A 288,358-nucleotide genomic window follows, 5' to 3' on the forward strand; every position below is an offset into this window, starting at 1 on the left:
TGTAACAATAAAAAAAATGGATCATGAATGGCAAATGGAAAAAATGACCTCGGACAGAAATCGAGCTCTAATCTTTTGATTACCTTTCCGAAACCTTAACAATAGACCATACGTCAAATATAAGATAGTCAAGCTGTAGCTCTATAATTCAGTTGACAACATCGAATTGAATTCGCTGCTAGATTATAAGGCAGAAAATGCTCATCGTGCCCCGATTAACAGTGCTCTGTTCGCCCTGAGCCAACAAATTTAAGCAAAAACGTGTTTTCAAATTGATTATAGTGAAAAATCAAAAATTGTATGATGGTGAAAATTGAGAAACAATGTGTACATCTTGTTGCGTTGCATACATTATAGATCAAGATGATTAAAAGATCATAAGAGCTTATTTTGTGGGGCTCAAAAATTATAATATTTTCGTCACTTGAGAACCTTGCTGGATTTTTAAATACCCCTGTAAAGATGATAAGGAGATTCCTTTTTTTGTAAAAATTAATACTATAGGAAATACGAAACAAATCCTCATGAAAATTTATTTAAGAAAATACGTACTTTTGTAGAAAAGAGGAGTGCTCATTATGCCCTTATCTCCCCTTCTTCTGCTTATTTCGAATGAAGCTGTATGGATATTGGACAAAATTGTTAATTGGGCTGATGTTGTATATCTCTCGATAAATGACGTCAGCCTTGTGCGGGGTATTAGGGCAATTTCTTTGAGGAAAGCTGAATTGAGGCCCTTAGAGCCAAAGGGGTGTAAGAGCAAAAATGGTCGATTTGAGGTTTACAACGCCAACCGATTTTTTTTAGTTTTCAAACTTTGTTTAGTGTTTTTTTTTATTTTTAGAATTTAATTTACATAGTTTTGCGGAAAATAAAAATTTTAGAAAAATATTAGAAATAAAATTAGAATAACAAAACCATTTTATCTCGAAATAAGCATTTAGGCACTTATGACCCGCATGATATAAATTAATAATCATCCAAAAAGGAGAAGGGTTAGATCTGAGTATTTTTACATTAAATAAAATATAGTGACAAAATCGGGTCAAAAAAAATGACAAAACCGGGGATTCATCGCATTGAAAGTGGAATTATCGGTATTACCAAGAAAAAACAAAATCGCATTAGAGATGATAGCTAAAATCGTTAACAATGTTGATGCCAATCGTAATTCCAACCAAATAAGTAAACGGTAGTTTAAATGGCTACTTAAAGTCGGTTTAAATCGGAAATAATAAAGAGTCAGCCATGTTTGCAAATTTCCTCTCCCGATCGGGATGCAAGTGAGAAAAAATCTTGTTGTTATCTCTACGATAAGCAGTGCAACCTGATTGCTAAAAATCAGATGGTTCATTTGGAAAAATTGTCCAATGAGAGAAGCAGCAAAAATTGTCGCTTGCATACATTGAGAGCAAAACTTGCGCTCTCTCCCATACTTTCAGGATGTACTCATAAGGTGTTGAATATCGACCAATTTGTACTATTCTTATGGCTTAAGCCATAAGTTAAAAATATGTGTGTATATTGCCTCCACTTTAGTAGGTAAACCCGATCAGGAGAGCATATCAAAATAAGAACTTAAACATTTCTCAACGAGATATTTATATCTTATTCAGTTAGAATATTGTTCTCATACACGTGTGGCTCATACACGCCACTTGTGTATTCAAGAGACTATATAATTTTAAGCTTGTAAAGTACTATCAATTTGTTTTTAATGCTGTAATTTGCCATGGCAAGTATGAATTTTTCCCTAAAATGCCTGTGAAAATTCAACAATTTAGTTTTTTCTTAATATCAATGTACATTTCAACATATCAACTACATATCAATAAAGTGTCACTCAGCAAAGAAAAATTTAAAAGCCAATATTTTCTGATACATCGATAGAGGAGAATGTTAACTATTATTGTATGTTGAAAAATCATACGCTGGGTTGCCAGTGCCCAGATTTGTCTGTAAAACATATACTTTTAACCCTTCGACCAGATATTGGGCAGACACAGATTTTGCCCTGGCTTTTGCCCAGAGCGCTCAGATTCTACAGACTTTCAATATTGAGTGATGGAATAAATATTCATGTATCGGATATGATCTGTAGGTACCAGATAAACTAGAAATCTCGCTTGTATGCATTGGTAGCTCACCAATCATTCATTAAAACTTAATTTATTAAATTAGATCGTCATTGTACGTGGTAGAAAATAGTGTTTGTTTTAAGTTCTCAACTAGGAAATAACCCGAATTCAAAACCACACAAACTCGATTTTTTACTCGAAATATTCATGGCCCATTGGCGATTAGCTTAGATGGAACATAATAGAGCATATTCCCCTATCTTATCACAAGACAAAGAAGAATGGAAACATATTGTCGATATATGTACCGAATAATGTACCGCGCGCTGTGTGTGTATATGAACGAAACAGCAATAAATTTTAATAGTACGGAATCTACGAGTAGTCTAGTTTTTCACAAGTGTAATTCGAAGAAGATGTAATTTTCAACTCCTTTTGATGTAATTTTAGTTTGTTTACATAAAGTGAATAGAAATACAATGATTTGCTGTAATTGTACGTTCCGTGATGTAAAGATCAAGCGGTCAATGAATTTCATATCACAAACAGTGTAAAATTGTATAGGGGAGAGGCGGGCTAAATGCGCATATTTAGGAAAATACTCATTTTATCCCATATTTCAATAGGTAGGAGTCTGAAAACTTTATGCAAATGAGCGGAAAAATATCGAACGCGAAAGAAAAACAATTATTTTGGCGTTTACCACAAAAACTAGAAAAATAACAGTAGAAAGCATTTGTCTAGGGTGAAAGTTTATCTTAAAGATTGTTTCAAACAAAATAGTCTCAATTTTTAAATTTACTGATGTTTTTTTTAAATACCAATAGAATAAACCATGCTCATTGGAAAGTACTGCATTGAAAACCTATCTATTCCATCAAACTCTAAATAATGAAAAATATCAAATAATCATAGGTTATTTATAATGTACTATTTTTTCAACAAAATTCATTATTTCAATCAAAAACATGCGAATATGAAAATGAAAAAAGACAACGGTTTTGTGAACCAATCTCCTCATCGATCCTGATGATAATGTTTAATTTTTTTAAATAATTTTTTGACTTTGTATAAGGATACATTGACAGTTCTACACGAAAACCACCTTAGCAGGAGGCCCCAGCCCTAACCTCAAACCATGGGAGAACAGAATCGATTTTTGAGAAAGGCGCACGATAAACGAGATTTTCCAGTACTAATATCGATAAATTCACCCTGTGGGAAAGCGATACACGTATGTTCGTGTTTTGATTTCTTTGGATGTTCAGGGATGCCAAGTGCATTGATATTTGGAAAATGATTATAATTTTTTAACTGCATTGTTTTTGAAAAACCTTTTCTTTAGTACTGAAAATTTGCAACTTTCCCGTAGGTTTTTATTCGAATGTGAAATTAAACGCATCATTTATCTGAACAAAATAACAACTTTCTGTATGATCTGATATGTTTTTAAAATAATCAGAGCGTGTAGGCGATTATTTTCAAAGTCAACATAGACGGGGCTTTCATTAAATTACTTGTCTGTAACAGAGAATGATCTTGCATTCGTGTAGAAGTTAAAAACAACTCGTTTTTAATCTACCAAGCAGTACATGAAAATATCTTTAAGATGTTTCAAATGTTGCAACTTATTTGCAGAGCATTTCAAGTCAGTTTTTTTGAACACCGTCTCATCCGAAAGAGAGTGCAGTGAAGCCATCAATCATGTACCTGTCGATGTTTTTGACTTGAATACTTTTGAAATTAATCAAGATCTTATCGAGCGCTCTGCGAAAAAGCTTAAAAGCTCATTTGCTCCTGGACCTGATGGGATTCCAGCTGTTATCTATCGTCGCTGCATCGAAGCTCTTTCCTTGCCTCTGGCTAAAATCTACAACAGATCATTCCAGCAAAGAAAATTTCCAGAGAAATGGAAAAATTCGTTTATGTTTCCGGTGTACAAAAATGGCGATCGTCGAGACGTTAAGCAATATCGTGGTATCACCAGTTTGTCTGCAGGGTCTAAGCTCTTTGAAATAATTGTTGGTCAAGCCCTTTTACGCGCTTCATCGCAGTACATCGCACCTGAACAGCATGGTTTCATGCCTGGTAGATCGGTGAGTACTAACCTCATAGAATACACGTCGTTTTGCCTCAATCAGTTGGAAAATAAAAAACAAGTCGATGCGGTGTATACAGATATCAAAGCCGCTTTTGACGCGATTGACCATAAGATTTTGCTCGCTAAGCTTGCCAAGCTTGGCATTCATGACAACATGATTGCTTGGCTGAAATCCTTTCTTACCGAGCGCTGCATAAGGATCAAGTACGGCACTAGCATTTCATATCCTTTTACCAATCGATCTGGCGTCCCTCAAGGGAGTAATTTGGGGCCATTATTATTTGCGCTATTTTTTAACGATTTGATTACAAGCCTAGAAGACGGAACGAAAATTGGTTACGCTGATGACCTTAAAATATTTCTGCCAGTGGAATGTACTGCTGATTGCATTCGCCTCCAATCTCTGCTGAACCAGTTTGATGAATGGTGTAGACTGAACAAACTAACAGTCAGTGTTTCAAAATGCTCTGTGATAACTTTTCACCGGAATAAGACACCGATCCCTTATGACTATAGTATCGGCAGCCAGTTTTTGAAAAGGGTCTTTGAAGTGGATGATCTTGGCGTGATCCTTGATGCGCAGCTCACTTTCAACAGTCAACGCTCTTCAGTTATCAACAAAGCGAATCGTCAGCTCGGCTTCATCACCAAAGTGTCACGTGAGTTCAAAGATCCTTTGTGCTTAAAATCACTGTACTGCGCCCTCGTCAGATCTATAACTGAGCATGCTGCTGTAGTTTGGGCTCCGTATCAACTAAGTTGGATCTTGAGGATTGAACGTGTACAGAAGCGGTTTGTCAGATTCGCCTTGCGACACCTGCCTTGGCGTCATCCCGAAGATCTTCCAGCATATTCAGATCGGTGTCAGCTTTTGGGTCTCGAAACCCTCGAATGTCGCCGAAAGACTCAACAGGCTTCTTTCGTTGTTAAGATTATGAATGGAGAAGTTCAATCGCCAAATCTTCTAAGGATGATAAACCTCAGTGCCCCATCGAGAACTCTGCGATTTAATTCGTTGCTGCACACTACCAAAAAAATCTGTAAAATTACATCACATATGATGTAAATAAAAAGAAGCATCATATATGACGGAATATTCAGTGCTAGTTGGAAATTACACGCCAGTAAAATTTTGCAACGTGTAAAATCAAAAATGATGTAAAATTTAGCAACGTGTAAAATAAAAATGATGTAAATTATAAAATCACTGAATGTTGGAAGAAAAACTTTCCAATTGGCATTTGTTCCGGATCGTCCCAAGTAAAAAGTTCGAAAGAGTGGACTGTAATTAACACTCTTGGGAACGACCGGGGAACACCTCAAAACAGCACAACTTCTTCACCATTTGGGTGCAATTAAGGCAACCCACACTGATTCCGCCAATGGTGCTGTGATATGATCACAGTTGGAGTTTTTCTTCCACTAGATGCACAAAACAACCGACCGTTTAGGGAAATTCAACTTTTATTCCCAACTATTTCTATGACCGAGCCGACGGGGGTAATTAATAAGTGCTACCGATGTGTACTTGGTGGAGTTTGCTACGAACTGATTTATTGGTTTATGCTGGCTGGATCAAATCGGTTTTGGACCATCACGATCACACGATCGGTGGTTTGAGAGTGAGTTCTCGGGAGAGAACTCACCTCGCGTTTAGTCGCTGGGGTGGCTCTTATTTTATAGCAACAAATTAATACCGTTCCACAACATGCCGGCCCCCTTGAAACCATACGGGTTTCGAAACAAAACATTATACACATCAAAACTTAAGTGCTAACAATTATTTGCAATGCTTATCAACTAACGTTATACAGTACAATATAAATATTTTTTACAACTCGTTAAAATTAACATCAAACATTCAGTCGACAAACACTATGTCCGTGTATACGCTTCTTAAACAAACTGGAATCTCAACAACCGGATCGCATTTGCTCTCTCTCCTCTCGATGCTATGTGGTGAGTGGCACTGAGGGAACGGATGAGACAAACACATGCATTTGCTTGTTGTTTTGGCTGGCTGGTTTTCAGATGATTAGCAGTTCGAGAATGTTGGACCATACGGGAATCAAAATCACAAAATTTCGTTGTAAAAACATCACACTTTCGAAGGTAAGTCCACATTTTATAACATACGGGTTGCAGCTGATGAGTTTCTCCGTTCTAATCGCTCAGGTGCTGTTGCTGTTGGAATCGCTGAGTGCCCCTCGCTGGGTGGTGGATTTAGTTTTGTCGCTGTTGTTGGATAATTATGCTGGCTGGCGAACAGCAGCGAAATCCATAGGCCGTGTCGAATTCGAGTAAAGGTATTATCTCAAAGCTTTTCAAAGTTTTAAAAACTGATCTAATTCCTCTCTTGTAGGTGACGATGAAACTTGTTGGTTGGTGGGTGTGATGCATGATCGAAACCGGACGCCGATAATCTGCTGTAGACCGTTCAGTGCAGCAGGTTGAGCATGTTGAGTAAGTCGATTCTAAGCCTGTCGATCTTCGACCAGAGGCTGATGTTCGACCGTTCGTTTACCGTTGAACCGTGCATCAACCTGTCGATCTCCGACCAGAGGTTGATACAGAGTATGTGCTGGGCCGATGTTTCACGCAACGTGTGGTTCACCGAAGAATGTTGTGTCACTGTTCATACTGATGACTGAAGCTAGAAACCGCTGCTGTTTTCACCCACCCGAAGAGTATTGGTGTTGCGTTGTGACCGGTGCTTATCCGAAAATTCAACCCGTCGACTTTCGACCAGGGGTTGTCCTCGACCGTATGTTTGATAGCTAAATGTTCACTGTATCAGTTGACCAATTAACCAATAAAACAGCTGTTCACTCGATAAAAGATGTTGATTTCTTGGTGTTTCCGGATTTAAGGCTTATGATGACATAGGGAATGAGCCGATGATTGATTTTTGATGACCAATAACCACACGATGTTCTCCGATCTGACACTGGAGATTTATCAGGGAACTGTTGAACCTTCTTTCATAACCAGGCGTACCTTGTGAAATAATTTAGAAACCGATGATGCCGTTAACGATCCGAAATTGATTTTTAATTTCGAGATGCAAGAATGCCGAAGTTTGTGTGCTAGCCTGTACTGAACTTGACAGCGCTTGATCGATGCTGGGCCGATCCGGAAATTACGATGCTTGGTTAAACCGGAAGTTACCGATAAAAGAACATGAGCGGTACATATAGGAGGTTGGGGGTTTGCTTTGACCGCTGAAGAAACCGTCGTTTTTTTTTTTTTTTCGTGGATGGGTTCTGACCAAGCGATAACCGGAGCCAATGTGTTGTGTTGGGCCGCTCAAAACCGGAAGTAGCCCGTTTTCATCTAGCTGGTGGCTCAGCTTGAGGACCGTAAGGACGAAAGCAAAGACGAAAATAGCCGTTGGTAGGATGGACGGCTGTTGATCGTTTTTTCGTTTGCTTTGCTTGAGGTGTTGAAAAGTGCGATCAGCTGGTCAGATTTCTCGCTGCGTACGATCGGTGGGTGGTAAAACAAATTCTCGTTGCTGTTGGACTATCTGCTGCTGGTGGATGAATAGCAGTGACGAACTATAGACCGTGTCAATTTCTAATTTTTTTTTGTAACAAGTTTTTAAAATTTCTTTTTTTGTTCAACATAGTTCATGCTGATGATGCTCGTTGATTTGTGGGTGACGAATAACGATGCTAAGCCGATACAGCAACCTGTCGACTTTCGACCAGAGATTGCTATTCGACTGGTTTATCGTTGAATGTTAAACCGATGATCAAATTTCCGATAACCGAAGTGATCAATGTGTCAGCCCGTCGATTTCGACCAGAAGTTGACACATGATCGGGCGAACGTTCAAGTCGCAGTTTCCGCTTCTTTGGACCAATTTTTGACCGTTGATGTCGTGGTTATGCCGTGATTTGGTGCTGTTCGCAATTGTACCGATGCGGTAGTGTGTTGATGGGCCGTTCAAAAAAAACCGGAAGAAGCCGTTGTTGGTTCACGGGCGCCTTTTGAGGTCCATGAGGGTTCATGAAAAATATTCGGAAGGACTTTAGTGTGTTTTTAGAATATTCACAGAGACATGCAGCTTTTCACCATTCCTCAAATCTGACAAATACATTCCGACATAAACAGACATAAATACAGCCTCAAAAAACTGACATTTTCTGACGATTTCAGACGCCATATTCTAACTTTTAAAACTCTGACAGATTCTGACTTATGAAATTCTGACATGTTTCAACTTTCATCTCATTCTGACATGATCATTCTTAATCAACTGACATATGTTGTCGACATAATTGCTATCGCGGATGAGAAGTGGGAAGGTTATTTAGATGTCTCGGTCTAATATTCTGTTTTTTCGTGTTAACTGTTATCGATATATTGCTCACTGACTTTGCATAAAGTAAACCATTTAACCAAATACTTTGAGCTCAGGATTAGCTCCAACAACCGTTACATTGTCACCTATGACATCGCCTGCTTTCGACTCTTTCCAACGCTTTCCCTTTCGTCGATTTTAGACCGCGAGTTGTACCGTTTTTCGCAGAATATGTTGTGTGCTGATGATTCTTCTCGACGTCTGCACTAATAGATTATCGATGCAGACGGAGGCATAGAATGGGGGACATTTAGTCATTCTGACCAACTGGGTCTACCGCAGGGCTAGAAGCGACCATGCGGTAAAAAAGTAGGGCAAAATAGTTACTTCGAAGTAAAATTAGGGTAAAATTAGTGACCAGATCAAGACGAAAACTAACTAAAAAGACTGTTGGTCTCACTTGTAGCAAAGCAATATGTTGGACAAAAGAGGAACAATTAAAATGAGCTTAGATAATTTAAGAATAGCGACCGCAGAATCCTAAAGTTCTAAAGAAACAATGGGAGGGAACCAAAAGATCGTACTGTAAAGACTAGGATAACTTAGCCCGACATGAACTGCGAGTTTATCCATTTTCTTTGAAAAAAAACCCACAAATTTTGAAAATGTTTTTGAAAAAAGTTAACAATTCGAAATAAATTTACAGAAACCGAAATTTTCAACAAAATTGTTATATGTGAGAGATCTACAAATGCAAATAAAAAACCAGCACATGTTAAACGATAAATTTAAAAAAATTTCTTGAAATTGAGTTAAGATTTACATTTATAGAAATTTCGTTTCATGAAAGTGTCATGAAATTAAAAATTGGGAGAACCTCATGAAAAAGTGACAAACAATGATAGAGGTTTGAAAGAAGTTAAAGAACAAAATGTTGACAGAAGATTGACAATGACTTAAAGAAGCTTAGCGAAAAAATTGACTTAAGATGATAATAACACAAAAAGGCTAAATAATTTTACGAGACTAATCTACAAGGTATAATATAATTTTTCAAATTTAAACTAACTCAAAAAGAATTTACTTACAAAAATGGAATATTTCCTAAGAGATTCACTGCAGACTTTGTTGTATGATTTACGTATCAATCATTAGAAAGATTTACTAGAAAAAAAAAAATGTATTCAAAAAGGAAGGAATTTAAAAAAAAAATCATAAATCCAAGAAACACCTCAAGGATCCAAGAAACACCTCAGAAATATTGTACCCATCCAAGAAACACCTATTGGAATATTGTAGAAAATATATCAGTAAACCTCTAAAAAGGTACAAAAATTACTGAAAGTTATCGAAAACTTCAAAAAGGGTTTGAAATCTATGTACATCTACCAATCTTTCAAATGATTCAAAAATGTCTAGAAATAAGGGAACTTAGAAATGAAATATCTGGTATTTTCGATTCAATTGAGTCACTTTCACAAGTTTATCTTCCATTTAATACAACTAAGAGCATTGAATGCATGGAATGTTTCCTGCCATGTGATTTAGTGCACTGTACAGATTTTGATTGATTTTTTTTTTTAAATTAAGTTGAGAATTATTTTTAACAAATTCAAGCTTTTAAAGTCATAACACTTCAAATCTTGGTTAAACATGTTGTAATAGTGTCACTTTAGGAAATATTTTTTCTTGACACGAATGCCAAAACTTTGATCAAGTGTCAGGAATTAACAAAAAACTAAATATTTTTAGGCGAAAAACAATTTTTGTTTAAATTCCAATTGTCATCCATATAATGTTGTGTAAGCGATATATCAAAGCAAAACAAATCAATAATCTTTCTTACTGAATTTGAGCAATTCTCTCAATTTTGGTCGTGTGAATTCCCACAGGACTCGGAAGGAAAGAAAAGGAACCCGTCAAACAAATATCAAACGAATAACCTAATAAACTAATGAATAGATACATACCACTTGTCGTAAAACAATAAAATGTTTTTAATAATGAGTAGAAAAAGTTAAAAAAAATAAGCTCAGTTGTAAGGAAATTATATACAAAATAGTGACTTTAGGGACAAAATTTCAAAAAAAGTAACTTCTGAGTGACCAGCCTAAAAAAAGTGACAAAGTTACTAAAAAGTGACCAACTTCTAGCCCTGCTACCGTCAATTTGTCGTTCGACAAACGAGGATTGAGGCACGACACGATGTGGCAAAATTTCAAGTAATTTTGCAGTTGTGCTGTCCGACTTTAGCACGATGTACTGTTGCAAATAAGAAGCGATCTGAAATTTAAACCAATGTAAAAATGGTTAAGTTGGCCTCCGATGACGTTATTGTACTCGCAAATCTTCAAAGTGAGCTGAAGACATTCCAAAAAAGGCAAAATAATGCGTGTGGCTTCAAAAAAGGCCAGACTGACCGTTTTTCTGACATAAAAACTGACACAGATTCTGACTGTTTCACTGAATGGGTCTCCGACATATCAACTGAATGATTCTCTGAATGGGTTTCTGACTGTTTTTCTGAATAAAATTCTGAATGTTTTTCTGAATGGATTTCTGAATGAGTTTCTGACAAGTTTTTCGCATGGTAATCTGAATGTTTTTCTGACTCAATAACTGAATGATTTACTGACAGTTTTGCTGAGTAATTTAGTCCATTAGTCCAGACACAATCGAATAAATACAAAATATGCAATTTCCGAAAAGACCGAGACATAACCTGTTCTGAGTGATCTCAACATTTCTGGAGATTTAGTTGATGGCAAAAACTACTAGAGGCGTAGCAAAAGTATGAACATACACCGTTCATGCAACCGTGTGTTTTCAAACCAACTCGAATGATAGCAATCGACAACAAAAACTGACAAACTCAAACTCTGTATGGGTTACTGACTGATTCCAAAGTTTGCGAAAGGTTATCTGTGGTGTACTGTGGGTAATTTTGTGGGTCGGGTGCTTGAACAACTGGGTATGAATTGGTGGATTGCTGAGTTCTTCGATTTGGTGTGCGCTGAGCTTCTCTACTTTGGTTCGTTTCAAACTGATTGGCATTATCGGGTCTGTTGCACGTTGGAGGAACGGAGGAGGAGTAAGATGGTGAGTGAGGCCGAGAGAAGTAGCGAGTACTTTCAAAATGCAAGAGTGTGTTGTGATTTCGATGGCATTTTTGGCAGGGACTTCTAGTACAATTTATGGCAAAATGTCCATGTTGCAAACACTTAAAACACAAGCGACGTTCTTTCACTTCCGAAAACCGTTCTGACACAGACAAACTCTTAAAAGTCCGACAATGAAAAATGTTATGCTGACGATCTCCACAAATGACGCAGACGCAGCATTCTTGGGGCTGCGATGCCAAAAATGTTGTAGTGTTATGTCGATAGTCTCGCTGAGGCGAGCTCCTCAACCGTCGATACTGTGGTTCCGGTGATCTCGTGAACCTTGGATGGTGAGGCTCTGGCGAAGTGTTGGTGACTAGAGATTGTAGAACCAAACACTGATCTCGGAGGAAGTTCATCAGGTTGGAAAAGGTTGGCACTTCTTTCGAATTGTGATGCGTTTCCCATTGCCGAAGTGTTACGGGATCCAGACGCATGCAGACCATATGGGCCATCAACGTCGACCAACTCTCAGTGTTTTCCCCAATTTTGTTCAACATTTGCAGGTTCTTGTCGAAGTCACCGATGAGGCGGTTCAGCGACTCGCTGTGTTCCCGGCGAATTGGCTCGATTCTGAAAAGCGCGTCCAAATGCGCTTTGACAATCAGCTTTTTGTTTTCGTAGCGCCTTTCCAACAAACTCCATGCCACTTGGTAGTTTGCGGCCGTGATTTCGATTGAACCGATTTCCTGCAATGCTTCGTCCGTCACCGATGACCTCAAGTAGGTAAATTTGTCGACTGGGGAAAGCTGACCGTTGTTGTGTATCAGGCTCTGAAATATGTCGCGAAAGGTGACCCAGTCTTGAATTCTTCCGCTGAAATGGGGCAGCTGGATTTCAGGAAGCTTCACGCGAGACACAACCGAACTTGTAGAAGATTCTGACAATTCGACTGACACTTGCCTTTTCCGCTTGAAAGCCACCAGGGAAGATTTCGCTGTGCAGTAAACCTCTTCGACCTGGGATGCAGCCTCATCAAAATCAGCCTCACGTTTGGCGATTTTTGCTTGAACTCGTTTTTCCCTCTGATTTTCGGATTCCTTTGAATCTGGTTTGGTTTCGATATCTTCTTCGTCGAGGATCACCTTCATTTTCCGCTGGACGTTGTAGAACCTCCGCATCGCATCTTCTAACATCTCCAACCGAACGTCGATCTGGTTTTCGTGCCGTTCCATTGAGAAACCTTCAACGAACCTCGCTACACTGTTGATGGTCCGCTTTAGTTGCCGCTGTTGCTCCTTGAGCTCGTTGAAGTCGACGTCCTCCATAATAAAGTTGAAGCAAAAACGTTCACTGACTCAAAACTGACTAAAAATCCGACAAATATTCTGACACAAAACCGACTAAGTCCAATTTCAAATAAAAATTGGAATTCCGAACAATCTGACAGTAATTTTATTGCACGTTGATACGTCCGCTTGTATGTTGCACACAATTATTGCCAATTCACTCACCAAGTTCAAGAATAATCGAAAATAATTATTCAAGAAATAATTATTTCGTCACCGACACGTCCTAAGGGCCTACGTAGATCATGAATTAATGATGCTGACTGTAATAACCGAAATACTGACTCATCCAAATTTCATTGACTGACCTTTGCTCATGAAACGCACCTTGTTTGCTCTCACCGACAGGTAACTATGTTCCGACTGATCGATAATTGACTCAACTCAACTCAACGTTCTTTATTTGACCGAAAAATATAAACCCAATGCACTCGATTGACTGGGGAAGTTTTCAATGAAACATTTGCCAACACCGAACCAGTAAGCAGCAGAGAAGAATGTTTGAAGTTTCAGGGATTGCACACAGTTCCGAAATAATAACTTCGTGAAATTAAGTTTTCAATTTTATTTTGAGCAATTCATTTACCCACAAGCTACCACAAAAACATACACCACCAATCATGCACACTTTGTACTTCCCTGGTTTCCGTGAACCGATTCCGTAGGTCTCAGGGAATGTTCCGACCGATGCTCCGTGAATGCTCCGTGTTGTAGCAAAATGGTGCAGCCGTGATGCTTTTAATAGCGCTGATCAGCGCGATGGCGTAACAGCGATGGCAGCGGTGGCTTGATGCTATCAAAGTGCGATGGCCGTGCACTGAAGCCGCTTGGTGGGTTACGAATCCGATTCCGTCCGCACTGTCCGTAGGCTTTACTGGCCACACATCCGGTTCGAAGGACCAAAAATGTTCCGGATCGTCCCAAGTAAAAAGTTCGAAAGAGTGGACTGTAATTAACACTCTTGGGAACGACCGGGGAACACCTCAAAACAGCACAACTTCTTCACCATTTGGGTGCAATTAAGGCAACCCACACTGATTCCGCCAATGGTGCTGTGATATGATCACAGTTGGAGTTTTTCTTCCACTAGATGCACAAAACAACCGACCGATTTATTGGTTTATGCTGGCTGGATCAAATCGGTTTTGGACCATCACGATCACACGATCGGTGGTTTGAGAGTGAGTTCTCGGGAGAGAACTCACCTCGCGTTTAGTCGCTGGGGTGGCTCTTATTTTATAGCAACAAATTAATACCGTTCCACAACAGCATTTGTTTTGTTTTATTTATTGTTAATATGATTCAATACTGGAATTTTCACGTCTGTTAATAAAAATAAAACTCATCTATAATTAATATGATTCATTTAATTAAGCGGCAAAATTTTTTTTAACACACATTATATTTTATTTCTTTTATTTTTTCCGCGAAGTACCGGATCCAATGTTGAACACCGTGGATCCGCTTCCAGAACCGCATCCCTGTTTTTCGGATATCTCTCGGAACCATCAACACCGATTAAATTACTCGCGCGCGAGGAAAATACTTTGGCGCACGACTTGACTTAACAGTTTTTGTCACATTTGTCTGGTCTTGTTCTTCACAGTTTATAATTTTACATGACATTATCACGTTCAGTGTATTGTAATATTTCATGTCGTGTAATTTTGAGAAATTTCCAATTCAGTGTTGTTGAGAATTTCGTGTGACCAAAAAAAAATTGTAAAATTACATCACATATGACGTAACGAAAAAGAAGCATCGCATATGATGGAATTTTCAGTGCGAGTTGAATACTACACGTCTGCAATCTTCAACAGACGTGTAAAATTTGAAAGACATGTAAAATATTAAGACGTGTAATATTTAATTCGCACTGAAAATTCCGTCGTATGTGATGCTTCTTTTTATTTACATCATATGTGATGTAAATTTACATCAAATAATCGCGTTCCGTGTCATGTAATATTTGTGTCATTAGAATTCAGTGCTGTTAAGGATTCAACTGTTTTTATTTTGTAAATTTACATCAATAAATCGCGTTCCATGTCATGTAATAATAAAGGTTTTCAATTTCAGTGTCGTTAAGGATTCAGATTTTTTTTCTGTGTGTCACATCAAATCCACCGAACATCGTATGGCTACAATGAACCACTCAGTGCAATGATGCGTATGTTTCAGGATGCTGAGCACCTGCATCAGTTCGAAGAATCATCCAGCCGATTTATTCGTCGAATTCGTCAGTCCAAATTGTTTTACTAATTTGATTGTAACTAAACCTTTTCATTTAAACATTTATGTTCGATGAATTCAATTATAATAAATAAATAAATAAATAAATAAATTCACCTTGACAATTCATTAGCAAAAGATGGCTTATCTTCATCCATTTAGAGACGCCACGCAATGAATTCAAACGTTAAGCTGTTGATAGTTAAAAAATTTAATCAATTCAGAAATATTATAATTAGTTTAAAAAAAAAGTAAATACTGATTTTAGTAACGCATCTAGCATCACTGGTGACGCCACCAGCAAATCAAAATTTGAGGTTATGGCTGAGGCCAATTTTTCGCCCATACTATCGTCCCTATACCCTTATATAACAATAAAAAAATTGCATGCCATGTGTCAAAAGCGGATTACCCTCAATCTGCACTGATTAAATATTTTGATCTGTCAGCCATGTCGTCAATCGGCTGTATGCACATATTACTTAATATGCACATTTAGGAACACTTCCCTCTATTTATGCTGGCCGGCAATAGAACACAGTTTCTAATTTTCCATTCCCACCCCATTCCCCTCTCATTCTCATCCCTTTCCCATCAAAGACTAAGTAAGATAAAAAAAAAATAACGGGCCAAACGGCAAACGACCAATGCAGTGAGTATTTTTTTGGTAATCGGCGGTGGCAGAAGGACAATGACAATAAACTTTATTTTGCTAACCGACTCAGATTGTTCCTTGGGTAAGATATCGGACTGCCGAGCCGAGATGAGAATGTTGCAGTGAGTTCGATTCTCACTATATATTTTTTGGTTGAATTATCGATATTATTTTGGTCACCCAAAGACAACAAGACATGCAGAGCAATCTCGACGACCTAACCAAAAGCTCCAAGGCAGCAAGGAATATTTAAATAATTTAGTGCCGAGAGCCATATTGGATTTTTTTTGTGACGTCACAAAAACGATGGTATCGAAAATTTATATGAGAATGGTAGGAACTTCAAAGAAAAACACGTTTTAGAACGAAAATGAATTCCAATTTCACTTCGATTATGTTGTAAGGCCTCTATTTCACTATGTTATGAAGTTTTTTGTTCCGTTGAAGATTGCATTATGTTTTTTTTCTCATTTTATTAATGAATGCAACGACGTCTTTAAGATAAAACGTGCAAAAATGAAGAAAAAATCAGCTTTTAAAAGGTCTAGCTAGTAGATTTTGGGTGTTCAACTGAATGTCATGATTTTAACTCAACTGGTTTACCATGTTCAATTCTTATGTAGAACAATCAACTTCAATAAACGATTGTTAAATCAGTTTACTAAAATGTCAAAAAAAGATAGTTGTTTTGTATAAAAATTTGTGTTTTGATCACTTTATTGCAGTGAGGAGCTTAAACTGTACTGATTTGAACATTTTCAAGTAAGACTTTGAAATAATTTGAAAGTTTAGCAAATTTCAATGGGGAAAATGCACCATTTTTTCTAACTTCGGTGGTCTATTTTATAGAAAAACTAGCTGATCCCATACGAACTCCGTTTCGCTTTCAACTTGGAATATGTCATGAACAGTTTGTATGAAAGCCAATTGCCAAGCATTTTTCAGGTGCACTTCTGAATTCATTGTTAAGTAATAATTGCAAAAATATTGGTTGATCACTTTGTCTGGCGTCTGCTACTAAATTTGAAATCAGAAATCCTTTGACCGTGCCAAAAAACCACGTGTATAAATTTCGACTCGAACATTGCATAACAATGCAATTATTTCCAAAAAGTTAAACCCCTTTCGGGGGCTCTTATACAATCTTTAATGACTGAAATCGATTACCCTTCCCTCAAAACTCGCGTGTGCGAATTTCCAAAGCAATTTATTATATAATAACGTCAATATTGTTAAAAACAGTGGAAAATTAATTTACATGGACGACCCCTTTCGTCGACCCCTGGCAAAGCATTTGACATCTGAAATCGGTTGCTCGTTCCTGAAAACTACCATGTGCAAATTTTCATCCCAATCCGATGTAAAATAACGACCGTATTGCAAAATATTTAAAGGTTTATATGGACGACCCCCTTTGCCGGTCCCTTACACCGAATTGAATACCTGAAATCCATTGCTCATCTCTCAAAACTCTCGTGTACCAATTTTCGTCTGAATCCGATGTATAATAACGACAATATCGCATTAACAATGAATAGTTAATATGGACGACCCCTTTGGCCGACCCCTGATTTTAATTTGGATAAGTGAAATCAGTTGTTTGTCCCTAATAACTCCTATGTGCAAATTTTCATCCCAATCCGATGTATAAAAACGTCAATATCACTAAGATACTGAAAATTTAATATGGACGACCCCTTCTGCCGGCCCCTTACGCTGAATTTGATACCTCAAATCGATTGCACGTCATTCGAAACTATCGTGTACCAATTTTCATCTGAATACGATGTATAATAACGTCAATATCGCAAAAACAGCGAATAGTTAATATGGACGACCCCTTTGGCTGACCCCTTACACAAAATTTGACACCTAAAATCGATTGCTCGTCTTTCAAAACACTCATGTGCAAATTTTCAAGACGATCCGACGAAAAGTAACGTCAATTTCGCGAAAACAATATTTGTCTTGTATGGACGACCCCCTTCAGGAGGGGTATCCGAAAATCTAAAAACATTTTTCATCCTTTCTGGTCCTAATGAGCATCCATGCCAAATTTCAGCGTTCTAGCCCTTAAGGCGGCTGAGTCTATAGAGAACAAACAAACAAACAAACAAACAAACAAACAAACAAACAAACAAACAAACATACAGAAATTGCTTTTTATATATATAGATTATTCGAAAATGCAACTTTTTTTATAACGATCTTGAAGAGCAGGAATCCTTCTACAATAACATGTTATCAAAGTGGAAAATTTCCAGCAGATTCTTCGAATCATCAACAAAAAAGATAAGTTTCCTAGTAAATGAACAAATTTTGCGTGATTGTGACGTCTCAGCCTGTTCCAATACTAGAGCAGGGCTGCCTTGGCACTACCTTCTTTAAATATTCCTTGCCAAGGCAGCGGGTCTCAAAGTCAATGTTGGAAAGACCAGGTCGATGAAAATCAACACAGAAAATCATTCCAATTTCGTGTTAGCTGGGCAACTGGGTGCTTCCAGTATTTTGGCAGCCAGATTATGCCTTATGGTGGTACCAAAAAAGACATCGAAACCCGGTTCAGAAAAGCCCGATTTGCGTTTGCGAGTCTCCGAAACATCTGGTGCTCACAATTATTTATGACAGTAACAATGATTTACTTTTGATAACATGTTAAAACAAAGTTGAGAGAAAAAACCTTTCGATTTGGCAAATCAATTTATTACAAAAATATTCTTAAACCACCCTAACCCGGCATAACTTGGCGCTCTCGTATTTCTCTAATAGATCGTTCCGTTCACAATTGCCCGTATCGAATGACAGCAAGCTAGGGTTGGTATCTCACCGCTTAGAGATCATTTGTTATTGTCCGGTAGTACCCCTCACACATGTTAGAGTTCTCAACGCAAAAAAAAAACGTTTGCTCCAGCGACGTTGAAGTCGTCGTCGAAGGCGGCAGTGGCGTTGCCTTCCGAGCACCTGCTTGCAGAACTTGGAGAACCAAAATAAAACCACCGACAATCGCGGCGTCGTCGTCGCGAGACGTCGCGCCCGCCCAAAACAATCATCATCATTCTACTAAGCAGTTGGTTTTGGAACAGAAGTACACTAGAAGTGCTCACGTCTGACGACGGACGCCGCCGATGTTTAGGAACGCGAGAAGTTCTACATACGTTACTCGTTCGTCGTACGTTTGTCGATGGATATTATATTAACAGTTGCTATCAGTCCGGCAGAACTCAGTTGTCTACTAACGCTTCCTTACTTCGTACCTACTGGCTAAGAACGGCGCAACTAAATTCGTTTGGCGGTAAAGTTGTACTACACGTTGAGAATTGTTTTGCAGAATCTGCACTGCACATCGCGTGTTGGGGTTTTGGGAGTTTAATGAGATTGACGGTAATTCGGAAAACGTGCTCCGAATTTCTATCGGTTAAACAAAGCTTCCTTCAAGGTTTGATTTGGGGAACAATTAATCATCTGCTTCAGTGAAGAAAACATAAACAAACCGTTTGTCAATCACAAAGTTCAATCTCCGGGATTCGGTGAAGCACGAGTCGATCGAAAAAGGGTGATAAGCCTAGATGAGTGTGAATTAACGGCAGTGAATGAGCCATATACCAACCCAGTTAGTGCAGGCATATTCGACACTTGACAGCGCCAAGCCCCATTTAATGACGTCCAGTGATAATGGTTGGAGTCTTTGTGCTTCAATCACACGCAGTGCCTGAGAAAATTGTTCCGAAATCCCCTGGCGAGGTGATTTTGTGCGATTAATTCCAACTGGGATTGATAGTTTTCACTGTTGTGAGTAAATTGTGGGGAAAGTTCAATAGATTTTCTGTTGCTGACTAAATTTTAAGTGATTAACCCACTTCTCAGTAGGACACTGAGTTTAGTTTATCCTAAGTGGTAGCTCATGAAACGACACTTCTTTGTCAATCAAATGAATTCAGAATCTCATAAACAAAATCCAATGATGGCTTCGGACGGAATCTACACCATAACTCCGGCGATAGGACTTTCCTCAGCCAAAGGAAAAATAAACGACGGTTTCATAGATTCCAACAATCACTACCATAAAGCAGGACCCCCAGATTATGGAACCGTTTATATCTACCAGCAGCAGAAACCGATAAAAACCGACTACAAATCGGACTTCCGGCATGATCATATGTTTCACAAAAGTGGTGATGACAGTGATACTGGGAGCAATATTACCGATAACGATGAAGATAGTGATATCATTTCCGAGTACATTGGCCATTATGGTTTGTGGCAGTTTTTCTGGACCTTCCTGCTGTGTCTGTTCCAGATTCCGTCGACGTTCCACATTTTTGCGTTGGTGTTTCAGGTAAGTTATTAAAGTGACTTAGAGTTAGGTGAAAAAAACGAAAGGTTTTGGAAAATTGATTTCAATTGAAATTTTTAAACACAACAATGTTTCAGAAAAAGTTAATTTGTATTTCAATTTTCCCGTATGTTTGGACAACGTGCCAATATTAAGCTTACCTTGATTCTGATACATTTCATAAGAGCAAGTTCACTGGTGTTGGGAAAAAGTGGTAGAAATTTTGACATTCTGAAAATTTTACCATGCAAAAATGTTTTCAAGATCTTGGGGCGTTGTATTTTTTTTACAACACTGTTTCTATTTCAGCCGTATGTGATAGAAGTATTTTTGCATCACAGCATGCGAAAATACAACACGTGTTGTAAAAAACGAGAAGGCCACAGATCTTGAAAATGTTTAAGCATGGCAAAATTTTCAAAATGTGCCGTAAGTGTCAAAATTTCTACCCTTTTTTCCCAACACCAGTAAACTTGCTCTAAGGGCAAAACTAGCAGCACGAAACGAGAAAAATGCGTTTGAATCAAATCATCTAATCAAATAAAATTTAAAAAAAATCGACCACTTTTTGTTCAAGGAAATCAAGAAATGTGCATTAAATTCACTTTTTGTTTGGTGGTTATCGAGAACTTTAACTTTTTTCACTAAATTTCAGATATTTTCGAGTTTTGCCTTTTTTTTAGTTTCCAATTCCAGTTACGCCTGCAAGTTTCGCGCAACAGAGTATTCCTGAGACAAATTGTGGTAGCGTAACTTTTTGTTTTTGTTTTGAAAAATGTAAACACCAACTGGTCGCAATTTTGATATTTGATGATAAGCACTGTTCAATGCTTTCTTTTAAAAACTTCTTTAACTAAAATCATTTACAAACCTTCATGTCTTAACTTGTTATGAATTTACAATTAATTAGATAAAGAATATATATTTTCCGCACCAAGGTGCGCTTGCAAAACCACTACGATTGCATTGCCAATTTTTTTTCGTTACTATTTGGTCATGCGTAATGTTTTTATTATGGATGTATACCCTACCACGATCCATTGGTGCAAAACAGAAGACAAAAAACAAAAAAAGGCGATCAAATGTCAAATTGATCTGATTAAATCACCGACCAGTAGTGAGCAGACATCAAATTTTGTTTCATTAGAATGACCATTCTTTAAACTTTTTTTTAAGTCGTTGAGAGAGTTTTGCATTGGATAAGTTTACAAGTTTCACCAAACTGAGCATCTATGAAACAACAGCTTTGTTGATTTTGTTTGATTCTGGCACGAATTTTTATCATAAACGATTGCAAATTTTTTCGAAAATTGCTCATTTTTTTGTCGAAAAGTAAAAAATGCTGCATCAAAATTTCTATTTGCCTGACCTAGACCACGATATGCCGAGAAAATGTAAACATGAGAAATCAGCTGTTCGTTTGACAAGTGGGGAAATGCCTTCTTCATCGGCCGGTTTTGTTTTGGTTTTGAAGTTACGCCCTTTGGTTCTACACGAAAAAACTAATTAGGCCGTTTTGTCACACACGGTCAACTTAGTTACGCCTTTTGGCCCTACAGGAATAGAAAAATTAACCCCATTATGAACAGGCGTAACCTTACGTTCCATCTAAAAGCTTCACCCAATTGTATTTTATCAATTTTTTTAAGGTTCCAGTGATTTTAAGATGAAACCACTTTTATTAAGGGGGGAGTAGGGTCTAACACTTTCAAAAAGTCGATTTTTTATTTTTGTTTTATTTTCTTATTGTAAAACATTTCAAGAATGTTGTGTCAAATTTTCAAGTCAATCGAAGCAAAACTTAAGAAATTATAGGCCTTTATCTCCTCTTATCTAATACTGCAAGAATGCGGCAGCAGAAACTTCAAACGCGTTTTTCTCGAAAGCACATTTTTAAAGTCAGTGGACATCGTCATTTTAAAACTACTTCACCGATTCTTTTCAAATTTGGAACATATTTTCTACATATAAAATACCAAACCCCAACGATTTTCTATTTTTTTTACTTTGGGGAGATTTTAAAGATAAAAAATTGCGGATTTTTTCGTGAAAATCGTAGTTTTTACTTCAAACAGCCACAAAAATTTCATAAATTTTTTTTAAGTTAAATAAAAACGTTGGGGTCCAGAAAAACATCTATTAAAAATATTTTGCTCTGATTTTTTGATTTCAGATGATTCTGTGCTGAGATACAGTGTCCACCGCAAATCCTGTTTTCTAAAAGGCATCCTCGAAAGTGCTCCGTCACCGGCTCATTTTAAAATATTTTTCTGCAGAAAATTACTAAATGTTCTTTTAACAATGCTTTGTATAATGCAAAAAGTTTAAATACATTTGTTTGAACGATAGCTCTAAAAAAAATCGTGAAAATGGTGTTTTTTTACCCGTTAGACCCTACTCCCCACTTAAGTAAAGTGCAACCGCGTACATACAGAATTATCGTTAACTCGATTTGTTTGATGATGATGTTACGCTAGAATTAAGGGGACTGGCCAAGTTTGTTTTGTGTGTCTACACTAGACTGCCCCAAATTTGTATAAGAAATTTTAAACCTGTGGAATGTTATGCACAGCTGGCTAAAATTGATGCTTGACCTAGTACAAGATCTCATGACAAATTTGGACTAGATCGGATCACGGGAAAGGTTTGTTTGTTTTGCTGTTTTATTTGAGATTTTAAGCCTCTTGGGTTTATTCATCCCAGGATCACAAGAAAGGTTCGTTCAACGAGCCTAGCCTGAAATATGTATGGGATTTTGAGACATTTTGTTCGGGAGCTTCTTTGGTTTCCTTCGACCATATTATTATTATATTTTTTTATTTATATATTAATTTATTTCTTTGAATACGATTTTTCTTAAAGCCCAAAGTTTGACAAATATTTCATTCAATAGCATTTCGATTAAAGTTAAGATTAAAAAGTTATCAAGCTTCAAAACTGAGCTAACTTTTATTCATCAACAATGTTAATGAGGCATCAAAAGTCAAATAATGACCGATTACAACGATTTTCGATGCGTTAGACTGCAAAATCTTAAGATTTTTCAAATAATCGATTGTGAATTATAGTTCGGAGAATAATTCAGGTGAAACTGTAGGGAGAAGTTAGATTTCTTGATCCCCTTTTCCTGTGTTCATCATTTCTTTCAAATAAATTAACTTTTTTAAACAAGTTTTTTTTCGCTGAAAAATTCACAGAAGCTTAGTTTTATGAATTTGAACAACTTTTGTTGAAAGAAAAACTTTAGCGTTGAGGAAAAATGTTTTAAAATTTTATCAAAATTGCATAACCACAGGGGCTTAAGGAAGAAATTGATTTCAACACTTTACCAAAAAAATTTCCTCAAATTTGGAAACATTTATGACTTACTTATAGCTACATGTCTACATAAATTTTGTTAAAAATATTCCACAAATAACTTATTCTGATAATTCAACTTATACAAAAAGTATATATTGTGCCTACATACTAGGAAAAAAATCTGTAAAATAACATCACATGTGATGTAAAAAAATAGAAGCATCATATATGACGGAATATTCGGGCTAGTTGAAAATTAAAAGCAAGTATAATTTTATATCATGTGAAATGAAAATACTGTAGAATTTTGCAACTTGTAAAATAATAATGATGTAAATAATGAAAAACCACTGAATATAGGAAGATAAACGTTCTAAATGGAATTTGTTTTGATTGCCGTTTTGTTAAAATGATTCAATAATAGAATTTTTCAATCTATTCAAAAAATAAAATAAAACTATGATCTAATTATCTTTTATTTTTTACTAAGCGACAAAGATATTTTTTATCTCACACTATTTTTTTAATTAGGAGCCACATTCACACTTTCACGTAGTTTCACTATCTTCCCCGAAGTTTGTTTTTGCTGCGTACACATTTGTACGCCTTTAGACGAGATTTGTGTTTCATCTATTCTATCTAAATTAGGATCTTTTTTTTTTCTCAAAAATCAATTCAGAATAGTAGTAACTTTCAGACCTACTTTCCAAAAATTTTATGAGAACCAATAATACACCCATAGAAGAGGTTGCAAAAATCCAATGCCTAATTAGCAAATCTCTGTGCCGATAATGCCCTGAAATGTGCACTGTGCCGAAGACGGTATGTTTGAAAAACCGTAACTGGCATAAGGCCTCGGCTCCCAACTAAAATGATGCATGACCACTACATTCAAGCGAAACAAGAAACACATTTTATGGGATTTCGTTCCTATTGGATAATTCATCCCAGAAACAAGAAAATAAAAATATAAACCACAGCGCGCCCGTAGGGAGAAACGAACTCAAATCATCAAGCATATGATCTTGCCAGACCGACACCTTAACCAGTGTACTAATTGAGCTTCATGCAGGAGAGGGATATTTGTCATAGGCATTCTGCCACCGATCAATCACAAAAGAAACGCACGACAGTGCAGTGGCTTCCCGGCGTTTGGCCGCCTTTCAAGGTATTCATTTGTCTTAAGATGGAAACGGGAAAGGGAACGGGAGTGAAGGAAACGGGAAACCCATTGAATGAGAACTGTGCTTTGCTTACTGCCTGCTATTACATACACACGCTACATATACACAGCTGCTAAAGCCGGGCAGCTTGGCCGGTTGTTGTTTGCCTGTGAATTGAAGGAATTCACCGGCAAACAACTAGCAATGTTTTTGTTGTTGCTTTTGCTACATACACACGCACAGCTAAGCCGTGGTTGTTTGCCGGTTGATTGAAGGGATTGAATTAGAAGGATGTTTTTGTTGTTGCTTTTGCTACATTCACACGCGCAGTGCTCGGTTCGCTGGCTGCCTGGTGTTGGCCGGTATTTATTTCCATCCTTCTTCGTCTTGTGATGCGATAGGGAGGGACGTGAAAGCGTTTTTATTTTGTTTCTTTCAGACATACGCAATTCGGTTAACTTGGGAGATTAATGCCGGTGGGAGCAAATCGAATAGCACCGGTCGCGTTATCTTCTTGTACCAATGATGCTAAGTAATTGACTACACGCCATTGGCACAGAGGCTGAATTTTGGGTGTAGGGTTTTGCTAGAAAATATTTTAAGCACATTTTTGGCTGCCCGTATTGACTAATAAAAAAGCTTTATTCTTGAAAACATCGCATAATTCTTGTGTTTTTGTTCATTTCAATAAATAGGAAGAATTGTATTTGACTTTTAATCTTTTATCACTTTATAAATCAATAATGCTTTTATCAAATTTCGATGACAATCTGTCTAAGCTGTCTGTGAATATTTTTATGGAATTATCAATTGTAGAAATAAATGTAAAGCTTGAATATTGAATTTGTTTTGGTTCCTTCTATATTCGTCTTTAATTTAACATATTACGGACCAAATACGAGAGTTCTCGCTTTGCACTTGGATAACACACAGCATAACTCAAATGTTATAAGTTTTCTGATTAAATTTCCTTATATAAAATTTAAGACAACATTTTTGGTAACTCTAAGATATTAATTTTGTAGACTTTGTTCCAGTAATTTCTAACATATACAATGCCAAAATTTTGTGTTTCACGACTTAGACTTTGCGATCCTTAATGTGTTAATCGCAAATTGATACTTCTAGTTTAAAATACAATTTAAACTCAATAAACTCAATACATTTTTCAACCAAATTGGAAGAGCCACACCAACCATTATAAAAAAAAATCAAATACTCAATAAGATACAGAGTTTAATATAATAGTTAATAACTTTTGAATTTCGGATATCATTTTTTTTTATTCACTCTTAGAAATTAACAAAATCATCTTCATTTCATATGCAATAATTAAAAAAAAACAAAAATTTGTTCTCTGAAACTATATATTGAATTGGTATTATGAATTTTTCTACTAAATTCAGAATTTTTATGGTTTAAATTGTTGGGAGTTTCATTTATCAGAGTTAATTATTAAATTTAAGTCATATTTCGATTCCATTCATAAACCCAACTTGTGTTTTTCAAGTGAATCTAACAAGAATTCAAAATATATTTCTCAAATTTAATTCTGAACTGAATATTTATCTTTACTTTGAATTTTTCAAACATTTCCGCCGAGATTTTTCTCACAATAAAGGTAGAATTCTTAACCAGAAATAAGATCGTGAGATAATGAGCTGGACCCTTAAAAGGTTTTTTTTTTTTTTAAATTAAATTATGATTTTTTTCATACTCAATTTGAAGGTTTAAATAAATTTCAGTTTTGAGATTGATTTGTATTTCTTTCCAAACTTTTATTGAATGCAGTGTTAAAAGCGATTTTGAAAGGCTGTACATTTTGGATTCAAAATTAGGGACAAGAAGAAATTCAATTCTGGATGCAGAATTGCAAATATGGATATTGAAATTTCAAGCCAACTCATCAAATTAAATCTCAAATTAGATGAGACGCCAAATACCATATAATTATTATCAGTTTAAAAATTTGGTCTTGAACTGTATCCCATTAAAATTGAAATGATTTACCTGCTTTCGTTAAAATATTTCCAATTATTGGATTAATTTAAAACAGATTTTAATTAAACATTTTAGAATTAAGTATTGAGTGGATAATTGAACTCCCATAAATCAAATTAGAAGAATCGATTTTTTCCGTTTGTTAATATCCTTTTAATACAATTATATCTTTAAACTATTAAACACCTATCTAAAAGATTCATTATTGAAATTTTTCAGTATAGAGTAGTCCACCCTTTCTTCTGGTCTTGGACCCTCATGGGAGAGGTTAACTCTATAATCAACGTTAAGTGAGAATTTGGAAACTAGTGAAAAAAATCAAATAAAAATATGTTTTAAATTTAAAGAGTGATATCTAAGTGTGATCTAAGTTAAAATAAAATTAACTGACTTCAAAGGGAATTGTAGTGGTGTTCCATCTGGTTAGGGTTTTCTCGTAAAGATAGCTAGATATGATTTTTTTTAAATCGTTTCTCAGTTAGTTAAATGCAAAAGAATCGACAATAAACCGAGTTTACCAATTGCTCAATTGGTCAAGGTAGTGAAATTGTCTGAAATCTCAAAACTATATCAGCACCAACACGTGAAAAAGGTTTATGTTCATTTATGAAGTTCCGATAAAAATGCTTTTGAAAATTTTGCTTCCTTTTTCAAATCGCTTATAAAAATTCATACGGAATCTTTCAAGTTCAAATGACCCAACCGGAGGGTAGTAAAGAGCATTCTTAATGTACTAAACGTCTCATGTGTGTGAGTGAGATGAGGATAAAATCTCCCCTATTTTTTGACAAACGCTTATGGGTCTCTCTTTAGGAGGGAGTAAATAGCTTTTCGCATTTTTCCCCTTTTAATGTTTTGCATCTAGACCGTTTGCTTTTTGTGAAATAAAAGGTGTTTAAACCATTTTTTGTGGGGATGATTTCATACTATGGCTATAATCTTATGGATCCTTTACTCAAATTGCATTTTAAATCTAATGGAAACTGATAAACTAAAAACGGTTTTTTGTGATAAATAGAGCTCATATTAAGCTACTTGAATCCACTAAAACTGGTTTTGTTTACTTTGGCTTTTATACCCTTTTCTCATGTTGGTGCTGATATTTCAATATGAACTCTATCTATAGGTATAGTGTACCTGTTATAGTATACCAAAATAAAAAAAAATCAATTCATTTCAATGGATATTTAACTTAAAAATAAATCAGTTGAAACGCGAAACATTTGCTGCTGGAAAAGATTTTTCGAAAGATCTCATATTGGTTCCACACTCTAATGGGATTAGATAATTTTATTGACAATTTATCATCCTTGTGGCCTCGTAGCTTTGAAATTGTGTAATTTTTTAAATAAATAAATACTAAAATTAGATTCGTGATCTTTTGTATATTCTAAAAGTTATCAAATCTAGTATTATGTTTCTGTCTTGGTGCATTTCCTATCTGCAAAAAATCAAATTTTTAAGGATGATGAAAATTTTCAGAGAAATATGAGAATCAGGGAAAAGAAAAAAAAAATAAGAAAAAGATAAAACCGCTCACCAACAGGACTAGAACCCGCAATCTTCCCTTATGAAAATCTTACATGATACATGCTAAAATTTATTCTGAGCCTAACACAAATTCGCAACAAGCCTGAAATTTGTTTGGAGACATTTATTTTGGAAAGAACATGAAAATCCAGTTTTTCACCAATATTTTTAGTTTCTATCGGTCGATTTCTATTCGTTATAGTTTTTCTCGCTCTAATTATGACAAATATTTCTTCCTTAACCCTTCGTTTAATAAAGTAACAAATTTGCAACAATTAATGTATGAAAAAAGTGAAAAATCGTATTTTATTTTAATGTTTTTTTCTTGATGTACTCATCATTTTCATCTGCTAAACATTATTTTTAAGGAAAAATAAAAAATCATGAAATGAAGGGTTAATAAGACCAAATTTCGATAAAGGTTATGATAAAAAGTTATAAAGTTTAAAAAAATGAGCTAATAAAGGGTCGTTTATCGAAAAATAAAAGAATAGTTGCTGTCCCGCTTTTTCCACGAAATGACCCGCTTTTTTTCTTGGAAAACTTTAGTTAACTGACAAAACAGTGGAAAAAATCAAACTTTATTCTCAATTTGAAATCTGAGATGAACAGAAAATCTTTCAAATATGTACATCTTTTTCTCAGAATAAGTTGCATTTTTCATAATTTATAGAAGGCAATACTGAATAAATGAAAAGCTCTTAGCATCACAGTAAGGTTCTGATTCAGTTATGCGTTCTTGGAGCACGTTCAACCAATGTATGAAAGAAATATTGTTTAAGTTGCTTCCAAATAATTTTACATTTTAGAATAAAAGAGATTTATTTTTTTGCCGAAATCTTAATTTAATTGCCTTATACTATAGACCACCTTTTTTGACTCAATTGTCCAAAGGATATTAAGATGGAAGTGTTCTTGAGATTTCAAATTTTAAACGAATTGCCAAACAAACTAATTTTTATACAAATTACAAAAAAGTTTTTTACGCGTTGTCAAATCCGCCGTTTGAAATATTTTCTTTTCAAAATAATGTGTTAATTTGCGAAAAATCGTGAAAAATAAAGGTGCATATTCCAAAAAAAAACCTGTAAATAGACGTTATAGAAGAAAAAATGAGCAAAATCAATCCTTGTTTAAAAACACCTTAGTGTACTTTCTATGAAAAACTTTGGCAGATGGTATACGTATAAGTTTGGCTTCGCAATTTAACATTTTTAAAAGAGACATTTATGTCCCGCTTTTTTTTGGTTGCGTCCCGCTTTTTTTGTGAAATGTCCCGCTTTTTTCTGAAAGTATCTGGCATAAGATGCATGAAAAACAGTTTTTAAATTCCATTTCCTTTTTTTCATAACTCTAATCAAAATGCGTTCTTGAAATGAAATATTTGTCATTATTTAGGCTGAAAAAGATAACTTAAAACTAAAAATTAAAAAATTGTTTTTTCATGCTCATCCCAATGTGTGTTAATTTTTTTAAGTTTCGGAGTCTTACTTTTAGTGGAATTTAAATGGATATTATGTTCAAATTTCATTTTCCAGCAGAATTCTACTCTGTGAAAATTTTATGAAGTGTAGTTTGTGGTTTTTTAAATATGTATTTGTTTTTTTTTATTAATTTGTGAATGAAATTTTTTTGAATTTGTTTGAAAAACAATGCTCTGCAATGATAATATAAAACAAATTTCTATAATAAAGGTTTATTAGAATCAATTTGCAGTTATTCCATGGTTACCTATTTTGTTTGAACATAATGCAAGCATATAATCTAAGCAAATAGTGGCCTTTTCTTGTAAAACTTATATATGGAGAGTTTTTTCTCAAGATTTCAATTCGAACCACAGATAAACACCTGCTTTATGATTCACAAATATTAAAAAAAAATCGATGAGGATTTCATTTGCATGGTACTTTTTTTTATTTTGAAATCAAGTGTTCAAAAACCGCGTTCAGGTAAACAAATTTTTTTAAAAAAAAATAAATAACTGGTTTCATTCATCGAAGTGCATTGCAATGTTGAAGAAATATTATAATAGTGTTGAAGTAAAAACAGGTTTGAACGTTTACGAAAAAATGGAAATAGTTTTTAGTGACATTAAAACGCATTTCTTACCCGGGTGCAACTCAGGACAGCCTCAACCGATTTTCACTTTGAAGACTGCATTGAATTTTTCTCAAAATATTTGTAAAGACCTCTTAGTTTTTATTTTCGATTCTTGAAGGTTAATTAGCAAGCACTATTCTATACCTCATATAATGCATACAAGATGGCTTATTTAAGTAACATTTTGCAATATTTTTTGCCATAGCTAAATGTTTGGCAATGCTTTGCTACAAATAAAAAATAATAAAATTGATTATTTTTTAATATTTTTTTAAGAATTTCAATGCAAATATAGTCAGTTCTAAAAAACGTGAACTGAATATGTTTCAATGGAAAACGAAACTTGAAAAATAACCTTTTCGATGATGTGCATATTATTTATGAACATTGAAAAATAAAAATCGGTTCACCAGTTGAGGAGTGCTTGGAATAGGTTTCTAATATTTTCTCTTGTGCTTTTTTTTTTGTTGAAAAACCCAAACCAAGTATTTGACTTGATCAGAGCTTATAGAGGGAAATGTTGCTAAGCTTTTCTGTTAGTTTTGGAAGAATAATCGAAACTATCTATCTATCGAAACTATCAATTTATCGAAAAAAATCTTTGAATTGACCGATATAACAAAATATTTTTTTAAAACATGTTTTGATTGGTTTAAGCCAAATTCATTGTTTATTTCATATAATTTCAATGGGAGACTTTTACATTAAGAGACTCTTTTTTAAAATGTAATGAGAATGAAAGCGAATGTAAGAGATGAACCAGCTGAAAGCTGAATATCTCTATAATAAAGACATTAAAAAAAAGCGAATGAAATTGCAACATAAAAGTTAAATGACGTGAACCTAAACTTTAACGTAATGAATCCTCTTCAACTTGACTTAATGGTTAAAGTGTTAAGGTAATCATCGCTTAGACAATTTTAACCATTTTTTATTTTCACCGAAAAATAACAGCCCCATCTTTTAAACTTAAAATCAATCTTCGTGTGGCTCCACTGCTGAAACCCCACACATCGGCGATGCATTTTAAAATAATTTTTATTAGAGCTACCACGATAATTATTTAAGCATTAAAACGAATTGAAGACACGCTTATCAGACCAAAAGGAATTGACACCCCTTTTATTTGACATCTGATTAATGCTGATGATTCGATGCAACGGCAAAGAATACAGACGAATAATCAAATATCCATTTTTCTACTTTTTATTTCAAGAATTGTACAAAATAAGACTGTACCTAAAGATTTGAACCAGGGTTCACACATAATTGCTGTGGCATTTAGCCTAGAAAACTTTCCGCTTATTTGATTTCTCCCCGCTTTAAGAAACAAATTTCGCAAGTCTCAACCGGCAGCTGGAGTACGTTACACAGGTGTGAATTGGTAAATAAAACTTAATAATTTTATGGCGTCACATTACCAGATGCCATTTTCGAAATTTGATTTCAAAACCATTTGAAGGAGCTAAGCTAATCTACAAGTTGCGAAGTCTGTAATTAAGAAATCTAAATATTTGAAAGTGTACTGAAATATTTATATCCTACAGGAAGGCAGATCATGAGAGCTTTCATCGCAGCTGTTTGTGGCCACTGTTATTATCGTCGGAACACTCTTTGTGCTTTTTGTAGCAAAGGCAACTGTATCTATTATTGACAAACACTTGACAGTAAGATGATTAAATCTTGCGTAGAACAAATTTGTATCCGTCGCGTTATTAATAGCTATAGCTGGCAAATTTACCATTCACTGTTGACGACAAGAAGTGTTATCGCGTCATAAAAATCAAGAATCGGCACCATAGATCTACAAATACCTACTACAGACAAACTCTCAAGAGGTGTTCAGCAAGGTCGGCCATATTAGCTCCTTGAGATAGTGGCGACCCACTCACACCGGAATTGAACCTGGTTCACCTCATCATGGGTAGGGGGGCCTTAGAGATTATGCACTGCCGGTTTATGGTTTAGGCTGATTGAGCTCTCCCGTTTTGGGGTTATGAGAATGAGCCGAATGATACATTCCGCGACAAGCCAGGCGACGACGTTGGCCGAGATTCGATTTTGCCAAAATTCATCATACGTAGTGCCGATTCTGATTCACAAGGACGTCCGACTTCAGGATGGTCGTTGAGAGTGCTTGAAGATAGAGCTTTTCTGAGGGAGGGTCCGAAGATTTTTTGCAAAGGTGTGCGAAAATGTCAGTTTATGGGATTGAGAATACGGTTTTATTGTTATTCTTGGGGCCACAAGGTCCTAAGCGGGTGATACTCGACCATTCATTGATTGTTAGGGGAGTATTTTGGCACGGGTTGATTTCTGGTGGTCATTAGCACAAGCTTACGTTCATCTGTGATTGGTAGTGGTTGTTAATGATCCTTAATTTATTCCATCCCTCGACGATGTAGTCCACCATGAACTTCCTACATTTTTATTTCTTTGAAACTGATTTGTTGTTTCGGTACAGAAGTAAACATAGGTATATGGTACTGGAAATAATATCGTAAAATTTAGCTAATATTGGTATCGTATGAATATGGATTTATGAAATTAGAATACACGTAATGAGTTTGGGTTGAATTTGGGAAAAAAAATCTTCATTCGTTACTAGCCTGATTCTCTAACAACAAAATCTCAAATCACAAAAACACTGAAGGAAAAAAGAGAAAAAAATTCTTTGTCAAGTTTTATATCATTTTTAACATTTAACTTTTTGATGAATTAAATGTGAATTTTGGAAACTTTTACAAAATTCTTAATTACAAATAAATAGATTGTTTTATTCGCAATTTGCATAATAGTCAAAGTCAAGAAATAATTCTTCATTGTGTAGAAAAAGAGAATTAGTTTGTATTCAATGGAGTTGTTTTAAAAAGCGATCAAACAGTCGCGAATGCGTCAATTCACGTCACAAAAAAGGATCATTTTCGTTATACGAGGAAACTTTTACATTTTCTAACAAATAAAATATAGAAAATGGCAAGGCGATTCTGAAACACCAAATTTTATAGAAATCTGTAGAGATTCAGCTGAGTTATAACTGCGCGAATGAGTGAATTCACGTCACAACAATTGATTTTCTGTAAAAATTTAGAAGAAAAATATATTCTAAAAACTGTTTTTGTCCTCGAGTTGACAAAAAACAATTTTATTGATTGAAAAATTTTGTTTCTGTGAATATTCAAGTGCGAGTCAAAATAAGGAAAAAATTAAAAAAAAAAAAGATATTGGAAATCAAAGATTGAACAAATTGGAATAAATAGAAGACTTTAAAAATAAAAATAAACTGAAGGCTGTAAAGAACGGTCTAGAATACCTTGAGTTTTGGTGACGTGAACTCTGTTTACAACCCTTTTTTGTTCAAATTGAGTGAATTCCAAGAAACATAACATTGTTTGTTGTCATTCAATCAGAAAGCTACGTATTTAGTAAATTGTGAGCAATAATTTCGTTAAAAACTTGTTCTAAGACAGTGCTCGGCAACCTTTTGAGTCGGAAGAGCCAAAAACTTGAAATTTTCAAAATTTCTGAGTTCGAAAGAGCCACATTGAAGATTTATTGTATATGTTTTCAATAATAAAAAAAATCAAAATATATGAACAATGAATGAACATTAGTTTTACGAAAATAAATTTGAACCCATAACAGTTTTTTCCTGCTTACCATTAAGCACATGGATTTTCTTCTGGATCGTCAACTCTTCAAACATGGTACATTAATTTCAAAACTTTGGCAAATATCGAATCAAGAAAGTTTTAAATCCATATAAAGCTTAAATCATAACTTCGTTTGATGATAAAGTGAAATAATTGAACATATTTAAAAAACAGAATATTTATAATTTAATCAAATCTTATGCTTCTATCTTGGTACATTTCGTACCTAAAAATTATCAAATTTTCAAGGTGATTGAAAATTGAAAAGTATCATTAGGGTCAAACGAAAGGCAGATCATAAGCCGTAAATATCCATAATTTCTCGAAAAAGATACAACGTCTCAACGACAACCCTCGTTCAAGTCCTGTCGGTGAGCCGATGTATCTTTTTAGATAAAATCATGATATTTACGGCTTATGATGTTCCTTTTTGTTGACCCTAATGTTTTTCTAAAATTTTGCATCACCTTGAAAATTTGAGAAAATTGATAATAGGAAAGCTTTTAAAATAACTAAGTAAAGGGAAGTGAATTTTCTTTCTGAATGCTTTTTTATGACATTCCCCAGATATAGCAAATTTTTTTCCGAAATCTAGAAGTAAGTGATAAAATTCAACTAAAATTTATGTGGTCGAATATTTTAATCTTAAAAAATTATGCTCCCGACAACTGGTAGAATTTTAAAAATTCATAACATCAAGCGAACGTGTCTTCACAATTCTATGCATCTAGAAAATTCTAAAATCACATTTTATGTCACATATGATTCTTCGGTAATGTGCGTGAAAAAAAATGACATTCAATTCATTATATTTTATTCATCAATGCTTCCTAAAGCTGCTACGCTTGACCAGTTGAAATTTGTAATAATGTGATTTTGTAGCCTTCATGGAAAATTCGTGACAAATGCTGAAGAAAAAGTACATTTTAAACTTTCAAATCAGTTCAAGGATACTTTTAAAGTATCAAAACAAAAATTAATAAAAATAAACCAACAGTAATTAACTCTTTATTGAAAAAAAATTATGTCTGTTACTCAAACTTTAGCTGCAATATATATTAGCTGAAGGCACTTGAAATTTTAAAAGTGTTCAAAGACTCAAAGTTTACAATTTTTTTTTTCAAAGCAGACTATTCAATTATAAAAAAACAGCTTCGGGATAAAAAGGTTGATTTAGTTATTGATAACGAGTATTTAGTCTGTGATTAAGTTTTCAAATAGATCTTCAGAATTGAAATTTGCATTCATTCTCAATGCTGAATCAAGTTGGAAAAGCTGTTAAACTGTAATTTATTATTTTCAATTCTTAGTTTTGAATTATTTTTATCAAGACACATCAGCGGCGTTCAAATCTAATCTACCAATTCAAAGAAAAATGAATGTGAATTTATTTCGCTAATACAGGTACAAATTTTGGAATTTCGTAAAAATTGTTAATAATCTTGGAAAATAAGCCGGGCTCTTTTTCTCAATATTTGGGCAAGCCCCGGGTAAACCAGGAAATCCGGAATGCCAATGAGGTATTAATATTCAGATACATTAAAATTATTTTTTTCAATTCAAATAAACATGATAGAATTGAGATGGTTTCTCAAATATTTTTATGTTTTTATGCGTCAAAGTTATAAATATTTTTCAAAATGGTTGATTAATTCTTATAAGATTTTGGATATTTCAACTGAATAACTGTCATGGAGGGCAAAAAAAGTGATTGCGATTACTTAAAATGTAAAATTTGATGAGGATTACGTTGTTTGATAACAAAACAGAGGCTGTCTAAGAAATACTTTTTTTTTGTAAATGATAAACTTTGATTTTTCTATGTTTGTTTTCGTTTGATTCAGAAATATACACACGTTTTTGAAATAATTTGATTAAAGTGTTGATGTTTTTAAACAACGGTTATTCTTCGCGTTGACGGTTAATGATGAAATAAATCTTGATCTCTATACTGATGCTTCAAAAACAGTACAAAGCAAAAAATTCTAAATAAGACTTAAAAAAATGCTATTTTTCCATTTGGTCCTTTCCGCTTGTTCCTACAGCGGATGCAATTTTAAAATTCTCTTCTGGACCTATGAAAGTCCGTGTGCCAGGTTTCAAGACTGAATTATCACTTAAGCACGATTTTATAAATATTTTATTCCAAAATATACAAAGGTCATTCCATGCGAAGTGTGCACAGTGAGAAAAAAAATCTTATCAAAAATTCACCAAACTTGGCCGAAAGACTTTCTGAGGTCTACAAAATAAAATCCTCATTTTTTGAGAATGATCCGCCCACCCCTCGTTCCAGGACCCTCCCATCTTCTTAACAAGATTTTGAAAAATTCATCATTTTTAAAATACAGTATCTCCGGACTGAAAAATCATACCAAAATGACAAAATATGCGTTGTGTAGAATTTAGTAAGAATCTTTCATATCTCGAAAACTAGAAATATTAGCTGTGTTTTGACGTTTAAAACATCACTATTTAGAAAAATGAATAACATCAACCGATAGATTTTAACAAAATCTACACAACGCATATTTTGTCATTTTGGTATGGAATGTCCCTTAGAATGACCCACTTGACATGGAATGACCCTTATAATATTAGCGCAATGAACTAAAGAGCCGCAGCTTTGCATCAAAAAAGCCGCAGGTTGCCGACCTCTGACCTAACGGAATGACCAAAACAAATCTGATAAAAGATTTTTTCTCGATGTGATTCTCAGTGAATTTTGTTTGACGTCAAAAGCATTGAGTGTCACATTAATTAATTGATTAATTAATTAATTAATCAACTACTTGAGCTCACTAAAGTAAGTATGAATTTCAAATGATTGTCGGAAAACTTGCAACTCTTCTCGCTCGAATAGAAATTTTGAAGGAACAGAAAGGCAATATTCGTAAAGCCACGAAATATTATGAAATTTCCTCTTTTAAAAAAAATCTTGAAATCGATGGAGAAGATGAACTTTGATAAAATTACCAAAACAGTTATCTCAAACGAAACAAAGTCGTTACACCAATGAATAATTGCCAAAAAATTAATTCAATCATTTAAACATTTTCCAGTAGGTAGCTCAATGAACTATAAAGTTTTTCATATCAACCTTCATTTGTTCTCTTCAGAGACAGTTGTAAAATTGGCAGGAATAGTCAAAGCTGTAAAAACCAACATAATTTATAGGGGGAAAAGGGTAAAACTCTTCTCTGACTGGTATTTTTACCGGCACTTTTATCAGCAGAAAATATGTTCTCCAACTTTTCTGTACACTGATTCCGTGTGACTGTTAACAGTTCTTTCTTGTTCTTATGACGTTTTCTTCCTCAAATTAATACTAAATCCCGTGGAAAATTTGCTAATTTTGGAACTACTCATAAGCACGAAACCATGTGTACAACCAGGGCTGCCTAGGCCTGTGTCACGCATTTAAAACAAACCCATGAAATGGGTTAGCAAAAAACAACAAAAAACAAAATCATGAAATGGGTTAGAATAACTCGGTTATCATCCCATCCCTAAACACTTGTTTAACAGCCCAATAATCAGTCAAAACATTCACTTGTTTCACTGCATCTAAAGCTTAGTTCATTTAGAAATCTGACACTTTCTTTTGCTGATAGCTCATTTCCTAGTTATCGAACATACCAAATTTTGACAGCATTTTGTTGCACAGTTCTGCACAGTTTCCTTCAAAGTCTATCATTATCATATCGATAGCTGGCAAAACCGTTGATTATTCAGAAAATGTCTCTGCGTGAGTGGTGAAAAAGTATGCAAACACATGATCAGCAACTACGGTTAAGGATCATCTGACTCATACCAAAAATTTTAATTTTGAAAAAGCGAAAAACTTAGTGCTAGCTATGACTATTAAAACCTTACTTCAAAAAAAAAAAAAAATTGTAGAAGGTTTCAGAGCTCGTAAGCTGTAAAGCCGGTACCGAGGCAATGAGACATATGATTTCTGATAGACGAACTGGATGGATGAACTTAAGAAAACCCCTATTTCAAACAAATTCCAGCGGTTGAAACCTATAAAGTTTCTGATCGTGGCAGGGTCCATTGCAGAATGATGAATGTATTTGCTGGTTATTTTGTAAAAAATATATGATTTGCCATTTGAATGACTCTGCTCCTGTGGAAAAACCAACAATTTTTAAAGAATTATTTGTTTTTTACCCTTAAAAGTAAAGAGATATTCTTTCTGTTACGTTCGCCAATAGTTAAATCAATCGATTTAAAGTCGAGGTTTGCGCAATCACTAATCAACATGGGCGTAACTATTTCGTAACGCATGATTGGTTCGGGAAGGCTTGTTCTCAATTTGGATAAAACATTCAAGTTGATTATCACATAATCCCAAATAAAAATAAAAATAATTAAAACCATGAAGCAAAATGCCAGAGACTTTTTTTATTATTTAAAAAAAATATTTTGTAGGCTACATATATATTTTTTCTGAACATGGATGTTCTACACGTTTATTTGTTCAACTTCTAATGTACCTATCTATCGAATAAATAAAAACAGAATTCCAAATGACGGAATCGTAAAATTTTATAGCTTCATCTTTTATCTAGATCTCAAATTGATTCCGAAAAGTAGTAAATCACTTAAAGATCATCGTTGTCTTCCTGCAAGAATGACATTTCATTGAACCTTTCGATTTCCTTGATGAATCAAAGTTTTCATTAGATTTTATTAGTTATCTGTGTAGTTTAGCTATAAGGAAGTCAGCAGATCCGTTTCTTAAACAATATTTTTCCATCAATTTTATAGAATAAGTTCCGACTCTTTCTTTTCTTATTTAACTCATATAAAAAACCAATTCTGCTCTACACATTCTACAACATAACTGCATTATTGCACTTTATGCTCTGTATGCACAGCGCAGCATCCATTTTTTCAAGATCAAGATCTTCGGTCTGAGCGACCTTGACGTTGCCCTGGGTTGGATGCAATTTTTAACCGTCAAGTTGCGCTGCCAACCGGTACCCACCTTAATGGCCGTTTACTCCAAATCGGAAAACGCCACTCCAAAGTTTCGCGCCCAACCGGTTTATTTTAACTTTTCCTTTTTCCCTCATCTCAACCGCGTGAATCATTGATTCAGATCGATTTGAGCCGGCAGCCAGCGGGAATGAAGGCTCGCGCTCACTTTCGCTCTCAATGGTGCAGGTAGGTTGATTCATCTCGTTGTTTCGTCTCGTCTCGTCACGTCAGTCGGTTCAAGTTCAAGCAACCAGTCAGTTGACTCCGGCGAAGGTGAAAACAAAAACCGCTACTCACTTAGCGGGGATTGCACCTTTTTTCCGTTGCGGACGCTTAGGGCAATGTTTTGGTGAGAATGTTTTTATTTATTTTTACACAATTAACAGCTCGATTTAAGGAAGGCAGGCCTATGTTGGACTTTTAAGGGTATTGACATAAGACATTTATATGGGCAATTAAGGGTACTATTTAATACTTCGGCTCAACTTACGTATTCTGTTCCACATAGAAAAAGACTCTCAGAGTCCAAAGATAAAAGCTATAACTTCGAGAAAACAGTTGATGTATGGATCATTTTTTTCACATCTTAAAAGCGACTATAAATAGTACAATAAAGTGTTATTTTCGATATTTTTATTAGTTTTTAAACATCTGACATACATTTCTTATAAATAATAAATAAAATTAGTTAAATCTAAAACAAAAATCACGAATTTCATTATTCAGTTTAGAGAGTTTAATGTCGCAGTCCGTCGTGGCTGATTTTGTATATTTATATAATTTATGATTTACTAGCTGACTCAATGTGCTTTGCTACACCTTCGAAAAATAAATGAAATTTTCTAAAAATTATTTATTTTGTATTGTTTTGTGGAAATTATTTTAAATCAAATTACAACATAATTTAAAAAAAACGGCTATAAAATGTTAGCTGCACCTGGAGATTCGAATTGTAATACAAATATGACACCCTCTCCCCATTTCTGGAAGGGCTCATGAACTATACCATAGAAATAAATATTATTAGTATCTTAAAAGCGTCACATGTCACATTTGGCTATATTTCATTACATACATACATTGAAAAGAATTTTTAGATAAGAGTAATGCCAAATAAAATATGTTTTAAACCTGCCTCATCCCCATTCCGACCTAAAACGGGAGGGTCTAAAATGATTCGTACGCAAACCACCTAACTCATAAAAAATTGTCTCTTTTGCTTGATATGTTATCGATTCATGCAAAAAAAACTGGTAAGGTGGTTCTTCCCATCCTCCTGCTAAAAAAGGGCGTGGTCTTTCAAAATAATAACCATTTTTAACCCAAAAATCCTCTAATATAAAATTTAGTGTCATCGATTGATAAGTTTTAAAGCTTTACAACAACATTTGTATGGTTTCATACATTCCGTCTCTCTCCACACTGTAAGGTGCAAGGGTCTATAACAGTCTCGTATCCAAATATCTTTCCACGCCATACCTTATTCCATTTGCATAAATTGAGAACTTGTGCTAACAAAATTGTATTGGGCCATCCTCCCCCCTTTCTATGTACCTACTCACTGAAAGGAGGGATGGAGGGATAGAAATATTTCTCGTAATCGAATACCCTTTGATGTCAAATTTGGTTTCATTTGCTCGATTATTTCACGAGTTATGCAAAAAAAAAATTTGGAAGCCTTCCTTCCCCTCTTATTCTCTCCGCTGAAAGAATTTGGGGGCTTTAATTTGGTTCCACTTCGATCAGCTCTCCAGTTATTCTAAAAAAAATTGCAAGGAAGCCTCGCCCTTAAAGGAGTGAAAGGAAGAGCCGGGGTGTCTCAAATAACCATTGAAACATTTGTCGTATTCATAAACCCTTATACGCGAAATTTGGTTCGTAAAAAAATTGAGATTCCTAGCTCCTCACTGGAAAAAGGGAGGGGTTTCAAACCATCATCGAAACATTTCTCGTCCAAAATACACTTCCGTGCCAATTTTCGATCTATTTGGATGATCAGTCCTCGAGTTATGAAAACTTGTTACTTTTAATTGAGAGAATCCCTCCCCCTTCCAATGAGATGGAGAGGTCCCAAACTATGATAGGAACCTTCTCAGGTCTCAGAAGCATCCACCTGCCAAGTTTTAAGTAACTCGGTTCAGTATTTTTCGAGTCTTTAGGGAACAGACAGACAGACATACAGAAATTAATTTACATAAATATAGATAACTGACCCGGTGTGCTTTGCTACACCTTTGAAAATTGATGGACATTTTAATAATAATTTGAATTTCAATATGTTAGTTCATTACATCATTATATATGTATCAACCTCTTGAAATGAAAGTTGTACATTAAGCAAAACTCAAGTGCGACACAAAAGAGTTAAATTCTAATTTTCTTATATCCATATTTTTTTCTGTTCTCAAAATCCTTTTTCAAATTTGTTGTTCCTATCATTATTGGTTTGTGTCTAAAATTGGTCTCTGTATTAATTTATTCATAAGTTTTCAATTTTTGCCAAAATGAATGTTTTAGTTGTATAAATTTCCTCTCCCATGCTAAATGTGGTTCCATTTGCTTGATCATTAAGGCATTAAACAAATATGAAAGTCCTCCTGTTTTATAATCAAGAAAACATGTCTCGTACCCAAATCTCTTGCTTAAAATGTTATCTATTTTTTTTTCAAAAAATCGTTCGAGAGCCCCTTTTTCCCTAGTCAATACCCCACTGGAATAAAAAGGGGTTGGTGAATAAGTATAGAAACATTTCTTCAACATATCCTCCCCTACTAAAGTTGTTTTTTCCTGTGACTTATTCTATAGATATAATGTATGGGGTTTCCGTTTCCTTTTCCTATCTCACTCAATGGAAGAAGGGAAGGGTCCCAAAATATATAAAGAAACATTGCTCGTATCAAAAAACCATACCAAATTCGATGCATATCAACTGAAAATATCGAGAAGCAAATAATTGTATGGGAGTCCCGCACCTCCTCTTTCTGTTTCCCCAATGAAAGGTGGAAAGGGCTTCAAACCATCCTGGGAAAATTTCGGTCACCCAAACACCCCCTCTGTATCCCATCACAAGCTAAAGGAGGATGGACACAATGAATGAATGAATCAATGCTAGGCCAAAGGTCGCTAGGCCGAATGAGTTAGAAGGCCGACGGATGTTCGGCTGAATAGGACAATAGGCCGAATGGGATATAAGGCCGAAGGTTATTGGGCTGAATATTTTTGGGCCGAATGGATGTTAGGCCGAATAGTCATCAGGCCGAATGGAGAATAGGCTGAATAGTCGTTAGGCCGAATGGTCGTAAGGCCGAATGGTTCTTAGGCTGAATGTTCGTTGGGCCGAATTTATGCTAGGCCTATAAGACATATTATCGCTTTTTTGCATGTTAGGCCGATCGATAACTAGGACGAATGGTCGTTAAGCCGAATAGTCATCAGGCCGAATAGTCATCAGGCCGAATAGTCATTAGGCCGAATTAACATTTGCCGTATTGCCGTAAGGCCAAATCGTCGTAAGGCCGAATGGTCGTTAGGCCGAAAGTATGTCAGGTCGATAAGACATATTAACGCATGTATGCATGTTGGGTCGAATGGCAGTTAGGCCGAATGGTCGTTAGACCGAATGATCATATAGCTGAATGATCGTAATGAATGGTTGCTAGGTAAATAGCAAATCTTTTACACTTGTCTACATGTTAGGCAGAATGGTCATCAGGCCGAGTGTTCGTTAGGCCGAATAGTCATCAGGCCAAATGGATGTAAGGCCGGATTCGACCATTTGGCCTATCGTCCATTCGGCCTATCGTCCATTCGGCCTTACAACCATTCGGCCTAATGACTATTCGGCCCTACGACCATTCGGTCTAATGACCTTTCGGTTTAATGACTATTCGGCCAAATGACCATTAGGATTAATAACCATTCAACCTTATGACCATTCGGCCTAATAACACTAGTTTACAAAATTTTAAAAAAATCGTGAACTTGATAAACTGACCAATATTTTTAATGTTAAATCGGGCGCTGAATCCGAAAATGAAATTCAAAAAAATCTCAGTAGAACCGTTTTTGAGTTATGCTCCAAATATGAAATTTCGGAAAAATTAAAAAGTTCTTGTACTTAGATTAAAATATCTCGGACGGCACAACAGTAATTTGAAATCCATCTTCTGCATATTGAAGGTGAATAAATTTTCTATCGATCATCTCAACACTATTTTGGCGTTTGACCAACAGTATTGTTGATATGAGTGACTTTATGGTAAAAAAATTATAAAAAACGTATTTGTTTAGAAAAAAAATTGTTTCAGCGAAAGTTTTAGACTCGATGATAACAATTAAAAAATCTGATTTTCTTCTGCGATTGAATGTCAATTAAAAACAAAGATTTCAAGTGGTTATTTATCAAAATCGGTTGAAAATTGGAGAAGTTATGGCTACTTTACTATAACAGTATTTTTAGTAGTTTTTCATAATTCAACGAACCGCAGTACACTTATCATAGTATAGGAAGAATGAAACATGATAAATCTTACTCGCTCTTAGTCAAAATTATTTATTAGCTTGCCAGAAGGTCACATGCCAAATTTCAGGAAGATCTGACCATGGGGAGGGGTTACTTGAGTCTCAAACGTGAATAAAATTTTAAGGTATTCTGCCCGGGAGGAACAAAAAATTCTGGTTTTTCATCAATAACTTTTTTCATCACTTGCCGATTGTTTTTCATGGATTATTTAAAGCCTTAAAGCCTTGATTGAGCCCAATATTTCAATATTTTTCTCTAAAAAAATACGTTTTTTATAATTTTTTTTTAATCATAAAGTCACTAATATCAACAATACTGTTGATCATACGCAAAAATAGAGTTCAGATGATCGATAGAAAATTTATTCACCTTCAATATGCAAAAGAGGGATTTCAAATTACAGTTATGCCGCCCGAGATATTTTAAGCTAAGTACAAAAACTTTTTTTATTTTTCCGAAATTTCATGTTTGGATCATAACTCAAAAACGGTTCTACTGAGATTTTTTTGAATTTCATTTTCGGATTCAGCACCCGATTTCACATTAAAAATGATCTTCAGTTTACTAAGTTCAAAAATGCTGTAAACTAGTGTAATTAGGCCGAATGGTCGTTAGGCCGATTAGTCATCAGGCCGAATAGTCATTAGACAGAATGGTCATTTGGCCGAATGGTCATTAGGCCAAATGGTCGTAAGGCCAAATCGTCGTAAGGCCGAATGGTCGTTAGGCCGAATGTATGTCAGGCCGATAAGACATATTACCGCATGTATGCATGTTGGGTCGAATGGCAGTTAGGCCGAATGGTCGTTAGACCTATTGATCATAAGGCTAAATGATCGTAATGTATGGTTGCTAGGTCAATAGCAAATCTTTTACACTTGTCTGCATGTTAGGCAGAATGGTCATCAGGCCGAGTGTTCTTTAGGCCGAATAGTCATCAGGCCGAATCGATGTAAGGCCGGATTCCGCCATTCGGCCTTACGACCAATCGGCCTAATAACCTTTCGGTTTAATGACTATTCAGCCAAATGACCATTCGGCCTAATAACCATTCGGCCTAGTGATCATTCGGCCGAACATCCTTTCGGCCTTGCGTCCTTCCGGCCTAACAGTCTTCGGCTGGGTAACCGTCGCGTCGGAAGAATAACCCATTCGGCCTAGTGGCCTATTCGGCCAGATAACCCATTCGGCCTAACGTCCATCGGCCTCATGACTTTCTGCCGAATGCCTCAGCTTCGCTGAAAATGTCCAAATATGAGTCCAACTTCCGCAAAATGAAATGATGGGATTAGAAATAGACAACGAAAATTATGTTGATCACATGGGAGAACAATTCCCTTTACTTAGATAGACATCGACACTGGACCGGTATAATTTTCATACGCCAGGTTGTCTCCTGTAGTAGAATGGTAATACATTTGCCTAGGAGAAGCGAAAGATGTGGGTTTGATTCCTACCGGGCAAACAAGGCGAATTTAAATAGCTGAATTCATGTCTTCACAAAAACAGTTTTGTATTATTTTATGCTGATTTTGTATAGGTGACTCACCTTACAAAAATGGGAACCGTCACACAATTTTCAGTATGAATCATCTCATTTCATTACAAATTTGATTTCGTGTTCTGTTAATCCTTTTACATTGAGCTTGTGTCGAAATCTTTTTTTTTAAGAGAGAGAGACCTTTCAAAAGGTACTTAAACTGGTCGAAATAAATCCAACTTTGTCAAATTTTATTTGTTATACAAATTTGAGAAACCACACGACAATTTTAAGAATGTCCTATTTAATATGGTAATTTAAAGAGAAGCTGTTTCTTTTGTAGAATTATTCGAAATCCTGATTGAAAACTAATTGAGGCGCTTGGGATCAGAGGGGTGCAAGTGCCTAAATGATAGTTTCGAGAAAACGCGCTTCAAAGTTGTGAAGGTGCCTCTTCTTTGGATTAAATCACAAGCAATTGGAGCCATATTTTGAGAAACTAAATATGTATAAAGTTCGGTATTGGAAGTAATAGTTTTCTGATTGATGTGAACACTGTTTTAAACGAGATCAAATGTGTCCGATAAGACCACAGTTAGCAGGTAGCTTATCAGAATGTAACGCTTATGTACGTTAATGAGTTAATTACTAGCCTCGTGACTTCAGCGATACAATCAAAGAGAGCGCATCACGAGGGTGTAATTCACTTCTGTATGATAGTTATCTTAATTTAGTGGGAACTACATCCGATTTAGATAGTGTTAACACTTTTCGTTTATTATTCAGATTTGACCAGGCGTCTTGAAGATTTGCATAACCTTGTTCATAGTAAGTTTTGATTATCTGGCTGCAAATTGATATATTACTCTAATTTTAATGGGTTGTTTTGACACAAAAAATGTCTAACTAACGATGTCACACTATCAATGGCTTCAGGCTTTATCAGTTTTTGTAGAAATTGATTGCAATGTGACTTAAAATGTCGAGGTTTTTCTAGCAATTGTAACAAAATTAATCCTGGTGAATAATGTTCAATTTTTGACTCTAATAGCTCAGAAATTTTAATTTTATTTTATTCAAATTGAATTTTTGAAATGACATAAAAAACGATTTATTTTTTCGCGCTAGAATTCAGAATCTGTTTACATTTCTAGCTTGAGATTCCGCAACAAAAATGCAATCCTCTGTCGGCTGACAAATCATGCTCGGTACGCTTATTTTTCGATTAACGCCCATGAGAAATCTTGAGGGGATCATTTGTCAATTGGCAAGTGAAGCGAAAAACTCATTCCAAGAACAGAAAATATCGAAAAGGGCAGTCGATTTAATAAGTGTGGTGCAAACTTGCGTCAAGCCCGGTTTAAATCGATTCAACGTGGCTCCAATTTGCCCGGAGAAACCGTGAGTCCCCGTCCGTTGCTGGCCCAAGCTCGGCCACAAGAGAGCAGAATAATAATAATTATTGCTAAATTTAATGACACGTGAAAAACTCGAGACATTATTGTCGGGTGCCACATGCCCGTCTACTGGTGCTAGCTCTAGCGCTGAATGAAAGTCGTTTGATTGTTTTCGCCGCTGAACGTGTTTCATTGATCGACGGACCGGGCCAGGCCAGGCTCATTAGCATGAAAATTGCCCACCATCATCGGCGGTTGTTCTCTTGGAGTGCCGAGAAGAAACCGAAACGACCCAATTCTTAACACTATCTAGTTACATAGGTACATCTGACTGATGCTGGACCTGAGATTTGGGCGCGGCGTACGGAAAACTTAGAACAGAAATAGATAACAGATATTGTTTGAAATGCTTCATAATTTATTATATAAGAAAAATCATTTCTTCATTGAAAAGCAGGTTCCCATCACAAATTCATATATTTTATATATAATGTTTTCATGGCATTCAAATAAAACTGCGCAAATTTGTCTTAAAACAAACACAATTAGAAATACTCATAACAAAGTGATAAAATATTCTATGCTTTCCACATTAAAAATATAATTTGAGAAATTTTATGGTTTTCTTAAGGGGGGAGTAGAGTTAGAGTTAGAGTCTCTTATCTAATACTGCAAGAATTCTAGAGCAGAAACTTCAAACGCGTTTTTCTCGAAAGTACATTTTTAAAGTCCGTGGACATCGTCTTTTGAAAACTACTTCACCGATTCTTTTCAAATTTGGAACATATTTTCTACATATAAAATACCAAACCCCAACGATTTTCTTTTTTTTTACTTTGGGAAGATTTTACAGATAAAAAATGGAGGATTTTTTCGTGAAAAATCGTAGTTTTTACTTCAAACAGCCACAAAAATGTCATAAAATTTTTTTTTAAGTGAAATAAAATCGTTGGGGTTCAGGGCTATGAAAAATATTTTGCTCTGATTTTTTTACTTCAGATGATTCTGTGCTGAGATACAGTGTCCTGTTTTCTAAAATACATCCTCGAAAGTGCTCCGTCATTGGCTTATTTTTCAATATTTTTTTACGAAAAAAATACTAAATGTTCTATTAACAATGCTTTGTATAATGCAAAAAATTTGAATACATTTGTTTGAACGATAGCTCTAGAAAAAAAATCGTGAAAATGGTGTTTTTTTACCCGTTAAACCCTACTCCCCCCTTAAATTTTTAGTAGTTTGGAAAATTCAGAAAAAGAATCGAATATTAATACAATAGAATACAATAATCATAAAAAGAAGAAAACACATTCTTCTGCAATGATTCATTTTCGTTTGAACATTTTGAATTGTTTAACTTTGATCCATTTTCAACCTCCATTGCACAATGGCGAAAAAAGTGAATAAACCGCGAAGATATTCAATATCTTCCCTCCTACACGGACCAAATCCATGAAAAAATATTTTCCTTTAGTGAAAATATTCGGAAAATAAATTGCACATAATTTCAGACGCTGCAAGAGCTTACGATCGGAGATATACTGCCTTTTTAACCACTAATTCACCTATATTTGGTAAACAATCCAGGAGAACACTGGTTTGGAAAATAAAATTTTGAACAAAATCAGACCAATCTTGTGAGATTTTCTAGATAAATCGAATAAAGACTGTTTGAGTCACCACACGCTCCGGAAAATGGTATTACGGCTGATTTTACTCTCGATTCCCCTATATTTTTCAATTGATTATAGAACAAGTAAGTTCGAACTTGAGAATTTTCAACCAAATCAGACCTCCCCTATGTGATTTTTTCAAATGTAAGGAAAATTGAGTTTTGGCTGTTTATCCTTAATTCCCCTACATTTTAATATAATTCAGGAAAAGCATATTTGGACTTGAATATTTTGAACCAAATGTGACCTATCTTATGTGAGTTATATTCAGAGAAAGGCTATTTGAACCGCTCGCATCGGAAAATGGAGTTATGGGTGTTTATACCCTAAATTCCCCTATATTTTTTAATTAACTCAGAAAAATAACAATTTCGGACTTGAAAATTTAGAACCAAATGAGACTTCTCTTGAGTCATTTTTGTCCGAGAAATCAAATGAAGGCTGTTTGTGCCCCCGCACGTATTGTAAAATGGAGATATGGCTGTTTCACATTCAATTCCCCTTCATTTTTCTATTAATTCAGGAAAAAGCATGTTTGGACTTAAAAATTTAAAACTCTTTATCTCATCTTTATTTTGTGTTATTTTTTTCCAGAAAACGATTTAAGGGTTGTTTGAGCCACCGCACCAATCGAAAAATGTTATTCTTGCTGTTTTTACTCTCAATTCCCCCAAATTTTTCATAAAGTTCAGCTATATCTCAATTTTCCGAAGCGTGCGGTGACTCAAACTGCCTTCTTTCGATTCCTCTTAAAAAAACATCAAGATAAGTCTCATTTGGGTTAAACAAATTCAGTTCGAACAAGCTTTTTCTGAATCAATTTAAAAATATAGGGGAATTGAGGATAAAAACAGCCATAAGCTCCATTTCCAAAAGCGTGCGGTTGCACAAATAGCCTTCATTTGAATCCTCATAAAAAAAACACACAACAAAGTCCCATTTGGTTTAAAATTTTCATATCCGAACCTGTTTTTTGTTACATTTTAAAATGTAGGGGAATCGAGGGTAAATTAGCCATTATTTTATTTTTCGATGCGTGCGGTGGCTTAAATAACCTCATTTCGAATCCTCGAAAAAAATAACATAGTAAAGGTAACATTCTGTTCTAAATTTTCGAGTCCGAACAAGCTTTTTCTGAACTATATTAAAAATGTAAGAGAATAAAGAGTAAAACAGTCATAGCTCCATTTTCCGATGCGTGCGATGGCTCAAATAGTCTCCATTCGATTTTTCCAAAAAAAAATCACACAAGATAGGTCCCATTTTGTTCAAAATTTTCAAGTCAGAACTTACTGTTTTTATAATTAATTGAAAAATATAGGGGAATCAAGGGTGAAATCAGCCTTAACTCCATCTTTCGAATCGTGATTCATTTGATTCCTTGGAAAAAATCACTCAGGAAGGGTCTGTTGTTCAAAATTTTCTAGTCTAAATCAGTGGTTTTCTGGATTGTTTACCAAATATAGGGGAATCAGGTGTTAAAAAGGCACTATATCTCCGTTCTTAAGTTCGTGCGGTGTCTGAAACTATCTTCAATTGATTTTCCGGATATTTTCACCAGAGGAAAGTATATTTTCGTAGATTTTTTTTCCTTGTAAGAAGTGTATTCGAAAAAAGGAACACATTGTTTTGTGAATGACTTTTGAATGCATGGATGGAAATTGATAATATTTTCAGTGAAATTGCCTAAGTAGTAATAATATGTTAATAATAGTAATAAAATGTTCACATGTGCAAATTATTGTGAAGTTCTGTCGAGTGGTTTTTGAAATAGTATCCAATTAAGAAATTTGTCAACTATAATTTTTGGGCGCCACGTGCGCAATCTATAAAGCATACTATGAACTACCTTTTTCAAAATCAAGGCAACTTGTGATTATTTTTTCTGTTTTCTGAAGCTTGGCTTTCAAAATTTCTCAAAATTTTTAATTTGATCAACGTTATGCCTAATTTAACAGATTGTCCTCCTTCGGCACAAAGACAACTTATTTGACTTGTTATCACTCAATCTCTGTTTTCAAGTTATTGCACATTTCCAGATCCAACCAAAACAGATTTCAACTTTCTAGGACTTATGGAAGTGTTATTCAGGGATAAAAATTGAATTTGGAGGCAGTTTTCTGTATATATTTAGCCAGACATTGTGTCAATAGTTATGTAATACTGACTGATTTGCAACTTTCACAGATCGGCAGCCATCTCCAGTGCTGGACATAAAAATTTTCATTTTTTTTTTCTTCTTGTTTATCTCCAGAACTTCCAGGCGAGACTTATCAACGAAAGGCTTCTGGCTGAAAAACTGCCAGATTCCTGCTAAAGAGTTAATTTTGCTGTCCATTACGTAATTTTTCAAAATATCTCCCCGCTAACGGTTCCAATATTTTGCGCACGATTTGACCACTGTATTTTGTTTGTTTTAACGGCGAGCAGCTTTTTTACCTCCCAGAAATGCAGTCAGGCTTGTTTATGAGTCAGCTAGACGAGCCAAATTGTAACGTTCCTAATCGCAATTTTGGTTTAGTCAATGACCCTCTGTATTGAACGATATCTCAAAAACCACTTGACAGAACGTCCCAAAAATTTACATACAATACATGTAAGCAATTCACTAATAGATAACTTCACTGAAAATTTTATCTATTTCCATTCATGTATGCATTTTTTTTAATACACTCTCTAGGAAAGAGGATATATCTTCGCTGCTTATACACTTTTTTCCCCATTGTGCACTGTGTTGTGTAACCAATATCAACTGGTGAGGATTTGGCGAGAACAAAAATTTAATACCGGTTTTATGAAAAGGGCTTCGTTTTACCATCACTGATGACAATTGAGATTATTAAATATTTCGACCATTTCTATTTCTTGTACATAAATCACAGTAACAAATCGAAAAATTCCCACAACCACTGTAGCTAAACCTACGGTTTGGGGTGCGTATCCGAATGTCCGTCAAACACAATTCCAACACAATTGCAACAGGTTCCTACAATCTCAAATTCCACCTGATATGTAATGTCAGCCTTGTAAATAATTCTTGGGAAACCATTCCCGGTCGATCAATTTTTAATAACGAACCGGCCCACAACTTACAATGAACCGGTCACTCACTCACGCATTCCCTACTGGTTTTTGGAAAGGCACCCTCCAGTTAGGTAATTTACATATCTGCACGGAGCCGGCCTCTACAGGGTTCCTGATAAAGAAGGTCGTTCGTTAATGATGATTACAAGGGTCTAATGGATTGTCACCTAACCTTATAAACTTGCCCCGAACACTTCTGATTGACCGGTTAGGACCAATTAGCAGAAAACAATGAAAATTGAACTACCAGCTAATTCCTCCGGGAATCACAAAACTGGTAATTTACTTAATCATAATTTTTTTTTATATGATCTGATCTTAAAAACAACCTTCGCAACAATTTAAAGCTTTTATCACGTGTCCTAATTTTTTTTCAGTGGCTCAGATCAGATGTCTCTCCAATCTAAATTCACCCTCTAGACTCACGGAATAAATCCCCCTACGAGATACAACCATGGCACCTTCTCGATTTGCATAACAATGAAACTGTTGTGTATACTTTCAGTTGGATTACTTCTGTCGACATGTGATTTGTTAGGCCGTTTAGGCCCTTCGTCAGTCAGACTTCACACCCTATATTCGAATGCTCGCGTGACCCGTTCCTTGTAAGTAAATACTTCTGGCTCTAATCGATCGATTCCAAAGGACACCCGGTAGTGATTGGTTCTAGCTGCAGCTGAAAAAAATCCCAGAGAATCAAAGATTTTTTTCCCAGCTTTCCAGAGCGAGTACCTACCTATGACAGATAGAGGTACATACTTAGGTAATTGACAATCCCCCTGGCTGGGGGTCGTGTCTCAGACAATCGTATATCAATCGTAATATCAAGCCCATATTTTTTCCGATAATCGTGCCACAGCGAGCGAATTGATCGTTTTCGATTGGATCAGAACAGAGCTAGTGTTGGCGGTATTTATTTTATTAACACTCGACCGATTCGACTGTTTATAGGATCCCTAATGAATGTTCGCTTTGAAACCGTCTCGTAGATTCCCGGGTTCCAGTTTAGCATTCGTATTTACTAGGCTGCTGACATTGTAACATATTCGGTGAACATCAGACAAAGTTGATAAATTATACAAAATAGATTACTAATTGTATTAATTGCGGTATCGGTGAGAAAATCATTATAGGAAACATAAAGGGACTGCAATCCATCCAGTTTAACAGTGTGTCTAACAGATCAGTGAGCCTGATGGCCTGTCGACCTTAAAATCACTATTTGGCCTGACGGCCCTTTTGCTTAACGACCATTCGTCCAGATAACCATTCGGACCCTACATCCATTCGGTCTAACATCCATTTGACTAATTTAAATTTGACCTAGCAATCATTTGACCAAACGTCCATTCTTCCAAGCATCCATTAGGATTAATGTTAAAAGATGTCCGAATGGCCTAGCAACCATTCGGCCTAACACCAATCGGCCTATCTTCCATTTGGTTTATAAACCATTCTGCTTACCAGCCTTTTGGCCTTTCTTCCGTTCGGCCTAATGACCATTAGGCTAACATCCTTTCGGCTAAGTATTCATGTGGCCATTCAGCCTAACATCCATTCGACCGAACAAGTTATAGTCAAAAAACCTTCGACACTATGTCTTATTCGACCTATTGTCCTGTTCGGCACAACATCATTCGGCCTGATAACTTGAGACCTGACGCGCGTTTTCATAGCGGCACTATATATTGAACATATTGAACAATCAAGTGAAGGTGATATGAACTGATGGTATGGAGAAATGGAAGATTGGGTGAGGCAAAGTTTGTTATCATACATAGCTATAGAGAGAGACATATGAATTAGTGGAAGATTATTTTTGTTCATTTGATGATTTTTGGAAGCTGAATTCAAAGGCCGCTGAAAACTGAATAGAAGATCATTAAGACTTTGATCATTAAGGTTTGTAACTATTAATAACAACATGAATTTTGATCTGCATAAGACATTCCTCTCGTGCATTACGGAAATCGTGAGATTCTTATTTTTTCCTTCCGAAATCAAACCTTTGAAAAAAATAAAATTCATTTAGTTATTTTGTTAGTTATTGCATCTTACATGGAACAATCTCGATGGTAATAATTATATTTACATAAAAACACAACTTTTTAATCAATTTTCTAAATATTTCTTTGTATCATTTTCATTTTAGTAAGAAATTTATTTCATTTTTAACTGGAGAAATCACCGTGCATTTGTTTAAAAAAAAAAAGTTTTATTTTTATTTGATCGGCTTTTTCGGTGAGAATTCAAGATTAGAAATAATGGACGGATAAAAACATAGGAAGAAAATTATTAAGGTTTTGAAAAGAAAGAGAAGTTTTCGAAACAGAGATTTGCTGTTAATACAAACGTTTCGGACGATTCAAACAAAACCGTTCGAACCATCCGAATCGTCTAAATAAGTGGTTTTCAAAGTGGTCCCTACTTGATGCCTTCAGATGAAAGATTCACTATTTTAAAAGCTGTTTTATGCTTTAATTTTTGTATTTTTTGTTAAAAACGCGTTAAACTTTACGTCTTGATTTTCCAAAAAACTTTAAATTGTTTTTTTAGAATAAATGTTAAAAATGTCTTCCAAACTCAACTGAAACCAAAATTGGAAAAATTTAAAGATATTCAGGTAATATTTGAAAGTTTGGAATAATTTTAGGATTTGAATTGAATATTTTTATTACATATAAAAAAACTTATCGTATTAACCGTAAATGCTTTCGGCAATACTATACACAAAAAAGCTTCGTTATGAAAATGTGTTTTCTAAGTATCTTTGGGAAACAAGAAAGAAGGTTAATGATAGTTTCGATTTTTTTAGCATCTTTTTTGTAATTTGTGTTAAAATTTGAAAATCATTGAAATTTCATTCTTTTTTTCAATGTTTATCGGTTTTGAAAGAATTTTTATTAGTTTTTTTTTAGGGGAGAGTGGGATTGTTTCATAACTTCTTTATTTTAAAAGATAAGAAAAAAAAAATGGAAAGGTTTTCTACATTTTTAAGGTATCATTAGGCATTTTTATTATTTTTTAAATACATCAATTTCTCGAGCTCTGACTGTTTAAAAAAAAGTATTTTTTTTTTTAGTTTTAATAAACTGTGGGGAAACGTGGGCCACCAAAACCACGTTAATTGTGCAAATTTAAGAGTTGACCCAAAACTGAAATTTCATAATTCATTTAGTTATTTTTAAGCAATTTCAGATGAGGAATTAAAAAAGAGCGTTGTGTTTGATCGAATAGTTCCTTTAACCTGGCTCGCGAACGTTTCGGCAAAATTCCATATATAGGATTTATGTTCGGCTCTATCGCATTAGAAAAGATGGACAAAATATTTTTCATAAGTCTTAATTTGGCATAAGAAAACTTTACAGATAGTAATAAAATATTTTAAGTACTGAATGTGTATAAAAACACCAAAATATAGGTGGCCCAAGATACCCCACAAAATGTGGCCCAACAAGCAATGATGTTTTATCCAAAATTTCTTTTCCACGTGAAAGAACATGACAAAACTAAGATCATGTTATGTACTTAAGGTCTCCCAAGGCTGCATTTTTTCGTGTGCTTGTTTAATTATGTAGGTACATTTTTCTAGGCTAGTTAAATAAAAAAAAGCATATGATGCGTATATAAGTCAACAACGTATAGAAAAGTATGCTTACGCAAAGCGTTGACGATGACAGTTGGATTGGGATTTTTTCTCAACACACAGCTGAGATATTAAGAGTTGCCCACGTTTTCCCATTGGCCCACGTTACTCCACTCTCCCATATCTATTAGAAATAGATTTGATATAGCTTAACAAATCTATTTCTTTGTTACCTTGTTATCACATTACAATAATATTTTTTGCTATGACCTTTCATTAGTCGTTATTCAGTGTCAAAGATTAATTAGGCTTAATAAACAGAAGAAATGTAGTCGATTGATGTCTTTTGTAAATCTGCTGTTTTAATACCTTTCGCTCATAATTTAAGTTAATATGCATTAATTCTTGCTATCAAATTTAATTGCATTAGAAAAAAAATTAAATCGACCCTAGAATAGTTATTGCATGAGCGTTATTGAACTTTTCCTTGAATCGTTAATAGAATTAGATGACTTAACTACGTTCACTTAGAATTTTTAGAAGCTTAGCTCAATTTCTGAAAACAGTTCAAATCCTAAATTAAAAAATAAACTTGAATACGACTACTAATGAATATTAAGATGTTCATATTCCTATTTAAAATTTAATGCATGTTATTTTATGCCCCTGAATAATTTAGAGAAAAAATGAAATTACGAAAACATTATTTCAACAATTGTATCCTATATCTACGTATAAAATGGAATCGGTTATGTAAGAAATATGAATGTTTTAGTAATAAAAGTAAAAAATGTTAAAAGTATAATTTAACTGCTAATTGTATTTTTCAAAAACATCCCACCCTTAACAGTAGTCTTTCATTCAAAGAACACATTACTGAAAAAGATTATTTCAATTTCATGATAAACATCAAAAACATACCCCACAAAAAGTTGAATAATTTCAGCACGTATTAGCAGTTATTTTTAGTTTCTTCCAAAAGTTGAAAATTATTTAGTTCTCCATTACTTTACATTAACTCGACGTAGAATTATGCTGGAAAACTATACTTTAAGTTGTTTAAAATTGGTGCAAATCTGTGCATTTTTTGGTCTTACTATTTTCGCTTTGACTTAGACAAGGCATTTTGTAAATTTATAATCTCAAAATTTTATAAAGAGAAATTTCCAATAATTTAATACATTTGATTAACGTTTATCTTCAACAAATTGTATTTTACAGAGCGATGAAAAAATCTTTCATTTGTTTCTTTTTTTTTACAAAATTTTCACCCCAATTTCTCCGACTTAGTAAGTTGCTTGAAATATCAAATTTTTCAAAATGTTTTAAAGATATGAGATGCGCTATCAATATGGTTTCCAGAAATACTTTTGTTATCTTATTTTAATCGCCGCTGGGATATATTCTTATACTTTTAAAAAAAAACTTATCACCCAGTTTCGACTCAACCTGCCACTTGAGACAAAGCTGAAAATATAAATTTCAAATTTATTATCCTAAAAATGAAAAATGAGGATTTGTCCTACACGCAGCGAAAAGATTTTTTAATTCTAACGAAAGTGCCGCAAAAACAAAAGAAAATTTTTTTTTGATTTTTGGATAAATATTTTTTTTTTTGTGTTTCAAATGCATTTCCCTTCTTTTCAAAGATTTTTTCTTTTGAAAATCTTTGATTCAAAAAACAGTTTCATTTGATTCATATGTTATTTTTTTTGCCACAATGTAACTCAGATTTAGATTTAAAAGCATTTATTCATTGAACCATTTTCTATTTATTCCAATTGGAAGAAATATTTTCTGTTGTTTTGAAATTCTGAAAATTTCAAATAATAAAAAAAAATCAAATCTCATTTTATTTTTATTTACATACAAATGAAACTGACAAACTGGTTCATTAAAATCGAATCATCCTGTTCTAATTTTCGTCGACCTGACCGCTGGATTTAGAGTGGTGTCATCTTGTGCAGCTTTCACCTGGGCTGAGGCATCCAGGGACTTGAAAAAAAAACCATCCGTCAGCCCAGGTCCTGTAAAAACGCAATTACTTATAGAAAATCTTCAATATTCACTCTTTAATTAACATACTTACCATACTTCATCCTGAATCCTTCTAATTCAGCTAACTATGATCCACATTTCACACGATCAGCTTGATTTGATTTTTCGGTTTTCTATTTTTCTAGCAATTCAAGTCAAAGCATTTTCTGAATCAAAGGCTGAAATTTTTATTTAAAGGAATCATTTCTTTAAGTTTTAAACATTATTTTGGTTCAAAAAAAGTTTACTTTGTTTCAAAAGAAATAAGCTCAATTACCATTTATTTAGAATTCAAGTATTTGTTTAAAATCCTAATTAAAAATATTTAGTTTGAAGGATTAATTCTTTATTTAATAAAATAGTTTTATTATTAAAAAACAAAAGCTTTTGATTCAAGTAAAACAGGAGTTTGGTTTAAAAAAAAATGAATGTTTTGAATCAAAATCAGTTTTGTTTTGTTTCAAAAGCGTAGTTTTCACTGCGTGTAGATATTATAGGTTCTGCCCCACAGTTCGCCCCCTTGAGGGCGTTTAAAGCTTCCACACACAAAAGAAAAGCATAGTAAAACTACTAAATCCGTGGTTTAAATGAACAACAGGCAACAATTTTTTTGAGTCAAATTTTTTTTGTTGTTTAAAAAACCTTACTCATACTTATTTCACCATGAGCTGAATTTGGCTTTGCATAGTAAATGCGACTGCATTTTAGTAAAATTGTCAATAAAATGATGCATTGTTCTACTTCGTACGTAGTATTTGCGTTTTATTTGCAAAAGATTCATTTTACATGTTTGAAACTCATCATTCCAGAATAATAAAAAATATTTCAAATAACAAACCATTTTGAAAATTTGGATTAGAAATTTTTACTCTTAATTCATATACCGAATTGAAACTTTAAAAAGTTCCATAATGGTGATCCAGAAATGAAACAGAAGAGTTTCATCATTCTGAATTTTCACTCAGGTTTACTAGTTGAATTACAAATACCTAAATAATTGAAGTGAAGGGAATCATAGATTCGAAATTCGAATAAAAGATTTCCGGTTAAGAATTCTGTCTGTTCTGTTCATAATAATTGAGAATTTTTGTTTGGAGTTTATTTTTAGGAATAGATTTTATAGGGTAGGAATTCAAAACTTGTATTAAGGTTCAAAACGCAGAATTCAGATTCGGAATTAAAATTCAAAACTGCTTAAAACAAAATACAAAACAGGTAACAACCATTGTTATAAAATATGATCTGAACTCATTTACATAAATGCGTTTCTCTAAAAATCAGTAACAATTTTTAACAGGATTTCAATAATTAAATAAATTATTAGTGATAATTAATTAGCTTAGCTTAGCTTAGCTTGATTGACTACTCACATCCACCTGAACTATGAAACCCGAAATGCGTGAACTTCTACGTTTACAATACTAAGTTTTTTCTAGTCATAAAATGATTGCATTATCGGAATTATATTACTTTATCTGCATTTAGAGCTCCATCGTTGCAGGCGTGGCTCAGTAGAACGAATTCCACATCGCCAATGGTTGCTACTCCGTGATTGACCGAGGCCATCAATTTTGTCCAGAGGTCAAAAGAATGGTATCTGGGATTGACAGCACATTCACAATGAACAAAACTGATGCTCTCTCTTTCACATCAATAACGGCGCCGGCCACGTCCTAGTAGTCAATAGATAGGATGGAAAATAGAGAAAAGGATGAAAGAACAATGTTGTGCTTTAGGACCGAGGTCACCTCTGCATCCTAGCAAAAAAATATTTGTTGGAGATGGGGTAGAAGGATTCAATCGGGAGACACTTTTGACTAGTGTTTTGTTACATCTTACATTTTCCTATATACTATTTCCAAGTAAAATTCCGTTATAAAAAAGTTTCTTTCGATTTTACTCAAACATATTTACTTTAAATAATTATTTCAAAACTTAAAAAAAATCGAGCAAGAATATGAAATTTTTGAAGCGCGTCAGGAGAAAAAGAATTGTTTTATTAGTTTTTTTTATATGAATTTTGCTTCTAGCCTTATATTTGAAACGATATGAAAAATTACGATTTTTGAACATATTTTTATTTTTTTTCGTTTCAACTCATAAGTTTTGTGTTCTCAGTTTATGCATTTGTTAGTTTTCCATTTTTCCAACAAAAGCAGCAACATCTTTTGATAACTTTCTTCCAGAAACCTGTTACTTTTTTTAGAATTTATCTGACAATAACAAAACATCATAGATAGAATCAAGCCAGAATATAATGGGATGCACATTTTCGTTTAAAAAGAGAAGTCTGGAAAATCAGCAACAGCCAAGAAAGTGAAGCAAAATGATTTAACAATCTTTCAATATAAAAATGAATCAGGTAGTTCTTTGTTAATTCCTTAATTTAAACTCTTATCCACATTTTCTCTTACCGAGAAACATTAAAGTAGGTACACACATTTTGACAAACTTTTGAAACGGACTTCTTCTTCGTTATCAATTTCCGATGGATAGAAAAATTTTACCATGACAAACTCAGCAAAGACATTCCATCCCAGTAGCTCGGAGAGTGCGGATGTGTTTTGTTTTTTCGCTGCTTTTCTCGTGCTATCGAGGTTAAAAATCAAACGAAGTTACCTCAAGTAGTGGTCCTATTCGGTCGTCAATTGCCGAATTCATACAGCAGTGGAGGTTGGCCAACTGTATTCCTCCACCAGCCCAAGAGTGCGGTCCCGACGTCTGGACAGAAGCATCAATTTGTTTTGCCATCACCATCGGCACCAAGACCATCAGCAGAGCATCAATTGTGTCCCCCGATTATTCTGGATTTGGATACCTTACGGAAAACTATCCCGGCAATCCGGTTCTGTTTGCCGTACCCGGATAACGGATTCATTGAGCAGCTCCCCTGGGAATCCCTTGTTGACGTTTCCATATCAAGGCCATCTTCAATCAAAGAAGGAAGTCCGGTTGCCGTTGTTTCGCCGAAGCCTACTCCTATCAACGAGGTGTACCACGTGTCTGGACGACTCGAGAAGCTAACAGTGATTGCAAGTTTGTAAATTTTCTTTTTTCACTATCCTTTTTCTATATTTTCTCTGTATATAGTTTTCATTCATTGTGTGCTTCGTTTTTATTGCTGGAGCGGGAGACATTTGTCTTTCCGCTTTAAAATATGAACGAAGGCGGGGGGTTAAACCCAGTTGGGGATGACGGGAACAACATCTCCGAAGATGAGTAGCTTCCGGAGGGTCCGGCTGAAACTGGTCCTTCCAATGCTCATATTTCTTCGATGGAGGGTAGATCCACATCATCACCAACTGAGAGTAGAACAACCCGGCTCCGAACATATCCTGATAGTTCAACTTTTTCTGGGCCTTGGGTGGTTTTTATCCGGCCCAAAGAAAACGGAAAAAGCTTAAATGTTGTTCAGATTACAAAAGATCAGGCGAGGTGGAGCTCCGTAACCAGTATCACTAAGGTAAGACCGAACAAATTGCGCATTGTTGTGGCCAATCGGAAGGCTGCAAATGGAATTCTTGCCAGTAATTTTTTCAAATTAGAGTACCAGCTGTACATTCCGTCTCGAGACGTAGAGATCGAGGGTGTTATAACTGAAATGAGTCTGGAGGCGGAATATGTTAAGTCCCAAGGCGTTGGTAAGTTTAAGAGCCTTGATTCGACTTCGGTCGAAATCTTGGATTGTCGTCAACTCACAACTGCCAACGTCGTTAATGGAGTTAAAAAGTATTCTCCTTCAGGCTCGTTTCGTGTGACCTTCGCGGGCACCGCTCTCCCTCACTACGTCTTGATTGACGGGACTTTAAGACTTCCTGTTCGTCTTTATGTGCCTCGCCCAATGCAGTGCAAAAATTGCATCAAATTGGGTCACACTGCGTCCCATTGCTGCAATAAGAAGCGCTGCCCTCTTTGTGGGGAGAGTCATGGGGAAGGAGCATGCTCAGCAATAGAGCAGAAATGCGTCTATTGCGGGGGCTCACCCCATGATATCTCGTTGTGCGAGGCATTTAAGGGCAGCTGGGATAAACAGAAGCGCTCTTTGAAAGAACGTTCCAAACGTTCTTACGCCGCTATACTAAAGAGCGCTTCTCCACCGACCCAACCTCAATCTAGTAACATATTTTCTGTGTTGTCAGTTGATCATGATGACACGGACACAGCTGATGATGAACACCCTGTCTTCTTTGTAGGAAACTCTCGAAAGCGCGCAAAAGCGACTTCTCCCAAAATACCTAACAAAATTGCAACCGTTATCCCTCCAATCACCATTGAGAAAAGGCCGACTAATGGGGAAAAAGTAAATCAAGTGCCTCCTGGTTTTCGAGGAAATATTTCTCCACAGAATAAACCGACAGCTTCGAGATCTTCAAATCCCGAATCCCAGATCCCGAATTCTAATCACTTTTCTAGTGAAACGCCTACTCAATCTGGGCTTTTTAAACTAACTGAAATTTTAAATGGGATTTTTTCGTTTTTCAACGTTTCTGAATCAATTAGAAGCATTGTCACTGCAATGCTACCTATCGTGAAGTCATTTTTAATGCAGATGATGCAAACTTGGCCCCTTCTTTCAGTGTTTGTCTCTCTTGATGGCTAATTCAAGCCGAGAGGTCGGAGATATCACTGTATTACAGTGGAATTGCCGTAGTCTAATCCCCAAACTGGATCCGTTCAAATTTCTTCTGCATGAAACTAATTGTGATATTTTTGCTTTGTCCGAAACTTGGCTTTCTTCTCAAAATGATATCTCTTTCCACGATTTTAATATTATCCGCCTGGACCGTGACGATTCTTATGGAGGGGTGCTTATAGGGATCAATAAGCGCCACTCATTTTATAGAATCCACCTTCCTTCGTCAGGTGGAATTGAAGCTGTTGCATGTCATACAACTATAAGAGGTAGGGACTTATGCGTTGTCAGTTTATACTGGCCTCAGAGAGTTACAGTGGATCGAAGTCACCTAGAGAACCTTTGCTCAGTTTTGCCTGAGCCAAGGTTGATCCTGGGTGATTTCAATTCGCATGGAACTGTCTGGGGAGAACAAATTGACGATAGACGTTCTAATCTTATTTATGGCATTTGTGACAGTTTCAATTTAACAGTTTTGAACACGGGTGAAAAAACACGAGTACCTAAACCTCCTGCAAGACCAAGTGCAATTGACCTCTCACTCTGCTCAAACTCACTATCATTGGATTACCAGTGGAAGGTAATCCCCGATCCCAATGGTAGTGACCACTTACCTATCAAAATTACAATCACCAATGGGGTCAACACTTCAAATTCAACAAATATGGCATATGATCTCACAAGACACATCGACTGGAAAAAGTACTCGGACGCAATCAATTCAGTCATAGATTCTGCGGAAGTTTTACCTCCGTTGGAGGAATATACCTTTCTTGCTCGCTTGATTTATGATACTGCAGTTCAATCTCAAACGAAACCCATCCCAGATCCATCTGTTCGTAGAAGGCCTCCCAATCCATGGTGGGACAGTCAGTGTACCAAACTTTACGTGAAAAAATCGAACGCTTTTAAAGTTTTTCGGAAACACGGAACCTTGGATAACTTCAACGCGTATTTTTCTCTTGAGCAGCAATTTAAAAATCTGATCAAGGGGAAAAAACGTGCGCATTGGCGTAATTTTGTGGGAGGTTTATCGCGGGAAACATCCTTAAGCACTTTGTGGAATGTGGCGCGAAGCATGCGTAATCGTTCTTCCACGAACGAAAGTGAAGAACATTCGCATAAATGGATTTTCAATTTCGCACGGAAAATCTGTCCAGATTCTACACCTGTGCAAAAAATCATCCGAAGTGTGCCTCCGAATAGATGTGATTTGGATTCCAGTTTCTCGATGGTGGAATTCTCACTTGCTCTCCTCTCTTGTAACAATTCAGCTCCGGGATTTGATAAAATAAAATTCAACTTGTTGAAAAACCTTCCGGATTCTGCTAAATTTCGCTTGTTGAATTTATTCAATCAATTCTTGGAGCAGAACATTGTTCCCGAAGATTGGAGACAAGTGAGGGTTATTGCCATCCAAAAGCCTGGGAAACCAGCGTCCGATTTTAATTCATACCGTCCAATAGCGATGTTGTCTTGTATTCGGAAATTGATGGAGAAAATGATTTTGTTCCGAATGGATAAATGGATGGAAACAAATGGTCTCCTTTCAGATACTCAGTTTGGGTTTCGCAGGGGCAAAGGGACAAATGATTGTCTTGCTTTGCTGTCTTCAGAGATACAAATGGCGTATGCGAAACGTGAACTAATGGCTTCAGTGTTTCTAGACATAAAGGGAGCTTTTGATGCAGTCTCTATAGAGGTTTTGTCAGACAAATTGCACTCCCGGGGTCTGCCTCCTCTTTTGAACAACATCTTATACAATTTGCTTTGTGAGAAACGTTTGAATTTTGCTCACGGAGATATTGCAGTTAGAAGAACCTCTTACATGGGCCTCCCGCAGGGTTCATGTTTGAGTCCACTTTTGTACAACTTTTACGTAAGTGACATCGACAGTTGTCTCTCTGAAGGCTGCACTCTAAGACAACTTGCAGATGACAGCGTAGTGTCTGTCACAGGTTCTACTGAGTCTCATCTGCACAGACCTTTACAAGATACTTTAGACAGATTATCAACTTGGGCTTGGGGGCTTGGGATTGAGTTTTCTCCACAGAAAACGGAGATGGTTGTTTTCTCTAAGAAACATAGACCTGCTCAACCTAAGCTTCAACTCCTAGGAAGAACGATCACTCAATCGAGGTGTTTTAAGTATCTTGGGGTTTGGTTTGATTCCAAGTGCACCTGGAGAGCCCACATTAAGTCTCTGAAAGGAAAATGCCAACAGAGAATAAATTTTCTTCGATCAATCACCGGCACCTGGTGGGGAGCCCATCCAGAAGATCTTTTAAAATTGTATCGAACAATTATTCTCTCAGTTATGGAGTATGGTAGCTTCTGTTTCCAGTCAGCTGCCAAAACTCATCTCATCAAACTCGAGCGTATCCAATATCGTTGTCTCCGCATCGCTTTGGGCTGTATGCACTCAACGCATAACATGAGTCTTGAAGTTTTGGCAGGCATACTCCCACTAAAAGATCGATTCAATTTATTATCACTCCGGTTCCTCATCAGGTGCGAGGTCATGAACCCATTGGTGATTGTAAATTTTGAAAGGCTACTTGAGCAAAATTTTCAAACCAGATTTATGTCTGTATACCATGTCTTCATGTCCATGGAGGTGAATCCTTCTTCGTACTCTCCAACTCGTGTTTTCATCCCAGACTACGACAACTCTTCTGTCCAGTTCGATTTGTCTATGCAGCAGGAAATTCGTGGAATCCCGGTACAACATCGTTCCCTTGTTGTTCCCGGGATTTTCTTTGCAAAGTATGGACACGTCAATGCTGAACAAATGTACTTCACCGATGGTTCTCTAATAAACGAGTGTACCGGGTTTGGAGTGTTCAACCAAGTATCCAGTGCCTTTTATAGCCTGCAATGTCCATGCTCAGTGTATATCGCTGAATTAGCAGCTATTTATTGGGCTCTGGACAACGTGGCTTCACGACCTGTTGAACAATACTATATTGTAACGGACAGCCTTAGCTCTGTTGAGGCTATTCGTTCAATAAAGCCCGGAAAGAATTCATCGTACTTCCTTGAGAAGATACGAGATATTTTGAGTACTTTTTCAAAACGCTGCTTTTCCATCACCTTTGTTTGGGTCCCCTCACATTGTTCGATAATAGGCAATGAGAAGGCAGATTCACTGGCAAAGGTGGGTGCAATGGAAGGTGACACATACCAACGGGAATTCGTCTTTAACGAATTTTACTCTTTGGTTTGGAGAAACTCTCTTCTCAACTGGCAGCGAAAATGGGACGAGGATGAGTTGGGTCGGTGGCTCCATTCCATTATCCCAAAGGTAAGTCTTAAACCCTGGTTTAATAGATTGAACTTGAGTCGAGATTTTATTCGAATATTTTCCCGTCTCATGTCCAATCATTATTCCTTAGACGCGGTACTCTATCGTGTAAATATTGCTGGCAGCAATTTATGTAGTTGTGGCCAAGGTTACCATGATATTGAGCATATTGTTTGGTCGTGTGAGACCCACCTTGTCGCCAGATCGAATCTTATTGACTCCCTTCGGGCCCGAGGGAAACCACCTAATGTTCCAGTGAGAGATGTGCTAGCTGTGATAGACTTGGATTACATGTTTGAAATCTATCTTTTTCTAAAAGCTATCGATCTCCACCTGTAATTCTTTTTATTTTCATGTTTCCCTTTCTGTCTTCTTTTGCCTTTAAAAAACTGTTAGTTTTAAGCAATCAATTGTAAAAATCAAATCGAGTTTGGCTCCTTCAAACCTACTGGTACGAGCCGTTTCAAATAAATAATTGTTAAAAAAAAAACTCAGCAAAGACAATGTTTATTGCCCTGTACTAGATACGAGCTTCTGTGCAGTTTAAAGCTTCACTGATTGCCACCTACTACAAACAAAATATCGAATCAAATAAACAGTAAAGAAAGTGTTACTTATCTAGCTATGGTTTCTCAGATCCTGCGATGATATTTGCAACTTTTTGTTAGATTGGCGTTTGGAATTCCGAAACAAAAAGCTTGTACATGTCATCTCACAACCAGACGAGCGACGAAAAAAAACGAAAAAAAAAACACTTCCCCGGACACAAACACCGTTCAAAAGCTTATTATGCTTATGAATTTGAGCCTTATTATTGTTAAAAACTTGAATCCGAATCAAAATTTCCGCCTATTTAAAACACTTTTATTGGAGAAAATTTTGGAAAATTTGCGAAAACGCGGAGCGCAAAAATTTTACGTCATGTCCGAAGCACCGATTGCTTTGATCCTCTCAATAAATTATTAGTGATAATTAATTGTTGATAAAATAACTTGTACTTCATCTTCGGGTACAGGGAATATATTTTATTGGTTTGTTGTTTAACATTATTTATATTGTAGATACTTGAAAAAATTAAACTAAAATCTGAATGAATCGAGTTTACAAGAGTAAAAAATAGTTCTGATTTGAACCCCAAACAAGTTTCAAAGTTCAAATAGTGCCTTCAAGATCCACCATTCATTTTTTAAAGCTTCAAAAAAAACTTGAAACTTTAACTATTCTTTATGTAAACATTTTTCAAGCAAAAATGTTCTAGATAAAATTTTGTCACCAAACTCTCCCTTTATTAGGCAATTCTTCCTACGGCCCTGACTAAAGGTTTGAAGCAATATGAGGCTCTTGGAGCCAAAAGAGTAGCATATAAGTGCATAAAAACAAATTTCGAGGAAATACGCTTAATAAAATTAAGAAAATATTTTTCGAAAATTTGCATTTTTCTTTCGAGCAAAATAATTTGATATTAAAATTCTCAAAATCTGTAAAATCACGAAATATAGTTTTTGAAATATGAAGAATTGTTTGACATTATAAAATCAAAATCGTCCATTTTTATACTTACTATCAGTGCTGCAAATTTTCAGTGTCAGCTTTCAATATTCAATTGAATTTGTTGCAGTGTATCGGTCAGTTCAATTCCAACTGGATTCATACGAGAATGAACAGAAAGCTCAATCCCGAAAGCACTCTGCACACTCATTCACCAATCGGAGACACCTATTGTTAGTATACATTCAGGCTTTTTGCAGGTTCATGAGATTAGCAAATCTTCATTTTCAGTTTCAGGCAAACAATGCTGATAGTGATAAAAGCTTCATTTCAATATCATTAAGTTTAGTCGAATGGTGACAAAGCTTGGGCGAATCGACTCGCTAGGCTAACGGAAGAAACTATGTTTACGACAATCAACGATGAAATGAATTATGGAAAAACCTTTCAAAAATGCGTTTTTATTTGAGTAGTCGGTTACTTGCATGAGATGTCAATTTTTTCTACTGAATTTGTTGAACTTCTCAACATTTTGTTTTTAATTTTTTTTTCCTGAAACTTATCAAAACCCATTATGATCGTAGGTTAATATTATGGAATACTTATGAATTTGCTAGTGACATTAATCCGAATGCAATGAAATTGATTAATTAATGAGGTGGTCATTTTATTTATCACAAGAATGATCTGAAAAAAACTTAAAGAAGGTTAGTTAAAAACACTATGTGCAGATAATTCGTCATAAAAATAGACAATATATTTTGTCATTCAAGTCATTGTCGCTAAAATACTACTCGTGAGAAAGTTGTAGTAAATTTTGCATCGGCAAGAAATTTCTAACCTGAGAACCTCTCGTCCCTCGACTGAAAAATCGTTTAGTCATAGCGGTTTACAAATCGTGTTTTAATTTTAAATTCCAATTGCAAAAATGGCCAAAATAAATGCCTACCGAAATTGTCAGCAACTTTTGCTGACACTGATTGAATGCAAAAGCTGCATTCACTGATCGAATACAAAGAGCGAAAATCGCTATCGTAGCAGTGGAGCGAAACAAGTTTGTTCTGGTTCACGAATGAGCTTTTAACTGACTGACAGATATATCGACAAAGCTCGACGAAAGCATGAGAATGACTGAGCCGATCAGAAGCTTTTGAATTTGTTGACGTTTCGGCTCCATTCATGTCAGCTTGAGCTTTCTACACTGATAGAAATTCAAAGTCATTCTCATTCCGTGCTTTCAGAAAATTGCAGCACTGCTTACTATGCCCCCAATCCCTTCGGCTCTGAGGGCCTAATATAAATTTGAATGAATTTTGAGTTAAGTTTTTCAACAACATTAAGCCAAAAAGTAATGATTTTTCAACGATCCACATTATAATTTTTTAAAGAACGCCCCGGGGGCGTTGAGCTCGAAAATTTTGCAAAAGGGGGCAGTGTGGTTGAAAAAAGTTTGAAAACCTTTGATTTATAATACGGCAAAGTCGCGAATGGCATATAGATGTTAAAACGACTATAATCGAAACAAACAAAAAATAATAGTAGGGGAGAGTGGGGTATCGTGGGCCATGGGGAAACGTGGGCCACTTTTAATATCTCAGATGTGTGTTGAGATAAAAATCTCAAACCAACTGTCATCGTCGTCGCTTTGTGTGAGCATATATTCCTATATGTTGTTGACTGAAATACGCATCATATGCTTCTTTAATTTATCAAGCTAAAAAAAGCTAGAAAAATTTACCTACATAATTAAAAAAACACCCGCTAATTTCATCGATGGGGAACCTAAAGTGCATAACAAAAATATGCTCATACGCTTATGATCTTAGTTTTGTCATGATCTTTCACGTGGAAAAGGAATTTTTGATGAAACATCAATAAGTCACACAAACGCAACCAATTTGAAAATCAAAGCTTGTGGGGAATCGTGGGCCACACATCTTGAATCACCTATATTTTTATGTTTTTATACACATTCAGAACTTAAAATACGTTTTACCTATCTGTTAAGTTTTCTTATGCCAAATGAAGAGTTAAGAAAAATATTTTGTCCATCTTATATAAGAAATTTTGCCAATACGTTCACGAGCCAGGTTTTGGAATCTATGCGATCATACACAGCTCTATTTTTTATTTCATCATCTGAAATTGCTTTCAAATAACGAAATGAATTAGGAAATCACAGTTTTGGGTCAACTCATAAACTTTGCATGTTATTTGGTGAATTTGGATTTGGTGGCCCACGATTCCCCACCATTTTTCAAAATCCAAAAAATATTGCTTTTTTCCAAACAGTCAGAATTTGGAGAAAATCACTTATTAAAAATTAAAAAAAATGCCTTATGATACCTTGAAAATGTAGAAAACCATACCATTTTTCATTTTCATTTTATCTTTTATAATAAAGAAGTTATGGAACAACAAAAAAAAGTGGCCCATGATTCCCCACTCTCCCATAATAATAATATGCAAATTTTTGGATATGCCAGATTTTTTTTCTTGACATCATTCCAAAAAAAGACAAAGCTCGATCATTTTTCATCTGGTTTCACGATAACGATTTCAAACCAATTGGATATAATAAGTAATACATCGATATTTACAACATTTAATATAATTCAATCATAATGAAAATTATTATTATTTATATTTTTTTATCAATTTCTAAAAAAAAATCATCAGCAGCGTGTACCGTATTCAGATTTTTGTAAAGTTAATCTGTTGTTTTTTGTGATGAAATTTAAAAAAAAAATCAAAAAAGTTCAAATAAAGAACGAAACGTCGGAATAAGGAGAGGATGTGTTTTGGATCCGTGAATTGACTGAAAAAGCCGAAATATTTTCCCGTTTGTTATTGCAAACGATAGATGAGAAATCTAACACAGTTGAACCATTAAAAATTCAAATGATTAAAAAAAAATCTTCTGCCAGGCCAAGTTGTGACTTTTAAACACACCACATTTTGAGACAACCTAATGAACTTTTATTTATCGACACTAGGTATCTAAAGAAATTTATTGACTGACAAGTACATACCATCATAAACTGAGTTCAAAAGAAATATCGATTGATGACTGATTGATATCAGTGCTTAAAAACATTCATGAGATTGAAAAATGACAAAAATAATTGTAAATCTGTTAAGCCGAAGTTTGGATACATTGCTCTAGATTTCAATGTCTAGAATTACCTTCCCGTATAAGTTTTTGTCAAACTGTTTTGTCTAGTTATTTTTTCATTAGACATATCAAGCCGCCAACCCGTTGACAATTAAACAGGTAACAATGTGCGATTAATCAAACAATCCCAATCGATTCGTTGCACTCGAACGTTGTACCGATTGATTGCGTAGATCTACAAGTGCCCATTATACCTACTCTCATCAAGATATGTTGCTGGTTCACAACAAGCAACATTGTCGACAAGCCTGCACCCATCAATGAAACAACTTAATCAATCCTGCTGTGGCTTCGGGCGATGTGGTTGATACCTATACCTACCTGCCTAAGTCGTTTGAAACACGATCCACACCACATAATATGATCCTCGAGCTAATTGATGAAACCAGGAAGCGTATTAGTCGGGTTATGTTCCCTTTCAGTATGATGATCAGTGATCGGATCATATGAACGGACGAAAACATGCAGTTTCACAGTCCATCTCATGAGGTGTTGTTGTTTTTGATTCATTCGGATTTTGTTTGACTTAACTGGCGCGCACAGATTAGTTTTCAATTAATATGATATCAGCCAAATTAGGAGTTCGTGTGCCTTCAGGCAATATTATTCCCAGATTGAGAAAATTGATACCCTTTTGATTATTGTTGTTTTTATCCCTTGGTTTGGTTCTTTGTTGTATGGAAAGGCGGAAAAGGAACCAGGCAATCGATACCTGGACGCTGTTTTGGAAACAACCTGTTTACATTCTGGACTCAACTTTGCTAGAGACCTTGAATAGGGAAAACTTATTATTGAACCATAGATATATGTTTCACTTGTCAATAACTTCTATCGAGAGCGCTCAACTTTGATGGGAAGGTGTCGATGATTAATTATCGTCAGCTGGCGGCCACAATTATAAAAATTCTACCCTGTACGGTTGACTGCCCTGTAGTGCTTGTTCTACAAGTAGGTTTTGCAAACAGACAAAAATAAACAAATAGAGAAATTTGTTATAAATGTTCAACAACCGGTATACGACTAAAGAGCAATTATCGGTTGCGTGTATGCAAATCAGCGATGCAATTCCCACCAATCGGTAGTTGAATGTAGTTTACCGGTTCAGAAACTTGACAGTGACATTGTGGTTGCAAGTTCGAGAGATTCGAACTTCTAAGCATGAAACCGCTAGCGGCCATCATAGTTCCAATTTCCATCATGGTGTGGTGGCGCCTCAGGTGGTGGTTGATTCTTGCCACCGGCAAACTACGGTTGAATGAATTGTGCTCTTCGCAACTTACGAAGGTTGAATGGTCGGTTGCAAAACTTACCTGTCACTCACGTGTGTCGGATGATAGATCAAATGCTTCTCCGATTTTATTTTATTTTTTCCATGAGAAGGCTCGTTTATATGTCATTACAATCACTGCGCAATTTTCGTAAATTGTCAACCGAGAAAATTCACAGTTCTATGGGCAGCAGCACCACACGCATGCATACTTAATGTTTTAGCATGGTGCACACTAGATTCAAGAAGTACAAAAATGGACAGAAAAAAGTTTCTTTATATCTCAATGAGATATTCGGGCAATTGGGGTGATTCTTCTATTAGTCTCATGGCAAAGCCGGATTAAAAGGAGGGATAAATAGCCGGTGGGCCCGAAGAAATTAAAGGATCAATATAACTTCACGTTAAGTTTAGATTATGAAACATTTTCTTGACATTTAAAAAAACTGATACGGCTTCTACGGAGGCTGGAATAACTTTTTCTAAGCTTTGTCAAAATTTGGATAAATTTCAATAATTTTCAGTTTTCGGAAAAAGATTTGCAGAGGTAGAATAAAGAAAATCATGTCCCATTTTCATTTTTTTTTATAATTCGTAAAGAATTTTATTCACCACATACACCACATAGACCACATTTCGCCTGCGGCTGCCTTTTAATGGCCCGCGAAGCTTTCCTGAATTATCAAATACGAAAAACATTAATGTTATTCTTGGTTTACGAATACATATTTAATGGAAAAAATTACTTAAATCTGAACCAACTACTTAATAAACATAGTCTGAGATATATTAACGAAATTTCTTCAAGAAAACATCAAGTTTTATTGATATCATATTAAAAAATAGGTACGTAATCAGTCGGACATCGTCTAGTAGATGGGCAAAATCGAGCCTAAAACCGGTAAACAGAAAGGTACCGTATTTAACGCTGTTTAAAACACAGTTTTTTACTAAAAATTTTAAGACAAAAATGCTGTTGCGTCCCATACAACGGTGCTAAATTTAAAGCACAATCCATTTTTTTCCAAAATGTATTGTTAAATGATCAGATGCGTCTTATACTTCGATACGTCCTACACACCGTTGAATATGGGAACTTAAGATCATTTTTTCCGTTAGTAAAAACGTTAAGTATCGGGTCGTGTATTACGTCGTGTGTAATTTGTGGAGTTAAATGTTCTTACCTTGGCACGACCCACTAAAATGAGCGATTTGACACATTATCTGTACTTTTCATCACTTATTCTGTAATGCTTTTTTGGTTTCTTCATTGGGTATAAAAGTCGTCTTGATTTATATAGGAGCGTTGAGATCAAACTTTGAGAAGTGAAGAGCTTAAAATGCCTCGGGAAGACAGTTAGATAATTTCAAACTATCGATTAAAAATCGTTCAAATACACCGAATTACATTCACATCATAATGAAAACCATATGTTTACAGTAACTTCAGGCATTCGTCACTTGATATCCGTTTTAAAAACTTTGTTTATCCATCAAAATTTTTCATGAGGCGCTTAGAGGTGTAAGTGCCCCATTAAAAATTTCGAGAAACCACGTATCAAAGTTTTCAAGGTTCTCGACATCAATAATACCTTCAGAATTCGATCTGTTTTAATTCAACTAAAAAATGTTTTGTAAAAAATTTAAAAAATTGGGGTTTACACCGAACGAAAATTGACATATGAAGAACCAATTGGCATACTAAACTTGATGATTAAGGTGCTTTCATCGCTATTATCATAATTTTATAACATAAGTACCTTAAAAAGTCAATCTCTTAAATGCAAAACACTTAGGAACGGTAGTATTTTTTTTAACTCTATTCAGGATTGTTTATTTTAATTTAGAAAAAATCTTCAAATTTATTTAATGGGAGGATTTAATTTTATTTTAAAGCATTGAACAAAGGTAGGTGTTTTTCTTAAAATTTGGAGGCCATAAAATAAACTTAATGTCCATTGTAAAAATGTGGTGATTTTAGCACCCTTATGTTCAAGAAAGATGTACGCATTAATGTTAAGTAAATTAGATATTTTCAAAGAAGCATGAAGTTTAACTGAGATCCTATATGTTAAGGTTGCCAGAATTATTAAAGCACATATACGGGCCTGAAAATCCAGGCAGTTTAATATAAAAACCTGGCAAAATCCGGGCATTTGATTTCAAAATTTACGACCAAAAATCCGGGCAATATCCGGGAAAATTTTGTCAAAACCCAGAAATTACTTAACAAAAATCAAGAAAAAAAAATAAAAAATTTTTTTTATCAAAACTCATTGAACGAATTTAGATCGTATTTTAGGCTTAGGAAAAAGGTTTTATGAATATTTTTATAAAACTAGTTCAAAAAAATTTGTTTTGGAGGTATGAATATAAAAAAGTTACAATACAATTTGTTTTTTTTTTGTTTACCTTTCCAAAAAAGTGAAAAAATCCGGGCATTTTTTAATGAAATCCGGGCAACCTGACCGGGCCGGACGGTTCATAAATTTGGAATTAAATAACTAATCTCTTTTTGATAATTTGTCCCGCCTGTTAAAAAAAAAGTTGGTCATTCATGCTCTATATATTTGAACGTTTCAGAATTTTTAACGGACAATATCTGGGTTAATGCTGGGTATTATTGAATTTTTCAAAAAATATGAAGATAGTGAAAAAATGCTTTGAAAATCATTTAAAATTTTGTATTTTCTCGAGCTGTTTTGGGAATAAGATTTATAAAACCGGGCAACCTGGAATGCTTGCTTCAAATACAAGCATAAGTATGAGTATGAAAAATACAAAACTAATGTTGGCTTTTCGATTATTATAAAAATTTGGTTTAGAAAACCTTACACCATTTTTCCACAAATAGATTTAGGATAAAAACAAAACTAAAATTATAAAACTTTACAGTAGTTGATTATATTGAAACGATCTGCAATTCTGAGTTCCTTAATTAAATTTCCATACTTATTTCAGACCCAGATTTGAAATTCGAACTGAAATTTCTCCAACTGATTCTACCGAAGTTTTATGCTTTTATGTTTTATTTTAGTACCAAAACTGAAGCTCTTTTACTTTAAAATAATCTTCTATCGAAGTAAATATCCTGAACTTAGCATTTCATTTTCCAATTGATCATTCTCAAATGATTTATAAATTTGAATTGAGAATTTTGTTGGGTGTAAAAAATCACATAAATATTTCTTTGTTTATAATCTGAGAAAAAGTCCGGTCCGGCCCGGTTGCCCGGATTTCATCGGAAAAGTCCGGATTTTGCCCGTGTTTATTCTCATTCTCATTCTCAAATCAAACCTAAAAAAAAACTATAAAGTTTTTTTTAATGTATATGTATGTATGTATGTATGTATGTATAATCCATCCAACGACCCCCTGAGCTGGCAGGTATGTTATGCAAAAGAGCCAATATTAATCCGTTTGATTAAAATTGTTCAATCGCGGGTGCTGGTGGTGTTAACTCTATTGGAATTCCAGTAACCCATTTCAGAATGGCAGCTGCACATCCCGAGGTTACTTTCATTGCCAATAAGCCCCGCCAATCATAGCCGCATGACCAAATGGGTCATGTAATTATTATTAGTCTTTCCATATTTTATTGTTGACATATCCAGGAACTTCATAAATATAATTGCCAAATTATATAAACTTAGCACCCTAATACGTCCAATAAAAGATGGACATGTATTTAGTTTATGATTTCAATTATTATTTCTATTACGGTATGGATGGGTGAAAAAAGAAATAAAAAAAATTATTAAAAAATTGAATACTGGTCGGAAGAATTGGAAACTGGAATAAAGTTATCATATTTTTCTGAAAAAATAACATGGTTAATAAAACATTTGATGCATAAACTGTTAGAAATTTTTCCTTTTCTACTTGTTCATCCTGTGGTGATCCAGCTGAAAATCTCAAAAATTTACAAAAATCTTAAAGGTCTACAAAAATTCGTATGTTAATATAATAAGTGTATAATCTTTAAAAATCTGAAATAGATAATTATTGTGAATTGGGGTTTTTTTTTCTATAAGGCTGTGAAACTTTAATACTAGTAAGTAATATTATGTGGAACAAAATCTGGTTAAAGTTTGTTTTTTTTTGTTTTTGAGGAATTTTAACACACTGTGTTATTCATCCCGTAAACTGTTTGAAAACACTCATTTCTGTCCTACGCATGAACCCGTATAAACTAGTAGGCCATGCAAAATTTCAAACATCTCCTTCCAACCGGCAGGCAGCAAGGGCACACATCACCAGATTTAACAACTGTTAGCCTTCTCCAAGACTGGGCCAGAAAATAATGAACCAAAGAATAAAAAAAAAACTAGTTGGTGTGAGTGAGACAGATGTTAAAATCCCAAATCGCTTCATCTCTTTCATACGATATCATTTGGCACCGAACCCCTTTATCGGGCAACTCAGCTTAGCCCAACAGATTTCGCATTAATTAATGTTTTTGAAATCTACTAGTAAAAACATACATTCAGCTGTTACACTTTTTCACATGAGAAGAAACATGTATGGAAAATGTATGAAACTATTGTAAGAAGAATGCTGAATGAGCTAAAGTGAAAGACAGCAGCTAGGGAGGGACAGCAAGAAAAGTAATCACCAGCGTCGCTGAATGAACTCCAAAATCGATGGAATTTTTAGAGTGAAGGAGCTAGTACGAAATACTTTATTGAATTTTTCCTCTACCTTGAGAAGTCCCCGATAAATTCCAAAAATATGGGGCAGGCTGGTCTGACGTCCGGAAGCAGCACTGACGAGTCAACATACTGTACCTAGCCGGAGAACCACCTCGTTTTGTCTCACCAGGTTCTCTAACGCGCTCGCTGTCGCTGGCTACTATTAACACTTTTCCTCCGCTTATAAAGGCAACTTTCGTAGATTCCTTTATATCACTCAAAATGTTCAAGTTCAAATAGAGTATTCTTCATAAAAGTAAAAATATAATACTTATCTTGAAGGTCGGTGCCTAGTATTCTATTCGTCAAAGCTAGGTGCAAAGTGGTGTAAGCGAGATGGCACACCTAATACGACGAAACCAAATGAATTTTCTCCAGGTATCTTCCATACATATTTATGTAGATATACATCTTCACATGAAACAGAAATATAACACAGCACTCGCGTCGATCTTTGGGGAAAATTTCGAAATTGAGCCGATTTTTGTTAATTAAAATTTAAGTCCCAAGAAGACTTTTTCACACCAATTTGACCCTTCTTAGGCAAAGGAAAGGCAAGCTTCACAAAATAGTTCGATTTTTCGAAGAAATGTACGAAATTTTACAGCAAAAAAGCGAAAAAACTAGGACTAGAAAAAAGAACGCGTCTGGCGTAAGCAAGGTTGCCAGCCCTTCCATTAAAGTTTTTTTTAATGTATGCGTCCAAAACAAAATTTTTTGAGTAAGATTTATAAAAATAGTTATGAAATATTTTTTGAAAGCCTAAAATTTTGATGTAAAACTGTTTTTCAACAATTTTTTTTTTAATTTTTGGAGAGCTTCCCCTAGGTTTAGACCTATTTTGCCCGGATTTGTTCGTCCCGGAAATGTGCTCGAAAAAATCTAGCAACCTTTTTTCAATCTTATCTTCTTCCAGGTTTTACAATAGAGATCCAAATTTGAGATTTGGGATTTTCAAGTCTTGTGTTGTTTCTTCAGTTTCATGTTTTTCTGTAAACTTTGAGAACTCGAGATCTTTGTGTAATGCACTAAGCTCATTTAGATTTCAAATCTGATTTTTTTAAGATTACAGATTCCGTGTTTTTATCATTTAATCATCATTCTGAAACTGTGGTCACGTTTAGATGAACAATTCACCAAAAGTTTCTGTTTTCTAAATTTTATCTAATGAGAATCTTATTCTTAATTTAATTTGCATTCTACATTGCATTTACAAACTTTTAATAAGTGAAATAAAAATTTAGATTTTTACCTACCTAATTATAAATTGTATTTACCTAAATTTCAATTGTAAATTGTGGTTCTGAATGAAATCTGATTAAAGACTCTGAATTTTATTTTGAATTTTTATACTATCGAATATGCTTTCATTGAGGCTCACATGTTCCACGTGATCAATGAAATTAAAAACATGGTAATATATTTCTTGATTTTTTTTCTAAAACAATGAAAGAGTTATTACATAAATTGCGAATTGAATTTTGCCTTTAAAAACTCTAATCAGAATTTTCATTTTCGATTATTTGATTAAACCTTCCACGATGTCTGCACGTGATGTATTAACATTGAATGTTTTCTAGGTATTTTCATAATATTTCTGTCAAATGTTGCTTTTTCAGCACTCGATTTGGTTAAGATGGCGTATTTTTTTGAGGGTTTCATGCAAAGTAGTTATTCAATACCTCGCTAGGTACCCACCAGTGATGTCAATCGAATTTATTGTTTTTCAACGCCAAAAGACATGTCCCTTTAAAACAACCAATAACTTTTTTGCCCAATAAGATACGAAGTTACGGTCTTGGACAAAGTTGTTCAACAGAAAATTTCCTTTAGATTGGCACAAAACCCATTAGCATGCTTGGTTCCACAGAAGAAACAAACATGATTTTGATTATTCAGTACAAAATATTCAATTTTCCCATACAAACATGAAAGTTCAAATTTACTCATGTAACAGCAAAAAATCATGGATGAGTTTTTAACCAAAACTAAGCTTTTGATATTCCAGGGTTTGAGAAATTTAAAAATATCTCCAAATCGACTCATTCTAATGTTATATAACTATTTGAAGTGATGCCAGCCAACATTTGTCATGGTATGAATTTATGTATGCTTAAAATATTTTTTTTTTGTAATTTATTCAAGCAACTTAAAGTAAAATGAATATTATTTGCTTTTACGCTATGAATCAAAGAACGATTTGGTCCTGAAAGGAGTAACTTGATCATTGGATCATAATAATTTTCCCCATTTGTGTCCAGATTCACCTCCATGTCACTTTTCCCCTTTTTTACGCTACCTATTTATTTATGGAAAACTGAAATTTTAAAATTTATAGAAATCACATGGTCTACACCGTTTTTCGACAAAATGACTTAGAATGGCTCGTGTTCTACGATTTCCCCTATGTTTTTAGTTGTAGTTGTAAAATTAAAATTGTAACAATTTGTACGTCCTCGGTGGTCGAGTGGTTAGCGTGGTAAGACGGTAATCGCTGATCCACTGATGGCATGGGTTCGATTCCCATCTCGGTACTGGGTGTTTAAATGTTAATCTTAAGTTGTCCACGTCATTTATTCAGTCTGTAAAGCCTAAATCGGCTAAGACGGTGTATGTCTTTTTTTTAAAAAAAAAAACAATCTTTATTGCCACAAAAAGGTTTGCTTCACATAAAATGTATGTAAATCAAAATGAGTCGTTTGAATTTTAGAAATTTTCTAGGCTTTGTTTTCATCATAATACCAAATTTGGCCCATGTTTGGCCATGTAAGCTTTGTAAGTTTTTTTTAATCTTTTAAAGTTTTTATTGAGATTAAAACTAATACTTAGTTATGGGGTTTGTATTCACTGAAATTGAAAAATAATTTCCCATAAATGCTTATTCATATTATGTATGTATGTATGTATGTTGCAAGGTCTAGCCTATGTCTGTGTGGCTTGGCCTTCGAATTGCTTCTTGGGCTTCCACGGCCGATGGTTCGACGAGGGAAGGCATCCAACCGTCAGAAACCTACAATGGTTGGCAATCCACTCCTCTTGCAATAGTCTCTTCAGATTATCCCCAGATGCATTCCCTAAGAAATATTTATTGCATTTAGTTATTTATATAAATAAACACATCTTACCTGTCGGCAACTTAAGGGATTCGAACCCAAAAGTTTTCTTGCCGATACCGGGAATCGAACTCAGTACGCCTGGGTTACCAGACTCGCGCCAGCCTATCCACTAGACCACATCAGCGCTGCCCCATAAATGTTTATTCATATTATAACGAAAAAATATTCTTCTAGGTGTATAGTGCGTATCAGCTTTTTTCGAGAAAACATGCTTATAAGTTTTTGTATTTGGCCATTTTCGATTCATTGTTCGATAATTTTTAGTGTTCTTTCGAACGCAATAGTATGTAAATAAAATTCCTCAAATATGAAAAAACCACCAAATTAAGAAATATGAAAAAATAGCTTAGCAGTTTAAACTCAAAACCGATTATATTGGCACTTATACCCCTTTGGCTCTGAAGGCTTTATTTATAATCTTCAAATGATATCAATGTTTTTTTTTTTATTTATTCCATGCGTAATCTAATGAAAATTCAGTATCTTAGGCTTGTAAACATATGCGAACAACCCCTTTTGAAGATTATCCCACTTTTGAAGATGGATGATCTCTCCGTAGGATAGAATTTTCAAGTTTTATTTACTAAAAGTACTTCCGCTGAAACCTTGTTGAAGATTCACTTAGCATGTTTTCAATTGTTTGCTGTTTATTTTCACATTTTACCATGTTTTGATTCGTTCAGTTAAAGAAGTCAATTTATTATGAATCACTGCATTTATACTTTATCTACACACTTGTAGACTTTAAATATATTTCTAACAGGCAAGAAGAGATGCCAATGTGCATGATTTTTCAGGGATTGTCTGATTTTCCGAGGCTCAGCCTGGTAATCTGACAAGCCTTTGAATTTTCATGATTTTTTTTTTCAAATATGCCTGATTTTGACTGATTTTTTGCGAATGTGATGAAAAATGGGTAGTAAGGAACTGGATTAGGTACCGTAATCCGGGGTAATATTGATCACTTTTTTCAATATATTTCGATTATTTTTTCTGTTTACTAGAATGTGGCATGTTTTATATTTTTAAAACCAGTACTGGACTCCTATGAACGTAAAACATGTATGCAGAAATTTATTAGACTTTTTTAAATTTGATTTAAAAATCGTTTTCGTCTCTGTTCAGAATTTGAAGCTTTGGGGTGACATTGATCAGTCTCTATGCTGAAGGTTTTAACAAGTTTCCTTGATCATAAAGGATACAAAACACCTTCATCATATTTACAGATGCTAGTTTATCAATTTTCGGTTGATTTTTAACGTTTTATTCTAAAAATATTTATAATCGAAAAAAGAACTATGATGCTACCTACATTTAGGGGCAAAAACATAATTATAATTGCTAAATAGTTTTAGCTTTAAAATACAAATGAAATTTTACCTTCACACATTCCCCTAGGCCCTCCCACTATTTTCATTTTCATTTTTTCTTCAAAGTTAACGATTTGATAGGGTTCCTATCCATTTGTTCAATACGGGCTTACTCTTGGAAAATGTTCTTATTTTTTTAATATAAAAAATATATCATTAAATAACTATGAAAATAGCACTATAACTGTTCACATACAAAGAAAAAAAGTTGTTCTTTCACATTAAACAACCCGTTTGCTTCTAAATGCTTTTTGGTATCATCAGGAGAGCTGTTTGTTTGCAAGCCTTGGAAAAATAGATATTTTAAGATTTTGAAATTAGATTTTTTACTAACAGAAAAAAGTTTCAAATACAAACCCAATTTTTCCTATTTGATAATCAATTAATAGGCTTTCAAACGTAGAAAAAGGTTTTCAAAAATTCTAACTATAGACTGAGATATTGATGATAATGTGGAAAAGTTTATTGTTGGTCAAATTTACCCCGGTGATCAAAGTTACCCCGTTTTACGGTACCATTATTGGTGAAGTTAAAAAGTGAAAACATGGCTGAATCAAAGCAATCGAAAGATTCCCTTTAATTATTATTTGAAAAACTCTCGATTGCTTTGATGCAGTAGAATAATTTATTCAACCCAGTAGGCTCACACACAACACATATGGAAGTTCAAATGTGGAGTGATGACCAAAAAAAAAGGTCATCACTTTGAGCCGAAATTTCCGTTACTTGTGTAGCCTGATTTTGCCTGATTTTATATTTCACCTGTTCCCTGGTTTTTGAAAAAAAAAAAAATTCGGCAACCCTGCAGGCAAGTAGTATTTTTTCACCTGAAATGTAGGCTCATAATTTCATCCGACAACCTCGTGATTGTGCCCCGTGCTATAAATAAGAGAAAAAAAACCCGCCAAAAATTTCTACTTTCAAATTTTCAATGATAAGCAGGCTTTGATTTGCTTTCCAGTACACGTGAACTCTGGATGAGTATTTCTAATGCCCAGAAGAGTCTCAATCACCCCGATATCTCCTAAATTCAGATAATTTTCTCGAAAAAAAGTTGTAATACACAAGAATGTAATTGGGAGTAATGCCAAATGTTTTTATTAGAAAAAATAAACTGAATTGTTTCTACGTTTTAACTCAAATAAGGAGCCGCTGACAGCCCGCATAAAAATGAATTTTACAAAGTTGATGCAACTTCGTACTTGTCGAATTGCATTTTACGATAAGGTTAAATATCCCTAAGAAAGTAGTCAGAATTGTGTATAACAACACAAAGGAATTATACAAAAAAAAAAAGATTATTTATTTATTTAAAAATCGTGAAAAGGTTTTAAAAGTTTAATTCGTTTAAAAAAATTCCAAATTCAAAGAAAAGTGGTTCAATATGGCAGGTTAAATGTCCTAGAGTTTCAAATTCTTGGCTTTGACAAGGCATGGTAAACAACCTTATTGTCTATGTAAAGAAGCTTTTTGCTATTTGTTTTAAATTTCAACCTACGTTTAGCCAGTTTTCAAATTAACATTCAGAATCGCGAAAATCAAAGAATATATTTTGAAAATTATTTTTAGATTCACTGTTTTTTAACATGAAAACCAAGAAATATTTATCATTCAAATTTAAATTTTTGAGACTTTCAGTTCGTCTTTGGTGATTGAAAAAAAAAACTAGTTGGACCAAATCAGGACGGAATGAATCGCTTCTAAAATTTGCAGAGAATTTTTTGGCTGTAAATACAACAAAAAAAGTCAAGAAATTTGAATGTATTTATAAATTTTAATTTTCCATACAAAGCTTGCCCAGGTTTATTGACTCATATGGTATTCACGAGTGTATGTTTGATACACGTCGGCTTTTGAATGAAATTTCTGAAAACTTTCGATAAACTATACATCCGCCGATTTGAAAATGCTCCACGAAGCTGATATTAGACCATTTGAAGGCATTTTTGACGTGTTTTAAGGACATTTTACAACAGTCGGTCTAGTGCAACATAAGCGATTTTCTAAAAACAACCAAATTTGGGCCTTTTGAAGTCATTGCTTCATTTCTGATAAAATCAAATTTAACTCAGTGTTCGATGAGCTTCCATTGAACAGCACGTTTTCGTGTAACCGGAACGGATTGACAAGTGCTTGCGTTTGTCTATTCATTACAAACCACCGCCGCCCGTAGCGTGCCCGGTACAAACATATGTTCGTAAGTAAGTGCTTTCCGTCCCCAGCATAGTTAAACTAAATGACGATCGATTTTCGCTTCATCAAGTTTATTAGAAGTTATTAGGCCCTGTTTTTCGGTTACAAAGCACGTAACCAACCTTGACCCGCTTGTTGACCACTTCTATTTCTTCGGGGGGCACGTGCTTCATGTTCACGTGGGAAATGTTGCAAATTCATTTGTATTAAATTTGATTATTTTTTATTTTTACAAATTTGGTTAACAAACTGATTTCAAATATTGCTCATAGACTAAGCATTCAAGATTATCCGGATTTAACCGGGCTTGCCCGGTTTTCAAAGAAAATTTCGAAACAAGTCCGGTACGGTCCAAATGCACCAAATATTGTAAAAACTGCCCGAATTTTTTATTTTTTAAATTAAATTTAAAATTTATAGTTCAAAATTGATTTTTAAATTTTTATTTCCCCGGTTACTTGAAACACGATTTGAACGCTGTTGATGGGCTTGGAGAAAAAATTATAATTCAAATTATTTTCCTACACTTTCTCCATCAATTTGTTGGAATTTTCTCATATTTTCCCGGGAATTGGACGGTTTCCAACATGAAAATCAGGAATGGATTGCCTGGTTAAAAAAAATGCTCGGAGATTCCCGGCCCGGCTTAATGCGAAAATAATTCTGGAATGCTTATCATAGACGTCATAAGAGCAGCGCACTAAAAACAAAAAAAAATAACTATATAACTACAGTAACAGTTGGAAAAACTTAGAAAGCTCAAACCGCGTAAAAAAGACCTTAGTGTATTTATGTGCAACTTGCAGTTTTAGGACAATGATCTTCATCATCCATCCAGAAAGGGTGAACGGAAATTCCTGTCTGATCCTTTGCTTGAAAAAGCGATCGTTGTTTAAGGGAAAGCATAAATCTAGCAGAACAAGTTTCTACCAAATCGATCGAAACTGGTTCAACAAATTTAAACCATCCGTGCGGATTTCTTCCTTGTGCTAAAAATAGCATGTAAGGAATATATGGGATTCCAGTTTAAATACAATGCTGTGGATTGTTTTCCAGTTTGTTCAATACTCTCCATATTGCAATCACATAGACGCTGGTTTAACCAATTTTGACGGTCGCCATAGAAGCAGACGAGTCACACAAAACAATAACAATACCCCATACGATCTATCGTTAAACATTAAACGATTATCAAATTTGTCAGCTAGCACAAAATAAAATATATCAACCAATCAATGTAACAAACTGCTTTAAAAGTGCCACTTCTTGATTTATGACCTGTTTTTTTTTTGCGCCCAATCTACTTAAGCCTCAGCTTATTTTTGTTTTGATATTGTAGTTTATTCCGATACAAATGGATTGGCATGATAAATGTGTCTCTACATGTTTTTTTTGCGCTCTCTTCCATCCCACACACAATCGGTTCGGAAATCGGAAGTAAGGAAGTGAACGCTTGCGAAAAAGTACACAAACGTGACATTGAACCTAAACTAAACCGGTCTCATGTCATCGAAACAAATGTTTCCCAGTTTTTTTCATAATATTTGATCTCGTTCCTTTTCAGTAATTGGAACAGGATTCCGCTCGCTGGGATGATTAACTTTTAATGCGTAACGGGTTAACTCATTCCGTTGGGTCGATCTAGTTCGAGCAGATATCTAAGGCAATAGTAATACGAAAACTAATCAATTTTCCGCATTTGAATACCAACCGACTTGAGTGGAATTCCTAGGCGCCGAACGCGATTAAACGTTCGGCTTGGCCGAGAGAAATATCTAATCTGCAGCAATCAAATTATAATAAAAGGTAGTAAAATGGAAATTTTTGCTTACTTCCATGCACCGAGACTTGGCGAAGAAAGATCAATTCACTGACCTGACGCAACTTCCTAGTTTAGTTGCACCACAGTTTAGAAACTAAACTCCGAACAGCTAATTGCTACAAAGTAGTAATTTTCAAAAATTGTCGTTCTGGAAGAGTTACGCCACTAATTAATTGCCTTATGGGCGCTATCAATGAATTCGATTTCCAAAAATCGTCTTGATGTGCCGCCTTTAGTCTGGAATTGCTCTTATTTTTGAGTTTATAAAGTGTGAACTTCAAGTTCTAAACAGAATAGTAAAGATTTCTAAATAACTGATGGAAAAAATTGAAAAATATTAGGAAATCCGATATAATCAAAAATTGAATTTGAAAAATAAGACTGAATATATGTAATTAAAATTTTCGTGTTTTTATTTTTAAAATGCCGAGATCCATAATGTTACAGATTTTGCCACAAATCATAGGTTTTTAAATAATTTTGAAAGCTCAAATCAGAATAAAATTTTGTGCATTTGATTATAACGCTGAATGTTTTTTAAGTCACCGCTTTTTTTCAGAAATTTTCAGTAAAGAAAAACAAGAGTTATGCAAAATAAAATTAATCAAAAGTTTTTATCAACGCTTAGATAATAAATCAAGTGTTTCGAATCGGATGACCATGAAACAGTTTAAAATCTTCAATTGAACAAAACGTTTGACGCAAGCCTGAGTGAGTTTCGCTTTGGATGTTTTCAAAAGCTTAATGAAGCACTTAATTATTATCCGTTCTGGAGAGACGTTCTGGACTTAACGTTTCTAGCAACCCAAAATAAGCAAGTCTGCTGCAATAAATTACTTGGCTTAGATCAAGATTATACGTTAGCCATCTGCTTTTTTTCTCATTTTCGACTGGAAGAAGATAGGAAAAAAAACGCAATCCAGGAATGGCTTGCATTTAAACAGTTTTTTTTTTCATCAATCATAGAAAATTCATTAAAATTCTTGAGAAAAAAGAAAAAAAAAAGAAGCTAATGAATGGGATCGACAGATTCTTTCTTCTAGAATTTTTGAATATTCACAATCATGTAATGATTGTTATTATCCGAGTCCAAATTATTTCAGCTATTATCGCTTGCTTTAAGACTTTACAACAAAGGATAATTTGTTATTGCCATCGATAATAGATTATCAACTTAAACGTAGCGGGAATATCTGCTACAATGGAGATAAAATTACCCAAAAGTGTCTCACCATTAAACGGGCTTTTAAAAACACCTAATGAATTGTAATTTACGCACGTTTGTAAGCCGCCAATAATAATTAAGTGCCCTCCTGCCTTCCTTTTTCTTCAAACCGTCTGTTTCGTCACGACGCTGATCAATCCATGTGGAGACGCAATTTGACAGCCTTTTCCATATAGGTACGTATGGCTTCCGAAACCCGTAAACCGGTATTTTGCGATTTGTGTCCAAGTCCACTGGGAAGGTGCACGAGAAGGGGTGTTCCTGATCTGAGGTTTATACAGGCTTCGTGGTGGATTATGCGACTCGTTGTTTACTCTAGTGCTTAGTGCCGTTGCCTTTTGCGGACACTACTTTGACAGGTGCTTTTTTCTGTTTTGAAATGTACCTGATTGTACTATTAAAAACAGCGACACTTCATAACGGTTATACTTACTCTTGCAGTCACGTAAAGGCTTTTTGAACTGAAAATATATGCTGATGCAAGATTTTTTCAATTGTTGGTTTTTTTTTTAAATTTTTCATAACCTCACAGCGTATCAGGACTTAACGGAGAACCTAAAACATCGATAGTACTACGAGCCAATGGATCGATGGATGAAGCTATTTTACAGAGATATGTCACTACCAGCGTGTAGAGCTGTCAAACCTCATGTCAAAAAAACGACTCGCATTCCATTTCATAAAGGCGGAACCAGCATTTGGCTCTAATCGAGAAAAACGTGTTTCTCTTAGCAAAATCTATTAACAAATCAAACATCATTTGTTCTAAAACATATGCTCAATATTCAATTATTGTACGTTGATTGTTAAAAATAGTGCAGTTTTCAGTAAGTTAATCTTTTGTGTTTATGTTATACATTTTTTGATTTGTAGTTCAAGAATATTCTAATTTACTAGCCCTTTATGACTATATTAACTGAACTTTTCATTTCAAGATTCTTATATTTTGTTTACTTTGTACAGTGAGCGAAATAAGAATAGTACCACTATGTGTTTTGCTTGGTAAAATATGAATGATTGAAAATCACGAAAAATTTTCTTCTACAGTTTTTTTTCTGAATTGCTTAACGGATAAATCAAGCATAAGTTTACTGATGTTTATACTTAAAATAAAAGTATTTTTTTAATTTTCCAAAATAATAAAACTCAGCCTCAGCCTCAGTGTCCGGAGGATCCAAAAGCGTTTGAAAAAAAATGGAAATTAAAATACTCACGATAATTACGAAGCCGGAGACGAGAATTGTTTCTTCCGGAACGGTTGTTGCGATGTTTCTTCTTTGCGTTCAGAGAGGGAGTGTTCCTGGTTAGATTTATTCGGTCATTTGGAACTGAAAAAGTACTGGTACCACAGCGCTTCATCTAGTTCACTGAAATTAAAGTTTTGTGTTTGTTTTTCTGATACATAAATGTTAAAACCATTACCTTTACACAGAGTTGATGTGTCCACAACAATTTTCCAAATCTGCTTTCCGTTAAGCAGATTTACAGGCACAAATTCACGAGAGAACTTGAATTTCGCTTGCAGAAATATTTTTTTTCAATTCGCACGGCTTTATCATTGACTACTTTCAAAATGGCGACGGAGGGATCATTCATTGATATTTTGGTTACTTTTTAAACCATATTTGGTAAATAAACGAGAACTTGTAAAATGATTGAAATGCCATTGAAAAAATCGTTTAAAAATATCCATATTGGCAGTTCTGCCGAAATAAACATAAAATGGTTACTTTTTAACGAAAGATGGTTGAATAAAAATGAACGTGTATCCGTTAAACAATTCAGAACAAACTGTAGAAGAAAATTTTCGTGATTTTCAATCATTCATATTTTAACAAGCAAAACACATAGTGGTACTATTCTTATTTCACTCACTGTATACTGGATCTATGTACGACCAACCCGAAAATATTACTTGTTACTGTACCGCCATCTGTTAGTATCAATCAATTTGTTTGAAAATTCGACAGATGACATAGAATTTGTATATATAATTTAGAAGGCCCCTAAATTAATCCATTCTGTCTCATAAAAGCAAATTGGGTTGTATTTGAAGATTTCTAAGGATTTTTGTATGTGCATTATTCCTTTCATTGAAAATTGGATTTCGTGCAATGTTTTGCAGTCGCAGTTATCCGTACAAAGGTTGACTGAAAGGCGGTTAGCGTGAAGAACTCTGACAGATTTTACACTGATTTGACAGGTCGCACGAATATACGAGTTTGCACAAATGTCGAATTCATGAGTACGCAGTCCAATCAAGTGAAGTGCGTATAATATTAGCTTTGAGTTTCAACTTTCAGTTGAAAGTATAAGTATAATATTAAAAAAAATCATCATTTCATTTATATTACATTATTACATTAAATAAGGTGTTCAGCTCAATAATGAACTGTTCCGAGCCCTATAGTTAACTAGATAATAAAAATTTGCTGAGCGCAATCAAGTATTTAATGTAGGAAAACATCCTGTAAAAGCAAAAATATTTTAAACTATCCTAAAATTAAACTAATTATAAAGAGAATGAATCTCTGCGATGGAAGACTGCATCGATTTTCCTCTGAAGTTAGAGATGATTTCTTTGATCAATCGATCATCTCTTTGATCAATTCAAAGATCAATTCTGGATGGTTTTCTTCCTCGCGCAGCAGCTAGACCAAATCGGAACTGCATACATTATCGCTGGTCGGAACAATTGTTTGTAGATAAGCATCTTATTTCGCAAACACAACTTGGATTTCCTGTCGATGAGAGATTTAAGAGATTTAGTGTATTTATTACATTTAGATTGAATACCTTCAAAGTAATTTTTAAAAGTAAGATTCCGATCAAGTGTGAGTCCCAAGTACTTCACGTGATCAGACCATTCTAATGAAACCCCATTAAAAGTTACGGAATGATTTTCATTAGGTTTTAAAAATTGAGCTCTTGGCTTATGGGGAAATAAAATAAGTTGAGTTTTGGAAGCGTTAGGAGAAATTTTCCACATTTTCAAGTAATTCAAAAAGGAATTTAAATTTTGTTGCAATCTACTGCGTACCACTCGTAAATTCCGACCTTTGGCTTAAAGCAAAGTATCATCAGCAAATAATCTTCTACCTTTTCCTTCTGGAACATCAGGAAGATCAGAAGTAAAAATATTGTATAAAATTGGCCCAAGTATACTACTCTGAGGGACACCAGCTCTAATGGGTGTCCTTTCAGAGCATGAATTTTGATAGCTTTCTTGTAAGGTTCGGCTAGTCAAATAATTTTGAATTATTTTGGCCAGATATACAGGAAAATCAAATCGAGCTAATTTAACTACTAAACCTTTGTGCCAAAAACTGTCAAATGCTTTTTCAATATCTAGAAGAGCAACACCAGTTGAATAACCTTCAGATTTGCTAGCGCTAGCGTTAATCATATTAGTTACACTCAAAAGTTGATGTGTAGTAGAATGTCCATGACGAAAAACAAATTGTTCATCAGGGAAAATAGAATTCTGATTAATGTGAATCATCATTCTATTCAAAATAACTCTCTCAAATAGTTTACTTTAAGAAGATAGCAAACCAATTGGTCGATAACTTGAAGGCTCAGATGCACTTTTTCCAGGTTTCAAAATTGGAGTTACTTTGGCATTTTTCCATTTATTGGGAAAATGTAAACATTTTTTGAAGATTTTAACTAAAAAATTTTAAGAGCTTTCAGGCAACTTTTTAATAAGCATATAGAAAATCCCATCTTTCCCCGGGACTTTCATATTTTTAAATTCTTTGAAAATTAATTTAAGTTCATTAATATTTGTCTCAAAAGAACTTTCAAATACATTTTGCTTAGAAAGAATATCATAAAATTCAAGGGAAATTTGAGCATCAATTGGACTTACAACGTTTAAATTAAAATCATGAGCAGACTCAAATTGTTGGGCCTTTTTTTTAGCTTTTTCTGCATTAGTTACAACAATGAACACTCAACAAAAAATGGGTACAATACAAAGGGTAACCCATCGACGACTGTGACGTTCGATTCAGGGTGACCATTGATGTTGAGATTCAACAAAGTTTATCCTCATCTTTCAAAGTAGGAATTGGCTTCTGAAGCTTTTTCAGAAATTTAGTTAATTTACAAAATGGCTTTGAGTAGGGTTTTATGTCCTCTATTGCTTTTGCAAAATTATCATTACGAATAATGTTTAAACGACGTTTGATCTCCTTTTGAAGGTCGCAATAAATAAATTTCAAATAAGGATCCCTACTTCGTTGATATTGGCGTCGACAAATCCCATTTGAATTTGACGAAATATTTTTCCAAGATCGGTGTTTTGCATTAAAGTCACCAATAATAAAAAAAATGTAGATTTATTTCTGGTCAGTTTTTGTAAATCTCCCTTCAAAAAAATTTTCTGTTCACCTCTACATTGAAAAGGCAAGTATGCGGCAACAATTTTAATTTTCCCCATAGAAGTTTCTTATTCAATTCCAATTGATTCTAAGACTTGTATTGAATGAAGGAAGAAGTCTAAATTTGAGAAATCACTTTATTATTACCTTTCAAAGCTATATGACCGAAACACAAATATTTTTCAAAGGCTAATACCTTGTAGATAAATCCAATAATATTCTTTGGCTAAATTTTTGAAAAAAAATTGTTATTAAAATCTAAATAAATATTATTTGAGTTTAGTTCAGAAAAAAAACCCTTCCTTGGCGAAATTGAACATAATCTGAAATCGACCAAGTTTACTGCATCAAAACGCATATTTATTATCAAATACTCGATGTCAACTCTTTGAAAAAAAAAGGCACCGATGTGGTCTAGCAGATAGCCTGGTGCAAGTCTGGTTTTGGTATATCAGGCTTCTTGGTTCGATTCCCGGTATCGGCAAGAAATCTTTTGGGTTCGAATCATATAAGTGGCCGATAGGTAAGATGTGTTTCATCCTACAAGTGACTAAATAATAAGAATGTTCAATCAGTTGCCTGATCGCCAGGTATACACACGGATGCTGGAATACCTGTAAGTAAACTAACCCACACGATTGACTAGTTCTTCCAAAATATACCTACATTGACACAATACATTCATCCATAACAGTTCATACGAAGCCATGGGGTCCAGGTATGATGTACGCGTTGCATTGGAGATTTGTCGAACTTAATAATCTAAAGCAAGGGTGGCCATGATTTTCAACAGGCGGGCCAAATGTTAGTACTAAGACTTGTTTGCGAGCCACAAAAAAAATTAGCCAAATATTTTTCTACATGTTTGAAAATAAAGATTTTCAACATTCAGTATACATTTTAAACAGTTCTTCTTTATTTGATCAACATAAAAATTTAAAAATGCTTAATATACATTGAACGAGCTAACAGACAAGATTATACCATCCAATTCAGACTCAATACATGGGTTATGAATTTAATTTAATTTCCTCGACAATACTTCACGCACAAGGCGTTTTTAGAGATTTTAAACTTTCTGGGGTTATTCATCCCACAAGGATTACTCTGCAGAACGGGATTGTTCAAAACAAAATACCCTTCCTAAGCTATTCGCATTTCAGATGAAATTTTCTTACGCTTTTTAATGATAATAATAGAAAAGAATATTAAAAATTTGCACATACCTAATCTAAATATTTCAAATTTTAAGTAAAGTTTTTTTTAATTTTCCATTTGATTAAATTTAAATTCCATAAGTGGGAAAGCCGTTCATAAAAAGAATAAATTTGTTTTCAAATTATCACCTTTTTGAAATGAAAAAAAAAAAAACAAGAAAAAGCAAATTACTATGAAAAAATATATTTTTATAAAACTCCTCCTTCTTTGTAATACGTAAGTACCGAATAAGTTCAAGTTGAAATTTAGATGAATTTTACCTAACTGAATATTTTAATTGCAGAGTCTGGCTTTAAAAATATGATCACTTATTATTTAGGCCGCTAATTCCATATTTTCTAAATTATTTTCTTTCTTAATTTTTGATGAACTTACAGAAAAAAAGCTCCACAGTCAGAGGAAATTTAAATTAGTCATCTCGCTTGTCAAACTGTTTTTGTAGGATCTTGTTAACCACAAATTTAGTGATAAAAATTTATTTTCTAACATTAATAAGCGATCAGCGATTTAATGCCCAACACTGTTTATTAGTTTATATACCATTGCACGTGAATTAAAAATACGTTACTAATACTAAGATATATCGTTTCGATCTAATTTGAAAAATGTTACATTTTTCTGTTGAGGTTAAGTGCAAATAAAGTGTATGAGTTTTTATATTTTTCAAATCAATTTGACAAAGCTGAATATTTTTTGTTAGTAAACAAAGCATCGACAATAGAGTTCGAATTTCAAATAGTAGAAGTTTTGTGCCTATATATGTAACTCTGATAATGGTGTGATTACAATATAATACAATCTATGAGGGATCTTGGCGTGATTCTGGACAAATCGCTCACTTTTAAGAATCACCTAGCTTTGACTGTGGCTAAAGCTAAAACAGTGCTAGGATTCATCGTACGCCAAACAAAAGGATTCAGTGATACCACCACTCTAAAAGTACTCTACTATTCACTGGTCCGTTCTGTTTTGGAGTATAATATCCAAATTTGGGCACCTTCATCCATAGGCGGTATGAAGCTGCTAGAATCTGTCCAGAAACGTTTCCTGCGATATGCACTGCCGAACTTACTCTGGATCGAACCACAACGGCTTCCACCTTACGACGATCGATGCGGAATCCTGAAAATCGAACCAATTGGAACTCGTGTATTACTCCTCCGGCGTGTATTCATCTTTGATATTTTATCTGGAAACATCGACAGTACCAACCTGATCGAAATGATACCATTCCATGTCCCTTCCCGCACTTTGCGCAATTACGAACCATTAAGGATGATGAATTACGGACGAAATGAATTTTATAACCCCTTTAATATTTCTTGTAAGCTTTTTAACCAAGTGTATTCACGTTTCGACTTTAATATAAGTAAGAAGAGTCTTAGGCGTAGATTAAGAGAAAATCAGTCTGTGTGTTATTGAGTTATCGTAGACCGTGAACAACAAATAAATAAATACAATACAAAAATTTCAATTATTTTGAGCTTCTGTTTTCCTGTTTAATTTGTTTAAATAGAAACTGACAAAGGAAATTTTGGACAACAAAGTCAAAAAATACTAAATTCATGTTTTGTACAAATCTTGTGAGTGATTTTCAAATACGGTGAATTTATAGATCAAAATAAATATAAATATTTTTTGTACTTTTCCATTATCATTTTAATGTACTGAGTTATTCGAGTTTTTTTTCGTAATTTATGAGCATATTTCCATATCCAAACTCTTCAAAAATATACCAACTCTCCGAAATTCTCAACGCTCTCAGAATAGTGGAGGCCTCTTTCAATACCAATTGTATGAAGTTACTAAATAAAAAATATTTATTGCATAATACGCGAATGCAAAGTACAAACAATATATATGAAATGTTTTGAAAATTGAAAAATATAAAAATGTTTCTCTTTTGCTTAATATGATGTGTTTCTTTTTTGCTTGATATACTCGGTTTTTTTTAAATGATGTAGAAGGAAAACATTCAATTCTGAAAAAAGCTTCGCGGGCCACCAAACGACAGACGCGGGCCACATGTGGCCCGCGGTCCATGCTTTGGCCACCCATGATCTAAAGAATACCTTTGAACACATACTTAGGCAGAAACTGCGGTGAATCCGTGCACCCATGGTGGATTACACAATAGACATAACATAACATAACATAACTTGACGTCAACTTTTTAAAAAACTTCAAATTTGCTTATTCAATGTATAATAGGGGTGACTCTGATGTTTATTCTCTGAACTATTTATCCTAATACTAATTATTATTTATGATATTCATTTATCCTCATAATCAATTTTCAAGCCATAAAAGTGGAAATGAATTCATATTTAAAAATTTTACTATAAAATACTATTTTCAAGTGCATTATCGCTTCCGTTGCTATCAATCACTGCGCCTCCATCAAAGGATCAGTAGTTAGCACCTGCTTCAATTTCGCTGCCGTCGAATGAGTTTGCACGGTGCCTTAACAGAAATCAGCTATCGTTATTTATTGTATTTATTTATTTACTCAACCCTTTTCTCTCCTCTCATCCCGCAGGCCGCAAACCGCGAGTTTTGGTGCGCCCGCCCCGCTCACCTGCTTTCGGTGCCACTGGATGTGTGGCAGAATCTCACGCAATCAACAGGTCAATGCTCGATAGTTGACGCACCGTACGCGCAGCTCAGCGAGAGCAACTTTAGTAGCTACTTCGAGGGATTGTTCACCAGCACCAATGGGTCTTCCCCAGCATCATCGCTGGCTCAGATTTCCTGCCCCAATGGATTCGAGTACGATTCCCGCATCTTTGGCAACACTTTGATCGCGGAATTCGGGCTGGTGTGTGATCGAGCACATGTCATGAGCATCGTCGAGATGTGCTTCCTGGCGGGGGCGGCACTCGGTTCAGTCGGAAGTGGATGGATTTCGGATCAGTTTGGACGACGGCACACCTTGATGTGCTTTGCTGCTATTCAAGCGGTCATAGGTAATTGCCTGCAGTATCAAAATATTTAGAGGATTGTAACAACGACTGGTAGACTCGTATTTACTTACTTGAGCGTGTGCTGTTTGTAGAAATATAGGCCTATTCACTAGTCCAAGGTTTTGGCTGAGAGGAATTCAATAAAACTCGGCCTAGACTTAGACTTTGATAACGAAATGTCGTGTTGTGTACGATGTTTGGCCACACGTCTTTAAAATATTGGAACAACGACAATCGTGATGGCAATGGACGGCTTGTAATTGTATCTCGTGAAGACCAATTATGTCAATTTGATACTCATACAATCGCGAAACGTTAATCTTGACACTGGGTAATGGACATTTTATTTAAATCGGCAAACTTGGTGGTTGATAACAAATCAAAAAAAATCGCCCGCCGTAGGAGGAATTAATAGTGTAGTAGGTACCTAGGGTGATTTGCCAATCGTTGTCCCCTCACCTATTGTTGCACAGCATGACTTAAATTGTCAATATTTCAGCTGTTTTTAAACTTTTCCTCAAAAATAATACTGAATCATGTAATTCGGAATCATATTTTCTGATGAAATGAGGCTTTTGTGATATTTTCTGCTGGTAAGTGTGTATCTTACGACAGTTTTATTTTTTCTTGTTTTTTTCGCGCGGTTTTTGTGCTAATTGTTAACAAAAACCTTAACATTCCTTCTACGGCAAATAAGGTTTTACGTCAGAACAAAACATTTTTCGTGTCAGTTTTCTATACGAAACGTTTGTTGAACAATTTTAACACCATGATTTTGAAAAAAAACTATGATCCATACTTAACCAGAAAATATTTTGGATCGTGCAACAATTGGTCCGCTCAATCTCCTCCTGCCCCATTGTTGTATATAATTCCGCTGCAAAATTTGTTTGGAAATTTCAAATTTCTAAATTCGTATACCTCCAATAACTTTGTTTGGTTGTTTTTACAGCCAAAAATAGCAATGAAAAATTTGGAAGCAATTCAACAAGTCCTGAATTATAACAACGTGCTTTGAATTAGTAAGGAGGCTTGTACGGAAAAAACCAAATTTGAAAAACCATCAGAGATGTACAGAAAGTTCAAAAATCATAATTTTGTATTTTTTAAATTTTTCTTGGTTCTTGCAATACATCGCATGTGAACAAAAACTAAACCTAACTTGTACCCCAGAAATGATATTCGTTTTCATACAAAAAATTCACAATAGGTAAATATTTTTTAATTTTAGTGTTTTGACAGCTAATTTGAAAGCTGGTTAACCGGATGAAAAAAAGAATCGCATTATACTGCTTTGCATAGCCAATAAGTGTGATGATTTAAAACTTTCACAAAAACATGTCATGAAATTATTGAAAGCTTCAGAAAGCAAATCCTGCAATTTTACAATACTTTTCAATGGATGACGATTTTTTATTTCGAAATGATTATAACTTTTTTCATGAAATACTTTGCTTCTTCTCATGCTGGCAAAAAATTAATCTTAAGAATGGGCAAAATCAACAATTTAAAACAAAATTCATTTCAAACTTATTTAAATTTCTTGTATATGCGAAAAGTTCTTCTTGCATACAAATTGTCATACAAAATTGAACACGTTCATTGACTACATGCAACTAAAACAACTCGAATTGTCTATTGATATAACAAGTTTTTTTTCTGAATAAGTGGATATTTACGTTTAGCTAGTAATTTGAGTAAATTTTGCGCTCTAATTAAATATTTTCCACTCAGAATTTTCACATTTTTTGCGTTCAATGTTGATTTTTTATAATTAATTCAATAATTCAAAGCCACTTAATATATCCATCTGCGGCAAACCCGAAGCAATCGACCATGTGCTCGCTCGGCTAAAATCCCGAGTCGATGGGTGGGGTTAGAGAAACAAGAGAGATCAATAGAAGAAAGATCACATGCGGGATATACATGGTGGTTCGATAGAAGGTCCAGCAGTTGATCGGCAGAGCTCGATTGCTCGTGTTCGCCGGTTCCATCACGTTCACCGTGGTGGAATTGGCTAACGCGCCGTTGTACCGAAGCGGAGATTGCAGGTTCAAGTCCTGTCGGTGAGCCGTTGTATCTTTTTCGAAATTTTCATGATATTTACGGCTTATGTTCTTTCGTTCTTTGATAGTTCATGTTTCTCTAATTTCTTTCATCACATATGAAAATGTGATCATTTTCAGGTACAAAGATGTACCAAGCGATTTCATAACATCAGTATTGATCCATAAGTTTATTTTTTCTACCGTCCAATCTTAAAAATGAAGTTTTGAAATTATTAAACTCGTTGAAAAAACTTATGTATGTATGGAAGTCGGGAAATTTGCATTGTCTGAAAAGTGTCAAAGTGTCAAAGTGTCAACCCGACTGACAGCAGTGGCTTTGAGAGACTACTTTTTTATCAGATTTATTTCGAAATCCTTTGTCCCGACCATTTACTCAACATTTTATGCAAAGAATCTAAAAGCTGTTCTGAAAAAGTCTGTTTCTCTCATTTTGTGACGACAAATCTAAAAGAATTTTATTCCATGTCAACAGCGATCCTCTTGCTATTGTTATTAATATTGTCAGAATATTGTACAGGAGGAAAACTACGACCCTTAATCCCAAAAATTAGAAGTCGAAAGTTGGAAGACCCAAAATATTACTTATCTGATGGGCAATTTTCTCAAGAATTCGAATCTGCCGTCGAGTTGCCATCACTGGAGACAATCAATAAGGGGCCGTTTAAAATTAGATTGCATTTGAACTAGAAGTTCTCATAATAAGCCTCCGTAACAAATATCAGCCTATACGACCTCATGGTGACTGATTTTTATAATGTGCAACCATTGGAAAAAATCGGACAACATTATGTACGACACAAAATTAGCCTGTGCAACTATTGGGCACAGCCAAGCTGTTTTAAATGATTTTTTAAATTTTTATGTCTCATTTTTCAAACACTAGAACTTTTGGATCTTGTTTACCAATCCTGTATGAGTGCATCGACAACAAAAAATCTAGTGAATTTGGTTGAAATGACTAAAATACAGCATAATCACCAAAATCATGTGCTCAGCTGTGCAACGATTGGCAAATCACCCTAGTATTCGTTGGCAATTTTACAATAAATTAAGTCGAACAAACAAAGGAAGAAAAATTGCAAGAAAAAACCCCGTTCGATTTAGGCTAAACGCCTAAACACTTTGTGTTACCAAAACCCAACGGTTTTTTTTTTCCTTTTTTCACTTGTTTTAAAAATGTTCGTCAATTTACCAGATTGTCCGGTTTCATCCGGATTTGCCCGGATATTTTAAACAAAATTTAGGAAAACTCCGGTCCGGTCCGCTTGCCCGGAATCCCTTGAAAATAACCCAAATTTCGCCAGGTTTATTCTTTTCATTTGTGAAATACGACAAACAACATAAATTTGGTTATCAAAATGTTCGATTTTTGCGTCCAAAAACAAATTTTTGTGAGCAATTTTCTCAATAATATTGAACGGTTTTTTGAAAGCCTAAAATACGATTAAACTGCTGATGTGTTGAGCACGAATCTATTAAAAAAAATCAAAACCTTTATCTTGATTTTTTCTCGAATCTACTTTTAGTTAAAATCTTGTATGCAATATAAAAACCATGAGTTTTAACTGATGACACAAGACAACAAAATACACATTTTTCCAAGTGGACTTAGCTGGCGCGCTGATTCCAAATATGCAATTAATATTTTATAGCAGCTTACATTTTCGAGATAACTTTTAAAAATATATATGTAGGTTCAAATTCATACATGAAAATCTGAAAAATAATCTGAATTCAAGAACGTTTATGCAACTCAGAACTGAAAAGTCAACTGAAAAGTGCTACTTTTCGACATTGAATATTTGCTTGCTTGCTTAGGTACTTGATCAGAAATTTTCAGTCTTGGGCATGTTCGTTGACATGCGGTTATTGTTTAGGATGTGCTTAATGTTGGTTAATTTATAAATTTACCAGAGAATTTTCGAAATTGATTCGCCAAGTCAGGTTGGATAAAGTTACGACTCGACTTCATTTTTAGCAACTTGCTGCATAGAAACTATTTTTAAATATAGACACCACATATCCTGTTTCCTTGTGTGAATTGATGAAGCATACTTTATAAGTTATGAAAAAGATGAATCTGATCTAGTTTCAAATTTCCAATAAGCGAGTACACTACAAGTACACTCTATCCAAGAAAAAAAAAGCTCAAGAAAAAGCGATTTCATAATAATTGGGATATTTAAATGTATGCGGCATAAAAATATTTATACTCTTTTTAGAGATAACCATCATTCGTTCCTTAAAAAAAATATATTAAGGAACGTATGAGGTTTTATAACGTGACCCCTTTTTTGGATCGCTTCCTAACCCTTTTTTAAATAATGCTTAAATTAAATTATATTTAAATTCTTTTGTTGTAAGCATAACAGTATTTATGGTAGATTTGTCTGAAATAACTTATTGGCAGTTCATCAACAGCTGATTTCATTTTTTTTTAATCTGTATGAATCTGTATTGAGGTTTAAAAATTTGTATGGAAATCTGTATCTGACGTTGAAAAATCTGTATTATACAGAAAAAACTGTATATGTATATGACACCACTGGTTGATAAGGTTGCCAGATTGCCCGGTTTTATCCGGGTTTGCCAGGATATTTAATACAAAATTTGGGAACCATTCGGTCCGGCCCGGTTGTCCGGATTTTATAGAAAAATGCCCGGATATTGCCCGGATTTATTTACTTTATTTGGCTAATCAAACACAAAAAACAACGACCGCATGCAAAACGAAACGAAAAAAATCTATTTTTTTTCTTGATTTTTGTTGAGAAATTTCTGGGTTTTGAGAAAATTGGCCCGGATATTGCGCGGATTTATGGTCGTCCCTATAAGATATATCCCTTTAAGGTTTAAAATGAAATAGTTGTAAAATTTCACACTCACACTTAATTCTAAATAAATCTGAAACCTAAATCTAGGCTTTATTTTTTTCTACTTTTTTTTCCTTCTTTTTTTATAATATTTTCTTTTTATGGTGTTTCCTACAATTTCATACACCAAATTATTAGGGCGTTTTAGTTTTTTTTTTATTTTCCGATTATTCCATTCATTTGAATAATTTTTCAATTATCTCGAATAGTTTTTAGTTATTTTTAGATTGTCAATTCTCAGCTTTCATTAACATTCCAAGATTCTATTGTTCGTCTCGATTTTAATGACTGTAGTATCAAAATGCACCTAACTATAAATATAGAAAGTCGGATCAACGAGTTCGAAACTCATGAAGTCAAAACTTAAACTCAGAACTGACAACTCAAATGTCAGGTTTTTGAACTCAAAACTTTAAACTCAGATCGAAAAACTCTGAACATTGAATTCAGAAGAATTTATCCATCATTGGTTATGTTTGCTTATCACCCTAATCGGTGAAAAGTGCTTCTAAATAATATTCTAGTCGCTTATTTTCACCTTATTTCTTTTTTTCTTGTTTTGAATCGGTTTAGAAAATTTTATAATCTTAAAACGTTTTTTACTAAAAAGGACATAATTTTTCACCGATAAGGCCGAGAAACTAATTAACAAATTAAATTTAGATTTTAGGATCCAGAACTCACGCCCGACTGCGAACTCTAAACTAAAAACAGTTTTAACCTAAAACAGTTTTCATCGTAAATTCACAATATTACAGTTCACTTTCATTTTTTTTCCTTTAAATTAAACACAAAAAGGAAACACCTCCTTAATTGAATAAATAAATAATAATACTATATTGAGTAACAGAGTTTGTCGGATTTTCACTTTTTTTTTCAAGACTAGAATAATGCGGCACTGTATATGAAAATCATGTAAAGTTCAGAAGTATTTATTTTCATAACAAAAAAATATTTGAAATTTTACTCTTTAGGCCGGAACAAATTTCAAATCCTTCTTTTGTCACTCGGAGTTGGAACATCGCGAGGGGGGGGACAATAAAAAATAATGCGAAAAACAAATAAATTGGAATAAATTGCACGAAAACTTGTATGCAACCAAATTGCATACTGTATTATTGCATAAAACCTATAAATAAAGTAATTTTTTCATCGAAAAATTAAATAAAATCATGATTGCAAAATGTGAATTAACTTCCATCTTCCAAAATTTGGTTCTTGGTCTTGTAATCTTTCGGATATTTGAATTTTTATTTGAAATTTACTTAAAATACTTCAAACTTGGGGGGGGGGGGGGGGTGACAAAAGAAGAAATTAAAATGTTCCAGCCTTATTAATCTGAATAATTTCTCTGTAAGATTTTTTTCTATCTTTTGATATTTTTAAGGGGTTACCAAAAGTATAAAATTACCAGATGCCACCTTTTTTTAAACAAGTTAACTAAAACAGGGTTCAATTTGCTTTTCTTTTTTTTATCGAAATACTCTAGTGAAAAAAAGGCTCATCTTCTTTGGTTGTAAGCTTTGACAAATTCAGCACAGTTAAGAATGTGTCCTATCGACGATAACCTTTTTGGTGAGTTCCTACCTTTTTTACGATTTAAAAGTTTCATTTAGTAAGACAAAAGAAGAACTATTTGGAGCGTTAACGAAATAATATTGTATCAATGAAATTAGGTTATTCGATGATTTTTTTTTTCGGTTATGGGGAAAACTGTAAACAACGAACCAGTTAGGTATCTATAAACGCTATTTACAGATTAACCAATTTTTTAAGAACCAAATCTAACTTTTACGACGATTTGGGGATCTGATTTACGTCTTACTTAAATTTAAAAAAGTGATAAAACTCGATTGTTATTATGATTTTGTTAAAAAGAAAACAGCTGATAAAACCCATTGTGGTGTAGAAAGCCAAAACTAGTGGACAGAACGCACCATATCGAATGAGTGGTCATGAATGAAACAATGATTATACGATAGGGTAAATGATCTTGAGCGGAACTAAATGGCTCAATTCGACGCAACTCGAAACAGTTGATCAAGCGGTATGGCTGTGGGTAATAACCGAACAAAAAAATTTTTAGTTCAGCGGATAGATCTTGGTTTCTGCTTTCTAATGATGATTTTTAGAATATTTTAGTGTAAATCCTAATAACTCTAGAGCTGTTTTACTGGAGTAAGAATTCTGATCTTGAGCGGAACCACGCTGATCTTGAGCGGAACTAAAATATGATCTTGAGCGGAACCATTTTCTTCTGTCAACATCTTTAATAGCTCTCCTTCCTAATACTTGTGTAACTGTGAAACTTCAATTAAATTTCATCTTTGAAGATTTTAAAGCTAAAAAAATAATGTTTTTACGTAAAAAAAGAAACTTAGCGTTCCAAAGTTGTTCTCAAAATAGCCGTTCAAATTTATTGCTAGCTTGACCTGCCAAAGCTGTTCGCAAAATCTGCGTTTCGGGGAAATTTGACTTGTAATTTATTGTTATTCCCGAGGCCGCAAATGTTGACCGATTTTTATGATATTGGATTCATTGTGTAGGTTATTTTTTCTAGTTTCTAAATATTTTGAAAGGAAGTGAATATGTTCTACTAGGTTGTCTGTAGTTGGCTCCGAATGAAAAAAGTCCCAAAAAACAATTTTATTTTTAAATTGCTTATAATTTCTGACAACTTTGCAGTATTTGGGTCCTTTTTTAATTTCTGGAATTGTTAAGAATACATCTATCCAATGATGTAAGAATATGTGGGGGTCCAATGAATTTTTTGACCGCTATTCTGGATTTTCCGGTAGAAAAAAAATCTAACTCAAAACAAAGACATCCAATTTTGTCTTTGCATCGCTGTATCTCATTTCTTAATGAATTGATATTTCAAACTTCAATTTTAGTTCTTTCTCGTTAATTTGATTAACATTTTCATAGAATATATTTGGTCTCTCAAAAATGTCAGTTCCTCAGTATATTGTAATTATGATTAAGATGCTTTGAATCTGCGCTTCGGGTCATATTGACCCGAACGACTATTGAAAGTAACGACAGAGTCAGAAATACATAAGAAGATGCCTTAAATTACAGATTTTGCAAAAAAAAAAACCTGTACATTGCTCTTAATCAACGTTTTTGAGAAAAAAAAATCTGATTTTTTGTCATTTCTCATTCCCTAAATTCCTTTAATTTCATTGGAAACTCATGATAAAATGGATCATTTTTAAATTTTAGTTGGGAAAAATCAGTTTACGTTGAAAATCTTTTCATATTTTTCTAATTCCAGTAAGAAACCTAAATAAATATTGACTAAAAAAATATAATTATGGAAATCCGATCAAAGTTCAAAAATTGTGTGAAATCTGTGATGAAAGTTTCCTCAAAATTCTGTGAAAATCAGATTTTTCTGTGATTTCGGCAATCTTACTCTAAGCAACTCATTCATAGAATAAAGTTTATTGTAAATTCCAGTTTGTTATGAATCAAGATTAAATTTATTTATATTTAAAATTTATGGAAACATTAATTATTTAGCTTAATTGATAAAGCAATCATTTCTCAAACCGACTTCCAGTTCGAGCTCAAGTGTAAAATCAAACACAAGGGAATTGGATAGAGTTTCAATAATGGACCACCAATTGAATCGTGGAGTATTATAAAATAGCTAACCCGGTGTGCTTTGCTACACTTTGTAAAACTGAAGGAATGTGTGTTAAAAACAATTTAAATTTTTGTTTATTAGGTAGTATATCGTTTTCAATTGGAATCTGAACATATGAAACAACCTCTTTAAATGAAAGCTACTTCTTAAAGTACGAATAGTAACGGCAAAGAAGATTGATTCTTATTCTGAAATAATGACTTAACTTTATTGGCTTCAACCCCCAAAAATTAAGCTTTTTGTGTGCCTAGTTTGGTACGCTATGACACCAATTAATTAATTTTTGTTCTATTCGGATTTAATTTTACATCTTTTCTTTCCCTAAAGCTGATATAATAAGAAAATAAAAGGTGCTGCATATATTCAGGGGTAAAAATCGCGTGTGAGACATTAGGCATAAGACAGCGCACCTAGCGGTTTATTTCGGAAGCTAGTAGTTCCGCTCAAGATCAAAGATGGTTCCACTCAAGATCATATTTTACTTTTAAAAACTACGCGATTTGTTGATATTTTGTTGGAAAACTTGTTACAAAAACCCGAATAATGCTTCTTTAAGAATTTTTCTACCATTTTAGTCATTAAGAATCAGTTTATAACGGCCAAGGGTTACATAAATTGACGTTCAAAGTCAGCGTAGATTGATGAAAATTGCAGCAGAAATGCGTATGTTTTAAAATCTTCTAATAACATTATTTCAGTTAATAGACTTTAGCAAAAATGTTAATGCTTGTATGAAAAGATTTTGAAAAAGTGTTTTTTCAACATTTTGATAAGATTCATAAACAATCCTTGCCTATATCTTAGGAAAAATAAATGGTTCCGCTCAAGATCAGATTTCGACTAGTTCCGCTCAAGATCATTTACCCTATTTACTAATTGAAACATCAAATGTTAAATGACACGTTCATTTGATTGATATCCTTATAAGTAAAACGCCTTCAGGTAGGCAATGATTTTCAATTTGGTTTTTAGTGAGAAAATATTTCCTATGACATTTTTGCTTGATGCATAAATGAAATTCAAGGTTGTGTATAGTTATTCAGATTTGAGTTATTTTACAATAATAAATAGTAAGGTATATAGGTATTTAAATTTCTAACTTTTCAAAATATGTCCTAGAAGCTTTAAATTTTTTTTTCAAGAAAATTTTAAAAATAAATTAGGAATTTGAAAATTTAAAAAAAAAAGTTATATTTATTAAGAAAGTAGTAAGCTAGTTCTTTTAAACCACAAGCATTACCATTTGAGGCATTGGTAAAAATTGTTCAAACATTTAGGAATAAAAGTCGGAGATTGATTTTGTGGTTCAAATTAGGTTTATTTTCTACTCCTGCAAACTCAATTAAAATTAAAGATTTCAATTTGAAACTTTGTTTAAGAAGAATCTGCAAAATAAATAACTTAAAACAATAAAACAGTTAAATATTGTTCAGGATTAGCCCCTGACGGCTTTTGCGATAGCATCAGCTTTTCTCGAATGGAAAATTAGGAACACACTCATTCAAAACAACAAGCGTGTTCAACAGCCAATTGAAATCGGTTTCAATCGATTTCGATTGGTAAATTGTTGTTCACTCAGCCAATGTTGTGATCGAAACGAATCCAATTGACGTTCAATGAAGCCAATCGAAATCGATCGAAACCAATCGAAAACGATCAAGCTCAGAGGCAGGATTCGTTTCTATCGATTTCTATTACACTAACACACATGCAGTTGTTTACTGTCAAAAACAGCTGTTTCGATTTGTTTTTAATTTCTGTCGTGCAGTGCAAGTTACAGTGGAGTCAACCGGTGCAGCGTCGGTGGTGCTGTGTCAGTGGTTCTGTGCCGGGGTGGTGGTGCAGTGCTAGCAGTCTGGTGTCAGTAAAATCAGTTGCTGCATGGAGTCCGTGTTGATGTGGTCCGTCTTGGGTGGTGCGGTGCTGGTAGCATCCGTCGGTGCGGTGTCGGTGTTTCTGCGTTGGTCTCATCATTCGGTGTGCTTGCAATTTCTTCTTCTTGCTGCAGCAACTGATCAAAAAGTGTGGTGAAAGTGTTTGTCAAATATGGTAAGATGCAAAATAAATTTTAAGTTAATACCCTGAATTTTATTTCATAATATCATGATGACATTTAATATTATGTTTGTATGTGGGATAGATGCTCAAGACCATTTCCCTGGCAATTTTATCATTAATTTCCAATTTTTGAAAAGGTGTTTCTGGCTAAAAATAGGCCTGAACATGTTGGTTGTTCACCAAATTCGGATAAGCAACAACAAAACTCGATTTGTTCTGTTCGCACATCCGTCGGACTTTATCGCGGTAGACATACTGACCCTTGCTTTAAAATCGGTTCGCGATTTCGGTACGTGTATCCAACATATTATAGAAACCCATTCCTTGATGCTATGTCCCTTGGTATCTACCAAGTTTTCTGCCATTCCTTCAGCAGCTTTCTCAGCCGCTTGGCTATAGGTGAACATAATCGTCATCGTCATTCTTTTCATAGAAAAGTTCCCGATCGTCTAGATGAATTCCGGTTGCGCGATCACGACGTCGCATCTCAGCCTCAGCGTTTGCTGTCCGCAAAATTTGTGGACGAATGCTTGAAGCGCGCAGCCGAATAAAAAATGAAAACAAACTAAGCGCATTAGTATTAGTGTCTGGCTGTTCATTCAGCAGCCTGATAGAAATCGATCGAAGTCAATTGGAAAAACAGCTGATCAACTGTCAATCCATTTCAATTGATTTCGATTGAGTTCTGTTGAACACACCTAACGATACAAATAGTGGACTGTATTTTTACTTAATTAATTACAACAAAGCGGACTTCGACACAATCTAACTATGGCCTACATGGCCTCTAACTTGCCCATTCTGGCATCGCTTACACTCGCCTTAAGGGCCTCTCACACAGGCCACTCGGGCCGCTTACTTATGATCCTTACTCAAGGATGGCTGGTCGGGAAAAGAGGTCGAACCAAGGACCAACTTTGGCTCGACCCTGATAGGATCATCTTCGGTCCCGATGGTACCCGATGTTTTTGGCGCGCATAATTGCCGTTAAAGCCAGCAGCATGGCGATGCTTTTACTGGGTCCTTTTTGAAGCTTAGGGTGGTTCAACTCGTTCCAGAACAAATATGTTCTCAGTTGAATTTTAAAAAAAATAAAATCTAGAGCTCTCAAAAATCATAATTTTATTTTATAATTGTGAATTCTCCTGATTTGTGTTCAAAACGGATTCTGATTGAATAAAAACTTTTAGTTTTGAATCCATAATCAAAATTATGTAACTATGATCGCCTGTTATTTGAATCCTTGATGATTTCTCACATTGATATTTCAATCTTGATTATAAAACTTTACTTTGAGCTAAATCTGTTTTTTTTTTTTTTAAATTTTGATTCTTAATCTGAGTACTGCCTTTTGAACCTGAGTTCGAAATCTTAATTCCGAATTCAAAAATGATTTTTGAATTCCCAACCAGAAATCTCTCATTTGAGTTCTGAATTGTCGTCTTTCAATGTGAATTCTTTCTTCAGTTATTTATTCGAAATTCAACTTGTGAATCTGAAGGAAAATTGCAAATGATCAAATTGTTTCAGATTTTTCTATTCCGGATCATCATTATGAAACTTTCTCAAGATCATATTCTTAAAAATTTCAAATCTTAAAAATGGTTCGTAAATTTCAATATTTTCTTAACATAATCCGAATAGATTAGCATCGAACATAAAAGATTAAAATGCAAAACCTAAATTCGGAACAGAATTTATTCCCAATGATGATCCAAACTGAAGTTCAGTAACAATAAACAGGATACAGAATATAAACTTTCAAGATATTTTTCCCTAAGTCTAAGGGCCGTGCAAATCCAGGATATTCATTCCATAATCCGCCAATATCCAAAATTATTAAATAAAAATCATGAAGAAAAATACTTGCTTTTGTTTATCGAAATACATTCAGTAATTTTTAATCATATTTTTAGCTTTAGATAAATCGTACACATTAATTTTGATAAATTTTACTCAAAAATTTTTGATGCTAAATACATAATTTTAATGACTTAATTTAAACTTTTGTTTGATTTTGCAAAGAAAGTGCAAATATTCCGGCAAAATCAAGATGATTTGGCAAGCTTAGCCTTATCTTATTGAGACTCGATATTCGGAACTGATGCTAGAACGACAAGCTAGAAATTTTTTCGAGGTTCTGAGTCGAGATTCTTACTCTTGATCAAATATCTAGAATTGTTCTACAATACATAAAGAAGTAAGTGAAGGAGTTCTCCCGCATTTTGTGGGCCTAAGAATACCAAAATCTTGGAATTGAATTTCAAAATTTTCAATCAAATTTGAAATAAATTTGAACCGAATGATGTCTTTATTCGAAAAAAAATTAAAAAGGAAATTTCACCTCAAATTTTAATTATTCTAACTTTTCTCTTTCCAACCATTATTATTGCAATTTCCGTTGGTTTATAAATTCGCAAACCCTTTTCCCTCCCATTTTTTTGAAATTCAACTCGTTGTTGCTTTAATTCGCAGACACCAGATACCCAGACTGATCAGTGGAGCTTGAATCCATACAGCTACAAGTCGCCCAGAATCATACGCCATCTGTCGGGGCATCGTGAAACTACTGTGCTTCATCAAGAAAAAAAATTACACTTGATAATTAACAAGCCAAATGCAATCCGTCTTGATTGAATCACCTATTAGTATTTGAGATTCTATCTAAAATATTTTAATTTTCGTTTGTGTCTTCAACGTTAATTGTTTACTTTAATTTACTGTATCATAATAAGAGATGAATTTTATACAAACAATGAGTGTGGATCGATTGAGATGAAAAAAAAATACAAACGCAACGTTATAGCGGTCCTTAGTTCGAAGCCAATTAATTTTAAGATTTATTTTTGATTTTAAAATTAATTTATCCGGCTGAGTAACAGTATCAAAATTATAATGTCTGTTATAAATAATTCATTGAGTTCGGAATTGTTTGTCTTAATCTGAATGGTTGACTGCGACCTTGACCTTGAAAAACTTGAATTCTAATTTATCTTAACTGTTTCTTGGCTCGTACCTAGATGGGTTTGAGGAATTCTCGTTGGGTTGATTGGAACGTGTTTAGACAATGTAAAAAAAATTTAATAATATTTCAATGTCATGAATGTATTGATAAGATCTTTAATCCTACCTACCGCTGGAAGTGTTCGTAAAATAATGCTGGTAGTTTCACTAAAACTTATAAATTTTTGGAAAAATAACCTCAGAAACGACTTTGTTTGTCGATCGGTTATTTTTCCCTGCGTGAGAAATGTCAAAAAAACAACTGTAATGACCATTTTGGTATAATTCTGGACTGAAGTGGAAAATTAACCTTCAAAGCGACCATGTTTTTAGACTTTTTCTCCATATTAATCCGTACACGAGAGCAAGTGCGCGTGAGAAAAGTTTACTTAAAAATCTTTTATTCAAAAAAAAAGTTGAAAAACTGCATTGAATTTGAAATATTTCAAAATGTATGTTTCAAATCCATTTCTCTTTGCTTCCGAAATTTTTTCATCTTTGACATTCAACCAAATTCTTTGATTCAAAGTTTTGTTACAACCATATTTCGAAAGTAATTATAGTTTACAAAATTTATCCATTCTTCAAAAAACTATAATTTTGAATAAGGATCATTTTGTAATGTTCCTTAACCGCAGCCCAGTGAATAAGAAATAATTATATATAACTAAACTTTTATATTGATTTCAATGCTTTTCCACACCACCGAAACGAATTTTGAATGGTAAAAGAACAGTACTATCTTGATGCAAACGAAGGTCAATTTTATTTTCTTGCCGTTGCATGGAATGTCAAATATCGTATGTCTGTGTGAGTGAATTCATTTAATGTTTTGATTTCGATGTGACGAATTCACGTTTACTTTATTTTACCCATGGATAAAATCAATTACACGTGCGATATTCAAAAAATGGTTCGAAATTTAATCAAAATGCATCATCTCGAAGCCCAAAATATTGTTTCCACAACTGCCTCTTCCAGTGTTCGGTAAAAGGGCTAGTTTGATATCCAAATTTAGTTAGATATTTTGAAAAGAAGACATTTCTCGAATGTGACTGAATTATTCATAGAAAGGGTAGTTTTAGGATTTATTGGAGAAAAAAGTGAATAAAAATCTACCACAGTTTTTTTGTAGATGGGAACTTAATGGTATTTCGGTGTTGCGATTTTCATTACTATCTTCTGTTAACAAAACATTGCTTTACAGATTTTGTAAATATCACCTCTACTTTTCTTTTATTCAGTTTCTGTAAACCTCTATAAATTCGAATAGGTGAAGGGTTTTGAGAAACTCTAACTGAAACAGATTGTTCAATAAAATTTTGTAAGAATCTCGTCCATTCAACTGATTCACACATTCATATACTGCAGTGCTGCAATATACAATCAGTGGAATGTTTTTACGATGTCATTTGTCGTTTTCTCAAAAAGTCCTAGATCGTTTTACCCATAATTGGGTCGTCAAAATATTGTTCTACTCGGGAAACTTGAACTTATCCTTAACGGAGGTTTCGGGGTTAACGAAATCTTGCAGTTGAAAGTGATCTTCACAAATGAAGCCAAAGATGTCATAAAATGGTTATTTTTCAACCACAACGCAATAAGAAAGTGGAACATAAAAACCCCAAGTTTTCATTCAATTTTCATTTCTGTCGAAGTCGATGTATTTTTATAAGCTTTATGGTTGAATTCTAACCACATTTGGTTAATGCGCTCCAATTCAAAAACGGTTTTTAGTGGTTTTAGAAATATATCGTGTGATTTTTTTTTCTATCAATAGTAGGTAATCAAAAACGACCGTGTTCATCGCTAGATGGAAAAAAACAAATAGCATAATGCGAATGTGTGTGTGATACATCGAGATTTTTCCTTTTATGTATGTGGCCGTTAGTTTCACGATAACCCGTAGATAGCGCTGCGGAAAAAGCGCCAAAATTTGCCTTCAGTGGTCAGTCTGGGTATCTGGTGTCTGCGTTTAATTGGAGCAATCGACAGTTTTAAGTTTCTTTATTGAATTTCCATCTCAATTTCTATCTTAGACATGAAATTTTATTTGAAACATTTCGTGGTATAGTTTCTCTAAACATGAATATTTCTACGCAAAATAATTTTCACTTAAAAAATAAGTGACATCTGTAGTAAATTCTCGCCATACGTAATTTCATTTGAATTTTAAGTGACCGGTCAAGTGAATTACACTATGACGTTCGAGTGAAATTTATCTGAATTTCTAAGTAAGTTTCTAGTTAATTATCTCTCGCGTTTTTAAATAAAAGAACATTTATAGAACACCACTTCGATTTCAAATACTTACATTACGCTTTCGCCATAAATTTATTGGTTGGAAAATTCCATCGTAATCCCAAGGCAGATCGGTTACTGCGGATAGTGCGACTTCTAAATCTTCCCTGCTGCAAACCAGAAAATCTGTTCAGTCTAACCCACAAGATGAAACATGATAACACCTTTAAATAACTTTTTCTTACATCACGTTTAACACAAACTGCCGCCAAAATCGCCTAGTAAAGAACTGGGAAAATCCTAATTCAGCATAAGGGGATTTTTTTTTATTATCTGACGGGTTTGCGCCGGGGGTCTTCAGATTTTCCCCAAAATTGAAAATTTGGTTCATTTTTGCGACTTAAAAACACATGTATTTTTTCAGATTTCTAACATTTTTATTTTTTTAGTTAGCTTCGGTTAGATTTTTTTGTAAATAAAAAATAACCATTTTTCAATCCTACATAACTCTGTTGTTTCTCAACGGAAATTATAAAATAGCACATCAAAATGCATTGAAATTTTATCAGCTTTCCAAATAAAATAGTTGAAAAAAATTAAATAATGACCTTCAACATGAAAAGTTGTAAATAAACTTTAAATGGCGTCTAAAAGTATCATCTACACCACCGAATATTTTGCAAAACATACCATTGTATAGCTCGATTCATGATGCAACTTTCATCTGAAGACACCAAAGTGAGCCATTAACACATTGAAGAGTTATGAAAGAAATAATGACAATAAATCTCTTTTTTTGCATCGAAAACAAACAATGGTCGAACAACTGCACTCACGTATGGAGATAGCAAGCACTTCTAACAACATGGGAACAAAAGAACTTATCAAAGCAGGTAAAAAACACTATTTTTTCATCCTTTTCAGACTGCCCCTACTCGCATAACAGTCCCATATGAATTTTCGTCATTTTAGGTCAACATAAGGCTTCAACATAAAAGACTAATAAAAGAGGTTTTGTTCTAGAAATTTCGAAAAAAATATCAATTCGTGGCTGTCCTATATGAAATATACCTGAACAACAGTCCCATATGTGAAATACCACGGATTTGGTTACTTTTCAATGTTTCTTTCGGCGAAGTAGTCTTTGGTTTATTGCTTTGAATCATTTAAACATTTTTTTAACTCACTTGATGTCGAATGATGCACATTAGTTTTCGAAGGCAGGTCTGACTTTCTTAGGAATGACTTCCCGAGCGAAAAACTATCGGATGCAATCAAAAATCGTAAAAAGATTCAACTTATAATGTGGAATTCATGAATTTTTTTTTGCAAAAGTATGTTTCTTTTTCTGACAATTGCATTTAGAAGTTCAAAAATGATCAAATTCTTGTCTTAGAAAGAAGCTTGGTGAGAAAAATATATTTTGTATGGGACTGTTATGCTAGTAGATTCGAAAAAGGTTTCAAATATGGTCGATTAACAGTCCCATAATGAATAAAAATGGTGCTCTCGACCTTACCAATAACCCAATTTTGAAAATTTCAGGTCTAACGATTTATTATGACAACCTAGAAACGATTTTCGTTTATGCTGAAACTGGTGGTCACAATTTAAAAATATATTCCAAAACAGAAAAAGCTGATTGTCTCGCTTGCTTATTTTTGTATATGGAACTGTTATTAGGTAGATTGTTGCAGCTCAACTGACTTCATGTTATATCCAAAAATCTAATAACGTATTCGTTTATACCCAGTTTTGCACCAGGTCACAACAAGTTATGCACATTTTACTGTCATTTTTAGAAGATTATGCGCTAAGTTTTTCCCCAGATTTGATTTAAAATGGACGGTGGAACACTGAAAACTCGTTTGTGAGCGATCGAGGTAGCAAAACACTGACGACGAATTATGTTCGTTCTAGTATGGTAAACCTCAAAACTGGGCGAATGTAGAAAACGAATACGGTAAAAGTATCATATTTTCATCATTTTACAGCCTGGGCTGGCCATACTGAGCTCTTTGATTATTTCTACAACATTTGTGCCACTTTCTCATACTTTTTTGATCAATGGGAAAGCATTTTGGTGTCCAGTGCTTAGCTCTCGATATGAAAACTATGTAAAGCACGTCTATATTCACACTTTTGTGATCCCAAACACAGGGACTGAACCTTCTACGATTGGCATTGATTATGCTTCACAATGATCTTTGATCGAAAAATTAATAAGTTATATAGTATATGACCAGGTTGTAAAAGCAACATTCCCATTATTAGTTATATCACATAAACAATACGATACTCAAAATTTTGGTTAAAATTTAAAGTCAGTTTTGCTGCAAACACTCTACAAAGCACGAAAAAGTAGTGTTTTTTACCTGCTTTGGTAAGTTCTTTTGTTTCCATGTTGTTAGAAGTGCTTGCTATCTCCATATATGAGTGCAGTTGTTCGACCATTGTTTGTAATCGATGCAAAAAAAGAGATTTATTGTCATTATTTCTTTCATAACTCTTCAAGGTGTTAATGGCCCACTTTGGTGTCTTCAGATGAAAGTTGCATCATGAATCGAGTTATATAATGGTATTTTTTGCAAAATATTCGGTGGTGCAGACGGTACTTTTAGACGCCATTTAAAGTTTATTTACAACTTTTCATGTTGAAGGTCATTATTCAATTTTTTCCAACTATACTATTTGGAAAGCTGATAAAATTTCAATGCATTTTGATGTGCTATTTTATAATTTCCGTTGAGAAACAACAGAGTTATGTAGCTTTGAAAAATGGTTATTTTTTATTTACAAAAAAATCTAACCGAAGCTAACTCAAAAAATAAAAATGTTAGAAATCTGAAAAAATACATGTGTTTTTAAGTCGCAAAAATGAACCAAATTTTCAATTTTGGGGAAAATTTCGAAGACCCCCGGCGCAAATTGTCAGATAATAAAAAAAAATCCCCATAAGCTTTAAACGCTGTTCTTTAGAATTTGCCATTTGAACTCTGAAAATAAACACAATCACAACCCGACATTAACTTGAAATTCAAGTGATGGAGAAGTGAATATTTTTTCTCACTTCAAATTCAAGTGACGACTGAAGTGAATGTGGTGAATTCACTTGAAATTTCGGTGGCTGCCAAGTGAAATGTATATGTCGCACTTGAATGGAAGAAAATCACTGGATCCTTGTTTTTAAGTGAAAAATCATGTGTATTTTAAGAGTGAATTTAGGTTCAGTGTATGTTTTTAATTTTATCTTTTTCCAGATTCAATTCGTTGAGATTTTAAAGTCTTGTGTTGTTTCTTCAAATACTGAAGTTCAGTTTCTTTGTTTTTCTGAATTTGAGAACTCAGGGTCTTTGATTAAGATACTAAACTCATTTTGATTCCTTATCTGACGTTTTTCAGTGATAACTGATTCTGTGTTTTAAACATTTTATTTCTATACTGATTTTTTTCAATCGATTATTTTTGCACTTATACCCCTTTGGCTTTGAGGACATCTAATGAAACGTTTGTCACATTTAGAATAACAGTTTTATATTCGGGTGACGGGTGTATTTCCTGGGAGGCCCTGTCACCTCAAAAAGGTGTGATGCTCTCTCACGCAAGTTAGCCGCTCAGTTTAGCCACACGTTGCAAATCTTGGAGTTCTACCTATTTATTTTCTCACTTCGAGAATTTCTTTGCGCCCGGTAAGTAAAGCAACCAAAATTAGCGTGGCGACGAACGTGTTAAGGCATTAATTCCACGCTCATTAAAAGTTGAGACAAATGATTCACATTCCATTCTGAACGTTATTGTTTCTTCCGTCTGAATCCATTCTCTAAACCATAACAAATCTCAAGAGTTCAATTGTGCCCTAATTTCGAAACAGCTCTCGTCGTCATGTGTCATTGAGAAGAGATTGAGAAATTTCGCAGATTCTATTGAGCAAGAAGGTACAGACAGTGATCAGAAAATTTGCGATGGTGGAGATGAATTACCTTCTAAATCTAACCATATTAGATAAATATCAGCATGATGGCGTTTGGTATAGTGGAAGAAGTGGCTACGAATCAAGCAATCCCTCACTTACTTAGAATGGTTTGCGCCTAAGCCACCACACTTCAAGTGCCCGTCAATTGATTTGATCAACCGCACCGACTAATTTAATTTGCACAAAAGCTTACCGGTCACTCGTCGTGGTTTACCGTTCCAGGGTGTGAACATACAACTCGTTGATTCTACAATATTGTTACTGTAGTTGGACCTATTTGAACTTACTTATGGACTAAAGATAACTCATGACAACAAATAATTATATGATGTTTACTAATGATTTACTCGTCACCTTCTCGGCAGGTTTCATCATCGGCTTCGTCAACACCTTGTGGCTGTTCATGGGGCTGCGGGTGATCATCGGATTCGCCTCGATGTCGGTAACCGTAGTGAGTTTTGTGCTGGTGGTGGAACTCGTTAGTGGAAAATACCGGACCGTTATCGGTATTCTCAACATTCTTCCGGTGGCAATTTCCTACATCCTGGCGGCCGGCATTGCGTACTTCGCTCAAGACTGGCGAACGATGCAATTTGTCATCACTATACCGGGAGCGTTGCTCCTGTCGATGTGGTACTGGCTGCCGGAATCACCCCGATGGCTGCTGGCCAAGGGACGCACCGAGGAGCTGAAATCCATCATCGATCGGGCGGCAGAAACCAACGGGTTCCGGTTGCCGCTGGGATATGAGAAGACCCTAACCTCGCCGGAAGCCGTCGACTGCAAAGAGATTGTATCGGTGCTGGATCTGTTCCGGATGAAGTTCCTGAGGACCACTCTGGTGATGTTGACCGTGTGGTTCGGTATTGTGCTCATCTATTTTGGAATTACTCTGCATTTGAGTAACCTCGGTGGGGACATCTACCTCAATACTGTAAGTATTCTTACTAATTATTGCATGGACAAAACATCTAAATAAAATTCAAAAACGGGTTGTTTCTATTATAATATGAATAACAAAATAACAATTGCTTTGCTATATAGCTTTAAATTAGCTCGAATCAAGTAAAGGCATAATTTGGAAGCATCTTCTTAACAAGGTGAAAAATTCACAAAGAATCATTTACTTTACATCTGATCCTGAGTAAAAAATATTCATAATAACTGAAGTATTTAGATGAAAAAATTGCTCGAAATTAGCTAAATCCCAAGTAACAATTTTAGCTTTATTATGGTCAACACAGCTTCGTTAGAGCTATAACATTAATCTTCATAAAATGATAAAGCGCCTTCTATACATCACCAGAACTCCAATAAATCTGGCTATTTGGTCCTGTTCCAGAAACGTCATCATGACTATTTTGGTAACAAGTGCTATTATAAAGCTATTAGCAATTTTTGTTTTTTTTTTCGATTCCGTGAGTTCCCCGGGATTTTTTATTTTTTCCAGCAATTATGATGGTTGATGAATGCTGATTTCATTATTGAGATATGATCAGTTAAAATTAATAGTAAAAAAAGGTTTTTTTAACCATATTATGAGCATCATTTCTACTGCCAGTCAATATTGTTAGTAAAATGTTCAGTAGTATCTCAAATAAATGCGCCTCGTTAAATCTTTAGAATAAGGAAATGTTAGTGAAATGTTTATCTTAAAAAAAAATTACAAATATTTCGCGGAAAACATTTTTTTTAATAAATATGATGGTTAAACATGACATAATCACATCGCAAACATAATGAGATTGTGCCCTTCGATTTTCCAACCAACATCAATTCAATGTTTTATAGCTGTATTATGGTCTGAAACGTTTTTAAGTTTTATAGTAGTTTAATGAGAGCAACGCAAAAAGTTAAAATTTGACGTTTCCCTAGCAAGCCAACCAATTACACGCTTAAGATGAGCTCCTCATTTCTGAGTTGTTAATCATTAGTACAGTAAATGAGGACAGACTTTTTAAACGAAATAAATGAGGGATGGGTTGCGAATGTCCGGTGGAATGATACCATGAGTTGAAGTCGAATTTTGTTGTCTGATGCCATCTTGAAATTTATGATGGTGGCTTCCGCTTAACTTTAAATTGTTGTAAATGATTTAAAATCGCATACAACCTCCACAATATGTGTATTGGGTGAAAGGGCTAAAGTAAAAGAAGACGAATTTTCCTATCTGACGCCATTTTAGAGATGAATAACACGATAGTGTTAAAATCCCAGACAAATAAACAAACAAAAATTTCTGACGCCATCTTGAAATTAAAGATGGCGGCTTTCGCACAACCTTAAAATACAGTAAATGTTAAAATCCAAAATGGCGTCTTCTGCTTCAGTTTAAAATGCTGTTAATCACTGAAAAAACCCTACAGTTGAACTGAAACCCCTACAGTTTGCGTAGTTGGAAAACGGGCTAAACTAGAAGAAATTGAATTTTATTATCTGGCGCCATCTTGAAATCCAATATGGCGGTTTTCAATCAACATGAAATGCTGTGAATGACTGAAAATCACACGAAACGCCACAATAGAAGCTGAAGAAGCTGAATTTGAAAGTTCAAAATGCTATTAATCACTGAAAATTGAATAAAATTCCCACAATATTGGTATTGATAGAAAGGATTCAACTAGAAGAAGTCGAATCTCACTGTCTGATGCCATTTTAAAATCCAAATGGCTGCTTTCGCTGTGCTTTAAAATTCTGTAAACCAGTGGTGAGCAACCTTTTGAAGCAATGGATCACTTTTAATTTGATTTTTTTTCGGTGGGCCGCATTTAAACAAGATTTAGGTAATAATAGTTTGCAGAGCTTTACGTAATTTTTTATAACGACAAATTTTGGACAAAACAAAACTGAAAAAGGATAAATTACTTGCATAATTAATTTTTTAAATTTGGGGTTGATTATACCAGCAAAATTTGAATAGGTTAAGCACTAAATAGTGATCATTTTTCAATGTCTGAAATGTTTTAATTGATTTGAAATGTTTAGCGAATATTTCTTCTATTCAAAAAAGAAACATCCTTAACTTCTCTTTTATTTATTTCTTAAAAATGAAAAGTTTGGAAGTCTTCCAATGGTTCATAAAAAGATTTGAACAGTTTTCTGAAAAAAAATCCTTTTATGTTCGAAACAGTGCGATGGTAGTTTTCGTCATTACTTCCATTTGAAAGTTTCATGGAATTAACCATCGCAATTTTTTTCCGTGCCCAGTTTCAAAAAGATTTTTTACATTTTATTTAAATTTTATCGGGAAACCATTTTTTTCTTAAAACGGTGATTTTTTTATTCGAAGTTCCGTATCATTGCGTTGAGATGATGAGCAAAGTTTAAAAACCATGATAAATTCACAATTTCACTAATTTTGAACCAAATTTGTCAATGTTACAGTTTACATTTTTGATTTTAGAACATTTTTACAGATTTCATAAATTTTATTAATTTAATTCAGGTACCTCTGGGATAAGCTTTCTAAAGCTGAATCATGAAAATTTTATGACTTTGGTAATGTGGATTGCTTATTTGAAGTAAAATCTCTCAATTAATTCGATGTTTGGCATGTTTTGCCTATGAAATTTCTGAAAAAAGGCATCACACTGAACACAAAATGGCAATATCTGATTCCTTGATTGAATGAAGGGTAGTAAATTGATTAAAATCAACTTTTGGTTTAACAATTTAAAAATTTCTACACGCCATATCACCGAAACTAGAAGTGAAAGACGAAACCTGTGAAATGTTTTGAATTCAGGACGCCAAAATCTTACAATATCAGTTATTAAAACATAAGTAACAAAAATGCTGTTCCCCTGTGTAATCGAAACAAACTTTTTGGGTTGAATCTCAAGATTACAGATATTGTATAGTAAATTGCTTGGATTTAAGACTTATGCGAGAATCCAATTTGACAGAAAAAATCCCGCACCATCTAATACCATCAGATTCTTCATATAAACTATCATGTGGCAAAAGTGGAGAAGGAAGTATATGAAAAAAGAACCAACTTCAGAGTTCGGTTACTTCAAATTATTTCTATCAAAAAAATAAACACTGACCTTTAAAATGCTGTAAATGAGCGAAACACTCATTAAAATTTCATAAGATTTTCAGTGATTATTGACCGGACCGTGATTACCGTTTACTAATCGAGATTTGTAAATCCCGTTGCAGCTTATAGCTATCTAAATAGATTGCGATAATGTTTAATTTCTTATGGAATGATTATCATCTGTGTAGATTTAGATTTAGCATACCACAATTATCAACAAAAGATTTGCAAAGGAAATGAATTATGTTTTAGTATGATGCCTTAGATCTAATTACTTGCAGGGGTCGATGATGAGCTTAAAGGATTTCGGTCTTCACTTTAGCCTGTATCCAACTCGTTTCCAATAAGAATTCCAGCTGATTTTGGCCTGCAATATGTTTCCAATTGGACAGTTGCTAATTCCCCTTTTTCCCCTTTCGTCTTGCTAGTTGTGTGCCAACACAGACTTTTCCTGGCTATGCACACCAAAACTCTCACTCTTCTCACGCCCACCTTCTCTTGATGGTGTTGGGTTGATTTCTCCCGCACGATGTGTAAATAGCCGATAGCACACAAACTTTATCCTCGGGTGAGTACACCAATCTTCTCTCGCTAGATGCGAATTTGGCCTACGCCACGCACACTTTATGCTGGAGCTTGAGGTGTAACGCTATCCCGTGTGAAGCACTCAGAATCAAAACAACCCTAAATCGACTTTGCCAGGGCAGCAAAATCAAGTTCAGCTTGCTTTCTTAATTTTGGGGTGTTGTCGATGCACCAAAATCAAAGTTCGTAGCTCGAACTGACCACCCCAAAATAATTTCCCTTTGTTTTCTGAAAGGTTGTGTTTATTCCCCAACGAGTCAGTCGTATCGAAAAAAAATTGGTAAGTAGATTTCAATATGATGTTCTCACGGTCCTCGTGCGTAATTTATTCTATTTTTATCTTAGTTTTTCAGACGTTTTCAATCGAATGCAACCTCCTCCAAAGCAGACCTGAATGCTTTGTGCTTAAAAACCGCCTCCGGGCGATGCAAAGGAAGGAAAATGGAACCGGAAGAAGCGAATGGTGGATTTGCATTTTATTTCGCTAAAGACGGAAACTGCGGTAGACACTACGCTGGATGGTTCCAAGGTGGGAGTGCTGTTCAATCTGTGTCAATCTCCGAAAGATAGCAAAATAGAAATATTCAAGACATGTTTCCTTCCTGATGTAGTGATCATCACAATAAGTGCATCGTAAAGGGCAGATCTGACTACATATTTGATTTTGAAAAGAATTGTAATTCTATTATCAGTTCTATCGTTTATACGATGGCAGTAGCTAAGAGTCGGTGGGTTCTAACCTTTGTTGATGTGCTCCGAGAACGAAACAGATAATGTTCTTTAAGTTATATTATAATATCGGTACCACTGCCGAGATCATTACAAACAATTGTTTAAAGTTTTTTTTAATGAAATAAATTTTATTTTATGGATACCAAATGGTCTTTTTCAAATATTTCTAATCCCTTTTGATAGGTGGGTCATGAAATAAAAATATCCCAAAAAAAATCCCAGCCAAATGGCATGCCCCGAAATTAAGTTGCGAGAATGACGTTTATTCTCAAGTTTGGGAAAACCCCCTCAAACTCATTTTTGTCGGGAGCCAGTTTCATCCGATTTTGCGGCATTTCAACTTGGTTTTGGGTTGTGATGGCCTAGAGTGAGCCAAAGCAATTGCGTCACGCGCCCCAAGAATAATCACCAAAAGCTGCTTTCTCAAATCCGATACTTCCGATGTCGTTATTTAACGAAAGTGCACTACCGAACCAAATCACTTTTGATCTTCCTTGAACGAATTCACTTGGTTTGATCGCTAACCGATACACCGATATTGCCGCACGATACTGGCCAGTAACCGAAACACGAACGACGGACTATTTGGCTTATTATCTCAACCTTGTTCACTCCACTCCTGTCCACGACGCAGCGGGTACTTTGTGTTAGAGAAGTCGACGGAGGTTCCGGCACCTATACGAAAACCCTGAACACAGAAATATGTAAGTGTGTGGTTCTGAACGATATGATGTTATGTTACCCCTACGAGCGTTTCCAATAGCGCTAAGCTGTCCGTAACAGTATCGCTTGTTGTTATGGGATTCTACTGCATGGGATGGTCAACGTACTTTCTTTACCGTGATCTAAGATGAAATTGCATCGGCTTTTATAGGGTGTTTCATAATAATAAAATTCCATGCCTGATTGTTACCTTTTTGTCTACAATTGTGAACTTGGCTAATTTGGTCTCGTATCCACTGCTTTCAGAGTAGATGAATGCCACGTTTTTTCTTTCCAATCGGAATTCTGATGATAATTTCAGCGGCGTGCAGGCACGTGGATTGTTGGTGTTCCTGAACTTCGTCGCTTGGTGACTTTACTTCTGACTTTCGGTAGCTTGTGGTTAAATAATAAACTTTCGGACCTCACGTTTGATAGATACTTGATCACTCCTTGACTTTCTTGATCGAATGACTTGCGGAAATACTCATGCGATCTTCTTTATTTCCAAGTTTCTTGTTTGGCTTGTCTGTCAAGTTTTCTGAAATTGTTATGACGTGCACTTGCAGTACAGGCAAGACACGATTTTTGGACGTGAACAATGTATGCGGATTCGAGCACTTGATTTTATTCAGCCGACTTTTTAATAAATATTGAACGGTAATATGATATACAGTATTTTCAAGTTAAGCGACAGCCATCATCGTGGATTTCAAGATACCGTCAGAATACCAAATTCGACTTCTTAGACGAATATTGTGGGGATTCATTTTTGCTGATCCAACCCTCTTCCTTACTACAACAACCCTTTCAGAGTTTTTCAAAACAAGCTTTTGAAGATAACTGGAATGACAGATTTATGGTTGATCCTTAAAAGTATCTTACTAACAATCCTTCCTTCATCCCTCTTTGACTACTAGGACGTGGCCGGCGCCGTTATTGATCTTTTTTTATAAGGGAGAACATGAGTTTTGTGCATTGAGAATGAGTTGCTAATCCCAAGCTGCATTCTTTTGGCCCTTGTACAAAATTCATGGCCTCGATCAATCACGGAGTAGCAACCATTGGCGATGTGGAACTCGTTCTACTTAGCCACGCCAGCGATCATAAAATTCGAAATGCATTGAATGATTTGATACAATATAATATTATATTTTTATTGAAACCATGAGAAAATGGTGGTATTTTTTAAGACTATTTAGAGCATTTCGGGCTTAATGATTTAAGGTGAATATGAGTAGTCAAACAAGCTTAGCTAAGAATATTGTGGGGTTTCATTTAATTTTCAATGATTTTTCAGCATTTTAAACTCAAGCGCAAGCCACCAATCCGAATTCTTCTTGTCTTCGCCGAAAAAAGTTTGTACGTCTCGGTGGTCGAGTGGTTAGCGTGCCGGTAATCGCTGGCCCGCTGATGACATGGGTTCGATTCCCATCTCGGTACTGGGTGTTTAATGTTAATCTTAAGTTGTTCATGTCATTTATTCAGTCTGAAGAGCGTAAATCGGCTAAGACGGTGTAGGTCTTTGTAAGTCATTTCACCCAATACCCATATTATGGGAGTTCAAGCAGTAACCAAAAATATGCAGGTTTGAAAAGAACAAAAATCGAAATAGTGTCAGATAGCTAAATTCGACTTGTACTAGTTGAGCCTTTTCACCCAATACCCACAATGTGGAGTTTTCATGAAATTTTCCTTGACTCATAGCATTTTTAAAGTTAATCGGAAGCTGATATCTTGGATTTCAAGAAAGCGTCAGATTGCAAAATTCGACATCTACTCGTTGAGCCCTTTCAACTTATACCCATATTCCGGAAGCTTCATGCGATTTTGAGTTACTTACAGTACTTTAAAGTTGAGCGGATGTCGCCATATTTGATTTCAAGATGTCGTCAACCAACGAAATTCGTCTAGCCCTTTCACTCAAGGTACATATTGTGGATGTTTCATGAGATTTTCAGTAATTTACAGCTATGAAAAAAGAAGCGGAATCCGCTATCTTGGATTAATAATGGCGTCAGGCAACAAATTTTTCCTCCTACTAGTAGGGCTATTTTACCCAATACTCATATTGTAGAGATATTCATACCACTTCCAGTAATTTGAAGTACACGAACCTGTGTTACTTGGGATGTACGTACCTTACACGTACACAAGGCTGGTTTCAACATCTAATTGTACAAACGGATCTTGAACATTGTGTGTTTTGGACCACAAAAAATTGAGCTGAGCACAATTTCAGCTCAATTGGACTTGAATTAAGGGTGACTCGAAGCGCTCAAAGTTCACTAGAGGGGAGATCAAAAGAAATTCTGAAAATTAAAATTATAATAATAAATATTTTTTGTAATTTTTGTAATTATTGTAACTCTTGTAATTTTCGTAATTTTTGTAATTTTTGTAATTATTGTAACTCTTGTAATTTTTGTAATTTTTGTAATTTTTGTAATTTTTGTAATTTTTGTAATTTTTGTAATTTTTGTAATTTTTGTAATTTTTGTAATTTTTGTAATTTTTGTAATTTTTGTAATTTTTGTAATTTTTGTAATTTTTGGAATTTTTGTAATTTTTGTAATTTTTGTAATTTTTGCAATTTTTGTAATTTTTGTAATTTTTGTAATTTTTGTAATTTTTGTAATTTTTGTAATTTTTGTAATTTTTGTAATTTTTGTAATTTTTGTAATTTTTGTAATTTTTGTAATTTTTGTAATTTTTGTAATTTTTGTAATTTTTGTAATTTTTGTAATTTTTGTAATTTTTGTATTTTTTGTAATTTTTGTAATTTTTGTAATTTTTGTAATTTTTGTAATTTTTGTAATTTTTGTAATTTTTGTAATATTTGTAATTTTTGTAACTCTTGTAATTTTTGTAACTCTTGTAATTTTTGTAATTTTTGTAATTTTTGTTATTTTTGTAATTTTTGTAATTTTTGTAATTTTTGTAATTTTTGTAATTTTTGTAATTTTTGTAATTTTTGTAATTTTTGTAATTTTTGTAATTTTTGTAATTTTTGTAATTTTTGTAATTTTTGTAATTTTTGTAATTTTTGTAATTTTTGTAATTTTTGTAATTTTTGTAATTTTTGTAATTTTTGTAATTTTTGTAATTTTTGTAATTTTTGTAATTTTTGTAATTTTTGTAATTTTTGTAATTTTTGTAATTATTGTAATTTTTGTAATTTTTGTAATTTTTGTAGTTTTTGTAATTTTTGTAATTTTTGTAATTTTTGTAATTTTTGTAATTTTTGTAATTTTTGTAATTTTTGTAATTTTTGTAATTTTTGTAATTTTTGTAATTTTTGTAATTTTTGTAATTTTTGTAATTTTTGTAATTTTTGTAATTTTTGTAATTTTTGTAATTTTTGTAATTTTTGTAATTTTTGTAATTTTTATGAATTTGGTAATTTTTGTAATTTTTTTAATTATTGTTATTTTTGTCATTTTCGTCTATATTGTAATAAAAGTAATTTATATAGATTTGTAAGTGTCGTAAATTAAACTTACAATTTCTAAATGATTTAGATGAGCAAACTCCAGGAAATAGGAAAAGACGTTAAACCACCAAATATTTAGGAAAGGGAGGCCTTATTAATTTAGTGATACGGTATGATAAAACACTAGACAGCTTATCATCCGATCAGCAATAAATTAAGTTCTATATGTATATATAAAATGATTCAGATGACATCCAATCCATGCAATACGTTTGAACCAATAATTCAATTATATGCACGATGTGATTAGAATTTATAAGCGCGACACGTGACTTGAATCAATTTATTAAAAAACTGAAAGAATTTGGAGCTGTTTTCTTATATTTGAAACATCAATAAAATTTCAGCTTACAACTTTCAGACAATGTAATTACAAGCTTGTATCGAAATTTCAAATCTTTTAAAACTTTCTCCTTCATGATCCAGACTAACATTGCATCGATAGCTGAAAGTTTCCCTTCAACCAGCAGCCATAATTTGTTTCACATTTAACGCTCCAGTAGTCCCCCTAATCCATTCCCTAATTAAATATGCTTATCACATCTAATCGCACCTGATCGAAGAATAATTGGCAGAACTGGTTGTCTATCACAACAGCACTCCTAAAACTAACCTTAGATATATGTACGTAGATACAACTTTTCAACTGTTTCGAACCTTTGCCAATGCTGCTGACTGGGGCATAACTCAATAAGTAATCGTCTCTTTCTCACCTTCCCTTTTTTCCATCCTTCCATTCTTGGTTCCAGATCCTGGCCGGGACGGTGGAATCGATCGCAATCTGCCTGAGCATCTTGGTGGTGCTGAAGCTCGGATTACGTGTTAATTTATTCCTGTACATGGTCGTTGCCGGCATCTCCTGCATCGTGATGAATTTCGTCCCGGATGGCAACCTCTGGGCGATTATCGGGCTGGCCATGATAGGTGAGTATCACGAATTTTTTCTAGATTTTATTAGTTTTTTTCCTATGAGGTTGTTCTTCTCAGATTGTTCCCATAAAAAGTTGCTTAGAGAAAGATGAAAGGTTTAAGGCGAGAAGAAAGTCTTAACTTTGTTCTGTCCTGGAATGAAAACAACTTTCAAATCAAGGAGTAAGCTATCGTGTCACGTCCATAAATAACGTGGAATATGTAGAAAAATCTAGATGTCAACATTCAACTATAGTCTGGCTTCTTTCATAACAATTCGGTAATCTGCTAGTACTCTCAAGCTAAAAAGTAACAAGTGGTGGCTCCAGAGAGTTGTCTTTTTCTATCAAGATTCGTACTAAAATTGAAGAGACCGCTAAAGATAAAAAGCAATGCTCCAGCATCTGAAGTAGAGAAAGAAAAACCCCTTTCAAAAAGAGATAAAACAAAACCGTGTAGGTGGCAACTTTTCCTCCCATCTATCCATCCATCGGATCAGCTGAACAAACGTGATTTACCTTTTCACTGTTCGAGCGAGATTCGTGGGACAAACGTGACACTGCCTTCCATCCTAATTAATTAAATAATTACGTAACCCGGTCGTCGTTATCGTACGGGGGTTTAGCTACCTGAGATAGATAGAAAAAATGGCAAAAAAATCTCTGTCAAGTGAATAAGTTTGAGGTTTTTTTTGTAGGGTTTCACTTACTCTATTTGTCAGTGTCCTTTCGAGAACCTGAAAGTAGTTATACGAAGACAGTACTGAGAGTGAGATTAAAGAAAGGCTACATGATTGAAAATTTCTTTGAACTAGTCCATTTTGGAACACCTGACAAAATACATAAAATTCTCAGGGTAAATATTCACATTTTTTACTTTTCCATCGTTTCTAGTGAAATGTGCCGTGGGAGCTTGTAATGCAATCATTCCCACCTTCACTGCCTTCCAATATCCGACCACGATGCGAAATCTAGGAGTGGGTGCCGGAAACTTCGCTGCAGGAATAGCGCTCATCATCGTACCGTACCTGTGGCTGCTGGTAAGTTTCATGAATTTGCAAGTTTTTATATTTATATCCAGATAGTGGTAGAATTCGTGCCAAAAAAGATTTAATTCAATTTTTTTAAGCAGCCATTCGGCAGGTTTACTACAAAAACACGTTGTTTTTTAATTATTTCTAAGATAAATAATATAAGAACGAAAAATACGAATAAAGTAGGGGTTGTTTTATTTTTTGTTTTACATACACCTTTGGCTCTAAGGACCTCCTAATTAAACTTTTTTTTAAATAAAATTTGCATAATAGTTATGTTTGAGTAAGAACATTTAGAGATTTGAAAAAGTTAAGACGCATAGCTAATTCAATCAAAATGGCTGGTGATGAAAATTTTAACGATGGAGAATCCTTAGAAAAAAAATTATCAAATAAAATAAAGCAAACGATTATAAAAACAAAAAAATCAACGAGTTTGGCTCCTTAAAACCTAATCCTATGAGCCATTTCAAATAAATCAGTTACAAAAAAATGTCCTTCACCCCAAAAATGTATGAAATACACCGTTATGGTCTTAAAACAAACTAACTGGTCTAATAACAAACAAAACTAACGGTTATTAATTATCTTCATATGGAAGCTTCGAGGCGTTTCTTTTGTTTTATTTTTTCGATGCTTAGACTAGCAAAAAAAAAACTTTATTAAGGTTTCCAGATTGCCCGGTTTTACTTGTGCGGATATTTGATACAAAATTTAGGAAAATTCCGACTCTCTCCGGTTGCCTGGATTTCGTTGAAAAAGGATTTTGACCAGATTTATTCTCATTTTTGTAGATCAAATAAAACAAATTCAAATTGAATTGTTATTATGTTTGATTTTTCGTCCAAAAACGAAGTTTTTTGAGCAAATTTTTAACAAAATGATCATGACCGGTTATTCAAGGCCCAAAATACGATTTTAAATCTTCTGAAATGTCAAAAAAATCGAGTGTTTTTTTCTTGATTTTTTTTTCAATAAATCCGAGGTTTTGACTGAATTTGCACGAATTTAGCCCTAATTTATCGTTGACAATTTTAGAACTAAATGCCCGAATTCACCCGGTCCAGATATGTATGTCCGTGAAAATATGCAGGAAACCTTACCCTATAGCTAAGGGCTACTCACGTATGAAAATAATTTTTACCTGTTTTTTTTCATCAACTTTGATGTGTAAAAATAAAGGTTTCAATAGCGTGATTATTTCTCTTCTTTATTAAACGTCATATACGTCATTCTCTTACGTAAGCCTCTTCAGCTTGAGCGATTGGATATTCTATGATAGTGAGTTCCTTCATGGAATTGTTTCAAGTAAATGATACCCATCTGATGTTGTTCGTCGAAAAAATATTCCAGGCATCCACCCTGATAATAACCTGGAACATTCGAGTACGCAGTATCGCCCGAAGATCGTCCTGGATCAGTTTTTTTTCTTTTTTATAGGAATTTAATCCATTAAGGTCATTCTTCCTCGCTTGATAAGTTATCAATTTTCTATTTATTCTCAAAAAATCGCTAACTTTAAGCTACTTAATTCAGAGTGACGGTTACTCAGTTGTCGTCAATGGATCTGATAGATTGAATTGATGGATTTGTTGATTTGATGAATAACGAAATTCGAAATATTGTGCTTACACCTTTATTTAAAAAAAATCCATATAAACTTATTGACTTTTGTTTTCGTCCGTTGGGTTTCGTCATCCGGACCGGGACCCATTATACCGTACTAGATTAAGCTATGGCAAATATGTTTGGACCATCATCGCAGCTATTGACCGCCTGGGTTCATGATTTTTGGTAATTCCTGCAGATCTTTTCCTTGGACTTTTCTGACGACATATTAATTTGCACCACTTCGGAAAATGTTTTCTTTTGAACTTTGGCACAGTACCCTGTTATATGAATAAAATTGAATTGATATCTAGAAACACTAATTTTGAAGGTAATAATAAATATTTCCAATGTAAATTTTCCAGTTTTTGTGGCACGCAAACAAACGAAGTCCGACCGCCTCGCAAAAATTGAATAACATTTTCTCAGTTATCGCCTTCAAGCGCTCGAGTTCTCTGAGTGTTGAATTTTCTGACGTCTGAGTAATCGTTCCACCAATTTTAGAGTCCATTAGGATCAGCTATCGGCTGCTTCATACATGTGGCGACGGCTGAGTAAAAGGTAGCCGGGCTCTAGGTATTTCAAATTTAGCGAAAACATGCGTTTAGTGAATAATAATAAAGTTTAAATAAAGTAATAAAAAGTTTAGCTTAGGGTTACCATACGTACTCTTTTAAGAGTACATGTACTCTTTTTCGATCGAAATATGGGCGTACTCTTCTTTTTGTGAAATACCAAATGTACTCTTTTTTTTGTTGGAAGACATTTGATCAGAAAAACCCACGTATTTCTTCCATTTTATGAAGGTGTTTTACATCTTATGCAAAAACTACGAAAGGAATACAGCTTACAGCAAATTACTTACTCGTTCTAAAATCATGCATATTAAGTCATTATAAACAGTGAGCGCAATAAGCGCCTTTGAGTATGCAAGCAGTAATCAATATGCACAAAATTTAGGTATAGTACAAGAATATTTAAAAAGAAAATTTATAATTGTCATGTAAGTCACATTACTTCCGAGACATTAACAGTTTTGGATTGAATTGAAATATCTCGGTGCACGAAATATATACAGTAGAACCCTGCTTATCCGAGCTACTATTTTCGTTCGAAATCCATGAAAAAATGTGTTTTATCGCGATATATTGTTAAAGGATTAAATCTTGAGGAAAAATGTCCTTAATGGGTTAAATTAAAAAAAAAAGGTATTCAATTGACATTTTTGGCAAGTTCAACATCTAAACTTGCCAGAAACGCCAGGTAAATAGAAAAATAAAATCCATGTATTCAAGAACCGAGTTATGCACCCGAATGATATGCAAAACACTAACAAAAGGATTGGGTTTATCAATGTATTTCGTTTAATCCGAGGTTTCACTTATCCGAGAAGCCCCCCCTCCCCCCCCCCCCCTCGGGTAAGCGGGGTTCTACTGTACATCCTTTTGCATACCATCCGGGCGCAAAGCTCGATAAATATTAGAATCTTGGGTCAACCTGATGGCTGGGATAAAGCTGGAGCTCAGAAAACTGGAGTTCGGCTGAACGCGGTTCTACTGTTAAACGTTCCTCCTAACTTTTGGATAAATGATCTCAATGTACTCTTTTTGGTGACGCGGGATATTGTAACCCTCTAGCTAGGCATGGTCATATTTCATGGCATGGCCGTAGAAACGGGGGGAGGGAGGGTTTTGGTGGTTAAACCCCCTCCATGAGGGTTCAGAAAGGCAAGCGAGGTGTTCTATTCTACATTCAAATTGGTTAATTCCAAATCAAATTTTGATGATAGAGAAAGGTTATTCAAAATTAACAATCCTTACTCAGATACCAAAACCTCGAAAACTAATCCCAAATTCAGAATTCTGCTACAGATTTCCAAAATTCTTCCACTTGATGATAGAAATTCATTCCTAGACTCTAATTTTTAATAGATTAAACTCATTTCAGGGTTTTTGTTCCCTATTGTCTATTGTAAATCTAAATTGTAATTCTGTTTTTGTTATTATGTATCTAGTTTAAGATTCTTGAAGTTCAGTTCGCATCATCATTAGAAAATAGAATTGAAAAGTTGTTTTTAATTAGTTATTAAAATTTGGTTTTGAATTTTATTTTTATTCAAAGTTTTCGAAACTCAAATGCATTTAAATGATTATTTTCCGAATATTGGAAAAACACAATATTGAGGCTATGATCATTTACAATCCGGGCCAGTTATAATCGCGTGTATTTTAAAAACAATTCACTTGATCGAAAAACGTGAGCATTCTAGTGAGTCTCCTCATACTTATTATCTGTTTGAGCCAAAAAAAATTTCATTTAATAGACAGTTCATGCGTTTTCAAGTCAACAGTGAAAGATTTCCGAAGTAATTGTGCAAAAATATTTTATCATGTCCTTTTTCATCGTAAATTTCTCAAAAACACGTAAACTTAAGCATCTGAAAAAATAGGCAAGGTAGTTCTTTTTATTACTCAACGCTGGTAAAATTTTACATATCCGAACTCTAGAAGTACAGTTATCGCCGATATAAAGTGCCCGGACTCTAAATGATCAAAGCTTTAGAAATCATCCTGAGTTTTTTTTATTAATGAGACTTAATCACCGGTTCCTTTTATATATTATCACTTATTGATTTTTCTCGGTGAGTAAAACAACTATTTAATTATTTTCACGTAACGTTTCGGGCTACTTCTCTTCACCCATCATCAGACGTCTAAAATATTTTTATTTTATTAGAAATTTTTAACATTTAAAATAAAATTACATTTCTTTAAATTACAATAAATTCTTCTCATCACTTACAAAAACAGTAAGACAGCACAAGTTTACTCCACTCAGCTGCTTGTCGGTTTGTTTACTGTCTCTCCTTGGCTATGAGACCGTTGTAGGTAGCTAGTTTTCCGATGTCGGTTTGTTGATTCGCTGTCCGCTCCTTTCCTCTGATTTGTATGTGTAGGTTTTCGGCTGCCTCTCTCGTTTCCCGAACTCTCAAGTTCCTTTCGAGAACACTCGGCTTTTTGAAATCGAAGCAGTGTTGCGCTTCTATTGCGTGTTGTGCTAATCCCAGTGTTTGAAATCCTCACCAATTTTCTCATCAGAGGCATTCAAAATACACACTTTGAGGCCTCGCATAGCTATACAGGAGACGATACAAATACATTCATTCAAACCTCCCCCCATGAGGAGGATCTGCTCTGAGAGACACTATCCGTTTGCTGCCCCGAACGAACTCTCTCAACGTTCGGTTGCTACATGATGCATGAAGAAGACGAGGCACACATACTCATTTACGTTGTTAAATTTGAATAACTCCAGCCGACAGCTGTCGTTGAGGAGAATCTCTTCAACCTCGCCGCAAAGGTTGAGGCAACAACAAAAACAACCGAACTTATTGCGTTGCACGGCCCGCAACGTATAGTGCAAAGAGGGGGGAGGAAAAAGAAACGAAAAACCTAGCTGCCTGCGTGCGGTTGCTGTGCAATAATAGCAATAGCAGAAAAACCTCGGGTATTCGATCCAGGCACAAACGAGGAGACTCGGGTTTGCTCTGCCTTTTGAATTCGGTTCCCTCAAGAATGTAACAGGAGATGAGTGAGAGCCATTCGTTTGGTTTTTTGGATTCGCTGCCTCGAATGTATACTGCTTCTTGAAGGCGGGCCATATTGAGAGCGTACGCATCATCGGTTTTGTCGTTTTCGCTGCCTCAAAGCAACCTTTGCTTCCGAGTAAAGCAGTGAGCGAGAGAAGGTTGATCAATTCATGCTCAGCAAAATTCAACCACTGGCTAATCCAGACTTTGGTTCGTTTTTTGCTATCAGTTTTCCATGTTCATGCAATCTTCTCCCAAGCATTCTACCTGTTTGGCCAATGTATACTAGATCTTGGCAATCCTTGCATGGGATCCCGATCAGGAGGGAAAAAACAAAATTATATCAAAATGAGATATTTTGATACTTATTTTTTTCTATCTAAATGAGTTATAATTCAGTACTCGTAGGATGTTAAAATATCTCAAATTATATCAAAAAACCTATACGATCATAGCTAAATTATATCAGTTTTTGATATGCTCCTATCAAGATTATATCTCGTTCAGATAGCATAGTTTGATATTGGACAGAACAAATTATATCAAAATTATAACTTATCAAGATATGAGTGCTACGAGAAAAATTTTCAGTGGAAGGTCAATAAACCACATTATTTGATAAAATCATGCCCCATTTTTGGTTTCCCAAAAATTTGATTCAATTTTATGAATCTGTTGAGCGAAACTCGTTAATGTAAGGTTTGAGCCGTTGACTTCGATGTCCGTGTTTCAGAAAAAGTTGTACGTATATCAAAATAAGATATAATCATTTTATTTTAGGATAATCCGAAAAAAATCTTGATCATTGAATTTGAGCTCAACCCCATTCAAGTTTGTCAATCAGAGTAAGATATAATTCAGATTGGAGAAACTTAAAAAAGAAAATTTGGAGTACTCAATTATAACTGAATCAGATGTAAATATCTTGGTGAGATACGATTGAGTTATTATTTTGATATGCTCTCCTGATCGGGATGGAATAGACTACGTTGCGTTGTTCTTCTTTTGGAATAGGGTCCTTCATTTTTGAGAAAACTTCGTGTTTTATTTTTTCTTTTGGTTTGACAGCTAGAGTCATATCATGTTTGATTAATATTTTTTGTAGTTTTTCGCTCAAACATGGTACATATGGTGTCGAAATATACCTTTTGAATCCAATTTCTTTGTTGTTTTGTGATGTGTTATAATGTTTATGAACCCTATCCTTGATTATTGAATCAGTAAAATAAGTCGGATAATTGTTTTTAATAAGAATGTTTTTTACTTTTTCAATCATCTCCGGCCTATTCCTTGCATCTGTTAATTTTATTGCGCGATCAATTAAAGCAATGGCCGTATTGAGTTTATGAGTGTGTGGGCTTTCTGACTCGAAATCCAGATTTTTTGTTTCATATTATTATCCGAAATTCCTAAACTTAATTCTTTTGCAATATTCAAAACTTCAAACTGGCGATCCAGAATTGACAACTCAAAATAAGATTCATCATTACAAACTCATATTCTAATTCAGATTATAAATAAAAAATGGAAATGATGATTGAGGGCTCTGAAAAAACATTTCGATTCTTGGATGATATCCAAATGTTGATCTGGAATCTGAATTCAGAAATCGTTTATTTTTACATTTCAGAAATCGTATTAAAACTTGGAAAACGAACCAAAATTCAAATTTCATGATAAGTAAGCTTGATAATTTTAACTCATTTATGAGCTTAATCTGAATTTTTAATATTAATTTTGTATCTGAATTCTGAATCTGAACTCATAGTCAGGTTCAAAGTTCAGATACAGAGTCAATATTCGAAATTCAGATTAAGCTCATAAATGAGTAGATGATAATTATTTTTCAAGAGCCAATTTTCGAACTAAAATTTGAATTTGGATCGAGATCGCAAGTATCAGGTTTGAAAGGCAAATTTTCAATCAATTAATTTTACTTTTGAAAAAAATTTTAATGGATAAAATCTTTGAATTTGATCGAGAGTTACGTAGTTTAGACAATTTAATTTGAGCATAGAATATGTTCTTTTTCTTCTGACAAATCGAAGGCTTTATTATGAAATTATTCTTTGTTTAATTCTAATAAGCTAAATTGACTAGGTTTTATGAAAGTAAGTTCTCTAATTTGTTACTAAAGGATTCCTTATACAAATCTAGTTTACCATTTGTAGTGTAGTTTAGTAGTTTACCGGATGTATTTTCGAAATTTTCTGTGTCATACATAGAACTTTTAATATAAAAGATCGTGTAAATAGTAAAGTAAAATGTGCTAAGAAAAATTTCACTGTTTTTTTAATTCGTGCATTTTTTTGAGCAAATATATTAAAGTAATGATTCATAACCAACCATTTATACAACCATGATTTACATCATATCAAATTTTTTAAAAAATGCTATCATGCCTAAAAAAATCTGATATCAATTTGGCCGAATGAAGGTGGTAGAATACTAAAACTTTGGTCTCATTTTTCATACGAAAAAATCAAATTTTTGCCAAATTTTAGCTTATGCCTCGTTTACTCATCCTTTTTTAAGAGGAGATTGGAATGCACAACGTGTCAAATTTTGGCAATATATTATACTTACCATCCTCAAATGCCCTTTAGACACCTTTAGCCTAAAACTTTAACAATTATCAAGCTTTCTTCTATTGGCGCACTAATGCCTGTTTATCCACCTTTCTTCAATGTTCTACATATAAACATAATTTTCTCTCTAGAATTTCATCCCACAGAACATACCATTTAAAATTTCGAATCATTATACCTAAAAGTGGCATCATTATACCACAAAACTCGTTTTGAATGTTGGCTTAACAAGGCATCATTAAGTTTGGGATAATCGAGGTATCCGAATGTAAAAAGTAAGACCCGAATTTTGGCATTATTCCACCTTTATTCGGGCAAAATTATACCATATTTTACTTTCAAGATAAGACAGCCAAATTAGTTGTTATTGTGCCATTGTGATCGTGTTTTCAAACACATTCTCAAGATCCTATAAGAAGGTGGAAGTTTGTTAAGGAGTAACTAGAGTTCAGTCATGCATTCGGGAAACTGCCTCGAGAAAAACCATCAAAATCACTCACCCATGAGATAAAGATACGACGATAGTGTGGCTTTACCTATTCCGTTTGATATAAAATTGCAAACCAACCCACACGTCTTTCGACGAACAGCTGCAGGAATCGCGAAACTGATCCGCAATCTTCAAACGGCAGAAAATGTGTGCATCAGTTCTGTGCCCAGTAGGGTTTCTCTATCGCAAAAATGCACCAGGTATATTACCATAAGGAATGGTCGAGGTTGTCCTATTTAATGAACCTGCAAATGGTGGCTTCTCCAGATGTTAGCTTACAATTCAACCCAAGTATTTAGTCATTTCAAACGGCTGCTGAGCAAGAATGGGAGCCATTACTCTATTCGACACTGAAGTACTCGACTTATCCCCGTATAAATGGTCAATTTATAGGTTATTAATTTAGCTGATTGGTTTAAGATAGTTTAATTCACAATCCTACAATTGTTCTCTGAGATACTTGAAGATGTAATTGGATCGGGAGCCCTCGTCCTTGTCTGTCTGTCAATCTCTTCCCTGTTCGTATCTTCGGAGTTAAAGGGCCAAGGGCTTGTCAGTTGTATTGTGCGAGGACAGATTGAGATTGATTTATATTTTACATTGAAACCCCTGTTTGCATTAAATTACATGCACTGATTTCCATTTTTTCTTCCATTCATATCCAAACGGTTAGAAATGATCATCTGAGAGAATTGACCAGTATCGGTGATGTTTCTCATGTACTTTTTTCCGCTTGCATTCCCTTTTTCTGCTCCAGGAACACGTGGATCAGTATTTGCCGATTACGGTGATGGGAGTGTTTAGCATAATCGGAGGCTTGTCGCTGATCGTGCTGAAGGACAAGCTGAGCAAAAAGTATCGACGACGGGGTAGTGGAAGCATGAGTGGCAACAGCGGCACCGGAACCAGTACGGACGATGAGTCGAGGTAAGAAATTATCAAAATCAATATGTATACCCTTCACAATCCATTGAATACTTCCTTGATTAACGCTTACATATTTTTCATCACCCCATTTTCTAGACCAATTTTACCATTATTGTAAGAATTTTGACACTATTTCAAAGCATACAAAACGAAACATGACAACTATTTGAACAGATCTATGGAACTAAAAATGCGGAGTCGTTAATCGATGATAACCTCTTTAAGAGCACAATTATGTATTTACTTATTCAAGTCTTTGACTGCTGCCATACAGACCTAATATTAAAATTAACTTATGTTTAAATTAAAACTATTTTAAAGCTAGGGAACGTTACGGATTGCACATTTAAACGTTGATTTGGATACATTGAAGTCAAACAAGTCTGAAACATCGTTGAAGACTTGACAACTTTGACAATTAACTTTTATTATTAGGTAGAAATCACTCACAAAGACTTTGACGAATACCACATAACCATAGCTTTTAAAAATTGACATCTCTTTTACTAAAATGTTAGTAGGAATTAAAAACAAATTTTTATTATTATTATTTACAAATTGTATTGCATTTTTCTACACAAAGCACGGAACTCAAAAACGGATACCCTCATGGTCTAGGATCGGAATTCATTATAGTTCTGGATTATATAAAAGAAAAGAAGAAAAAAAAAATTAACGAATGATAGGTTATTTTTAATATTATTTTTCAATGACAATTCGATGACAGTTCGGCTAAATAATTTTTAGGATATTTTAAAAAAGAAAAGAATTAAATATTCAATGAGCGATATATTAGACAGATGCTTATTACATGAAAGGCCAAGGCCGTATTAAGAGGAGGGGGGCTATGAGGGCAATTGCTCCGGACTCCCCGACTTAGGGACGGGGGGCCATGAAAACTTAAATTTAAACATTACTCTAATCATACCGTTTTAAGTTCAAGAAAACTAGAAAAGAAAATTAGGATCAGAATTAAAATGTTTAATATAACCAGAATGTTCCAGAACTGTGCAGCGACTAAAGCATTTTTTTCTCCTCATTTAAATAAAATGTTACGACTTTTAAAGAGAAAACTTCACTTTTTTAAATTTGTCCAGAAATTTGAAACAGTGAAGAAAGTGACGAACATCATTTAAAATCCTTTTTTTCCTTTTGGTGGAAAGAAAAATTAATAAAACCAAGAAACCAGGAATGCTCACTTTGTAAGCATAAGTATGAGTAATGCAAAATTAATCTTAGTTTTTCGATCATTTTTGAAATTAGCGTTGATTTATACACTCTACATCCATTTTAATTTTGAGAAAAGGTAACTGTAGTTGACTGAATAGATTCAATCGATAAATCTGAATTCCGGTATTAAATTTTTATTCCAATTTGAAATCAAGATTTGCAATTCTAATGGATTTTTTTTTTCAACTAATTAAGCTCAAATTTCATACTTTTTATTCTGATGTACATTTTTTTAAATTATTCTCTACTTATGGAAATAACCTGAATTCACTATATCATTCTCTAAATTATTATTCTCAAATTGTTATTACCCAAATAAACGCTCTCATAGTTTAATTGCGAATTTCATTGAGCGATTCTCTAAACATGAATATTTCTATAATTTCTATCTCTTCGTATTCCAAATTTATTATTCTGTGTCTTGAAAATAAATTTCCATTCTGAATAATTGTTATTGAATATAATTTTTGTCGCATTAAGAAGAACTTTTGACAAAAGCTTTTCAATTTCTTTAGAGCATTTGTTTAAATAAAAAAAATTGTTTTTATTTTTAAGATATAATCCGCATTAAATTTTAATTTGATACTTTTTATTGTGGGTCTGAATAAAATCCGATTTTAGGTTTTGAATTTCTCTGTTGAACTGCCGGTATCTTCATGGAAATTGAATTTAATTCTGTAATTTTTTTTTATTTAAATTTTTTTGTTAGAAGTCTTAATGACGCTTCCCTATAGTCATGTGGAAAAAATTTAATCTGGTTTCGATGAAGCTCATACCAAGTGATGGATAATTAAATGAAAAAATGTTTAATACCTATCTGTAAATATTTCTAATCCAGAGATTTTTGGGTGATGATAGAGTTATTGAATAAATTGTGATTTGGCTTTAGATGAGAGGTTCTAATTCCAAGAGACTAAAACTGAATTTGAGGCCCCCTTGACCGCTGGATTTTTGGAATCAAGGATGATGGAAAACGAATCTACGGATATTTCAAATCTTAATATCGGATTCAAAGCAAAGTCCTTTTTTCCTTCTTTTAAGTAGGATAATATTTATAATGTTTTAGGAGAGTATTCATAATAGTGAATTATCTCACACACAGATATAGGATTCATAAATACCGTGACCGGTGATTTTTAACATACATGTTTCTAAACTTGAGGAGAAAAAAAATCATCAACTATACAAGCAGCTTGTTTTGGACTACATTTGTTCAAATTTATATTAAATTTTTGAATTGGTATTGTTATTTTCGAATCAAAACAATTGTTAAAAGTGTCTCCCAACCCTATCTTTTCATCCGCCTTCTCATACAGATTTAGTTACTATGATGCAGAGGTATCCTCGGTCCTAAAGTACGAATTAGTGTTTTTCATCCCTTTCTCATTTTTCTCCCTATCTATTGACTACTAGGATGTGGCCGGCGCTGTTATTGATGTTCAAAGAGAGAGCATCAGTACAGAGAGCATTTGTACACTGAAAATGAGCTGGAAATTCCAAGTGCCATTCTTTTTTACCTTGGCCATTGGTGACCTGGAACATGTTCTACCGAACCACATTGACGATATCGTGGAGTTCGAAATATTTTTTATTACAAATTTAAATAATATTATAATTCGTCATGAAGAACAGTTTTCAAGCATTTCTGTTTCAATGATAAGAAGTGGATGTGAGTAGTCAAAGCTAAGCTTAGCTAAGCTTAGCTAAGCTGAGGTAAATTGTGAATTGAATTTTACATTTAACAGCTCTAATAAGTTTTATTCATTTTCGATTAGTTGAGTTTCATGTCCTAACCCAAAAGTGTGGACTTGTCTTGAAGAAATGACAAAAGTCTGGAAGTCTGGAAACCTGGAAAAAATGTCTGGCAAAAGTTGACAAAAGGCAAAGAAGGTTGACATCACTGACTCCGTGTAGCTTGGTTAGTTACCATCCAGGGCTGGAAAACAGGAAAAGGCACTCAAACGTCAAATTGGTCTGATTAAATCACCTGCCTGTGAGCAGATAACAAATTTTGTTTCATGAGAATGATCATTATTAAAACTTTTGCTTAAGTCTTTAAGCGAGTTTTGCATTGAACAGGTAAAAACCTAGCAAACATAAAATCGCATTAGAAGTGATAGCTCAAATCGTTAACAATGTTAATGCGAATCGCAATTCCTACCAAATAAGTAAACACTCGTAAAAAATTTTACTTAAAGTCGGTATAAATCGTATATCATAAAAAGTCCGCTATGTTTGCAAATTTCTTCTCCCGCGGGGAGTCAAATGAGAAAACAACTTTGTTGTTCTCTCTGCGATAAGCAGTGCAACCAGCGTGCTAAAAATTAGATGGTTCATTTGGAAAAATTGTCCAACGAGAGAAGCTGCAAAAATTGTCGCTGGCAATGGTTTTCATCAAGGGATTGAAATCAAGAGAGAATTCTTTGCATTTGGAGTGGTTATGATCAAAATTCCACAACTGCTTCTCAAATTGCAACAATAAGCACATTTTCACTCTCTCTGAGCACTGATTTCTCTCATTTGAACTCAAACTTTCTAATTTTCTCCAACAAATTGCCACAATTTACCACAAATTCAATCATTGGCTGCGCAATTTGTGTGACAAATTTTCTCCCTTCATTTCAGTTTCCGGGTTTGCATGCATTTAGAACAAAACCTGCGCTCTCTCGCATACTTTCAGGATGTTGAATCTCGTTAAATTTGTATAATTCTTATCGCTTAAGCCAGAAAATATAAATTTTTATGTATATTAGACCGCTACATAAAATGACTTTTTACTCCCATATGTTTTTTGATGCAATTTGGGTCACCAAGCATCGGTGTAAAATATTAGATGATTTGGTTAATTCCTGAATTAGCGCAACGCGTTTCAATTTTGTATTGAAATTTGTATGGAAGAAAAAAAATTTTGCACATAAAATCATCCAGAAAATTCAAATATGCTTGAAATGAAGTTGATCCTTGGTTTTTGGTTTTGATTATTCTTAAGCTTCCTTTTTTTGCAAACATGACAAGAAGCTAAGCATTTCATTAAAAAAGTAATCATTGTAAAATAAAAAATTAGAATCCATTGAAAAATATTTAAAAATGGCAGACTTTGCTTGCTATAGCTTTCAATAATTGATGAAACATGTCTGCAAAAGTGATATAAATGAATTAATTCCCTGGCTTTGCAAAGCAGTTTTTTGATATGTTTCACTCTCATCATACGGTTACACAGCTTTCAAATAAGCAGTATAAAACGTTTAAATTAAAAAAAAACTAATTTTGAAAACAGAAACTTTGTATAACATCGATATTCTTTTCTAGGGTACGAAAAAGGATTGCCTGACCTAGGTTCCATGTTGTTATATCTCTCTCACTCTTTGTAGTGTGTCTCATATTTTCACGCTTAACCTAACCTTATTTAGTTGGTGTAAGTAATTAGAGTATTATTGTAAGATACAACAATACTCAAAATTTTTTCACAGTTTCTCAATAATTTGAAGGGAAAATGTATCATTAAAATAAATAATAAAACATGACAAACAGTTTTCATTTTTTATTCATTCATATCTGCTTAATATGAAAAGAAGTAAAGTGCACAAATTACGATACTTTGAAAAACGTTCACATAAATAGTTTCATTCAAACTTTTAGTAAAATTGGATAAGAATAGATATTCAAATTGATAGGTTTTCCTAAAATAAAAACCAGGGCCGTGAGAAAAAGATAATAAGAATTATGAAATTGTTACATATTCTCTTCACTATGTTTTTCGAAAACCATGTATGGATTACAAAAATTATTTAATTCATAAAGATAACTAACAGTTGTTTAATCCGTGTATAAATCTTCAACCAATGAAAATATTCGATGGCATTTTAATATAGGAGAGTGGGGAATCATGGGTCACTTTTTTTCTTTGCTCCATAACTTCTTTATTCTAAAAGATAAAATGAAAATAGAAAATTGTTGGGTTTTATGGTATCATGAGTTAATTTTTTAAATTGTTTAATAATTTATTTTCCCCAAGTTCTGACTGTTTAGAAAAAAAAGCAATATTTTTGGTGTTTTGAAAAATGGTGATGAATCGTGGGCCACTAAATCCAAATTGCCCAAATAACATGCAAAGTTTATGAGTTGACCCAACACTGTAATTTCAAAATGCATTTCGTTATTTCAAAGCAATTTGAGATGATGAAATAAAAAAGAGAGTTGTGTATGATCGAATAGATTCAAAAACCTGGCTCGCGAACGTTTTGACAAAATGCCTTATATGGGATGGACAAAATATTTTTCATAATTCTTCATTTGGCATAAGAAAACTTTACAGATAGGGGAAACGTATTTTAATTTCTGAATGTGTATAAAAACACCAAAATATAGGTGGCCCAAGATGTGAGGTCCACGATTCCCCACAAGTTATGATTTGGAAATTGGTTGGTTTGTGTGACTTATTGATGTTTCATCAAAAATTCCTTTTTCGCGTGAAAGAACATGACAAAACTATGATCATTAGCGTATGAGCATTAGATCGCTGCAAGGTTTGTATAAAAGTTTCAAATTCTTAAATTTTTACACCTCCCATAACTTTTTTTGGTTGTTTTTGCTTCCATAAATTGCAATAAAATTTTTGGAAGCGATCCATCCAGTCCTGAGTTAGTGCAACGAGTTTTAATTTTGTATGGAAATTTGTATGGGAAATCAAAATTTTTCATTCAAAAATCGCTTGAGCTGTACTGAAAGTTCCAAACAATATATTTTTGAATGAAAAATATTCCTTGATTCTTGCAGTACAATTCATGTGAACCAACCACAAATTCAACTTTTACCCCAGGAAAGATATTCGATGTTATACAAAATTTTTGTTTTCAAAATTATTTGTTTTGATTTTAGCGTTTTTAACTGCTTATTTGAAAGCTGTAAACCGTAGAATGAGAATAAAAAATCTCAAAAAACTGATTTGCATAGCCAGAAAATTTCTTGATTTGTATAACATTTGCAAAAACATTTCATGAAACTATTGAAAGCTCTAGCAAGCAAAGTCTGCTATTTTAAATACTTTTCAATGGATTCAGATTTTTTATTTTGAAATGGCTATAACTTTTTTCATGAAATTCTTAGCTGCTTGTCATGTTAGCAAAAAATGAAGCTTAAAAATAATCAAAACCAAAAATGAAAGACCGACTTCATTTCAAGCTTGTTAGAATTCTCTGACTGATTCAATGTGCAAAAATTTCTTCTTCCATACAAAATTGAAACGCGTTGCGCTAACTCAGGAATCAACCAAATGCGTAATTTAATCAACAACATATAGAAAAAATGTTTACGCAAGGCGACGTTGGACAGTTTATTGAGATTTTTATCTCAACACACATCTGAGATATTCAGAGTGGCCCACGTTACCCCACTCTCCCCAACTAATCTATGTATATCCTACAATAATTCAAGATAGTTCAACAAAATTAGAAATTGAACTCTAGTGCCACCTCTATCCCGGTCCTACTTCTCCTAAATAATGAAATGTTGCGGGGTAAAGTATGATGTACGTTAATAAGTTTTTCTCGCAAAAACGCTTTTTCGCTCTTTTCAACACCTGTAAAATTTTCTCCTAACTTTGCTATCCATCTTATCAAATTTCAATTCTTATATTCTTTCTCCAAGAATATACATTTTCACCGATATGCCGAAAATAAATATACAGAAATTGATTTTGAAAATCATATTAGAATCCGGAAGTATTTGAAATTTTTTTTTGCAATTTTGCTGGAAAACCAGCGGGACGAAAACTAGCAAGCCAGCAATCCATTGTAGAAAAAAAAATGAGGCATAAACATTTGAAAAAAGTTTCGCGGGCTGCACATACTGGTCTCGCGGGCCACATACGGCCCACGGGTCGCGGGTTACTCATCCCTGCTTAAGAGTTTCCGATTTAGAGTAATAAAGATGAAAAAAAACTTCTCACTCTTCTTTCGAATAATAAATATTAAATGGAGAAAATTGTTTGTCAATTTATTGAAAATGCAATCATAAACAAAATGTTAATGATAATAAGATTAATAACTTACAGTACATAAATGCACAAGGCTATACAAGAGCAAAATTGAAATTTGTTAAGATAAAAATTTTATTGAAATGCCAAATAAAAATGTCCAAAGAGATAAACCGAAGTCATGCTTTGTCAATTTGTTTGTTGTATAACGGAAATCACAAAAATTAAAAAGATGCTAATTATTAATTATTAAATTAAATAAATTTGTTCCAACAAATTTTCCAGATGGCATTCGTTTAATTTCCGAATATTGAGAATAGATGCTAGAATTGTGAATCTTACTAGAACTCGCACATAATTTGGAAAAAAAATCTATAGTGTATCGATTAGTCTTTTTTATTTTATTTTATCGTACAGAAAGAAAAATCTTCAACATTAAACTAAGTGAAATGTTTGCGGAAACCGAACCAACCGTTAAAGTTAAGCATGCCATTAAAAAAACGCCTGCATTCACACTAACTCCGACAAATCGAAAAGTAGCCACTTACCGTTCCAATTCAACCTGGATCTCATTCAGTGTTGCCTCACTAAATTGTCTACCTTTCGGGCGCATCAAAATTGATTATCGTACCTTCTTGTCATATGCATAGATACTTACGCGTATATTCACACGTTTTCTTCTCCATCCGCAGGCACATCGACAAAGACTTCCCCCGGGACAACTCCTCGAATGGTGGCCTGAGCAATATCGGATTTGCCCGTAACGAGAGCATCTTCCTGTAGATGATGGAACAGGTACCTTCTCCTCGTTGAATGCAGACAGGGAATTTGACGGAATAGCTCGATTTGATTTCGACACAATGACAATAAAAGAGTACAAGCAACTTAATTTTATTCAAGTGAATATTGGTAGGTACTGAACTGAGATGAATGATGCTCGTCATCATTGAATCGGAAACGAGATAGAGAGACCTCGGCAATCGATTGCCATCCATTTGCTTTCCTAAGAAAAGATGTTGATAGCTGGCTCATTTGAATGGAAGCAATTCGGAACCGTGCGTCGTCCGTCTCCGGAGGATGAGGAAACATCTGATCAAATCAGTGCCCTCGTGTGCCCGTGTCGCGTCCGTTTCTTGTAATCGTAACCGTATTTATTTATGTACACATGTTTTACGATGGTTCCGTGGGAAGAATATGATTATGTTGGATTGCCGGTTTTTGTATTTCTGTTTCTCCCCAAATGGCCGTTATGTTGGCACATGTGTCAGTCGAGCAGAGCCTCCGAACCGAACCAGCTAGCTGCTCATGACTGCTCGAGCGTGACTTGTAGAGCTAATGCATCACGAGGGGGGACGTTCATTGACTACGTAGAAACCGATTCTGAATTCCGAAATCTGACATTTAAATTCTGGATTCTAGATTCAAAATTCTAAATCGATACTGGATTCTAGATTCTGGATTCTGGACTCTGGATTCTGGATTCTGGATTCTGGATGCTGAGTTCTGAATTCTGAATTCTCGATTCTGGATTCTGGATTCTTGATTCTGGATTCTGGATTCTGGATTCTGGATTCTGGATTCTGGACTTCTTAAAACCTTATCTTACCTTTTAAATAAGAAATGTACAATCTTGAAGAACAAATAACAGAATATAAAAGTAAAATTCTTGAAAATCCAATACCTAATGGAATTAAGCATAACATTTTTAAAATTCCAATATTATGAATAGCACAGGGAACAGTATTTTGGCGAACAAGGTTGTGATAATTGATTTTGGAATAAATTCTTTAAAAATTTTGTAAAAATATTCATACTACAGTACAGGGCCTTAGGAAGAACCGTCTCATGAGGAGGGGGGGAGGGTGTTTTTATGACCTTGTGAATACGACCTTTAATCTTAAAAATGGTAAGCTTAATTTTTATAATAAAGCCATAATTAACTAAAAAGGGAAGCATCTTTCACCGATCCTCATAAGCTTTGAATTTGCTCAAGAGTCTGGTTGATTATGGCTATTGATTTGAGCAAAGAGATAGTTTTTTAAGAAAGCCTTCAATTTTCTTGAAAACATAGACTAATCCAATGCTCGCTCACATAAAATTTGCTAGGTAAATATACGAAACTCAACAACAAAATGTTTGCACAAATTCAAACATTTCGACAATCTTTGAAATAAATTAAAAATTGAAAGCTTAATTTTTGCGGGTCAAATTTGATTTTTGAAAACTCGATTCAAGTTTAAGATTTTATTTTGGAATTTGACTTTACAAAAATCTACAAAATTTATAGAGTTCAGCAATACACCAAGGAAATATGGCCCAGCAGATTTTTTTTACGAGAAAATTACATTTTTCTTTAACATATATATTTTAAAATTCAATCCCATAAATAAAACCCTGTGGATTATTTCAAAAAAATCAAAATCAGATATTTCTTTATAACAATCAAATTCTTCCTAATCTTCTCAGCTGAATTGTGTATACAAACTGAATTTGGTTCAATATTTGAAATTACTAAATTTAATCAACCATCAAAATTATAAATCCGCTATCTCTTGCGATTTAAATTCCTCAACGAAATAGGAATCTTGACATTTTTATCTTAATTGTATAGCTCATTAACGAGCAAATCTGAATCTGAATTTTAAGATGCGCCTCGAAACGTTCTTAATGATCCCGCGCCGATCCTCCGGTGCATAGGGCCCTGGTAAAAGACCTCCACTGTTGACGATCCGGAGCCAGCGTCTTCACCTGGTCCCAGTCAAGATTCTCGTCGACAGTTCGGATTTCAGCGGCTAGGCTTCGCCGCCACGAATTTCTGGGTCTGCCTCTTCTTCGATGACCTTCTGGATTCCAATCTAGCGCCTCTCTGCAAATCTCGTTTTCATCTCTTCGCAGCGTGTGCCCAATCAATCTCCACTTACGTTCCCGAATCTCGATTTCTAGCTCCTTTTGATGACACAGGCGATGTAGTTCCTCATTCGAGATCCAGTTGCCAGGCCACCAGGCGCGGATGATATTCCGCAGGCAGCGATTTACAAATACTTGCAGTTTTCGCGTCGTTACCGCATATGTGCACCAAGTTTCGCACCCGTACAGCAATACGGATTTGACGTTTGAGTTGAAGATTCGGATTTTTGTTCGTAGAGAGATCTGGCGTGACCGCCAGATGTTTCGGAGACTCGCAAACGCAAATCGGGCCTTTCTGATCCGTGTTTCGATGTCTTTTCTGGTACCACCATCAGGCGTAATCTGGCTACCAAGATACTGGAAGCACTCCACTTTCTCAACTTGTTGCCCAGCTACCATGAAACTGGAGGGATTTTCTGTGTTGATCTCCATCGACTTGGTCTTTCCGACATTGACTTTGAGACCTGCTGCCTTGGAACTTTCGGTGAGGTCGTCGAGCTTGCTCTGCATATCTGGTTGTGTTTGGGCGAGCAAAACGATATCGTCAGCCAGGTCAAGGTCGTTCAGTTGCTCCATTGTTGAAGGATTCCACGGCAATCCTCGGTTCGGTGCACAGTCAATCGATCCAATCAGAATCTCATCCATTACGATTAGAAAAAGTAGCGGTGATAGAATACATCCTTGTCTCACTCCAGCAGTTACCGGAATTGGTTCGGACAAGACACCGTCGTGCAAGACCTTGCACGAGAATGCCTCGTACTGTGCTTCGATGAGATGGACTAGTTTCTCTGGGACCCCTCGTCGCCTTAGAGCCGCCCAGATGTTTTCATGGTTAAGTCGGTCTGAATTTTGATAATTCAAAAATAATTTCTTGTTATAAGAAAATCATACTATTTGTGTGCCTGGTCTGGTATGCTGTGACATCAATTACAGTAATTTTTTTATTCAATTCGAGCATAATTTTACAGCTTTTCTGTCCCTGAAGCTGATATATGAATAATACAAATGTGCTGCATACATTCAGGGGTAAAAACTGCGTGTGAGACATAAGAGTGACATAAGGCAGCATAACAAGCGGTTGATTTTGGAAGCAAGTAGTTCCTCCCAAGATCAACGATAGTTCCACTCAAGATCATATTTCAATTAAAAAAAAAAACTACGCTTTTCATTGATATTCGTATGGGAAACTCGTTACGAAAACCTGAATTATACTTTTATGTGAGTTTTATTTTAGACACTAGGAATCAGTTCATAACAGTCAAGTTTTACATAAATTAATGTTCAAAGTCAGCATAGGTTGGTAAAAATTGCAGCAAAAATGCGTAAGTTTTTCAAGCTGCCAAATATATTATTTCATTTAAAAGCTTTTAGCAAAAATTGACAGGCTTGTATGAAAAAATCTTGAAAAAGTGTTTTATCAACATTTCGACAAGTTTCATGAATAATCATTGCTTGGATCATAGGAAAAGTTATTGGTTCCACTCAAGATCAGTTTTCGGCTAGTTCCACTCAAGATCATTTACCCTGTCCGATTTGCGCCTAGTTTTTAAAAAAAATCCCGGAATTTCCCGGCACGGCGAAAATAATTCTGGAATGCTCGAATTTTGAGGTATTTGGTTTTCATCTGAACTCATTATTTCAATTATTTATTTTGATTCAATTTTAATTCGCCAGATCACTCTCTACACAATAATTAAGTTTAAAAAGGTCCAATCTGGATATGGAACAAAAATTTAGGATTTATTAGGATTTAGGAATTTAGGTTCCTTATTATCCAAATAATGAAAATGTATATGAGTTTCGAAAATCATGGATCAAATTATGTATAAATTGCAAAGCCAATTTGATTCAGGATTTCAGAACAACTTTTAATTTCTTATTTCTTACGATGACTCTAACTAAAAATCAAGAATCCTGATTTCGATATAGTATCCGACATATGAACACAGAAATTCAATTTTGATAGTTTGGAACAAGAACCCCTCAACCCACCCCAGAACCCCTCAAGAATCTTATTGAAAATTTAATACTCAGATTCAGAATCGAATTTCTATTATCAAGTGTTTTTTTTAACTGTAGCAGAATTCTGAATTTACGACTAGTTTTCGAGATTTATGCATCAGTTCTGAGTCAAAATTGTTACTCTCAATAGCCTTACTAAATCATCCAAATTTGAAAAAAAAGAATTTAAAATTTTGAGGGTAGAGTAGAGCTTGCTTTTTCTGGACTCTCAGGGGGAGTTTAAATCCAAAAACCAAAATATTTTTAGAACAATATTTATTTAAGAAAAATGTCTGATCAAACTTTATCGGAAGGCATAGTTTGGCTAATCTCATCCAAAAATCTTGTAATTGTTTACATAAGTGATTGTAAGGTAGTAATAGATGGGAAGTTGTAACGAATTAGAGTTGGAATCCTTCCATAAAGTTTTTGGTCAAACTGAAAATTAAATTTAAATTTCAGCAAATTTATTAACACAAACAGTCTTGTATTCATACAAAGTTATATAGATAACTCTAGTGAAAAAAAGTTTTTTTCTCTCGGAAAGTTGCATTTTAGACTTTTTTGAAATATTAAATATTAAATATTCGGAAAATTACAACTCAAATTGTCAAATTTACTAAGACTTACATTCCAAGAAATTTTCACATGAAGGCTAAGTGATAAAATACATAGGATTGTGTCTTTCTGTGTTTCACATATAATCTACATGTATTGCGGCGCTCATGAAATTACTTCACCAGATCGGTATGGAATTTCCTTCTTTGCAAATATTGTTTTATTGCGCAAATTTTTTGTTACCATACTCAAAATCCAGGTGCAAGTTATAATGATGTTAGAATGATCTCAGCAGATCGACAAAAAAATTTAAAAAACAACTACAGTCCAACCTGTATAAGCGAAAAACCTTTTTAAGTGAGAGCAATCGCCAGGTTCCATGCCTCTATAAACGAAAGATTTTTTTATGGCTAGACTATGGAAATTGAAGAAAATAACATTACCGAACTCAATTTTGCTAAAACCATGACATCGTCATCAAGGTTGACGAAATCACAGAAAAATCTGTAATTTCACTGAATTTTTAACGAAATTTTCATCATATAATCTGTAACATAGAACACAAAATTTTGAAACATTCGCAGGTTGTACAGGTTTTTTTTTAATTTGATTAGATTTCCAAAATTATAATTTTTTGCCAATATATAATAAAGATTTTTTTACACTGAAATAGAAAAGTATTTTTTTCCTGTAGGGGAGAGCCCACTGCGACCAGCAGTTGATCTAGAAAAGTAGAAAAGTATGATAAGGTTGATAATTTTTATTGATTTTACCCAACTTAAATTTAAAAAGACTCTAATTACCATGAATTTTCAATTGAATTAAAGGAAATAACATCACAGGATTTTTGGGTAAAATCACAGAGAATCAGAATTTTTATCTCAAACACAGATTTTTTTCTAGCAACCTGGAAACTGAAAATTGATCAATACACGTAAGCTAGAACCATTTTTTCCGAAGTATTTCCTCAATAAGTGTAAATGGATTTTTTAAATCAGATATACTATAAACATTGATTTGATTTGAGTTTTTCTATATTTCTATAAATAACATAAGCATCTATGTGGTTCAAACTCTTTACAGTAGGAAACCCGGAAAAGTGAGAAACATCTTTAAGCGAAAAAAAGTTCAGTCCCCTGGACTCTCACTTATCTAGTTTCGACTGTACTTTTGAAAATTTGCCGAAAATTATGTATCGTATTTTAAGAATCCAGTGGGGCCAAAACTTACTTTGACTTTGAGATAGCTTTGACAGTGGATTTATTGAAAAGGACAGTTTTTACATAACTTTTTTACACTTTTTGTGGTCATGTTAAAAAATTTCAAAAGATTATGATATACAACATAGAACTCCAAAATTCAACTTACTTATAGTTCTTATTCACCAAGCGGATTTTTCCGCTTTCGTAGCTGATTTACAGGTTTTATAAGCCTGTTTTATTTTTATTTTTGTTAACTAAGATAAGAATAACTTAAAGGTTAATGAATGTAGTGGAATATTGCTTGACTTTCATATTTGAGTAACGTTAAAATATTTCAAATACTATGAATTGTGATGAAAAGTACAGTCATAAAAATCGATGATTTTTGTTTTCCACCCTTTAATTATAAATTTGAATAAAAAATTTTGTTTCGTACTTTCTATAGTAATAACTTTTCACAAAAAAAGGAATTTCCTTATCATCTTTACAGAAATATAAAAAAAACAGCTAAGTTCTCAGGTGATGAAAATATTTTAATTTTTCAGAACCACGAAATAAGCTCTTATGATCTTTAAATCATCTTGATCTATAATGTACGCACTGTAACATGATGTACACATTGTTTCTCAATTTTTACCATCATATTTTTTTTTTGATTTTTCGCTTTAATCAGTTTTAAAACACGTTTTTACCTAAATTTGGTGGCTTGGGGCGAACAAAGCACTTTTAATCGAGGCACGATGAGCGTTTTCTGCCGTATAATCCAGCAGCGAATTCAACTCGATTTAGTCAACTGAATTATAGAGCAACAGCTTGACTAGTTTACATCTGACGATGTCGCCAATTGGTAAGGTGTAGGAGAGGTAATCAAAAGACTAGAGTTCGATTTATGTTCGAGGTTATTTTGAAACATAATTGAATTCGCTGCTACATTCCCCGGCAGAAAACGCTCATCTTGCCTCGATTAATGGTGCTTATACTGCCCCAGAGGGGGTTCTCATTATGCCCCTACAGTGACTGGTTTTCAGCTTTTGGCAAATTTAGGATTGGAAATTGACTATTTTAGTGTCATGAATGATGTTATTCACATATTATAGCTGTTTTCTATGGTTAACTAAGCGTTTTTCTTAAGGTGGCCATTATGTCCTTGTCTCTTTTGTTTCCCGACCGATTATTACAAAACGTATAGTGCTGGAAACCTCATAAAGTAACTCAAATATGTTTTTAAGACAATATTCAGCAACAACGCTGCAATTTTTCCATCATTCAAAGTCTAAGATGAAAAAAATCCGTAAAACATACTTGGGAAAAAAGACTGCCACGGAACGGAATGCTCGAAAAAAAATTCGCTTAGTGTCCAAGAAATCTGAAGTGAGAAGCTATACGTTGCGCACAATAATACCTATATCTTTTTTTGAAATGTTTTAAGGTCGTGACTACAAAAATGCATAAAAGTGGTGTAAAAACCGAATTTTTCAATCAATGCACCTTCAAAATTGTTGTAGTCACACCAAATAAATTTTGAAGAAAGGACTGGAAAGTTGACGTAATTTGGCATATTTTCGCATCTTTAAATTTTCAAAATATGAAACACAGAACTTTTGACGAATTTTCAAAGGTAGCTGTTTTTTAAACTTTTTGTCAATTCGCAATTTTTCAGATTTTCTGACACTTGAATTCAATTTTTCACTGGATTTTTAATAATTTAATTTAATAATTGCTACGTAGAAAGTTGTAAGGGTTATTTAAGAGTGATAATTTTTGAAAATCAGTCGAGATATTGACTATTAGAGAAAATCTGATTGGATGACATTTTAGAAATCAGAGCGAATTTAAAAAAAAAATCATTTAAAATTTTATTTTTAAGAACAGAATTGATCAATACCTCAATATTTAAGATAAATGTAGAACACTTCTATTCCTGTGTTTTTCGATTTAGCATTAGATGATATGAACGAACGAAATGTAAAATGTGAAAAAAGCTAAAAAAGTATTTCTTAAATTTGATTATTATAGTGCTGAAAATTAGGGCTAACAACTTCATCAAAAGATTTCAACTGAAAATATAAGATCTATAAACAAACTGAAATATCTTCGAAGTTTCTAATAAGATAATAAATTAGACTTTCTGAACAAATATTCTTCGATTTTTAATAAGTATAAGAATTCAAGATAATTTCATCCCATTTTATTAAGACACACTTATAAAGTCGATTCTATAAAATAATTGTACCACAATTCAATAGTTATAGATAAGTTGAAGATAAGCTTAGATTTGTGAATGTCATTTTAACGAAAAATACATTATTTTCAACACCCAAAACTTCTACGTAGTTCATGAACGTCCCCCGTGTTTAGTTAAGGATATTGATTTCCATCCGTAGCGAATGATATTGCGTTTAGATGATAGCTTTTAAAAAACAAAAATTCCACTTCGAACCAAGGCAGTGTGCAGATGGATTTATTTTTTTCCAGGAGGTATCAATCTCAATAACATCAACAAAAACTCCTCTAGCCGGCTAATAATCTAAACTAAACTGCAGAAGAAAAACACAAACAAACAATCACACCCAATAATCACACTCTTAAAAGTCCGAGACTTTTAATGAACATAGCGCGAAAGAGGAAAAAAAGCCCAAACCAAACCACACCACATGTGGAGGCGCGAAAATTGGAAAATTAGGTGATTACACCAGGAGAAAGAAAGGGGGTTGATCGAGCTTATGCTATGCTTCTCAAGTGTTTTGTTTCGATTTTTCCACTTCACTTTGCTACAATATTAGCCAGAGTTAGGTGGGTCGATCGGTCGGAATGCTGTTCGACGATTATGTAGATTATGTGTGTACCTTTTAAATGTGCGGATTGTTTTTCTTTCTTTTTTTGTTGCTTCTAGTTTTAGTTTTTCTTGCATGTGTGATTGCGCAATCAATCACACACATCGCCAATCAGACAGTATTGATGATAGTAGAGAAACGGTTTAACCGATATCAGAAATAGTTACTAGAGTGTTAACAAGATATTATCGCTACATTGTAGATAATAGTATTAAGCCTTTTAGTGATAGATGAATGAATAAATATTTTTATACCACATGATTTTTGACTTAATACGTGTTGAAATGTCCGAAACCATACTTACTTATGTGTTGATAGGTCTGTCATGTTTATACTTACTTATGTGTTGATAGCTCTGTCAAAACTGAAGATCTAATTCAAACACGTTTCGCTAATAAACCTACATCTTTTCTGATACCTCGTTTGTAACAAGCTTAGACCCAAATTTTTTTAACGTATGATGACAAAACCGTCTTTCTATGTTTGTCTTTAAAACACAACTTAGGTAAGTATAATCGATCTATAGAAATGTCTTACTTAAGATGAAACATCGATTTAAAATAATTGTATTGCATGCTTTCCTCCATTCACGTTTATCACTAATTTGCAGCCATTCACTGCTCTCTTGTGCCTGTGTGGTATAAATAAGCTCAACTAACTTACGTGCAGTGAAGGCATCAAATAAATGGGTCGTAATCACATATCGATTATATCCGGAGTAAGACAGTCGTCGACTTGATTGAGTTCCTTTCAAAAGCAAAAATGTTAACATGAAAGGTAAAGTTGAACAGTAAGGGCATGTGCGAAAATCAATCAGTGGTACAAGCAATATAGTTTTGAAATTAATTTAACGGTATTTTTCACTAAAACTAAGCTTTTGATGCATCACATCGTTTCTAAAGTATCCTGCAGTGAATTCTCTACTTTTATGTATGTAACTTACTCATAATTTTTTTTTTTTCGATTATAGTCGTTTTACCATCTTTATGGCATTTGTAACTTTATCAACGTTACAGTTGGTGGATCGTTATTGAAAAACTTATCCGGTACAACTGTGTTCGATGTTTACTCTTGGGTTCGAACTCGCGGACATCGGCTCAGGAGACAACCGACTTGCCAACTGAGCTATATCACAAGCGCGATCATAAATTTTATGCAAAGTCTCATTGCATGCATTTTACGAAATTTTTTCAAGCGTGTGGTTGTAAATTCTAATATGAAAAAAATAACTGTCGTCATTTAGCTGACTTATTGCTAAATTTCGTTAACTGTCTTTTTTTAGATTAGTAAGAGCAAGTTCACTGGTGTTGGGAAAAAGTGGTAGAAATTTTCACATTTTGAAAATTTCACCATGCAAAAATGTTTTCAAGATCTTTGGGCGTTGTATTTTTTACAGCACTGTTTCTATTTCAGCCGTATGTGATATAAATATTGTTATTTTTGCATCACAGCATGCGAAACTACAACACGTGTTGTTAAAAAAACTTGAAGGCCACAGATCTTGAAAATGTTTTTGCATGGCAAAATTTTCAAAATGTGCAAAAAGTGACATAATTTCTATCACTTTTTCCCAACAGCAGTGAACTTGCTCTAAGGGCATTTTGCATTTGACATGGTAGGCTATGCTCGAATGTGAAGAGGGTGTTTTTTTTCAATTTTGAGAAATTTTGCACTATCCTGATCTAATTTTTTTTCTTGTCAAAAATTGCAACATAAACGGGCTTTTAAAGTAAAATAGGGATTGACATCAAGAAAAGGACGCTATCTATTTCACGAAGAATTCCAAGAGCAGCTAGTTCAGGAATAATCGAGAAATTTTACCTTGAGAACCTTAAATGTTATTCAAGAAACTGTCCGGTAAGTCCGTTCCTTTTCTATCGCTGATGCAATATAGAAGTTTCATTGTACTGGTTTCTAAATACATCCAGTAAGTTTTACATGTAGCACAGTTTGTTAAACCATATCCGGAACGTCACTTTTTGGTTAGTAACAGAATTTACCAGGGAACTGAGATGAAGGGAGAAAATACGTTAATGATCACACAAATTATGCAGCCAATGATTGAATTTGTGGTAATTTGTGGCAATTTGTTAGAGAAAATAAGAAGGTTTGAGTTAAAATGAGAGAAACTAGTGCTCAGAGAGAGTGAAAATGTGCTAATTGTTGCAAATTGTTGCAATTTGTGAAGCAGTTGTGAAATTTTGATCATTACCATTGCAAATGCAAAAGATTTTCTCTCGATTTCAATCCCTTGGAATTTACAATACAGATTCCAATATTCTATACCATCCGATTATCAAGATATAGCCCAAATTCTAATTGATTACTATTGATTCCTTTTAAAAGGATCTGTATTAAAATGTTAAAATACAATGAAAATTCGTTAATTTGTGATTCTGTGAAAACGTTAACTACTTAAAATGTTTAACAATTTGTTGTTTCGAGCTCGCTCGTTCGATTGATCCGATCACTTTCCATTTTCCAAACCCTTAGTATTTATGTAGTACCACTATGTTTTTAGCTTTTTGAAATGTGAATGATTGAAAATTATCCTAATTTTCTTCTACGATTTGTTTTTGTTGAAACTTACGGTTTCCTCCGGCACAGCATCAAACTTCTGCTGCCACGAGCAGAACCAAAATATTGTTTGTTTTGGTTCCTCTTGCTATGTTCAATTCGCAATCGAGAACATTAGATCAGTGATTGCTGATGACAGGTGATGATAATAAACGCGGTACAAATGTTTACATCATCATACGGTTAGGCGAGAATACTCAAATTGGGTTTGTGGTAACACAACAGTGTTGCCAGATATTCTGGGTAAGAGTATCAAAGTACTCATTGAGAAATGAGTACTTTCCCGGTTAGGGAAGATGATAAGTGGAGAGTGCGACAATAGCAATCGCTAATGAATTGTGCGTAGACTGACGAAACATGAATAAAGATAACTCTATTCCACCACTGAATTCAGCGTTTTCGACAGTTTTAAATCGTTCAACGGATAAATCAAGTATCAGTTTACTTTTTTGAATGTATCAATTGGCGTTGAGGACCAAAAATATGAAAAAAAAAAAAAAAAAAAGGGCGGAATAAGAATAGTAAATACCACTTATGATTTTTTGCAAAAACCATATCATTTTTGAAAATTTACTGTGTAAAAGTAAATAGTGATGCTTTTACGAAGTATTTGAAAAGATGAATGCACTTTTAGACGTTCTCTAGTATTGCAAAAGTTTAAAAGGGGTTTAAAGAGATTTTCCTCTAACGCTAAGGAATTTGACACTTAAAAAACGAACACACATATAGAATCTCAGTGAAACTTCATGTTCCTTTTACGAGATCTAATTCAAACTTCTTTCTAGCATCTTACAAATGCTCAAACCACCAGCTCACAGAAATGCCACATATGCCGTGACCGAGATTCGATCTCATGATCTTTGGCTTAGAAGACTTGAAGACTTTTCTCTAGGTCACGGTCGGCGGCATTTGAGATCATAGTTTATAGCTTCTTTATTACCATGGTTCTAGGTTAATTTAGAACCAGAAAAAAACAGGTTCGAATTCAAAAAAAATTTTTTTTTCTTCAGTAAACCTCACTTTTCCACCACAGTTCAAACCAAATTTGGCCTCAATATTGATTTTCCGGGTTTATTTAGGCCCATATTTATCATTATAAGGTAGTATTTCAAAGCAATGCAGTTATCTATTCAAATAGTTTGTAGAAACATTATAATTAACTTTTACACAGTTAATTTCAATAAATTTTCTTGATTTTTGTAAAAACATATTCTTATTTCGCACCCTTTTTTCGTATATTCCTATTTCGTCTTTCGCAAAAGTAAACCTACACTTGATTTATCCGTTAAACAATTTAAAACCAATTGTAGAAAAAAGGTTTGATGATTTTCAATCTTTCATATTTCAACAAGCAAAACACCTAGTGGTACTATTGTTGTTTCGCTAACTATTTATTTTGAGCCAATCAAATAAAACTAACCAAACATTTTTTAACATAGCTGTCAATTCTGATCATAGTTGCTAACAAGGTTTTTTGTAGCTTTAAAGCTCTTTCAAAGCTCTTTTTCCATTGAGATTCAAAGTGTAAATTAGTGTACATTTTCGCCGCATTTCCCGCATTAGATTATAAACTTTGAGTTCTCAGCATGAGTAATGTTTTGTCCCCGTCGCGTATTGTTATTTTGTTTGTTATTTTTTGCTACCAGACGTGCTATGCACAGTAGCGTCCTTTACCAGGAAGCTCAATAGAGCCTTTTGGTATGGGGGGAGTGTGGTGGGCGCTACAAAAAAAATTTAAAAAAAATTAAATTAAAAAAAATCGAATGGTAATTAAGTCAAAAATGGAAATAGAAATATTGTAACAGAATTTTGGTTTCAAATTTAAAAGGAATATGTGAATTTGCAAAAAAGAATAGAATACTGATTTTAGTATCATAACTTAGATATTTTATTCAAAATTAGCTATCATTGAAAAATTTGTTATGAAACTCAAAAATGAATAATATTACGTAATTCATGAGTATGTTCGTTTTAAATAAAGATAATCATCATTTAAATTTTGAGTGTAAACTCGACTGGGTTTCAAGGTAATAACTGATTTCAAAAATTTTTGATGTCAGAATTCGAATATTTCACCATATTATGTCTATCCCCTCGAGTTAATTAACCTATTTTTAATTAAATCAGTCATTAATTAATAACCAATAAGAATCCAATAAACGCACATAAGAATAAATTCTACAATTTTTAAGAACATTTTATTGAAAATAAAATAACTATTTCCAACATCATAAAAGGGCGTTTTAACTTTTTTGATATTGAAGATTTTTAAAAACGTTCTAGTTTCATAAATATCTAAGATTCGTTTTGGTTTGTCTTATTTTTTTAATATTTGTATGACTGGAAAAAAATCAAAAACAAAACTTTTACATATAGCGATTTCTTAGAACTCGACATCAATCTCAGTCAAATAGAAAGTTTAGCATAGAACTTTATTTTCTATACATTTGTATCGTTTTACAGTTTTTACCTTGTGCTATCCGAAATTGATCCTTCATTTCACGATTTAAAAAAAAAAAAAGTTGGGAATAATATGTCTTTCAAGGAACGAACAACAATTTTTCAGTTTTGTCACACAGAACAAAACAAAAATGCTGTTCTTTCAACAAATTGTTAAAATTTGATTTTTTGAGTTATTGAACTTTGTTCGAAAAATTCAACAAAATGTGACTTGAAGAAATACTTTTATAACTTTAAAATGTTTCCCACAAGAAAAAAATAACTATTATAAAAATATTTATTCCATTGTCAATCGTTAGAGTATTATATGAACTTCTTAAGGATTCTAAGTTGAGGCGGCATGCTCGGCGGAAAAAACTCAAGAAAATTTTTTTTTTATAGAAATATAAAAGAAAGGTGGATAGACAGGCATTGTGCGTCAATAGGCGAAAGCTTGATAGGTATTGAAAATTAAGGCTAGAGGGCATGTTGATGAAAAGCTTCCATGAATTGTAACACTTTTGCTCCTCACTAGCTAACTATGAATGAGAAACTGAGAAACCGAATTCCCATGTCTAGCGAGCCCAGTGGTTTGAGAGCGTGTTTTTACACACACTTCAAACGAGGAAAAAAGAAAAAAAATACGGTTTAAAAACAGGCCCCGCCAACGATATAGGATTTTTCTATGTTTCATGTGACCAACATTTTTTAAATAAGTGCTGGTGAATCTCGTTTTTAAACTTAAGCTTTTTTTGCCTTGAGAGCATAGGAAATGAAAACTCAAATCTGAAGAAAAAAGCTTAAATCTGAGGAAAAAAGCTTAAATCTGAGAGATGTATATCGGATTGTATATCGTTGCCGGGGCCTGTTTAAAAATTGACACTTGGCCAAAAAGTAAGAACACAGAGCGAAAAATCGACAAGTAGCAACTACTCGCAGCAAGAACCTGAAAAAGGGGGAATTCTGTTTCTCAGTTTCTCATGCATAGTTAGCTAGTTTAGAGCAAAGGCGTTCCAGTTCATGGGAGCTTTTCATCAACATGCCCTCTAGCCTAAAATTTTAACACCTATCAAGCTTTCTCCTATTGGCGCCTTAATGCCTAAAATTTTCTCTAGTTTTCATTCCGCCGAGCATACCACTTAAAATAAGAATCATAAAAATTACGGCCATTAAAATCATATAACGAACTTCATAATGCCATAATTTAAAAGCAATAGTCTACTCTCAATATTTTTATGAAAAGTTTTCCAAAATGTATGTTATGTGTTCAATTGATCTCCAGAATCCAAAAAGATATATTTTTCTTATGAAAGGATCGTGATCATTGCTTAGTACAAAATTTCTACTATTTGTCCTAAAACTGACATGTATCCAGTAATTACCAGGATTTTTTTTGTTTGAGACTTACAAACTGTAAAATGAAAACGAATGAGGCCAAAATAGTTAATGGACTTTTTACTTTTTTATGCTTGATTTTGGCCTCGGCTTTGGGCTCCTTGAATAAAGGATCAATTCTCCTTCAATAAAGGATCAAGCCTCTTTTAACTTAAAAAATGTCACAATTTTTTTTGGTTTTTTTTAAATGCATCTAGTTCATCCGTGGACTCATATATCGTTCTTACTTTTGGACTTTATAAACTTGAAATCAAAAACTATCAGAAATTAGACGGCGAGGCAAAAGACGGCGAGTTGCCTTTTTTATTAAAAAGATATGACGATAACAAAAAAGCGGATGAAGTATCCTCATTCTCCCCTACAGTTCAGAAAAGTCCGAAAATGTATTTTTCACGTCACGGTGGAATGTAACAAATGCTTATTGTTCGGTTCTTAATTAGTAAAAGTGCATCAAATGGTATAAGGTAGCTTAAGCATTCCAGATTGGCCGATTCTAGTTTAATGGAAAAACCTGGATTTTAGATGGAATTGCCCAGATACCCGAGTCAGTTAATACTTTCAAAAAGTTTTGGTTAAAAGTGCCTGATTTTTGGTTAAAAATGCCCGGATTAGCTCGGCCTAAATAAATCTAGAAAAAAAATCTGGAAAGCTAAAGGTAGCTGCACAAATTATTATAAAATAACAGCGAACATTTGAGCAAGCAATGCCAAAAATCATTGTTTCTTTTTGCTAACAAAGCACACACGCCATTCCTTTAAGTCATAGCGCATATCGCCTTCTTCCATTAAATTGACGCACAGAAAAATTTACCCGTCAATTGGCCGCGTTCGTTCACCGGCTGCAATGCAACAAAGCTCATACTTCGAAAAATTAGTTGTTACGTTCCGCTTTCAATTGTCATTTAACTTAAGGAAATGGCGAACCTAGTTCGTTTGTTTTTTTTTTTTTGTTCAACTACAATTAAACGCTCCTTTCTTCGGATCAACTCATGAGTGGCAACTAACATTGACACCCGCTTAAGATTTCCGTCTTCGATTCCAGAAGAGGTTGGTTTATTTTTTCTTGCTGATTAATATTGATGGCTTTCTGTCAGAACAAATGATGTTTTATATTTTTAATTTCATCAGAAATCACAACAAACCCAACAATCCCTTTTGAGTGGGTGCAAGCAATCAGTTGTAAACTATTTGATCGAGTGATTTTCAGACACTAAAAGCTATCAAAATATTCTCAAATAACCGCTCGAAAAAAGGCGTGAACCGTAGAGCGCAGAAATTAATTTAAGCGGTGTCTGGAGTGGGAATTATGGCTAAAAAAATTCCGCTTCATCGAATTCCAATCTGCTGACAAGAATCGCACCCAGCGAGAGGTCGTCCAGTCACTAACACTATCTACCAGCACTAGTATCTACTAGTTTTTACTTTATTTAAGGTACCAATACCTGGTGATATGTACTAAACGAGTGCAGTTTGCTGTGAGGAAATTTCAAGCCCACCCGCCCAAAGAAGCAGTTTCACGAAAGCCGGTTTGCTGCCAATTTTAAGTACGCATAGCTCTTGCTCTCGATTCTGACTGCTTCTAAGTACATGGAAAGAATCCATACGAACAGGCTTAAGCGCGATCGAAAGTTTATATATTTTTGAGCTTTGAGCATCGGTTTTAGTTTTTCTTCTGATCAATACCTGCCCTGACTAGTTTAACCAGTTTTCAATTTAGTGTTTTAACTTTTCCCGCTTTCCTCGGTGCGGAGTTGGGAGAAAAAAATATAAGTCACTGGGTAACTTTTTACAAATAAACAGTAAAAGTAGTATCCACATGGTCAAGATTCAGGCTTCCAAGCTTCTGAAACACGATGCGGGTGGATGGAGGCTGACAACGCTATAACAATATCGATACAATGAGCAACGTTCTACCGTATCTGACAAAGTCAACTAGTTTTTAAAAAAATGCACGCTTTCATGTTAAGCTCCAGTTTCGACAGGAGCAACCGAGTTGCCATTTTGATTGGATTACTATAAACATACATACAATAAACTTTTTCGATTCGATATCGTTATCATTTGCAAAACAAAAAATATTCCTCTAGCGAGCCTATTTTCGTAGCATCATAAATGTTGTGTCGGAGTTTACAATTAATTGTTCGAAACAATTTCAATTCTTACAGATTTCTTACAGATTTTTATGTAGATGATCAAATTACCGGGGAGAGAAAGCTCGCTGTTTAAATTTAAAACCTGCCAAACTTTTTCAATTATGTTTTGTACCCCTTACTAAGCAAAATGTGAACTTCGAAAGATACGGTTGAAGTCATTGTTGGCCTTTTGTTGGCTTGGATGATGAAAATGCTAGAACGAAACCGTTTCGAACACCGTAGGATTACTCTCCTAGTTACAGAGGACAGCAACACGATATAAGTTTCGCAATTACACCGATTGGAACCACCCGGAATCAACCAACGCATCAACATAAAAAAAACTCGAATGATGCGGGAATCGTTAAAAAACACGAGACATTCCTGAAGTACGGGAGAAGTTATCCGAAACTTGTAACACTTAAATGCTTTTGAAATAATAAGAAATATCGAGTGCTCACGAAATCAATCAAACTCAGGAAAGCAATCACTTGTAAAGGAAATTAACACTTCTCGTGAAAATGGACTTGAAAAATCTTATTTCGTCAATTGCTCAATAACGCGACTAAACTAGATTTTTTAACATAATGGAATCGATGGTGAATGGTTGAAAAATGGAAATCCAACTGGTCTTGTTGTTGAAAACCTCCTAGAACTGTTTCTATTACGATTTCCCGGCCATAAGGAGTATCCTGCCGTGAAACCCAGGGAAATCAGAATAAAAGCTGTTGTAGAAGGTTTTACCAGTTGAACTGTTATCTTTAAACCCTTTATGTGACTTAAGTCCCATACAACGTACATATTAATCACTTTTGCAGCTTTCCAGTTCATTAATGAGTACATATAGTTCACTCATGGGAATTGGGCAAAATAAGTCACATACAACGTACATATTAATCACTTTTGCAGCTTTCAAGTTCATCAATGAGTACATTCGCTCATTGGAACAGCTGGAGCTGTGGAAAGTCTTTTTTATCGGCTTTTTCGGTTTAAGTTTTTCGGTGAATTTGAAAACAAATAATAATCTACTCCTTCAACGTTTCGCCCTACTGATTTTCAGCCATCTTCAGAAAATATTAGTTATGCCGCGTGCTGCCTTATTTCATTCCATCAGATTATATGAACCACGCCAGATACACGCATTTATTCCAGTGGTCGGAAAATCGCTCAAGAAAAGCAATCAGGAATGGTTTCTAGCTAGAATGATGCTATCTCCGAGTGCTGTGATACGCACGTGGTAAAAGTACCCATTGAATATATGTCGAAAATCAACACTAACTTGATACAAGAAGATATACCATGCCCCACCAGAGGCTACCGTTGCTATTCGTCACGTGGCTAATCGACGGTGATCGACATACTTGGTGATACATTTTGAACGTCGCTCCCTCAATCATTCCAGAACGTCTATCCTCGCATCATTGTTGATAATGCTCGTTATTGATAGACGATCATTAATGTTTCAAAAGGAAAAATCTGAATAAATACCAGGACCACATGTTCAAAGAAGCTGTAGCACATGCTGGACAGTTCATTGCGGTTACCTAGTCATGATTTTGTCCTTCTAGGCAAAACGAAAAATAAAAAATCATCTGATAGCCTACATAGATCGCTCAGAACTGATACATATCAGTTATGATCCTAAAGGTTGAAAGTCGTTAGGGGAAGGAAATCAGCATCGAGACGTTCGTTCCTGATAGTCTGCGTCCTTTTTCACCTCATCATGTATCGCAAAAGTGTTTCAAATACAGAAGCGTCGTTGTCATGCATGATTGTTTGTATGATTTGGTTGAAGAAGGGAAATTTGACTGCTTTGATTTTTTGGCTCTGAATGTAGTCAAGCATGGCTCAGTGAAAATGATTGATTTTCGGAAGCATGATTTATTCCACTCCGCACAGTTAGCGTTTTTTTAATTTAAAAGTACAAAAATATAGCGGGGATCAAAATACAACGGCTTCGTCTTGCATCGTTTACATATTGCATTGTTATGGGCACCTTCGGTTACCCCTCGTTAATTAGGCGAAAACTTTTGGATTCACTATTGATCTCATTCTCTCTCCTGCCTTTTCTCGCTGATACTCTCATAGATTCGCCGGTTCACACTTCGGTCGTTCAGTCATGGAACCAGCGTTTCGGGGAGCATCAAAAAAGTATTTGCCAGACAACAAAGATTTGAAGGAAGTGGAAATCAAGACACCAGAGATTTTCCGTATTATAGGAAAATCTCCGATTGCTTGCATTCAAAATATGGTATCAATTTTCAAAACAGTGATCCGAAAACAAGAAAACTTAACGCGAAGGTTACGGAGCGCAAGTGAAATAAGATATGTAGCACCAGCTTGTGATTCTCTTAGTTTGAAAACTAGATATTTCTGATAGATTATTTCTCGTTTATCAAAAAGTGCAATCTGTGTTGGTCTAACGAGGCACACCAGCTTTGCAACTTGTAGGTGGTTGAAAAAAAACCAAGCGGAAACACAAGCTAAAAGAGTTCATATTTAAATATCAGGCCATCTACAATGTTTTTGCAAGAATGTCACAACTAGCTTTAAACTTCCCAGGCGAGTAATGCCAACGGGAAATTGATGTCTAAAATCATTTTCCATCTTTTGACCATCACAAAAATCTCAAATAAATAATAAATTTTACTGATTCGAATCAAAATTAATCAAAATCAAAGTGTAAAATCATTGCTGATAAAAATTGAAACAGAATAAATAAAGTATAACATCAGATTAAAAAAAATCCTGAAATAAATTTGAGATCAGGTCAGAAAGTACCCATAATTAAACAATTTTATGCAAAATGATAATATTTATCATCTTAATTATAAATTAATTAAATTAAAAAAATTCAATTAAAAAAATATGTCCATTTTAAACTTAAGATCATTTATTCCAAACACATAGATGGTGAAATTAGTTTGACAAAAAGAAAAAATTATTGATTTTTTTTAAAAGAGTGCCAGTAACCAAAGTCAGAGACAAAATTTTATAAAAAATATATATCAAAATCAAAATAAAAAAGTTCATTTTCGAGGTATCTACAATTATAATATTATATGCTTATAATACAACATTTTTATTTCATCATTGAAAGCTTATACTGACAAAGTATTAGTTGGGAAACTTGATTTCTTCAATGATCAGTTTAGAAAAATGTTGCTACATCGAATCATTTTTCTAACTCTTCAACGTATAATTCAAGAATCATGAATAATATAAAAAAAAAATTTAAATGATAAAAGTAAGTTATTTACTTTCAAGGTAAGTTTAAAATTTCAACTCTGAATTGTTTGTCGCTGTCTACTGAAAAATTGGGACTTGGAAAGGACGTTAATCGCATGAAGGTACAAGCAATGTTTTTCTTTTTATTTATAATCTATATATATAAAAATGAATTTCTGTGTGTCTGTCTGTCTGTCTGTCTGTCTGTCTGTTCCCTATAGACTCAGAAACTACTGAACCGATTTACGTGAAACTTGGCAGGTGGGGGTATTGGAGGCCGGGGAAGGTTCCTATTATAGTTTGGGACCCCTCCCCCTAACATGAAGGTGGGGAGGGGCCTCCCAAACTAAAGACAATTTATTGCATAACTTGAGAACCAATCAAGCAAATGTTATCAAATTAGGCATGGGGTGGTATTTGGGAATAAAGAATATTTCAATGAATATAAGGTACCCCTCCCTCCTCTCAGTGGGGTGATAGAAAGGGGGGGGAGGGGTCTACCTTACAAATTTTCATGTAACTCGAAAACTATTCAAGATATTGGAACCAAATTTGGCATGGGAAGGTATTTTGATACGAAAAATATTTTAATGGTTATTTGAGACCCCTCCCTTTTTGCAGTTGAAAGGGGGAGGGGCCTCTTTAATATTTTTTTACATAACTCAAAAACTTATAAAGCAAATGGAACCAAATTTGGCATGGGAAGGTATTTGGATACGAAAAATATTTCTATGATTATTTGAAACCCCTCCCTCTTTTCAGTAGGGAGATATGAAGGGGGGGAGGGGCCCTCTTTTTAATTTTTAAATAACTCAAATACTAATCAAGCAAACGGAATCAAATTGGGCATGGGCGGATATTTGGGAACGTGACATGTTCTAATGATTGTTTGAGACCCCTTCCTTCTTCCAGCGGGGAGAAAGGAAAGAGGGAGGGATGTTCCATACAATTTTTATTGCATAACCCAGAACTACAACAGCAAATGGAACCAAATTTGGCATGGAACGATATTTGGGTATGAGAAATGCTCCTTTGAATATTTGGTATCCCTTAATCCTTCAAAAAGGTGGATGAAAAGGGGGAGGAGAGGTCTCCCTTACAATTTTTAGTATAACTGGAGATCTGATCGAGTAAATTTGAACCATGTTTGGCATGTGAGGGTATTTGGATACGAGAAATGTTTCTATTATAAATTGAAGCCCCACCTTTTTTCAGCGGACAGATATAAAGGGGAAAGGGGGGCTACCATACATTTTTGAGTACAAAAAACCTTATATATAAAAATGGAAGCGTTTTCTTTGTAATAACATCACGTATAAACGGTTGGTCTGAATGAAGTAAAATTTGGTATCCGCGGGATTTTTGGGTCAGAGATGGTTTGTATAATAGTTTCAAGAATCTCACTTTGTATGGAAGGGGGGTCCCCATACTAAATCAACTTTAAATGGGAAAGCCGTACAATTTAGTACGATTTTCAAAAAATTTGATTCACGAGCACGATGAAGTTAAGGACGTGTGGATGAAACAAAAAATTTATTACTATTTATTTATTTAAAGGTAAAACGAAGTTTACCGGGTCAGCTAGTTCCTTATAAAATTTATGTATAGGTTTCTGAGAAGGTTATATTAAACATTAAAATTTAGAATTAAAAAAATTAAAAAAACATATTAAAAATTAAAATTAAAAATAAATAGTAGGACTATGAAATTCAGTGATTTTTTTTGAAAATCAATACAAAAAATGAACGTATAAATGTATAGGTATAAGTGTTCTTATGTGTATTAGTGTTCTTATATTTGAGATGGTTTTTTTCCAACCAAAACTTATTACATTTTTTTAAACTTTTTTTATAAAATTTAATTGATAACTAAAGGGAACACCATTTTTGGTGTTTATGTTTTAATTGTTGATTTGGAAGATTTTAAACTTGAATCTTTTGTCAGATTTTGTCTATCATCTCTAGGTTTGGTTATGGAGCGCGTTCTTACAATACTAAAATTAGTACATAATTCTACTGTATACTGTTATATTTTTACAAAATTTGAAAAACCAAACATAACTGTTCTAGTAAAGTAGACATAACTTCTACAATACTTATACCGATTTTGAAAAATATCGACTTGAAATTTTTATTTTAATTAGATTTTTAAGATCCTTAGAGAATCAGATTTTTAAAATGATAAAATCGAGTCTAAAACCGTTGATGAAGTAAAAAAATATATAAAAAAAGTGTTTTGATCAGTTTTTTTATTACAAATAACAACAAATCTTAGTTTAAAAAAATGCTGTAAACTAGTGTTATTATTTGATTAGAAGCTCAGACGAAAATGTCATTGAGAAAAAGCTGTAATCAAGCTCGTTAAGAAAGCCTTTTTGTATGAGAAAATCACCTGCGACCTTCTTTTTGTGATATATATTGTGGACATCATGTCAGTTGTAGTCGAAATCGAGGCATCATTCCAATTTGGGATGGTTTCTTATCAATCACACTACCTTACTGGCTTTCATCCATTTCGTCTTCCAGATATCATTGGACATTAAGAATCGCTTAGTAACGCCTTAATACAAAACTCACAGTAGTAGCATGATTCCAAGTTATTTTTCAGCGTCGCTTTCAAAGATTTAAATGTTTTTCTGAACTCTTTCAACTATCATAAAACGGAAAAATGAAGAATATACTTTTAGTTTTCTCTAAGCAAATTTTCAATAAACAAAAAGTATAAATACTATAGGATTTTGGATTGTCAGTTAGTTGTTGTCTCAACTCAATTATTCACAAATATTCTTCAGCGCTTAGCAAAAAAATGTTTAGTAGTAAGGAGACTAAGCAAAAATGTACAAAATTTGGTTTTCTCGTGTACACTGTACACGAATATGCAATACATGATTCGAAAGATCATCACGAGAAAAAATCACAATGGGAGCAAAAATCTACCGTGTTAGAAAAAGTTATGAAACAAAAAAGTTGTATTTAGTGTAAAATTGGCTAGTATGGACAAAAAAAACATTATTTTTTTGCTCCTCTCGTGCAAAATTCCTTAAAATCCTATTCACGCTTGATGGACAAAAGTAGTAAAATGTTGAAAATCAATAAAGTGTATGTTTCAATGTTCAATAATCAAAAGCTAAAAAATAGTTTAAACTTTTGAACCCAATTTGAATTTTTTAACCCTTAAATTCCATGTCTCATAAATCCCAAATTTTGAAGAATGTGTCGGTATGTTTAGTGTTCACACCGTGTTAGCTCCGTTGTATTTTTCAAACATTCGCTTTCATGAACGTATATGTTTGCTACTGATAATGTAACACATAGAAATTAACTGAATAAAACAGCTTCCTTTTCATGGGTATAATTCTCCGGAATTTGGCCCATGTTCCTATACTTTAGCTTAGCTCAATTCAAATCGCCAAGCTTCTATAAATTTTTTTATAAAATTTTAGATTCTCAAAATTACAAAAAAATATTTTTTTTAAATCAATTTTGAAATAAAATTCCGATTAGTTCAAGAAGAAAAATTATCTTGATTTCGGTTTTCGTTTTTCTACAGTGGTCCGTTTTCGAAAAAAAAATCATTCTTGTGCTGTACAAAGGTCCCTTTGCAAATTGCTCATATCTCTGTTAGAGCTAAAAAAGAATAATTTGATTTTGCTGCAACACTCGGCAACAGTAAACAATAGTTTCAAAAATAGTATTTTGTATTCCAAAAAAAATCGTGCCCTCCCCATGCAACAACTTTGAACCAGTCCAGTGAGTGTAGAAAGCAAAACTATGTCAAAGGCATGTTCGTTCATGAAACTTCAACCTCTTTCCAATCAATTGGCAAAGTCGGATCTAATATTTGATATGCTTGAAGATTTGAAGTTATGTTTTTGACTTTTGTCCACACTGGTTACCGCACTGTACCATTAGCCTGAATCGTTTTGGGGTCATTTTTGAATTTTTCAAACCCTGGGGTCTTAAAAGCTTTGTTTTGGTTTAAAATTCATCCATGATTTTTACAGAATAGGTCGTTTAAGAAGGTGTTGCTTCATAATCACCCAGTACTTCTCGATGGGACGGAGCTCCGGAGTGTTGGGAGGGTTGAACATTTTCGGCACGAAATTGACCTTATTGTCCGCATACCACTTCAGCACGTCCTTGGAGTAGTGGCATGAGGCCAAATCCGGCCAGAAGATTGTTGGGACGTTGTTTGCCTTCAGGAGAGGAAGCAGCCGCTTCTGGAGGCACTCTGTCATGTATTTACACCTGTCCGTTCATCGTGTCCTGGGTCTCGAAAGGTGCACTCCGCTTCTCGCACGTGCAGATGGCTTGCCAAACCAAGAATTTCTTCGCAAATTCTGGACATCGGACATCTTCTGAGCGCGGACATGCTCCGGAACGCTGAACTTATCATTGGCTGTGAAAAACAGGTTGCCGTACTGCCGTCTGTACTTCCGATCGGTGGTCAATCGTTCTTCGAATCACTTAATCACTCGCGACACCGTGGAATTCGCGATTCTCAACGTCTTAGCGATGGAACGATGCGAGAGATCCTTGTTATCGCGATGAATGCGCAAGATTTTATCACGCGTGAACTGTTCTTTCCACTCAATTTTCGCGAGTTTTGATCACAGGACTTTAAAACTTGCAGGATGTAAACAATGCACTATAAACTAAATCCATCAAATTTTAGAGCAATTTCAAAGAGTAGCAATTTCATCGTGGACACCCTTTAGGTTGCTCATTTGTGTTACTTTGGCTTTAAAAATATTGATTGAAGACGAGAAGTGAATTTTTTGTGAATTCGAAGCAATCCACCAAGCCTACAGCCTTGAATTTATACCAAAACTGAATAATTAAACAAAAAAAAACTACTCTTCGTATTTTTTTTTCTTTTGTTTGCAAAAACTCTAGCTCAGCATTCTATTCTTCTGATATAAACCCACCCAATTGGCAAGAGCAAATTGAAAAAAAAAAATCACTTCCACATTAGTTAAACTGGCAAAAATGGACATTCCAGGCATAATTGAACCGTTTCGCTTGATCAATTTTAGCAAAATCATGTTGACAAAGCTTTTTATTCCTAGCATCAACTAGCTATAAGGATAATGTAGTAGGTAATCTTAATTGAGCCTCTAGGCGATGTTCTCAGATCGGTTAGGAACAGCTTCCGAAAATTAATTCCTGAAACATACCTGTACTATGTTCAGCCACATCCGGCAACCAGGCGACGACGATCCGATCAGTTAGTCAGTCAGTTCACGGAACGAACTATGCATGCATAAATGCACACGACCAATTTTCCGCGCCCCAGCGCTCGAGATATATTAAACCCCGCTGGCATCCCTCGTCTACGAAAGTCAAAAGTGCCAAGAGAAAGACCCCAACCCAAGTCAAACCCCAAGAGGCTGTTAAGTATAGCAGTTCGAAACTAATAAAGTTTAGTACATACGGCTAAAAAGGGGGGACTCGAGGAAAGGGGACTGACTGCATTGAACCGAAACTGAAAAAACACCCTCTTGGTTGTGTGCCCGTATAAGACCCACGCGTAGCGGCCCGCAGCTGCTTATTTGTTTTCGGATAGCCTCGTAGTGCGGATCAGTTTAGTTCAGTGTTGGGGTTCCTCGATTGATTTGCGTGATTAAGAAAAGAAGGCTTCAGGCGTAAGAACTGTGTCGGTCGTGCGCGTGTGCATTGCGTTTCAATATCTGGTCCAGTGTCGACCAGTTGAAGATCTTTGAACTAGTAAACCAGTACCTGAACGACAATCAACCGAGGTCAAACCGAGAGCTGCGGATCATGAAGAAGGCATTATTACTGGTAGGTGAACTTTCCTTCCTCGGGTCCATTCTGTGGCGTTCATGAAGAGCTGATATTTCAGGCTTTGCACTCGATCGTTAATGCTAGGGGTCCCCGAATCGGGAAATGTCACTGCTTTGGGACAGTCATAACAAATTGTGGAGTGAGATTAAAAATGTCAGACGATTTAGTTCAGCATCCCCTCATAAACCCGCAAAAGGTCGAAGAAGAATAAATCAAACGTGTTTCAAAAGATCGAGGAAAAAAAGCGTGATATACTTAACAAAAAAAAGTGGCCGTTACAAACTCTAGGAAACTTAAACTACCTTTAACGATCGAAGCCCGGCTCAGTGAAGTGGCGGCAAAGAAAGGGGAAAGATCATTAATAATCTCAAGGATACATCACTCCACGAGATGGATGCAATTTTCCTTTCATTTACTCCGGGGTCTGATCGTTGATCTTAGGACATAAAAAGGTGTAGAGCTGAGTGCGGCTGATACCAACTACAACTTACAGTTGACGACCGATGGACTGGTTGAACCAGTTCCTTAGTGCTTGCCGCGATCGATTTAGTAGATTCGAGCAAGATATTCGGGCCTGTTAACGTGCCAATCAATCCGACAGTACGCCACCCGTTAAACGGTAGTTATGTTCTCGAAAAAAAAACCCACGAGGCCATACCGTTGCCATTGATTAGTTTCGATACCTGGAGGGAGTTTTCAGAAATAAAAAATAAAAAGTGCTCTAACTATTTAGTGCAAGTTGGGCAAGCTCTGAAGTCATTAAGCTCTCGGCGCCGTGTAAGACTCAACGATCACTAAGAATTTAGCTACTTATAAGCTGTGTGTAACAACGATCGGTCCTCATAGAGACCTTAATCCGACAAAGGTGACAAATTGAGAGTACATCTAGGCATTTACCGCACCTTTTTGCCTTTCTAACAGAAAGGTTTGGTTATCGGTCGATTGGGGAGATCATTAATTATGGGTCTTAGGCATACCTTTATAGGTACCTATCGACTCAGCTCGACGAGTTCTGTTGATGTCCGTGGATTTGTATGTGCCATTTTAAAAATGTCAAGAACGTTTTTGCGAAACTGGGCTGCGCAATTAAAATGATTTTAGTCTCAAAAGAATGCATTTTTTTTCCTACACAACCCTTTCAAAAACGGGAAAAAAACAAAATAGTTGAAACCGTTTTCTTTACGAAATACATATCATACTTATTATGGCATAAAAAAAAGTTGCTAGTGGCGCCTCGAAGCAGCAGCACCAGCAATCATTTATAAATTAGAGATAATCAAAATAAAAAATTAAAATTTACTGACTCGAGAATTGAACCGAAACCCTTCAGATCCAAAGTTGCAAGCGCTATCCAATAAACCATCGGCACGCTTGATAAAGAGCGGCTCAAACTCAAATAGGTAAAAGGCATTACTAAGACGCACCGTGGTCTGGGCAGTTTCTCAGTCTGCTGGGGCAAATACGGCAACAGTGTTTATATCTTACACTTCTTGCTTTTCAATGCAGCAAATGGCGGATGGGCGTTTCCTTCAGAGTCCGCCATGCCTATTAGACACTATAATTTCATATATGAAATTATAGTGTCTATAGCCATGCCGGGTGTCAACAAAATGCAGAGCCGTACAGAAAACTGCGTTGGGGGGGAATTTATATGAAGATCTTATGACCCTCGTTTTTTTTACCCGCGTTGAAGAATGAATTTATGTTTTTTTTTTTCATTTCTACATACTCATACATAATTTAGATTCAATTTCAGATGCAGAATTCAGATTCAGTTTTCAAATTCAGGATACAGGTTTAGGAATCAGAATTCAGGATTCAGAATTCAAAATTCAGATTCAGAACTCATATTCAGACTCAGAATTTAGATTCAGAATTCATATTCAGAATTCAGATTAAGAATTCAGATTCAGAATTCAGATTCAGAATTCAGATTCAGAATTCAGATTCAGAATTCAGATTCAGAATTCAGATTCAGAATTCAGATTCAGAATTCAGATTCAGAATTCAGATTCAGAATTCAGATTCAGAATTCAGATTCAGAATTCAGATTCAGAATTCAGATTCAGAATTCAGATTCAGAATTCAGATTCAGAATTCAGATTCAGAATTCAGATTCAGAATTCAGATTCAGAATTCAGATTCAGAATTCAGATTCAGAATTCAGATTCAGAATTCAGATTCAGAATTCAGATTCAGAATTCAGATTCAGAATTCAGATTCAGAATTCAGATTCAGAATTCAGATTCAGAATTCAGATTCAGAATTCAGATTCAGAATTCAGATTCAGAATTCAGATTCAGAATTCAGATTCAGAATTCAGATTCAGAATTCAGATTCAGAATTCAGATTCAGAATTCAGATTCAGAATTCAGATTCAGAATTCAGATTCAGAATTCAGATTCAGAATTCAGATTCAGAATTCAGATTCAGAATTCAGATTCAGAATTCAGATTCAGAATTCAGATTCAGAATTCAGATTCAGAATTCAGATTCAGAATTCAGATTCAGAATTCAGATTCAGAATTCAGATTCAGAATTCAGATTCAGAATTCAGATTCAGAATTCAGATTCAGAATTCAGATTCAGAATTCAGATTCAGAATTCAGATTCAGAATTCAGATTCAGAATTCAGATTCAGAATTCAGATTCAGAATTCAGATTCAGAATTCAGATTCAGAATTCAGATTCAGAATTCAGATTCAGAATTCAGATTCAGAATTCAGATTCAGAATTCAGATTCAGAATTCAGATTCAGAATTCAGATTCAGAATTCAGATTCAGAATTCAGATTCAGAATTCAGATTCAGAATTCAGATTCAGAATTCAGATTCAGAATTCAGATTCAGAATTCAGATTCAGAATTCAGATTCAGAATTCAGACTCAGAATTCAGATTCAGAATTCAGATTCAGAATTCAGATTCAGAATTCAGATTCAGAATTCAGATTCAGAATTCAGATTCAGAATTCAGATTCAGAATTCAGATTCAGAATTCAGATTCAGAATTCAGATTCAGAATTCAGATTCAGAATTCAGATTCAGAATTCAGATTCAGAATTCAGATTCAGAATTCAGATTCAGAATTCAGATTCAGAATTCAGATTCAGAATTCAGATTCAGAATTCAGATTCAGAATTCAGATTCAGAATTCAGATTCAGAATTCAGATTCAGAATTCAGAATCAGAATTCAGATTCAGAATTCAGATTCAGAATTTATGTAAATTTATTTTCGGCATATCGGTGAAAAATTTAGATTCATGGAGAAAGAATATCAGAATTAAAAATTGATGAAGCTGGTTGTTGCGAGGTAAAGTATGGTGTACGTTAATAAATTTTCCTTGCAAAAATGTTCTTTCGCTCTTTTCATCATCCGTAAAATTTCTCCTCACTTTATCAATTTTCAATTCTGGAATTGTTTCTCCAAGAATACCAATTTTCACAGTTTTTGATAAATTTGCGATGACTTAAAGATCATTACGCATGAAAACACGATTTTGTTTTGTGAAAACCTTTTTTCACATTTTTTCTGAAATTAAGTTTGCTGCATACTTTTAGGGGTAAAACCATACTACTAAAAGTTGTAAAATCCGAAATCATAAAAAAAAATTTTGGATGAAAGAAATTTCAATGTTGAAAACCGCGTGATGCAAAACAATCAAAATGAGATTCAGATTCAGAATTCAGATTCAGAATTCAGATTCAGAATTCAGATTCAGAATTCAGATTCAGAATTCAGATTCAGAATTCAGATTCAGAATTCAGGTTCAGAATTCAGATTCAGAATTCAGATACAGAATTCAGATTCAGAATTCAGATTCAGAATTCAGATTCAGAATTCAGATTCAGAATTCAGATTCAGAATTCAGAATTCAGATTCAGAATTCAGATTCAGAATTCAGATTCAGAATTCAGATTCAGAATTCAGATTTAGAATTCAGATTCAGAATTCAGATTCAGAATTCAGATTCAGAATTCAGATTCAGAATTCAGATTCAGAATTCAGATTCAGAATTCAGATTCAGAATTCAGATTCAGAATTCAGATTCAGAATTCAGATTCAGAATTCAGATTCAGAATTCAGATTCAGAATTCAGATTCAGAATTCAGATTCAGAATTCAGATTCAGAATTCAGATTCAGAATTCAGATTCAGAATTCAGATTCAGAATTCAGATTCAGAATTCAGATTCAGAATTCAGATTCAGAATTCAGATTCAGAATTCAGATTCAGAATTCAGATTCAGAATTCAGATTCAGAATTCAGATTCAGAATTCAGATTCAGAATTCAGATTCAGAATTCAGATTCAGAATTCAGATTCAGAATTCAGATTCAGAATTCAGATTCAGAATTCAGATTCAGAATTCAGATTCAGAATTCAGATTCAGAATTCAGATTCAGAATTCAGATTCAGAATTCAGATTCAGAATTCAGATTCAGAATTCAGATTCAGAATTCAGATTCAGAATTCAGATTCAGAATTCAGATTCAGAATTCAGATTCAGAATTCAGATTCAGAATTCAGATTCAGAATTCAGATTCAGAATTCAGATTCAGAATTCAGATTCAGAATTCAGATTCAGAATTCAGATTCAGAATTCAGATTCAGAATTCAGATTCAGAATTCAGATTCAGAATTCAGATTCAGAATTCAGATTCAGAATTCAGATTCAGAATTCAGATTCAGAATTCAGATTCAGAATTCAGATTCAGAATTCAGATTCAGAATTCAGATTCAGAATTCAGATTCAGAATTCAGATTCAGAATTCAGATTCAGAATTCAGATTCAGAATTCAGATTCAGAATTCAGATTCAGAATTCAGATTCAGAATTCAGATTCAGAATTCAGATTCAGAATTCAGATTCAGAATTCAGATTCAGAATTCAGATTCAGAATTCAGATTCAGAATTCAGATTCAGAATTCAGATTCAGAATTCAGATTCAGAATTCAGATTCAGAATTCAGATTCAGAATTCAGATTCAGAATTCAGATTCAGAATTCAGATTCAGAATTCAGATTCAGAATTCAGATTCAGAATTCAGATTCAGAATTCAGATTCAGAATTCAGATTCAGAATTCAGATTCAGAATTCAGATTCAGAATTCAGATTCAGAATTCAGATTCAGAATTCAGATTCAGAATTCAGATTCAGAATTCAGATTCAGAATTCAGATTCAGAATTCAGATTCAGAATTCAGATTCAGAATTCAGATTCAGAATTCAGATTCAGAATTCAGATTCAGAATTCAGATTCAGAATTCAGATTCAGATTCAGAATTCAGATTCAGAATTCAGATTCAGAATTCAGATTCAGAATTCAGATTCAGAATTCAGATTCAGAATTCAGATTCAGAATTCAGATTCAGAATTCAGATTCAGAATTCAGATTCAGAATTCAGATTCAGAATTCAGATTCAGAATTCAGATTCAGAATTCAGATTCAGAATTCAGATTCAGAATTCAGAATCAGAATTCAGATTCAGAATTCAGATTCAGAATTCAGATTCAGAATTCAGAATCAGAATTCAGATTCAGAATTCAGATTCAGAATTTTTGTAAATTTATTTTCGGCATATCGGTGAAAAATTTAGATTCATGGAGAAAGAATATCAGAATTAAAAATTGATGAAGCTGGATGTTGCGAGGTAAAGTATGGTGTACGTTAATAAATTTTCCTTGCAAAAATGTTCTTTCGCTCTTTTCATCATCCGTAAAATTTCTCCTCACTTTATCAATTTTCAATTCTGGAATTGTTTCTCCAAGAATACCAATTTGCACAGTTTTTGATAAATTTGCGATGACTTAAAGATCATTACGCATGAAAACACGATTTTGTTTTGTGAAAACTTTTTTTCACAATTTTTCTGAAATTAAGTTTGCTGCATACTTTTAGGGGTAAAACCATAGGGGAGAGTGGGGATACTTGATCCCCTTTTCTTATTTTCACCATATCTTTTTGGAAAAATTTAGCAACTCGCCGTCTTTTACATTTCCTGACAGCTTGTAACTTCAAGTTTCTATGCTCCAAAAATTAGAACGATACTAGAACCCGTTGATGAACTAGAAGCATTTTCGTGGGAGTAAAAAAATTGCGATTTTTCTGGAGTTAGGGGAGACTTGATCCCCTTATGAAGGAGACTTGATCTTTTATTCCGGAAGCCCTAATCCTTGTATAAAAATCAAACAAAACCCCAAGATATAATGTTTATTCACTATTTTGGTCATGTTTGTTCTCATTTCACAATTTATAGGAGACATAAGAAGAAAATTCTATAAGTTCGTCTCAGCGCTAAAACATTGCATACTTAAAGGCGCTTTTTTTCATAATTAAGAGAAAATTAATTTTTTTTCCCTTTTCTTCAGACAATTGTTTGATAAATATTAGTTTTTGGATAAATATTAGTAATTTCGTAATCAGCAATCATAACGATCAATTCAGAAGAATAATATGCCGTTTGGAAGGGGGATCAATTGTACCCAACTCTAGGGGATCAATTGTACCCATAATCAACATTTTAGAAAACTTTTTCTGAAAAAAGTTGAGAGTTTTCCATTACATTGAATATATGGCGTTATGAAGTTCATTTTACACTCGAGCGATTGATACATAGGAACAAATATTTTTTTCATAATTTTCCCAAGTAAGGAACACTTTAAAGTGATGAAAAAAGATCTTCAAGTTACATTTTGTGAAATTTTTCAAACAAAGTTCAATTACTCAAACAATTATTTTGTTAAAAAAATTTAAACTGCAAGCATTGTTATTTTGCTCATTTTGGCACATTTTTCTAGAACATTTGATCTCCGTAAGTCATTCCAGTTTCGAGATATAGCTAAGGAATCAAGTATCCCCAGGGATCAAGTATCCTCATTCTCCCCTACTATTAAAAGTTGTAAAATCCGAAATCATAAAAAAAAATTTGGATGAAAGAAATTTCAATGTTGAAAACCGTGTGATGCAAAACAATCAAAATGAGATTTACAAGATTAAGAATTCAGATTCAGAATTCAGATTCAGAATTCAGATTCAGAATTCAGATTCAGAATTCAGATTCAGAATTCAGATTCAGAATTCAGATTCAGAATTCAGATTCAGAATTCAGATTCAGAATTCAGATTCAGAATTCAGATTCAGAATTCAGATTCAGAATTCAGATTCAGAATTCAGATTCAGAATTCAGATTCAGAATTCAGATTCAGAATTCAGATCCAGAATTCAGATTCAGAATTCATATTCAGAATTCAGATTCAGAATTCAGATTCAGAATTCCGATTCAGAATTCAGATTCAGAATTCAGATTCAGAATTCAGATTCAGAATTCAGATTCAGAATTCAGATTCAGAATTCAGATTCAGAATTCAGATTCAGAATTCAGATTCAGAATTCAGATTCAGAATTCAGATTCAGAATTCAGATTCAGAATTCAGATTCAGAATTTAGATTCAGAATTCAGATTCAGAATTCAGATTCAGAATTCAGATTCAGAATTCAGATTCAGAATTCAGATTCAGAATTCAGATTCAGAATTCAGATTCAGAATTCAGAATTCAGATTCAGAATTCAGATTCAGAATTCAGATTCAGAACTCAGATTCAGAATTCAGATTCAGAATTCAGATTCAGAATTCAGATTCAGAATTCAGATTCAGAATTCAGATTCAGAATACAGATTTAGAATTCAAATTCAGAGTTCAGATTCAGAATTCAGATTGAGAATTCAGATTTAGAATTCTGATTAAGAATTTGGATTAAAGATCAACCTGGAATTTGAAATTGGAACTTATATTCAAATATTAGACTAAGTGTTGTAACTCAAAATTCAAACTTTAGAATCAGAATAAGATTTCAGATTTAGTTTACAGAATGAGATTAATCATTTAATAGTCATATTACTTTCCCCTCCTTTTGTGGGAATTTTTCCTCTATGCATGGTTGAGCTCTAAAAAAGGTATCATGCTAGGGCACGCGTCACGGCTATCCATCAATATTGTAGTTGGTTTTACTTATTCAGTAAAAAAAAAGCATAAAAAAACAGTAAGATTCGAACCGTGACCAGCAACGTGAAAGTTCTGGTTGCTACCACGGCACCATTTCAGCGTGTTATAAATCTTGGAAATTCTACTGTTTAAATACCATTCTTTCCATACATAAAATGAGCTCCTTACATACCAGTTCGCTTTTCCCCAAAAAAACGTATCAGGCATCATTTTTTTATATTTAGATTGGAATTTTTCGTGTTTGAATATCTGAAATCATACTTATATGATTCAGAGGGAAGGAATCTATCATGTATATTCTATATTATTTTATATATTTCCAAATATAATTTAAACTCTGTTAGAAAGGCTCCAATCCACTGTTAAGTGTATTAAATCGGGTTTTTTCTCTAAGTTTGCTTGCTCGTTCGGATAAAGAGACACGCACTACCTTCGGTAGACATCTTAAGCCACGAAAAAGGGTCTAACTATGAGTAAACTATTCGAAACGAATCGGGAAAGAATAATTAGCTCCCCCCGCGAATTTAATCAATGTTGAATTGAAAGGTACGAGCCGGCTTATGAGTGCTTAGAGATACGATTTATTGTAATTCGCCGATCGACGTTCTCTTTTGCCGACTTCTTACCGGTGGGTTAGCTGACTCATACTTTGTGTTGTACATATCGGTATGATTTCTTCTACCATTGCAGTTCTAGATCGTGCAGAATAAGTACTTACACTTTGGTTTTTGGGTGGAGTGAATGCTCCTAGGAATAGAACATTTGAACATAATTTAGAAAACAAGCTATCCATGGGGGCTGTTCGATTTTGAATATTGTTGAGAAATGTTTAAATGATTTCAATTAATTTTAACTTCAAGTTAAAGTTATTAGAATAATAGTTTAATATTCATCTTTAAGTACCCCGAAAAAATACTTTCAATAACCTTAGGCCTTAGGTGTCACCCAGTTTTACTTCGTTCAAGCATAGCGACGTCTGATTTTTGACATCTTGACATGTTTGATTTCCACGGTCAAATAGATTGTATCACATGAAATAAAAATCAATAAATAACCGCTGAACACGATTTGTTTGTTCATTCTCTTTCTAAATAGTGGTCAACGCATTATTCGGTTTTGTCGACTTTCAAACATCGCGTGCGTGGATGGTAGGTCGTTTTAAAAATTATCGAACACCGTTTTCAGTAGATAAACATGCTTACTTAATGCATTTAAGCCCTTCAAAACCTTTTCGATGTGTTGAACTTTTTATTTGGATGATTATACATCAATGATGTTTTGCAATGATAGTGTTGGTCTGACGTGAAAAATTAAGATACCTACCGTGAGGACCTCATGTCTAAATCAAAATGTGGATTCAATACCTAATACCTAATACCTATAAGTTTTCTTAGATTTGAGGCCCTTAGAGCCAAAGGGGTATAAGTGCATAAAACCTGATTTCGAGAAAAAAGCACTTGAACTTCGTTGTGTTCCAGTAAATTCCATAGATATTTTTTATGAATTTTTTTCATGTGAATGATTTTTCTAAATAAAAACAAAGCATTTTACAAGATTTTCCCAAAAAACAACGTTTATTTGACGTTTATTGAGGCGATACATATTTTTTAAATTTGGTACTTATACCCCTTTGGCTCCAAACACATGCACTTATACCCCTTTGCCACCAACAAATTTTCACATCCAGGTTTTTTGATCTTATTGATATGGGTAAGAAACCATAAATATTCATTGCTACAAGAAACAATTAGTTTTCGTATAAATATATTTTTTGATGTTTTTATGAGAAATATACTCTGGTACAGTAGGTTAAGAGATTTTATGGCTGAAGATCGACCTGGTCTTGGCAACTGCTACTAAATCTCTCCAAACAACTTTGTTCATCAAGATTAATTTATAATAATTCGTGAAAGGTATTTTCCACTAAATTTCAATCACCACGTGTTTTGTACGTCTTTGCCTAATCAATTGGGTATTGGAATGGGACTTGCGGTCACTCTGAGTTGGTTTTTTACAGTAAATTAACGATAGGCGCTTCAATATTAACCCAATTATCTCGTACAAATACATTTCTTTGTACTTTATAAGCCTTTGATCCGTGACACACTTCATATATCCAGAAATCAGGAATTTGTGATCCGCTAATTTGTTATTAAAATAGAAAAAATAATTAAATATATTCATTTTTTTTCTACTAGAATTATCATTTAATGCAATCAGATGAATCATAGTTGATGGTAAATTTTTAAACATAATCAGCTATTCAAAAGAAAAGTGAATTACATTAATTTTAAAATGTTTTGGTCGCGATGAAAAAACATTCTTTCATGAAATCAAGTTAGGGTTGGTGGCAAAGGGGTATAAGTACATCAGTTTAATGGACTTTGGAGGCAAAGGGGTATAAGTGCAGCACTTATACCCCTTTGGCTCCAAACAAAAAGGAAATTTCAGTTAGCACGATTTTCTCAACGAGATCTAAACATAACAAAATAGTGAAATAAAATAATGATTAAAATAGCATATGATGATTGACAGTCAAGGATTCGTTCTAGATGGTTATCTCGATTTTTTCCATTATGTCACTTATACCCTTTTGGCTCCAAGGGCCTCATTTTTTATCGACAATGCTTCAGTTTAAGCACATTCTGAACATTTTTTGCCTTCTGAGCTTTTACATTCAAGTTTCATCAAAATGTACATACACTTATGGGATCTCAGTGAAACTTCATGTTTCGATGAAGAATCCAAAAGTTTCATATTGTAAAAAATTCAAACACAAATTCTAATTAAATTTTTATTAACCGAGATTAATTGTTTCTCAAACACAAGACACATGAGTCAACATGAAATTTTCAGCTGACCCGAGTTATATTGAACTTCATCCAAGTTTCTATAAAATGAACCTTTACCGGTCGGTTAACTATTCGGAAACACTTTTCTTGATATTAACATGGTTTAAAAACTCTTTTTATTTTTTCATAAACGGATACAATAGTTCGATGTGTCCACTCTCGTTCTCAACTGCTCTATCCAGGCGAGATCTGAATCGAGAGCACACCTTTCCAACATAAGACTCTGACATTGAAATCTACGCCTCAGAAGTGGAAGCCTTCAGAGAATCGACACTTGGGTGAGAGGATCCAAAAGCCTTCGCTCGAATATACGCACATATAAAAAAAGTCGAGGGCGTTCTAATCCAGGCTGCTCGGAGGTCAAAGATTCTTCGGTTGAAACTTCATATTATATGGGTATGGGCTCCATATTGTTGAAAACCAACAACATCGGGTTGACCGAAGTTTGTCAGAGTCCACGGAAGCACCTGATTCTTCAAAATGTCCACGTAGACTTCAGCATAAAATTTTTCTCCAGCTTTTATGAACACAGGAGGCATCTTCAATCCGTCGACATGTTTGGTAGTAAACTTGAATTTCACATTCTCTGGAACATCCTTAGCCTTCAGGAGTGAAAACACGTCGATCAGCTTCTTCTTCAACTTTAACAGAAATCGCTTCGAGTGCCAAAGTCGCAGAACTTTAGTGTTATCATATATTGCTTCGTTCTAGCATTTGATGATGCATTGAAGTCATCTTAGACCAATCGTTGCATGGAAGAATTCGAGATAATCGCTTCCTTTGCCAGCTTCTGGATTGACCTTACTGGATTCCGCTTCACTTTCGTTTTGACCAGTTTCGGTCGGATTTTTGTTCTTAGTATCATGCCAATGTAGTCAGTGGTAAGTTTGTATTTCCACACGATTTAAAAAATAAAACTATAAGTAAAACAAATTTGTTTTTTTTTGCATACATCTCTTAATTAGAGGTCAACAAAATTATTTCGGATTCATAGTTCATGCAGTAAAGGGTTTAAGTTGTAGTAATGCCTTGTCAAAAAAGTGATTGCAGTTTTATTGAATTTGAAAAAAATACTTGAAAGGTAGTTACTCAATAATTCTACAATGAATTTTAAAAAGGAATGCTTAGCTGTATTTCATGTCACAATGAACCGAATTTTAGACTCTAATTTTAGTTTTTCTTTCGTTAATTTGATGATCATTTTCATAGAACATACTTAGCCTCTCAAAAGTCTAAGTTTTTCAGTATATTGGAATGAAGAATAAGATGATCTGAATGTTCGTTTCGGGTCATATTGACCCGAACAGCTTAGGTTAAGGCTAAAATTTTTAATCATGAATATTCAGAATCTGCACCCTTTAAAAAAAATAAAAAAAATAGGATCTATGGCATCCAATCGAATCATCACAACCCTTTTCTGAACTTTTCTGAAAGCATCGTTAAAAGGCCTCCGCTCTCCTGCTCATCGCCAACATAGTTTTCAACATTCGTCGCTCGAATACTCCGAGTGTGCGCAGGTCTTTCTCGAGAAATACTCAATATTTTCTCAATCTACTTATCACTTGTTGTCGGAAAACATCCCTCGAAACGTCGAACTCGAACATCTGATCCGTCGTAGATCGTCCCCCAATATGTTGGTCTCCTCCTGTGGACAGTTTGAGAGCATTTTCCGCATACTAGGCGGAAGGTGGAAAGTCTGTCGTATATGTTGATATTGTGGGTACGTTGTCAGAATGTTTGATCGTTGTTTCTGTGTTGCAGCATGGGCAGGTGAGGACTCGTTTTTGGCGATGAGATGTTCAAGAGAGAGGCGAGTGTGACCGATGCGGAGACGGGTGATGGCCCTGTTTTCGGTCGGATTGAGTCTATCGGTCCATTTTTTTGTGGAGTTTTTTATTTCCTTCAATTTTGCTTGATGGTTCCCATTTTAAGCCCCACGTCTCTGGTAGGGCGTTTTTGTTGTAGAGTGAGGCGTCTTGTTGCATAGCTGCTGCAGCGAGTTTGTCCGCTGCTTCATTCTATTAATTTATTTATTGGATTCTAGGTTTCAGCCTTTATTCTTTACTAGTCTTAACAAACAATTTAAGAATATGCTAACTTAAATCTATTTTGGATTTGTTTTATGGACATTTCTAGCATAATTACCATCAAGTCACCATTCACCGCCCAGACACCATTTACCGCCCAAAATCACCCTTTTGTGTGTATTTTGAAAAAACTGGGATGTTTTCTCCAAAAATAAGACCTGTGTTCTGTTTCGGCATCATTGTTCGACCATTTCACTGAAAAAACTTCACTTAATTATGCTAACTGTAGCCAGAAATAAAATATTTTGTTTTTCGTTTCCGATCAAATTATTGAATTCGACGCCTGTTAGCGAACTAAGCATTACTGTGCTCCTAGGGTAAAAAGGGTTTTTGTTTACTAGATAGTACCTATTTGACCTAAAATAGACTTGAAACGATAGTTTTATTTTCGTAGAATAGATTTGCATCGGAACATTTTCGATTTTTTCAATAGTTGTTGTTTTTTGAAGCGTTTAGTGATGGGCGGTAATTGGTGTATAAAAAAAAGTGTGTGTTCCTAATGACCGGTCAGGAACAATTTCTTTGTCTTTAACGCATGTATTGTGTCAAATGTGTAAATTGTAAGAAGCATTTAGTTCGATTAGGCAAGAAAATGATGTTTTATCGCTGAAAGTAACCGGTTACTTGAGGCTGTTTGCCGGGAATCATCATTTTGTTAGTCAACGCACTTTGTTAAAATTTGGAAGGGAATCCCTTCTCGAAGATGGAATTGACTGCTACGAGAAATAGGGTTGGCGCAATTACTGAGCTTTGAGGTACTCCGCCATGAATGGGTCTTGAGTGGGATCGTGTTCCGTTTACAAGCACTTGGGCACTTCTATCGTGGAGGAGGTCTGCTATGTAGTTTATCATTCGGCCACCAATACACCAGTTATTGAGCTGATTGATGATTTCCAATCTATCTACACGGTCGAAAGCCTTACAGGGTGACAAAAAAGTCCAGTCACACAGGAAAATCTCAATATTTTCAAGAATAAGAAGAAAGCCCCCTAATCCACGTGTAGGACTCAGACTCCTCCGAACTCACAAATAGTGTTACCTTAAGTCATCACTCAGCGCAACTACTCAATCTTCAAGTCGGGCGCTTGACCACCCGAAGCGCAGATCCAGCTATAGACCGCCCTCATCAGGTCACACTCGCGGTTCAGGTGAACCCTCAGGGAACCCTGACACCTCCGGCAAAATGTGCCTCTCAGACACTGACGTGTAAACACGTCCCTAAGTGATCGGCCCACCATTGGCCACCACTTTGCGCATCTACTCGTTTTGCGAGTCGGGTCTATACCCACCGAGGCGCAAAACGAGTTGGCGATCGCTCTCCCTACGGTCAAGTCCGCGAAAGCGTGTTGGACCATCACGCACACACCCAAGTACTGGTCCCTAAGTACCGGGGTGCACCACTTCTTCCGCGCGGGTTTGGCAGACCCGTCGACAGCCTCTAGTGGGTTTGGTGTATTTCTCTTGGCCTCTTGGTGTATTTTTCTATGCAATACGCCGGACTTGCAGACACGTTTCCACTCTGCACCACGCGGAGGTGGAACTACGTCGCAGAGCTCCCCCTCCCTGAAAAGTGTGACCGGACTTTTTTGTCACCCTGTAGATAAGTCTAGGGAGAGGTATTTGTGTAATGGTGTTTTTGAGTCGGTAGGTCGGGACTATACGACTACTTTGAGGAACCAGAATCGCCCAAAGTAGTCGTATGTAGAGCGTCCAGTACGAAAGGCAAACAGTTGGTTGTCAAGCAGCTGCTCTCTTTCGAGGATGGCGTGCTGTTGACGATTAACCATCTGTTTCTAAAATTTTCCCAATACAGTCAATTAGGGTTATAGGTCTGTAGTTGTTGATGAGGTGGGGATTTTGTTTGAGTTTTGCGATGGGGATGCCCAGTCCCAGTTTCCAACATTGAGGAAGCCTGCGATCGGACCAGATCTGGTTGTAGATCTGCAGTAGCAACTCCTGGATTCCTAGCCTGGAGGTTCCTCCTCCTGACTGACCTGAGCGTTAAAATCTCTGATGACGATCGGCCACCGCCCGATCACGTGCTTCTGCATCTTCGCCATTACTATAAACGCTGTTCCTAGCTCGTTTGAAATCGCTCGAAATTCCTTGTTCATTATTCGTTGCTAACAATTTTTGTAGTCACGGGCTCGAAAGACCACAGCTTGCTCACTATTTATCTCGCAGGAAGACCGTCGAGATGTTACTGGTTTGGTTTGGTTGCATAACGGCCTACATTTTCTACTTAAATATAATGTAGATTTCGTTAAATATTATTCAGATTTCGTTGGTAAGAATGTTAAGTGTTATTTCCTGTTATACGTCGTGTTGTCTATGTGTAGTATTAGTTTCTACGTTGGCATAACACCACCCAAAAGGAAAGATAAGTATGGTTGTTAAATTCATTTTTCCAAATCTAACTATAATGTAATCATTCCTGATTGCCAAAAATTTGAGGCAAGTCCGGTCCAGCCCAAATACCGGATTTTGTGGAAAATCGCCTGGGCCCGGATTATTGACAAAAATAAGCAAATAACTTAAATTGAGTTGTGATAAGTTATGATTCTTAAGCTCATTTAGTTCTTTGTAAAAAATCAGCTCTCAAAATTCATCCAAAGCATCATAATCGTAGTTTAATTTTGTTGAGCTATAACTTTCACTTAAATCAGCAGAATAATTAGAACCCAAAATATTGACAGACAAGCTTTAAGGATTGTTGTATGTCTTTTTTAGGGTTTTCCTCTTGTAGTATGGAATCCAACATATTAGTTTCAGATCAAAATTTGAAAATGTTCCATATGAACCACATCGTTCATACAGGTTTTGTTCGAAGTATATACTTTGTACACATGACATGAAATGACCCAAATTCAATTAAAATAAACCAATAAATTATTCCTTGGTGACTTATGCCACCTGAATAGCTGAAAATAATTTCAGTTCACAAAATACACAAAAAAAGTAATATGACACAACCAAACTTATTGAAACCATTGAAAACATTTCTTAGCCACTGCAATGAATGCGTCCATGTGACGTGCAGTGCATAATTTTGCATTTTCCGGTTAGCAAATACATAACAGTGATAGGTACAAGTACGAGTTTCTTATGGACTCTCTGGGACATGTCAAGGTGTGGGAAATTGCATCCAATTTGGCGCGTGACTGCAAAAGGCAACAACTTATCAGTTCGAATCGATCGTCGTCGATCATTGATGTTGAATACATAAAACTGTTCCAATGTTACTGTTGATCATACCAGTGGGTGCTGCAGAAAAAAAATCGAAAGTGTCGAGCCAGTTTTAAATAAACATTACCTTTGGACATTTTTTCTTATATCTTTTTCTGTTTGCTTTGCCTTTTCTCTGATCTCCTTGTATGCGAACTGCGTGCACTTGCACTTTTTGCCACCACCTACTTCATCATTTTGTACAAAGCGTAACACTGCACATGGAAATTGGCGGCGGCCTCCGTTATGTAATTGAGAGTTTTTCCTTTTTTGCGCTTTGGCGTTTGAGCTGCTTTTTTTTCTAAACGTCTTTCAAGCGGCTCATAACATTTTGTTCGTGGCTCCTGCCTATTCAATAATCAAGATGGCTATTTTTATTTTCTTTTGATTGGCCACTCATGGAGGACAGGGAGCTTTTGTAATTATGTATCACTCAATCGCCATTGATGCCATGTGCTGATTGTGGTGCTGATAGTCTTCCGAGATCATCGTATCTCTCTCTATTAACCGGTAATTATAATTCACGATGGTTGGTTTTGATACCATTAGTGACGACCTAAAAAAATGGCTGCGACTCGTGCTTTACCGACGTAATTTTATTGCTTTTTTAGTTTTTCACGAAGAGAAAAATATAGCAGTATGTATTTGAATTACAAAAAAGAAACTTGTAGGAAACTTATGAGTATGTAGATCGATATTAACTTCTCAATATGTTTGAAGAGCGTACGACAATAAAAAAAAACATATCATAATTTTTATTTAGAGCTTCATAAAGCTATATGGATTTAAAATGAAAACCAAAAATTAATAATCAAAAGTTCCATAAAACGGGCTTTTTGAAGCTTAATTTGCTTTTCGAATGACAAATTAACATGTATAGGTATAATCTGAAGTTTTTAATCAATTAGCTACATATTAACCCTTACCCAGTCTTGAGTGTCAATATGACACTATTGGAAGTTTGGCGGCTAGTAACTTTATTCGGGTGCAACCAAATAAAATGTGGGAAACGCAGGTTTCAGTGGTGGAATAAAGATGGCTCTAAATTCATGTTCCGTCTGTGAGGTCAGTAGAATACAACTATATTAATAAGCGATAGCTAATTGTCACTTTCCACTTTTTATATTCCCTAACCGGCAAAGTACTCATTTCTCAATGAGTACTTTGATATTCTTACCCAGAATATCTGGCAACACTGTTGTGTTACCACGAATCCAATTTGAGTAGTCTCGCTTGACCGTGTGATGATGTAAACATTTGTACCGCGTTTATCATCATCACCTGCCATCAGCAATCATTGATCTATTGTTCTCGATTGCTAATTGAACATAGCAATAGGAACCAAAACAAACAACGTTTTGGTTCTGCCCGTGGCAGCAGAAGTTTGCTGCTTGCTGCTGTTCCGGAGGAAACCGTAAGTTTCAACATAAAAAAAAAATCTTTGAGGACCCTCAATGCATTGTTGAAATCTTTAATCCTGCATCATTACTTTTTTATGGACGCACCCTGAAAGCCCAGGAAAAAAATCCCTAATCAGACCTTGAGTGTCAATTTGACACTCCTCGCTTGAAACCGCTAAACAATGGGGAAAAAAGTGTATAAACCACGAAGAAATTAAATATCTTCCCTCCTTTTGAAAAAATACTTACTTTTATTGAAAACTAGCTGACCCGGTAAACTTCGTTTTACCCGTTCCTTAATAAATTGTTGGAAAATGTTCACAGTTCTTTAACTACTTCGTGCTCATGAATCAGTTTCCGTGAAAATCGTCTTCAAGTTGTTCCAGTTTTGTCCCGTTTCTAGTTGATTTTGTATAGGAGCCCCCCTTCCATAAAAAGTGAGATTTTTGAAACTATTATACAAATCATCTCTGACCCGAAAAACTCTCGAATACCAAATTTCTCTTCATTACGACCAACCATTCATACGTGATGGTGTTACAAAGAAAACGCCTCCATTTTTATATATAAGATATGGAAAAGAGATAAGTTTGTATGGGGACCCCCCTTCCATAAAAAGTGAGATTCGTGAAACTATTATACAAACCATCTCTGACCCAAAAAACCCTCGGATACCAGATTTCACTTCATTCCGGCCGACCATTCATACGTGATGTTGTTACAAAGAAAATGTCTCCATTTTTATATAAAAGATGTCCGTAGAATCGATTAGACGTAATTTCAGACGCCGCACGAGCTTACGAACGGAGTTATAGTGCTTTTTAAACCCCTAATTCCTCTATATTTTGTGAACAATCCAGAAAAAAATTTAATTTAGACTGAAAAGTTTTGAACAAAAATAGACCTATCTTGTGCGATTTTTTGGGTGGGTAAAAACAGCCATAGCTCCATTTTTCAAAGCGTGTGGTAGCTCAAACAGCCTTCATTGGATTCTTCGGAAAAATCGCATAAGATAAAACGTGCTTTGTGCACTATTTCTCTTTTGTTTTCGATTTTTACAAAATGTATAGTTTTGGAAACCTTGTAATGCAACTCAAGATACATAAGTCACCTACAACACTTCAGTTTTCCGCTATTCAAAGTCCAAGAAAAAAAATCCGAAAAACATGCTTCGGAAAAAAGACTGCAGATCAGCTAAGGGATGTTTTCAAGAATGCTGGAGTTAGAAGCTATACGTTGCACACAAGGATAATGTATTTTTTTATTTTTTAAGTCGTCATGATAATAAAAAATGTAAAAAAAGTGGTGTTTAAAACCGTACTTTTCAATCATAAATAGTCATAACTGTTTAAATCACACCTGATAAATTTTGAAAAGAAGAATGGAAAGTACACCTAATTTTGTACATTTTTGCATTTTTTATCTAAAAAATACAAAACATTTTTGCCAATTTTCAAAGGTAGTTGTTTTACGAAGTTTTAGTCAATTTTCAATTTCTCAGATTTTCTTGCACTTAAATTCAACTTTACACTGAATTTTGAGTATATTCACGTAAGATTTTCGCATTAAATTTACATTCACCAGACAGGCAATTTCATATTTAAACACTTAAAACTTTTATTTCTTATACTTTGAAATCCTGTTGTAACAGTTTTTTCGGCTCCAAGTGTATCAGGGTCGTATAAAACTTGAGTACATTAAAAGTTTGTTAGAAATACTCCAATTTACTATGTGATAAAACCCCAAAAATGGCCGGGATTCTACCAGACCGAACTGAACGCCAAGTTGAAAAAAATGAGTTATCAATTGCAACGGATGCAAATCATGTTAAACTACCTACCCTATGAAAGTCGGGGCATTTTTCAAATTTTTAAAGATTTTATTGAAAAATATCAATGTTGCAGGCAGTAGAAATAGCCAAAATGCGTTGCACCAAAGTGAACTGAGAGTCAACTCGAAGGGAAAGATAAAAAGCACGATTTGGTCAAGAGAATTGTTTTAATTCGAAACTATCTTCAGACCGTTTTGCACAGCCAGACAGAACTGAGTCCCTTGAATCTTATTTTTCAAACTATCTATTAGAATAGTAGGATTTTTGATTTTTAATGATAAAATAAGATTACTTTTATTGCGTACCTACTATCGTTTAAATAGAACACAACCGGTAAGTTAAAATCTTATATAGGTATTTCTCATTGAGCATATGAGAAATTTGTATGGCTCGGTTCACTCTGGCTCAACGAAAAAAAATAATTTCTCAAGCATTAGCCATACTCGTTAGGTTCTCCTCGTAAAGCGCCTATTAGCAGGCTCCTACTAATGTGATATCAGAAATTAACCAGTATAGCCTGAATATCTTTAATAACACAAACACATACAGGATCTCAATAAAACTTGTTTCCTCGAAGAGATTCCTTTTTCTTAACTTTAAGCGTACATCTTTCGAGAGGATATGCTGGCTAGCATCTTACAAATGCTAAAACCACCAACCCACAGAAAGTGTACTATGTTTGCCGTGACCGGGATTTGATCTCATACTCGCTGGCTTAGAAGACTTGAAGGCTATCCTATACGCCACGAGCTGCGGCTGATAAGAGTCTAAATTTCTTCTGCTGATTTTGATAAGAGTCTAAATTTGTTGGATAAATAGAAAAAAAAATAGAAATAGCCTTTTTTTGACATGTCAACCGCATCACTCAATGATACGAAGTTATCACACATCGAAAGTTAGTTTAAATAATTCATGAATTAAATATCAAGATAAATTCAAGTAACTGTATGATTTGATGCTTAAAAGTAAAAAAAAATGGAGTTTTATTTTTATTTTTAATGGATTTTATTGCAACGTATGGCTGGCCGCTGGCTGCCTCTGCAGGTATTCTAGGAAAACTTATTACCACCTCGAATTTTAGTGGCCGGTAGAGCAACATATAGGCGTGGCCTCGTGGCAGCGTGTTTGGCTATCATCTCGAAGGGTCCCGGTTCAAGACTGGTATCAGGTCAGGACTACTTTTTTCAGCAGGTTATTTGATTGCTTGAGTAAGCAAATAAATCGAATAATCGAACAAAGTCAAAAACGAATCAATAAAGTGAGATGAGTTGAATTGATGGGAAGGAATGAAGTTGGATGCCGAGAGACCGGAAGCACCACATAGAGGGCAGCAGAGTATCAAAATAGGGTGGGCTGGTGGTGATTGAAGTAAGAAGAGGAGTTTTTTTTTTATTTTTGCCCATTTGACGATTACTTACGAGCTGAACAGAAGGCCGTTCAAGCTTGTAACGGAACTTCAAAGTGTCAATAAATCATAAATTTTATTCTATAATATAAAAATGAATGTGTGTCTGTCTGTCTCTTCCCTATAGACTCGGAAATTACTGAACTGATCATCGTGAAACTTGGCATCTGCGGGTTTTTGGGGCCGGAGATGGTTTTTATAATAGTTACGAACCGCTCCAACTTAAGGGAGAGGGGGCTCCCATATAACTTTTGTTTTTATTTCCACGAACCAAAAGTCATGGCACCCATTTTGTTAAACAATTTTCGTTTCTTTTGGCGGGGTTATTTTCACCATCACCATGGGCCGGGCATTAGAAGCAACCAGAGCTCACGTGTACTGGATAGCAAATCAAAGCTGGCTAAGCATTAAAAATTGGAAAGGGGAAATTTTGGCGGATATTTTTTTCTTCCTACTGTTTAAAGCACGTGGTACCGTTACGAGATATTTGGATGCAATAATGAGCCTACATTTTGAATTGAAAAATACTACAAACCTGTTAGGAACATACATATTTACTAAAATTGTAATGGCTTTCAAAGTGCTCTTTACCGCTGATGAGGGGCTTTGAGGGTCTACAAAAACAAACAGTGAACAGAACAGTGAACAATAAATTGACTTCCTCTGCTGAATAACTATTTGGACTGAGGGCTGAAAAACTGATGAGCCGATTTCCATAAATTCCAGCTTTCAAAAGCCAACCATTTTCATATTTTTGGAAATCTTTTAATTAGATTCCGAGTTATAAGGCAAAGGCTGCAAATCAGAGCTTCAATAGCCTTCGAGGAATTTAAACGGGCGATTAGAAAATTGATAAGATCATTAAATCTGAGGTTTTGAGTTTTATACAATTCAATTTCATTGACTAATTTCTAGCTTTTGAGTTGTCATTGATGACCAATGTAATCGATTCAACCATCCAATTTTGAGAAAATTTATTGTAAAACTGTTTAGTACTGCAAATTCAAACAAATGATATCTTAGAGTTTAACATTGATTACTCTTCAAAAAAATTAATGGGATGTTTGTACCCAAGAATAGAAAAATTGAATTGGTGACTTCGGTTCAGAGATTATCTGTTTTCGATAACTTCAAAAAACTGTTAGTGAGCTTTCAACATTTAAGGTAAATCTGGATCTTAATCTGGTTGGCCCGTCCGGAGTATACGTGTTCACCACATGTAGACTTCGGACCAACCAGATTTCATTGTATAGGTTAAGGTAGTGCCACCTCTATCCCGGTACTTCTTCTCCTAAATAATGAAATGTTGCAGGGTAAAGTATGGTGTACGTTAATAAGTTTCCTCGCAAAAATGCTCTTTCGCTCTTTTCAACATCTGTCAAATTTTCTTCTCACTTCTCTATCCATCTTTATCAATTTCATAACTACTTTTCACCGATATGCCGAAAAATAAATTTACAAAATTAATTAACGGTGGTTAACTTATCTTAAAAATTATTTATTATGATTGAACTAAAACCAAATTTCACTATTAAAAAACTTTATTTTGAATATATTTCCTCACTTACACTACAATCAAAACATTCCATTTTCTGATCAGCTGTTTATGGAATCCTGCGAAAAAAATCACATTTAAAAAAATAATTATTATATTGAAAAATAACTTACCATTGTTGCGTTAACGGTGTTCTGTTGAACATTTTATCTGGAGAGACCTAAAAAACGAGCGATCGTCACCAGGTCCAATAAAAGAAAACTTGCATCCAGAGCCATTACTGCCAAAAGATGAAAAACTAAAATTTAATCATTATTCATAGTCATAAGCATCATTATCACTTACCAAGAAGACAAAGCTGAATCCAATTAAGTTCTAATTCGCAATTCGTTTTCCCGAAAAAGGTTTAGAAACTTCGAATTGTTATTAAATCATCAGACACAAAAATATTCACAACACCTTACGAAATCAGCTGGCTGACAACTCCCTTTTTCTAATAACAATTTACTGAGACAAATGAAACAGAACGGATATTAATCATCCACTTAGATTTTACGTGAAATTCATGCGTCAGTTATGTTCCTTCATACACTGTGCTTACTAAAAACACACGTAGAATCGATATTATACAGCAAAATCATAGTTTACGTGAAAAAACCCGTAGAAAAAAATCTTTATTATTTTGGGTGTAGAGATCGACTTTAAAATTCCCAGTTTTCGAAAAGGCGTAATCGGGTTACTTTTAAGTATCATTCCATCGTTCAGAATTTTGTATTTCTAATTAATTTGTTGGAATAGCTAACAAGTTTTAAGATTTTGTTTGCAACATTATTTTCTCAGACATTTCTTGACATACGACCTGTTCAGAACTGAATGAAACTTTTTTTTATTTTTTCTCGGTTTGATTGAATAGTTCTCTTTGATGTGTTTGGAAGTTTGGAGACATCCAACATCAAAAATGTATTTAAAAAGTTCGTTAGAATATTTACACAACTTTCGTGGGCACAAGCTTGTACGTCTGTTCTTTCTGCCTCTAAATATCTACTAACACTGGAATTGAGAATATTTAATTTATTGGAATATCAGAAACGAATAGCCTTATTTTTTTTCTTTTTGGAACAGTTGAACCCGGGTCTATTGTTTTTCAAGGAAGACAACCAGTCAGTGTACTCATAGCCTATTGTAGGCTAACTTAATAACCTAGATAGTGTATTAGGCATTTTTAACTGTTTTTTTTTTGTAATTAAAAAAACGATCACACTCTAGCCAGGAACCGCTATGCATGTTTTGTGCATCCATCCCAAAAAAAATATGACCTAAACATTACCACCTTAATGCACACATATGTTCAATTGCATCGGCTGGTCGAGTCAATGAACCGTTACGCCGACCGATTTGGGTTTGGCCCGCCACCAGCCAGACCAGACACGTGTACGGCGCGGCGGCGTGCCAAACATTTAACGATATAAACTAACAGTGCACGAGTAGATACTAAAAACAGGCGGCGGCAGCGGGAACATGAGCTTTAATAAAATAACCACCGATTACAGTGATCGGGGGGTCTGTTGGGGGTTCCTATCTAGAAAAGGCTTTTGTTGGATTTGAATGGGCCATTAATGGCGACTGCACATTTGAATCATGACATACACATAAGCATAACACATGACACCTACTTGCGGGGTCTCTACTTGAATATGAATTAATCGGTGCATACAACGTAATACTTAATTACTCTCTCTGTAGCAAAGAATTCTTTTAAGACCTGGCAATCCTAGAAATTGGAACAAAATTTAAATATTTTTTACTCTCCCATTTCAGATCCCGTTCGCGGGACTTGTGACGTTGGCAGCGGCCCAGTATGGACCGCCTCCTCCCCGAATCAACATCCCAGGCGCCATCCCGATTCCAGTGGTTCGTGGCGTACCGATCCGGGAAGAGCGAGTGCTTCCACCGCAGCCACAAGTGTTGCGAGTTCGCCGTCCAGGCCCATCTCCCAATCCCCGTCCCCTGATCCCTCACAATGCCATCCCCGTTTCGACGCCTAAGTTCTTCGAACCGGAAGCTAAACCCGTTACCGAAGAGCACGAAGAACGCGAAAACTCCCAACCCTTCCTTCCGGTGTTCCAAAGTTCCCCCGCCCCTACCCAGCACTCAATCCCTGCCGATCTTGACGAGCGTGAAATTCAACAGAACATCCTTTCCCGCTTCAACTCACAGGACAATCGGCCAGCAGCCGTTCCACGTGCCCAAATCCCCGAGCGTTTCTTCTCGACCGACAAAGACATTTCCTCCCCCGCCCAGCGCTTTGCCGTGAACGCCCCAGAACGTCCGGCAGCTCCCTCGCCATCTCCCCAACCCAAACAGTACCGGCCTGCGGTGTCCCAGGTCATATCCCGGCCACAGCAACCGATCCGGCAGCAGCACCAGTACGACGATGAGCGTCCCATTCACCGGCCCCAGTCCCAGCATGAACGCGATGAGGATCGGCGCCGGAAGCCGGTGGCTCAGATCCTGAGGAAGTGGCGCGAGGAACACGATGATGGGTCCATCACCTGGGGCTTCGAAAACGATGACGGCTCATTCAAGGAGGAAACCATTGGTATCGACTGTGTTACCCGGTAGGTTTCACCTAAAAAAATTGAAAATTGTTGAATATTGCATGCTTAACGTGGTTCAACTACGTCGAATGACCTACATGTAGGGGAGAGTGAGGAGACTTTTTTACTGGGGTTACTTGATCCTTGAGCCATATCTCGAAACCGGAAGGTCTTACAAAGATCAAATGTTCGAGAAAAATGTTCCAAATGGTGCAAAACTACTTTTCTGTTTACAAAAAAAAAGTATTATTCGAGTTATTGAACTTTGTTTAAAAATGAAAATTTCACGCATATCGTTTTGAACGTCAATATGCGGCAGAAATACAATCTTTGAACCGCAATAAATTTTTTTGTTTTTAGTCCAATGGTGTTGCAGTCTAGGGGTAAAATATTTGTCTGAATTTAGGCTTTAAGATAAATATTCATAAAAAACAATCAGTCAATTAAGAGAAAAGTTATTGGTGAAGAACCACACTTTTTTGCTTTTCTCGAGCATTTACCTTAAAATCCCATTTACGCTTAAGACTCAAACAACCCATGGTAAGATCTACCTCAAATTTGGCATATGACATTCTGGTAACCTAATGATTGATTTTAGCTTGGAGCGAGTAAGAATTGTCATGTTTAATCATTCCTCTACTGCGGTTCGTTAAATTATTTATAAATGCAAACATTACTGTTTAAGTTAAACAACCATAACTACTTCAATTTTCAATAGATTTCGATAAATAACCACTTGAAATCTTAGCTGCAACAGAATTTCAAAACGTTTTCATCGAGTCTTTAAATGTCGATAAAACAAAATACTCTTTATGAACATGTAATTTATCATTTTTTCTATCATAAATTCACTAATATCACCAATAGGGGAGAATTAGGATACTTGATCCCTGGGGATAGATAGATAAAATGTTCTAGAAAAATTTGCCAAACAGAACAAACCGGTCATCTAAAAAAAATTTAAAAATTATTTTTTGAGTTATTGCACTTTGTTTGAAAAATGTTACAAAATGTGACTTGAATATCTTTTTTATATGACTTACTAAAATATTATAATAAAAGTATTTATTCCAATATGTCAATCGTTAGAGTATGAACTTCATAATTTCATATTTTCAAAGCAATAGTATGTATGTTATTAGTCACTTGATCCCTCTAGTCCAAATCAGCGTTACCACATATACAAATTTTTCTATAATCATATAGATTTTTTTTAAATTTTCAAACCAAAAAAATGTTCCTTACATGGGAAAATTATGAAAAAAATATTTGTTACAATGTATCAATCGTTCGAGCGTAAAATGAACTTCATAATACCATATTTTCAAAGCAATGGAAAACTTTCAACTTTTTTCAGAAAAAGTTTTCTAAAATGTTGATTATGGGTATAATTGATCCCCTAGAGTTGGGTACAATTGATCCCCCTTCCAAACGGCATATTCTTCTTCTGAATTGATCGTTATGATTGCTGATTACGAAATTACTAATATTTATTCAAAAACTAATATTTATCAAACAACTAGCTGACCCGGTGTGCTTTGCATTATTTTAAATCAAATTATAACATAATTTATAAGCAACCGCTATAATATGAGAGCTGCAGCTGGAGTTTTGAATTGCAGCACAAAGATAACTTGAACCATGGCCGTAGGAACGGGGGGGGTTTTGGGGGTTAAACCCCCCCCATGAGGGTTCAGAAACAGCTAGCGAGGTTTTCCACTTTACAAACAAAATTATCATTTTGTTATCCAATTTTGATGATAGAGGAAAGTTATTTAAGTGTAACAATCTTGACTGAAAACTGAGGCAAAACTCTCGAAAACTAATCCAAAATTCGGCAATCTGCTACAATTTTTCAAAATTTCAAAATTAGCTCTGAATTTTAAATTTCAAATGACATCAAACTCATACCGGAAGTTCTGGTTTACTTAAGCCAAAATTTAAATTCGGTTTTCATGTTTGCGATTCTGTATCCAGTTAAGAATTCGTGATCTACCGTTCGAATCATCATTAGAAATTAGAAATGAAATGCTGTTTTGAAAAACGGGTTCAAAAACGATTTTGAATTTCATTCAAAGTTTCATTCATACTCATATTCATTTTCAATAGTTCGATAAAAAAAATTCGAATATGAAAAAAGAAAATAAGAACCCATTTTGAATTTTTGTTTCATATTCTGATACAAAGTACTTAAACTTAATTATTATTCAGAATTCAAACTTTCAATCCTTGGAAACAGGATCAGAAACAAAATTCAAAATTCATAATCAAAGGATTTAAAATGGAAATTTTGAATTCAAATTCATAATTCAGGTTCAGCTAATAAATTAGTTTCATATCAAGATGACTTTAAATTTACTCACAAGACTAGTAGAGGAATTCAAATCACAAGAGATTGCAGATTTACAATTTTATTTTTTAATTCAATTTCAAAAGTTTGAATGTTATTCAAAAACAGTTTGTATTCACTATTCTAGCTAAAAATTAAGCTTTTAAGTATAATTTGAGGTTATTTTGCAAGTTTTGTTTAATTAAAAAAACTGATTTAAAAAAAATTCCACGGAATTTTAGTTAAGCATTTTTTTTTCTAAACATGATTGGCTGAAAAACAAAACATGTTATTTTAACGTAAGAGATTCACAGTGAACTCCATTTTTTTAACGTATTGTTAAACATAATTAATATTTCAATTTTTTCAAGAACCAAATTTAAAACTTAAATCTAAAATATAGATCCAGTTTTCAAGAATCAGATTCTAGCGCAGAATTTTAATCTCTACTTTTAATTTTGAAAAATTTGATTTATTTTAATTTTTTTCCCCTTTCTTCTCAGAATTTATTTTTACCAAATAACGATTTTTTTTTAATATACTCAAGAATTTGTTATATTCAGCTTATTTGATTTGAACATATATTTTGGAAGACATTAAAGGATTTAAATAAAACTTATTCTATGCTCAAATCAAATTAAGAAAATCTATCAGATTCTTGAGGAAATCAAAAAAATTCTACCATCGCTGACAATAAATTCCTATTTTCTTACTAAAAAATTAAGGCTTCACAAATGTAGCTAACCTAAGGTTGCCAGTTTGCCTGGTTTCATCCGGGTTTGTCCGGATATTTGTAACTAAATTTGAGAACAGTCCTGCCCGGCCCGGTTGCTCGGATTTCATAGAAAAATGCCCGGATTTATTCACTTTATCTTGCAAATTAAACAACAAAAAAAAAAACAACAAACACCTCCGAAAAGAAATTTTATGTGCAAGTTTTATAAAAATAATCATGAAAGGTTTTTTGGAAAAAAAAAATCTATCGATAAGTTTTGATGAAAAAAATTTTGTTTTTTATTTTTTTCTTGATTTTTGTTGAGGAATCTCTGAGGTTTGACAAAATTTGCCCGGATATTGCCCGGATTTACGGTCGTCTATTTGAAATGGAATGCCCGGATTTTTCCAGGTTTTTACATAAAAATTGCCCGGTTTGTCCGGCCCAGATACGTGCTGAAAAAATTCTGGCAACCTTAAGCTAACCTAAGCTTGCCAGATTGCCTGGTTTAATCCGGGGGTGCCTGGTTTTTTAATCAAAAAAACTAAGAGAGCTTCGCTCCGACTCGGATGCCCGATTTACATTTAAAAAAACCCGGATTTTGCCCGGATTTTTCACTTTATTTACCAAAATTAAAGCAAAGAAAAAACAAATTGTGTTGTAAATTTTTGGTTATTTATGCGTCCAAAACTCATTTTTTTTACAAATTTCATGAAAAAATCATAAAAGGTTTATTGGAAAACACGATTTTAAATCTGCTGTTAAGTTTTTATGATTTTGTTTTTTCTTTTTTTTTTTTTTTGTAGAGAAATTCCTGGGTTTGACCAAATTTGCCCGGATATTGCCCAAATTAATAGCCCGGATTTGCCCAGCCCGGATACGTGTGGGTTTAACTATTTGGCAACTTTAAGCTAAGCATTATAAAAATTTTGGGACGTGTTTTCAAAAGTTACTGTTTAATTTGAAAAACTAATGCCCAATTTGAAACAACTCAAAAGAGAGTAATCCAATGAAACTCACAATTTTTTTTAAGTTTCTTCTATCAATACATTGTTTAAGAAAAAAATATCACAAGACAAAATCAGTCACCAAAACCCCCCCCATGAGGCGGTTCTTCCTACGGCCCTGACTTGAACTAATATTTGTCTTTGCCAATATTCTGAATCTTGCTCTATAAATTTGTGTTAAAGATCTGATAATGTTAATCTGTCTGTAGGGTCTCAAATTAATCGTACGCAAACAATCTAACTTATAAAATATGGTTGATTTTGCTTGATACATTCTGGATTTATGCTAAAAAAAACTGATAAGAGAACCCCTCTCACATGTCCTGCCTTGTAAGCCTCCTATTTTCTTCCTATATTCCCAAATCTATCATCCTACTGCAAGAAAGGATTTTTTTTCGAATAGAAAAAGTATTTTTCGTACTCAAATACTTTTTGATACCAAATTTGGTTTCATTTGCTCGATTAATTTCCGAGATATGCAAAAAAAAATTGTATGGAAGCCCCCCTCTCCCCCTTTATATCTTCCGCTGAAAAAAGGTGGGGCTTCAATTTATAATAGAAACATGTCTCATGCCAAATATGGTTCAATTTGCTCGATCAACTCTCCAGCTATACTGGAAATTGTAAGGGAGACCTCCCCTCCCTCTTTTCAACCACCTCTTTGAAGGAGGTGCTTCTAGTGCATCAACGGGTTCAAGTATCGTTCTAATTTTTGGAGCATAGAAACTTGAAGTTACAAGCTATCAGAAAATGTCAAAGACGGCGAGTTGCTAAAATTTTACAAAAAGATATGGTGAAAATAAGAAAAGGGGATCAAGTATCCCCACTCTCCCCTACTGTTTCAGTAAAATAACCATAACTACAGGCCCGTGTGAAGGACCTGTCCATGGGGGGGGGTGGGGTTTAACATGTTCGTCGCCACGGCACCCATATTCGGGTGACGAATGTATTTCCTGGGGGGCCCGTCACATCAAAAAGCAGGTGACGCTCTCTTACTCAAGTTAGCCGCTCAGTTTAGCAACACGTTGCAAATCTGGGAACTCTCTCTCTTTTCTTTCTCGCTCGCAGCATTTCTTTGGGCCCGGCTAGTAAAACTACCAAAATGAGCGTGGCGACGAACGTGTTAAAATTCAAATTGAACTAGAAATAATAACAATACCAAAAATGCACAGTAAGCAAGAAAACTGATTTGAAAATCCATTTTCTTACTTATGACCATAACACAAACACGAAAAAATAATAAACTTTACCATGTAATACGATTCAAAATAAATCAGAATCAAAGTTTCGAATCAATGCTATTTCCGGAAAGTCATCAATAAATTATTCAAAATGAAGTTCCTTATTCTGAACTAAACATTCACTTGAAAAAAAATTTAAGCAGCCAAGTTTTCAAATTAAACTTCAATATTTCCGAAACCTCCGAAAACCAAATCGAATTAAAATTTTGAATAGAACCAGAATTCAAAGCTTCTAAATAGAGATGTATCGAATAGTGGTATTCGACGGACGGCCGAATACCGAATATTGACCTTTCCAACTATTCGTCCAAACGAATATTCGGCCGAATATTCGGTCGAATATTCTATAGTTTTGAGTCGATTATTTTTATCCATGAAGGACATCAAATGACTTGTCGCTTCTAGGACGTCTATCAACAAAGAGATTGGGCTCCTGTAAAATCTGGGACATAACATGTCGAAACAGGTGCAAAGCAATTTGAAATTGCATTTTTGATAACGATTTTTGAAAAAAGAAAATGAAAAAAGGCAAATTTGAACAAAATCTATGCTTCATTCTCAAATATACAAGAGGAAAAAGAAGGATAATTACTTGAAATTTAAGGTTTTCATCAAATCACAAAAATGTATCTAAAGATAAAAAAAACATGTTCATTCTGGAATTTGTTGAAAATTGTTCATGAACACAAAATCTTCAAATTTTCAATATGAAATTTTAGTCTTTTATTTGATTTAGCAAATAATCTGAACAAACCCGGGCCAAATCTGGAAAGTTTTTAACGATATCCGGGCATTAAGGCCAGATTGAGCTTATCTCTTGTTCTTACTGGATTTATCGGCAAGCCTGAATATATCCCGAAAATCTAGATTGAACAATAATCAAAGAATAAAGCGATATTTATCACACTCTCCTTTACGATCTACAGTGAAAGATATACAGATACACCTGAGATGTGTTGCTGAAACCTTAATTTTTTGATGATGGATTAGCTCTTTCAACATTACTCTCTGATGTTTCATTAATTATCCAAAATCATTTGAAAAATTTTACAAGTCTGTTATTGTATAAATTTAACTAATAAATGTTCGACCTATTCGGCCGAATACTTAGCTCAACTATTCGGTGAGCCGAATATTCGGCTTTACGGCTTTTGGGCGGTATTCGGCCGATCAATATTCGCAGATCTCTACTTCTAAATCTAATTCCAAATTCCAGCATAAATTTCAGATCAAGTAAAAATTTGTTCATGTTTAAAAATTGTTCAGAATTTTTTTTTTGTTTCGATTATAATCGTTCTACCATATTCAACAGCAAAATGATTTAAACTTTGTTAAAGCAATAGGATTAACTAAAAACTTATCAAATACTGTAATTTTTTTCTATCTTAAAAAGACGCAAATAACCAATGTAGGTTAAAACGTCTCTAATTAAAAAAAAACAGCAAAATAATTTACATTCTTGTCTTCATTTTCAATTGAAGGCTTGATTCAAAATTTCTGCTGTAATATGTTGAATTATTGAAACATGATTGTAGTTGTGAATTCTACATGAGACAAAAAAAATCTATTTTGAACTTGAGAAAATTTATTCAAAACACACACTTCAAGATTATACAAAGAAGAATATCAATTTTATTTCAAGAGTGCCAGTGGTCAAAATCAGAGATAAAAACAATTTTTATGCTCGAATTTTTCTAGTTATAAAACAAAAGCAAAAAAAAAAAATTTATAATAATAACTTCAAATATTCATAAAACAACATTCTCAATTCGTCACTGATAGCTTATACTGACAAAGTACAGGTTGGAAATGGATGGTTTCTCGAATAATGAATTAGAAACTGATTTAACGTTGCTGTTCAAAATTTAGCTGAAAATTTACTACCTACTTCGAACTTTTCATAGATTAATAATAAATGAACGATTCAGTAAAGGTTTAATATAAGTGTAACGTTTATAAATTTTCAAGTGCAGATTCAAAAGTTTGAATATTTTTTATCCGTCGAAATACTGGGTCTGGGTGCTTTGAAAACATAATTTTCTTGGAAGCCTATGAATCCAAATTTTTGATAAGAAAATCACAGTTTTTACTTTTTGTCCTTTCGAGGACCCAGTATTTCGACGGATACAAAATACTCATAATTTCTTAAATGTTCTCCCTATTTTCAAGTGATTTTGGAAACAAAGACTGTTAGACAAAAAATTAATTGTATATTTGGATTCAGATCACCCAAGTTAATCAAAACCAGTTCTTACAGTATTTGCACCTCGGAAGAATGTGAATTTTGTGGCCTTGAGAAATTTATCAAAACTCTTTTTAATATGGAGTTTAGCATTCAGAAGAATGAGAAACGAAAAATAAAATTTAGGCTCTAATTTGTTTCTTAAAGAAGTATTTTTATTGGCATAAAATTTTGAATGACATTAAATATTTGTTTATAATCAAAGTAATTAAATGGATAGTAAGATTTTGATTTTGCTAATTCTGTTGACTATCGTAAAAATTCAACACCTCTAGCGGGACAACCATCTAATGCTGTGTGAAATTCATATTCGATGAATGAATTGAATGAAGTTTAAATGGTTTCAAATTTTGAACATGTTTAGTTACACTTCTTAGTAAAAACCCATTTTAAACACGAGGTGGGATTTTCGTGTGTCAAGATTTGAGTCTTTAAACTTAATACTAACTGAATTGGAAATCGAAATCTACAATTAAAAATTAGTTTCAATTCGTGAACAGAATATAAAGTCGTTAAATGATGTCTCAGGCCTAGAGTGATGACAAAATTCTGCCGGAACTGAAAATTTTTCTTGGAAAAATTCTCCTTGGGGGGGGGGGGGGAGGGGTGGGGTAAGAGGGGGTTTGGGCAATTCAATACAAAATTTGTAAAAATTTCATCGTCCTTCAGAAGCTTTGGTCTTCCTTTTTGCTTGAGGCCATATAAACATTGTGGTCGTTTATTAATAAAAAAAATTTTATCGACAAAACACGCTTTTCTGAAATTTGAGAAGCGAGCGACAACTTCCATCTTTATTATTTTAGACACCGAAAACTTCGCGTTTTTTTCGAAATTTTAACAAATTTATGGAATAACAACTTTGTAGAACAGAATTTTGTAGAATATTTCGCCCAACGATGGGTATACTCCACCTTATGCTAGAATCAATTTGCAAGTTGTGCAGTTAGTTGCAAAACTCGATTATTTCATCACTCGTCGCAGTTATTCAATTCGGCAAGCCTCGCTGCATAAGTGTACGATTCTTGCTGAAAAAAATCTTTTTTTCAACCTGGTAATTGTTACATAAATAACTATTTTTTTCAGTTCATCGCCGAAGAAGTTTAACTATCAAGAACCCTAATTTTATTTGAATAGTTCAAAGAAGCTTAGTTTCATAATAGCAAACAACTTCTGTTCTACAAAAAAAACTGTATAAGTGATGAAAATTTTTGGATTTTTTTCGAAAATTGCATAAGCACAGGGGCTAAGAAACATGACTTTCAGTACTTTTTCAGTTTGAAGTTTTCAAGTCAAAGTTGGAGTATCATTTTTTTCCTAAATTTTGAAACATATTGACTCATAGCTATATTTTTATATTATTTTCGTTAAAATTGTTCCACAAATAACTGAGATATTTCATCTTGTATGAAAAGTCAAAACTGTGCATATTTTTCGGATTGTTGTCGTTGTTTCCCGACCTCCGCCTTTATACGAGGTTTATGTTTCATCTTTCCTACCTAATTTAGGATGTTTTTTTTATTTTTCAAAAAAATTGTGGTGGTAACTCTTAGACCTAACTGCCTATCATATTTTAGATTGAAAAACTGAGGCCATCAATTTTTCGAAAAAAAAATCAATTTCTAAGCTGTAGCTTGATAATTGATAGTCAAAAGGTTTCCATTAAATTATAATTTGCATTCGTTTTATGCCGATTTCAGTGGACCGCGTCTAAAGGCGGGGTTAGGCACTAGAGGGTTTAAAAGGCAATTTTGTAATGCTCGCATAAATGCAGGCGTTTTCAAATACTGTGCCTAAAATATCAGCGTTGAACTTACTCATATTGCCTTAATTGATGCAACTTGAGCGTTGCTCGTATTAAGAACAGAAGCCGTCTGGCCTGCAGATATCAGAAAACTGAGAGCTTGTAAAAATAGATTGAATAAAACACACAAAAGCTTTAATTGAATGCACTCTTCATATAAAATAACAAATTTGTTGCGAAGATTTTATATTTACTGAAAATCAGTTCTCCAGGCAGTTCTGCAGCATTGGAGAAATTTCAGCATGTGTCAGGACCGGTAAATCCGGGTTAATTTTCTCAAAAGCCTATGGCATTAGATCACTACAAATCTGGGAAAAAATGCAAGATTTATTAATTAAAATTATTGAAGGAAGAAGAAGAAATCGCTTAAAAAATCCAATACTTGAGCATTTTGACGTTGACACTTGATCCACAAGTTGCGTTTTTGGAGGCATAAGAAGATTATAGTTCTACATTTAATTTTTTTTTTGGTTTATTTTGCAAAAATGTTAACAAAACAGGGATGTTTCACAATTCCAGGGCAATCAGGCCGATCCGGATTTTAAATAAACAAATTCGGCCAATCTGGCATGCTTATTCTATCCCCAGTGTATATAGGTACACAACGAACAATTTTGGTTAAGAAACTGTTATTAAGGTCTATTAGTTAGTAATTTGGAATTCTTAACCTGAATCTGGAGCACTAATTTCCACACGTGTTTCAAATCATAATTAGGTATGCGGTTCAAAAATGAGATAAGATTTCCTATCTTGAAATCTTCTTAAGTTAAACTTTTCAACTTCTCTACTTAATGTCGAGATGAATAAGCCCAAAGTTAGATATTCTCTGCTTTAACCGTTAACTTTAATGAAGTTAAATCTACCGAAGAGTCTACTAAACTGCGAACAGTTCGGGCTTCTGAATTTGAGAAAGTAAACTAAATTTATTCTGCCCGTTTTCTAAATAATAGTTTTAAAATTTAATTTAATATAATTGAATTTTGAATCCGAATTGTGAACTGAGTTCAATTTATTTTGCTTATTTCGATTCTCCCGGGAAACAAAATGAAATCATTGTCCACATAAACATGTAAAACCCAAAGAAGAAAATAATAACAATAACTACATAATTTTACAAATTCATGTCTGTAGTGACCGTTTTCAAACTTATAAAACTAAAATTTTATCCTGTAAAAACACCCCCAAAATGAGGAAAATTCTGAAATACTCTTGATATAATAACAACCATGGGTAGATTGCAAATCTTAAATTTTTAATCACTGTTTATTTTTTGTCTTAAATACAAAATCTTTTCATTTACCTTATTCCCTACAATCACCACGTTTAAAAAGATAAATTCTGACCGATCATTTATGTCGAGAACTGTCAGTTCTTTGATCACGGGAAAATTTGCTAGAAAAACTCATAACTCATACTTTTGTGGTGAATTCTTGAAGAAAACGCCAAAATTTATACTATACTTTTTCAAAGGCCAGATAAAATTACGCACGGAAATGCAGAACGAAGTAAAAATAATTTAACAAAAAATTCCCTTACTAGACCATGCAAAAATTTAAAAATACACATAGAGGGAATAAGGCAAGACAAGCTCCTTCAGCTTACACGTGGTTTAAACAGAAAAATTAAATACAAACTTGAGACTTATTTGACAGATGGCTAAAGTGGGATGTCAGACACTTGAAAAAAATTTAAGGGAGGCAAAAAGAACAGATCAACCATTTGGAAATTGGGATTTAGTCAACACTTACTAATCGGATGGTTTTCCAACGTACGGGGTAAGATGACCCACAAGTTAGTACACTTCGTTTTATTAACATTCAAAAGTGAACATTTTATTGAGTGGCCATGAGTGAGTGCTTATAGCGATGAAAAGAGAGTGGTTGAAAAACGAAAAGGTGCGATTCGTTCATATTCTTGCAAAAGCTTTTTCGGATGTACTTATAAAAAAATTTTTTTTCACTACCATTTCTTTTCAAGAGAACTGCATTTAAAAAACGAAAATCCAAAGGCTCAAAACACACAGTTTTAATAGCACTAAAAGCCTGAAAGTTAAATTTTGCCTCATGTGGTCATCACGCCCTCGATTCAGTTGTCATTTATTTAAGTTACTAATCATAGAAAGTATTTTCAACGATATTCCTTTTCTTTCTACCCTTCTTACCCACAGTGGTCGTTACGGCTATGTCGATCCAGATGGCGAGAAACGCGAATACAACTACGAAACCGGCATCCAGTGCGACCCCAACAAGCGGGACGAAGAGGACGAGGAAGAGCTGGAGGAGGAGCTGTCCCACAAAAATGCCGGCAAGCTGAAGCGACCCCAGCAGGGCCAACAGCAGCAATACTATAGGAACTAATGTAGTAATTTAAACGAGAAAAATAATAAACCATCCCTTTCGAGATTTTCCAACTCCTAACCGACGCAACGGGGAATTTCCTTCTCCAAAATTCGAGGTCACGAAAAATTCGTTTGCGTATTTGTCATTAGGATTGTGTATTTATTTTACATTTACGACTTAAGATTTCTAATAAAAAAAATGAGAAAAAGAAATGCATTTTTTCTTTTTTGCCACAACACTCGCACACACGTTGGGGATTTTTTTGTGTTTTTTTTTTCGGTTTGTTCCGTCCGGTTACTGCTACTTGCCTTTGCTAGGGTCCATCACCCGACCATTTCCACTGGTAGACCAGCGGCTGCCGGGTCTGTTCCGACCCTAGTAAGGCCTCTGCCTCCTGCCAGGCGGAATTCGGTTCGGTGGAGTGATGTTGATGTCCATATAGTCCCCGATGGTGAACCGAGCCTGGGCCAGTGTTTTCGAATCGTCGGCTCCTTTTTGGCCCGAACAAGTTACGCCGATTTCCCGCATCCGGAAGATAGAATTGCGGTCCGGCGATACGATGGCAAAATCAAAGTAGGTTCCCTTTCGGCGGGTTTCCGGATTCACATCCCGCACCAGGGTCGTCAGTTCCCGTAGCGTGGCATCGAGCCAGGTATAGATTTGCAACTCGTTCGATGGCACATTGCCGTGATTGTACTCACTCGCCGAATGATGCCGGCCAGTGGAACAGAACACCCGAAGTAGGAGGGGACAGGTCTGGAATAAAAATTTGCATTTTCTTAAATTGTTTTGAGAAAGCAGTAACGATTTTTGTCGATTTATATTTGAAGTGATTGGTTAAAAATAATTTGATTGAAGTAGAGTTGATATGATTAAACATTTACAGAAATTTCAGGAAGAATGGGAAATTTCAGGAATGGAAAGAATCATTAAATGATTTTTAAAATTCTTATATTTTCTTCGTTCATCAAACTAACGTAATTAAATATTATTTTCACTTTTCCCGTTTGTCGATTACTGGCTGATGATGACTGTATGATGATCAATAAAGCTCTCTATTTTTTTTTAAGTTTGACAAAAGTAAGATTTTAATGGAAACAAAATAAGGTGCAGTTTATTGCTACCTTTTATGTTGGATCATCGTACTCCGTACATCGTAAAAAAAAATTTTTTTTTTCAAAGAAAAATGAAATGCTGAAGCATGAGATCGATCTGGTTTAAACTGTTCGAGTAAGAAACTGATTAAAAAACTGTATCAACATCCAAATTTTAGGTAGCAACTTCCTCCGCTATTATGGAAAATTGCCAAACTACAACGAATATTGTACAAACTAAATTCGTACTTGGAAATTCTGTAAGAGTTCTTATGCAGACGTTCAGGATCGTCATAAACGATTACTTATAATAAAAAAAACACATTTGAAAAATCTATAGGTACTACCTTTATGTTATCTGCATAACCCGGCAATCATTTTATCAAAGACAATTAAAAGAAAAAGTTGCTTACCTTCTCCCGGTCTACGCTTTTCACCAACTGTTGTTTATCCTCTACAATCATCGATTCCAAACCAGCCATTTTGGTTCAATAATTACCAAACTTGAGAAACTACAAGCTTAACTTACAAATGAGCTAGTAGAATGGATATTCTTCCTGTTTAAAGGAATATTAAATAGAATTGAGAATTGTCGGCTTTCGATTATGAATTGCAGGCAAGAAAAACGCTTGTCGATAATTTGCGATGTTTACCGTCAACTGACAGATTGCACGCTTAAACAGAACTACCCGTTTGTATTTCATTTTTAGTCAATTCAAAACAGAGGTGCCAAGTGTCTGACTTTTCAGGAATTGTCCAGTTTTTCGAGAGACCGTCCTGATTTTTTCAATTGGCCTGAATAGTCCTGATTTTTGATAAAAGGTTTTTAAATGTACTGAAATGTACTGATTTTGAATAAATTTCTGTTTTAACTGTATTTATAGTTGAATCAGTATCAAATTTGAAATACGGAAAATGCGCCCACATAACCGATTTGAGAAAAACGCATCCAAAGTTTGACTGTTCCATAAGCTTCCAGCAAAAATTTTTATTTTGGTTTCTTTTTTTAATTCAAAACCCAATATCCCTCAGTTAACGTTCTACAATCAAGATGTAGGTCTCCGAACGTACTTTATCACCGAGCTAATAATTCCAATTTGTTTACTTTGGCGCATTAGCCCTATTCAAAATTCACGACCGAAATGATCAGAAAATCGAGCAAATTTGTAATGAAGTAGTTTCAGCAGTGTTCAGGTGATATTTAAAAGATAATTTGTAATTTGGTGATTTTCCATATAAACTACATGCCAGCCAAGATTCTGCACACCTCAGTAACATAAATAAAGGCGTCTACAGTACCTTATTTTGCCTTTGTTTATGGAATCTAAGCGGAATTAGTGGTGGCTTGAAAAATCTTGATATTTTTCTCCATGGTGTCCTGATTTCCAACAAAACCACCTGGCATCTCTGATTCACACTGAGCAAAAAAGTGGGTTTATTTTCTCTGTCAAGGTTGCCATCAGGGATGCCAGGTGTTGAGGATAAAAAATCTGGGCAATTTTGAAAAAAAGTCTGTGTGTGTCTGTGCACAAGAAAGATCACAAATTTGGTACTGATCCAAAATTTTGACGATGCGTGAGGGGGGGTAGGGAAGTCGAGTGGAGAACTATATAACTAACACGGTTTCCTAGCACGTACCATGCCGCTCTTATTTAAAAAAAAAGGGATGAATAAACAAACAAGTTTAAAATCCCAGATAAAAAAAATTATAAAAAAAAAAGTTTAATGAATGGTTGGTCAAATATCCATCCATACAAGCGAGATTTACAGTCCTATCTGGCACTTACAGATCAAATCCGATACATGAATATTGATTTCATCACCAAGGAATATTTAAAGGAGGTAGTGCCGAGGCAGCCTTGCTTTAGTATTAGTACCGCCTGTGACGTCACTGTTGCCAATAATCTGTGAATTTATATGGAAATTTTTCCTTTTTTATTAGCAATTACCAAAATTTGAAGATTTTTTCAACTTTGAAGGCACACAGTTCTAGAAATATTATTGTTCTACAAGACTGATACTAAAAAAGTTAAAAGTAGTAGTTGTTTTGCTTTAATTCAGACGATCGAAGTTGCTGAGGTATCCTAACTCAAATTGACAAAACTTGATAATTAGTTCAAAATTTTGCTTATAAATGTTGAAATCAGTTAGGTTTGAATCGTTGATAAAATAAAATAACCAAAAATAGTATTTTTCGAATCCAACCACAATCTTTTATTTGAATTTAGTAAACCAAAGTTGCAATGGTTTTATTGGGGTTAATTGTTCTAAATTAGAAATTCATATGGTACACCATGTTAGATTCAAATCATGACGATGAGGTGCACTGCCATAAACTACCAATCAGACCTTTTGAAAGGGGAAAATTATTATTTTTGCTCGTTTCACATAGAGCATGACTGTGCATTCAATAACAAATTCAAGAATAATACACACTGCAGTCTATTAAACACAAAAAACCTCATAGCACAATCAACTAGTAAGCTTACAACATAATCCGAATCAAATTGGATTTTAATTTAGTTCTTTAATGTGTTTAACTTTGAAATTTTGGGTTCTACCAGTATAAACCTTCGACAGCTTGGCAACAGTGACGTCACGAAAAAAATCCAATATGGCTCTCGGCACTACCTTCTTTCAATATTCCTTGTTTCATCACTCAATTTTAAAAGTCTGTAAAATCTGGGCACTCTGAGCAAAAATCTGGGCAAAATCTGTGTCTGGCCAATATCTGGACGAAGAGTCAAAAGTCTTGGTTTTACAGACAAATCTGGGCACCTGGCAACCCAGGTTGCCATTGATGTTCGATTTTCTTATAAAGTTAACGTGATTGTAATTTCGGGAAATAAACAAGCTTTAAACGTTGAAATCAATGAGCGTTTCAAAAAAAATGCCTTATAATACATTCTACTAATTTAAAAAAAACTGTGGTGATTTTAAATTAAGCTTGCAAGATTTTTCGGTTTTGTCAGGGCGTGTCGGAAAATTCAATGTTATAATTCAGGAAAGATGTGATCCAGCCCACCTAATATTCCAAAATCTTATAAAGAACCCCAGATTCATTCACATCGAATCGACGTAGTCAGAAAATTATTGGTTTCACCCGTTATTTTTAAATTTATAAAAACATGCGTTTTGGACCCTACTTAGAAAAAGGGGTAGGTTGCAACAAACTTTGTTTTTAATGAAAAATCAAATTAAAACGTTTGAAAATTTTGTGTTAACAATTTATCACCGCTGGTTTATGATTTTAATTTAATGATTAATGGAATTTCGGTGAACTATACATTCTAATAGGAAGAATTTCAAATGAAAGTAATGAAAATTATAGACGGATAGATTAGATTAGGAAGCATGAAAGGTGTTTGAAAGTTTATAGATTTTGATATGTTTGTTATGTCATAACGCATAAGGCACCAATTGAAGTAATTTTTGGTTAGTTTCGAGCTAAATTTAACATTAATTCTGACAAAAATGTTTTTATTGAAAAGGCATTAGAGTGCTGCATACATTTAGGGGTAAAAAAAAATACTTCAAAAAATCCACTAGCTGAAATCGTAAACATTTTGTTGGAAAGGATGAAATTTTGAATTTAACAAACGCGTGATGCAAAAAATATTTATTTAAAAATTAGGCCTGGCAACTCTGATGAGGAAAAATCCAAATCAAGTTTTGAGGTTATGGCCAATGATATCAACCTTCCAGATTTTTTCTGGATCTTCCAGACTTTTTGGACTTTTGCCAGACATTTTTTCAAGATTCCAGACTTCCAGACTTTTGACATTTCTTCCAGATTATTCCAGACTTTAGGCTTAGGCTTGTTCTAAGAAACTATGAAAATTCGAAATGGTCATGGTATAGTATGTCAGAAAATGATTAGAATGTATGAATAATGAATGCAGTGGTTGGAAGCTATGAATAATGGAAAATTCTTCGAAGATGTTTGTAAATTGAGAGTGAAACAGAACACGTAACTGATAGTGGCAGAAACAAACGATAGGTACAAAAAAAAAGGTCACCACTTCGCTTAAGCCAAGCTATCCAGACTTTTCCAGCCATTTCCAGATATTTTTTCAAAATCTTCCAGACCAACCCTGGTTATGGCTGAAGCCAACCAGCAATCAATACCATCGACCTATAAACCCTTACGGTGCGAATTTTTTTTTTTTTTGTATTTTCAAATATCTAATCTCATCATTTTGCGGATTTTTGACAGTTAGCAATTTCCTACTAGATGATATTAAGGTTCCTCACTTTCATGAAGCAAGGCATTGAAGTCTTTTGCATAAAAGAAATCGACAATGCCTACTAAAAACAGCTAAAAACTTTTTTAACAAATTGTTTGATTGTAATGGTTTTAAATTGTAGGGTTTGAGGAGCCAAACTAACAGAAGACACTTGTTTCAGGGAACATAAATCTGACAAACTAAATATAAAATAAAAAGAAACTCGATTTTTTTAAAATTTTTCCTAGTAGTTGCCGAAATTCAGCTCATGGTATTTTATAAATCTCCTGATTGAACTTTCTGATGTTCTTAGAATATTGATTCCAAGGTTCCTTGCTTTCTTGAAACAACGCATTGAAGTCTTTTGTTCAAAAGGAAATGACTGCAATAAAAAAGCTATTTGTTCTATTTTATCCCTGTTAATTTTTATGCGATTGTAAATTCTGGTTATTAGTTCGTATTTTTTGTATTGAGTTGGATTTTTTTTTTCGAAACACAATATGAGAACCAGGTCGAAAACGATTGGTGCACAAAGTGGCTCCAGAGAGTTTCTTAGCCCAAGCCAACAACGATCAGTAAGATTTCCGGGAATATTCCAATGACAAAGTTAGGATCCGGACCAAGGATATATTTCGAGAAATTCTAAATTTCGGATACCAGACAAAAAAAATCCTAACACGCTCATTTCAATATTACAGAAAATTTATATTTACTTGATAATATTTTAATATTTATAGTTTGCTTCATTACCATTATTAATTTCATAATATAATGCATTATTTATAGAGCTTGTATTTCAAAGTATTTATCCAAAAATTATACATATAGCATTCGTGTTGTTGTTGTTTTTGTTTTTTCTTCTCCAACTTCAGTAGTAATTATGTGTTATGTTAATATTTTCATCATGCTTCTTCTGCTTTGCTTCATTCAAGTTCAATTGTTTTTGATTACCGTACTCTGTCACTGTTTCAATTAATTGATGTTGTTTTCCTTCTCTCTTCTCTCTATTGTTTATCAAAGGTGTTTTCGCCGTAGGTTTTTTTTCATTTTTTACGATTTTTATGAGTTTTAGCGGTTTTAGCTCTTCTGTTCGGGTTGTGTTTCGCGTATAAAATTAAAATAAATTAAATGAGCCATTTTTTTCTTTTATTTTTTACTGATTATCGCGTTTATTGATAGTTGTTCCTAGCGACTGGCTGAATATGTATATTATATGACATTGATTAAAACAAAACTATACGTTTAAATATGATTTATAAATCACGAGATGAAATGAAAGGAGCAGAGTTTCAGATATCGCAAAACCTTCACTGGAAGGATGAGTTATTTTAAGGGATAGGTGCATGAAAATTATACAAACAGTTAAGCCGCGCTACGCGAGCTTAACTTTGAGTCTTGAGTTTGCCTTTTTTTTACAACAATATGAATGAATGAGAAAATATTGCATTGTTGATGCTTTTCCAGTGGAACAGTTATTGATAGGAGATTGGAATCGATTGAAGGAATAGAAACTTATTACAATGTATCATTACTTACTGGGGAGGTGTTTAAAACTGAACAAATCTCAATACATTTCGTAGTGTTCCGGTTTAGTTATTTTACTTCTGTTCAACCGCTGTACTTGGAGCAATAGATTTTTGGCGCAGTTGTTTTGCGTGTTATTGTTTCTCTTACTCGTCTATTTGATCATCGCCTCTTAATGCTTTAGTTGTTTTTCTTTCTGTCGTCCATCCGTTCATCTAATATGTTCATCCTGTGAAAACCATCGCACGTGTTTGTTCTTATGCGATTGTTATTTTGTTTTGCCTATACACAATTTGCTACAATTTTGCTATCATTAATTGTTTTGTTTCTTCATATGTTTCTCTAGATAAAAGATAACAATAATTTCAAATCAAATCGAAGAAAATAATCTTTTCAACTATTGCATTCGGCTAAACTTCGCGCTTTCCGTACTTTTTTTTTGTATTTTACATCAGCTATTTTCCGTTACATTTAACAGCAGCTCATTCTTGTGTAATCCCATCGAGTTTAAATTTTTGGAGCTTGGCTTGCTTTCAATTGCAGAGTTTCCCTCAATTGAACCGAATTCGAAAAGCCATTATTATTGGTTGATATAATCGAAACAACAAAAGCACAACGAAATTAATATAATTTATACATTCATATTTGCTTCAGTGTTTTTTTACCCCTCCACGTGTAATCTATTGGTTATGTTTGTTTGTTTTTGTTTTCTCGTTAAACTTCGCAGAACGGTGGCAGTATTTCTTCTGTTTCTGTTTGACTATATATTTTTTTCTTCTTGTTTGTGTGGGTGTTGAATTTCAAAATAAAACAACTCTTTTTTTTAAAACTAGCTCTAAACTTGACCTAAGTAAGTATGTACATCGCTGTTGTTGTTGTTCGCCATTTTAACAATTATGCTGCAAATTTATACTCGTTTGAATGATGACATCAAAAGTCGGATGATGTATACAGGTTAGGATGAAGATTGCTCGAAGCTTAGCTATTTGGGTGAAATTTGGGGTTAGAAAACTCAAGTTTATTTTGAGGAACTTAATTGGGGAACTCGACTGAGAATTCATGAATCAAAAATATTGTCATTGATTTTCTACTCCACACTAAGTGTTGTCTAACTTGTGGGTTTTTCGATTTGATGTTGTCAAGTTATTTTCAGACAAGTTCATTTTTCTAAAAAATAGGGCCCATTTTCGTCCATTTTGAGTAGGTTAGTTTCTCATTTTGAGGAGCTCAGACTGGGAGTTTTGCGTTTGTTTTTTAATGCTGTTGTGTTGGCTTTGTACAAATGATTCTTGCGTTTGACTTTTCACAGAAATTTACAGTAATTGTTGTTGCTCTTAACATGTTCACACTCACACACACCTGTGGGTTGCCTTTTTTTCTTGTTTTTATTTTGATGAGTTCGCTTCCTGTTTGTTGTTGGTTGCTCGAGATATTTATACTAATTACAAATCAGGTGAGATGGTAAAAACAAATTTACACTGTTTATTGTACACCAAGTAAAATTCTTGAGTCCAAACCGTTTGAATTGAATGGAAGATTTACGCGAGAGAGTCGGGAGACGTATAAAAAACTGTTTCCGATACAAAAATACTAGCGTATGCCAGGGAGAGAAAGCTCTTGGAATCTCTATCCGATCATCGAAAGTCATTGATAAAATGTGACTGATATTTCTACCGATTTCTGTTTCATTATTTGCCCAGTTAGGGATGTTCGTTTTACCAGATCAATTTGGCTCAAATACGGTCATTTTGTCAAGAATTTCCCATGTTTTAAATTTTAAAATATTCTATTTATAAAATTGTACAGACATTTCACAGCAACTTCGCTTTGTTAGTTCTCTTATGTAAGCATTTTTTTTTTAAATTATGTTCAAAGTTTAGCTGTTAAATTTTTCTCCATTTAGGGGAGAGGCGTTACCAAAATAGTAACACAAAGAAAAAAACTTGATTATTTCACAAAAATTGTAAAAAGAGGAATTTAATCACAGATCGTTTTCCCGTCCTCATTTTTTCCTTCCTTAAAAAACCCTTTTTTATAAACAAACCAAAAGTGCGTCGACGTGTGTTTTTGTTTTGTTTTGTTCGTTTTTGTTTATCAAATTTCCAATTAGTTCGTGTACCTTGCTGTTTGTGACATGAAATTTGCGGTTGTACTATTGCGATATTATTTTTTTCTTAGCTTGTTCATGGTTAGACGTTAGTTTTCTTCGTTTTCGGTTTTGCAACATGCCATCTTTTCGCGTTCTTGGAGGTTAGTAAAAAATTTTGTTCTCTGTACATATCACGTTTGTTTTGGGTTTTCGGTTGTTTATGCCTTAAACACTGGTTGATTTTAGTAGCTTCCTTGCTTTGTTTGTTGTTAGCATATTTTTTTTTGTTAGTTTAAATTTGTTTTGTTGTTCAAGCTTTCCGTTTTTGTGGGTTTTTTTTTACAGATTTCGACATAACTTTTTTTTATCTCGTCTCGGTAAAAAAATATATGTATAGAAAAGTCCAATTTACAAACATATTACAAGTAGTTTTTTCTTCATTACATTTTTACACTTTGCTCGTAGCTCTTGGGTGAGAGTGTGTGGGTGTGTGTCAAATTTCTCCTATCGTATGTAATAGTGTACACTGTGAACTGTTCAATGACAATATTTTGGTTGCAGTTACCATCTTACTGTTGCATTTCTTTTGTTTTTTGTAGCCTGCTCTCGAATGTGCTTGTGTCTATATAGGGAAAACAAATAACAAGTTTACAGTTACACGAGTTTGATCCTGGGATGTTTTTTGTTTGAAAATCGTTGTTGCCCCAAAAACGGGCTGATGAGTAATATTCAAAATGCGACCAATGCAAATTAGTTTGAGGTTTTCCAATCCAGTGACTCGTTGAGTTTTGATTTTCTTTCGAATGTTTCCAAGTGACAGCTTCCGATCATTTTCAATTTTCCGTTCGGATTCAGGATTCCTGAAAGACTGATTTGTTGAAATATTTTTGCCCATGCATTTTTTTCTTACTCATCAACTCTCAATGTATTCGAAAATTTCGACAACCAATACACACTTTTGGGCCACAACTTTCTTCCAAAAAAAATCCACTTTTCGGGAAAAGCGATCCGGGGTCTTGATAACTCTTTTGGCCTAAATGCTGCTCGGAAATGTTATCCATCTTCCGGAGTTTATGATTTTACATAGTATTTCCAATTTGTGTTTCATGATAGACAGTAGATCGCTTATTCTTTTCGTGACAACTGTTCATGTTTGTTTTTTTTTTCTTGGCGTCACATTCATATTGTTACACAAACGGCGGATGAGGCGATGTTTTTGCTGTTAATATTTAAATGTTTCTACGTTTTTTTTCTCTCGGATTCTCCTCTCTTCTGTAGCTCTTCTTTCTTTTATATAACGCTGTACCGAACTTCCTTCCTTCAATTTATTTATTTACTTTCATTTATTAATTAGCTGTTACTATTTTCAAATTTCTACACGTGTTTTGTTCATAACTTTTTTTTGTTTTCTGTTCACTAATTTACAATTAACACTATATTCAAATGTGTTTGACCGACTGGATTTTTCAACTTCTGCTGCGGTCTTCTTTTTTTTAATAAAATTGGTTTTGGGCTTCCAAACAGAGCGCGTCCTGTGTGTTTGTTTTGTTTTTGAGTGATTGATCTTTAGTGTAAGTATGAATTTTAGGGAATTCCAGTTTGTTTTTTGTTTCGTATAAAATAACTATTTCAATTTTGTACAGCGATATACAACATTATAATTTGTTCATATTTGCTTAACTTTTTTCTTCCCATTTTTTCGCTTCGTCTCTGTGTTGATTTATTTTAATTTTTTACTTTTGCGTTTCTCAGTTAGCTAAGATTTTTTTTTTCATCCTGGCTAAGCCTTATCAATTTAGGGTAGCTGAGGTTTTTCTTCTTCATTTTAACTATATTTATATAATTTGCGATATTTTTTCTTTACATAGTTTTATTACGAAAAAAGTTCTATTCAATTCAGTATTGGATTCATATGGAGAAAAATGTTCAACTTATGTTACTGTTGTTGTTGTTGTTCTAGTAAGATAGATGAAAAAGTTATTCGGAGAGTTCTCGTTCGTGGGAAAACTTAACTTAATCCTAGTGCTAGGTTTATGATCTATTATTTAAAAAAATTGTATATGTATGAACCTAAAATTGATTCCATTTAATTTGAGAGATGAGAAATTTACTCGACTGGGTTTGATTTAGTTTTTAATTTCACAATATGATTAATTTAATGTCAGTTCTGTTGCCTAATTTGAATCATCTCGCTTTAGCCGGCTTCATTTTAAGAAAACTTGTTTATTCTGAATTTGTATAACATAAGGGAAACTTATTTGTTTTGAGCTTTTGAAACATTTGGAGGAGATTCAATCGCGAAAACCGGAATCCAACCCAGCAGAGCAACTTCGTCATGCGTACTTACTTATTCATATGCTAGTAGAATTGAAACAAAAATTACGATACCTATTCTCTCAATTAGGAGAGGCTTAAGTAGAAGGAAATAAAAATAAACTAATCGAATTACCAATAGGGGAATTAATGCTCTACAAACCTACAAATAATAGTGTGTTCAGTTTCAAATTTTAATAATTTACTAGCTGAGAGTCTGTCTGAGAAAACAGTCGAGCGTTTTCCACCAATGAAGCTAACGTTAATCTACTGAGTGTGTTCCACAACAAAGAGTAATTCCAAACCAATTGTTGCTAACGATGTGTGTTGTTTTGTCAATTTTTTTGTCATAGATCTAGGGTGAAAAAATAGATGCTATTTTTTTTCTTCCACGCACACATAAAGACTACACTTTTTAGAAAGATAGACAAGCACACACAGCGCCCAACAGCTCTCTATCTCAAGTTCATGCAAAGCCTCAAACAGGCGTCACAAAACCGGAAACAGCGCAAAAACCATTGCTTTCTCGTTGGGATGTGTGGGATTTTTAAGTCTTTCAATTCAACTTTGATAGTAGATAGTAAAACCGAAAGTTTCGCCAATCATATGTATGTGTCTGTCCGAGGGTGGGTAGATTATTTTTCACATTTCTTACCCTCTAGAAGTAAATGTGCTATGATTACACGGAAAAATTGACATAAAATAATGTTTTTTTTTTGTTCTATAAAACTTGAGGGACACATTTGCTTAGTTTTTACGCAACTGCCTAGTAGTTTCATAACTTCTGACCGACTGACCTCTTTTTTCTTAGATCTGCACTTATGATAGTTCTTTCCCTTTTATGTTTTTGCTATTAAGGTGATTTTCATAAAGTCAAGTTTTTTTCAAAGAGAAAAACTTTTTTCTTTAGTTAATTAATTCAACTTGCCGTTTTAGCGCTATTAAATGCTATTACTGCGTAATGCAAAGTTTCTCCGTTTTCTCTCGTTTTTTTTGCAATCACTTATCTGTTTTTCTATTTCTTTACTGGAGCGATCTTCTTTTTCAATTTTCTCTCGTATGTACCACTGATAAGAGTAAAAAAAAACCTCAGTTTTTTTGACAATCACCCATCAGTTATCGGGTTAACCTAAATGCTTTCTATTTGAGTTTCCTAAATTGAGGAATCATTTCACTTTACCGGTTGTTAGTTTCAGTTTTATATTGCGTACAACATCCAACAGTTTTTTCTAACGTTTTTGTTTATATTTTTTCTTCAATTAAAACTAAACTCGCGTGTGCTGGGGGGACCGATTCACAAAAAAGTATGGTCCATCGAGCCGGATTCTCGAACCAAAGCAAAACATAAATCATATGGATGCCACATGGATACGCGCGCACACACATTTGTAGAGAGCACAGTTAAAAACTAAACATGGATTCTTTTGCAAACATCAACTAGCGTGGGATTTTGGTTTTCTAAAAAACGGTACGTTCAAACATAGATATATATCATGTGATATCTTCCGATTGGTTTTTGTTTGATTCTTCGATTGTGTATGTAATTAAAGTTTAAAGCTAACCAATCACATACAGCTTCATTGTGGTTTTAATTACTATTTTGCTCTGATGATGTTGCTTGCTTGCTTTTTCTCGTTCCATTATAGAAAATATGAGGATATCTCGTGTTTTCTTCGCCTCGTTTACTAAAACTTAATTGGACCGCATTTTCAACTTTTTTATAGCGCGTGGATCTCGGCTTTTGGTTTTTTTTTTGTTTTCTGTAAGAATCGTAGCGATCTTCAGCAAAAGTTCAGTTTTCCACGAAAAAATGATCCCTATGCCAGCTTGATTTTGTCTAGTCATAATTAAAAGGTAAATGTAGTTAAACACGATGCTCGATCTTCCTGTTGCTTCGCTGCGTCTTTGTTTGTTACTTTGTTCCTTTCAACTTTTAAATGGTTTCACATGAATCCGTAAAGATTTTTTTTCTTTTATTCCTCTTAGAAAAAACGTTAAAATGCACAATACTATTCTACATACAAATTTAGCACCTGGTAGAACCGTTGTCAAAAGTGGCAGCATGACTGAGAATTGATAAAAAAAACACCTTAGAGGACCAGATTTCAAATGAAACAAAAAACATTAAAAAAGACTCAATGTTTATGACAGAATTTAACCATGTTTAAAAGTTCACATACAAACTTGTATTTTCGCGAAAGTGTTTGGAATTTTTTTAAATCCACGTTCAAGAGTAATGAAGAAAAAGTATTTTCGAGCTGAGCCACCCACCACCCACTTTCGGAATTACTTTGAACGAAAGTAGGTAGATTGTTCGTGGCAGCCGACTGATAAGATTAAAATATGCGTACATAACTTTGATCTGTACAACCCTTAAAGTACTCTGCAAAGTGATCCTGAACAGGATCCAGGAGAAAATCGACGCTACACTCCGACGGCAACAAGCTGGATTCCGATCCGGACGATCATGTGTGGACCACATCACAACGCTACGAATAATACTGGAACAAATCAACGAATTCCAGGACTCTCTTCTGCTGGTGTTCGTTGATTTCGAAAAAGCATTTGACCGACTGAACCACGAAAACATCTGGGCTGCTCTTAGACGACGAGGGGTCCCAGAGAAACTAGTCCATCTCATCGAAGCACAGTACGAGGCATTTTCGTGCAAGGTCTTACACGACGGTGTCTTGTCCGAACCAATCCCGGTAACTGCTGGAGTGAGACAAGGATGTATTTTGTCACCGCTGCTTTTTCTCATCGTAATGGATGAGATCTTGACTGGATCGATTGACTGTAGACCAAACCGAGGATTGCCGTGGAATCCTTCAACCATGGAGCAACTGAACGACCTTGACCTGGCAGACGATATTGTTTTGCTCGCCCAAACACAACAAGACATGCAGAGCAAACTCGACGACCTCACCGAAAGCTCCAAGGCAGCAGGTCTCAAAATCAATGTCGGAAAGACCAAGTCGATGGAAATCAATACAGAAAATCGTTCCAATTTCGTGGTAGCTGGACAACAGGTTGAGACAGTGGAGTGCTTCCAGTATCTTGGTAGCCAGATTACGCCTGATGGTGGTACCAAGAAGGACATCGAAACCCGGATCAGAAAAGCCCGATTTGCGTTTGCGAGTCTCCGAAACATCTGGCGGTCACGCCAGATCTCTCTACGAACTAAGATCCGAATCTTCAACTCAAACGTCAAATCCGTATTGCTGTACGGGTGTGAGACTTGGTGCACATATGCGGTGACGACGCGAAAACTGCAAGTTTTTGTGAATCGGTGCCTGCGGAACATCATCCGCGCTTGGTGGCCTGGCAACTGGATCTCAAACGTTGAACTTCATCGCCGGTGTCATCAAAAGGCGCTAGAAATCGAGATTCGGGAACGTAAGTGGAGATGGATTGGGCACACGCTGCGAAGAGATGAAAACGAGATTTGCAGAGAGGCGCTTGACTGGAATCCAGATGGGCATCGAAGAAGAGGCAGGCCCAAAAGCTCGTGGCGGCGAAGTCTAGCCGCTGAAATCCGCACAGTTGACGAGAACCTTGGCTGGCAGCAAGTGAAGACGCTGGCTCCGGATCGCCAGCAGTGGAGATCTTTTATCTCAGCCCTATGCGCCGGTCAATCGCTGGACCCTTAGGTAGGTAGGTAGGTACACCTATCATGATCAGCATAAGCATAAATTAGTTTCTTTTCGGGGTGTATTTTCTTTCTCTTTTTGAAAAACTCTGCCTAATCAGAAGTTTCTGGTGGCACGTCGACAAAAAGATTGTGGGACCACAGATTCAAGCTCTCCCAGGTATGTAAGATAAACATCAACTGAGACTCGTCGAATTTTTCTGCTGAACCAGCCGGAAAAAGTCCATGGCCGTTGTTACATAGCACACGCAGATCTCACTTCGTTGAATTATTCCAAAGATAGTCTCAATTTTTTTTTATTATAATCTTTACAAAACAGAGTGGGAGAAAAAAAATCATACAAAAGTGGTAATATACACATCAAAATTGTCTGCTTAGCCTAAAGAGGTTTTAACACGAGCAAGCGCGCTAATCTGGCCCTATCCAAAACAGCACAGAGACTATCTGTGAGCTTTTTTCCCGACGGGAAAAAAAGTTGCCGAGTTAAAACTTTAGTTGAATGTACACACATGCTGCTTTTGTGTCGCTCAGAAGGTTTTAAGAGGTTCTACCATATCGATCGATGCTCGATTAGAATTTGCTTGCTGATTTCTGTTTAGTTACCTGCCTGTCTCTTTTTTCTTCGTCTCCGTCATGTCACACATCATCGTTTATGCTTATAAAAAAGGTGTTCTCCCCCATACATTTTTCTTTTTTTTTTATCTTCTGTTGGCTTCATATGTTGCCCTAAGACAGAGAGTTTATCTAATATGTAATATGATTTGCTTCTGTCCTCCCTCTCTCATTTTTGATACACAGACACACAGTGTGGATGAAAATTTCCTGATCGCTTGTTTACTACTACTAGAGTTCATGCCTAGGAGTAATTGGGTTAAGACTTTCAATACAAATTACAAGAATACATCTAAAAATACGTCTACTACCGATTAATGCGTTTTCTAAACCACCGAAACCGGTTGTTTTTTTTTTGCTGCACAAACCGTTTCGATTCAATAATTTAATACGTTTAGTTATGTATTTTCCTTCGTCTGCTTCCTTGTTCCTTTTTTTCTGTATATATATAGTGCAAAAATTCTACAAAATCGCACACTAAGAGAGTTTCTCTGCTGATGCTACATCAACTGCACTCGAGAGACCGAAAGACGGAATTGGGGAAGGTCGCTCAGCGTCTTCCCCGATTTACTCGTCCAACGAACTTTAAAATCCTGGTTAAACGTTCTTTTCTGGCGAGGAAACAACAACTACTAAAAAAAGTTATTCGAAAAACTTAAATCGTGCTTACTAACGCTTTCGACTGTACAAAAATCTGTTTTCGAAGATAGCCTGCTGTAGCTGTGAGGTTTGAGGGATTAATCAAAACGCTTCGACATTTTCGACATTCGACACTTGTTCGAATTTGGGAGTTAAAAATTTCCTGTCACAATAATCTCTTGATTTTTAAACCTTTTTCGTTTTCGCGGGCTATGGCTATTACTTGAAGATGTGTTCGATATTTTTTTTTTCTGTACAACATAAACTAACTTGTGAATGAGGATATTCTGTTTGCTGTGTAGTCAATCTCTCAGGATGCTGCGCACGCACGCTTGCACACTTCTATCGCGGAGAAGAATCCTTCATGTTATGTAAAATATACAACTATTTATAATAATAAAAAAATACATTCACAATGACCATGCGCCACCCGTTTAGGGGCGTGAGGTTTTTTCCTTTGATCCGCGACTTCAATTTAGTAGGAGTAGGAGGAGAGTCCTGAGGAGGACTGAGATCTGTGTCTGCCCTAATCGCGGCTCGTTTCTCTAGAATTCCAAAGTCTTTTCGTTTGCGACCCTGATTGATGATTACGTAAAAACATGAAGCGATTTCGTATTGTGTAAACCTAATACAATGATATCTTCTGCTGAGAGTTGGGGGTTTTGGGAACAAATAAGCGTCTCCAAACGTAATAAAATAGTAGAAAAATATTTACATGTGCTAGTTCCTATACACAGCAAAAAAACTGAATAAGTCTAACTAGGTCCTCCGGCGATCGAAGGGACATTTGTGTTGTGTGTCTGCGGCGCTTTCTCGTCTTGCTCAAACTGTTAAGAACTTTCCGAACGAGGATTATCTCTCGCGTTCAGTTGATGGGTTTTGAAATGATTATGCGTGTCATCCACCTCCTTACATCACCACATTGGTGGGAGGAGGTCCGATGGGTCCCAAATTGGCGGCAACCAAACCTCCGTTGCTGACTCCCACAACAACCCCAGGAACCACGGGTCCATTCGTGGTACCATTGCTAGTGACCACAACCTGCTGCTGTTGCTGTTGCCCGACAGGACTGCCAGCACCGTTACTCACATTTCCAATCATTTCACTCGATCCGGATCCACTTCCGCTAGTCGAGCCGCAAATACTGCTCCCGGTAGTCGAGGCATTACTCAAATTGGCGCTACCTCCACCAGTTCCAGCACCTGCACCTCCACCACCACCTCCAGCATTCCCGCCAGCACCCGCACCGCCAGCGCCAATCGCATTAGGTGTCTTGAGCGAAAACTTGTCCAGCTTGGCGATGATGTGCTTCCCATAAGTGTACTTCTTCAGCGAGTTCATGTGCGGCCGGATCTTCTGCAGCAGCACCTTGCGCTGAGTCGGTTCCGATACGTCGATCATCTTCTGCACCACGTAGTTGGCGTACTGGTCCTTCATCATCACGTGCAGACCGCTGTAAGAAGGGAGAAATCCGTTTTGAGATTATTTTTTTATGTAACAATTCAAATTTCAAAGGTTAATGTAAAGTTTGCTTTAAAAATTTTCCAGCTCCAGTAAATAAGAGGGAGTGGGTGAAAGAGTAGATTTAAAAGACAATTGTTGAGATTGTTCCAGGCTCGGGTAAAAAGATGAGTGGTTTGAAAGGCAAAAATTTTAAATGTTTCTACTAAGCTGGAAAAGTAAAAATTTGAACTATTTTTGTTAAGCACGTTTCGAGATCATTCCGGTTCCACCGGTAACTAAGAAGGAATAACCATTGAAGTGAAGCAGATTTTAAAATTTTTTATTTAGAAATTCTTCCTACTCCTGATAATAAGACGAAGTGGCTGGAGCAGTATTATAAAGGCTCCTGCTTATTATGTTTTTAAACTGTTTCAGCTCCGGAAGAAGTTCTGAAGCATCACAGATTCAAAAGGCTATTACTAAGTATGTTTTGAACTGCTCCGGTAAATAAGACGTAGTGACTGTAGAAGCACATATTTGAAAGGTTGTCACTAAGTTTGTTTTGATATTGATTAGCTCTGGTAAATGAAACGGAGTTGCTACAAAATCACAAATTTGAAAGGCTGCAGCTAATTTTCTGTCAAGTTTTGTCAAATTTAGGAATACTTACGCATCATTGAACGAGCACACCTCTTCGATGAGCATAGCTCGTTCGGCCCGGGTAGCATGAGTAACGCACTTTTCCACCACGTTTGAAGCAAATTTGTGCTGCGACAGCACCAGCACCTTACCGCGCACCGCCGCAATCAGCACCGATTTGTCCTCCGGTTTGCCGTGTTCTGAAAGCATAAAATCAAATCATAAATTAGGATTTTTTCTCATGACAAAAAGAGGAGGTACCCACCTAGCACATGCTGGATGACGTAGTTGCCGTACTGATCCTGGATCAGCTGTTCGGTGTTGGCGTGAAGCTCGGCCAGTATCGGGGCAGTCTGTTCCTGGGTGCAGTGTTCCAGTATCCGCTGGATTACCCGGCAACCGTACGGATGGGTGCTTAGCGAGTAGACCTGGTTGCGGAACGCGTCAATGATGAACTGGAGCGCCACCGGGTCCACACATTCGATGCACTTTTGCACCACGTGGTTGCCGTTCTGATCCTTGACGCATTTGAGCACGTGCCCGTCCAGTTCCCGAACGATTTCCTGTTGCTGCTCGGCCGGGATGCTTTCCAGGGCCTTTTGGATCACTCGGCAACCGTACATTTGGAGTGCTAGTGGGAGTACGTGTCCTCGGACTTGTTGAGCCAGGGCTTGCTTCTGCTCCGGAGACCCGAATTCGAAGAATTTCTGGATGACATAGTTGCCGAAAACGTCGGTCATTAGGCTGTAGGCGGCGCCAAGAATTTCACTGAAAACAAGCTGTTTTTCTGCGGCTGTGGCTCGTTCAAGCTTTTGCTGAATGAATCGGGAACCGTGTTGATCTTGTGAAAACTCAACAATGTGATTGGTGAGATCCCGCAGCTGAAGATTTGGATATCTTTGATTCCGGAAATCTTCGAGTAACCGCGAACGTCCCGGGGGACGATCCAGGCCTGGTGCTGCTGCAGCTACTGCCGCAACGGCTGCTGCTGCTGTCGTCGGACGCACCACCGATCCAGAAATTTTAGAGAACAACGAGTTGCTGGAGCCAAAGATGGCATTCGCCGAAATACCTGGGGCCAGTTGGTTTACTTGCCGGTATTTTGTTTCTGCTCCCGGAGCACGACTCGTGACCAGGGCTCCCAGTCCCGAGACCGGTGGTGGCGTAATTGAGGCACCAAGTGGGCTGGCCGAGGCCGTTACTGCGCTGAGACCGCCATAGCTTCCGGCACCGACGGGCCACTTCCGAGCGGCTGCTGCAGCTGCTGCCGCGGCACTGCTCACCACCGCATTGCTGGATGCGGAACTGTAGTCCAGCGAGGGACTGAAGGCCGATGTGTTCCGGTCGAATGAGTCACGCCGGGCTGTTAGTGACGATGTGCTTAGGGCAAGACCTAGTTGTTGGGAAAGAGGAAAAAATGGTTTAGATTAGCAAAACAGCGATTGAATAATCACAGATCTCTCGTAATGAGTTTTGTGGAGTGAGCATAGAAATTATACTGGTTCATGGTTGATTGGTTACACAGTCTATTTGCGGCAGATTGTAGAGAACGTCATAAGAAAATTTATGCAACGATTCCGCCCGCCCACGGGTGATAATTTGCCATCGGACGAGGACAACGTAATTCCAAAGTTAAAAGAAAAACTTTTAATGTGAGGAAAATTACCCCCCAAAGTAGTTCGGTCATCGACAGGGCCGGATTTAGATCAAACTTTTAGGTGTACAATGTACAACAAATTATGAGCAATGTGCAATGAGTAATGAGTAAGAAACAAAAAATTCCCTGTGTTAAGTCCTTAAAGTCCAGCTTTGTTGTTAAGGTATGTAAAATTAGACTGAATCGGAATCATTTTGGAATTTCTAAAACCCTGGGGTCTTAAACGCCTCTATTTGGTTCAGAACTTATTCATGATTTACTGCAGAATTTTGAAGAAACCTTTATTTACATTAGTAAATTTGAACTTTTAGGTTTGTATGGAAAATTGAATATTTTGCTCGCAAAAATCAACATCAATTTGTTTCTTGTGTGGAACCAAGCCATCTAAAGAATCCCCTTGATCATCATTTTTTTGAATGATCCAAATATCATACTTTACAACTGTATGATATTTGGATCATTTTAAAAAAAATATATATACAAGGGGTTTGGACATAAAATCTAAAAAAAAATCGAAGCCGCAGGATGGAAGAATTGAAGTACTGATCTTATGTAAATTTCGCAGAAATTCAAATCTGCCGTCGAATAAGACTGAGGACATCTGAGCGAAGTGTTATTTGGCTTTTATTACCTGAGATTGAGAAAAAGGAAAACGGAATAAATCAAAAAAGTTTTTCAGCTAAAAACTGTTGGGAACATTTTTTATGTGATGTGAATATTTCATGAAGATAGCTGAAATGAAACGGGAGTTACATTCATTACAAGTAATCCCATAATCATAAAGGTCAATTAACTTTTTGAAAAGTTAAATCCTTATACAAACTTGCATATCTTGAACATAAATCAGTCGAACAATCTTAAACCTTGTGCGCTGTTGAGTTCATTCTTAATTTTTTAATTGATACCCATTATGTAAAATCAATCAATTTCCAAGTAAGACCTGAATCAGTAAGTATTTTTCGATTGGCGCGCTTCAAGCTAACAGTAAATACATCTCAAAGTCTCGTCTTGAATCTTTTTCACAATATATGGTAGATTTCGGACATCAAAGTAGTCACCTGGTCACCCTATTCCTCAAAACATCGCCGGAATTAACATGACAAAAAAAAGGTTTAAACTATTAAAAATTATCGACTGAGAAAGTGTGTAAAAGCAAAATATTAGTTGGTCTAAAGTGTTTACTTTTTGATTTCCAAAGATATATTTCAGATTATTGAAATAAACATAGATTTAAATTGTACGCATGATAAAATAATCTCAAAATTCAACCCAAACTCATGATTTTCATTTTTATTTTATTAATCCGTATGAAAATAATACCAGTGTTAGATAAATTTGTTTAAATTTTTGTATTACTGCGCTGTTCCCTTCAGTTTACTTTTTTATTTTAAATTATTAGAAATGTAATTTTTAAGTAATGGAATGATAAGATCATGGAAATGCATATCAGCTTTTTTAACCCTTCGTTTCATAAAGTAACAAATTTGCAACAATTAATGTATGAAAAAAGTAAAAAATCGTATTTTATTTTAATTTTTTTTCATGATGTATGCATCATTTCCAACTGTTTAAAATGATTTTTAAGGGAAAATAAAAATTCATGAAATGAAGGGTTAAGATTATAAAACACTTATACTTCTGATATGAGTATCTCGAACATTTTCACTCCTAGACAGCTAGATCAGCAATAGTGAAAGCTTTTCTGTGTTTACTTACTTGTAGTTTATTTGCGTCTAGCTGACAAAAGAAGTGAATTATGTTATGGCTCAATTGAAAATTCGCTTCTTAATTGATTGGTTGGTGTTAAAACAAAGTTTTGCTGATGTCGGGTTTAAAAACGGAAAATCATAAACAAAAGTGTACTATTATTATACCTAAGCAAATTTTCCAGGGTTTCTTTTGATTTTCTTTTATTTTAGGAAAATTAGTTAGTATGAATCATAGTATAAGCATTTTCCATTAAGGCTTTGGCTTGGACTGTTAAAAACATGATTTTTCCTTATTAATTTAGATTAAGGTTTCCAGAATTTTTTCTCGCACGTCTCCGGGCCGGACAAATCAGGGCATTTTTTTTTAAACCAGGCAAAATCCGGGCCTTTGAATTCAAGACATTCAACCCAAAATCCCGGAAATATCCAGGCATATTTGGTCAAAACTTATGATTTACACAACAAAAATCAAGAAGAAGGACACTTGAAAAAAAATTCTTATAAACATATCAGCAGATTTAAAATCAATTTTTTTTATTCCGCAAAACCGTTTTCGTAGAAAATCGTTTGAAAAAAAAAATTTAAAAAAAAAATTAAGAACTCAATTTAATTTTTTGGCCTTATTTTGTAAAAAAGTGGATAAATCCAATTAAAATCCGGTTTTTTTTGACGAAATCCGGGCAACCGGGACGGACCGGACTTCTCTCAAATTTTGTTTCAAATATCCGGGAAAGTCCGGATAAAACCGGGCAATCTGATAAGCTTAATTTCCATTTCTCAAAATGCGTCCCACTAATTGAGCTGTCTGTTTTACAACTAAAGAGAAGGTACACTTTTAGAACCCTTGAAATTTATCTAGAATGACTTTTTATGGCAAACAGCGGTATGAAAGATTAGGGGAGAATAAGTTCATTGTTTGCAAAGGAGTTTCTTAATCGTATTCCAGCGAAAGAATTATTTTCAATTTTTTGCGTTTTAGTACTAAAGTGGGCTCTGGTTCCAAGGTAGGATCACTCACCCTATGCTACTAAATTGACAAAAATTGCATCTTTTTTTTTTAAAAAAAAAGTTCACATTTGGCTGAGTTAACAATAGTCAAGAGAATTGGAAATATTTTTACCTTTCAAGTTCCATACGACACCAATTTGGAACATCTATGCACTTGGATGCTGCAGTTGTTGCATTTGCATTTTGAAACGCCTGCTATTCGAATTTTTCCCTTGTAACCGAAGGATAAATAGAATGAATCAGTACATTGGGATTTTTTAAAGTATTCTATTTAGAATTTTAAAATTTTACAATTAGTCGTGAAACTGGTTACTTGAAGTCGGTTTAAATGGTTTGAATCGGATATGATAAAAAGTCTGTCATGTTTGCAGATTTTGAAGACGGTTTTGCTCAATTTGTTCTCCTGCGTGTGTTTCAAGTGAGAGAACAGCCTTTTTGTTCTCTCTACGACCAGCAGTGCAACCAGATTGCCAAAAATCAGATGACGAATTTAGAAGAATTTTCCAATGAAAGAAGCAGCAAATATTATAGTTGGCAACGGTTCGCATGCGTTGAGAGCAAAAACTTGTGCTCTCTTGCATTCTTTCAGTATGTAGGTACAAATAAGGTGTCGAATATCGTTCGATTCTCATACCTAGCTCTTATCGATTTAGCCAGAAGTTGAAAATATGTATGTACAGTACCGTTCATAATTGTATAGAAATTGGAAGCAAGCACACTGTTACTTCGATTTTGAACATCCATAACTTTTTACTCTGATGATATTTTTTGATAATTTTTTTTTTGCGTAAGGTAGATCAACTATCACGCTATTACATCACAAAATTTGAGCTTTCTGAAGTTTGTGTGGCCTGAGAAACAGTAATTCTACCAAAATCAGACTTTTTGGACTTTTTTCATTCAAACTGCAATATCTCTGAAACTACGCTACATTTTTTATTGAAATTTTGCACAGTGATTGTTGAAATATAAAGCTAGCATGTCTGAAGTTTTCGAAAAGTTCTATCTATGAGATCAAAAGTTACGCAAGGTGCAATATGTTAGGCATGGTTCTAGAAATGCGATTTCTATAGAATTTTGGACGAATGTTTCCATAGGAAAATCATATTCTCTGTTAAACAACCAGTAAATCTATTTTAACCGAAAAATCACAACAATATCGCGAGATTTTGATTTCAAAACACAACTGGATCATTTATTCCATTTTTTCTTTTCTTCATAGCTTTTGCCAGACATTTTTTGTCTGATTGGTGGAGGAAACGATATTGTTCTCATGAATCGTCCAAAATTCTATAGAAATCGCATTTCAAGGTTCATGCCTGAAATATTGCACCTCGCGTGACTTTTGATCTCATCGATAGATCTTTTCGAAAACTTCAGACATGCTAGCTTTATATTTCAACAATCACTGTGCAAAATTTCAATAAAATATGTAGTGTAGTTTCAGAGATGTTGCAGTTTGAATGAGAAAAGTCCAAAAAGTTCGATTTTCGTAGAATTACTGTTTCTCAGGCCACACAAACTCCAGAAAGCTCAAATTTTGTGATATAATAGTGTGATAGTTGATCTATCTAACGCAAAAAATTTGATTTAAAAATATCATCAGAATAAAAAGTTATGGAAGTTCATAGTCGAAGTGACACTGCGCGTGCTTCCAATTTCTATACAATTATGAACGGTACTGTATGTGTATTGCCTATAATGTTGTTATTCGAGTTTAATACGTTAAATTATTATATATTATTATATATTTACAAAGTATATGAAATGTATAACAAATTTGTTGATAACTATACCTACAATTTTTTTTTCTGGGACACTTTATTCGAAGGACTATGGTAAAAAGTGTGACTGACTGTGGGTAAGTGAAGAATGATTTTTATGAAGTTTGGTACATACTTTTCAAAACTGTCAAAAGTAGACATCATAGAAGGAAGAACAGATTTTTTCAGCTTGATTATGAGACTTGAAAGTATCGATAAAAACTTAAAATTACATCTGTGTAGCATGCTATGCAGTATGACCCGTAAAAATTGCAAAAATATTAAGGAGTCTGTTTTGGGTATTTTTTGGCGATTTTTGAGGAAGCTAAATTCGCTAAAAGCTCTAATCACCATTTTTCAATTGACGTAAAGAATGCGTTAGTATAGTATACGCTTTCGAAGATAACAAACAAACAACAGCCACAAAACCCTCCATAGTAGAGTTTAGTGCATTTTGGAAGCTTTTGGGAACAGGCATATAATTAAAAGGGAATTGACTCCTCATGTTGCTTTTTAATAATTATTGGTCAAATTTTATGATGAGAAGGTACTTGCAAGACACGCCGACGGATAAATATTAAATTTTTTTACAAAAATTCACGAAAAATTTGTAAACAGCTCCCAGATAAGAGTAGACATTTCAGAAGTGCATTTTTTTTTATAAGTGGAATACGACACTTGAATAAATCAATGGCCGTTATTCTGCGCCGCGCGTGACGTGATGATAGTCGAGTCACCCAAGTCACTCTATTCCAGTAGTCGGTTTAGGTGAGGAACGTCACTTCGGATGAACTTTGAGAGTTTTTACCCTATTCTCGTAGTCACCGTGAGTGAGAATCGTCGCATTCAGGTGACGATTTTAGGTGAGAATTGTCGGTACCTTTTCAGGTGGCGACGAGAAAGGAATTTAATCGAAAATTAATGTAAATCAGAATGTTAGGCTCTAAATAGTTAATTATACTAATAAATGATGGTTTTGGAACAAAATGAAACAAATTTATTAACAAATATGATATTTAAATATATTTGAACTTTTCCTTTGCTGAATTGCTGAATTGCAATACTGAATGGAAAGTATGATCTCCTAATGAAATCCAGTTTATTCAAGTTTTAATTGAAATTTGATTTGCGAAACATTAAAACGATGAAATGACGAAAACTTTGAAAATCAAATATTAGTACTTTTAATTTTATTTTCACTTTTTAATAATAATATGCCATGCTAATATTTTTCATAATGTGTAATTCAAGTGAAGGATACAGGTGAGGTTTACCGGTATCAATAAGCGACAAGTCAGAAAATTTAAACAGAAATGAATTTCATGGGAGGTTATAAAGAAAAATAACCCGTCATATAAAAATCAATTGAATTCGCTTCTTTCATTTGGTTCAATGCTTTATTAAATAAAATCATTTTATTTACTTTAATTAGGCTTTTGTGCACTGGTTGATTAAAGCAGCAGCAGCAGCCGTCAATTGTGCGTTTGTTTCCGCAGGTTCCGGATTCAGGTTTTTCCTCTTGAGGGCACAAAAATGCTCGTTTTTTCTTCTATGTTCCCTGCTGTCACCATGTAACCCGTTGGTGATCTTTCACGCACCGGAATTCTCACTAACAACTTCAAAAATCAGGACGTAAAATTCGAATCGCGAGCAAAAACTAATCAAAACAGAACAATTTCTACCATTTTGACAGATGTGTTCATTCGGTCGCTCACCTAGAATGAACCTCTGTCACTTTACCCGGATTGACTCCGGGAATAAGGTGACAAATCTCACGGTTACTTCGAGGTGAGGTGACAATCATCACGTCACGCGCGGCGCAGAATGAGGGCCAATAACAAATATAAAATTTTTTTAATATTCTTCCAGTACAATTAACACTCCGTTGATTCCAGAATAAACCTTCAAAATATAAATACACAATTTTACCGAAGGATCTTTGGTTTCTGAGCATTCAGAATTAGAGCTCCCTCGACTTTTTGATATGGGCGTATGTTCACGTGTAGGCCTGTGTGCCTTACCCAAGTGTTGATTCTTTGAATGCTTCCATCTCTGCGATGTGAGCATAATGTAAGAGGCTTATATTGCGAACCTATGACTCCGATTCAGATTACGCCTCGAGAAAACACGCCTGAATGAAGAAAAAGTTTATAAATCATATTAATATGAAGAAAGGTGTTTTTGTACCTTGAAGACAGATTTTCGCATTTTTTTATGGGGCATACGGTACATGATCTCAAGAAGGCTGTTTATTTGGGATAGATAACGATATAAATTTTTCGAATAAGCAAAAACTAACATATCGATGAAATTTTAAAAAAAATCATCAGGAGGTGTTACCAGTTGTCATGTTTACTTCAAAACATTCTAAGGCAGAAGTTGTTTCCAACATAGCGTTCTTCGAAAGAAGAAGTTGTTTCCAATTTTGGTGTTGCACTGTGAAATTGTTTGTTTAAGATATAATCACTGAAATTGCCACTGTTAAGCATTTCCAGTTGCTTTTTTTAAAATAAGACTAAAATTGTTACTTGGGGCTGTCAGATGTGTAAAATTTCAGGCAAATTTGGGAATCACTCATTAAGATTGTAAAAAAAGGTCTTTAATTCAAATATGATTTGGCCCCACCAATCGCTCTGAATCCGGCTCTGATCATCGGCTGACCAGAACTAAATCGGATTGCATTGGGGGTGGAACAAAAACCGTCATTCAAAGACTGTAAGTAAAACTGTTGCCAAATGTAACTGCAACTGGGTACTTACTAGTTGGTGAATGCAAGTTAATTTTTCCGTTGAAATGCCACCGTGTTTCGCGGTAAATGGGGAAACAAAACAAAACTGAAAGCTTTCCGGTTGATCGATTCGTTCCACAAAAGTCAACTGTACCTATGACAGTCGCAGTTGGTTTGATGCTTTCATTCATGTTCGGGCGTTTTTTTTCGAGTAATTTTACGGTTATCTAAACTGTAATTTTTCGGTTCGGTTGAAAGCAGCGTCACTTCCTGTTTCACTGCTAAAGGGCCCCTATGCAGATTTGCAGACTTTCGCACTTGTGTCACGCAGAAATAGAAATCTTGCACCCATTCATTACTCCCCCCAGAAGAAGGATGACTAAATTGGATAACTGATAGCCGTATAACAACACCGGTCATTATCAATTATCTCCTGTTTAGCAGGCAGCGTCCGTGATGGAGTAGTGACTTTCATCTTCATTGAAAATCATGTAAACGGAATGTTGGACAGCAGACAGAGCACCCAAGAGACCAGATCTAAACACGATTTACAAGGAGCCGCTAGCCAGTAGCCCTTTCCTTGAGGGTGCCGGATTTGAGAGAGAGTTCCTACCAACAATCGGTCGTCTCGTGTCTGCCCATCCATCAAATTGTGCTACGGGCGGACAGCTGATGGATTCATTTACTCAACAGACCCATCCGGTGGTCGAATCTGAGTTGAATCAGGGTTGAACTTATGAATAAGTTAGACGTATGTAAGTTTAAATCTCTTCGCACTATTCTGAATCTGCTCGGAGGAGCTTCGGAAACACGCTTAGCCATTACAAATTTCTGGGCGGCACGCGATTCCGAAACCAAAATTCTGCCAGACCCAAACGGATAGGATTCAAGTTGGCAAATTCGTCTCTGGTGGGTTCAATTCAAACCAAACTCAAATAAACAGTCAGTCAGGGGCAGTGTTGGTCATTTCAACTACTTGCTGGCTGGACACAAACACATATCATTCGTTGCTCCCGGGTTAGGGACGGTTGATTAAGGGCATCAATTACTTGATTACTGGTGACCAAGCAGTGAATGGATGGGTCAGTCATACTGACTACCGGCTTCCCTCGAAGCTCGTTTTCTCTACATGGAACTAGATCGGCTGGAAATGAGACATTTTTCAAAATTGTGTGTTTCCTCACATCATGAAAGTTTCAAGCAAAACAGTAGGAATATCATTTTTAATTTCTACATAATGACTGATTTTATAATAATCACAGCTTTGTCCAAGACCGCAAGCTGATTTAGACTTATGAGGTTGAAGTTACACCGAAAAAATAGTCTTTTCGAAAAGATTAAAAAAAAAAATTTACAACAATACACGGAAAATAATAAAAAGATAAAATTTGTAAGAAAAAGATAAAACGGTGGATGCTCATGAAACCCCAAAAGGTAACTTTCACCTCACAGTGAGGTAAAATTTACCTGAATCAAGCTGAAAAAAAGGTAAAATTCACCGAGAAAAAAGGTGAATCCGAAAAAGGTAGATCCTACCTTGTAGGGATTATTTTAACTTATGGGGGAAAAGTAACAAAAACACTGAAAAAAATAGTCTTTGAGAAAAGATAAAAAAATGTTTACAACAACATCCGGAAAATAATAAAAAGATAAAATTTACCGAGATAAAAAGGTGAATGCTCGTGAAACCAAAAAAGGTAACTTCTATCTCACTGCGAGGTAAAGTTTACCTGAATCGAGTTGAAAAAAGGTAAAATTTACCGAGAAACGAGGGAAATCCGAAAAAGGTAAATCTTACCTTGTAGGGATGAATTAGATTTATGAAGGAAAAGTTAAAAAAAAATACCGAAAAAATAGTCTTTGCGAAAATTAAAAAAAAACGTTTACAACAATACACGAAAAATAATAAAAAAAAGGTTAAATTTACCATGATAAAAAAGTGAATGCTTACGAAAAGTAAAAAAAAAACGTTTACAACAATTCAAGGAAAACAATAAAAAAGGTTAAACTTACTGTGATAAAAAGGTAAATGGTAACTTCTACCTCAAAGCAAGGTAAAGTTTTAATGAATCGTTCTGGTAAAAAGGTAAAATTCACCGAGAAAAAAGATGAAATACGAAAAAGGTAAATCTAATCTTTTAGGGATGATTTAGACTTATGGGGGAAAAGTTATAAAAACACCGAAAAAAAATAGTCTTTGAGAAAGAAAATTACGGTACAATGCACCTTTATGCTCAGTTATTCTCAAAAACGTAAAATTTACCTTTTTTTTAGGTGAAACGAAAAAAGGTACAATTAACCTTTTTCGTAGGTAAAATTAACCTTTTTACTAAGTGAACGGAAAAATTTACCGAGAAAGATGGGTGACAAAAATCGCATCTGCTTCTCAGTAAATTTTACCTTTTTTTTTATTTTTCGTGTAGAGTTGTTTTCGACAGAGAACGGGAAAATTAACCTCCAAAAATTTCAGAGAAAAATCGGACAGCCGGCCGAAGAACTCGGTAGTTTTGAAGGTTAATGTTCCCAAAATGAAAAAGTGCTTGTGAAACGCCCTGAATTATGACACGAACACTATTTGTGGAAAATAGGACTATAGGTACATTGGCGATCCTGCTAAACGCCCTGATTTTGCACCGAGTTTTAACTCATGTTCAGAATTAAACAACCTGGACCATAATATTAAATGCTCTACAGATATGAATTGAAAAATTATGGAAAACATAAAGATCGAAAACCAAGGCTGCCAAAAGTCCCGTAGGATTGAAACAAAATGTTCTTTAAAACTACTCATTCGAGTCGGTCTAACCAGGAAAACGTTGCCCAGTGCATAAACTATGAACGAACAACAACACGTCAGTTCAACTCCGAAAGCAAATCGGATGGCTTCTGAACCATAGAGAGAGATAACCAAACTGAAGTTATCTATGTCTGTAATCCTATAGATATAAAGTACAGACAGAACGAACATTAGTAACTAGCTCGGTAGGTACCGAGAAGAGATACAATCTAGTCGAATTACATTCCAGCCGTAACGGCTGGATAAAAATCGGTCAAACTGCATTCTCCGGCAGCCAGCCAGCCAACCAACAGTCTCTGGGTGTTGTGTTGTTCTCAGAATGTAGTTAGTTATACTTTAGAGTCGGTTTTAAGTTACAGCACAAAAGCTTGCACACCAAAATTGGAGCAACAGTTTTCGATTTAAGAAAAGTTGCTGCAACAGCATCAACGTCAACTTGTTCGAAAAAAAAACTGCAAACACGACATTGTAATCGGATGTTTTATGCTATCCCAAATAAGTTACTCTCCTACAGGAGGGTTTTGTATAATCGCTCGGAAATATTCTGTTAGACAGGAGAAGGGAATTTGAAGGAAAAAAATTTGATCGTGTTCTGTATCAAGAACTTTACTTGTACGAGTATGTTTCGCGAAAAACAACAAAATGCTTCTAAGTGATTTATGAGTTATAAGAAAGGTTGAAACCGGAAGCAATTTACGAAAATTTGATGACATTTGAAAGATGATAAGTGCATTCTGAAATTGTGAATTTCGATTCCGAATTTCAATTTGATTTCAAGCTCGTATTCCTGAACTTGAGACTCTAGACTTTTTTTATGTGGATGGTTAAGCTATAGATTTCTAGATCTTATTTCTGATAACTGACTTTCTATTGAGAATTCCGATACGAAATTCTTGATCTTGATCGCGCTGATTTTAATTTCATATTTTGATTCTTGTATCCTTTATTTGGACAGGAACTCTAATACTAAATCCAAAAAAAAAAAACATTCACAAATTCATTTTTTGGATCCTAATTCTGGATTTGGAATCCTAAGTAGAATTCTTTCAACGGCAAGAGTTCTATGTAGTTCTGAGTTAGAGTATCAAAACTCAACTATAGTCTTAAATTCTGATTTATAAATTTGAATCCTTTGTGCTTTTGGATTCAATATAAAAATAAAATTTTAAGAAAAAAGGATAATTAAAATTCAGTACCAGATTTCAACATAAATTTAGAATTTTTTTTCCATGTTCATAATTTGAAATCACACTTTCCTATTACAGTTGAAAATCTTAAACTAAATGATTTTAAATGATTTTAAAAGACATACACCGTCTTAGCCGATTTAGGCTTTACAGACTGAATAAATGACGTGGACAACTTAAGATTTACATTTAACACCCAGTACCGAGATGGGAATCGAACCCATGCCATCAGTGGACCAGCGATTACCGTCTTACCACGCTAACCACCCGACCACCGAGACGTACTAGGGTATGAAATTTGAAATTAGGGTTCAAAGCTCGTTAACATCAAAATAAGAATTCAAATCTGGATGCAAGAATGATAACTGAGGATTGTTGATAAAAAAACCTCGATTAGAATAAAAAATCAAAAATGCTTAATCAAAATCCCGAACCCTTTTGTTGAACTGTCCTTTTTGCTCTCGAGCGTATTTATTGGAAAGACAAATTGTGCGGTGCCAAACAAGATCAATTATTGCAAAGATTATTGTTCATACTTCAGTTGATTTCTTCATCTCAATTTAAGAAATGTGAAAATTTTTGTCTTCAGTAAGAGTGTTCACGAAAGAAAGTGGACACCTGTTTTTATCATCGTAAATTTCTTGGAAAAAAAAATCAAAAACCACCAATAAGGCCGATAAATTTAGTTAGAAATATAAAGAACGGTGATTAATCTCCTCATAAAATCAAAAACTTTGGGTGAAACATCGAAAAATAGTGTATATTTCAACAGATTTATGAAAATTCAGAGATTTCCGCTTTGTCTTTAGAGCGGTTGTGAATTTTCAAAAAATGTTTTTTTTTTAAAACTTTGCATAACTTTGATTGTAGCCTTAAGTGCCACTACTAAATTTACTCGACTAAATTTATTCGATTTTTCCATCGTAGTTTGAGACACTTTGGTAAATTTAAGTCTTTCTCGATAAAAATTTACTTTTTTTCTGATTCAGCCGTTAAACTAAGGTTGTCAGAATTTTTTCAGCACGTATCCGGGCTGGACAATTCCGGGAAATTTTATCTTAAAACCTGGCGAAATCCGGGCATTTGATTTCAAAATTATCCTCCTAAAATCCGGGCAATTTCCGGGCAAATGTCATCTAAACCCAGGAATTAGTCAAAAAAAAACAAGAAAAAAAACTTTTTTTTAATTTATCTAAATTCATCAGGAGTTTTTAAATCATGTTTTAGGTTTCCAAAAAAACCATTCATGTTTATTTTTATAAAACTTGCTCAAAAAGTGTCGTTTTGGACGCAAAAATAAAAAAAAATTACGACACAATTTTTTTTTTATTTGGCAAATAAAGTGAATAATTTCGGGCGAAATCCGGGCTTCTTTAATTGAAATCCGGGTTACCGGGTCGAACCGGACTTTTCTCAAATTTTGTATTAAATATTCGGGCAAACCCGGAAAACCCGAGCAAAAATGGAAAAAGTAGCAAAGTTGTAAGTCCACGAATTGAGCTGATGCAATTAGAGATTTGTCAATTAACAAAAAAGAGCCAAAAATATTTTGTTTCATTACTTTTTCCAGTAAATCTCTTCATAATTTTTCTGATTAATTTAAAGAAAATCATAGCTAATCAAACCGTAAACAAAAGTTTCGTATCACGCTCACATTTCTTTTTATAAATTTTTTGATCCAATGCTTTGTAAGTCATCAAAACATCCAATATTGAAACAACGTTGAAAAACGCAAACAAAAATGCCAACTCGTGTCTAATTTGGCAAGAGTTTTATCGTCCTTCAAAAGCCTGGGTTTCATATTTATTTATTTTTCAAGAGCTCGTTTAAACATTGAGATCTTTCAAATATTTTTTTTTTTCAGGAATTTAAGAAGCGAGCGGCAACTTCCTCTTTATTCAGGTTTCCTGGTCTCCTTTTTCATCCAGATTTCGATAGATCATCAAGAATATAATTTTTTCCAAACATTTGATTTATTTTGAACACCAAAAACTTCATTTATTACGAAATTTAAACCAATTTATAAAATAAAAACTTTTTACACCTCATTTGTGCAGAATTAAATAGCCCAAACATGAATGTACTCCAATCAATCCAACTTTTTCGGCATTTTGTGACATGGATTGCTTAAAGCAGGGTTTAACAAAAAAATTTAAATATTGCAATTTTTACTATTATGGAATTTTGATAATCTGATTTTTTTTTTATTTTGGAAGATTCTCTATTTTCATTTAACTTTTCTTCTCAAATCTGAATTTCAACAGAATTTCAAACACTGAATTCTCGGTTTTTTTATATTTCTAATCGCAAATTCATCTTGCTTTGAAATATTTAAAAAGGATGGATCAAAAATCAATTCAGATGAGTTCCAATGTTAATAACAAACCAATGTTAACGGCAAACTTGCGGGTCAAAAGAGACCACAATTTCAAAAAACAAACCTTAGATAAATAAAAGAGTCACCTTTTTTCCCAACTTTAATGACACTTTCGTAGAGAAATTTTGCTTCCTTTATTCTAAATCTTGAGTTTTGAAAAATTATAAATTCTTTCAATCCTGCTTGAAAATTTCTTCGTTCCCTACTTTGATTTGTATGAGTCCAATTTAAAATGATTCATAAATGACACTGCCAAATATAAACACATTGCAGATCAAATACGAGATATCTCGATTTGTTTTCGCTTGATGCGAGTGTGCTTCACTAAGGAGCCTTACTTAAAAGTGATCCATTTTATAAAGAAACGTTCTTCTATATAATTTTGTACAACACTTTGATAAATGAACGATTGAAATGGAATGGAATGGAACGATGGAATTTGGTCCAGTCGTTTCTGAGAAATGCCAAACTTCGGTGTTTTCAGTCTGAGATTTCTTCGCGGTTCTCAATCTGTTAAAACCTGATTACCAAATATTCACAATTCACAAAAATAAATCTAAGAATATTGAACCTGAATCAAAATAAATAATTGGTTTTGAAGTTGATTTGTTGTCAGAAATTTTTCAACACGTACCGGGTCCGAAAAATACCCAGCAATTTTATTTAAAAACTGTGCAAAATCCGGGCATCGGTTTCAAAATTGACAACCAAAAATTCGGATTATGTCCGGGCAAATTTGGTCAAAACCCAGGAATTACTCAACAATAAAAAAGAAACAAAACTTGAAATTTTTTTTTATCAAAACTCAGCAGCAGATTTTGAAACGTTTTTAAGGCTTCTAAAAAACCTTTCAGGTTCATTTTTATTGAACTTGCTCAAAATATTTCGTTTGGACGCATGAATTAAAAATTTTTGCAAAACAATTTCTTTTTTTTTTTTGTTTGATTCGGAAAATAAAAGAATAAATCTGGGAAACCGAGCCGGACCGGACTTTTCCCAAATTTTTTAAACCCGGTAAACCCGGATAAAACCAGGCAATCTGGCAACCTCAGTTTAAAGTAAATAAATTCTTTTGTTATTTTTCATGTTTTTTGCTAAATGTATGATTATTATATTTTGAAACAAATTGGTAAAAACGCTTCGTTTTTGTCAAACATTTCAAGGCTCTGCATTCAAGTTTTGAGTTTTCTTCTCTTTTATCGACAAAAAGTTTGAATTGTTAAATATTTGCAAACGGTTGTTCTTAAGTTTTAATTTTTTGCAAGTTAATTTAATATAGGTATATACACTGCCGGCCAAAAGTTTGGGATCACCCGCTAAAAAACATGCAAATTTTGATCGTTCATATCTCAGCCGTCTTAGGACATATTGCAAATCTTCTGATCTCATTTGAAAGATAATGAGCAATAGCTATTTCGGAGGTATTTTGCCAATAAATAATGTTTTAGTTTTGCACCTAAAACATAACCAAAAGTTAGACCATTTTCAAAAAATTGCACTCAATATTCAAAGCCAATCATCTCGAGATAGGGTGAACCAAATTTCAAAATTTGAGTTGCATTAGAATCCTTATTCTGTACTTCTCAAAACACAATCAAAAAAATTTGTGCAAAAATTTAAACATTTTAGATACCAGAGGAATTTTTAACAAAAAGTGTCGATTCGCCACTCCCTATTGGCAAGTATGATTACCAAAAAGGGAAATAGTTTTTCACGTTACACTTTATAATTTGGTTTCTATGCGAATCACATGGTGTGACTCGCGAAGTTTTACCTCGTCGTCCTGCCTCCAGGAAATGTATCAGAAAAGAAAAAAATGAGTCCAGACAAGCTCCGGAAACCGATAATACACTGCACAAAGTTTCTAAAAGTATACGGAATCTAAAACACGAATTATCTATTTTCTCTCAGGTGTAATTCAAAAAAGATATAATTTTCAACTCCTTTTGATGTAATTTCAGTCTTTTTCCAAAAATTAAATAGAATAAAATTGTTTTGATATAATTTTACATGGCTTGATGCAAAGATCAGGCGGTCAATGTCGGTTAATTATTGGAAATCGAGTCTTTCAAAGGGGTAGCTAAAGCAGCACTTCCAGCATCTTTCAAAAGAGGTAATGGTTCATAAGACGTGAATTAAGAATGCTGTTGAAATTGATAAGTTTTCTCTTCATTACAGCAAGGTCCGATTTTTCGCGGCTGATATCCGGACATTGATTATCCCGAGAAACTTTTGCCAGAACGATGATGCTGACCAAGAAATCATGATGTTCCGAAACCATCAAAACTGACGGTGACGCTGATGTGCAAAACATCATCATGCTGGGAAACATCGGATACAACAACAATTCCAGCCTGAGGCTGTCCGTGAAGATGCGTAATTTTTTTTTTGAAACTTTTTAACTCACGTATTAAAAAATGATACGTGGGGCGTATTCATTCATAGGCAACAGAAAAACCGGAATATTTAGCAGAAAAGTCTATATTTATGATGATCAATCTTTAAATTTACACCTTTGTGTATTTTTACACGACGGCATTTGTTATCCGATTTCGTGCATTGTTTTCGATCTAAATTTACACGCCTCAAAAATTACATTCTTGGGAAAAATACATTGCCGAAGAATTTTCCATCTAAATCGATGTTCCGTTTTCGTGCATCGTTTTCAATCTAAATTTACTCGGATTTTTCTTGCTGTGTAGCTCGTTCGAGCTTAAATTTCTAGCCTGGGGGGGTTTCTGGAGTAAGCACTATTAGGTGAAGTTTTGGCAAGTCACGTCACGTGATTCGCAGAATATGCTCCATTAATAATGTGATAATGTGATAATAACATTGATGAAAGCGCAGGTTTCAGAGGTGGAATAGAGTTATCTTTATTCATGTTTCGACAGTCTAGTCAGTCACTAAACAATTCATTAGCGATTGCTATTTTCGCACTCTCCAATTATCTATCCGGGAAAGTACTCATTTCAGAATGAGTAAATGAGAAACTTCTAATTTCTGTGTGAATATTCTGAGTTATCTACTCAGAATATCTGGCAACACTGCTGAGTTACCACGAAGTTTGAGTCGTTCAGGATTACCGTGTGATGATATAAACATTTGTATCGTGTTTATCCTCATCACCTGTCATCAGGGATGCTAGGTTTGGAAGATAAAAAACCTGAGTAAATTCGAAAAAAAGTCTGTGTTTGTCTGTGCACAAGGAAGATCACAAATTTGATACCAAACACAAATTTTGACGATGCGTGTGAGCCGGGTGGTTAATGTGATTTGGTATTCTGGTTATTTTCTAGTGAAAAACTATATAACAAACACTGTTTCCTGCCACGTACTGTACTGATCTACAGTACCGTTCATAATTGTATAGAAATTGGAAGCACGCGCACTGTCACTTTGACTTTGAACTTCCATAACTTTTTTTTCTGATAATATTTTTTGATCAAATTATTTGCGATAGATAGATCAACTATCACACTATTATATCACAAAATTTGAGCATTCTGGAATTTGTGTGGCCTGAGAAACAGTAGTTCTACGGCAATCGGACTTTTTGGACTTTTCACATTCAAACTGCAATATCTCAGAAACTACGCTACATGTTTTATTGAAATTTTGCACAGTGCTTGTTGAAATATAAAGCTAGCATGTCTGGAGTTTTCGAAATGTTCTATCGATGAGGTCAAAAGTTACGCGAGTTGCAATATTTCTGGCATGAACCTAGAAATGCGATTTCTATAGAATTTTGGACGATTCATGAGAATAATATCGTTTCCTCCACCAATCAGACAAAAAATATCTGGCAAAAGCAATGAAGAAAAGAAAAAATGGAATAAATGATCCATTTGTGTTTTGAAATCAGAATCTCGCGATATTATTTTGATTTTTTGGTTAAAATAGATTTACTGGTTGTTAAACAGAGAATATGATTTTCCTATGGAAACATTCGTCCAAAATTCTATAGAAATCGCATTTCTAGATCCATGCCTGAAATATTGTACTTCGAGTAACTTTTGATCTTATCGATAGAACTTTTCAAGAACTTCAGATATGCTAGCTTTATATTTCAACTATCACTCTGAAAAATTTCAATAAAAAATGTAGTGTAGTTTCAGGGATAATGCAGTTTGAATTAGAAAAGTCCAAAAAGTCCGATTTTCGTAGAATTACTGTATCTCAGGCCACACAAGCTCCAGAAAGCGCAAATTTTGTGATATAATAGTGTGATAGTTGATCTATATAACGTAAACGTAAATAATTTGATCATAAAATATCATCAGAGTAAAAAGTTATGGAAGTTCAAAATCGAAGTGACAGTGCTCGTGCTTCCAATTTCTATACAATTATGAACGGTACTGTATATAATAAATTAAGTTTTAACGAATCCACTTCTATCTGTACCGTTGAGCCGTCAACACGTACGCCGGAGCATCGTATCGTTGCTGTGTACCTGCAGGAACATTTTTACATTATTTATTTTTTCCTTACCTGTTTTTCAATCAGCACTTTTCAGTGCTCTAATTATTTTTGTTTTCTTTTATTCATATTTTTCTCTTTTCTTTCCAGCATGGGGAAGTCTTCGGCCGGCTCAAGGGCCGGGAGAAAACGGATTGCTGATCCTAATCCAGGGCCATCTGCCAAAAAAGTTGAAATTTCCAATTCATTCGATGTCCTTCATAACATCGGTGATGAGGAAATATTCATATTTAATTCTGATAAGAGTACTAAGAAACCTTCTTCTTCTTATACTCTTAAAAACGAAAAGATTCCACCAATAACGGTCACGATTCCTGACTTCAATGCCTTTCGAAAAGAAATCGTCACTTCCGTCAAGGATGTGAAGATTTCTTTTCAGATCGGTCGAAGGGGAACTGCTCGTATATTGGCGGAATCTTTTAATGATTTTCAAAAGGTTTTAAATTATTTGAATAATAAAAAACACCAATTTTTTACGTACGACACTAGAAGTGATCGTCCATTTAAAGTTGTACTTCGTGGTCTCACTGGCGATCAGACACCGGATGAGATCACAGCTGAATTAAATTCTTTGTTAGGTTTTTCTCCAATTCAAGTAATTCAAATGAGGAAAAGAACCAACACGAATAATACCAGTAGTGTTGGTTTTGCTCCTGAACTTTATTTGATCCATTTTAAAAAGGATCAGGTTAATAATTTGCAAATTCTTGAAAAGGCTCGTCTTATGTTTCATTGTCGAGTCAAATTCGAACCTTTTCGTAAATCTTCTACCAATTTTCTTCAAAATATTACGCAATGTCGTCGTTGTCAAGCTTTTTGTCATGGCACTAAGAATTGTAGAATGAATGCCAGATGCATGTTTTGCGGCTCATTCGATCATGAAAAATCTAAATGCCTTTTTGGTGGTGATAAGCCAAAAACAGAATTTTTTAAGTGTGCGAATTGCGCAGGTAATCATTCCTCGAATTCTCTAGACTGTCCCGTTAGGGCAAAAATTGTTGCTTCTAGGAAAAATCCCAAAGTTTCCAGAAAAGTTTCTTCTCCTCCTTCCTCTTTTTCGTCTTCACACGTCAGACCGGCAAACAACCTGCCTGTTCGCGGTCAGCCTCGGCCTACATTGGAATCACGGCTGGGTAATACCCGAAGTGATTTTAATGTTACCTGGGCTGATTCTGCGCCCCAGACTCGTTGTTTATCGTTCTCAGAGGTGGTTGAAAATGGGTTTCCCTCTTCAGGTTTAACTAATAAAAATGGGAAAAAACCAAGTCTCAACGTTCATGCGAAGGCTTGGGAAAATCCCCGAAATTCAAATACTTGTTCTTCTCCTTCATTTTCTGATCCTAACAATTTTGTTGATTTGGGTGAGATAACTGAGGAAAAATTAAAATTTTTGCATCAAAATTTAATGGAAATGATGCAACTTATGTTGAAAGCAAATTCAATGTTTGAAGCTTTCCAAACTTCTTTTAATTATGCTAACAAAATTATTATGACTTTACGATTCCCTCATGGATCCAAATAGATGTTTAAATATTATGAATTGGAACGCTAGATCTTTGCTGGCTAACCAAGATGAATTCTTTTTATTTTTGAAAACTCAAAACATACATATTGCTGCCATCACTGAAACTTTTTTAAAGCCAGACAATAACTTGAAAAGCAATGCTTTCTTTAAAATTTTACGAAATGATCGACTTGATCGACAAGGTGGGGGTGTAGCTATTGTCATCAATAGTCGTCTCAAATTTAGACTTCTTCCTTCTTTCAATACAAAAGTCTTAGAAACAATTGGAATTGAATTAGAAACTTCTATGGGGAAAATTATAATAGTTGCCGCATATTTGCCCTTTCAATGTAGCGGTGAACAGAAAAATTTTTTGAAGGGAGATTTACAAAAACTCACCAGAAATAAATCTAAATTTTTTATTATTGGTGACTTTAATGCAAAACACCGATCTTGGAATAATATTTCATCAAATTCAAATGGGAATATTTTGTTTAATGACTGCTCTGCAGGTTATTATACTGTTGAATATCCTAATGGGCATACTTGTTTTTCTTCAATTAGAAATCCCTCCACAATTGATTTGGTTCTAACGGATTTAGGCGAGCATTGTAGTCAATTAGTTACTCATGCGGACCTCGATTCAGACCACCTTCCAGTAACATTTTCTTTATCCCAAAGTCCCATTGAAAACCCTTTAAAATCAACTTTTAATTTTCAAAAGGCTAACTGGGAGCGATATATGAATTTTATTGAACGTAATTTAGATGTAAACGTTCCATTGAATTCAATAGAAGATATTGATTTGGCTGTAGAAAATTTGACAACTTCAATAGTCAATGCTAGAGCCGCTTCAATACCTAAAGTTAAACATAAATTTAATCAACCTTTAATTGATGATGATCTTCAGTTTTTGATACGACTGAAAAACATTCGTCGACGCCAATTTCAACGAACTAGGGATCCTTATTTGAAATTAATTTATTGCGACCTTCAAAAAGAGATCAAACGTCGTTTAAATTTCATTCGTAATGAAAATTTTGCTAAAGCAGTAGAGGACATAAAACCCTACTCAAAGCCATTTTGGAAATTAACTAAAATTCTAAAAAAGCCCCAGAAGCCAATTCCTACTTTGAAAGATGGGGATAAACTTCTTTTAACTAATTCAGAAAAAGCTCAAAAATTAGCCCAACAATTTGAGTCTGCTCATGATTTTAATTTAAACGTTGTAAGTCCAATTGATGCTCAAATTTCCCTAGAATTTGATGATATTCTTTCTAAGCAAATTGTGTTTGAAAGTTCTTGTGAGACAAATATTGATGAACTTAAATTGATTTTCAAAAAATTTAAAAATATGAAAGCCCCGGGGGAAGATGGGATTTTCTATATTCTTATTAAAAAGTTGCCTGAAAGCACTTTAAATTTTTTAGTTAAAATCTTCAATAAATGTTTTCACTTGGCTTATTTTCCCAATAAATGGAAAAATGCCAAAGTAACTCCAATTTTGAAACCTGGAAAAAGTGCTTCAGAGCCTTCAAGTTATCGACCAATTAGTTTGCTTCCTTCTTTAAGTAAACTATTTGAGAGAATTATTTTGAATAGAATGATGATTCACATTAATCAGAATTCTATTTTCCCTGATGAACAATTTGGTTTTCGTCATGGACATTCAACTACACATCAACTTTTGAGTGTAGCTAATATGATTAACGCTAGCAAATCTGAGGATTATTCAACTGGTGTTGCTCTCCTTGATATTGAAAAAGCTTTTGACAGTGTTTGGCACAAAGGTTTAGTAGCTAAATTAGCTCGATTTGATTTTCCTGTATATCTCACCAAAATTATTCAAAATTATTTGACTAGCCGAACTTTGCAAGTAAGCTATCAAAATTCATGCTCTGAAAGGATACCCATTAGAGCTGGTGTCCCTCAGGGTAGTATACTTGGGCCTATTTTATACAATATTTTTACTTCTGATCTTCCTGATGTCCCAGAAGGAAAAGGTAGAAGATTATTTGCTGACGATACTTTGCTTTCAGCCAAAGGTCGGAATTTACGGGTGGTACGCAGTAGATTGCAACAAAATTTAAATTCCTTTTTGAATTACTTGAAAATGTGGAAAATTTCTCCTAACGCTTCCAAAACTCAACTTATTTTATTTCCCCATAAGCCAAGAGCAAATTTTTTAAAACCTAATGAAAATCATTCCATAACTTTTAATGGGGTTTCATTAGAATGGTCTGATAACGTGAAGTACTTGGGACTTACACTTGATCGGAATCTTACTTTTAAAAATCACATTGAAGATATTCAATCTAAGTGTAATAAATATACTAAATCTCTTTATTCTCTCATCAATAGGAAATCCAGGTTGTGTCTGCGAAATAAGATGTTAATCTACAAACAGGTATTCCGACCAGCGATAATGTATGCAGTTCCGATTTGGTCTAGCTGCTGCGCGACGAGGAAGAAGGCCATCCAGAGGATTCAGAACAAGGTTCTGAAAATGATTTTGCGGCTTCCACCTTGGCACAGCACCGAAGATCTTCATCGGATTGCAGGCATTGAAACTATCGAAGAGATGGCCAACAAAATAATCTCCAACTTCAGAGGCAAATCGATGCAGTCTTTCATCGCAGAGATTCGCTCTCTCTACAATTAGTTTAATTTTAGGATAGCTTTAGTTTTTAGTTTTAAGTTTAAAATATGTTTTACACGACAGGATGTTCTCCTTTATAAAAATGCTTGATTGCGCTCAGCAAATTTAAGTCAAATAAATAAATGTTAGTGATTATTTAACTATAGGGCTCTGAAAGTTCATTATTGAACTGAACACCTAATTTAATGTATTAATGTAATATAAATGTAATGATGAATTGGTACAAATAAAGATATATTAAAAAAAAAAAAAAAAAAAAAAAAAAAGTTTTAACGAATGATTGGTGACATACCAATCCATGCGCATCCAAGCGAGTTTTTCGGATCATATCCGAAACATTTATATTGATTTCATCACTCAATTTTGAAAGTCTGTAAAATCTGGGCACTCTGAGCAAAAATCTGGACAAAATCTGTGTCTGGCCAATATCTAGACGGAGGGTCAAAAGTCTGTGTTTTACAGACAAATCTGGGCACCTGGCATCCCAGCCTGTCATCAAGAAACATCGATCTATTGTTCAATTTCGATTTGGCGCAAAGTGAACAAAACCAAAACTAAGTATCAACTAATATTTTATTCTTGTATCCTTTAGTCTGAATTTCTGATGATTTCTTGTGCATTGCGATTGAATCGAGATTATAATTTTCACTGATATGGGGTTTTTGGGAGCATTCATCTGTTAATATTTTACACTTTTCGCAAAACAAAATATTGTCGAAATATAAATTAACATGGTTATAACAATATTGCGAACAAATTACAACAAGAAATTTGAATTTTTTTTACATTCACTAGCGACATTTTGAGCTAAGTGAAAAAAACCTGAAGCAAAGCCGCCGATATTAAGCACTTGCCAAAAGATGTCGCTAGTTGCTGGATTAACACGAATATTCGTAACTTTTTATGTACAGTAATTATTTTATTTTTAATACAATTATTTCTTTACTTTTTTTAAATGAATGAGTAAATTAGAGTAGATTTCCTGATTTTTGTGTTTGGGCAATATTTTGTATAAAAAAGTTGAACCACTTACCGCTCACGTTGGATCCATTTTGGGCCGAGTACATGCTCTGCTGGGCCGTTTGGGGCTGTGGCGGGTACAGCGTGGGTGGCGCTTGTGGTGCCCTGGGACCTGCCGCTCCCGGCGGAACCAGTACCGGTGGCGCAGGACTGACGAGGCGCATCGGCGTTCCGGTACGGGGTCCCATCACCAGGGACCCACTCTGATCGTAGAAGGCCGATATCACCTGATTGTCGATGATGATGATGATGATGAGCCATCACACAGATTTACACGGTTGGTTGATTTACACAAGGCGAGGTGTCAGTATGATTTTGTATTTTGTTTTTTTTTGTGTATTCGTTAGAGTCAAAAGATGATACATTGTTGAATGGTAGAAAAAATGGAAGAAAGAGAAAGAAAATAATATACAAACATACATTAGGTATTTATCGACATTATGTACATATCTTATTCACTAAGCTTAAACCTAAGATGTCAATATTGGGATGAATTAGTAAATCAGTTGCAAATTTGAATTATTCACATTCCTATTTGTATTTGAGGCAAATTATAGACACAAAAATGTTCAAGTGTTTAAGAATCTTTTAAGAAACGTTAAAAAAATTCACATAAATATTGCAAAGTTATTTTCTTGGCATCGATACACTCCTACAGAAAGCTACTCGCCCCTAACAAGTTCAATTGGAAATTCTTCCACCCGGAACATTGAGCTGTCTATCGAGCGTTACGTACAATATGTATGTTTTTGCTTCATCCGAGAAGTTGAGGGCAGGGAGAGTCGGGGTAAAGAAATATAGAACATCATGTTGCCCTACTGATTCCACAGGCGAGTAGGAAGCCAGAATCATTCCCGCTGAGGTCGATCGTCGGGTGCAAATAAGTACGCTTAACCATGCGTTTACTGCTTCTACTACCCCCTTCTAATGGCTAACCTAACCTCACTTTCTGAAGCCTGGAACGAACGCCCGCATTATGGCAGCAACGATTTCTTGGCGTTGCATCCATGCGCCTTCGTAGCTTTCTCCAGTTTGCGATATTCAGCCGGCCTTATTGCCCGTAACTGGTTAATTAAAAGCAAGTGCGCGCTCCGATGCAGCCAAAGAGATTGTTGTTGCCGTTGTTGCTGATGCTAGTGTTATTGATATTGTTATGCATCGCATTAGTATAACGTTGTATGTAGGTCTACTCTAAGAGATATGCCGCTTCGCTACGCCTCTGTTGGCACACGCTTCCAAGTTGCGCTACTGTCAAGTGCAGTGGCACACAGCATAGAGTGCAGTCAAAGCACCTTCCCTTCCCCCTGGACGACGATTCACAATGGGCAATCTTTTTCTAATTTGTTGCTTGCTGGTAATTATTTCTGAAGAAAAAAAAAGTTAATGCCAACCCACACATACCGAATGGAAACCTCCAACAAATATGAATGTTTGCCACCCGGCTTTGGAAAAAGTCAATTATGTTTATGCCCCCATCTTTTGTTGTTGTTTGTGGGTTCAACTGGAGCATAGCTAGTTAAACACACTAATGATTGGTTTTTCATCGGAGGAAAACCGAACGTTTCGTTGTTTGGAAAAAGAACCCATAAATTTCGTGCCCCAGTAATGAGTTCTAGCCTAACGCTCAAATAAGTTAAAAATTCAAATTCTGGCAAACTGGCAAAATAATTGAGATAATTGTCTCGGTAACACCTGGATCAAATAAACACGAAGAGATTATGTTCATACCTTATCAAATACCAGATATAGCATCCTAACTTGGTGCCATAATTGGCATAAAGACATGGGATGAATAGCATGATATTTGTAAGAAGAATTTCAATATTAAAACCAAAGTGAAGGCTTACAGGTACAAACAAGAAAAACGAAACATTTTTATCCATCTCACCACAAGACAAAAAATGATGAAAAACATCAAAGTTATGTATTTGTTGTTATTACAGACGTGTTTACCATCGAAGCGCGTTGAGATATGCATGCAGGCATTCATTATTGAAGGTATTTTGTAGGATTAGGGAACTTTAATGTGCCTTTTAGGAATGAAAGATAAATTTCAATTGAATGTTGATGCAAATGCCATACCATATTAGACTGAGTCGATCTACGATCATTTTTGAATTTCTTAAACCTTGGGGTATAAAAAGCTTTATTTTGGTCCATGATTTTTAATATGAGTAAATTTGAACTTTTAGGTTTATGGGGAAAAATTGAATATTTTGTACTGAACCATCAACAAAAATCAGAATGGCAATAAAAAAAACAAAATAGTGAATAAATGTAGGAACTAGATAAATGGAAATTTTGGGAAGAGTAATAAAACTTCAAAATTTTTATACAAGAAAATGTCTTTTACAACCAACTTTCAAAAAAGAAGGGAGCCAACTAGACAATTTTGGACATAGAAGTTACAAGATCTCATCGTAGGTCGTACGAACCATTTTTTTAAAACTTTTATTCAAATTGAAAACACAAGAAATGTAATAAAAAAGTATGAACAAATAATAAAAAAATATTTTATTTTTTCTCATAAAAAACCGGAACAAATTTGTCTAAGCTACAGTACCAAAAAAATGAAAAGGTATTTTTACAAAATATTACAATATTTGGCAAATTTAAGTATTACTAAAAAAAAGTCAAACCAAAGATTTTTGTGGACATTTTAAAAGAAGCGAAAAATAGATAAAAAATATAACTTTGGATAAAAAATATTCCTCGATTTTTGCAGTACAATTCATGTGAACAAACCTTGTACCCCAGAAAAAATATTTGATGGTATACAATTTTTTCCATTTTTTTTTTGTTCTAGCGTTTTTGACTGCTTATTTGAAAGCTGTGTAACCGTGGGGTGAGAATAAAAAAAATCAAAATACTGCTTTATATAGCCAGGGAATTTATTGGTTTATATGACCTTTGCAAAAACATTTCATGAAATTTTTAAAAGCTGTAGAAAGCAAAGTCTACCATTTAAAAAAATTTTTTAGTGGATTCAGATTTTTAGCAAAAGCTTAAAAGAAATCAAAAACCAACTTTATTCTAAACTTATTTGAATTTTTTAGATGATTTAATGTGCAAAAATTTCTTCTTCCATACAAATATTCGTACAAAATTGAACGCGTTGCAACTCAGGAATCATCCAAATCATCTCAGATTTTACACTGATACTTGGTGTCCCAGAAGGCATTGGAAAAACATGTGGGAGCAAAGTCACTACCTAAGTTGGAAAATCAAATTCAGCTAGGAACGTGATTGTTCTTGAAATATGGCTCAGACTTAAAAATTTTTCTACAAATTGGTTAATACATCGAATTTGAAGAAAATGGGTTTTCTTTCGTCCGAAAATTTAGTGATAAAGTGAAAAACGACAAAAAATCTGTAAAACCAAACTATTCCAATAAAAAAAAGGTTAAGAGAATCATTGGAATTTTCTATTTTGCAACAGTCATCATTTGGAATATAGGCGCTTGAAAATCGGTTCTAAACCAAAATATCCATCGCCCAAAATATAGATTTTTTATAAAAGTTATTCCACAAAATCTTGGTTATGGAATGGGCTTCGAAGTATTGGTTGGCGGATATTAATTTCTTTTAAATTTGATTGAACAATTTTCAGCTTAGTTATTGTTATTTGGATCCTGAATATATCGTATTTCACGCTTTAAAAAATAGCATGTTTGATCCAGTGTAAAGATAAGATTTTTTTTGGGTAATTTCTTTATTTAAAACGGCTCATACCTTGAGGCTTTTTTATAAACTTCCGGTGTTTTACAGTTTTTTGGATGAGATTTTATGTTTCTTTTCAGTTTTTGAATAGACTATCGAGTACATTTAACGTGGTTTATTGACTGATCAAATAGACATTTATAATATTTGTACGTGAAAATGTGAGAAGACTAGAAGTTTTCAGTGAATCCATCTTGAAATTCAAATGATATTCAGATCTGATAAAAAAAAATACGCGGATGATTGTTGGGTTCTGTATCGAAAATAAAGTATTAGTAACCATGTGGGAATGCAAAAGAGTAAAAAAGTTAATCCAATCTTCGGAACCTTAATTTAATCCTACTAAATCTTTCACTCAACCAACGAAAATTGAGGCGGTTACAGCCAAAAGGGTAGTTCCAGAATCATTAATTTTGAGTTTATAATGTCAAAACATGTTTCATATCTCAATATTTATCTGGTGTAAATATTGGAATTTTAGAATTTTAACTTTTTCAACTTTTTTGATCGTCCGAAAACTAAAACTTTAACAAAAAAATTCATAAAAAAAAAATGGACAAAATTAAAATTTGGAAGCACATTTTCTCGAAAATAGCTTATATTCATTTCACCAATTTGACTTGGAGTGTGAATTGTCACCTTCTTCTCAGTCTTTTAAAAACAGCTTCGCTGTATTCTCAACAGAAATTTGTTTAATTTTTTTAGTTTTTGCACTTAAAAATGATTGATGATTTACATTCCGTAAGAATGGATCATTTTTAGAATATTGTTAAATAATATGAGGTTCAAGCCCTTGTTTACAAATAAAGCTCATACTTGGGTATTTGTAATAAATTTAAAAATGAACATAAGTTTTCTTGAAATAAATTAACGAAAGGGATTTTGTGTGGGCTTAAGTCTTGTTTTTTATTTTCTGATACGTAAGCATTCATTTAGATAGTCGAATTGCATTTCCAATCTAAATTTCGGAACTAAATCTTGACTTCTAATTCTTTTTTTCTAAGCTAATGCATTGTGCTAAGGCTAAGGCATAAACTTGACAATTGCTTCGGGAATGAAATTTGAGTAGATAAACTGACATGGCGCACTACGCCCTGCTTTGACTTGTTTATTCAAAATCGTTAAATTATCAGAAATAATAATTTAATTAGAAATTTTTTCGTTGTGTGATGAATAAAAAGACCCGTGTTCGTCATATAACAGATGTTTTTTTTGTTGTTGTTAGATGCCGTCATTTCTTACGAGAAAGTTAAAAAATTGCAAAAATAACTCCTCAGAATTTTTGTTTTTGTTTTTCGTCAAATTTACGTAATATAGAAAATTAGAACTCCACAAATATTTATTAACACCTTAAAATGTAAATAGAAATGTTGCATAATGTTTGGCCAGCTTTCCTGCTCTGCGCATTTTGTACCCAGTTCCCCTATATGTTATTTTTTTTTATTTTAAAAGAATCTCGCTTGAATCTCTAGTTTTGAAAGACTAAAATTATATGAATGCTTGAATATTCTTTACTATTATTCAAGAAACTGCTTTATTTTTGCTTCATTTCTGAACAGTCTCCCGTCCTTTAAAAAAATGTGGAGTGGATGAAAGTGGGCGAAATGTTTTCTATTGAATCATCTCATTATCAAATCTGACCTCTTCAAAACCATACCTAGCTTAGTGAAGTTACTTAGAAATTGTTCAAGTAGATTGCATGTTGGAACACAGAAAAAAATAATTATGAATGCCCTCTTAACAAACATGAAAAGAAATTTATCTATCAATATAATAAATGACCTGTTTTGGTGCAAACCTCTTGATTTTTTTTTTCGATTTATTTGAAATCTTATGTTCATTTTGTATGGGAGCATCCACAAAAGTTGGAAGAGAATTTGAAATCTCTAAATCATCTCATTACATCGAAACCTGTGTTTGTACCGAGTCTGATCAGATAGATAAGACATCAAATATCTAATCATTTTAAAAACATTTATGTGCAACGGTCACTTGCAAATTATTTTAATATTGTCAGATAGTTGTTCATTTTGTATGAGAGCCCACCTTCACACAAACTGAAAACGCCTTTCAAAAATTCTAAGGGAGTTTCATATAACAAATCATCTGAATATGTCAAAATATGTTCAACAAATTTTCTTTCATTGGCCAAAATTCCTAATTTTAAAATCGTTCGAGCGCTGTAACAATTTACAATGAATTTTTAGGGGTTCCCGCTCCCCTTTCCAAAAGGGACTTTTTTGATGAATCATCGATTTGTGTTGAAAATTCGATGAAAATCACTTGAAATTTAATCAGATCGCGTCTTATATTATGTTATTTTTGTATGGAAACCTGCATAAACCTCATAACATCTTAAAATCGAATGCTATAGGTCTGATAGGGTTAGTTGCCCTACTTTGGACCCTTTAAGCGGTGGTTTTTAAATAATCATGTATTTCCGATCTTGTCTTATTATGTCGTGTCTTATCTGAAAAACATGATTTTTTAAATAATCATGTTTTTCTGATAAGACACGAACGCCACAAACGTGCTAGAATGTCTATAATAAAAAAAAATGTTTTTTTTTTCTGATAAATGGACCTGAGGTTTACATCTTTCAGGGAGTTTATTTATAGTTCATGATCTTATCTGCAAGTTTCAATGAAAATTTTCAACATAGGTTATGCCGTTATCGGAAGGAAAAATATGGATGATCAAGATTTCCAACTTTGAACCTACTGTTCCTATTTTAGTACTGACCTGGTACCTTTCATGGGACTTTTACTTCTAAAATTCATATAAAAAGTATGATTTTTTTAGAAAATAAATAAACAAATTCATTGAAAATGTAATCTTCAATCAAATATTATCATAAAAACACAGAGAACAGACGTACAAGCTCGAACAAAAAATCTTCCAAAAAGTGTGTAAAATTTCAAATGCTGACATCCAAAAATACGTTAAAAATTGACTTGAAACAGTACCATCTATTGCGCCGTTAAAAAGTTACAAATCAAATTTTCAAATGCCCAGTTTTCGGAAAGGCGTAATCGTTTATGAACTCATTAATAATCAAACTAATGCCACTCTAAAACAGACGGGTTCAATGTGTTGCTGGATAAATGCAATAAGAGTTATCATTGGCTAAATAGAATTTCACTTCCTTCATTTTTGCACTACTGAGGCAGTCAAAATAACTAACAGTTTTGGAATAAGTTTTTTCACTTCTTGGACGGTTATCGTCAGAGGACGAATCGGCTATATCCAGTCAAATAGGAACATTCTTGAAGATCAGTCTTACCCATCAGCAGGGCTATAAGCGATCATGAGGCAAAAAGTAAGGAAAAATAGTAAAAGTAGAATTAGGGTAAAAACAGTGATCAAACCAAGTCGAAAAGTTACTCAATAGTGATATCAAAATTCCTGTAAAACGATTCCAAGACAATTTCGCTTGTTTAAAATAAGTTTTTTTAAAAGGCTTTTGGCCTCACTCATAGAATAACATATGTTGAACAAAAAGGAACATTTTACCTAAATGAGTTTTGATGATTTAGGAATACCGATTACAGAATCCTAAAGTTCTGATGATGATGAAATGCGTTTATTTGGGAGGGTGCCGTGCTCCTAAAGTTCTGAAACACCAGTGGGAGAGAACTAAAAGATCGTACCCGAAAGGCTACAACTGAGCCCGATGGAAACTTTTAGTTTATCGTTTTTTTTTTTAAAAAACGAACCTTTAAATTTTCCAAGTTCACCCAAATCAGATTTTTTTTCAAAGCCACTAACACAGTTGAAGAAAACTCAAATTAAAACGAAAATTCTACAAATGTACTGAAATTAGTAAATAGCACATGTTTGACGAAAACCTTAAAGAATAGACTCGAGTTTAAGTTTGGCACAATATTGAAAAAAATGTACAGATAAATAAAGAAATTCATGACAAATCAATTGGAAGATCGTTATGAAAAAGTTACAACACATTGGTACAAGATTGAAAATAGTTTTATAGTATGTTGGCCGAATATCGACAAAAGACTTACAGAAGCTTAATAAAAAATTAACGAAAGATTCAAGGTAATCACACAAAAAGCGCAGAAATTTCTCTAGGATAAACTTCTAGAAAATAATTTGTCAATTAAGAACTAACTCAAAGAACGTTTGCTAATTATAATCAAACATCAAGCAAAATTTAAAAAAAAAAATATTTGGAAATATTTAAAAAGTTCCTCAGAATACTGCAGAAAATTCATAAGCCAGCCTGCAAAAAGGTTGAGATATAACTGAAATGGGTTTCGAAATCATCAACTGATTGATACAAATCTATCTTTTAAAGGATAGTGTCTATAAATATGTAAACTTTGAAAAAAAAATAACTAGGATTTTTCGATTCGATTGAGTCACTTTTCACAAGTTTACCTCACATTCAATTCAACCAAAAACATGAATAGCATGGAAAATGTTACCTGCCATGCCATTTTTAATAGTTCTAATTTTTCGATACAGCACTTGTTTTCATGATGATGTAGTATATGACATAATATACATATTTTTGGAAACTTTCAGCACTTTAGAGTGGTGAGTATTATTTAGTTTTCATAATGCTTGTAGCTTTGCGAAGTTCACAGCATCGACGTTATGCAGGTGTGCTTCGTATTTAGCAAGAATTAGCACTAGGTTTACGGAAGTTTTTGTTTAAATTAATTTTTTTAAAACAGAAAATAACCAAGTTTTAGCATTATATCAAGCCAAAACAATCAATTTCCTTACTGGATCTTAGTCATTTATCCAATTTCGATCGTGTGAATTTTTCACAATCGAAAGGAAAAACCAGTGTTAAACCTGATAGATAGTAGCGTTACTTGAAACGAGTGATACAAAACGAAATTTTAAATAATTAGAAATAAATGTTTTAAAATTAGCTCAGTTGTAAAGTAATTATTGAAAAATGTGACTTTAGTGACCAAATTTCAAAATAAGTAACATCTGAGTGACCAGTCTGAAAAAAGTGACAAAGTTGCTAGAAAGTGACCAACTTCTAGCCCTGCATCAGAACCAGGGGGGTGGCAAACTGGTTTTTCTTGTGAACAAGAATCTTTTATGAAATTATGAAATTTCAACTAATGGGGAACCAGAATGATTGTTGTGTTAGTGTATAATTATTTATAATTCTCTAGGATTTGACATTTATTCCGGTTCCTTGACAGCAAAACGTCAGGTTTGTTATGGGTTCAGAAAATCGTGGACCTGTAGTTTTGATGGTTGTCAAATTCAATGACAAGGATGCCATCCCCTTGATCAGAACTGATTCTAGACATCTCATAGCGGGTTTCTTTCACGTATCGCTTTTGCATCCCATTGTTCAAAATTTACTACTTCAAGCTTGAAGGAAATAGCGATTAGCTTTTAAGATATTTTTCCACTATGGAACGTGAAGAAAGTGTCACAAAACTTTAACAGCGATTTTCTTGAAACATGCCAAACAGTTCATACGACCTGTTCAAAACTGACCGAAATTTTGTTTTTTTTTTATTCTATGTTTGGTTTTGACAGTTCTCTTTGGTGTGTTTGGAGACATCTGGTGGCCCAGTCAAAAAACAAAAATTGGTTCAAATCGGTCGCTGAAAATTTTACACAACTTTCGAAGGCTAGCTCGTACGTCTGTTCTCTGTGAAAAAAAATATTACAGCTTTTGAACAATTCAAAACACTTAAATTTCTGTTATGAATATCTCAAATACTTTCACTCCCCGTCAACTCTATCAGCATAACAATAGCTGAAAGTTTTTTATGTGCACTCACTTGAAAGTTTATTTGCATAAAGCTGACAAAAAATGTTAGAAGTGTTCAATATGGGTTCTGAATAACGCCCCAATGGAAAATTCGCACCTTTGTTGATTTGTTGGTGTCGATACAAAGTTTTGGTAATGTTAGGTCTCAAAATGGAACATCGAAGTCAAAAATCCCGGGTTCCGGGTTTTCCATTGATTTTCTATTATTTTAGGTAGGTAGTTAGGTAGTTTATATTCTTCACAGTGAAAGTTTTTTCTCTTTAAACTTTGGCTTAGACAGCTTAAAAACGAGATTTTATGGCAAACATCAGTATGGTAAGATTCAGGAATAATCAGAGTTCATTGTGTGCATATATTTCCTATGCTAGCAAAATGAATTATTTACTACTTTCGGCAATTTAGGACTAAAGTAGGCTCTAGGTCTAAAGTAGGAGCACTCCCCCTACATTCGGAAAAGTTGTTAGGCTGTTTTGGATTAGGTGGAACCGATATAGTCTTCCACCAACATTCAAAATTGTGCAAATTTACTCGCCAAAATTGGGTTATAAAAACCCGCTTGCTATCTCCGTTTGCGATGCCCCAGCCCTCAAAAGATTGACATTGTGGCCTCACACAAGACTAACCCAAAGTCATCGTGGGCCTCACCGGATGAAGCTGACACGATGATGATGCTGGTGACGGTGATTAAAACGCCAATGTTTGATTGCTTGATTACTTGATTGATTGATCTCACACCCCTTCTTTTGCGACCTCAAAAGCCATCAGCAACGAGCAGGCACCGAGGCTAATCCAGACTGCTCCGGTGTAGGGTTATCGGTTCGCACTTCCCTCGATTCGACCACCGGATGTGTTCATTTAGCTCTCGCCTCCCTAGAATTACTGCATGGTTTGCATGGTGTGACACCATTATAACTACGGTCCTGTGCCCGATGATGTTTACTAAACTCATTTTCCGGGGTGGTGACAAATGCAAACATTAAAAGCTTACTGACCAAGGTACGTTCTAGCTTCATACGAGGAAGGAAGAAGGATTTTACTCTTTCTGGTTGATGAAAATGGGAAAAGGGTCGTCGTTCTTCTACTGGAGGAGGTACACCCGGGTCAGAAGCTGGTGGAGGCTAACGATCTGTATATGTGCCAGCCAGTGGCCAAGTTGCACTGTCACGGTCATAACCTTACCATACCATATATATGTATCTACGGACATCAGCCAGGCAGGAGTTAGCCAACAACTAACCGGTTCTAACATGCTACGGGCAGGCAAAAATTACGTTTACATGAGCGAGCTCAACGGCATGAAACAAACTTGAGAAAAAAAAAATGGGGCTGTGTTGCACTTTCACCAAACGAATGTGTGATTGCTACTGCTGCACCAGTACGAATGAGTTCCTTCCCGGTGCTGAGGTCTTGGAAAAAGCTGCTGCCATGCCAGTAACATCTCGGTCAATGTACTGAGCCGTAACGTGTTGTACGTGAACGAACATGGCCAAGTCATGTCCTACAGTAACCGGTAGTAGTGGTTGAACGTCCAACTCAGACCGAGTTCTAATATGGGTACACACCGGGTCTAATGGCCTATTTGCGGAACCCCAATTACTGCGAATTGCGACAGTCCACACATGGCCATGTGGCACACACGTGTGTCTCGTTTCGCGACATACTTGTTGCGCGCATCCCTAGTTTATTCGAAAAGAGACCATGTGCCATTTTCGGCACAGAACCTGAACCAGATTCTTCCACATTTAGCGTTTCGCGTGTGGCGTGTGAGTTTCACGTTTACCCTCATAAACGTATCGCTCGCTGTCCTCCTGGTCGCAAGTTCTTGGTTCTGGTTTTGGGTTGCGGTCTAAGTGTGGCCTGCCATCGAAAATTGGTCTGCAACAGCACACGCGACCAGGCCAAAAGTTGCTAATTAAGAGCAATTTTATGCCAGAAACTCCGCTGCTCCTATCAACATCAACAAACAAGCTGTGCGTGAGCGCTTTCACGGCGCGGTTTCAGATCAGAGTTTTTCACGGTCGGTTTCGACTTTGCCACCGGCATCAACAGGGTGCTAAAAGACAAAACTAGGTAGTAGAACTTACACACACCCGACCTGGTTATGAATAGTTAGCACTTAATTAACGACGCGGCACACGTCATCGTGGGGAGAACTTTTACTTTGCCCCGGTCGACAGAGGTCTTACGTAAGCGATCCATCCACTTGAAAATGCATGTGAAAATTACTTTTCTTATAATACGGGGGAAAAGTTTTGGGTTGCACGATCGAGGAGCAACTTGTTGGAATTAGTTAACGGTCGTTGGATGCAACAAATTTTAACCCAGCCATTAATTGTTACGTTCAGGAGTTTCTGGTAGCGTGCAAGAATGTTGCCACAATGATTCAGGCACAAGAATTTGGAGAAACAAAAACACTAACAGCACATTCTTGCATGAAAACATTCCCTAATTGAATTAGGACTCAATTACTGTGCCCTCCCAAACGATTTCTAGGAATTCAACAATGTGCCCCAGTTACTGGTTTACTGTTTGGACTCGGATTCGAGGAACAAGCTAGATTTAACATTAAAAGTCAACGTCGATCTTCGTTGAAACAAAATTGGCGATTGGATTAAAATTTAGATTAGATTAGATAAGATTAAAATCAACGTTTATTCATATTTTTCCAGAGTTCATCGAAGTTTTTGATTTTTTTTTTTATTTTCTTCCTAGTAATCTTTGGAAATTTTCAATTAATTGGCTAGCCTTTTCATGAATCCTTTTTGGTTTTTTTCCCTTTCGGGGGTCCATATAAAAACTATCAAAAGCATGACACAACTCAAAGTATATTGAAGTGATCTGAATTATTTTTGATACACCAGATTCCAAATTTAATTCATCGCATTGAATAGCTCCTTTATCTTGAAAGAGAGAGGGATAAACACCCATAAAATAACAATGAAAAATTGACACATTTTGAATTATTTTCAAGAGAATTTAATCAGAACTGATTACATAAGGATATTTTGACATGATACAATGTATTGTTTAAAAAAAAGACTTCTTCAACTTCAAAAACAGTGGTAGGTGCTCTCTTATGTAAAATACGACACAACTCGAACTATTTCCGATTGATTTTTATCAAACTCAGAACACCAGCAAGTTTTGACATGACAAAATTTTTGATTGTACAAAAATCTCGCTTTGAAATGGTAGGGTCTATAAAAATAAATAAAAATTGAACACAACCTGAGTAATTTTCATGTAATTTAAAAAATCAGACCAACTCAATTTTTTACATAAAGACATGATTTATTGCTTTAATAACACCTATTAAATAGAAAAAGAGGAGGAGATCTAACGGTTAATTTATAATATAACAGAACTCAAACGGTTGTCAAAAGATTTTTTTTATCAAATTTTGTGACTAAAATATCATTTTAACACTGCCTTAAAAACTCTCGAGTCGGTTTTTGATTTGAGGATTCCAAGTTGATTGTTTGAAAAACGAAGCCATAATAATTATGTAGATACTTTGATCGGGAGCTTAAACTCAGGGCCTTGCTTGAACAATGCATGCATAAAGAATAGTTGGAAAAATATGAAGGTTCTATATAATTATTCAGGGTTGAATTTTTTTTTACATTAATAGTATTCATTTTAAATCCGAACTTTCGCGAATAAGTCCGAGAAGATGCCAATTTTTATATAAAATTTTGAAAAAATAAATAAGAAACTATGAGAGTTTCATTTTTAAGAAAAAATTGTGTATTTATTCAAATGCAAGTAATAAGCTAATCCTTTTAACCACAAAGATACCCATTTTTGGCATTGATGAAAATTTTATCAAATGTTTACAAAAAAAAGTGACAGATTAAGTTCGCGGTTCAATACAGATTTATTTTCTACTCTTGTAAACTCAACTAAAATTAAAAACTTTATTTTTAAAACTTTGTATAAGAAGAATTTGCATTATAAATAATGTTAAACAACAAACGAGTAAAGTATATTTGCAGTAGAATTTTAACTTAAAGTTGAAGTACAAGTTCTTTGACCAAAAAAAATTTACCACCTATGATTTAATTCATAACTAGAAACTCATAATTTTTTTTTTTTTTTTGAAAATAAAAATGAATATTTTTCTAAAAACGAAATCTTTAAAATGAATCCTAATTGAGAATGCATATTTGTGATTACTTCTGGTTGGTGTTTCCAAATTGACATAACTTCGAAATATCAAATTTAAGTTTTGAATCCCGAATCTAAATTTTGAAACTACGATCTCCTGCAATTTGAATCCTTAAAACTTCGAGCTGAATCTGAATCTAAATTTTTAATTTTAATTTCGAATCTAAATTTTGTCTTAGAACTTGAGTTCAAAATTTGAATTCCGAATTTGAAAACGATTTCTGAATCTTCCAGATAAGAAATCCTATTGCTATGAACCAAAAACCGACATTTGCATAGGAAAAAAAATTAAATCAAAATGTTAAAAATAGTTTACAACTATAAATATTCCAAAATTATGAGTTTCGAATATGGAATATGCAAAAAGTTTTAGTTTGAAAGGCAAAACCAAGATTAGAATCAGGATTTTTTGAAATTGATTATTCAAACTGAAATTTAAGAACAATAAATTGGATATAGAATCCAAAATCTGATCACAGACCTTCAATTTTAATGTTTAAATAAAAATTGAAACTACAATCCCCGGAATGATTGCTAACTGAGCTTTCCAATTTTCCCTGCAAATATCTGAGCCGAGCGAATCCGCGTTATTTTCCTCAATATCCCCCCATCAATTTTCCAACATTTCGGCCTTTGGTCTTGGCCTTCCTTAAAGGATATCTGAAATATCTCAATTTTTTTTTGAATTTCGTCAACTTTTTGTTTGATTTTGCAAAAGTGGGAAAATCGGGTAAAATCTGGGCAATCTGATAACCAAATTCTGATAATATTGAAATTCCATATTCGGGGCCAAATTTTAACTAATGAAAAAATTAAAAGAAAATTTTTTGTAGAACAATACCAGCTTTAATCAATCAATCTTAGTGAGTTTTATTGTTACTTTAAAATTACTCAATATTAAATAAATTGATTAAATCCTCAAAATAACTTTTCTGTTCGGTACATATTTACCAAACGAAATTATATTTTTCTTGAGACTTAAAAAATAATAACTTTGTCACTGGATTTACTGATGCTGATGCTCATCTTTAATTTTAGGCATTCCAGATTGTCCGGTTTATTCCCGGATATCCGAGAAAAATTCGAGACAAGTCCGGTTGATCCTAAACTTCCTAATTTTTTGGAAACCTGACCGATTTTTGCCCGCGTTTATTCACATTAGTTTAGCATTATGTTATTCTGCAAAATTAGGTATTGAAGTATGATAAATATAGGGATTTGTTTTGCTTTTTCGACGCGATTTCATGGATTTTTACTGCAAAAAATTCCAACGATATGAATGATTATGGGACAAATTCAAATACAATCAAGTGAAGTGCATGTTTAATAAAGGCCGTTCATCAAAATTTGATAACAAATTTGAAATTTGCTATGGATGCTATGGAAATGCTTTAATCTGATATAATAATCTGCAATTCAGCCTTCAACCTAACGAATTTACATTCAGAGTTTAGATTCATACACAGATTCAGAACTATACGAAAACTTACAACAATTAGGAAATTTCAGAAGTCAGAGAAATAAAATTCTAATATCATCCAATCCCAGAGACCATAGGTATGCAAAATAAGGAAATCACCAAAGTTAGTGAAAAGAACCATGTAAAATGCAACAAATGAAATGATGAAAATATGCCTCAAATTTTTGTAATGCGTGATTTTCTATGTAAATTGTTGTAGTTTTGAAATAAAATAAATCATATTTACTAGAAATTTAAAAATCATCAATATCTACTAAAAATTTGTAAATTTTTTACTCCTACCTCAAGGGTTCTTGAAGCTTTCAAAATCTAGAAACGTAATATTAAAACAAAAGTTTGAAATAAAATTTCTATGTTCTAAACAAAATATATTTGTTTATTTTATATTAGAAACACAAATCAAATGGATTGCCAAAATCGAGCAAAAGGAAAAAGGATCGCTATAAGTCTGACTTCAATTTTACTGTTCGGCTCATTTTTAAAATCTTATTATCAAACTGAAAACCAATTCAGCGTTAAGAGGACAGAATCATTAATCAAATAAAACGACAGATTTGTTTTCGTTAAAAAAAGCCCCAAATCTGCGGCCGAAACGTCAGATACAAATTGGATTGTTTTATTCATAAAAATAAAACGGAAAAGTCATTCCAAATTAGCACAAGGACAGAATTTTTGAACCTGGATGAACTTTTTTCACTTAGATCTTGGAACTGGAATTAAAAAAAAAACTTCTGTTCAGAAAACAATTTGGTTCTTAGAATGCTCAGAATGCTTAGAGTTTTAGAAGCTAAAAATGCTGGTCAGAGAAACAAAAATCAAACATCAGATCCTAGGTTTTAAATTAAAGGATGTTTAGAGGGGAAAGACAGGACAAAAACTTGAAAATTAGTAGAATTAATTTGAATATCGATAGAAATGTTAAAAACCTTAAATACAGAATTCATGTTCAATGCTAACATTCCTTTGCGGTTAAAAAAAAGGACAATTTGCCGGTTAGGGTCATATAGACCCGGATAACTTTTTTGGCTGTATCTTTAAAACAACTGAACCTATTTTCAGAAAATATTCCATTTTGGAATCATCTACATGTTTACTATATATTTATGAAGAAAAAAATTTAGTATAATTTTGTTGATGTTTGAAAATTGAGCCGAAAAACAAAATGATCAAAAAAAGGCGTTTTTGAACGAAGATCATGACCATACCCCGGTTCGAACAATAAAATTTCACTATGTCAGCTAAGTTTAGGCTGATTTAAAGATTCAATGAAAGTAACTAAAGTTTTTGGTTTGAAAAAAGAAACGATGTTCCTAAACATTGAAATACGAACATTTTATTCACTTACTGAGACATAATTTTAGTAACTAAAAGTTGGAATTCATAGAGCTAAAACTCACGCTAAAAATACTGATCTTGAGATCTGGATCTGGAATGTTAAATAATTCGATAATGCTAGGAATAGCAATAATTTATATCAGATTTAAAAATTCAAAAATTGATTTAAAGATTCATATGGAGGCCATTCATTATCTTCAGTCACACTCCGAAATCACACCTACTGAAAGTTTAATTTCCACCCATCAATTCAGCCCCTAAGGCTGTTTGATGTTAATAGTTTTGAAGCTCTCCCTCCATGTGATATCAATTTTTAATAGCAATAATCACTCATCAATAGGTCCATCGTGGAAAATTTCCACCCCAAACCACCCCAAAAGCGAGAAAAGGGGTAAAGAGGAAAAGTTCCATTTGTTGCATGTCGATACCGTCCTGATGACTCTATTGAGACCTTTGAAATGCTGAAAAAAGGAGGACTGAAGGGGGATTTTTCAGTCCTCCATTTTACCCATTTAAATTGATGTTAAACTTTTCCCCCGGAAAAAGGTTGGGTAGAAGGGACGTTTTTTTCCAAAACGTGTGCCAACTGCACACTGGAGGCGGCATCGATGACCATCATCCCCTACTATTTATATTACTATCATTGGTCCCAGTCGGAAATGTTTCAAACTATAACGCGAATTGAGTTGGAAAGGACGATTACAATCGCGTCGAACATCCTACTCTGAATAAGGTAATTGGTGGGGAAAAGGGAGGTGAAAAAGGGTTCACCTTTTATTACAAATTCATAGCCGAAAGATGTGTGTTGTCACAGGCCGGGGTAAAACTCGAATGCAATAAAGTGACTAAAATGACCTTACGGGGGCGTAACGTAGGGAGTGAGAAAAAAAAGAGGGCGGGGAAACGCCCCTGAATAAATGAATATCATCATAAAACATTCGATGGAAAGGGGGGATGATTTTCGTTGGGTACCGTTATCGGTGGAAATTGTTTTCACCAACCACCATCATCAGATAGCAGCAACAGGGAAAGGGTCGAGCGAGGTGACACATTGAAGAGTATTAAATTATGCATAAATGAAAACATTGAACATGTATATGAATGTGCAGGTGACATGTGTGATGCGAGCGAAGAGCAATAGAAGGGGATTAAAAGTTGATTGGAGAACGTTGGACGGCACGGCGCGGCGCGGCTTCTGAAAAGGTAAACACTAAACTAAAGTGACCGGAAAAATGGATTACAACATTCGAATATCTATACATTTCTGGGTGGATTGAATTTGTTCCCGCTCGTTGAGTATGGCTTTCACGAGGATGGTGGATATTGGTCAACATTGTTCTCGTTTCAGCTATTTTCAAGTTGGGAATGCTATCGATGGCAGACAATTTTATGAAAATTGAGAGAAAAATCAAAATTGAATTTCGAATTGGAATTTATTTTGAAAATAGAGTTATAATTAATCATACGTTTTTTAAACAAGGATAATAAATTTATTACATATAACTTTAAATAACTCAGAACAGTATAGAATAATAAATTTAATAATAAAAAAATAAAGTTCAGGGAAATACCTCGTACTATCATTAAGCGCACATGACATTTAGACCAGAAACCCTATAAACTTATTGGAAACAAAAATTGAAATGCAATATGGTTAACTGGAAAGTCCTTCTTCGGCCCTTCGTTTTCTATTGAGAAGTCCTTAATAGCCTCATGACCAAATTAAACCTTTCATTACAAACTTGAGAATCTTTTGGGGGAACCAACAAAATCTAATAAATATTGAAATCACATGGAAGAGACGTGTCAGTACTAGTATCATCATATACGCATAGAGTTGAGCAGAATTGAACTTTCAGTAGTTTATTATAAAAGCTTTATTTTTTAAAATTTGATGTTCAGAAAACTTCAAACAATGGTATACATGAAAAAAAATTAGCAGTTCCTGAATTTGCAATGTCGTAATACTCGCAATTCATTAAAAACAGTTAAAGATTCCAGTATAAATCACTTTCAACTGTGAATAATGCAAAATCATGATTTTGTGAACTGAATCCCGAACTTAATCTTATATTCTTAACTAGCTGACCCGGTGTGCTTTGCTACACCTTCCAAAAATTATTGAAATGTGTGGTACCTAGTCATATAGCTTTTCATTGATTTGCAGAACATTCTTAATTCAATTTCAAAATCATTTAAATGTTTATTCAAAATGAAATGAACCTTTTTTAATTTTGAAATCTTAATAATTTTTTTTAATCAATGTTTTAATCCTTTCTATGACTCTGGATTTCTTTGCCTCATAAGTTTATAACTTATGTCAACATATTTTTTATATATGGAATCTTCGCTGTCTTTCAAATGTAGAGAGGGTATCAAACTATCCTAGAAACATTTTTTGTAACAAAATAATGTCACGGGACACTTATTTTACCTGAGAGACCCACTCCCCCATTCTTTCATTCCTAGGTAATGGAAGGAAGGAAGGTCGTATAACATCAGAAAAACACTTCTTGTATACAAATACGATCTTATGTCATATACGGTTCCATTCTGGATAATATCTTGAGTTGTTCAAAAAATGGTTGACCCTCTCCTCACGTTATATCTCCCCCTTCATAATTTTTTGTTCCATTTTCTCGATTAGTTATAAAAATATTTAAAAAAAATTGTATGGGTGACCTTCTTCCCACTTTTTATCGTTCCACTGAATGGAGGAAGGGGTGCTGAACCGCTGTAGAAACATTTCTTGTGCTCGAATACCCTCTCCTGCAAATTTGATTTCATTTACATTATTAGTTGTTAAGTTATGCTATAAAATTAGTATCGGAGCCCCTCTTCCTACCTATCCCCTACCTGGTAGGAGGAAGTCAAGAGGAAACATTCCGTATATTCAAATACACTCCCATGCCCTATTCTGTTTCATTTGCTCGATTGTATTATTGTTCCCATGTCATATTTGGTTCCATTTGTTAGATAAGTCCTTGGTTTATGCACACAATGATATGTGAGCTCCCGTCTTCCCTTACTGTATCGCCAATTGAAGGAGAAAAAAGTCTCAAATAAGCAAATAAATATGTTACGTATCCAATTTCTTTTTCATGCCAAAATTGTTTCCATTTGCTCGATTGGTTCTTGAGTTATACGAAAAATTTGTAAAGGAGCAATCCTCTCTCCTTCCTATCACGCAACTGGATGTAGGCAGTAGTACCAAATATTCACAGAAACATTCCTAGTGCCCAAATACCCTCCTAAGCCAAATTTCGTTCCAGTTTCTGGGTAAGTTCCCGAGTGATGTAAAAAATTGTATATGAGCACATTCCTCCCTTAAGATTTTCCGACTTGAAGAAGGGAGGGTTCTCAAAACATCATTGAAACATTTCTCGTAATAAAATACCTTCCCACGCAAAATTTGGTTCCATTCGCATGATTATTTTTCCAGTTATGCTTAAAATTGTAAAGGAACCCTCTTCCCCCCCCCCTCCTATCTCCTCACTGGTAGGAGGGAAGGGTACTAAATATTCATAGAACTATTTATTGTACCCAAATATCTTTCCAAACCAAATTAGGTTTAATTTGCTTGAATAGTTTTCAAGTTATGCAATAAATGAGGGGTTAAAGGCCCCCCCCCTCTTTCCTGTATCTCCAATAGAAAAAGGGAGGGGTCTGAAATAATCATAGAACTATTTCTCGTATTTCACTACCCTCCCATGCCAAATTTGGTTTCATTAGCTTGATTAGTTCTCCGGTTATGTAAAAAAATGTAAGGTAGGCCCCTCCCCCCTTTCTATCTCCCCTCTGAAAGGAGAGAGGGGTACCAAGTATACTTAGAAACATTCCTCGTACCCAAGTACCCACCCATGCCAATTTTGGAATGATTTGCTTAATCAGTACTCGAGTTATGAAGACTTATTACTTTTAAATGAAAGACCCCCTCCCCCCTTCCAGGAATAGGGAGGGATCCCAAACTATTATAGGAACCTTCCCTGGCCTCCAATACCCTCATATGCCAAGTTTCATGCAAATCGGTTCAGTAGTTTTTGAGTCTATAGGGAACAGACAGACAGACAGACAGACAGACAGACAGACAGACAGACAGAAATTCATTTTTATATATATAGATTAAAATTTGAAATCTGAATAAAATTCCAGAGTTGAAAAAAATATGATCGGAACCAATAAATAATTTTCCCTTTTTTAAGGCTGAAGGCAAAACAAACCTATTAAAATACACTCAGTCGAAAAAAAAAACGTTAAATTTACTAGCAAATTCATGTAGGTTTTTTTATAACGTTAATTTTAGCTTGATTTACAAGAATCAAAAGGGGGTTAAATATAAATTTCTTGATTCGTTGTTGGCTTGTTATTTGCATCTTCTGCTATTTTGACTCAATGAAGAATTGAGGCAGCTGGAACGGTCTTCAATTTTGCTGGGTAGTAAAATCAAGGTTGCCGAAATCACAGAAAAATCTATAATTTCACAGAATCTTGATCCAATTTTCATCACAGAATCTGTGTCAAAGAACACGGAATTTTAGCAACATTCACAGATTTCACAGAATTTTAAAGCTTTGGACGTTTTTTCGAAATTTTATTTCTTATGTCAATATAAATTTTGAATGATTGTCTTTGATTGAAAATATGATAAAATTGGTAATGTTAATTGATTTTTCATAAGTAAAATGTAAAAAGACGCAATTGTCATGGCTTTTGAATGAAATTAATGGAAAAAGAATCACAGAAAACGGTCACAGATTTTTTGGTTAAAATCGCAGAAAGTCAGATTTTTTTTTCTTCAAAACACAGAATTTTTTTCGGCAGCTTTGAGTACAATCCGCAAAGACAATCAAGTTTTTTTTTTGAAAGATAGATAGAAACGCAATAAAATATTTTGTCCGAATTTAATATATTTTTTTATTTTATTTTGTTTATTTTATATTTTATTTCAATATACACATTTTGGTGGCAATAGGAAAAAAATAGTATGGGAAAAATTTCATGTACGAATTTTGAAAACCGTCCATTAACATTTTTAACATTGGATTAAAAAACTGACCTGTGCAAAATCTCACCTTAATCGGACTTGATTTAGGGGTGCCTCAAAATGCTCAAAGTTTCAGTATTGTCCCTCAAAAATGACCAACGGGGAGACCAAGGGAAATCGGAAAAATTTAAATTTTAATGTCAAATGATATAAAAATGCATAAAATTTAGAAATCTGATGTATTCACGAACAGAAAAAAAAATTGTCAAAAATCCACTTTAAAATTTCAAAAACTATCAACACACGACAAAAGGAAATTTGTAAAATCGAAATTTTAATTTTGATGTCATGATGAAGAGTTTCGTAGTAATGTTTTATCGATTAGTTAGATGAAAACTTTAGGACATATTGACTCGAGCAGTTTAAAATGTATACACATGACACACAAAAAATTTTGTTTTCAAAAATCGACTACAGAATTTCTAAACCCACGTAAGGGAATGCTAAAAGAAATCAGGAAATTCGAAATTTAAATTCTAATGCCAAATGATTTAAAAATGTATATAATGTCGAGATCTGGTGTTATCTCGAAAAAAAATTTTTTGGACTAAAATCGACTTTCTGGGAATCGGTTTTTCGAAAATGGCCCGAGAAAGTCGATAGATAACACCAGATCTCAACGTTTCATGCATTTCTAAGTCATTTGGCATCAAAATTAAAATTTCGATTTTCCGGATTTTCTTTTGGCTTCCCCTATCGTGATTCTCAAATCGATTTTGACAAAAAAAATTTCCGAGATAATAGAGGATTTGGACTTTTTATGCGTTTTTTGAGGGTACAAAATACCGAAACTTTGAGTGCTTTGAGGCACCCCTAAATCAAGTTCGATTCAGCTGAAATTTTGCACAGGTTAGTTTTTTCTACAAAATGTATATGGTTGGTTTTCGAAACTCGACATCACCCATTTGGCTGCCACCCTAATACATATTTTAAGGATAGCAAAAATCTAGGTAACTTTTTATGTATCCTTTATGTAATTATTTTTCAGAGTGTAGGTATCAATAGGCACGGAAATTGGAAGAATGTCGTCAGGTCGAAGATTTTATGCCAAAAATTAACCGTCGAAAAGGGTTATCAACCCTTGATTCCTGAGATCGGAGGACGTATATTTGGAAGATCGAAAGGACGAAAACTTAGCCAAATGCAGGGTGGCCGGTTCGGTTACACTTTACACATGAAATCTTAATCAAAACTTTTGAAAACTATTCCAAGGTGAAATTTGTTTTTTTTAAATTCTGAATTTGTGTGATAAATTTTAAATGCATAACATTCCGAAGGTTCAAAAGTGATCCCGTAATTCGATCACTTATAAACTGCAATTTTCAAAATTTTATATCTTAAAAAATCTAGTAACTAGTAAAAGCGCAGAATGTATACTGAAATCATTTTAAAACTTGGTATCTTCTTTCACCATAACATTCAATTAACTAAATAAATTGGTGGCAGGTCATTTTATTTTTTTTGTTTCCCGCATTTTTTTATATTTGATTATTGGTTTTTATAAACGTACCGTGAACTCAATTCAAAACAGCCAAAAACTAGTAAAGTAACGTAAAAAAAACTCATTATTAAAATTATTTTAAAATAACATTTTATAATAAAGTCTCCGTAAAAATTTAACTTTCCAAGAAAATTGGTTCATTTACAGGTAAGTAAGGATTGACTGAATACTAAATTCATGTCAATCTTTTTTCGTTCTATTAACATTTCATCTTTATTTGTTCAAACGAATTTATTTGAGTTTTGGTCGGACTCTTAAAAATTGCTCATTATTTCTAATATGTTTGTTACATGGCTGCTCATTTTTTTCAAGTTACGATGCAGCACAAACTTTTCTTTGAAAAAAAGAGCTCCTGATGAAGTTTTGAACATCAAAGTTTTCGAGATGTGAATTAATAAAAAAAACTATCTGATTTCAACGTGTGAATTTTAATTGTTTTCACTTATTCCTTAAATGCCTTAATAAAATTATTTGTAAATAGAAAAAAATTCATTACATATCTCTTCATCTCTATTTTAGGTCTTTTTTCCAGATATTAGTAAAGAAAGTGCACTATGGTACAAAATATAAAGTATTTCTAGTTTTCAAGCGTATACTTGAGCTTTAAAAAAATAGTTTATGCTCGAGATATTTTTCTACGACGTTTCGTAAATTTAAAATACATACATTTAATTTCAAATATTTATGATCAAGAACGGGAACAGCTCAGAGCCCTGAAATGTATGCGCTGAACTTAAAAATCTCGGTTTTTAAGAAAGTTTTATACTTATGAAATTAAAATTCCGATTTCTATACAATCATAGAATTATATTATTAAAAACTAGAAAATATTATAACTTCAAATCTGCGTCAGAGCCATTTCTAAAATGTTTTTGGCATGATTTGGACAAAAATATCGCTTATTAAAAGGAATTTAAGTTTACTTTAAAAACCCACTAAATTACGAAATTATAGATCAACATAATAACAACATTTCAACCCTCCCCCTGCTGCCAATTTTAAAAACGGATTCACGAATTTGATGTATTTGAGTTCTATAATATCTTACGACTTCTGCTGTAAGTAAAATGGTTTAAGCTGAGTTATGTCGTAAAATGTACCTAAATATATCTCACACATTTGCACCTTTTCCCGGCAAACACATGTAAGTTCGTATGGGTCTAGTTTAAGCTTGAAAGATTGCCCAGTTTTATCCGGGTTTGCCCGGATATTGAAAACGAAATTTGGGAAAAGTCCGGTGCAGTCCAGTTGCCCGGATCTCATTAAAAAAACGCCCGGATTTTGCCCAGATTTATTCATCTAATGAACCAGATAAAACAAAACAAGTTGTGTTGTAATTTTGTTTTTTCTATAAAAATAATCATGAAAGGTTTAATGGAAGCTTAAAATACGATTTCAAATCTGTTGAAAAGTTTTGATGGAAAAATATTTTTTGTAGTTTTTTTTTGCAAGATTTTGGTTGAGGATTTGACCAAATAGCCCAGATTTTTGGTTGACAATTTTGAAATCAATTGCCCGGATTATGCCAGGTTGTCAGATAAAATAGTCCAGATTTGTCTAACCCGGATACGTGCTGAAAAAAAATCTGGCAACCTTAGTCTAGTCAGACCCAAATAGTTCCTACTACCAAAAATATACAAAAAAACGATGCACAACGGAGGGGGTTCATAAAAGAACTGTTTTCGCAAATGAAGCGAACGTGTTCAATTGCAGTCAATTAATCCAAAAGTAAGTGGCGATGAGTAGATTCATCAAAACATACGAAACAAAAATCAAGCTTCCATTGAGTACGTAAGAATGGAGCCAACGGGCGAAAACAAATTACCCAACCCAGCCAGCAGAGATGTGACACTATGATTTCCCCTCTTTATCGGAGTGGCAGCCATCATCACGAAAGCATGGCAAATACAATTAATTAGTTTATATTGAACGGAATGAACGAACTGACGTGGTGGCTGATGTTATCCTACTTGTATAGGTAGTAGAACAGAACACATCAATACAAGCTTGAGGGTAGCGAAAAAAAAAGTTGTGGCGTCAATGAGGGGTTGCAAAAATTGGCAACCAGCCCCCGGGAGGCAAAAGTGACTAAAATTGCTTAATTGGTACAACTCGATAAACGACAACTACGAAGTTCGAGGTGCACTAACTTCGATCGTAAATGTTCCGGGAAATGGTTTCCAGGGGGAAAAAATGGGGTTAAAGAGTGGTAGTTGGTCTCTTTCTCTCTTCTATTGGCTTTTCGAATATTAGTAAGAGAGTTGGACAGTTTCCCAGAGACCAGAGAAGTCAATTATGGCACTGAGTGGGTCGAATTATGGTCCTTTTTGTCGGACGTTGGACACTCACCTGGTAGGGTTGATTTTCGGCGCCCTGCTGCGAGGGTGTTAGGGGCCTCCGGGGCTGTGACTGCTGCTGCGGGATCAGGTTGGCCGGATAGACTCCCCAGGGTGCCGCGGCCACTCCGTAATATTGGGGTACGCCGGCCGTGATGAGGGCACCCATGTAGGGCGAGGGGTCCTGGCCCGGGTTGATGACGTACGGGGCGGCCTGTTGCGCCGCATAGGCCTGGGCATTGTGCTGGGCCAGGAACTGTTGCTGCTGGGCCGATAGTGACAGGGCCGACTGTGGCAGTGGTTGTCCATTTGGGGCACCGGGCACGGCCGAGTTGGCAGCCGTTAGGCCTGGATTAGATCGGAAAAGTTGCTGCAAGAAAGAGAGACAGAAAAATGGAATCAGTTCAAAACTGCAATCGAGGCGCAATATGGTGGTCGAAAGCTCCTGCTGCAAGTGGACGACACAGTAGCAAAGCCGGAGAATATAAATATGTATATTAATTTCCGATTGAATCGGAAAATGTTTGAAACTAGTTCAGCCGGAATGGAGTTATTCCGATTGAACGCATCCAGAGCTGGGTGGATTGCAATAACAGTTCAAAGTTGAGCCCTAGAGAAACTTTCGGAAAAGGTTGATCCCCCAGTTGAGACTCGTTTAGAATATTTTCCCCTTAAGCTAGATTTATTCATCGGTTGAAAAACAATGCTGTCCCGGATGTTGAATTAACCCTACTATCATATTCAAATTTCTTCAAACCCACATTACGATCCATAAAATCAAGAAGGTAACATATGGCGATTCGAATCAAAACCATCAAAATCTAATCCTTTTCCCGAACAACAGATGGATCCCACCATCCGTAATAAAAAGCTTCAAAATTCAAAATTAAAGTCGGAGTTGATTGAAATGTCCCAAAGAACGAAAACCCATTCCAAAGGACAGCTAGCTTCCCCTGCCCGTAGTGATTGTGATTGTTGTTTGTTCGGAAATCTCCCGAAGGGTATCGAGCTGAGCTGAGCTGTGCTGTATTTACCTATACTAACTATGACAATATCAACATCAACAAACAGTAACAAACAGCAGACAACAACAACGCCAAGCCGGAAAATTAGCTTGCAGATAGCTTCGGTTTACTATTTCAGGACGATCAACATCCTGCCTGGGGCCAATTTGTTCGGGATAATATGGCACTACTATTACTATGACATCATCTTTATCATCAGACTCAGACGCCACCCGCCGGTGTCGCCGCCGTCGTCGTTGGCTGACGTTGTTGGTTTGCTGTCGTCATCACCGGGATCCGGTCGCCGCCGTAGAGTCGTCCTAGTCGTTCCGGTCTTCATTGATAAAATGTCAAGCTGTGCTTAATGAGTTTGTCAAACTGTGTGTGATATTGGGTTGATTAGGTTTTTCCGCTAGCTCTAGGTTCGGAGCGATTGTTGATAGAATCTTTCCTCCTTCCTACTAATTAATAGAGGTTATTGGGCAATTTTTGAATCCCCTATTGTTACTAGGGTATTAAATTGGGAAGAGGTGCGATTAAACACGGGCAATCGGTTCTGCATCTTCGAGGAACGAGAAGAACGAGGCGCTAACAGTTTGGTGCCTCGGATTCATAATTGCTTATCTACCTTCGACCTACGACAGCTGACGTTTTTATGAGGATATTCCGCATTAACTAGTAGCGATATTTAATGTATTTGAGGGTTTCGAAAATCAAAATCAAAGTTAGATGGTAGATTAGATCCTTGATTGGCACTTTAACTGTAATAAGTGCTGTTTCCTCTGAACTACATCTGATAAAATTGTACTGTAATTTGTAAGCTTGACATTTGTTTGGCAAATTATTTGGTATTTTTTATATGAAAAATATAAAGTGAACGGTTAAAAATAAGTGAAACTGTTGCTGAACTTTGGTATATTTATCGATAACAGCACTTTTAATAGAAATATCTATACATCCATCTCTCTATCTTCACTTATACCCACTCAAATATCTATAAATCCATCAATCTAACTTCACCTACACCAACAAATCAGACTCTACTCCAATTATGAACTTCCCTGGAGGTGGATCTATCGGTATAAGATTTTATGGCGGGCCGGCATTAACAAGTTTTCTAATAACTGGAATTGTTCTCGCAGCGCAACCGCATTGCATATGTCTGAAAGAAATCAAATAAAACATATCCCATATCCCAGCACAAGGCAAAGCAGGATGGAAACAATCATAGATATTGTCGAATGATTACCGAGCGCTGAAAAAAATCCTTTGTTTACAACCAACGGCAAAAAACACCAGCCAAGATGAGCTGTGCGTGTGTATGTAAACCGGCCGGCAAAAGAAAACAGTTTCTGGTTTTTCGTTGCAACCTCTTCTAGGGGTGTACAAATCAGACTCTTCTTCAATCATTACACAGTTGGAGTGTTGAAAAATTCGCACAAGATGCTGTGCCAAATTGGCATCAACAAGCTTTGTGAACGCAGGCATTGTCCTCCCAACGCAACAATAAATTCGAATGAACTGACAGAGCGCTGTGCGTTTCTTGGTGACAGAAAGGCTTTGACAATTTTTAATTAATTAATTAATCATTAGGCACAATTTTCCCGTATGTTTGGATAACGTGCCGCTATTAAGCCTACCCCCATTCTGAACCCTCGCTTTCCAACCGACCCTGGTAGAACACATGGCAAAGTGGTGCATCTACCAAGACGAGTTGAGAAAGTCGTTTTGAGTTCCATACTCACTTGCCGTCGGCACTTTTTTTTTTATTTTCTTGATGAATTATCCAATAAAATGATAATCCCGGAAACAAATTTCTTGTTACGTTTGAATGTTTGCGTGTATTTACCTACTGCCACAGCAGAATATTACAAGTAAAAATGAACAAAAAAGGAAATTGACACTCAGATTGACCTTTCATAACTTTTCTATTCTTAAAATTTTTCCTATCAAATTTTTATAAACTATTCTCTAAAGCTATCAATATTTCCAATATTTTGGTGCAATATTTGTATAACACCTTTCAAGCGACCTTGTGTTGTTTAAAGCCTCTTTGGACTAAACAGACTAAAGTAATGAAAAATCTCAAAGCTCGCACACACCACAAAACTGTTGAAATGATTGACGCTCCTAAACCGACTAAGCCGATGATAAACCCGCAAAAAGGACAGATAAAAAAGTGCAGCAAAAATGCCATCTTTTCCACCGTTTTTATGTACGGTAGACACATTTTCCCATCCAAGTCTAACCCTTTTTCCGGCACCGGCAATTCAACTCTAACTAGCCGTCTCCGGTTGACCTGCTTCTCGGTGGGATTCACCGGATTAGTAAAGCACCCGGCAAATCTCGGGAGGGCACCTGAGACATCCGGGAAACCGACAACATTCTTGGGACCTTACTGGGAAGATTTTTGAAGAAGGTTGAAGCTGCTGAAGCTGTTGACCGAATTCCAAATGTCATATTTTTTTCCTCTCTGTACTAAAATCATTTCAGAGTAACTTTATGGGTAAACTCGTGACCCGGTTTGTGCTAAACATTCCTTAAAGGGATAGTTTGTGTTCAGTTGAAAATCATCTGAATGTTTTACCAGTGTTCGTACTTCTTAGTTTCAAATTTTTTTTTTTTAAGTTAAATATTTAGAACTTATTGTTATTGCAATTATCACTCTATTTTAAAACTGTGTTAAAGCGTTCAAAATTTCCTCGGACTTTCTCCCTTCGCTACAAACCGAACCGAAGGAATTCGAGCGCAAATCCTAAATTGAATTAAAGCTACAGCAGTTGCAATCAACATCGAATTACTCGAGTCGATGCTACAAGACCAGATGCTACAGTTTCCTACAACCTTCCTTCTCGTATCCCAACGTCATCAGAAGAAAACTGAAAGGTAACTCTAATGGAATTAGCCGAATTCATTTTTGATGTGATAATCCTGGGAAGCGGACTTAGTTAGCTCGAGATCTAGCTTCTTCAGTTTAGATTTTCTTGAAGCATTTAGTTGAGTAGGAGGTTTGTGGAAAAAATGGGAAAACGAGGGAAGACGTAAAATATTTTCATTGGAATTCATATTGCACTTTACGATGGTCACTCGGGGGCTGTGTCTCTTTCTCCGTCTGATGTGTTTGTTGTTGCTGTTGAAACTTCACGTCATTGCCTTGAGGATGTTGCAAAATCTCTTTTCCTTTTGGTTTTTTTCCCTTTGGTTCATGGGAAAGGGACACCCAATAGTGGTTAAACCATCTCTCTGGCTGCGCTCGTTTGATGATAATTAAAATTCTTTGCATCTTTCAAAGATGATGACGATGATGAGTAATGCTACGTTCGTCTAGTTTTTGCTAACCACTGGCCACAAACCATTCTATTGGTTAGGTCTGTTAGTGAACACCTTTCAGCTGTTTTGGTCTAGTTTGAGCTTGATATACTGACTGTGACACCTGAGACACCTTTCTCGATTTGAGTGTTTAAGATTTTCTCCCGGGTGAATAATTGATTATAGGTGTAATTGCATTAGCTGGAAGTTTCTAAAATTTTCCAGTCGTTTAATGATAATCATGTTTCGTCCAGATGACATATTTGAGATTGATTCTTCAAAAAATTATTTATGGTCGGATTTGAGTATGCTAACGTATTATTTGCTGTTGTTTCTGTACAGTATCGGTTTCGGATTACACCTAGGTTTTTTTTTACACGGTTTTTTTTTACGCGGTTTTTTTTTACACGGCTTTTTTTACACGGTTTTCGGGAATTAACACGGTTTTTTTTACACGGTTTTCGCGAATTAACACGGTTTTTGAGAGAAAATATTCTAAGTCCTTTTCAAAGGAAAACACTTAGAATCTTTTTGAAGTTGAGAAAATCTTATCTCTTAGACTAAGAACATGATACATGAGACCAAAGACCTGGGACCTGAGACCTGAAACCTGAGACTTGAGACCTGAGACCTGAGACCTGAGACCTGAGACCTGAGACCTGAGACATGAGACATGAGACATGAGACCTGAGACATGAAACATTAGAAATTAGACATGAGACCTGAGACCTGGAAGCTGAAACAAGGGATATTAGACTTGAGACCTCAGCATGAGACATGAGACCTGAGACCTGAGACCTGAGGCATGAGACAAGAGCCATGAAACATGAGACTTTAGACCTGAGACATGGGACATGAGACATGAGGCATGAGACATAAGACATGAGACCTGAGGCAAGAGACAAGGGCCATGAAACATGAGACCTGAGACCTGAGACATGAGACTTTGGACCTGAGACCAGAGACAAGCTACTAGAATTAGTACCGCGAGAAACAAGTTTAGCTCCGATTTCTACATGCGACCCCTCTAATGAAAGGTTTTGACTTGTAGATGACGAAAAATAGTGTCGCGACTTTGCTAGTACAAGATACTAGGATTAGTACCGCGAGAAATTAGATAAGCTCCGATTTAGACTTGCGACCCCTCTAGTGAAAGGGTTTGACTTGTAAATGATGAAAAATAGAGTTGCGAGTTCGCTAGTACAAGCTACTAGTGTTAGTACCGCGAGAAATTAGTTAAGCTTCGATTTCAACTTTCGACCCGTCAAGTGAAAGGGATTGACTTCTTGGTGATATTGATTACAGGGGGTAATCTTGAGAATCCGGGGAATTGAATAGTATTTAAAGTGTATTTTTTATATTTTGTATCACGTTTTGTTTTAATAACTGGCAAAATAAATCAAAACGCGCAAGCAGAAGCTGCAGCACCCAGCTGAAAATTGAGTAAAATCATCATTCTAGAGAGCTCTGAGATCTCTGAGCCCTCAAACCCTTTCACTTGACTGGTCGAAAGTTGAAATCGGAGCTAAACTAATTTTTCGCGGTACTAACACTAGTAGCTTGTACTAGCGATTTCGCGACACTGTTTTTCGTCACCTACAAGTCAAACCCTTTTACTAGAGGGATCGCAAGTCTAAATCGGAGCTTAACTAATTTCTCGCGGTACTAACACTAGTAGCTTGTACTAGCGAAGACGCGACACTATTTTTCGTCAACTTCAAGTCAAACCCTTCCACTTGACCGGTCGAAAGTTGAAATCGGAGCTAAACTAATTTTTCGCGGTACTTACACTAGTAGCTTGGACTAGCAATTTCGCGACACTGTTTTTCGTCACCTACAAGTCAAACCCTTTCACTAGAGGGATCGCAAGTCTAAATCGGAGCTAAACTAATTTCTCGCGGTACTAACACTAGTAGCTTGTACTAGCGAAGTCGCGACACTATTTTTCGTCAACTACAAGTCAAACCCTTTCACTTGACCGGTCGAAAGTTGAAATCGGAGCTAAACTGATTTTTCGCGGTACTAACACTAGTAGCTTGTACTAGCAATTTCGCGACACTGTTTTTCGTCACCTACAAGTCAAACCCTTTTACTAGAGGGATCGCAAGTCTAAATCGGAGCTTAACTAATTTCTCGCGGTACTAACACTAGTAGCTTGTACTAGCGAAGACGCGACACTATTTTTCGTCAACTACAAGTCAAACCCTTTCACTTGACTGGTCAAAAGTTGAAATCGGAGCTAAACTAATTTTTCGCGATACTAACACTAGTAGCTTGGACTAGCGATTTCGCGACACTGTTTTTCGTCACCTACATGTCAAACCCTTTCACTAGAGGGGTCGCAAGTTGTAATCGAAGCTATAATTTTTCGCGGTTATAACACTAGTAGCTTGTCTCAGGTCTAAAGTCTCATGTCTCAGGTCTAATCTTTCATGGCTCTTGTCTCATACCTCATGTCTTATGTCTCATGTCTCATGTCTCAGGTCTCAGGTCTCATATCTCATGTCTCATGCCTCTTGTCTCATGTCTCATGTCTCAGGTCTCAGGTCTCAGGTGTCATGTCTTAAGTCTCAAGTCTCATGTCTCAGGTCTCATGTCCCATGTCTCAGGTCTCAGGTCTCGTGTTTTATGTCTTAGGTTTCTAGTCTCAGGTCTCAGGTCTAATGTCCCATGTCTTTGGTCTCATTCTTCAAGTCTCAGGTTTCATGTCTCAGATCTCAGGTCCCTGGACTTAGGTCTCAGGTGTCATGTCTAAAGTCTCAGGTCTCATGTCTCAAGTCTACATTTTCAAGTCCAGTTCTTATGTCTCAAGTCTCAGGTCTCAGGTCTTAAGTGTCAGAACTTCAAAGCTGCAAAATTCGAATGGTCTTTTTTTACACGGTTTTCGGGAATTAGCACGGTTTTTTTTTACACGGTTTTCGGGAATTAGCACGGTTTTTTTTTACACGGTTTTCGGGAATTAACACGGTTTTTTTTTACGCGGTACGTATATCAGTGTAAAAAAAAACCTTACTGTATATGATTCCGAATAATTTGTCAGGTGTTTGATCGGTTTTTGAAAGTGTCCTTACAGTTTCTTTACAGTTGCCACTGTTGTGGCCATGAAAAACCATTGGACTGTAGGAGCGGCGCTTGGCAAAACAACCACTGATGGGACTCACTCCCCCTGCGGGAGCGAGCCTCTTTTAGAAAACCCCTAGTGGTTGTCTCACCAGTGGAGGCAGGTCCTCGGACTGGCTGCCTGAAGGCCAAGGCCGGTTGATCACTAGCTTGCAGTGATCCCAAACTAAACTCTTCTAAGGGGGGCTCTGATAAGAGCCGATTGGATCGGAAGCAAGCGAGGAGGAAGCACAGAGGAACAACACCAATTTACTGCTGGAACATTCTGGACTTTATTTCTTTCGGACTTTTTACACTAATTCACTTTGCCACTGTACGATGAGTATCGTCGGCTTCCTCTCCTCGGGTGGTCTCAGAGAAGGCCACTGCTGGCTGGCTCTTCTCTTCCTTTGCTGGTCGCTCTGCTGGATCGATGTTGTCGCGGTGGTAGCTAAAAATACACTGATGATGCAACGCGCGGGAGGGCGCGTTTTTATACCTTTCTCGCGTCGGCTGCTGCTTGCTGATTGGCTGGCGCTCCACTCCCGTGCATCTCCTCTCGCTCTCTTCTCAGTCCGCTTGTCGGACTGAACAGCCACAATAGGGATGTTTCATTCAGTTTGCAGCAACAAAACGAACTCTGGCATTACTGTGGAGGTCTATTTGAATATGATACTAAAGGATTATAGAAAAAAACATTTTCAGAGATTTTCTAGGGTGTCAGCTCTGTCATTTGACACCACCTTGCCTATTTTTATTATTTAACTAGCTGACCCGGTGTGATTTGCCACACCTTCTAAAATGGATAAAATTTGCCAAAAGAGATTAACTGTTGTTTTATTTAAATATATATGCCAAAAGAGCCATTTCTGTTCTAAAATTTATTTTCCAATCATTATTTGGTATCTAAAATTTATACTGTATTTATTTATTCAAAAGTTCTTAAATACTGCCACAGTAAATGTTATACTTGTATAAAATTCCTCTCCCAAGCCAAATTTGGTTCTATTTGCTTGATCACTTTTCAAGTTATTAAAAAAAAAAATTATGAGAGTCCCCCTGTTTAAAAATCAAGAAAACATTTACTCCACTGTACTCCAAACTATTCTATGTAAATTTGTTCGATCATTTATCATTTCTCGAGTTATTAAAAAAAGTATGGGTGCACCCCTCTTCCTTTTCAAGCTCCCCAATGAAAAGAAAAGAGGCGTCTTAAATTAATTGACCCCATTTGCTTTAAATGTTGTCTAGCTATGAAAATTGTATGAGAGCCCCCCTCTTCCCTATTCATCCCCCCACTGGAGGGTTCCCGAATAAGCATAGACACATTTCTCCATCCCAAAAAACCTTTGGCCAGCTTTGGCCAGCATAATGGCCAGCTTAAGGAAAACGCTTATTAAACCATAGAAAACAGCTATAATATCTGAATTACATCATTATTTCGTGTTCAGTCAAACACACAAAAACATGAAAAAGTAGATAAAAACGTTTAAAAATGCATTTCAATTTTTTTTGCCAAAAGCTAAAAACCAGTCACTGTAGGGGCATAATAAGAACCCCCCCAGGGCAGTATAAGCAATATTTCTGTAAAGATGATAAGGAGATTTCTTTTTTGGTGAAAAATTAATACTATAAGAAGTACGAAACAAATCCTCATGAAAATTTATTTTAGAAAATACGTACTTTTGCCCTTATTTCCCCTTATGACTAATTCTATAGATATGCAACAAACATGTATGGCACTCCCGTCTCCTCTTCCTATCTCACTCAATGCAGGAAGTGAAGGATCCCAAATAATTATGGAAACATTACTCGTATCAAAATACAATACCTTACCAAATTCGGTTCCTTTCGACTGATCAACTCTCGACATCTTTAAAAAAACAACCATAGAATTTTTTTCCAAATATCCTCCCATGCCAAACTTTGTTCCATTTACTCGATTATTTCACCAGGCAAGGAACAAATTGTATGGGAGCCCCCTCTCCCTTTATGTTTCTTCGATGAAAGGTGGGAAGAGCTTCAAACTATGTTGAGAACATTTCATTCACCCAAATACTCTCGCATGCTAAATTTGATTCTCCTCGTTTGATCTGTTATCGAGTATTGCAAAAAATTGTATGGGCTCCCTTCTCTCTTCCTATCCTTTCAATGCAAATCGGGAGGAGTTTCAAACAATCAAAGAATTTTTACCCATATCCAATTATCTTCCAAAACAAATTTGGTTCTATTCGCTCGTATAGTTAACGAATTTCGCAATAAAAATTGTATGGAAGCCCCCCTCTCACTTCAATCTCCCCAGTGGAAGAAGAAAGGGTTCAAAAATAATCATTGAAACATTTTTCGTATCCAATTATCCTCACATGCTAAATCAGGTTCCATTTGCTTGACTAATTCTCGAGTTATGTTAAAAATAGTAAGAGAGCCTCTCTGCCTCTTGCTATTTCTCCTCTGGAAAAAAGGAGAGGTACCAAATGTTCATAGACATACTTCTCTTAGCCAAATACCATCCCATGCCAAATTTGGTACCATTTGCTTGAATGGATTTCAAGTTACGCAAATCTTTCCTTTTTTGTTTTTTAGTCCCCCTTCCCCTTCCAGTAAGAGGAAGGGGTCTCAACCTGTAATTGGAACCTTTCCCAGCCTCAAAAGCACGCACCTGTCAAGTTTCAAGAATATTAGACTGACAGATAGACAGAAATCCATTTCTATATTTATCGATAGATTCATCCCTTGATTATCTTTTATGTCATAACCGTGGAGGAAGGTCTATGATCATAATACATCCTCAATGTAAATAAATGAAAAGTTGTGGACAACAAGGATGAAACTTGATGAGCATATCGAGAATTCCGTGCTATAGCTTATTGATTATCGTTCGCCAAGTTTTAAAACATATTAAGGCATTCCATGAGAAAACATTTTGCTTCCCTAGTGATTGTAACGTGAACTACAATAATAATCGCGGTCACGTTTCGATATGATTGCAAATCGAATCGGAATTGTCACCATTTCTTCAATAGATTGTTTTTCCTGTCCCCTTCTTCTCCCTAACTTGTCATCACGAGGCGACTTCGACAGACATTTGTCAGTTTCATTGTATTTTCTCGCATAACAAGTGTGAGAAATAGGTTTCCCATCAATTTATCACATGCAACGTTCTTGCACAAAGCATTTCCCTAAACTACTTTTTTCATTCAAAAGAAAAAAAAAAGGAAAACCCGGGATCGTTATTCAATCGGTCGGGAGCCACAGTTGTTTCGTTCAATGGGTGGTGAAAAAAGGGACACATTCAACATTCCTGCTGCTGCTGCTTCTGTAAATATTCCTACGAAGCGATTCTCTCCAGTCCAGTCGAAGATTGATGATGACGGGGCCCAGACGAATCCTTTCGTCTTCCTAAATATAGAGGTAACAAATGCCGAGGGACGGCAAACGATAAAAGAAGAAGACAGTTCATGTCACATGTTCTGACAACAAGCCGACGAGAGTCAAGTCCCTCGGCTGTGCAAAAAGGAAGCCAAACGGGAATGAAAATATCGTCGAAACAAAAAACGAAAAAATTGGCAAACTCCGTGGGAATTTCAAAATTAGGCACACGCGAACCGAATAACGGTTCCCGCGCGTCTTCAACAACCGCAGAGCTGTCATTATTAGCGTTATCAACCGGTGGCAACCCAAAACGTAAACAATAACAAAAACATCAACAAAATTGATATGACGTTCCTGCCAACTTTTGTATTGGTACCCGTTTTGTTCGGGGTCCTTTTGTGCTGTTGCCTTCGTCTCAGGTTTCGTGGAGCAAAAAAAGGAGGGATTCAACATTTATTATTTTTCTCTCTTCCCTCAGCTGCTTTTGATGGGATGGGCCCGGCAGCAAAAAAGAAAATCGAGATTGTCCCGTTGTGGTTCCCGAGATTGCAATTTGTGCAAATTGGATGCAGCAGATCCAGCTGACCACCATGGAATGAAGTGATCTCAAGTCAATAGATGGAATGTGCCTGATGATCGATTCAGGTTATGTTGCGCTTGTCCATGTACTTACATAGAGAGATGATGTTGTGGAACAACTGAGAAGTGTCCAATCGAAATGATTGCTGACTCGAAAGCTAACGGTTCAAACAAGCTGGAGCTGGTGCCTTTTTTTCGATTTGAACAAGTCATTGACCTTATTTCGAAATATGGGAAACATGATTGATTCCTCCAATTTTGGGTAACTTTCCTTTTTCCGATAGCTAATGCCGCAGCCCTTGGCGTGGAGAATAGCCTTCAAATCTTCAAGCCAACGGTCATGGGATCGAATCCCGGTCACGGCCTAACATAGTACACGTTCTGTGGGTTGGTGGTTTTAGCATTTGGAAGATGCTAGCCATCATATCCTCGAAAGTTATACGTTTAGAGTTAAGTAAAAAGGAGTCTCTTCAAGGAAACATCCAATTTCATTGAGATCCTGTGCGTCTGCGTTCGTTTTAAGAAAAAAAAAAGTGTTTTTGACATGATGCAACTTAAATTGCACCTTTGGCACAAATTTCATGAAGTTTGGCAAATATACTTCAAACTACCTACATCATGAATACATTCATGCATGGTTGATCGGCTCCTCCCAAAAAAAAAAAAACAAAGAGCCGAGAGAAAAAAGCACTGTTTTCAGTGCTTCGGCTTCCGAGTGCAATCCACTTTCGCTGATCATGCTCCCTCCACTCGTTATCCGAGTTTACACGAGCTGTATGTAAGCGACTCGGACTGCAAGTGTGAGAGCTCTCGCATCTGAGTGAGAGAAAGAGATTTCTAGCAAACCAAGAGCGCCCGAGTGTTTCATTCGTACACATCATCAGCGTTGCCAAATTGCAAACCGCTCAAATCCGTAGGTTTGACTAAAAATAAAAAATATTAAAACTTGATGACCTAATTTTATTTGGTCGTCTATTTTTTCGATAATAATCGTATAATTTTTTCGATAATCCGTAGAAAATCCGTAGGATTTGCTGAAAAAACCGTAGATTCCAAGCATCGATCCGTAGATTTGTTGAAGTGCTTAAAATACGTGGATCTGGCAACGCTACACATCAGTGTAAATGGAAAAAAATATGTTGACTCCCACTAAACAACCTACAAAACATGATAACAATTTCTTGTTCGCTGTCAGCGTTGCCACGTTCAAATCTTAACTCTCATTGAAAAAAACATCAGTAAATAGTCTGCACCGAAAAGCGTTACGACAATCAAAAAGGTGTTCACTGAAAAATGAAAAATCGGCTTTTTAGTTGTGCATTTCTGTGCTCAAAAAATTTCAAATGACGTATTTCTAATCAAAATTGAATAACTACCTAAAATGTGTTTTATAATCCGAAAGCTACTTTCAACTGTGATATTTTTTTTTCATTTTTGACCACCTTTACATAAAACTGAAGTCTGTCTGTTCCTTATAAAATGTTCAATCGATTTGATTTCTATTTCCTATTTCAAAGCGTTTTTTGTGGTCAATTTTTCAAATGATTGAATCAAAACTAATCTGAAACAAATTCTAAGAATCTGTCTACTGTGCGAACAGAATCTGTACCGAAAACTAATGCAAAAATTCTGTACTTTTTTAGATAAATTTGTTCAGGTGGCAACCATGCAAACGGCTGTTTGGTTTTTTTTTTCTTGAAAAGACAACTGTCAAAGGTAGGCTTAGAAGTGCCAGGTGACTTTGTCAGAAATCAGGACATGAAAAAGAAAAAAAAATCAGGATTTTTCAGGATACCACTAGATTTATGCATATTATATGCAGCTCAGCTTAATGTCGAAATACACTGATGGCATGGGTTCGATTCCCATTTCGGTACTGGGTGTTAAATGTTAATCTTAAGTTGTCCACGTCATTTATTCAGTCTGTAAAGCCTAAATCGGCTAAGACGGTGTATGTCTTTAATACAGGTGCTGTAAACGCCTTCATCTATGCAACAGATGTGAGCAGCTTATTGGCTGCCCAGCAGTTTTTATCGAAAAACAACAATAAAATATCGTATGAACCGATTATTACCACCGATTAAATAAGTTAAACTATTTTTTAATAACAGTTCGTTCGATGTTTTCATCAATCAATTCCAAATTTGATTACAATTAAGATGTTTTGTTGAAAATCAGGACAATTCCAGACATTCTGGAGGCCGTTTTGCAAAAACCAGGACAATTGAAGAAGTTTTAAAAAATTGCACGGTAATCGAAAAAAAAGACAAATGCTGAAAAATCAGGACATTTGACGCCTATAATGTAGCATTCGAAGGAAAAATTTTCCGGAGAAAGGCATTTTCTTCATCAGTGAATGTGAATGCTCTCGCTCAATCTCATGTATTGACAATCTTGAGCAGACGAACAAAATTGCTCTCTTTCACTGGACAAGCCAATCTGAGGAGTTTTGCCATCTATGTATACATGCATAGAAAACGTTGCAAAATTTCAATGCCGATTGGAGCTAACTCTATGTTAAAATGTGCTAAAATGTGCACTGCGCCAAAGATGACATTAGTAGTTTTGTGACTGCTGGCGAACGAATCGTTCTCTCGAGCAAAACCACTACACACAAACATTCAAGCGGAACAAGAAATTTGTTTCTGGGATTATCATTCAACTGGATAATTCATCAAGAAAGTAAAAAAATAGTACAGACGGCAAGTAAGAATCGAACTCAAAACCACTATCTCAACTCGTATAGGTAAATGCACCACTTTGCCATGTGTTCCAACAAGGTCAGTTGGAAAGCAAGGGTTAATTCATTGTTGCGTTGGGAGGACGATGTCAGCGATCACAAAGCTTGTAATTTGTCACAGCAACTAGTGCCAATTTTTAACACCCCAACTGTGTAATGATTGGAGAACAGTCTGATCTGTAGGTGTAGATCAAGATTGCCAGTTTGCTCGATTTTTCCCGGTTTGTCCGGATATTTAAAACAAAATTTGGGAAAAGTCTGGGCCGGGTTGCCCGGATTTTATTGAGAAATTCCCGGTTTTTTGCCCGAATTTTTTCACTTTATTTGGTAATCAAATTAAAAAACAAATAGTTTGTATTTTTTTTATTTATGCCTCCAAAACGATTTTTTTTGTGCAAGTTTAATAAAAGTAATCATGAAAGGTTTTTTGGAAACCTAAAATACAATTTAAAATCTGTCAATGAGTTTTGATGAAAAAAAATCAATTTTTTTTCTTGATTTTTGCTTAGTAATTTCTGAGATTTGACCAAATTTGCCCGGATATTGCCCGGATTTATGGTCGTCTATTTTGGAATCAAATGTCTACATTTTGCCATTTTTTTCTCCGGTCCTGATACGTACTGAAAAAAAATCTGACAACTTTATCTATTACCCAAACTATTATCGCTCTCGGTTTTGTACTGAACTTGCACCTGAATTCTGACACTAAGCTCTATGTACAATAAAATTAAGCGCAAATGAGAAAATATTTCTATTCAATCAAATTCAACTGGAATATCCAACACTAACCTTTCAAATAAACGCATTTTCTTTTTAACTTAAACCTAAACATTTGTGATCATAAAAAAAAAAACTACA

At 34.8% G+C, this 288,358-nt stretch overlaps 4 protein-coding genes and 1 long non-coding RNA gene across 5 annotated transcripts; 3 read left to right on the forward strand and 2 right to left on the reverse strand.

Annotated features, from left to right (window-relative positions):
* The first annotated feature begins 6,158 nt into the window (after window positions 1-6,158).
* Window positions 6,159-6,994, forward strand: LOC129750583 (uncharacterized). Its single transcript, XR_008738424.1, has 3 exons — window positions 6,159-6,291; window positions 6,355-6,485; window positions 6,542-6,994. It is a non-coding gene; the product is annotated as an uncharacterized LOC129750583 (long non-coding RNA).
* Window positions 6,995-18,903: 11,909 nt separating this feature from the next.
* LOC129756261 (organic cation transporter protein) lies at window positions 18,904-143,160 on the forward strand. The gene is made up of 7 exons (XM_055753070.1): window positions 18,904-20,158; window positions 93,094-93,520; window positions 113,752-114,320; window positions 123,690-123,864; window positions 124,743-124,888; window positions 133,915-134,084; window positions 141,981-143,160. The coding sequence occupies exons 1-7, from the start codon at window positions 19,724-19,726 to the stop codon at window positions 142,069-142,071; spliced, it is 2,013 nt and encodes a 670-aa protein (XP_055609045.1). The 5' UTR covers window positions 18,904-19,723; the 3' UTR covers window positions 142,072-143,160.
* A 24,937-nt stretch (window positions 143,161-168,097) lies between these two features.
* Window positions 168,098-205,143, forward strand: LOC129756977 (translation initiation factor IF-2). Its single transcript, XM_055754058.1, has 3 exons — window positions 168,098-168,361; window positions 192,479-193,278; window positions 204,760-205,143. The coding sequence occupies exons 1-3, from the start codon at window positions 168,341-168,343 to the stop codon at window positions 204,947-204,949; spliced, it is 1,011 nt and encodes a 336-aa protein (XP_055610033.1). The 5' UTR covers window positions 168,098-168,340; the 3' UTR covers window positions 204,950-205,143.
* LOC129756978 (histone deacetylase complex subunit SAP18) lies at window positions 205,068-206,681 on the reverse strand. The gene is made up of 2 exons (XM_055754059.1): window positions 206,439-206,681; window positions 205,068-205,687 (listed from the first exon to the last, which is right to left on the reverse strand). Exons 1-2 carry the CDS (start codon window positions 206,505-206,507, stop codon window positions 205,307-205,309), a joined length of 450 nt encoding a protein of 149 aa, XP_055610034.1. The 5' UTR covers window positions 206,508-206,681; the 3' UTR covers window positions 205,068-205,306.
* A 4,254-nt stretch (window positions 206,682-210,935) lies between these two features.
* Window positions 210,936-274,160, reverse strand: LOC129753599 (maternal protein pumilio). The gene is made up of 6 exons (XM_055749433.1): window positions 274,155-274,160; window positions 273,411-273,767; window positions 248,058-248,271; window positions 223,425-224,552; window positions 223,191-223,359; window positions 210,936-222,530 (listed from the first exon to the last, which is right to left on the reverse strand). The coding sequence occupies exons 1-6, from the start codon at window positions 274,158-274,160 to the stop codon at window positions 221,987-221,989; spliced, it is 2,418 nt and encodes an 805-aa protein (XP_055605408.1). The 3' UTR covers window positions 210,936-221,986.
* Between the last annotated feature and the right edge of the window lie 14,198 nt (window positions 274,161-288,358).

Source organism: Uranotaenia lowii, chromosome 3 (genome assembly GCF_029784155.1).
Source record: "Uranotaenia lowii strain MFRU-FL chromosome 3, ASM2978415v1, whole genome shotgun sequence".
Classification (NCBI taxonomy): Eukaryota; Metazoa; Arthropoda; class Insecta; order Diptera; family Culicidae; genus Uranotaenia; species Uranotaenia lowii.

Excerpts from the sequence above, each read along its gene's own strand:
- LOC129753599 (XM_055749433.1), bottom strand. Across the intron at positions 248,272-273,410 it reads CCGAAAATCAACCCTACCAG|GTGATATCGGCCTTCTACGA; the intron begins GTGAGTGTCCAA and ends ATCGACAATCAG. Across the intron at positions 224,553-248,057 it reads AAATGGATCCAACGTGAGCG|GTCTTGCCCTAAGCACATCG; the intron begins GTAAGTGGTTCA and ends CCCAACAACTAG.
- LOC129756261 (XM_055753070.1), top strand. The coding sequence starts at position 19,724 with ATGAAACGACACTTCTTTGTCAATCAAATGAATTCAGAATCTCATAAA. Across the intron at positions 124,889-133,914 it reads TACCGTACCTGTGGCTGCTG|GAACACGTGGATCAGTATTT; the intron begins GTAAGTTTCATG and ends TTTCTGCTCCAG. Across the intron at positions 134,085-141,980 it reads AGTACGGACGATGAGTCGAG|GCACATCGACAAAGACTTCC; the intron begins GTAAGAAATTAT and ends CTCCATCCGCAG.
- LOC129756978 (XM_055754059.1), bottom strand. The coding sequence starts at position 206,507 with ATGGCTGGTTTGGAATCGATGATTGTAGAGGATAAACAACAGTTGGTG. Across the intron at positions 205,688-206,438 it reads AAAGCGTAGACCGGGAGAAG|ACCTGTCCCCTCCTACTTCG; the intron begins GTAAGCAACTTT and ends TTTTTATTCCAG.
- LOC129756977 (XM_055754058.1), top strand. The coding sequence starts at position 168,341 with ATGAAGAAGGCATTATTACTG. Across the intron at positions 168,362-192,478 it reads TGAAGAAGGCATTATTACTG|ATCCCGTTCGCGGGACTTGT; the intron begins GTAGGTGAACTT and ends CTCCCATTTCAG. Across the intron at positions 193,279-204,759 it reads GGTATCGACTGTGTTACCCG|TGGTCGTTACGGCTATGTCG; the intron begins GTAGGTTTCACC and ends TCTTACCCACAG.